At 40.4% G+C, this 249,745-nt stretch overlaps 1 protein-coding gene and 1 long non-coding RNA gene across 2 annotated transcripts; one reads left to right on the forward strand and one right to left on the reverse strand.

Annotated features, from left to right (window-relative positions):
• Nucleotides 1-78,629: 78,629 nt before the first annotated feature.
• On the reverse strand, nucleotides 78,630-229,982 carry LOC140741791 (lysine-specific demethylase PHF2-like). Its single transcript, XM_073072181.1, is given in 23 exon segments — nucleotides 78,630-82,821; nucleotides 86,311-86,425; nucleotides 90,168-90,277; nucleotides 91,219-91,314; nucleotides 93,274-93,548; nucleotides 98,187-98,267; nucleotides 98,269-98,345; nucleotides 98,886-98,959; nucleotides 100,311-100,501; nucleotides 112,100-112,218; nucleotides 113,964-114,083; nucleotides 117,346-117,606; nucleotides 121,760-121,849; nucleotides 122,651-122,742; nucleotides 122,863-122,969; nucleotides 131,031-131,118; nucleotides 132,132-132,294; nucleotides 133,120-133,306; nucleotides 133,859-134,000; nucleotides 141,963-142,123; nucleotides 158,276-158,387; nucleotides 169,239-169,324; nucleotides 229,406-229,982. Coding segments are annotated over 23 exon segments (2,934 nt in total). The 5' UTR covers nucleotides 229,504-229,982; the 3' UTR covers nucleotides 78,630-82,732.
• Nucleotides 229,983-236,851: 6,869 nt separating this feature from the next.
• On the forward strand, nucleotides 236,852-239,642 carry LOC140741792 (uncharacterized). The gene is made up of 2 exons (XR_012102139.1): nucleotides 236,852-237,344; nucleotides 238,550-239,642. It is a non-coding gene; the product is annotated as an uncharacterized lncRNA (long non-coding RNA).
• Nucleotides 239,643-249,745: the final 10,103 nt, after the last annotated feature.

The raw sequence follows: 249,745 nt of genomic DNA on the forward strand, positions 1-249,745 counted from the left end.
CACATTGTATCCCATATACAGTGCTTCCTAAAACAGATTAATATTGATTTCAGCCTTGCATTGGGCATCATGGATTATTCCTAATTACGAAGCCAAAGTAATCTCCTCTCAGGCCTTTCTGAACACACAGTTCAGGTGAATGAGAAGTGCCTATGGTGATTCACCCTCTGACTTTTTCCTTTCCTTCTTATGAGAAGCACCTGGATTCTGTGGGGAACCAGTACAGACCCCAACGTTTGTTTAAACCAAGAAGCAAGAAATGGCTGGATGGCTGAATTCTAGTATCTATGGGAACTAAACACTGGCTATTTACTGTGGATTTTTCAGTAGGTTTGAGCATTAAACTCCATTGTATAATCTTCAAGTGGGTCACATCTGAAAACAGAATAGGAGCTCCATTTATTGTGCCTTTGAACAGAGCAATCTGTGATATTGGTCAAGAACTATCCCAGTTCAGGAGCGTACATCATATCCTAGTAATCTCTATGCAGAGGTTTTTGTACTTGTGCAAAGTAAAAGTGCCTCCTTGTACTCACACTGAGTGGATGTTTAGGTTCCAACATTGTTTGTATGGGGAACTATTGGGTGGAATGTTCAATCTTCAGTATTGCATTTTATTAAGTAATACAAAGGACAAATGTTTCAGATTCAGAATTACTCTAACCAATCACTTTGAGAAAAATAAACAGGATTGGGTTCCTATAGCCTGCAGTTGTTATTGAAGAAGGTATGTCTAGAGATTGCTAAATGAAATCAGTCCCACTGCAATTATGATCGTTGAAGCATACACTCAATATATCGTGCCAAATTGGGTAGACTTCAGCAATTTAACTTCCTCCGTGAAAGCCTGAGGGACAGTTTTGAGAAAGTACAGACTGTTTACAAACAGGGCAAGCCTCTAGGAATTAGGATTTAACTATCTGCAGCAGTACCACCAGCACACAGCCACACACCTGCTAAAGATTTCTGTAGCTTCTTACGAGCACTTTCAGCCATTTAAAAACAAACCAACATTAAGCATGTACAATGGCAGAAAACTAAATATAACTCCTGTTGTTCAACAAACAGAGTTTTAAGTGGAAAAAGTCAGAAGTCAACATTCTTCACCCAACGCATTTTGTAAACTCTGAAGCCAAATCTTATACTTGGCATACCTTCTGTAATCTGACTTTCACTGCCTTTGCCCAGCATTAACAGCCTCAGGATGGGCTCAGAAGCCTATTGCCTCATCAGCACAGTGTAACCATCAGCTCCATTTTGAAAGACGGCCACCACTTGACGACAACATTGTCAGCTCATCTCAGGATCAATGCCCATTCTGACAATGAATATAAGTCTCTTATATTGTAAGCAGCACTTGGATTGCTGATTTTGATGGGACGTACTTGGAGATGGTGCTATTCACATTCTGACCACTTCTACAGGCAATGGAAGTGTAAGCTTGCCAAATTTATATGTTGAGTAATATTTGTACGCCCCACAGGAGCTTAACGTCTCATCACAACTGTTTTCAAAGAATTGAAATTTCAGCAAGATGAAAGGACCCAAGAACATATTGGGTCTTGGTTTGAAACTCTTGCACTAATAAGACTGACATTGCCGATGTTTTTAGGTCCTGATAACAATGTGAACTCACTTCAGTTAATTTCTTTTCCTTGTTTGAACACGAGTTACCTCCTTTGAAAGCAACACAAAACGTTTCCTTGTTTATGCGGCAACTATTTGATGCATTTGTCGCTACTTTCTGTGATTAGTTTGCTTGTTTCCGAAGTGTATGGTGACGCACTTTGGTAGAAGGGATAAAGGTGTAATGCCCTGATTAAGAACCTGTCTATTCTATTTCTACTGCTGTGCAGTGAGGTACTTATATTTTAGCCGTCTTTATGCAAATGCAGTGTGCTCTGTTAGCTAAGCTTCATAGACTTCTGATTTGGCTTTGGCTGGTAGAAGGAGCATTTGCTCAGCCTAGGAATGTTGCTTCAGCCAGTTGGGTTTGTCTGGTAACGTGCTGTAACATTCTGCTGAGTGGGAAGTCACAGAACATTTGAGAGAGCTGGGCGGGATCAGATTTCTGAAGGACAGTAGTCTGGTTTTGGGCTTCGGTTGGTAGGGGTTGAAAGATGAAGGTGGTGCTGAGCAGAAGGGAAGATGATTGCAGAATCCCGCCTGAAGGAGAGACCCCGTTGTAAGAAGTGCTTTGTGCAGATGAATGGTTCCAAGGAGGAAGTGTCAATACTCATGAGTCAGCCAGTTCATTTAAAAAGTCTTTTGGGAAGTTCAAACTGGTGTCTTTCATACAGAATGTGGGTTCAGCACATGAGTAATCAAGGTGCAGCACCCAGCTACTCCAGAAATGAGCTCCAATGTTTATGTGCACATTTAGACTAGTTTAACTATCCTGGGCCCTTTCTTCTTTTTCCCTATTAACCATTTGTTAAAATTGAAATATCTGTAAATATTCTTCCACTTTAATTTAATGCTACTGTAAGGTTTGTTATTTCCTGGCAAATGATAACCTTGCATGGGGCAGCATTTACACAGCATTCGCCACAATTTCCGTTCCCTCATCAGAGTTCTCCAACTTCCCTGTTTGGCTTAACCCAAATCATACCAACCCTAGATGTGTGCTGCTTATTGTTGGCCGTCTCACCGTTGCCCAAGCAAAACTGAGTCACGTGGCTGTTAGCCAGAGTTAGCTAATGAGCCAAGTTTGTTACGAGCTGTGGTGAGAGGATTACAAAGGCATAGACTATTTTCTAAGCAGGGAGAAAACTTGGGAGTCCTTGTGCAGGATTCCCTAAACGTCAACCTGCTAAGGAAGGCCGATGCAATGTTAACTTTGATTTTGAGAGGACTTCAATATAAGAGCAAAGGATGTAATGCTGTGGCTTTACAAGGCATTGGTCAGACTCATAAAGTATTGTGAGCAGTTTTGGGCCCGTTATCTAAGAAAAAATGTGTTGGCATTGCAGGCGGTCTAAAGGAGATTCAGAAGAATGATTCCAGGAATGAAAGCATTAATGTATAAGGAGCATTTGATGGCTCTGGGCCCGTACTCACTGGAGTTTAGAAGAATGAGGAGGATCTCATTGAATCCTATCGAATATTGGAAGGCCTAGATAGAATTCATTAGAGAAGATGTTTCCTGTTGTTGGAGAGTTTAGAACTAGAAGGCACAGCCTCAGAATAGAGGGACATCCATTTAGAACAGAAATGAGGAGTAATTTCTTTAGCCGGGGGTAGTGAATCTGTGGAGTTTATTGCCTCAAATGGCTGTGCAGGCCAAGTTATTGAGTATATTTAAAGTGGAGGTTGATAGTTCTTGATTAGTCACGTCATCAAAGGTTACCGGAAGAAGGCAGGAGAATGAGGCTGAGAGGGAAAAACATGAAAGACAAACAGGTTTTATTTGCTGGACAGAAAGCAAGAATTGTGTATGAAAGCAAGTGGGGATAGAGGTAGAACGAAGTACAATGAAAGACAGAAAATCTTTAATGTATTTGTATTGCCTTTCACAACCTTATACGGTCTTATAAACAATGGTGTTTCTGAGTAAATCACTGTCTAACGTGATAATGCATTAATTGAGATTCATTTTCTTGCGGGCATGCTTATGTTGCTGTGGTTAAGCTCTTCACAGAACAAAGGTCTACAGCTTAGAATTATTCTGCAATTTTCAACCGACCATTTAAGTCGAGGATATTCAAAATAATAATCTACTTCATTCTTTTAGGTCTGATCAGCATAAAATATACATCCAATGCTTGCAGTTTTGATGTCAGGTTATAAGCATGGGTTATTTTACAATATTGCTGGAAATACTCACCAGGTCAGACAGCAAACTGTAGAAAAAGAAATAGACTTTACCTTTCAGATTTCCAGCATCTGCAGGGTTTTGATTTGCAATCTGAGTGGTTTTACAGTTGATTCTGATACCCTCTAAGATTACTGAAAACATAGTTCAATTGATTCCACTTGATTGATAGAAAGTAAAAAGGCATTTGACAAACAGCTCATCATACCTACTTAAAATCAAAGCTATGAAGAATCAGACAAGAAACTAAGGTCAAAGGTAGATTGGGGGGGGGGCGGTTGACATCACTAGAAGTCAATGAGAATGTTTATAATTTAGATCAGTAACTTGGATTAAGAAACTAGGCAATTTAAATGGTTCGGCCCAGACTAAATGGGCCAAAGGGCCTGTTTCCATGCTGTACTTTTCTATTACTCTAAGAAACTCTATAAAATGGTCAAACATGCATTTGAACAAAGTCCAAAGGAAGGTGAAATCAAAGGGAGGGGGTGGAATAAGGAATTTAAGAATGGCTTAATATGTCATGAACTAAATAAATTTCTTAACTTTTCAACTTTTATCCATTACTCTGTAAATAAATTTCCATGCATTAATTAGCTAATAATTAAATGTAACACACAGAAAATGTTGGGGGAACTCAGCAGGCCAGGCAGCACCTATGAAAAAGAGTGAACAGTTGACGTTTCGGGCCGAGATCCTTCATGCCCGAAACATCGACTGTTTACTCCTTTCCACGGATGCTGCCCGGCCTGCTGAGTTCCTCCAGCATTTTCTGTGTGTTGCTCGGATTTCCAGCACCTGCAGATTTTCTCGTGTTTGTAATAATTAAAAGTAGCTTTGTCCTGACAGAAAACATAAATCACCTCTATCTGGCTCTGTTAGTGATTCCCCCAAATTTGCAAGCAGATTTTCAGGCAGTAAACAAGAAGCTGTCATTTTACCTAATACTTCATTTGCAATATTTTGCTTTAAAATTTACTATATCACTCTTTTCATTGAGAGTACATTTTTATAGTAATCCTTACCTGACTGCAATTCTTAAACATACAACTCACAAATGTGGCTTAAATGACCTGAAATGCTCTTGGTTTGCAGTTTTCCTGAACCATTATCCCTATATTCACCCTTTTTTAAGTTTGGGAATATACTTTTGGGATTGGGAGATATCTCATTATAATCTGGCATTGGAATAAACAAACACAACTTTGGAAATAATCTTGGGTACAAGACTAGGACATAAAAATGAGGGGGGGGGGGGAAAGAATTTCGTGCCACACACTTTGTTAATTCAAATTAAAAACTACCAACCACACTTCGCACTACAGACCTAATTAGCCCTCCTGTGAACCTTGGCGTCTCTCAAATAGTAAATGCTCCACTTGGTTCTCTCTGGTCTGCACTAAATGTCAAGGCGCGGTGATGTAAAACCAGGTTCATAACCAAAACATGCATGTTGTGATGCCATGCCTGGAAACAGAAACAAAGAAATTTCATACAGTCTAACAATAATTGGCAATAGTTTAAAAGCTAAATAACAAAATCCACTAACTTCAACTCAAATCAACTCAATTTAAACAATCACTGCTCTATAAAGTCTGGACTCATTTGATTATCCATTTAAATTCCATCATGTTTTACAATAATTTATCAGCTAAACACACAAACATAATGACATACAGCAAATGACTGATTAATGTGCATTCGTTGCAGCAGGCTCACTAATAAGAACTGCAAAAACATAATGGGCCTCACATGTACAGGAGAAGCCAATTAAGCCTCTACAGGTGACCTATTGTCTCAGGGGAAAGTCAATGATCCTGAATAACTCTAGAGGCATGATCTTCTGAGGCCCCACAGGTGGCATGGGGCTCACTGACAGCGAGCTGGAGTAACGAGATAGGGCCTCAGAAACTGCACTCGCCAATCCTAAAGAGCTAATTTTTCCAACTGTTGGCTTTAAAAATGCCAGCAAAGTTATAATTGCAACTCTGCAAAATAATACTTTTTCAGCCGTTGTTAATCAAATGCCAAATTTCTCAACATGGAGTGAAATCTTACCCAGCCTCACCACAACTGGTACATCTCTGGAAAATGAGCTTGCCTTAATTTGTACACATCCTTAGAATTTTTGGATAGTGACTGACAATTTGGATAGTTCAGGTATTTCTGCATTTGCTATTTGTATTTGTGCATTTTGATGGATGCTATTCATGGGCTTCTTGCTTTAACAACAGTTAATTGCTCCAGTACAAACTATTACAAGTGATCTAAATGGCAGCTAGGATAAAGGTCGTGAATAGGAATCCCTTATTACTTATTTCCAGGGACAATATCAAGCTAACGAGATACAGTTCATGACAGGAATTGACAGTCTTGTAAGATCACCAGATCTCTTCCTGTCTTGCTCCCAGGAATTAGTAAGGGAACGGAACTTGTCAGCCGCTTCCTGCTGTCTCTCTTTCAGTTCCGCTGTGGGAGTCCCCCTGGCAACCCAGGCTCCGGGGCATCTTCCTTTGCACCCCGTACCCAACTTTCCACCACATCGCAGACATTTCCAAAGACAGATCAATGCAAACACTTCCTACAATGCTGTTGTGAGTATCCTTTAAGGGGTGGAGCTCTGACATCGATTAGCCCAGCAGCAGGTTAGCAGGTGCATGGTACCGAGGTGCTAATAGTCACAGTCTGCAAACCCTCCAGATAAAAACAGCAGTGCATGCTCAAAGGCCTACAAAAACACGTTCACCAGGATATTGACCGAATTCCAGCTTTGGCCTGCACCAGCATGGATTGATGAGTGTTACGACACTGCTCAGGTTTATTGTGTCAATTTAAACATCGATTCCTAGCCAGACAATCTCTTTTTGTTCTGCGATTTACACCGCGCTGCAAACTGATGCTGCGCGTTCCATTGATTCCGCTAATATTGAATCTTTCCCCTCCACTCACAGGTCCAAATCTTCTGCAAAACAATACATGGGTCTGCTGGTTCTACCCTTCTGTGGGACTTCTGGAGGGCAGAATCCTGACTGCCCGAACAGCCGAATGGTGCTGTCAAGACCTCTGCACCCTAGTGCTGCACTTAGGGAGTCCTCGAGGTGAAGTGCAAAGTTTCTCAACAGTAACGTCAAGAAATACGGTAATTTCTGTGAAAATAGCCATTGTGTTCTTTGTGTCAGCTAACATACCTCAGTATAAATATCAGACAGTGATAATCTAGCATTAATAACCTGCCTTAACTAAGTCCAAGATCTCTTTCTCACCAGAGACAAGTCTGCAAGCTATGATAAGTATTGATGTTCCTCAGTGTCAATGATCCCTTGGTAATATTGGCAGTGATTGGAGGCAAGCTGCTCCTTATTACAAATGATTGGAAGTTGAACTATTATGCCTAATAACTAATCATACATTATAAATATCCTAAATTATCATTCTTGAGTCAGCTAGAACTCACACATTCAAAAATACGACCAATGTGCTCATTTGCAAACTAAATCAAATATTATCACGTGTCAATTGAGTCTGCCTTTAGAAAAATACTACCTCCCAAAATGCAAACCACACATTTTTGCCTATCAGTGAGTGAAAACTTGCGATGAGGACAATAGTCAAAGTATTAGTTTCTGCAAATCAAATCTATCAGCAGCTTCAGATCCAGAAACAACCATGGTGGAGTCTGTGATTTGACATGAGTTTCAATATTTTATTCATTATTCTCATGCCAAAAACAGTCAAAATGTAAAAAATGTTGAAAAATGTATGGTGGCACACTGAATCATGATTATTTTTGAATTACCCCCATGGCCCATTTTTTTTATTTGTGCAGTTCTCTCAAAGCACCATGAATTTATAGAATATTGTTTTGTTTTAAAATTTATGGTAGTTTAACAATCAGTTAAATGCATCAATCATTTCTTGACTCTTTCTTGGTAGATAGGTTCAATATAGATTTTTAAAATATTTTCTGTATGAGTGTTTAACCGGGTTTCAGTTGTCATTTTTTCTTGCTGCCATAGATTCCTATAGCAAGTACCTAACAGTAACAGATCTTTAAAAATGAGAAATTACACATAGAGCTCCCTGTTATTGTGGGCAGTGTTTTTTTTTTCAGGTCTGCCATGAGTGTTATCTTTTGCCACCAACTAGAAAATGCCATAGGTTTCATGTTGTGGAAAAACACCACAAATACCATTTCTGTAAAATCCCAATTATCACTGGAAGGATAAGTAAACCAAGGACAATGGTCTCTCTCAGGCCAAACACATCCTGTACCAAAGCCCTAGTTATTCCCAATCACCTTGACAGGACACGTTCTTCATATGCTCTCTACCAGATTCTCAAAGCAGACTCCAAGCATCATCATACAAGGGAAAAATTATTTATTTATCTATTGAGATTCAGTGTGGAGTAGGCCCTTCCAGGCCTTCGAGCCACAGTGCCCAGCAATCCCCCAATTTAATCCTACCCTAATCACGGGACAATTTACAATGACCAATTAATCTGCCAACTGATACATCTTTGGACTGTGGGAGGGAACCGCAGCACTTAGAGGAAACCCACATGGCCACAGGGAGAACGTATGAACTCTTTACAGGCAGTGTTGGGTAATGAACCCAGAATGCATTGTGCTAAGCACCACACTTACTGTGCCGCATGTGCCCACAGTATCCTTGAAGAAGTGCAATACTCTTACTGATTCCTGATTGTTTCCGCTCAAAGAGGAGGAGTATTTGAGATACTACTGTGAAGCTCAAATCCATGCATCAGAAGCCAAGTGCGAGCAGTAGAAGGAGCAGACTATCTCATGAACTACCCCTTATTTTCCATCAGCCATGTCCTGCCCCATCTGTGGATGAATCTGCAATTCCCACACTGCTCTCATCAGTCACCTCAGAACACACAGAACTAGAGTGGAAGCAAGTCATCTTTGATACTGATGGAGAGCTTATTCTTCATTATATCTACAAGCCTTAATGGTGTTTTGCAATGTACCTTGTAGCTAAAGAAAAGCCTAAATACTAGAGTCCCACATAGGGGAAAAGGAACCTCTGAAAACAGGGCAAGGCAATCGTGTTAAAAATCCTTAACTAATGATACTGAAGAACTCTCTCTGGGATATTCACTGCCTCAATCATGAAGTTTAAGTTGAAATATTTAACATTGTTCCTTCATTATTTTCAGTTAATTTTCAGTCTCACTGACGGTATGGAAGATCTGCAAACACCCACTGAAATGTTTTTCCATTTTTTGACTGGCATTTTTAACGATTATTACACAAATACTGTAAATTCATACCCTCCCATACATTTGCATGCAGAATTTCCTGATGAGCTTCTCTGAAAGATCGGTGAAAGTTGAACGAAAGCTTTCCAATTCCCACGTTCAGCTGTGAAGGTAGTTGCTGAAATTTAATCCTCACTACTGATAGTGAGCCTTCCTATTATCTCTGCTGCAAAATGTAGGTTGCTCAGTGTGTGTCTGTGTAAAAAAAAATCAGTCTGGGTGGTCAAGAAATCGAAGAACATCAATAATTATTGCTGACAAGTGGAATGGTGTGATTGGAGATAGGAGTTCATAACAATGATTCAGGATGATCTTCAGCTTCCAGGACACATTTAATGAAGAAGAATAATGCAATCTAATAGTTTTCGGTGTACCTCAGCCAGACATGGCAGTACTTGTCTAGATGTTATACCTGATAGCATCCATTGTAAATGAATGGAGCAAAGTCACCAAATAATGTGAAATATTCACAAAGGCATCGTCAAGTTTGTAATCTGTAGCCTGGAAGGAAGTGGACGAAGGTGCTGAGCAAAGGGCAAATTGTCATAGATACCCTCATGTAGAATCTGAGGGACATGAAGGAATAGATAACTGACTCTAAGTTAACAGGTTCCAGCAGAAATCTGTAGTGCGCAGAGGTAAAATAACACTCAAGTCACCGACCACTTCAGTCATTAGTCCTGATTCTTCTGTGAACTCATAAGGTATTTTATTTTAAAATTCCTTTATGATTGATGTATGGAGTTCCATGCTTTAAAATATTCACTTCCATCAGCAATGTGCCGTACAGTTTGTGTGGAATTAGACTGCACTGCAAAAAGGAAATGATACTGTGTGCTGATGTAGCAGATAACATTTTAGTTGAATAATTGCACTGGGCTACATATTGTTAAAAGGAATAGTGGAATTCTGTGCATTTATTAATAGTAATGGCACTTCTTTTGCGGGTATTATGTTTCTTCTTAATATGCTCTCATTTGTGATAGATCTGCAAAATTGGACTCACCTACACTGGAAACTCCCCTGAGCTAATTTAAAACTACTTTCAGAGGCAATTCCCTTCCAAGAGGTTCCAAGTGCCTTTATTTCCAGGCTTTGTTAGAAGTCACTGGAGAATGTAGGAATCAGGCCCTTGCCCATAGCAATGACTGTATAGACTGGGGATAACAAGAGCACTCGTTATGTCCATCTTTAAAAGCTTGGAGCAGCTCCTTCAAAGACATAGGTTATTTGCATCTCAGTATCTAGTGCATGTTTTCTATCTGCAAGTCACCTATTCAAATTTACAAGGGGGGGGGGGTGTTTAAATGAGAAAAAATATGTTCCCATTTAACCAACTGTATCGCCAGCATAAGAAAGCCCAAAACCAATTCTCTATTTTTAACTCATGGCTTAGATGTTACATTTTCTTTAGCTTTTCTTATTTATTCATTTTTCAGAATGTCAGTTTTGCTGATGGGGCCAGCATTTATCACCCATCCCTAAACACCCTTACCTCCTTGTACCAATACACTCCATCCATTTGATACAACTGAGAGGCTACAAGGCTGTTTCAGAAGTGAATTATCTGCCATTTATGTGACTGGGGTCTGGAGCTCCATATAGGCCAGAATTGGTAACAATGGCAGATCAGAGAACCAGATGGTGTTTAAGGCTATCCGGCAACGTAATGGTCGCCGGTATTGTTTGAAGATCTTAAATTATATACCTAACTGAATTCAAACTCTATAGCTGCTATGGTGAATTGTTAGACCAGATCTTTGGATAACCAGTCTGGTAATTTAACCACAGTGCTATCAATTCTGCACATTTATACTGATTCCATGTGGTAAGAAAGTTATGAACATTGGAGTAGAATCTTGGCAGAAAAAAATCATAAAGTTTTGTTACTTCCAATTCTAAAAATGTGTCTTCTGACCTTTTAATACAGTGCGATGATCTGAATGGAAATGACACCTAAACTGGTACTTGAATAGAAAAGGGAATGATCCTAGTCTTACATTTAAGAGCAATCCCTGCCTCACAGACATCAAGAATATGGAATACTTATTCTGGTATGAATCCACTCATTCCAATTAAAGTAAGCAAGGTCTGTTCAAAGGGTTTCATAGTATAATTGCATGAAAGTAATATAGGATTAGTACTTTTCAACATTGCAATGTGCTGTAAGGCAAGTCAGATGGGGATTGAATTATGTTGCAGCCCATTTAAGTTTCTGACTTCTGCTTCTTCAATCCTCTATAATTTAAGTCTCAAGATGGAGTCTGTGATTATATTGCCCAGCAGGCCACCGGGCCATAGAATTAAGTTTTGTTGGGAAATTGCTGTCTCATTATTAAACTTGCAAACCAAAATACAAATCTCGTAATAGTGAAAGAATTTGTTATTGTCAAAATAACACCTAGCAGATACTAGTGACAAAGGCACATTAAACTGAAGATGAAAACAGTGCAATTTTGTGGCTGGTTGCTTCAGTTACCATTTCTCACAAATTTCTTGATGAAATCCAGTTTTAATGGTGAAGCATATTTTTAATAAAAGTAATGACGACACTAAACACATTAAGCATTTATAAAACAAGAATTTTACAAAGCAGTAACCATGGTTGGCTCATAAAAATAAATATATTATATATAACTTAAATATATTATATTTAACTAATTTCAGTACTACAGGTATTTGCTTTCAACTGTACACTAAATTGCTCAGTTATTACTTCAAATTTTCAGATGAAATTTGTTTCAGTTATCTTAACAGTAAAATTTAATTCCTATTTTAAGTGAGTCACCCATTGCTTCTTATGTTTTTGGAGAGTCAATGGAATAATCCGATTTTCATTTGTCTAATACAAGGACAATAAAGCTGTTTTGAATAAAAGATCACTTTAATCACTGTTTTACATTGCAGTGGGCTGAGGATTTCCCAAAATAATCACCCAGTTTTGTATGGAATGGATATTTAACTTGGTGGATGCAGCACCAATAACACTGTAGTCTTTATTTGTGTCTTGTAGATAATGGAAATGTTTTTGGGTTTCAGAATACAAAGGTTTTGATATCCTGTATTCACAGTTTATGGTCTACATATTTGTTTACTTTGAACTGTTCTTGCAATCTACAAGCCCTGTACTTCAAAAGTTTCATAGCCTTTTGAACTGCTTTTTTATATATCCAAATTTATATCACTTGCAGACTTGGGCATACTATTATTTATAACCTACTTCAATCTTGGAAACTTGTCTTGGTCACTTATCTTTCCTGTATTCAGGACAATTCTCTCTTCTGCGCCAAAAATCCCACAAAGAAGTAGTGGACGTGGCCCAGCCCTCTCAGTCACTGAGCACATCTACCTGAAATGCTGTTGCAGGAAAGCAGCATCCACCATCAGGGACGCCACCACCCAGGGCATGCTGTCTTCTCGCTACTGCCATCAGGAAGAAGGGGCTTACACTACCCGGTTCAGGAACAGTTACTACCCCTCAACCATCAGGCTCTTGAACCAACAGGGATAACTTCACTCAACTTCAATTGCCCATCATTGAAGTGTTCCTACGACCAATGGACTCACTTTCAAGGACTCTTCATCTTATGTTCTCAAAATTTATTGCTTATTTATTTATTATGATTTTTTTTCCTTCTGTTGTCTTCTGCACTCTGGTTGAACGCTCTAGTTGGGCAGTCTTTCATTGATTCTGTTATGGTTCTTATTCTATAGATTTATTGAGTTTGCCCACAAGAAAATGGATTTCACGGTTATGTATGGTGACATATATATAATTTGATAATATATTCACATCAAACTTCTCATACAGCGCATTAATCATCCATTTAAAGGCCTTCAACCATATTTCTCCCACCTGCTAAAATCTCCGGTTGTTAGGGAAGCTTGACTTTTCAGTAATTTATCAGGCAGTACTATAAAACAATGACCCAAGTGTTATAGAATAAATTCGAGGAACACAACAGAACTTTGAACAATCTTTGAGGTAGTTTATTAAAGGAATGCACACTACAATTCAACACGCTGTGTAGAGAGATATGAAACCTACAGAGAGAGAGAGAGATCTTACAGACACACACACACACACACACACACACACACACACACACACACACACACACACACACACACACACACACACACACACACACACACACACACACACACACACACACACACACACACACACACACACCTAAATCTATACATTTCTCCATGACAGGTATTTTCACTATAATCCAGGCATTCATGCTCATTGTTTTCCCAAACTGACCCACTACTTGGTGATCTGCTGCTTTAATCACCTGTCTACAAGGTAAATATTTCACATGCTATACTCAGTAACTAAATGCCATTCCAGATTTTTTTTTTTGGAATAGCATTTCTCAGTATCAATTTACCAGCCTATCCTGGGTGCACCAGTCAAGTTGTGCCCAACACACACTCAACCTGAGTTGAGACAATTCAAGATTTGTCACAATCTCCTTTTGCCCCTAACCAGTTCTATAGACAAACCTCACCATCTCATCTTTTTTCTTCCTCTTCAGTTCTCTCAATCTTCACTAGTTTATACCTATCTCACCAGTCTGCCACCACATCTATAACCCTTAGATATTTTCCACAGCCCCAAAGCCATGAAAGGGATGAAATGCTTTGTTCATCCTGATGTACATTACTATTGTCCTTATCGCATTTACTGTCTAACTCTGTTTTTACTCTCCTTCCTCAACCTCTTTCCTTTCTTGTCCCCATTATCAAAACTTGATCCAAATATTCCCAGATTCACTGACTGTCCATGACCTGAAATCTGAACTTAGCTTGGATCCTCCTGCACAACACTGCAAGAAACTAATTCACCTAAGAAATACTGTAACTAATTAGCCCTCTAACTCCAAGCTCTTTTATAATGGGGAACGTCTTCTGGTGCTTTCCGATTAGAAGAAAGGCAAATCATCTTGGTTTATCTGGCTATCTTATGATCCCCCAATCCTAGATCCACCACGACATCTCTGGGGTCCACACTAAACTCAGGACCCCTTGCATCAGCAGGCATCTCCAGTCACTAGTGATCTTCATAGGGCTGATCAGTGTTGGCACATTCAGACCATTGGGACAGATCAGCAGCTTGTAACTTGCTTTTCTTCTGTCTGCACCGTATACACCTTCAGATAACCTTCACAACATCACAACATAGAGTCTGACTGGATTCCCAGGGATTTATTTTAAACTAATTGCATCAGTTTTTACTAGCAGTTCATTTGTACGTACTTTATTACCTGGAGAGTGGTAAGGTGACCTCGGTAAGATCCAAAGCTCTCTTGAAGCCTGATTAGCAACCCACCCCTAGGCTCACAAACAAAGTTACAACTGATACCATTGTTGCATCGGATTTGAAGATGAAAGTAAATCACAGTTAAAATTCTACTATTTATAGGAAGACGCTGGAAGAGTATGGGGGAAATGACAGCATCAATGGAAAATAAACTCCTGTCTAACTGAATGGCAAGACCTCATAACCACATCATGGCTGGCAACATTGCAGTCAGAGGCTTGCAAAATCATCCAGGAGTTCCAGTCTCCCCCAGGACTGGGAACGCATGGCAACATTATTGGAAATCAATGGTACGTGATCAGCAAACTAGGTCAGCATAGAAGACTTGTTCCATTAATTTTAATCATTGTGTGAAGCAGAAAATGATATCTGTAAAGCAGGGAAAGGAAAACCATTGGTTTTCATGATTGCTTTCCCAGTTATCTGTGCAAAGCAGAAGATAATATTTGTAAACCAGGAAAAGGAAAAGCAAGGGTGCAGGGGCTTTAGGACTACTTTTGGTTATTGTGTTGTGGATTCATGGTCAATTTAATACAGTAGAGAATTTCCAGTGAGGCAGCTGACACTCTAGAAATTCTGACTGGAAGCAGATCTTTTCAGATTTAATGAACTGCTGCTCTGTGAATGCTGCTTAAAGCATATACTGATGATAGCCAGCTGAAGGTAAAGTAGAAAAACAGTCAGATTAAAAGCTGAAATGCTTTACCAGAGCTGCAGTCATCTTTGTAATGATATGCTAAATAGAAAAGAAGGACAAAGCCCTCCCTGCACCATCTTACAGATTTTTTTTCCAGGGGACCTTTTTGCAAAGTAGTCACATAATTTCAGGTCTAACAAAATTGAATAGCTTACTGGTGAGGTCAGAAAATGAGACCTAGACTTAGCCATGTGGCATAAAAAAAATTAAATGCGAGCAGTTTAATTATTCTGGTTTCCTTTTTTGAGTCTGTTGCCCAGACTTTGAAATTGAAGCAATGAAAAATAAACAGTGCTTCTAGTAATGAAAACACTGCGTACAGAATCCGGAGTTATTTTGTGAATGCCTTTCACAAAACCAGTTTGGACAGTTCTTTATGGCACAACACGTGAAAAAAGGACATGAAATGAGTAAATATACATTTGTCAGGCTACATCACAGTACATTTGAATCTATTCTTTCTGGTCCCACCTGGTAAATATCGTCTTTATGTGCAGCATGCTATCACAGCTGTATTTCTGCCAACAGGGAAAAATGTGTCAGCAATTCACCTGAATCAGACTTGCTAAACTGCTTAGCCTCCCAATTTCTTCTGTGACAAGTAATGGTCTGTTTATTTTAAACTCTTTCGCCTCTAGCAAATAATTCCTTTTCTGTCACCCAAGTATTGTCCCAGTGGGTAATGCTTGCTAAAGAACTTAACCACAAATGCCTGCAAAAGCATTACCTACTAGAAAATAGGAGCAATCAGTGACTGCTTTGTGAAATAAGTCCAAAAAGGTCTGCACTGCAGTGAAACCAGCATTGACTTCTTCCTCAACGCTGTAACAACATCTTTCAAGCGAATTAGCACAACCTGAGTATTTTTATAACAGAGTATAATTGTTTATACATGAGTGTTTCCTGGAACAAAGCATATTACTTTAATGTTATTTAGCTTTAATAAGATGTAATAACTCTCCCCAGCATACTGACTTGACTTCTTAACTCAATGAATACTCAATTCCTTGTACAGTCCCAAGAATATTACTGCTCATTACCAAAATGGTTTTAATAAGCTAGGCTGTACAGTTCTAGTGGTTTTCAAGTTCAGATTGCAGTCACAACTGTAATTTGAGCTTTGCCTCGCTGGGTTATTCTCAACATTTTTTTTTAGCCAGTCTATTATTTGGAACTTGGCCATTAGCAAAGCTTTGGTGGCAAAGCGAAGGGGAGTGTGATGGGAGGTGGTAGTGACCTAACAGGACATGTTGCTCTATCACATATGCTTGTATCTACTGTCTTAGAACAGTATTGATCTGTAATTACAAAGGCCAAAGCCAAATAGTTCCTGTCTGTTAAGTTTCAGGTCAAAGACCTAAAACATGAACTCTGTTTCTCTTTCCTTTTGACCAGCTGAGTTTTTTGCAGTATTTTCTATTTTCAATTCAGATTTCCAGTAACTGCAGTTCTTTTTCTTATTTTCATTTCCTTTCTCTACTTTGTATCTAGTGATTATAATGTGATATATATATATCTATATGTTTAATGGCAGCCACCTCTGAGATCGTGCAGTTCTGGTATCCAAGCTGTGACAGTTATGAACTTTGACCATGCCCCTTGTCAGGCTAATCAACCACCGGGTGCATTTCCTGCAAATAGTCCCGGAAAGCCATCAGCTCTGAAACTGCTTTGAGTTTCTACTTTCCATTTTAAGCGTCCTTACTGCTGCTCATGTCCCAGTCCTGACAAAGGATTCTAATCTCTGTGGCCATACAGGGTCGATGGAAGGAACCTCCCTCCACCTTTGTGAAATGTAACTGGGAAATAAATAGCCTTATTCTTGTTGAAATTATAATTCCGTGGCTGATTGAAAATGTAAAAAGATGTGTTTGTTAAAATCAATTAACTGATGTTGTAAAAACCTATAACACTGAAATAGTTTTGTTGTTTATTCTGTCATCAACTACTGTTGGAAACACACAGGCAGCAATATATCTTCTCTGTCACAGCCTGATAATATCTCTCTAATTAAATGCTGTGGGTGATAATCATGCAGGGAAAGGCAGTTACCCATTACAGACAGGAGTTTTTTTTTAAGTATGGGTGCAAATGGCTATGCTCTATTTAAACCCAACTAATGCCTAAGGATGTTTTCCTGATTGGGGGCAGGATACCAAGGATTAATCAGATGTGTGGATCATTCACAGGTCACTAAATTGCCCCGTAATGATCGTAGGCAGATCAAAAAGTTAGCTTATATGGACCTTTAAGGAAAATGTCATTTTCAAAAAATATGTTAACATTTCCAAAATCTTTATTTATCAATGAAAAAAAAATGGAACCATCCCATTCATAAAATTTCAGTATATAGTTTTAAATGTAAAAAATCAGACCCAAAGATTTGTGAGCCAAATCAGAATCGAGTTTAATATCACTGGCATATTTCATGAAATCTGTTGTCTTTGTAGCAGCAGTATATTGCATTACATAATAATAGAGAAAAATGTGAATTACAGTGTGAGAGAGAGAGAGTGTGTGTGTGTATTTATATATATATAATAGTTAAATAAGTAGTGCAAAAATAAAAATCTAAAATATAGTGAGGTAGTGTTCAGGGGTTCAATGTCCATTCTGAAACTGGATGGCTGAGGGGAAGAAGCTGCTCCTGAATCATTGAGTGTGTGTCTTCAGGCTTCTGTATCTCCTCCCTGATGGTAGCAATGAGAAGAGGGCATGTCCTGGATGATGGGGGTCCTTTATGATGGATGCCGTCTTTTTGAGGCTGTAGAGGCAACTGGATAGTTTTGTTGTTTCGTATGACATGGCCCGGGAGAGGCAGATGTTCGGGAGCCAAGGTTGAATCGATCTTCATCTGGCATCCCATCCACAGCCATTCTAAGATGGGTGGCTCTGAGCTGGCATCGCCTGATGGAGACCTTGAAACACACAAGCCTCCACAGGACGTCAACATGTTGATCCAGTTCATGGAGAACTGGATAATCACAGAGAATGTACTGTAGCTTTAGAAATCTTTTCCAACACCTTAATATGTAAGCAAACATGGGGAAATCTGCAGATGCAGGAGATTCAAGCAATACACACAAAACACACTTCATCCTGACAAAGGGTCTCGGCCCGAAACGACGACAGTGCTTCTCCCTATAAATGCTGCCTGGCCTGCTGTGTTCCACCAGCATTTTGTGTGTGTACCTTAATATGTAACAAAGGTTTCATCACATTTTATTCTACTATATTCCTCTTTTCTGTTGGCTTTCTGAATTTACCAGAACTCAGTAAATGTTGAGTTCTGACTGTTGTTGCCATAAAAGAACGTTGAGATTTCCACAACAGAGCGAATAATATGGAGCCTTCATATTGTCATTTACATTGCACACAATGGTCCTGGAGTTCTATGCAATCTCTAAGTGCAGTCTGGCCATAAATGCAATGCTACCATCTAGATTCAAAACTCAAGCTCAATGCTATTGGTTCAAACAGACTGATACAAGATTGCATATGTAACTTTCATCAGGAAAGTAGTACATGCTACCCAGTCAGAGAAGTGCAGCAGGTTACGTCTCTTTCCTGTTCTGTAATTAATGGGAATTCATAGTAAATAGAAACTACTTCAGATAGTTCATGTTCATTAATTAGTGACTCCCTTAGAGAATATACCATTAATTAATAAAGCTGTTTCAAAGCAGTAACTAGATTCAGTTTTATTTATTCAACATACTTGTAAAGCAACAAGCAGCAAACACTTATCCAAATAATTAAATGTAAAATTGTAAGATCATTTAGTACAGATTTGTAACCTTAAACTTTTTGAGAGAGAAATTCAAAGTGAAATGCAACTCTTTAAAGTCACCAGCACTTTAAATCAAGGACTGATGTTTTAAAAAAAGCCAATCTTTTAAAATGCAATACTTGAACTCAGTGTAAATGTCATAGTATATGTTTAACTATATTCAGATAATTATACCACATTTAGGGCAATTTGATGTACTTAAGGACTTACAAAGTAACAGAATATCTTAGCTAATCAGCCACAAAAATGACTGAATAAACTAAAGCCAAAGGAGAGAAACATAATTTGATTGGACAGTTAATAAATTTTCAAACCTACCACGTACTGTATCCTCAATTTAAAATAACTCAACTATGATTAAAACATAAGAATTTACAAATTCTATTCAGGTTTGTAATAGGTATTCAGAATTCAGTAGATTATCTTTGAACAAAATTTGCCTAGAATTTGTTATCTGTCATTTTTGATCTGTGTAATATTATAACATGGATCAGAGAGAATCAACAGCCCATTTGGTTTCTTTTCTGAATTCTAACTCCATTGAAACATCTATTGTCCATTTTACGTGATTACATCACCCTGCCTGCACCAATACACAAATGAAAATCACTTTCTTTTTCCCAATTTTATCTTTAAAAGCACGTATACAGTGTTTTCTCACTCGATTAACTTGATGGTTCATAATTTGCAGTCAAAATAATGCTAAGGCTAATGATAGTGGCTAATATCTATCAGCATATGATACTGTCGAGGAACAGGTGCACAAAACTAAAGTGTTGGTGTACAAGTTTCCACATTCTCTCATTAGCTTCATAAGTATAACTTATTATACTCTAGAAGATCATTGGAAAGTACCAAATGATGTGGAGTTACTGCATTTGCAGAGATAAATCTGAATCAAACTAACCACAAGGGTCTTAGCCATTTCTTAACCCCCACCCCCACCCCAAGTAACCTTTATGTGATACTTGTTCATTACTGCCACACTCTCTTTTGGCACTGACAGTTAACAAGACTGTGCATACGGTCTCAATCCTAAATATTTTGTGGTGGGAGATATTGAAAATGTGAATTTTATTTTTTAACCCTTTTCTCTCTTAACCCAGTCTTTCTTTCTATTTCTTCTTCTGTATTTAATTTTTGCATCTTATTCATCCAGAATAATTTACTGTTAATCAAACAATCCATCAAACTGGCAGTTCTATGTTTTATTTGGGGTTCACTAGTTTAGTTTTTCTTGTGGGGGGAATGGGGTGGTTGATGTTTTTATCTTTGTACAGCTTCCATAGTTTTCTTTGTTTCTTGGCTATCTGGAGAAGACAAATCTCAGGGTTGTATACTGCATACATACTTTGATAATAAATGAATCTTCAAACAGTGATACACACAGGTCGGATGCTGCCCGACCTGCTGAGTTCCTTCAGCTTGTTGTACACGTTGATTTGACCCCAGCATCTGCAGTGTACTTCGTGTGATACACAGTTGTTTTCTTCATTTGCTATAGTTTATAAAGCCTGTTTCATTCAGAGTAACATAATCAACTTGCAATTACAAGCAAAAATTTAAATTTAAAATCCAGGAAAGGAAACTCTAACCACAGGTGTACAGTGCTGATTCACTATGATGGTAAACTGGACCAAAATAATGAAGTGAATTCCTGGGCTAAATTAGAATGATTGAGCAATCCAGTATAGCACTTTGTTGCTACTTTCTTCATACAATCTAATTAACTTTTGGCTTCTGCAAGCAAGTTAAATCTATTATTATCAGCACTAGTCTGTTAGGTGGTGAAATTATTAATTTCACTGAAATAATGTCATCCCTCAAGCACAATAAAATGGTTAAAGAAACAGTTTATCAAACCAATATTTTAATGAAAGAGTTTTAAGATTTTATTCTGTTGTTAATCTCTATCAATCATAAATTATTAAATCATGGCATGGTGGAGGGAGAAAAGGAAGGGGGATTAAAAAAAAGGGCTCTTAACTTCTACACCAACAGTCCTAATCCTTTACTAAAACTTTGGCAGGTGGTTGGCAGAAATGCTTGATTTACAAAATCAACTGTTGGTTCCAATTTTTCAAGGATATTGCCAGCATCCGGCTGAAGTTTTGGCAAGTCAGAAACATGCGGAGGAACTTTATTTACCTTTGTCCACTAATTATCATCCATACTACTCAACACGTATCTTCACAGTCAATCCAGCAGAAATCTCAACTTGCACATGTTGAATGAGGAATTAAGGCCAGTTAAAATAATAGGTTCAAGGTATAAGAAGAGCCTGTAAATAAAGACACAAGGAATGAAAGCATAATTCATTTACTATGTGAACCTGTACAATGTTTTATCTGGAAAGTCTTTAAGAGGCACAAGAAAATGAAGCAAGTTAACTGTCAATGTGATGTAAAGAAGATGGTGTTCTTCAATGCATCCAAGTCAGGATGCTGTTAATCTACAGTTTTAAGTTGAGGAAAGCTGAGCCTATTTAATGGGGAAATGTCATAAAGCTAGTGGGCAATATAAAGGCAATTGACATCTGGGCTTCCTTAACATCTTAAAAAAGTGAATAAGCTAATGCACTTTCCTTACAACTGCATCTATGTACTGGGTCCAGTGCAGGTCATCCGATATGTTAACACCCAGGAAATTAAAGCTGCAGAATCTCTCCACCACCAATCCCATGGTGTAGACTGGTGCACGTTTACTCTGATTCTCCTTTCTGAAGCCAACAATCAGCTCTTCAAGTTTTGCTGACATTGAACAAGAGATTTGCTTTAGTGGCACCACTCAACCAGGTGACCTGTCTTGCTCCAGTGAGCTAACTCATCTCCATGTGTGTTTTGGTCCAACAATAGTGGTGTTCTCAGCAATTTTGAAGATGACATTGGAGCTATGCTAACCACACAGTCATGTTTGTATGAAAGTAGAGTAGAGGGCTAAGCACGCAGCCTTATGTGCACCTGTATCAATGGTCAGTAAGGACGAGATGTTGTTACAAATCCTCCCTGATGGAGGTCTGCTGGTGAGGAAGTTGAGTATCCAGTTGCAGTGGGAGGTACAGAGGCCCAAGCTTTAAAAGCTGATGATGAGTTTGGTTGGGATGATTGTGTTGAACACTGAGCTGTAGTTGATGAACAACAGCCTGATGTACAAGTTCCTGTTGTTCAGATGGTCAAGAGTAGTGTGAAGTGCCAGAGAAATTACATCTACTGTTGATCTGTTGTGGGGGAAGACAAACTGGAATGGAACTAGATCTTCTCTGAGGGAGGAGATGATTCACATCATAACCAACCTCTCAAAGCACTTCATTACAGTTGATATAATTACCACCGAGAGTAGTCATTAAGGCAGGTTACTACGTTCTTCTTGGACACCAATACAATAGATGCCTTTTAAAGCAGGTGGGAACTTTACACTGCAAAACTGAGAGATCGGATAGGTTCGTAAATAGTCCAGCCTGTTGGTCCACACAGTTTTTTTAGTACTCAGCCAGGTTCTCAATCTGGACTAGACGTCTTCTGTGGATTCACTCTCATAAAGGAATAAATATCCAGGTTCAGCCTGAGTCTGGCGCCTTCAGGGTGGAGCATTGCGTGGCCCCCTGGACACATATTGTTGCCAGTGTCGCAAACTGAAGCGTAGCAGGAGCCAGAGCATCAAAGACAGCGAGAGTGGCTGTCAGAGGGCTCCGCACTCGGCGGTCGATTGCTCTCTGCCTCTCTCTCGATGGTGAGGGAGAATTTACTACCTATTCCTGAGTCAGGGATCTCGAAATAAAAGCAGTGCTTTGGACTGTAACATCGAAACAGCAAGCGCTTGCCCACCCCTTTCTCTGTGGAAGGAGCGATATCGGTCTCTCCCTTGGTTTAAAGTTAGTTTTTGATGTAGTGTAGACGATGGTCTCCCTTTGGGGATTTGCTGTTGCTTGTATGATGGGTGGTGGGAATGCTGATGCTTTATGCTAGAACCAGTGGGGGAGCGTTGATGCTGCTTATGCATGGGAGGGGGCGGGAGGCTTTGCGGTTCTTTGAGGGGTTTTCTTCTGTCTTGAGGATGTTGACAGAGAGTGAGAATTTCAGGTTGTATATTGTACACCTTCTCTGATATTAAATGGAACTCTTGAACTATTGACTACACAATTGTAAATTCCTATTGACTCTGCAATGGTGACGGTCTTCTATCCCAAACTCCCATATGGTCCCCATCCTCCAATACTCCCGACCTGTTTGCGCAGTCACCAATTCTAAAAACGCGACAAGATGCCGATACTCTGATAGCCAAGCCCATACCGATTATCCACTGATCACTGGCCCATCACACACAGCCTCAGTGTTAAATGGCCTTGTCACATTCTGCTGTGTAACACCAGTTCAATGCCATTTGCTCTGCAGCTGGTAAGTGGGTGGAGCTTCCTGACCAAAATGGTTATTAGTAATGTGATCATTCGAGTCGAGTATGATGTTTTCCTAAGGGGTTGTCTATTGGTGGGACCTCAGGGGGGGTGTAGAACCCAAACTGGGATCCACATACTCTGGTGCAGTGTGGACACGGGTAAGTGGTGGCTGCAGTTAGTGGGAGGATCTTTTGCTTGTTTGGTTGATCTTTTTGAACTTAAGAGCAGGGAGCTTATGCTGCAACTGGACAGGGTACAGGTGAGGCCGTACATGGAGTACTGCATGCAGTTCCGGTCTCCTTACTTAAGGATATACTGGCTTTGGAGACAGTGCAGAGGAGGTTCATCAGGTTGATTCCAGAGTTGAAGGGGTTACACTATGAGGAGAGGTTGAGTTGCCTGGGACTGTACTTGCTGGAATTCAGAAGAATGAGAGGAGATCTTATAGAAACATAAAATGACGACAAGGACAGATAAGATAGAGGTAGGAAAATTGTTTCCACTGGTAGGTGAGACTAGAACTAAAGGACATTGCCTCAAGGTTCAGGGGAGAAGATTTAGGATGGAGATGAGGAGGAACTGCTTTTCCCAGAGACTGGTGAATCTGTGGAATTCTCTGCCCAATGAAGCAAGTGGAGGCTACATCAGAAAATATACTTAAGACAAGGCTGGATAGATTTTTGCATAGTAGGGGAATTAAGGGTTATGGGGAAAAGGTAGGTAGGTGGAGATGAGCCCATGGCCAGATCAGCCATGATCTTATTGAATGGCGGAGCAGGCTCGACAGGCCAGATGGCCGACTCCTGCTCCTATTTCTTATGACTTGTGTTTAGTCTCTCCTTTCACAGGTACTGCATGTTCTCTGCGGCACAGTGGAGGTCACTCTCATGTCCGCAGCTCCCTCTTGAACAGATTTCCTCCAGGTGTATCCATTGAGTGCAACATCTTCCCAGATTTCCAATGTAAAGTTGAATTTCTTCAGGCTGATTTTGATACTGTCTTTGAAGTGTTTCCTTTGCCCACCAGAGGCTCACTGACCCTTCGAATGGAAGTAAAGGATCTGTTTGAGTTAGGTGTCCGGATGATGTGACCTATCCATTGGAGTTGGTGCTGATTTATCATGGTGGAATTGCTGCTCATGTTGGCTTTCTCCAGTATGCTGGTGTTAGTGCGTCTGTCCTTCCAGCTGATCTTCAAAATCCTTCATAAGTTCTTTGGTTATTTTGCACCAGGGCTTTCAGGTGTCTGCAGTGGGTGGTCCATAACTCAGCTCCAAACAGTAATACAGGAAGGATGACTGCTCTATAGACCAATAGTTTTGTTTGGACCTGCAGCCATGATCTTCAAAGAATCTTTTCTTTAATCTTACATAGGCTTCAGTTGCAATACTCGGTTAGTGGTTGATCTCTTAGTCAATGTCTGCTTTTGAGGACAGAATGCTGCCAAGGTAGGGCATTAACATCCTCACAGGCAATATCTTTAACTCTTATGGAGGGCTGGATAAATGACTGACTGTGCAGTGGCTGATTAAGGACCTGTGTCTTTTTTTAAGAATCAGAATCGGAATCAGGTTTATTATCACTGGCATGTGACGTGAAATTTGTTAACTTAGCAGCAGCAGTTCAATGCAATACATAATCTAGCAGAGAGAGAAAAAGATAACAATAAATAAAATAAAACACAATAAATAAACAAATAAATCAATTACGTATATTGAATAGATTTTTTTAAATGTGGAGAAACAGAAATACTGTGTTTTAAAAAAGTGAGGTAGTGTCCAAAGCTTCAAAGTCCATTTAGGAATCAGATGGCAGAGGGGAAAAGCTGTTACTGAATCGCTGACTGTGTGCCTTCAGGCTTCTGTATCTCTTACCTGATGGTAACAATGAGAAAAGGGCATGCCCAGAGTTCTATATGCCTTGGCAATGGCATTCAGTATACACCGTAAGTCATCTTCAGAGTGTGTTGTGATGGTGTTGTCGTCTGTATACTGAACCTCCTGATAGTCGTGTGGTTGACCTTGTTTTTGACCATGAACCGACTGAGGTTGAAAATCATGTTGTCCATTCTATACATGACTGGGATTCCCTGTGACAGGTCTTGGCCAATCAGGTGAAGGATGGCAGCAATAAAGATGGCAAATAGGGCGGGTGCAATGATACAGTCTTGTTTGACTCCTGTCTTGACAGTGAAGGGTTCTGATCCAGAACCACTATTGCTGAGTACTGTGGCTGACATGCCATCATGCAGTAGCCTCAGTATTCATAAGTACTTGTCAGGGCAGCCATGTCTTGATAGCATATGCCAGAGGGCTTGGTGATCTACTGTATCAAATGCATTTGTCAAATCAATGAAATCAAAATACAAGGGTTGCCTTTGTTCACAGCATATTTCCTGTAATTAGTGTGCTGTGAGGATCACGTCTACGTCTAGATGGGCGAAAACTACACTGTGATTTAGGAAATACTTCTTCAGACAGGGGAAGGAGTTGGTTGACAAGGTTACAGGCAAGCACTTTGTCTTTTATTGACAGGAGGGAGATGCCTCTATAGTTGTCACAATCTTGTCTCCTTTCTTGAATGTGGTCACTATTAGAGCATCTCTGAGCTCTGAGGGCATTTGTACCTTTTTCCAGATCATCTGGAGCAGAGTGTGGATGTGGTGCAGGAGTGCTGGTCCACATTCCTGAAGAATCTCTGCTAGGATCCCATCAGGGGCAGTGTCTTTATTGCTTTTCAGGCTCTTGATGGAAATATGGACCTCTTTCACACTGACAGGTTCCCCTTTTCTTCTCTCACAGGTCTCTGGAGGATTTAGTTAGGTAACCATATAACAATTACAGCACGGAAACAGGCCATCTTCTAGTCCGTGCTGAACACTTACTCTCACCTAATTCCACCGACCTGTATTCAGCCCATAACCCTCCATTCCTTTCCTGTCCATATACCTATCCAATTTTTTTTTAAATGACAAAATGGAACCTGCCTCTACCACTTCTACTGGAAGCTCGTTCCACACAGCTACCACTCTTTGAGTAAAGAAATTCCCCCTCATGTTACCCCTAAACTTTTGCCCCTTAACTCTCAACTCATGTCCTCTTGTTTGAATCTCCCCTGCTCTCAATGGAAAAAGCCTGTCCACGTCAAATCTATCTATCCCCCTCATAATTTTAAATACCTCTATCAAGGCCCCCCTCAACCTTCTATGCTCCAAAGAATAAAGACCTAACTTGTTCAACCTTTCCCTGTAACTTAGGTGCTGAAACCCAGGTAACATTCTAGTAAATCTCCTCTGTACTCTCTCTATTTTGTTGACATCTTTCCTATAATTCAGTGACCAGAACTGTACACAATAAACCTCTGGTTCAACAGTGCTATTGCAGTTAAGAAATTCTTGAAAGTGCTCTCTTCATTGATTGTTGATATCCTTTCAATCCTTGAGTAAGTTCTTCCCATCTTTTAAATACAGGGGCTTTAATTCAAAGTAACTTGGATGATAGGTTGTTTTAGTGGCACCAAAGAAACCTCTTGTATCACCAAAGTCTGCCTATGTCTGGATTTCCAGGGCTTTCTAAGTCCACCAAGAATTATTTAGCTCCCTCACCCTGCACTTGACATTTGCCTTGGCTGTGGTGTCCTTCTGCCAAGCACAAAGGCTTTCCTTCTCTTGGAGGTAAGTTGTTCTTCATCAAACAAATCTTTATGTTTTCTGGACTTGTACCCAAGGAAGTTTTTGCAGGTATCAAGGACGATGGATTTAGGCAGACCCCAGTGTTCCTTGATATCCTCAGGATATTCCTGTTGGAGGCTTTCCCCAGAGAAGCCTAAAGGTGCTGTTGGTTAACAGTGCCAAGTAGGCTCTCGAGTTTTAATCTGGGCCTGGTCTGCTCTTTTTCATGAGTGTGAAGCTCGTTCTTTATTAGAAACCCAACACCATGGACCCTGGGCTTGTCAGCTGTCTTCTCCGAGAATCTTCACCTTGTCGTGTTGGAGAAGCTTGTGATTTCCTGGGATCCCGAGAGCGATGCTGTCTGGAGTTTAGCTTCTGCTAGGGTCACCCATGATCCATGACAGTAAGGTCAAGGGGGAGGTTCCAGACAAACAGTAATTCAATCAAATCCTCAACAATGGAGCTGCTGCAGATAATGTCACATCACAACATCAGTGTAGGGTCCCCAATCATCTTGCACTCCATGCCACTGGACCCTGACCCTGATCTGCCAAGGACCATGTTGTGGCTGCCCCTGCATCAGCCTCTCTACATCAAACAAAGTGACAAATGGGCATTCTTCAAAATGGGAATCCACCCTAACATCCCGGATTAGGTCCCGTGTCAATCGGCAAGTGGCAAAGGGGATTCAATTGCAAGGTCTGGAAGCCCCTAGTCACGAACTGGCTCATTGGTTGATGGGTATTTGACTCAGTCACTGGGCTCTTGGATTCAGGCAGAAAGAGCATTTTGGCCACTACGCCCAGGACTGAGTAGCCCTGTTTTGGATCCACTCGGCTCACCCCACTCAGGGAAGAAGCTGGAAAAGGTGTCCTAAGAATGCCTGCCTTGAGATCTCCTGACTGGATCACCACGACCAGAGGGATCACCATGTGTGGTCAGAAACAAAGAAGATAAACTTTTGGACCTGGAACATGCAGTGATAGATAGTGCAACCAGTCATCAACCAGACAGAAAAGTACGGTCATCGCCAGAGAAGTGTGCAGATGCCAGACTGACCTAACTGCTCTTTCTGAAACATGTCTGGCAGACAAAAGGAATGGGGGAAAGTTTATTAGTACTGTATGCAGCACGCTTACAGTTTGCCTATTAGAAAGTACCACATAGCTAGGTTAAAGTGTGGTGTAGGATTTGGTGCCTTATCGGAAACAAAATCAATAACTCTTTTAAAAGGAAATAAAGATCTGAAAATTACTAAATAGAATATATGGGGAATGAGTGGTGGGAGCTGGTCATGAGAGGAATTGTAGAAACCTGGCTCAGATTCGGAGTCCTGAATTTTGTCTTCTGCGCTGTCATTCAATGACACTGCGTAAGCAGACATATCCAGAGCTTCGAGAGCTGCCTTCTCAGTAAGAATTAAAGGTTTTAAGTCATTACCTGATAAAAATCAAATTGTTAATTCTTTTAAAAGCTTTAGATCAAGCTGATAACAATTTGCAGAAAGGAAATTTGGCAAAGATACAAAAGTGAAGTTATTCAGAATATTGAAAAGGATTATGTATTGCCCTATCACAACTCCAATTATATTATTAAGAAGCAGGTAGCATTAAGCTGGAACTAAGGCCAAAATGTTGAATGTTATGTTTAAATAATGTGAATACAACATCTCTCCTTCAGCTAACAACTCTGATATGCATCACATTTTAGCATGCAAATGATTATTATGAAAACTTTCTGGCTGACTAATAACGGTAAGTATTGCTTGAAGCCATTAGGAAAGAAATGGACAGCAATTAATAATACTTACAGGGGTCAAATGTCAAATACATGGCATCAGTGAGTAGGTGCATTGCATTTTGAAAAGTCCTCAGAGGAGCTATTGACATATTTTATTTTTCCCACACACTAACTGTTGGTACAAGATCTAATCTTCTGAAGGAAAGGGCACCAGGGCAGGGTTACTGTGGACAGGAGCTCCCTAGGGGTCTTAACTGTGTAACCTGTATGTTGCTTGCAAATAGTGTTCATTTTGCATGCCTGGAGGGTAGAAGAGGAAACTTAACAACTAGCATATGGAAGCCAATGGGATTGAGCAATACTAATGGTACACTAGTATCATTTAATGTTTTGTGATGAACAACAATTTCAGATATCATTTATGATATATTTTAGATATTGTAATTATGAATTTACCGAATTGGATTTTTGGATCGTTGAGTTAGATGTTGGATTTCCAGCAACTGCAGAATTTCTTGAGATTTTGATAACAATTTGTCTTTTCTGAACTTACATGAGGGATTCTAACACCCTGCTATTATTTAGAGGAAAGATTTTGGGGGAAATAATGTTCAAAGATCTGTTCCCAAATCATTGTAATTAAATTAGACAGATGTGACACATTTTTGTAATTAAGTTTAAATGGTTTTGATGGGATCTGTTTCCCACAAATGAGTTTCCAGTTGGCACATACCTTTCCAAGATTGCTTCAACTGTTGTCAATCTTGTACTGATGGCACTTTGAAACTAAAAATATATTTCTAAAGATAGAAATGTTAACATTGGTAAAATAATTCTTCTTTAAAGGAAAAAAGATGAAAGACATTGACTGTAGACTGTTTTTTCCAGTGTTAAGAGATATTGGAGATTTTCTTAATGGTGTTTTAAAAAAAACCCTTATAATAAATCATGAAATTTGCTAGCCCAGTCCTGAAACTGTGCTAAAAGATTCCCTTGTGGAATGCTATTCAGTTTCAGGCACGGCAGGTTTTAGGGCTGAATTTCATCCCTTAGTAGCAATTTTCCTCACAGCTTTGCTCTCGGAAAGTATCCCCTAAAAGCTGCTCGAAATTGTGAGCATGGAATGAATACATGCTACAATGATGAGCTGGCTGGTGGCAGAACTCTCCCAAGGTGCAAAGGAAGCTCCATAGGTTTCTGAAGAACAGTCTGCCCAGAAAGACACTCATGGTGGATAGTTGCCATGGAAATACCTATAATAGAATGTCCAGTATATCTGTGTGAACATTTTTTTGAAGGTCCACATTGCAGCCAAATATCCTTTCCAGTTAAGACTGCAAAAGTCACTTATGTTGAAGATAGGAAGTTCCATATTTTGATAGAAGAGATATTCTTCAGTTCTGTGATGGGCAGAGAGCAGCAAAATATCTTATGTGCCAATGCACCAGTCAATGTAGTTTCTATAGATTCTTATGCAAGGTTTTTGAAAACGAGGGCAAGGATGATATGATCCTGACTACAGTAAAGACATCGATGAGATTGAAAAGTACAAAGAAAATTTAAAAGCATATTGCCCAAATTTGAGGACCTGAGCTATAGAGAAAGGTTGAATAGTCTAGGACTTTATTCCCTAGTTTGTAGGAGAATGAGGGGAGATGTGATAGAGGTACACAAAATTATGATGGGTATAGATAGGGTTAATGCAAGCAGACAAGAACTAGAGGTCATAGATTCAGGGTGGAAGGTAAAATATTTAAGGGGAACCTGATGGTGGTGTGAGTGTGGAGCCAGCTGCCAGTGGAAGTGGTGGGCGTGGGTTCAATTGCAACATTTAAGAGAAATTTGGGTATCTACATGGATGGAAACAGTATGGAAGGTTACGGTCCAGGTGCAAGTGGATGTGACCAGGCAGAATAACATTTTGGCTTGGGGCCTGTTTCTGTGCTGTAGTGCTCTATTACTATGACTTTGATTTTGAGAGCTGTGCTCACTCTAAAACATCACCTCAGGATCCTCGTACTAACTAAAGCCATATATGACATTCTGTTGCATATTGCTGTAGTGCAGGACTCCCAAAGAAGCAAAAATTCATACAGAATGCTCATGCCTTACAGACACCTCCCTGACTGGTTCAGTTCTGTTTTGTTTTGAATCTGAACACCATGCAATTAATTGTCTTTTTGCAGGATTCCTTCTGCACCTCAGGTTATTCCACTTTGAAGGGAAATCTGGTGAAACCATCTGGTTTGAACATTCAGTACAATTAAACACTGTTTGCTCGGTAAGACAACAGTGCCTGTCACGATTCTGACTGACATGTCAAAATCGCAGCAGGAACAAATTTTGGGTGTTAAGTTATAGTAGCATTATTTTTGTAGGCCTGGCAATACGAGCATACTTGAATTTCTATTGACAGATTGTCCAGCCTTATTATCAATGCAGAAATTTGTCCAAAATGGTGGCCACCACGTAGATGTTAGTTTTCTCTGTTTCTGATGGTTTCTGAGTGGTGCGCACACCAGTTTCCTCCAAGAGGACCACAACCTTGACATAGTGTTTGGAGGCTTGCATGTCTCAATGACACAGAGAGCTACGGTGGCTGGAGTCGGGGCTTTGTGCTTAGACCCTTGGTAGGGCCACCCATGCCAAACAGGTCAAAGGGTAGGGGTCAGACTAAGAGTGGTCCACCGGTCCTCCAGGTTCAGGGGTTCAGCTCAGGGCTAACAACCCTGACCGGTCAAACAAAACTGTTATAGAAACAGCAATGAAGAATCCTCCTACATCTGTGTATTCCTGAATCTCCACCCAGGACTTGCATGGCTGCCAGTAAACCGAGAGGAAGCTACTGACACAATGAAGGCCACCGGAGATGGAGGACCTTCCTTGCTGCCCTAAACGCCAGTGTAGTAATGGGCAAAAGAAGCACTCCAATTTCCAGGTCGCCCCATACTTGGTATCTTTAATTGCACATCTTACTTTAATAAATTAAATATGCTTAGATGTTATAATAATGGAACTTATTCTCTAAATGATACTTTGAAAGATCATTTGGTGTGAATTAAGAACTCTATTGTGGGAACATTAAACAAAAATGGTTCATGAGAAGTTGGTTTGCATTAATGATTGGACTTCTGTGTGGCTGTATCAAAGGGGCTGATGAATCAGCATACAGGAGGGAGATTGAAAACTTGGTTGAGTGGTGTATTGAGAACAACCTTTCACCAAATGTCAATAAGACCAAGGAACTGATTGCAGACTTCAGGAGAGGGAAACCAGAGGTCCATGAGCCATTAATCATTGGAGGATCAGAGGTGGAGAGGGTGAGTAACTTTAAATTCCTGGGTGTTACTATCTCAGTGGATCTGTCTTGGACCCATCATATAAATATTATTGCAAAGAAAGCACAGCAGCGCCTCTAATTCCTCAAGATCTGCAAAGGTTCGGCATGTCATTGAAAACCCTGGCAAACTTCTATAGATGTGCGGTGGAAACTGTGCTTACTGGCTAATGCCTTTGAGTGGAAAATCCTACAAAAGGTAATGGATTACAATGGATTAGGTACAGAGGAGATGTCAGGGGTAAGTTTCTTACACAGAGAGTGGTGAGTGCGTAGAATGGGCTGCCGGTGGTGGTGGTGGAGGTGGAAATGATAGGGTCTTTTAAGAGACTCCTGGATGGATACATGGAGCTTAGAAAAATAGAGGGCTATTGCTAAGCCTAGGTAGTTCTAAGGTACGGACATGTTCGGCACAGCTTTGTGGGCCGAAGGGCCTGTATTGTGCTGTAGGTTTTCTATGTTTCTATAATTCTGCCCAGTACATCATGGCTAAAGCCCTTTCAACCATTAAGCACAACTACATGAATCATTGCTGTAGACAAGCAGCATCAATCATCAAAGATCCTCACCACCCAGGCCATGCTCTTTTCTCGCTGCTGCCATCAGGTAGAAGGTACGGGTGCCTCAGGACTCACACCACCAGGGTCACAAACCATTACTACCCCTCAACAGTCAGGCTCTTGAACAAAAGGGGATAGCTACACTCATTTAAGGATTCTGTTATATTGTTATTTCATGCTCATTATTTATTGCTATTTATTTATATCCACATTTGCACAGTTTGTTTACAGTTTATAGTTCCTGATGTTTACAGTTTCTGTTTTATAGATAGATTTGCTAAGTAATCCCACAGAAAAAGAATCTCAGGGTTGTATATGGTGACGTATATGTACTCAAATAATAAATTTTACTTTGAACTTCTTTCCCAGTGGTGTGAGATGGAGGGTGGTGGTGAACAGAGATAGCATGGGGAGACAGTTTGGGTGGGGGCCAAATGTAATGAATAAACCTAAAATCTGTTCCTGATATCCCTCGCCTACTAAAATAGAAATATAGTTCTTATCAGGGAAGGCTCAACTGATAGTCTATTCCGATAATGAATGCCATTGAATCCTTTGGCAGTCCAGAGACTCCATGAGAAGAAGGTTTGATGCAGTTCATAATCTGGCCCTTAAATTTACATTAGGGAGAACAAGCATATGAAAAGCAGTCCCATTTATTTGAATTGGGTCATCAACCTTCGGAAAAAGGTAACTGCAGGAAGTGCTTTACTTATTTAATGCTTTTAAACATGTCTTTAATTACTTGTTCGTGCTTTAGTGCACTGTAGTATTTTTCTTACTCCGAAATGTTTGAATAACTCTTTTATAACATTTGAATCGATATGAAAAGTTTTTAAATATCTGACTGAGAGGTTGCAGGTGATGGTACTCTCGATATGTTGAATTCCCTTGGAGTGGAGTTTGTTTCCTGAGGATTTGATCAGAATTATTTCATGTTTTGCCTGCAAGTATGGGAAAAATTCCCCAAGTGGTCTAAATGAAGCCCAATAACTAGGCCTAAAAAGAAACCCTGCACCCTAAAACTAAACAACACCTCAAAGGAGAAGGAGCTTAGGAGGAGACAATGGTTATTTGTGGGAATGGGACCGGCTCTCGGGGTCTCACAGCTGGCCATTAGTTGATATGCCAGGGATGCGGCCTAAGAGTTTAGCTCGCCTTCAGAGTTCCAGGATCTCATGGCTTGGCAGACGGGCAGACCGAAGGTCAGTGTCTCTGCAGGAATCCTGTGTGTCGTGGGAGACAGAAGATCGAAAGCAGTGAGCAGAAAGCAGAGACCCAACTTCTTTGCGCACAGAGCTCGGAAAAAGCGACGCAACGGGCTTCTAACATCATAAATCAGCAAGTTATTTGTTATGTCTCCCCCCTCGCTGTGAAACAGAGACACCTCTTTCTCCCTTATTGGGGTGAGAGAGAGCCTGTGGTAAGTTGAATACCGTGTGAACGAGTAATCTTTGGCGTACCGCATGTCTGTGTCTTTGCTGTTGCTTTGCTGCATGCTTGAGTGCTCGGTGGGGGGTGCTGGTGCTTTTTTTTTGCTGGTGGGGTCGGGGGGATTTGCTTTGCTACTGCTTACGTGTGGGAGGGGGGAGCTGGGGGGGCTTTGGGTGTTCTAACGTTTAACTCTCATTCATTCTTTGGGGCACTCCTCTGTTTTCATGGATGTTTGCAAAGAGAAAGCATTTCAGGATGTATATTGTATACATTTCTCTGACATTAAATGTACCTTTGAAACCTAAGCCTGTAAAATAAACCCACTCCCCAAATGGTCTAAACTAAGCCTAATAACTAGGCCTAGAAATACTGATTGGATCTATAAAATTACAGCATTGAGAATCGGGCGACATGTTCCCTGGTAAATAAATCCAGACTGGGGACACCCACACCCTCAGATACAAAAGAAGTCACTGAAAACTACACAAAGCACAGAAGGTACTTTGAAGGTACAGAACGTACAGCCCTGTACATCTCCCATTACAGGTTCCATCCAAGGCAGTCCCACTCAAGGAGCAACCCACCCTATCTCGCCGTTAGATGTACAGCAATATGGTGCCTCAGAACAACTGCTCCCCAACAGGCCAGGCAAAAACCTTCTCCTGCAGGCTGCCCTCTCTCCTCCACCTCCTTAATACCCTGTCTCTCTCCCTGCCAGGCCACTCTCTTCCCCCCCAAGACCCCCTCTCCCTTCCAGGCCTCACTTCCATGCTCCAACCCTAGCCCTAACCTTAACCTCCACATCCCTCTCTCCTACACCCTCTCACCTCCATCTTAACCCTCTCCTATCACTACCCCTAACCTCCACACCACTCTATTGGCACACACTCCCACAAACTCACCCCACCAGGCCCCCCTCTCTTTCCTCGCTAGGCCCTCACCTTCATCTCCCCCAACCCTAACCTCCACAACCCTCTCTTTTAAAGAAAAAATTGGCTTCTCTGGGGAAACATCTCCAGTTAAAGGTAAACTGATCCAGCTGGAAGACTGAATCAGAATCAGGTTTATTATCACTGACATATGTCATAACATTTATTCTCTGGCTGCAGTACAATGCAAGGCATAAAAATCACGAGGGAGAAGTGAAGTAAAAAAGAGGACTAGCTAGATAGTATTCAGGCACAGTTCAGAAATCTGATGGATTTGGCTCAGTTCCATTGTTCCTTGCTTGGAGGCCACTCTAGCTAAGCCAAATGAACCCCAGATTCAACTGCAAGCAAGGCCAAAGGACCGGCCAGCTCAGCACCCTGCTTAGATGGGCCTTGGACAATCGTAGGAAGATAAGCACTTCATTCCTGCACCAACATGACAAGAAATCTAACTACAGAATAAAATCAAAGTCCTGGACCAGCAGGAGTTTTCCCCACTGACAGGCTTGTCTCATCCCCTGTTGCCCAGGGCATCAGGGACTCAATTGGGCCCCACTCTGGACCACCAGTAGGTACCTCCCAGCTTCCACTGTGCCTTAAGCGGTGCAGCTTTTGAGCAGCACCACCACAAATTCTATGGTCTTCAACCCCGCCTCCAACAACGCTGATAATCGGTGACTCCATCAAATCAAAGCAAAGTGTGATTGGATGTTTTCCAGGCACTAAAGCTTCTGCTATAATATACAAACCCACTTGCCTGCTAACTGTCTACCCCTCTGTATGAAGGATCATTGTCCATGTTAGCACAAATGACATTGCTCAGCAACAATCTGAGCTGCTCAAATGCGACTTTATTGGTCTCTTTGAATTTCTAAAAGTAAAGTGGCAAGAATATTTTTATCCCCAGACCAATCCCCACGCTGGGTCAGGGCTTTGGGCATCTCGGCAGTTCCTCAGTCTGCAGGATTGGCTTCAGATGTGAGGTAGAGTGCCAAACTTAGGCTTCATTGACAATTTTAATCTATTCTGAGAACACGCCACATTCTTCAAACCCAATATCTTCACCCAAACAGCCTGGGCTCATGATACTGTCTCCAAAGAGAAAGGCAGTGACCCGCAGCAGTTAGGAGCTTTGAGCAGTGGCGAGTTGGAGATCAGCAGCTTGAGAAGACGTAGTTCACTCAGGTCCACTGAGTGAGCAGAAGGGGCAGTGTCACGCGGCAGTTTGGTGCTCTGGGCAGCAGCCAGTCAGTGTTCAGGATTGACTGGCAGGAGCAAATCAAAGACAGGCAGGGCAAGTGGAGCAGCCTTTATCAGAGTGGTGATCTTTTAGGCTTTAGTTCCTCGAGGCTTCAGTGAGAGAGGGCAAAACAGCTGTAGGTGGAGTCCCGCTTCCACACCCCACACACACGTTTTATTGTTCTTCCTTCTTCATATTTGCTCAGTTAGAACAGTAGAAGCAACAGGCAGGATAGTTGAATGTTCCTCTTGCAGGATGAGGGAAGGCGGGGAGACCTCCAGTGTCCCTGAAAACTGCACCTGCAAGGTGCATCCAGCCGCAGCTTCTAACACTCTGCATTAAGGAATTGGATGAACTCTGGATCATTCAGGAGGCTGAGGGAGGGGGTTTGAGAGATAGGACATACAGAGAGGTAGTTATACTCAAGGGGCAGGACTCAGGAAAATCGGTAACACTCAGGAAGGGGGAAGAGGTTAAACAGCCAGGGCAGAGTACCCCTGTGGCCTTCCCCCTAAACAACAGGAATATCACTTTGGATACAGTTGGGGGGATGACCGAGCAGAGGAAAGTCACAAGAGGTCAGGTCTCAGGCACTGAGTCAGTCTCTGCGACTCAGAAGGGAAGGGAGAAGATGCAAACACGGAAGCTCACATGCACCATTTGTACTGGCAGCTGGTTTCACACTCTCATGACACTCTGAGTGAAGAGTTTTCCCCTCATAAAAAAAGTACAGCACAGAAACAGGCCCTTTTGCCCATCTAGCCCATGCTGCAGTATTTAAAATGCCTACTCCCTTCAACCTGTACAGGGACCATGGCCCTTCATAACCCAACCTTCCATTCACCTATCCAAAGTTCTCTTAAATGTTGATATCGAACTCACCTTCACCACTTGTGCTGGTAGATCATTCCACACTGTCATGACCCTCTGGGTGAGAAATTTCCCCTCATGTTCCCCTTAAACATTTCACCTATCACCCTTAACCCATGACCTCTGGTTGTGGTCCCACCCAACCTCAGTGGAAAAAGCCTGCTTGCATTTACCCTATCTATACTCCTTGTAATTTTGTATACCTCTATCAAACCTCCTCTCAATCTTCTACATTCCAAGGAATAAAGTCCTAACCTATTCAATCTTTCCATACAACTCAGGTCCTCCAGACCTGGCAACATCCTTGTAAATTTTCTCTGTTATCTTCCAACATTATTTACATCTTTCCTGTAGATAGGTGACCAAAGCTGCACACAATACTCTAAATTAGGTCTCTCCAATGTCTTATACAACTTCAGCATAACATCCTATCTCCTGTACTCAGTACTTTGATTTATGAAAGCCAATGTTCCAAAAGCTTTCTTTATCTACCTGTGACACCACTTTCAATGAATTATGGACCTGTATTCCCAGATCTCTTTGATCTACTGCACTACTCAGTGCCCTACCATTCACTGTGGAAGACCTACCCTGGTTAGTCTTACCAAAGTGCAACACCTCACACTTGTCCACATTAAATTGCATCTGCCATTTCAGAACATTTTTCCAGCTAGTCCAGATCCCACTGCAAGCCAAGACAGACTTCCTCGCAGTTCACTACACCCCCAATCTTGGTGTCGCCCGCAAATTTGCTGATCCAGTTAATCATATTATCATGCAGATCATTGATATAGATGACAAACAACAATGGACCCAGCACCGATCCCTGCAGCACTCTAGTAGTCACAGGCTTCCAGTCAGAGAAACATCCATCTGCTGACACTCTCTGGCTTCTCCCACAAAGCCAATGTCTAATCCAATTTACTACCTCATCTTGAATGCTGAGCAACTGAATATTTTTTATTCAAGATAGCGAGTAGGGATAGCCCAGGAAATTATAGGCCAATGAGTCTTTCTTCAGTGGTTGGTAAGCTGATGGAGAAGATCCTGAGAGGCAGGATTTATGAACATCTGGAGAGGTATAATATGATTAGGAATAGTCAGCATGGCTTTGTCAAAGGCAGGTCGTGCCTTCCGAGGCTGATTGGATTTTTTGAGGACACCCACTGCCTTGCCTTCATCCACATTTCTGGTAAATTCCTCGAAAAACTCTAAGATTGGTAAGACATGACCTACCATACACAAAGCCATGGTGACTATCCTTAATCAGTCTATGTCTATCCAAGCACTTAAATATACAGTCCCTTAGAATGCCTTCCAATAACTTTCGCACTACTGATGTCAGGAACATCAACCTACAATTTCCTGATTTAATTTAGAACCTTTCTTAAACAGCGGAATAACATTGGCTATCATCCACTCCTCTGCTGCATCGCATGTCGCTAAGGATGATTTAAATACCTCTGCTAGGGCCCAGCAATTTCTGCACTTGCCTCCCATAGGACCCGAGGGAAGACCTTGTCAGGCCCTGGGCATTCATCCATCCTAATTTGCCTCAGGACACCAAACATCTCCTCCTCTGTAATCTGTACAGGGTTCATGAAGTTGAGGCTGCTTTGCCTCACTTCTATAGACACTGTGTCCAGCTCCTGAGTAAATACAGATGAAAAGAATTTATTTAAGATCTTCCTCATCTCTTTTGGCTCCATGCATGGATTACCATTCGGGTCTTCCAGAGGACCAATTCTGTCCTTTGCAATCCTTTTGCTCCTTACATATCTGTAGAATCCCTTAGGATTCTCCTTCACCTTGTCTGCTAAGGCAACCTTGTGCCTTCTTTTAGCCCTCCCAATTTCCTTCTTCCCTTGCATTTCTTATACTCCATAAGCACCTGATTTGTTCTTGCCTGCCTGTACCTGCTATGCTCTTCCTTTTTCTTACCAAGGGCCTTAATATCTCTTGAAAACCAAGGCTGCTTACACCTGTTATTTTTACCTTTTATTCTTACAGGCACATAACAAGCTTTGTACTCTCAAAATTTCACTTTTGAAGGCCTCCCACTTTCCAAGTACCCCTTTGCCAGAAACCCGCCTGCCCCAATCCACACTTGCCAGATCCTTTCTGATACCATCAAAATTGGCCTGTCCCCAATAAAGAATCTCAACCCCCAGACCAGACTTTACTTCCTGTATATTTACTTTGAAACTAATGGCATTGTGATCACCAGATGCAAAACGTTTCCCTAAGTGCTCTTCTGCAGAAGCTTCCCGTATCTTTCAAAAATTATCTTTAAGTTCCTTTACTTGTTTCTAAAGCTCTTAATAGTTTGGGACTATAGCACATCACAGAATCATTTTCCTTTTATAATCCTGCTCAAGCTCTCAAGTCTTCTTCTGCCAATCTCTTAACTTTGAACAAATTCCCTCAAATAGTAATTGGCAGATCAGCTTCTTTCAGCCACATTCCTAAACCGTGGAATTCAATACCTAAAATTATATGGGAAGCAGATTCAGGTGATGCTTCTAAACACAAGCTCAAAACCTATTTTTATAACCTTGTTTTTAACTAACATCTTTTTGGCTTTTATTTCTATGTTTATTTTTATTTTAAAATTTTTTTTACTTTATTTTCATATTTATACTTTTATCCCATAGTAAAGCACTTTGAATTATATGAACAGTGCCCTATAAATAAAGTTATTACTATTATTATTTCCATGTGTTCTTCAGCAACTGCTCAATACCGTAGATAAACTCATCTTGGCAGCCAAACCTAGTAGCAAACAGTAAAACTCACAAAGCATGGGAACCATTACAGTTCATTTACTGGCATGTCCAGGACACACTAAACTACTGTCTCTTAATATTGATCTAATAGAAGCATAATCCAGGCCATATCTTATTCATCAATATGTATATATATGTTTCAGATTGAGTCAGGCAGGAATACAATAGGATGGATTTGAGACTTGGGAAAGATTCAATGCAACTACCTCGAAAAGATTTGTACAGATGTACAAATGTGTGTGTGTGCGCGTTTACGTGTAGGCGCATGCATTTGGTGCTGTCATGTGGGTTAGTAGTTCATATAGCACAGGCCTGCATTTCTGGCAAGGTCACTGAAGGAGAAAGGTTCAAAATCATTGAACGAAAAATAGTGCTCGTATCACTTGCACAAAGACACACCTGGTCTCAGACTACAGTTGGAAACAAAATGGCCAACTGCTTCATTTGACTAAACTAGTATTCATGGGCGTATAAAAAGTTCAAGTGTAATCCAATTGTGGTTTGGAAGAGAGTAACTGATAGGGTTTTAAAGATAAGTATTTCCATTGATGGAAGTGTTTAAGGCATGGAAGTTTAATCTTCATATCAGAGCTAGCCATTCGGGAAAGAAATGAGAAAACAGTTATTCCCACCAATGAGACTGTATGGTGCCAGAAAAGACACTTTAATTTGCTGATGTAAAGCAATATAATTAATGTTTTGTTTAGAAAATTCAAAAGGGCTTGAGTATTATTGCAAGAGATTATTATTGTCCTTTAAGAGGACATATCCCAGGTGAATTCCTGGAGCTTGATCACACAGTTGAGCTCTTGCTGCACAGGCTTCCAAAAGCATGAAAATCTGCAACATCTGCACAGCAGGGATCCAAAAGCAAAGGATTCCCACACTGCTCATTTCCAGGCTCCTCCATGCAGTAGTACATCAGATGCACACAGGACCTGGAAGAAAAACTGCAGAAGTTTTGGCAGAACTCCAGTTTTCAACTACTATTATTTTTCAATTGAAGTTGTATTGCATAGCATGCATTAATATGGTGCAGAATGATTTCTAGGGCATACATTTTTATACCAGAAGTAGTTTAGGAATGTAGTTGAGAGGTTATCAGTCAAAACTACCTTTGACAATTGTATAACTGTACCTTATATAGCAAGTAACATTTTACCACCTTCCCACACAGATGGAATGAATCTATCCTGCATTAGACGATCAAAACCAAACATGAATTATGCACTAGATCTAATTCTTTTAATCTGCAACACAAATCTATCCGGACAAAAAATGTTTCCTTTTCCTTGTATGTTCAAATTGCCTATTATATTCCACTGGGCTCTATTGGTCTCCTTGTACTAAATCGTTGTATAATTCACATCAGTTACCTTTTTTTTTGTGAACACCCTGTAATGATATGTAATAAATTAAAACAATCACAGCAGTCATTTATTGCCAGGTTCTGCTTTTCTTCAAATAATGCAGGGGCATTTTGGTTGCATTTGCACCTTTTTAAAAAACAACTTTGACATATCTATATACTATAAGGAGATATGCATTTTTAAACCATAATAACCAGTGCCTGAAATATTCTTTGTTGAATTTCTGTATACTCTTCTTTATTTTGTCTTTACTTTCAGTTCTCTAACTCATTACTATTAAACTAAAATCTCTAGGCCAAAGAGGTCTTAGTTTAATAATAAGGTAACCCATGGACTTTGACAATCAGACCAACGACATCCTCAGAACATACTTCAAAGAGGCACTTCCAATGTAGATGGTGTTTGCAAGGCGCTTCACTGAAGCTTTACTCGAGTTAAACAAGAAGCAATTAAAATATTGGCTCAAAAAAAGATGGAACTTAATGAGCATCTTAAAGAAAGGCAAAGAGATTTTAGGACTGGAACTCAATATTGAGAGCTACAGATGAAAGGCATGATAACTTATTAAGGGTGAATTTCATACAAGATTAGAACTGGATGAATTCAGAATTCCTGAAAAATTCTAAAGCTAGAGATGGTCAGAATTAAAATGTGGTAAGGACAAAGGGATTTAAACCTGAGGAAGTATCAGTTTAACCAGAGATGGTTAAAACAATATGCACAGGGGTCATGAGTGAATGTCACTTATTGTGGGATCTGATGCATGTAAGCAGAGGTTTTAATACGCTAGAACCCCTGGAAATAGGAAAGTCAGCTAGCAGAGCTTTAGAAGAGACAAGTGAAGGTGGTAAATGGGTGTGTGTTGCAGTTTCAGGTGGTTTGAGATAAAGGTAGTGATGACAATACCTGATCTGTGGTTAGAGTCAAAAACTAAGTCTGTGATAAATAACCATAGAAAGTTGCAGACAGAATCAGCCTAATAGAGTGATCAGTGAGAAATATAGAATCTGAGGCAAAAGTCTCATAGGAAAGTGTATTAAATTTGCTTCCAGTCTCATAAAATTTAACATAAAGACCTGAGAAATACAAGTTACAGTTGACAGATGGCCTCTCAAGAATGCTCTTCCATTCAATAAGATGCCACAAATCCACAGGCATTGATAGGTATATCTACTGATTTCCTTGGTCTACATAGAACCCTTGAACACCCTAAAAGACTGAACAACCATATCCTTCTGAGGAGGAGACTTCCAAGATTTACAAACATTTACTAGTTTCTGCTGTTTTCCCACTCATCTGCCAGGAAGGCTATCAATGTTCACCATTGTTCCTCTACCACTACCAACCTAGTACCAGACTACGACCAGGTCTGTAAAGTTACTCCCCCTGTGCAACCACTGCCTCCCCCGCCAACATTCTCTACAATCGCACACTTGTTAGATGGACTATTGTTTTTTCATCCGTCTACATCATCAACATTCAGGATTCCAGTTATTACTGGCCAGAATTCCTGTCAACCCCGCTTCAACAATATCCACTTCCTGGCTGAGTACAGTTCCTGTACTCCACTGTGCAAAATGCTGGATTCTTGGGCCAACCATTCTATGCCACAGGCCAGTCAGCAGAGGAGGAGCAGATAGTACACCTTTGAAGAGGCAATTACATAATGCCTGACTTGCATCTGAAAGGTGACACCATGGGGTAATGGCCAAATCAGTTACTAGCCCACTATTTCTACACCATTCCAGCACTGAGGTTGCACTAGAATTTCTAGGCTGATACATCATGCTCTTACAATTGGTAATATGTTAATTTCTCAACACCAAAATGTAGACGTTAATTATTGATATTTCTAGATGTTCCATAACAATAATAAATGTAGACTACATTGAGAAACTGACCTCTTATGGAAAATTGCATGAATTGATTATATGCTTTCCAATAAAGAAATACTTATTGACCACATGCCAAATGATTCTTCTAGGAGGGTTTCTTGACTCACTACCAATTTCTTTCTTTATTCGTTAAGAGCTGTCAGCATCATCCCAAATCAATTTTTCAGTTTTATAGGCTATGCTCTTTTTAATGATAATATAACCTTTCTTTGAGTGATGACATTGCAGTCAGTAATAGTAAATGAACAGGTGCATACAATAGCATGGTATCTTGTTACAGATCTTACTCACTTTCATACTCTCTCTCTGGAGTTTGTTCCTGATGCCAAGCCTCTAGAGCTGTAATTAATTCTGATCAATCACAGGGCAAACTAAAGTGACAATGTCATGAAAAGCTGAGAAGGGAGAAGAATCTTCAATAGAAATGTCTTCTCTTGTAAACTGAGAGCCTTGCTGCTTTACATAGCTTGAATCAACTCACGAAAAAACAGTAGGTGTATCAAAAACAAGAGGGCATAAGCTTAAGGTGAGAAACAGGAGTTTTGAAGGGGATCTTCCTTCACACAGAAATGGTTGATAACACTAGACAATAATCTTTTATTGTATGTATTGCTCCCTTTAATTTTTTTTTTGATGGACTGCTTGAAGCTGAACGCAAATGTAATTTCAGACTACTTGTATCACTTGTATGTGAAGAAACCAAAGAAATTGTTCTCTCTAGAGTAAAAGGTTTAATAGGTGGACATAATTACAAAGGGTTATGAAAAAAATGGGAAGCTGCTGTTTCCAGTAACAGAAAGTTCAGAAATCAGAGCATTATTGATCAAAGAACCAGAGATGACTGAGGTGACTTATTCTCAAGCTGTAGCTTCTAATTAACTGACAGATGCTGGCAATGGCTAGCCCAACTTCAATAATAAAAAAATTAACAAGATGAAGTTGAATAAATATCTGAAAAAAATTCCAGACAAAGGAGAAAGGGTAGAGGGATGAAACTAATTGGACAGTTCCTTCAAAATGTTGATGCTGGTGTAATGGAACAAATGGGTTCATTCTGTGCTGCAACATTATGTATTTTATTTACAATACAATTTATATGTAATGTCCTGGTTAAGATTTTGTACCATTACGCTATGAGGTATTTCATTTTAGTTCTTCTCTGTAAAATCGGAGTGTCCTGCTGGTAGAATGCTTTGGCTTTCGCTAAAGATAAGGAGATATGTTGATCAACTTAGGAATGTTGTGTCAGCCAATCAGGATGGTGGAATTGGGAGAAGACTCTAAAGAGATCTGGGAGGAGGGAGATTTGTGATAGATAGTGGTGGGGCTCATGTGATAGATATGGAGAAGAGAAACCAGTAAGACAACCATAGGATTCGACCTGACAGGAAAACACTATTGCAAGGAGTGCTTCACGAGACAAAGGAGTCCAGGATGGGAAGTCCTACCAGTGATTGGTGATGAAAATTCAGTGCTGTGAGTAATGGTTATACCCAGCTTTTGGGAGAGATGAGCTCCAATGGTCATGTGTACATTTAGACTGGTCTAACTGTAATGGGACCTTTTTTTTTCTTTCTTTATTTTCTCTTAATAACCACTTGATAAAGCTGAAGTTGGTAAAGACACATAGAAATAGAAGCATAGAAAACTTACAGCACAATACAGGCCCTTCGGCCCACAAAGCTGAGCCGAACATGTTCCTACCTTAGAAATTACTAGGCTTACCCACAGGCCTCTATTTTTCTAAACTCCATCTACCCATCCAAAAGTCTCTTAAAAGACCCTATCGTATCTGCCTCCACCACCGTTGCTGGCAGAACATTCCACGCACTCACCGCTCTCTGCATAAAAAACTTACCCGTGACATCTCCTCTGTACCTACTCCCCAGCACCTTAAAACTGTGTCCTCTTGTGACAACCATTTCAGCCCTGGGAAAAAGACTCTGACTATCCACACGATCAATGCCTCTCATCACCTTATACACCTCTATCAGGTCACCTCTCATCCTCCATTGCTCCAAGGAGAAAAGGCTGAGTTCACTCAACCTTATGTTTTCATAAGGCATGCTCCCCAATCCAGGCAACATCCTTGTAAATCTCCTCTGCACCCTTTCTATGGCTTCCACATTCATCCTGTAATGAGGCAACCAGAACTGAGCACAGTACTCCAAGTGGGGTCTGACCAGGGTCCTATACAGCTTCAACATTACCTCTCGGCTCCTAAATTCAATTCCACGATTGATGAAAGCCAATACGCCATATGCCTTCTAACCACAGAGTCAACCTGCGTAGCTGCTTTGAGCATTCTAAGGACTTGGACCCCAAGATCCCTCTGATCCTCCACACTGCCAAGAGTCTTACAATAAATATTATATTCTGCCATCATATTTGACCTACCAAAATGAACCACTTCACACTTATCTGGGTTGAACTCCATCTGCCACTTCTCAGCCCAGTTTTGCATCCTATCAATGTCCCACTGTAACCTCTGACACCCCTCCACACTAACCACAACAACCCCAACCTTTGTGACATCAGCAAGCTTACTAACCCATCCCCCCACTTCCTCATCCAGGTCATTTGTAAAAATCACAAGAGTAAGGGTCCCAGAACAGATCCTGAGGCACTCCACTGGTCACCGACCTCCATACAGAGTACAGAGTATGACCCGTCTACAACCACTCTTTGCCTTCTGTGGGCAAGCCAGTTTTGGATTCATAAAGCAATGTCCCCTTTGATCCCATGCCTCCTTACTTTCTCAATAAGTCTTCGATGGGGTACCTTATCAAATGCCTTGCTGAAATCTATCTACATTACATCTACTGCTCTTCCTTCATCGATGTGTTTAGTCACATCCTCAACAAATTTAATCAGGCTCGTAAGGCACGAGCTGCCCTTGACAAAGCCATGCTGACTATTCCTAATCATATTATACCTCTCCAAATGTTCATAAACCCTGCCTCTCAGGATCTTCTCCATCAACTTACCAACCACTGAAGTAAGACTCACCGGTCTATAATTTCCTGGGCTATCTCTACTGCCTTTCTTGAATAAAGGAACAACATCCACAACCCTCCAATCCTCCAGAACCTCTCCCGTACTCATTGATCATTGCCAGAGGCTCAGCAATCTCCTCCCTCACCTTCCACAGTAGCCTGGGGTACATCTCATCCAGTCCTGGCGATTTATCCAACTTGATGCTTTCCAAAAGCTCCAGCACATCCTCTTTCTTAATATCTACATGCTCAAGCTTTTCTGTCTGCTGAAAGTCATCACTACAATCACCAAGATCCTTTTCCATAGTGAATACTGAAGTAAAGTATTCATTAAGTACCTCTGCTATTTCCTCCAGTTCCATACACATTTTCCCACTGTCACACTTGATAGGTCCTAGTCTTCCACGTCTTATCCCCTTGCTCTTCACATACTTGTAGAGTTCCTTGGGGTTTTCCTTAATTCTGCCGCCAAGGCCTTCTCATAGCCCCTTCTGGCTCTCCTAATTTCCTTTTTAAGCTCCTTCCTGTTAGCCTTATAATCTTCTAGATCTCTAACATTACCTAGCTCTCTGAACCTTTGGTAAGTTTTTCTTTTCTTCATGACTAGATTTATTACAGCCTTTGTACACCTCAGTTCCTGTAACCTACCATAACTTCCCTGTCTCATTGGAACGTACCTTTGCAGAACTCTACACAAATATCCCCTGAACATTTCTTCTGTACTTTTCCCTGAGAACATCTATTCCCAATTTAAGCTTCGAATTTGCTGCCTGATAGCCTCATAATTCCCCTTACTCCAATTAAACACTTTCCTAACTTGTCTGTTCCTATCCCTCTCCAATGCTATGGTAAAAGAGATAGAATTATGATCACTATCTCCAAAATGCTCTCCCACTGAGAGACCTAACATCTGACCAGGTTCATTTCCCAATACCAGATCAAGTACTATCTCTCCTCTTGTAGGTTTATCTACATATTGTGTCAAGAAACCTTCCTAAACACACCTAACAAACTCCACCCCATCTAAACCTCTTGCTCCAGGGAAATGCCAATCGATACTTGGGAAATTAAAATCTCCCATCACGACAACTCTGTTATTATTACACCTTTCAAGGATCTGTTTCTCTATCTGCACCTTGATATCCCCATTACTATTAGGGGGCCTATAAAAACACCCAGTAAAGTTATTGACCCCTTCCTGTTCCTAACCTCCACCCACAGAAACTCCGTAGACAATCCCTCCATGGCGTCCACCTTTTCTGCAGCCGTGACACTATCTCTGATCAACAGTGCCACGCCCCCACCTCTTTTGCCTCCTCCCCTGTCCTTTCTAAAACATCTAAAGCCCGGCACTTGAAGTAACCACTCCTGTCCCTGAGTCATCCAAGTCTCTGTAATGGCCACCACATCATAGCTCCAAGTACTGATCTACACTCTAAGCTCAACTGCTTTGTTCACAATACTCCTTGCATTAAAATAGACACATCTCAAACCAGCCGTCTGAGCGCGTCCCTTCTCTATCACCGGCCTATCCTCCCTCACACAGTCTCCAAGCTTTCTCTATTTGTGAGATAACCGCCTTTTCCCCAGTCTCTTCAGTCCAGTTCCCACCCCCAACAATTCTAGTTTAAACTCTCCCCAGTAGTCTTAGCAAACCTCCCTGCGAGGATATTGGTCCCTCTGGGATTCAAGTGCAACTCATCCTTTTTGTACAGGTCACACCTGCCCCAAAAGAGGTCCCAATGATCCAGAAATTTGAATCCCTGCCCCCTGCTCCAATCCCTCAGCCACACATTTATCCTCCATCTCATTCTATTCCTATACTCACTGTCGCGTGGCACAGGCAGTAATCCCGAGATTACTACCTTTGAGGTCCTGCTTCTCAACTTCCTTCCTAACTCCCTGTAGACTTTTTTCAGGACCTCTTCCCTTTTCCTACCTATGTCATTGGTACCAATATGTATCACAACCTCTGGCTGTTCTCCCTCCCAGTGCAGGATATCTTGAACACGATCTGAAACATCCTGGACTCTGGCACCTGGGAGGCAAACTACCATTCGAGTTTCTTTCCTGCATCCACAGAATTGCCTGTCTGACCCCCTAACCATAGAGCCCCCTATCACTACTGCCTTCCTCTTCCTTTCCCTACCCTTCTGAGTCACAGGGCCGGAAACCGTGCCAGAGGCGTGACCACTGCCACTTCCCCCAGGTAGGCTGTCCACCCCAACAGTACTCAAATAGGAGTACTTATTGTCAAGGGGTACAGCCACAGGGGTACGCTCTAGTATTTCTTTATAATTTTATGCTGGTGTATGATTTGTCATTTCTTGGCAACTGGTAATTCTGTATGGGCAGTACTTACACAGCATTCATTCAAATCGAGGTTCCATTAATCAGAACATCCCAATCTTCCTATTTGGTTCAACCCCAAATCATACTGACCTTAGACATATATTGTTTATGAAAGGTGGCCTTCTCACCGCTGAGTCACATGGCTGTTAGCGGAGTAAGCTATCGAGCCTAGTTTGCGGGGAGAGGATTACCTATACGATATGACAGATCCAATCAAGTAAAACTCGAAGGATGTTAAGAGTTATACAATAGTAACTATTAATAAGACTATGCTTTAACATCATCAGTGAAGAAATATTGTTGTAAATTCAATCACATTATTCAATTTTTTTTTGCAATGGTATGAGAATGAAAATTGATGGACACACACCAGTACCCATTTTTTGGATGCCTAGCGTCACACAGAGAATGTGTCCTGCAAGGATTCATCATTGCAAACCTGATGCAATATCCAAAGCTGGTGTACTGTATAGTGTTTGATTCAGCTTCCAAAGTAATACTACAGAGGAACATGGGCAAACCTGTGGGCATTCTTAGGTTTTACAAACTAGATTAAGACCTTTCTAAGTAGGTGTCTTACTTACTTCAGATTTCTCAGACAACAACCACCTATTGCATTGAACGAGCCCCAATCCCAATTTCACTAATACCTTGAGACACCCACCATAACCAAATCACAAAAAGTCTTAATCCTCAGGAGTTCATGCCTCCAATTCCAGTCTTAATCCTTAGCCATTAACTTCTTCAACTCCTAATGTTTCTGCTACCCGCCCAAAGTTATTTAAACAATCTCCCTCCCAACTCCGATCTTTCCATTACACCGTCCCTCTGTCCATATCAAATTGTCAACCCCTTATTCTGAAATTATGTTTCTTGGTTCTAGGTACCCTAACCAGGGAAAAATCCTCTTGGCTTCCAGCCTCCCAATTCCTCACAAGAGTTTTATATGTTTCAATATGGTCATCTCTGATTTTTGTAAACTCCACTGACAGGTGGCCCAAACCGCTTAAATATTAATACCTTCATCTCATAAATCAGCCTTGTGAACCTATCTGCACAACTTCCAAAGCAAGAACATCCTACCTTAAGTATAGAGACCAAAGCTAGACGCAGTACTCCTTGTGTAACGTAATCAGCTAACTTAACCTGTAAAGTTGTATAAAAGCTTCCTTACATTTATGCTTCATACCCCATACACCCCAGACAGCATATTTTCCATTTAGGAAACCCTTTCATTTGTGTTCAAGGCCATCACTAACTGCACTAAAATTTCTAGGAATACTTCTCCAAAAGTTAAAGCAAGCAATTCAAAAACTTGTAAAGAATAAGTAATGAAATGAGTATAAGACCTAAAAATTCTCCACAATGTAGAAAAAGATTAAACACATCCACTGAACGGACTGCAGGGAACTAATTCCACAACAGGCGATCAAACTTTAAATCATAAAAAAACAGGTATGAGAATGTCCACACCCTCTGAACATTTAAATCAACTGTGGATAATTTTAGATTGTTTAATGGGACTCAGGGTACCTTATCCAGGCAGCTTTTAAATCAGGTTTGACACATGGGATACAAGTCCATACAAAGTCAATAGCAAACAGTGCAAAATCTTACACTAAGGGGTTCCAAGTCAGGTTAACTGCTTTAAACCTTGCAATTCTAAAACAGCTTGCAAGGGAACAACTTATTTACACTGTGTGTTCCTGATCAAACCAACTTGTCACTTTGCACAACTGAGAATTCAAAGGGAAATGGATAGATTCCTGTTCGCCAGGTAGAAAATGTTCATTGATCTAATGCTGAAACAAAAAAAGAAAGATTAAAGTAGTCTTTGCCAGTTTTTAATGTGAACCTTTTCCCTGTTATATCACACTGGGATTTTCATATAATCTATCATTCAACAGCTTTCACCCCATGGTATTTTCAAAATTAAAAAATATTTCAAACATGACAAATGGAAACTATGATAAGAATGTGTCCAAAGAATAACAAAGTGTAGTTAAAACCAATGAGTTTTGAGACATTGAAGAGAGCACTTAGAGAAACTTAGAGCCACATAGAACACATTCAATGAGGGGTAGATAAGACATTAAAACACTTTGTGAGGGATAGATATCAACTTTGATTGTCTGTGATTATTCAAGAGCTGAAGAGCTGTTTCTTTTCTACAGGGAAAAAAAAGTGTTCTCAGATTAAGTTTGCCTAATGTCTATGCAGCATTATGAATCCAAAATAAATATTTACTTCCAGGGATAAAACCAGGAGTAGAATAGTACCTGCAAAAATCAGTTATGAAGCACCTAAAATATCTACCTCAGTAGATGCTTTTGTTCAGCAAGGTACTCGGATAGTCTAAACTTGGAATAAGCATAATAGTTGCAAGTTATGTGGGCAGATAAACAGAGTCAACAACCCAGATCAATGGTCTTTTTATATCAGAACTGGAAAAAGTTAGATATTGAGTGTGTTTAAGCAATCAGAGAACCAAACAGAAGTAAAGAGCCCTGGGGATTTGGTTCTGGATTGGAAAGGGCAATGCTTGATTGGATGGAATACGGGTGAAATTAACTGGCACATGGGAAAAGGCGCAAGGTCAAGTGGTAATGGCGTAAGTTAATAAAGGCGAGGCCAGGAGAAAGTACAAAGTAGAGAGGGAAAGATAGAAGGAAAATCAAGCAAGGAGAAGACTTCCATTGCACAGCAAAGTGATGATTGCAGGCACAATGAAGCCACAGATGAGGGCCACCCTACTCCCTGTGGATCGTGTCCCAATCAGCTGAAGGTGGTTTGGATTGTTTCATTTCTATCACATGTTTTTTTTTTAAATGCCCTCCAAAAAACATAGGTGATATGTTCCTTCATTTAGATCTGGTCACAGTGGCCAACCAGATAAACACGAGGAAGTCTGCAGTTGTTGGAAATCCAAAACAACACACATAAAGTGCTGGAGGAACTCAGCAGGTCAGGCAACAACTACAGAGATTAATGTTTCAGGCCCAGACCCTTCCTCACGACTGAAAAGGGAGGGGGAAGATGCCAGAATATAAAGATGGGGAAAGAGGAATGAGGACCGCTAGAAGACGATAAGTAAAGCCAGGTGGGTTGGAAAGACAAACCATGGACCACAAGAGAAAGAGAAGGAGGAGGGAACCCAGGGGGATAGGCAGGTGAAAATGTGTAAGAGGCCAGAGTGGGGAATAGAAGAGGGGAGGGGGAAAGATTTTTTTTAACCAGAAGGAGAAATTGATATTCATGCTATCAGGTAGGAGACTACCTAGATGCAATATAAGATGATGCGTCTCTACCCTGGCGATGGCCTCACCCTTTCTCCTATGGTCCACTCTCCTCTCCTATTAGATTCCTTCTTCTCCAGCCCTTCGCCTTTGCAACCGACCTGGCTTCACCTTCCAGCTATCCTCCTTTCACTACCCCCCACCAAAGCTTTTTATTCTGACATCCTTATCCTTCCTTTTCAGTCCTGAAGAAGGGTCTCAGGCAGAAATGTCAACTGTTTATTCATTTTCCATAGATGCTGCCTGGCCAGCTGAACTCCTCCAGTATTTTGTGTGTGGTTCATATGTGTAAAGGCTCTGTAACTGATGGTCATCAACAGATTAATTGTTTTAGTTTACCAAGTCATTAATCTAGTCATATACAACACCCCAGGTTTACCAGGACACTGCCCTTCAAAGAAAGTTATGTCCAGAATGATGATAATGTTGATTTCACAGTCCAGAGAGAGAGAGATCAGGGAAATTCACAGATCTAAAGTTCGAATGATCAGGATGGTATGGAAGGGATTGGGCTCAAGTAAAGTTTTCTGGTGGTATCATGGTGGGTGGTAGAAAATAATTATCTTCAGACATTAGTTCTGACTCATTTTCTGTAATAACATCTGTGTTGCAACAAAATTAAATGCTCAAGCTGAAGTATGACCATGGAATTGGATCAAACCCTACGACTCTCACACAACTTTTAAGACTTTTGCAAACATTTGTTTAGGTTATCTGGTATTATTACTTGTGACATTATGGAAAACAATCGAAAAGAAAAACATTGGATCTGCTCTGGCCTAACGTCACACTGCTTGCTGCATCCCCTGGTTATGAGAGAGGAACTGAGACTTCAAGCACACACTGCCTTGGATCATGGCAATCCCTGGCTTTAATCAATATATTAATACAAACAACAGTTTTTCTAAAGTTTGCATCTATTAAAGGTGTTTGTAACACTTTAAGGAAGTGTTATATTGTCCATATATTCCAAGCACTTGTGCAGGAATTCATCTCTTTAATCATTTCCCATAAATTGTCCTGCAAAATATTACAGTTTTATTCAGTTACTTTCATTTCTTGCACCTTATAAAGTTCAAAACAAATCCAAGTGGAATTTTCAATTTAATCTGGACATTTTCTCTCATCAAAGTTCAAAGCATATTCATCATGAAAGTATGTATTCTATACTCAACCTTGGGGTTCAGCTCCTTAAAAGCAGCCACAAGACAAAGAAACCCAATGGGACACATTAAAAAAAAGACTGTCAAACAACCAATGTGCAGGGGAAAAAAAAACAAATCATGCAAAAATAAAAGTAAGCAAATAACATTGAGAACTGAAACTCACAAAAGCGAGTCCACAGTCACGAAGCAGTATTTGGCCTTACAGCACTTTGTTCCATCTGAATCTCAAATTGTGACCATGCAGAATTTATTGAACTCTCAGACATGAACAGGTGATTTACAGTGAAGGCGCCTTCTGGGTCTGGAAATCTTAAGGAAAAAAAAAGATCCAAATCTTTCTGAAAATATAGCTGGCAAGCATGCAAATGCAGGCTGCTTTTATTGCACAAATCAGTGAGTAAACTTATTGCCGTGAGAGACATGCCACGAGCTGCAAATCTCCTGAACTCATTGTCTGATCTTATGCTAGTGACTGTTGTAAGTCCAATTAACATTTTGCATTATCTCTGTCTTGGGTGACATGGTTAGCATGATGCTATTACTGCTCAGGATATCGAACTTTGGAGGTCAGTCCTAGTGTCCTCTGTAATGAGTCTCTGTATGTCGTCCCTGTGGAATGTACGGGTTTTCTCTGGGTCCTGAAGCTTCCTCCCAAAGATGTACAGGGTAGGTCCTGCCGAAGGGTTTCAGCCCAAAACGTCGACTGTACTTTTTTTCCATAGATGCTGGCTGGCCTGCTGAGTTCCTCCAGCATTTTGTGTGGGTTACTAGGTAGGTTAATTGGTCAGTGAAAATTGTCCAGTGATTAGGTTAGAGTACAGCTTGAAGCGCTGGAAGGACCTATTCTGCACTGTATCTCTAAATAAATTATATAAAATAAATTGTGGGGAATTATAGGTTTTAATTTATGATTGTGGCACGTTCCCAGACACCGAGTAAAAACTACTCCAGAAAGTATCATTATAGGCTATGCAAAACAGTTACGTATTAAACACATTATTTCTTTAAGCTGCTTACTTAAGCGTAGCTGTCTGTATTTTGTAGCTTGTTCATTATAAAACATTCTGCCTTCAAATCGTATCATGTTGCAGAGCTCTGGCCTGAATAAGTGGTTTACTATTTCTTTAAAAGGTTCAGTAACTTAGACTAAAAACAAATATCTTGAATCCATCACAAACGAAAGCTGAGACCCTTCAAAATTACTATGTGGTGTAACACTTAGTAGGTCAGATCAGGAACTGTTAATAATGTTTATATGTAAATAAAACAGCGCCACCTACCACATTTGCAATATGTGAAAGGTTTTTATTCACTAATGATGGAAGGGTTCCTGACCTTTTACAAATGTGCAGGATTAGTCTCATTTCCTACAGCAAAAAGGAAAACAATTTCAACTTTCTCCATTTTACTTTGCAGATGGTGATATGGATGTGAAAACAGGGCTGACAAATAAATCAATTACACGGCATCACCCAGAGACATAGTTTGCCCATCAATATTTCGGTACATCAATTAGAGTAACATTTGACTGTGTGGACAGGAACAGTCTCAAATCCTCATGTCTTTGAAAAAATTAAACTTCGATTATTATAATCTGCCATTTTTGGACTGCAAGTAGTCTTGTGTCATATCCTCAGAAACAAATTTGTTGCAGGACTAAATATGCAACCAATAACACAAGTTCAACATGAGACTTCACAATCTGTGAATCAGCATTGCTGAATGACAGTGATGTGGACTGCTATGCCACTGAACTCCATATGTATCTGACGTTCACAAGACATAATCTCATTAAAAGTAATCCTTCCAGAAATTGAATGTGGGGTCCTGAAAGGTGAAAGTTGCACTGAATCAAGGACACCTGCCAAGGATTAAGACAAAATGATAACTGAGTTAGAAACAAGCCAGTGCTCTATTACAACTTTTACAACTCCAACATCCCAAATTGGTCACAAAATGAAAATCCACATTCAAGTTCAAGATGTTGCAGCCAACTTAGTTAAACAATATCATTATCCTGACTATTATGAAGATATATATATATATATATATATATATATATATATATTATTTTAAATTGAGATGAATACCCCTCTTGTATTCTCCTGGTCTGGCATCTAACCTTTACCCTTATAGTCAGTCTTAGACACTGGTCTGCATATGTAACATTGAGAGTGTTCTAAAATGTAAATAAAGGCAATCAAAACTTCCTAGGACCTGTGTTTTAATTGCCTTTTATCCATTTGCATGACGCGCACATTACTGACAATGCTGAAATTTAATAATCATCACTAATTGATTCTGCACTGGCGAGGCATTTCAGAATTATCCAGGGTCTGCTTTATTTAGGCCAAAATGGTAAAGAAAGCAATCTCCTTCTAAGAAGGATAGCGATGAACTAGATGTGTGTTTGGGATAGACCAGTAATTTTGAGCTGAAGATTGTAGATACAAGAGTTTTTTTTAAAATTAGATTTATTCAAACACTTAAATTTAAATTTTCCAGCTGCCATGAGCTTCAAACTCATGTTGTTGGGTCAATGTTCAAGGGCTCTGATTTGCCAGTCCAGTAACAAGTCGTTACTCTACTTTGCCATTTGATCTATTTGCAGCAGTACTAGTTTGCTGAACGCACCCTAGCAGCCATGAATCTTTGTGTGTATCAAGTAAACGTCTAGAACGCGCTGAATAAATCAGCTATATACAAAAGGTGTAAAAATGTCATTAGTGGTATTATTTTATTCTCGGCTACTAACATACATGGCTTGTACTCAAAATGCTGGAGGAATTCAACTAGTCAGATAACATCTACAGAGGAGATTAAACAGTCAATGTTTTGGACCAAAGCTCTTCATTAGGACTATTCACAAATTCCAGCATATGCACAATCTCTTGCATTTAGAAATTACACATCTTGGACTACAAGGAGGTCATTCAAATAATAAAGATTAAAAAAAAATGTTTTCAACAAATACTATTTTACAAGAGTAACACGCATAGAATAAATTCAAATCTCATTGATAAAGGAATAACCGATAATAATAAACCCGATTCTCTCTCTCTCTCTCTCAACATTATATGAATTTCATCACTCAGTTGCTGACCAAAGGAAATCAGTCCAATGCGCAACACATTTTAATGTAAATTATTAAGGATGTAACTTTTCTTTAGATATGTTGTATATAAAAACAGCTTTTTTTTTGCATTCGATGTAAATTTCATAAGAAAATTTTGTCAAAGCCAAATATAATTCTCTCAAAAGTACTTAACAAACTTAATCCTGTGAGTGGGGAGATTGGATGGGTGAATTCAGGATGTAACTGCTCCCCTCCAGAGTGTTAGGGGAGAAAAGACCCAAAGCAATTGGCTTTGAAATTACTAAGTGAGAGATGACAAAATAATTGTAGCGAGGAAGTGCATTCTAGAAAAATGACAAAACACGTTTACATAGGCTTGACAACTTCCAATGGCAAGTTTTACACAAAGCGCTGCTTACCTCATAGTTCCTTGATGGAGATCTCAGAGGTCTTTCAGCAGAACGTTGCAAGCATGCCAACTTCAGAGCTTTATTCAAAATGGGACTCTGGCCAAATAGAGATGAGTGATGTCAATAAACTGCTCCTTTAAGAACGTGTGTTGCTGAATTTTGTTATATGAGAAGCCTTTTCAGCTTCACAAGCATAATTATATGTTAACCTGCCTGATTTTACTGAGTTTTATTGATTGTATCATACAAATTGGTTTCTAAGCTCCGAGTACCATGAACTACAAAGAATAACATTAACTCATTCACTACTAAAGTATGTAATCTGGCATCATCTCCACTGGAATCCTATACCCAGAATGATGGCAGATGGCACTGTTATTGCAGCTGTGCTGAATGAATGTTGGCTCAATATTAGGTAATACATAATGGAAATGTACAATGAAAGAATCAGAATCTTATCATGCCTTTAACAAAAAAATAACTTATTGTCACAAAAGAGTGTTTATCATACATCAACTTCACCGACTTAGTATTAATCTTCACATCAGTAAACATTCACAACAAATAATATATTCTTTAAAAATCACAGATTTGGAAACCCTGAAAACAAAAAAAAAACATGTTAAACAGTAATCTCAGCCACAGAGTTAGTGCAACGCTATTACAGTTTGGTGGCGTCAGTTTAATTTCAGCGCTGTCTATAAGAAGTTTGCATGCTCACCCCATGACCACTTGGGTCTCCTCCGGGTGTTCCGGTTTCCCTCCACAGTGCAAAGACGTACAAGTTAGTAGGTTAATTGGTCGTTGTAAATTGTCATTGTAAAGTAGGCTAGGGTTTAACAGGTGGGTTGCTGGGTGGCATGGTTCATTGGGCCTGTGCCGTGCTGTTGTTGCCAAATAAATAAAGATGCAAAAACGTGGCTTATTGTTGATGCATACGGTGTGCGATAAAATTACTAAACAACCTTTTACAAATATCCTGGGACAGTTTATATCAAAGACCGCTACAAAAATGTGGAAACTCTGGAATAAAAATTCTGGAATCTAACAAAAGGCAACATAGTCATGGGCTACAGAAAACAAATTATTCTTTGTTCCCATTTATCAGTTAAATTCGATCATTGCAGCAGAATAGTAGAGTTGTTCAGCACTGCAGCAAACCTTTGTGGTCCATCACATCCACGTCTCCCAGTTTAAGATGGCGCTACTGACGGCGAGTGACAGCTTACTGGTAGTTCAAAAAGCAAGAAATATGACTAAAAACATCACTAATAACACTTTTTAATGAGGTAAACTATCACCACAGACAATGAAGAGGTGAGTGGGGGCAAAGCTGACTGGAGGGATGAGCTGTGCTGGTGCGTTGCAAAGTGTAATGTGTTTGAGATGGGCTCACAGGTGGAGATGGAGCTGGAGTGAGCTATTCAGGGAGGGGTTGAAGCGGAAGAGTTTTGATGTCTGTCTACCTAAGCCAGGTGCGAGGTTGAATTGTTCTAAGTGCTGAGCCAACTTGAAGAGGTCGAGAACAGCTTCACTCTGGGTAGTGACATCTAGGCCAGAACGTATCGCAGTGCAGCGAGGTCTAGATCTGGAGCGTGTCGCTGCAGCAGGGCCCAGGTCCTAATGCAATGCACGATCTGGAGTTTGGACAATTTAAATGCTGGCCTAGATAGCCTGGAAAGGCAAGATGTCGGGACCGAAGGCGAAGGTCGGGCCAATTTTGCTCACTCTCCCCGTGATGCTCACTCCTCCCTCCGCTGCACTGAGGCTGTGAGACTGCTGTGCTTCGTGTCTGTGAGCTTCACGGCGATTTGCCCCACTAATATGATAAACTGCAACTGAGGCTTTGGGCCTACTCCAGCTGCTCAGGGAATTCAAACTATGGACGCAACTTAGTTTGGAATGCTGTTGCTTGCTACTATTGTTTGCATGATTTGCATTTTTTTTCACTTTCTCTCTGCATTGGGTGTTGGTCTTTCTTTTTTATAAATTGAGTTCTTTCAGGTTTCTTGCCTTGTGGCTGCCTGTAAATCTCAAGATTGTACAATTTATACATACTTTGATATGTACTTTGAATATTTTGAACCTTTGAATGTCATTCATTTGGCCCATCTATGCTACCCATTTCCTACAGGTCCATATACCTCCTGATCTTGCCTATCTATACAAGTGCCTGTCTAAACCTCCATTATATACAGTGCCCATAAAAAGTCTTCATGCCCCCTTGGAAGTTTTTATGTTTTAGTGTTTTTTACAATATTGAATCATTGTGGATTTAATTTGACTTTTTTGACACTGATCGACAGAAAAAAGATTCCCTCTACAAAGTGATCTAATTATAAATATAAAACTCAAAATAATTAACTGCATAAGTATTCACCCCCTTTAATATGACACACCAAATCATCATTGGTGAACCCAATTGGTTTTAGAAGTCACATAATTAGTTAAATGAAGATCATCTGTGTGCAGCCAAGGTGTTTCAATTAATTGTAGTAAAAATACACCTGTATCTGGAAGGTCCAACTCCTGCCAAAAACTACACCATGAAGACAAAAGAACACTCCAAGCAATTCTGTTATTGAAAAGGTTTCTGAAAAGCACAAGCCAGGAGATAGATAAAATAAAATTTCTAAGTCACTGACTATCCCTTGGAGTACAGTTAAGTCAATCATTAATAAATGGCAAGAATATGACACAGCTGTAAATCTGTGTCATATTCTTGCCATTCTTTGATAACTAGTGAGGAGGCCTCCAAGAAACCTATGACAACTTTGGAGGAGTTATAAGCTTCAGTGGCTGAGATGGGAGAGACTGCACGTACAACAGCTGTTGCCCGGGTGGAAAAGTGGCAAATAGAAAGCCACTGTTGAAAAATACATGAAATCTCAACTGGAGTTTGCCAGAAGGAATGTGGAAGACTCCGGAGTCAGCTGGAAGAAGGTTCTATGGTCTGATGAAACCAAAATAGAGCTTTTTGGCCATCAGACTAAACACTCTGTTTGGCACAAGCCAAACACTGTACATCATCAAAATCACACCATCCCTACCGTGAAGCATGGTGGTGGCTGCATCATACTCTGCGGGTGCTTCACTGCAGCAGGCCCTGGAAGGCTTGTGAAGGTAGAGAGTAAAATGAATGCAGCAAAATACAGGGAAACCCTGGAGGAAGACTTGATACAGTCTGCAAAAAAAACAACAAAGTTAATGCTCTGGAGTGGTCAAGTCAGAGTCCAGACCTCAATCCAGTTGAGAATTTGTGGCTGGACTTGAAAAGGGCTGTTCACTCACGATCACCATGCAATCTGACAGAACTTGAGCAGTTTTGTAAAGAAGAATGGGGGAATAATTGCAGTAACCAGATGTGCAAAGCTGGTAGAAACTCAAGGCTGTAATTGCTGCCAAAGGTGCATCTGCTAAATAGTGAATTGAAGGGGGGGTGAGTAATTATGCAATCAATTATTTTGTGTTGAATAATTATAATAAATTTAGACCAATTTGTAGAAATGTGTTTTCACTTTGACACGAGTCTTTTTCTGTTGATCAGTGTCAAAAAGGCAAATTAAATCCTCTGTGATTCAATGTTGTAAAACAATAAAACATGGAAACTTCCAAGGGGGGGGGTGAATACTTTTTATAGGCACTGTATAGTGAGTGTATCTGATTCTGCCACCCCGTCAAGCAACAAGTTCCAGTCGTCAATCACGCTCAGTGTAAAAAAAACTTTTCCCTCAAATCCCCTTTGAAACTTTTTCATCCCACCTTAAAACTATGCCCCCTTGCATTCGATACCACTACTACTGGAAAAAGGTTCTGACTACCTACCCTATCAATCTCTTTTATATACATCCATCGGGTTACCCCTCAACTTTCTTTGCTCCAGAGAAAATAAACCCAGCCTGTGCAATCTCTCCCTATAGTTAAAGTCCCCAGTCCTTGTAATATCCCAGTGAGTATACTCTGCACTCTGTCTAGTTCTTCACGTTCTTCCTATGCTCCAAGCATGGTCTAATCTGTGTTTTGCAATGTTCCAATGTTTTATATTTTTGCACTAACATATGACATGCTTGGCTTCGTGTACCTCTTCACCACTCTATCTACTGTGTTTCCAGTTTTAGTGAACAATGAACTTTAACACCCAAGTCCCTCTGTTCATCAACATTCCATAGTGCCCTGCCAATTACTGTTTAGGTCCTACTCAAATCTGACTTCCCAAAATATTCTTGTTAGGATTAAATTTTATCTGCTAATGCTCCACCCAATTTTTCATCCGATCTATACCTGTTATCACCTGAGACAACTTTCCTTGCTCTCCGTAACAGCACTAATTTCCATGCCATCTGCACACTTACAAATCGTTCCTCCTCCTATCATTTCCTAGTTAATAAGAGTCCTAGCACTGATCCCTACATTTCACTGGTGGTCACAGTCTCCCAATTAGATAATCATCTTCCCACTGCATCCTCTGATTTCTATCACCAACTTAATTTTGAATCCAGTCTGCCTGCACACCTGGGATCCCATAAGTGCTAAACTCCTCAATCAGCCTATCATATAGGGACTTTGTTAAAACCCTTGCCAAAATCCACATGGACATTGTTTGTCATCTTGCCTTCATTATTTTTGTTAGTTGCTTCTCAAAAAAAACTCATTTAGTATTTAAAATACTACAAATGTGTAATTTTTTAAGCTGTACTGGACATAAAATGTGTCTAGTCCAGTATTTTGAAGATTATTTGAAGGACTTAAATAAACTAATCTTGTTACGTGTGGGGCCCAAGCATAAGAAATTGTTTCTACATTTCTCGGGGAGTTAATCTATGCAGCTGGTCAAAAGTCACAGCATTTTTGAAGCATCTGCTGAAATCTTTTCATCGCAGTTCATGCTGAATAGTGAATGAGGTGTAGCTACAATTAAAAACTGTTATGAAAATAAGAAGCTTTCTTTAAGTACAGCTTACAGATTGTATTCAGTGATAACCACATTTGTCCATGACAGACTTCTCTTTGCAATTGTGACCTAACATTTATAATGGCCACAAATAATCAGAATAATTTAAAATGTATCAAAAGCCTATAGAAATCAAATTTAGTTGTACCACTTAATGACATGTAGAAACAAAGATTATAGCAAAATTTCATCTTCATAAACATTTAATTTTTTTAAAGTAATTTTCAAGTATTCAAATACCAATTTATAACTGAAGGATACATAAGACTAGGTTTTCAAATTCTACCAAAGCACAGAGTAGTTTTCTAAAAAAAATGTTTGATTTAAATCCCAAGGAATTTAAAATTAAATCTGTTCTTTTTAAGTGGTGGTTCTGATTGGGAGTCATCCATTATATTGCCGATAGTTTACTTCCTGCACTAAGAACTTCCTTTATATGTAGGGCATTTTTTCAGTCAAAACAAACAAGTGGGCTGATTTTTGTAATTAAGATATGACTACATATTTGATTTCAAATTTACCACTTAACTTGTGTGGAACTCAGCCACTGTTTGATTGTCAATTTTCATTTTCACCTTGAGTGCATCTGAAAATATTGAAAATTACCATGGATTTTTGTGTATCTAGGCATGTATTATAATACATTAAGTGTCAAGGAAGTCAGTATGGAGAAACTATTTGAGTGAAATATGAGAGCACGAAACTGCCATCTGAAATCAATCGCCAGGAAAATCGAATGGTGTGAGGGAAATGGATCTGCTTCAGTACTCATCTTGTGCTTTCATCACCCACTATGTCCTTTTCAAACCTCAAAAATGCTGAAATTTAAATAGGTTTGCCATTATACAAATCACTACTTGATTTGATGTTTTTTTAAATGTCACTATAATTTATCATATGATAACATGTCTTTAAATATTCTTTGTGTATGGTTAGTTCCTTTACATTATCTATTATAAATCTGTATTCTACACCTGTTTGCCTCTCATTTTTTTTTCCATGGAGGGATTACAAGCTATTTATAGCATAGAAACCAGTAATTCTTACCACAGTCTAAACTCACTTTCATCCATACTTAAACTTTATCTGCTTCAACATATTGTTCTAGTCCTTTCTCCTTCAAATGCTTCTCCAGCTTTCCTTTGGATGTATTTATGCTGCTTGCCTCAACTACTCTTTATTATTGGTTGCTACACCTTCAAACGCTTTTAAGTAAAGAGTGTCTATGTAATTTCTTTTCAGACTTTGTGGTAATTATTTTATCCCTAGATCCACAGCCACAGTCCACAGATCTGGCCTTGCACTGAAGTAGAAACGTTGGAGGCTAAGTTAGATACTCCCAGAAAATAGGCCCAGAGATTGCAAAGAATGAACAAACCTGGAAGGACATTAATTTTGCGATGACTTTTGCATGCAGGAGTCCAGCATGGGTCACAGGAATTTCATCTGCTTAGAAGTTTAACACTGTCTCACAATTTTATTTTATTACTCACCAAATATCTATATGTTCGAATGCATCAGCACACTGTTAGTACTGCTGCAAGCCTTGCACTCATTTCTGATGTCTTTCAGAGTGCCAGCTATTCAACCATGGGATCATCTAAACAGATTGCATGCCACATGATAGGTGATCAGTAACAGAAATTGCCTGTAAATCTTAATCCCTTTGGAAGAAGCAGTGCTGGCCATAACTGAGGCTAGCTGGCAGGGCTGAATCAGTCAAAGGTAAATATATTCCCAATTTAATCCTCCTTCTCCTATCCCACACACTCTTCTGATGCACAGACTGGAGTTACAGCGAGTCTACACGATGTACCTTTCTTATCTCCAACTCTTGCTCCTACCTTCAATCTTCTGTAATCTCTTTTCCATCTGATCAGAGAGTAGAGCTGAGTAATGATGAAGGAATGTCCATGGGGTTTCATTGCATAATCCTGATCGTGAGCGTTGGATGTAATAGAAATAAATTGGAATTGGTTTATTATTGTCACATGTTGACTGTTGTGCTGAACCAGCTAGAAAAGCACATCAAAAGCACTCAAACACTAATCCCTCCTACCTACACCATGTCCATATCCCTCCATCTCCCTTACATCCATGAGCCTTTCCAAAAGTCCATTAAAAGCCTCTAATGTATTTGCCTCTGCCACCATACCAGGCAGTATATTGTAGACATTCATGACTGGGTAAAAAGCTTACCCCTCATATCCCCCCTTGAACCTGCTGTTTCGCCTTCAATGGATGCCCCCTGGTATTAGGTATTTCAACCCTAGGAAACAGATGCTCTCTGCCCACTCCATCAATGCCTCTCATAATCTTATAAACTTCCACTGGATCTCCCCTCAGCCTCTGGCACTCAGAGAAAACAACCCAAGTTTGTCCGGCCCTCCGTGATAGCACATGTCCTCTGATCCAGGCAACATCCTGGAAACCTCATCTGCACCCTCTCCAAAGCCTCAACATCCTTCCAATAGTGCAGGAAACAGAACTGTATGCAATATTCCAGATGCGGCCCAACCAGGACCTCGCCCTTACCAGTGTACTGTCTCCTTGCATTTGCCCTACAAGGTGCAACACCTCACATTTATCTGGGTTAAACTCCATCTGCCATTTCTCTGCCACTGATCTAAATCGTGCTGTATTCTTTGCCAGTCTTCTACACTATCTACAACTCCACTGATCTTGGTATCATCCGCAAACTTACTAACCCTCCCATCCACATTTTCATCCAGGTCATTTATATACATCACAATCAGCAGAGGTCCCAGCACAGATTCATGTGGAACACCACTAATTACAGACCTCCAGCTTGACGAATTCCCTTCAACCACTACTCTCTGTTTTCAATGTGCAAACCAGTTCTGAATCCAAACAGCCAATTCACTGCAGATCCCATGCATCATAACCTTCTGGATGGGCCTCCTATGAGGGACTATGTTAAAAGCCTTACTAAAATCCATGTAGACAACATCCACTGTCCTACCCTCATCAATCTTTCTCATCACCTTGTCAAAATATTCAATCAAGTTGGTAATGCATGACCTGCCATACATAAAGCCATGCTGGCTCTCCCTAATTAGGCCATGGGTTTCCAAATGCTTCTATCCTATCCTTATATATATCCTATCCCTAAGAATTTTTTCCAGCAATTTCTTTACAACTGACATGAGACTCACTGATCTATAGTTCCCAGGATTTTCCCTTGTTCCCTTCCTAGATAGAGGTACAGCATTAGCCACTCGCCAGTGCTCCAGGACCTCACCTGTGGCAGAAGAGGACATGAAGATATTGATCAAGGGCCCATCAATCTCAACTCTGGTTCATTCAATAACATTGTGGTAAATCCCAACACACCCTGGGGACTTATCCACCTCAATACTCATTAGGAGGCCCAACAGTTTCTCTTCCTTGACCTCTGAACTCCCTAATGTATTTATACACTCAGCACTGATCTCCGGGTCCTCCATTATCTTCTTCCTTGGCAAATTCTGAAGCAAAGTATTCATTAAACACCTCATTCACATTCTCCTCATCCAAGCAAATGTTCCCCTCTTTCTCCTTGAGTGGTCCCACCCTCTGCTTAGCTATCCTTCTGTTCTTGAAGTATATATAAAATGCACCTTTCTTCAATCTGTTCCTCAATGTCCCGGTGGCTATTAGGGAGTTTGTAGTACAATCCCATCAAAGTGATTGCACCCTTCCTATTCCTGAGTCCAAACAGATTCAGTGTCTGACCCCTCCATAACATCTCCCCTGTGTGCAGCTGTGATATTGTCCTTGATTAGTAGTGCAACTCCACCCCTTCCCCCCTCCAACTTTTACCTCCTCATCTATCTTTTCTAAAACTTAGAAAACATGGTACATTAATCACCCATTCCTGTCCCTCTCTAAACCAATGGCAACAACGTCATAGTTCCTTCTACTGATCCATGAGCTATGCTCTAAGTTCCTCACCCTTACCCAGAATACTCCTAACATTAAAACAACACACTTCAAACTATTCAACCCAATATACCTGTTACTTCGATTTTGCCTTTCAATATTTTCCCTGACATCTAAATTCTGGTCTTATCTATTACTGACCTGGGGCTCTGGTTCCCTGCAAAACTATTTAAACTCTCTCTAGTAGCATCAGCCAGGATATTGGTTTCTCTCCAGTTCTGGTGCAGCCCATCCCTCTTCTTCAGGTCACCCCTTCCCAAGAAAAGGTCCTAATGATCCTAGAACTTGAAACCCTGTCCCCTGCACCATCTCCTCAGCCACTTATTCATCCATGTTATCACCCCATTCCTACCTGCACTAGCCCATGGCACAGGGAGTAATCTGGGGATTACTACTTTGGAGGTCCTTCTCTTCAGCCTCCTCCCCGACTCTATACACTCACTGTGTAGGACCTCTTCCCTTTTTCTGCCTATGTCATTGGTGCCAATATGCACCACTCCGTCTGGCTGCTCCCCCTCCGCCTTGAGAAAATCCTGCAGCTGTTCCAATACATCACGGACCCTAGCAACAAGGAGGCAACACACCATCTCTTGTGGCCACATAATCTCCTTTCTGTCTCTCTAACTACTGAGTCCCCTATAACTACTGCACTGCCCAACTTTACCCTTCCACGTGGAGCCTCAGAGCCGGCCACAGTGCCACTAGCCTGGCAGCTGCTGCCATGCCCCGATTGGTCATCCCCCTTCCCTCCAGCAATACCCAAAGAGGTATACTTGTTGCTGAGGGGAATGGCCACAGGGAAACCCTGCACTGACTTCTTAATCCCCTTACCTCTCCTTCTGGCCACCCATCTACTGCCCGATGCCTGTACTCTGGGTGTGACCACCTCTTCAAACGTCTCGTCTATAATATCTTCAGCCTCCCGAATGATCCTGAGTGCATCCAACCCCAGTTTCAACTCCTTGACCCGGTCAGTCAGGCGCTGAAGTGGGTGCACTTACTGCAGATGCAGTCCTCGGAGAAGCCATCAGATGTCCTGAATTCCCACATCTAACAGGAGGGGCATTCCATCCTAACTACTCTGTATTTTTTTTTAAAAAGGCTTAGCCCTTCTTAACTGTGCCTCTGCCTGTTCATGTCGAAGCCAGTTAAGCCAAAACCTTCACACTCCATCACTGGCACAATCCAACAATGGCCACTCCACGAGCCTACCTTCTTTCTATTTGGAGCTGCGTTTAGGCCTCTGACCTCAACACTTAGGGTGCCTGCACAGCCCAAAAAGACTGGCCTTGCCTGAATCTGCTCCTTTCATACTCTCTCTCCCAACTTCCATACGGCTCTAACACTGATACTCGCAGTCCCCATGCCTGAGCTGCCGATAGAAGATAGAACAAGGTATAACACTAATAATGCAGAGTAACGAGCAACAGCTACCGAGAAAGTGCAGTGCGGGTAAACAGTACGGTGCAAGATCATAACGAGGTAGATTGTAAGGACAGGAGTCCATCTATGATATAGAGAATCATTCAATTGTCTTAAAACAGCAGGGTATAAGCTGCCCTTGAGCTTGGTGGTATGTGCTTTTGAGCTTTTGTATCCCCTGGCCAATGGGAGAGGGAAGAAAAGAGAATGCCCTGGGTGGGTGGGTGGAGTCTTTGATTATGATAGACCAGAGTTGGGCTCTACATGTGCAAATGCACATGAACAGCTTGTAGCATTTTCCAGCAAAGTAAGACTTCAATGGGGCTGCTAACCAAGGAAGACTAGTGGATATGCAGAATAACAAAAAAAAAGTGTGGATTCAGTGTTTTGCTAAAAAGGCGATTTATTGTCAAACAGGCACAAGAATTTAGGCAAATCACCGGGACCGTAGCCACCTACCTAGCCAAACTTCTCTTAAATGTCACAATTATACCTGCGCTCACCACCTCTGCTGGCAGCTTATTCCACATTCACACAAAGTTCTCCCTCAGTTTCCCCTTAAATATTTCACTTTTCATCTTAAAATATGACCTCTAGTTCTAATATTACTCAAATTCAGAGGGAAAAAGACTACATTTATTGTCTTTACCTACTGTTTAGTCCTCACAATTTTGTATACCACTATAAGATCTCCCTTCATGCTCCAAAACTCCAGGGAATAAAGTCCCTGCCTACTTAACCTTCCCGTAACTCAGGTTATAGCATCCCAGGAAAATCCTTGTAAATTTACTCTGCACTCTTTCAAACTTATTGATCTGCTTCATGTAGGAAGATGGCCAGAACTGAACACAATACCTCAACTTTGTCCTCACTAACACGTTATGCAACTTCAACATAACTTCCCAACTCATACTCACTGCCCTGATTTATAAAGGCCAATTTGACAGAAGTTCTCTTTACAGCCCTATTTACCTGTGACACCAACTTCAGGGAATGTTGTATTCTCAGATCAGTTTGTTCTACCGATATCTCTCAAGTGCTGCATCAGTCTACAGCAGGGGTTCCCAAGCTTTTTTATGCCTACCATTGTCTGATGGGTCCATGGACCCAGGTTGGGAACCCCGATCTACAAAGAGTGCTCTTATTACGCTTGAATGAGAGTAGTTCTAACATTCAGGAAGTTCAAGTTCAATGGCTGGTACTACATTCACCTCCACAAACATTTCTCTCAACTACAGGAACACAGTGCATACTATCCACAAGATGCATTATTGTTGTTAACCTGGGCTACTCTGATTTCACTTCCCAAATCTGCAACCGAGGGCGGGTACAGAAAATGCAGGGACAACCACCAACAGGTTTCCCTCCAAGTCGTCTGTCTTGCAAATATATTGCAATGTCCTCCTCAGTCATCTGACTGGATCTAAATGCAGCAATACCTGACCTAGCAGTGTGAGTTCCTTCACCAAAAAAAAACTACTTCTGCTCCAGAAGGTGATTTACCACCATCTGCTCAAAGAATGGAGAAGAAATGCTAATATTGCCATCGACAACCACTTGGCTTAATACAAAAGACATGTCGTATTATTTTGTGTCATGAGGTAAGAGTAGACAAAATGCTTCCTGGACGTTTATAGCCAGCTGCCCAGAGTCCTTCTCCTTCTCTTCCTTCTTCCACCAGCTTTTCAGATCAATACACTATATATTCCCAGATGTGCTGTATTCACAGAGGAATGATTTTTCATTTTCATGTGAGAATACAACAGGATTAAGTGAAATCTTCAAATCAGCAAAGGTTCCTCCAGCACAACTCTTTGTGAACATCTGCCATTTGAAGCTACAATATATAATACCCATGAGTAATTCACCAATTCATCTGTGTGTAATTGATGATCCTTCTTAAGTAATTTTGGTGATGATCCCTATAACCATGCAAGGTTAAGGGACAGAGGAGACTCCAGAATGGCAAAGTTAGCAATATATAATTTGTCTGCTTTGCAAATTTCTGTTGCATGTTTCATTTCTTGCATTGTCTGCATGATTTCTTGCTGCTACATAAAGTATCATAGGCTAAATGAGGCTTATAAAAAATGCAACCTGGACTAGTGATCTCTAGGTTGCCAGCAGTTTATGTTGATTTACGTAGTGATCGGTCCACTCTGCATTCTTCAGTTTTGAAGCCACCCTCAGAAATATGAGCACGTATCAAACTCCAGTTGTCCCCTCCCCACCTGGTAGCACCTGCAGCATCAATGTAATGACGTGCTCTGAAACTCAGTTTTGCATCTATTTTTTTTTCAAATCTATTCTTTCAAATCCTTACACAAGCATAAAGGCTTTTAGCAGGCAATTCCTTAGCCTTCTATTTTCCGATGAAAACACACCCAGCCTATTCAATCTTTTTTGATTGGTGTACACTCTGACTCCGCTATCATTCCTGTTCAATTATGTTGCAACTTCACTACATTGTTTGCAGCTATTTACAATATGGAGGACAAAACTATTCACAGAACTTCTAATATGGTCTAATTGACTTTTCATGTGAGTTTAATATCTTATTGAGAAGGTTAACTTCCTGGCTATAAAATCATTTCTCTAGAAATGAGACTGAGTGTTTTTCTATTTTATTAGTTTATCAGCCTACATTTCTACTTTCAAGAGCTCATTTACCAATACCCACAAAACCTCCTTCTGTTCAGTGCCACTTAAGATTGTTTTAAATTGTCTATTCTTCTTTCCAAAGTATAGAACCTCACACCTCTATATAAAAAGTCGACTTGCCTAGTTTGCCCATTCAGCAAGCTTATTAATATATTCCTTCTTTATATTAGCTAAACCACTCCCTCCCCACCCACAAGTTGCTCCCTAATCATGGATTTTTGTTTGATGTCAATTTTTTCAGAGGAAAAAGTATTGAATGTATGTTTTTGTTGCATTTAGAACCCCATAAATTTGTTGGATCCTTAAAGGAACTACCTCCACTCTGTCAAAAGATTTCTTTGAAACAAAATACTTTGGCAAAGCAATACCATATTTGAGCAAAGACTTTCCAAAGCAAGCCCATAAATATCTTCTAACACTCCAACAGTAATGGCTTTAGTAAGATTTCCAACTTAAATGCCTGATTATCAGCCTTGTCTTTAGCCTTTAAACCAGGGAAGGATCTATTTTATGTACTGTGTTATAATCTTTGCTGAAGAAAGCCAAATAATTCAATGCTCCTTGAAGCATTTATTAAAAGTTTTTGGCACAATTCTTTTACACATGAAAATCATTAGGAGCTTCTGTTGAAATATTAATTTATGTGTTGAACAAGCCTCTGACTACAAAGCTTTTAAGAATAAACAATGAATTTTATGAATAATTTTATTCTCAATTAATCTAGTTTTGGAGCAACCTAATTTCATAAGACTTTTGTAAGTGGAAATCCATCCCAAATTCTGCAGCATTCTCTTGGTGAGAAGCAAATCTTTGATTTTTTTTCTTCAGAGAAATGACTTTATCGAAACCAAATCAATTTTTGGCATACGTATACATTTAAACACATGTCCCTTCTGTCTCAAATGCATCCTATTAAATGCATTTACTTGCTTGATCCCGTCTCAGTTTAGCTTTGGGAGTCTTCCAAGCTCCATCCAACCATCATCCAATGCAAAATTTAAAACACAATTCCAAAAGCACTGTACTAGACCAATTCTGATTTTATAATTGTCTCACCACTTATGAGCAAAACGCTGACACACCAAACAACCTGTCACCACATTGCAAATCAGGGAGTCACATGACATGATTTTACATTTTTAACCCCTGACCCTCTTCTGCCAAATGACCAGAGCAAATTGTTAATGTGCACTGTAGCCCAAGATAAGTCCATCACTGGGCTTAGGCACATTAATACTTTTAGAACTGCTTTGCTTTCAGAGAAGTTGATAATTAACAATAAATGAATTAAAGCTATGCTCAATAAAAAAGTGAATTGAATGATTAGTTTCTGTTATTTTTGCTTTGTTATTTTTAATGCACCACCGCAATTTAAATGATTTTGCAGTGAAAATATATTTTAAATTGCCATCACAAATGTTTTAAGTTTTCCATGCTCTTGGCATTCTGCATTTTAAAAGTTTGGTTGCTAATGCTCTTTAATGTAAAAAAATACAAATACATTTCCAATGTTTATTCCAATTCACTGAATCCTGGTGTTTTTATAGTACAAATGTCAAATGTTAATGGAAACACAACATTTTGTGTCTGAATGGCATAGTGCCATTGTTTAAACTGAAAACATTCATGATTTCCTTAATATATATGTACTAGACAACTATTTGAGATTAATATAACTTACAATTGATTTTATAAGATTATGCTGTCATGTCTTTCAAAAAAGTTCTGATGGGCAAACTTCTCTGACCAATTGTAATCCCCAGAATTTATTATTCATTTGTTACTTTAGCCTGTGCAGTTTTACACTGTACAATCCTCACAGAAATTTCTTCTTTATAAAGACATCCTTTATTTACAGAGTACTGAATTTATTAAGTGTTCCTGGTTGCTGTTCTCTGCAAATATAGATCACATGCACATTTATTTTCCCAGTCCTATAAATTTTAACAAGGCATATTTTCAACAAGTATACTACAGGAAATGTATATACAACCTCATCATTGTGGCATTAGTTGTGCTAAGTTGTTCATGATGGCTAAATTCATAGCTCCATTACACATTTTATAAACACTGGCTCCAGCTGAAAGAACAGCAGAGAACTGCAAGGGGCATGGCAATCTGAATGACTGGGTCTAGCTTGTAACCTATGGACTTTTTTTTGGAGCAGTGATCAGTTAGTAATCATAATTATGTACTATGTTCAAAGCACATGAAGCTAACTATGTAAGCTCTCAATCTATTAACAAGATGTAAGTTTTCAAAGGTATGGAAAATCTCTTAAAAAGAAGGTATGCTAAATCTTGAAGATGTAACGCAAAATGGCACTGATTTATAAATTTAACAGCAAAACACATTTCAAAAAATGGTAAGGGCCGTTCTCTCTAACTAGCGTAAAAGGTTAAAACTGAAATAAATTTATGAATTGACTTAATATATTTGACTTGAATCTTAGAAATTTAACTGCTGAATTAGAGGACTAGCATACACTAAGTACAGAGTAGGGAAATAGTACAAAGGCAAAGAAGTAGCATTGACTTTTTATACACAACTTTATAGAACTCCAATATGTGATTCAAAGGGACTCAGATTCACACTGAAAAGATGTCCATAATTCCTGCAGCTCTGTTGGAGTCAAAAGTGTGACAGAGGATGGGTTGAAAGCAGAGCATTTGGGAATTTCTAGCAAATAAACACACAAGTGGTTGAAAATTTTTATGGAAATTAGGACATATGAAATCATGTTTCTAACTTCAGATGTTTTACAGATGGTATATGATAGAAAACATGTGCATACTTTGAAAAGTGAAATGAAGAAAGAACAACACAAACCATCTGTAATATAACAGCAAATTATTAGTTCAAAAGGACCAAATAATATAAACAGTGAAGGTCTAAGTGAAAAGCTTTTAGCACTGTATAAACTCTAGTACGCTAATATATTTGTCTGTTTGTTGGGTTTCATTGAATTCTGTCACGTTGGTTCCATCTAGTGGAAATAAGCATTATTGTTTAAGGAATGCCAGATAAATACCAACATAAAAAGGACCAAAATAATAACATAGTCAAAGACGAGAATAGTTCAATTAAAGAGATCTGTAAACACATAATGAATCTTAGATTTCACATACATTACAGGTGAAACATGAACAAAATACCACAAAATTCTTAAGAAGCTTTAGGCTCCACACCTCCAGGTTCAGGAACAGTTATTACCCTACAACTATCAGGCTCCTGAACCAATGTGGATAACTTCATTAGCCAGTACTCTGAACTGATCCTAAAATCTACAGTACGTTTTAAAGCAGTTTGTCTTTAGCACATTGAAGCTTGTCAGTCTTTGCTTGTGCATAGATTTCATAAAATTCAATTGCATTTCTTTTTTCCCTGTAAATGCCTGCAAGAAAACAAATCTCAGGTAACGTACGTTGATAATAAATTTACTTTGAACTTTAGAGAGATAATTCAGAAACATTCAACGTGGCATACAAAAGACAACCTCATTGTGTAAATGGTAATGTAGTTGAGTGTGTATCAAATAAATGCCCAACATTATCTTTTTAATTAGTCACAGGACAAATATGTCACACTTTAAAATGCAATCCACCTTGTCCCTAAAAGTGTTTGCACCAGTCATGAGCTTAAATGTGGTCTGATTGCGTTCCTGCTGAAGGCTTGTTTGTGTCAGGAATCAGAGGAAGAATGAGGACCAAGACTAGCCACTTATTTTGCCATTGATAGATAACCAGCTCTGCAGATGAACTGATTCAAAGATGTCATCTAAACCCTCAAAGTTCAAAGTACATTTATTATCTAAGTATGTAGATATTATACAACCTTGAGACTCATCTCCTAACCCTGTGAAAATCCTTAACCCTCAAACTGGAGAAGCAGCATTTGGGATGACATGGAGAATTTTGTCTATTTACCAAGAGCACATGGAATTCCAGAGTGGACAGTGGAATGTGCTCACCACTTTCCAAATTAGCCATTTGCCCTTCAAGCATTCTCTGGTCTCATCAACAGCCTCAAAGCCCACAGAATTAGGATGAAATAAACTTTACTTTAATCCTCTGGAACGATAGAAGGAGGAAGAGAAATAGTTTTCAAATTACTTTTAAAAAGTTTGTGAAAGGGTGCTTTAAAAAAAAAATCACATGTTCAGTAAATAAAGCCTTCTAATCAATATGGTCCTCCAAGAGAACCACAACCTTGTTGTGACGTGGACGCTTACATACCTCAATGAGGCTGGAGTTGGCTGGAGTCAGGACTTTATGCTTTAGCTCTTGATAGGGTCACCCATGCCAAACAGGTCAAAGGATAGAGACCAGCCTAAGACTAGTTCAGCAGTCCTCCAGGTTTGGAGGTTCAGCTCAGGGCCAACAACCCTGACTGGTAAAACATAATTGTTATGGAAACAGCAAGGAAAAATCCATTGACATCTGAGTGCGATGGTACTCATGAGTCCCCACCCAGGACTTGCATAACTGACAGCAGTGAACACCTAAAGCAAGTGCCTGACATGACGAAGGAAGCCCTGAACACCACCAGAGACGGAGGCTCCCACTGCTGCCCTAAATACCAGTGGCTCAACAGGTGGTATTCTATTGTAATCAATATAGTAAACATTATACAGTAGCCTTATAACTTACCTTATTTGAAATCTTTAAACCTAAAATATGCATTTGATATAAGTGACATATTTGCACAGTAAAAATGTTAATCCGCTTGTGCAAAAATCAGTGCTGTAAAAATGGAGAATGAATAAATGGGAATAAATGAATAAATATGAAATGCAGGTGAGCAAAATAGTGATTTTTAAGTAACCTGTATCAAAAAAGAACTGACATTAAAATTGTGCCTGTCACATACTAACAACGTTTCAACTAGTTCACAGCTTTTGAGATTCTTGTAGAAAAGAGATATTTACATAATTCAAGTAAATACGGCAACAATTGTGACAAACAGTCAAAGAGTAATACAGCACAGAACCAGATCCTTTGCTATACTTGGCCCACGCCAATCACAGAATTCTTTCTGCTAGTCCCAGTTGCCCTCATTTGACCCATTACCCTCCATGAACCTATCCAAATGCTTCATGAGTGTTGCAATTGTGCCCACCTCCACCACTTCCTCTCACAGCTCACTGCAGGTACTCACTTCCCTCTGAGTAAAGAAGTTATCTCTTCCCTCTTATTTTGTCTTGGTGCTCTCTAGTTTTGGACTCCCTAACACCAGGTAAAAACAACTCTGAATGTCCACCTCATCCACACCACACATGATTTTATAAACTTCTGTGAGGTCACCACTCATCCCTCTGCCCTCCAGGGAAAGAAGACCCAGCACGGCAAGCCTCTCACTATAACTCCGGGAGTCTAGACCACGAGGCAACACATTAACTCGTCTGCAACCTTTGCATCTTGGCGTATTTCCTTAAACAGGGAGACCTAAACGACACACAATATTTCAACTGCAGTCTCATGAAAAACTTGTATAGCTGCAACATAATATCCCTACTACTGAATCTGAGATGCAGAGGAACCTGGGAGTCCTTGTGCAGAACACCCTGAAGGTTAACTTGCAGGTTGAGTCGGTGGTGAGGAAGGCAAATACCATGTTAGCATTCATTTCAAGAGGTCTAGAATACAAGAGCAAGGACGTGATGCTGAGGTTTTTTAAGGCACTGGTGAGGCCTCTCCTTCAGTATTGTGAACAGTTTTGGGCCCCTCATCTTAGAAAAGATGTGCTGGCATTGGAGAGGGTCCAGAGGAGGTTCACAAGGATGATTCCAGGAATGAAAAGGTTATCATACAAGCAACGTTTGACGGCTCTGGGTCTGTACTTGCTGGAATTCAGAAGGATGGTGGGGGATCTCAATGAAACCTTCCAAATGTTGAAAGGCCTAGAGAGAGTAGATGTGGAAAGGATGTTTCCCATGGTGGGAGAGTCTAGGACAGGAGGTATAGCCTCAGGATAGAGGGGTACCCTCTCAAAACAGAGATGCGGAGAAATTTCTTTAGCCAAATGGTGGTGAATTTGTGGAATTTGTTGCCACATGAAGCTATGGAGGCCAGGTCGTTGGGTGTATTTAATACGGAGATCGATAGGTTCTTGATCAGACATGGCATCAAAGGTTACAGGAGAAGGCCGGCAACTGGGGTTGAGGAGGAGATAGAAAAAAGGATCAGCCATGATGAATGATGGAGCAGACTCGATGGGCCAGATGGCCGAACTCTGCTCCTATGTCTTATGGTCTAATGGTCTAAACCCAATGCTGGAATCTGGACCACAAGCAACCTCTTGGCGGAAACCTGATGCAGGTTTTTGACCTGAAACGGCAACAATTCCTTTTGTCTTACATATGCTGCCTAACCTACTGAGTTCCTCCAGCAGATTGCTTATTGCTCCAAATATAGCAGCAATTCTGTGTGCTGTAAATAGCAATTAACTAAATGCAGCGGTTGAATGAGGGTGTAGGCAGGGTTAGGAGCTGGTAGTGGGAGCCAAGAGGAGAAGCAATCGGGTATGGGCAAAAGAGGGTGGAGTTATGGTAATATTAAGGGATAATGTGCAGAAACCTCAGAAATACAGGTCTCTCTTTTTGCCAGGAACATTTAACCACAACTAGCTTTAAAGTTCTATTTCCTAAGTCTCATCCTATCCAACAGCTACCTTGTCAGACTAATTGTCTGGTTGGATGCCTGTTGAAGGGGAAGGTTCCAAAAGGGTAGGAGGCAGGATGAGAGGGTAGGCTCCAAGAAATGACATGTCACAGCAGCTCTGTCTTGAGGAGGCTGGGGGAGAAAATACCCCATGAGGGTAGTGGGTTTGGAAGAAGGTGGAGGGGGAGGAAATAGATTAAATTGTTTTGAAATAGTATTAGGATTTTGGGGTGTATTGGAAGGATACGTGGTAATGGTGGGGTCATTTGAAATGAGGGCATCAGTGACCATGAAGGTTTCATTGGAAGCAGCTCATAAATATGGAAGAGTGGAAGAGTGGAAGAGTCAGAGATGATTATAGATCATGCAGCTCTGGAAGCACTGTGGCAAAGAGATTGGAGATTGGAGCGTGAGACTAGTTGACCCTTTGGGACTGTAGAAAAGACTCAGGTCATAGAGTCATAGAAAAGTACAGCACAGAAAGGGGCCCTTTGGCCCATCTAGTCTGTGCCAAACCATTTAGACAGCCTACTCTCATCGACCTGCACTGGGACCATAGCCCTCAATACCCCTAACCATCCATATACTTTCTGTGAAACGTTGGCGTTGGGCTCACATGCAGCTCTTGCACTGGCAGCTCGTTTCACACTCTCACGACACTCTGAGTGAAAAGGTTTCCCCTCATTATCCCATTAAACTTTTCACCTTTCACACTTAACACATGACCTTCAGTTGTAGTCCCACACAACCTCAGTGGAAAAAGCCTGCTTGCACTTACTTTATCCATACCCCTCATAATTTTGTATACCTCTATCAAATCTCCCTTCAATCTTCAATGTTCCAAGGATCACATTTATTTGTAAATGCTTATGATTTTAATATTCTAGTTGGCTAATAAAATATTGATTTTTCCCAACTGATGGCATGACACGATGAACCAATGAGGTTCCATGGGTGATGAACAATAATTATTTAAAGTCAAAGGATAAATCAGACCACAGGAAAATAATTACAGGTTATTGACAAATCATCATGTATTTTTGATGATCTTCTTCCATCGCATTTGCTTAACCTCTGCTGCTTGGATGGCTTCAGCTCCCAGTATTCCTACAACTAATATCAATTTAGAAATCCTGAGATCTCTGATCTCCTAACATGAGAAAGTGCTTTTCCACATGAACCGCAGTGACAAATAGAGCAACTATCACTGCAGTTTCAGGGTCAACTAGACCAAGCCGACCATGCCCACATTGCATGAACAAAAAGAGAAAGAAATTTCCAAAGTTCACCATCCCCAGGACCAAAAAGTCTCATCAACGTATTGGAGTGGACAGTGCCAAACCATTTGCACCTAACTTTTGAGACCATATTGCTCCCAACTTGGAATGATCTACAAGAAGTGACTGGTTGATCTCTACCCAATGAAGACTTTAATGGCCTTCTAACAGTTTGTGCTAAACATCTGATGATCATGGAGTATTAGAAGCAGCTGAAAAATGTTTAATTCTTTAAAATTAGAAAATAAAACGTATTAATTTTTTTAATGCATGGATTACATTAAAAGTATGCAAATCAGCACCAATGAAGAAGTTTTTAGTGAAGATTAACAACGCAGTTCAAATGAAAGGAACCGTGCAAAATGCACTGCTGGCTTTAAGCTCTGATCTCCAGTGGGACTGCAATAGTCCACTATACGCTGAAGGATACTCTGCAATTGGCCACTAACTACAGGCTAGCGGTCCAATTAAGCAACTACAGCTGTTATCTGGTATAACAGATTTTATACTGATTTTTTTTCCAGCTCTATACTCCAGTCACTGCTTGCTCCAACTTATGAATCTAGTAGTTCTTTGCAACTTTTCTAAAATCTGTACGTCATCCACTGTATGATGGGGCAACACTTTAAATGAGGTTTAGCCACAGTCTTGTACAATAAGAGAATGGAATCATTTTACATTAGATTGTGAACATTTACATTTCACAAAGAATGTGAAAGCCATAAGGGGGAAAAGATATTAAAGAAAACACCTACACATGAAGGAAAACAAATTGACAAAGGCAACAATTCATAAAGTTCATAAAAACCAGAGCTATATTGAAACAGAATTTAACTTTTTCTAACAAAAGCAAAAATAATAGTGGGAATTGTGGCTTGTAACGTGCCCCCCTTCCCCAAATCTTTCCTTCTCACCAGTTTCCAAAGGTGTATGATGGATGGCTAATCCAGGGCTGGCAATCCATGACTGCCCAATGTTGGAAGTAAATTTACCCAGAAAAACGTATAGAACACTTGAAATGATACTACTCAGAACTAATGTTCATAATTTATGACGTATGCATGAAAATATGAAGACAATCCACATATATTGGACAAGCAAATAATTACATGTATGGATTTAATCCACAGTTCAGAAAATATATCTTCACATCTTTCCATTCACCATAATGTAGACAGCTGTCAAAGTTTCAGGCTACTTTATCATTAAGTTAGTGTAGTATTGAACAGAACTACAAGGGTTAGTTGTTTATAAAAATGGCAAGAGTGAAAAAGCAAGGAGCTTGTGAAACAGAAGAGTATGTAGATTTTATTTTTAACAGTTTTAAAACACATTCTATACAGGTTATTTACTTTATAGACAATGTACACATTAATAATCATAGCTAAAATAAAATGTACGAAGTGTTTCTGTTGTAATTTATAGTGCAGTGGAACATACGAAAAATGAACACAAAACATGAACTATGGTGCAAAGTATAAACTAGTTTTCATTGATTTGTCCTTGACCAACAAATGCTTCCTACTGCATTAAACAGTAATAAAAAGGATACTTTAACAACTTAGAAGAAGAGGTTTTTTTTTCCTTTGTACTCCCAATTTCCAGTTCATTGCACATTATGCCAAGCAAAAACAGTCAAACATTACAAAAAGATAAAAAATAACCTGTGATAAAATGTTATCTAAAATTAGATCAGCAGACAAAATGCCACTTGTCACAGGTTTTTGTAGTAAATAAGTGTATAGGCTACATAAATGATGGCAGGCTTTTGTCAAATAAGAGAAGTGATCTTTCTTTATCAGCATTTAAAGAGACTATCAAAGCATTTTAGGTTGAATTACTAAAGTGTACTTCATTACATATACATTTTTGTTAAACAATATTTCTACATTCTGGCTTACATTAACTGAATTAAAATAATCCTTGTATATCTATATATTACTTAGCTTAATTAATCTACTCTGCCTACTATGTAGTTTGGATGCACACTGAAAATTTACAATTTTCATCACACCAGTTTTATCCTTATTAAAACAAGGGATGTTAAAGCCAGAACATTTAGAATTTTTAAAGTTCTCTTATCACTGTACTGCAAATAAAATGGCTCCCTTTACTGCAGTGTAAGAAGCTTCCATTCTGTGGTACTCTTGCAATAAAGAGTGCAATTCCAAAAATGAGTTTAATTATTGATGCCAAATAGGGGCTGCTTTCTGTTATAGGCTCATTTCCACTATTAATAAGGTTGAAGTTTACCCAAACTTAATTGACATTAGACCAAAACCACCAACTGACAGAACAGTATTTCACGCAATGTAGGAGGAATTTAACAAGTCCAATGCATTTTAACCTTCACTCATCATCTCCAATAATCTGTTTTTCTATATATGTTGATAAACGTGCCATTGGCTTTTCTTTTCAGAAGCTCAGGTGCAACTTTAATACAAAACACAAAAAGCAAGATCCTGCGAAATGAAAATAAAAACAGAAAATGCTGGAAATACTCAAAAAGGTTGTCAGCATCTGTGGAGAGAAAATAAAATTAACATTCAGGCCAATGACTCTTCATCAAAAGTTGAGAAAATTAGATTTGAAATAGATTTTAAGCTCATAGCTAGGTTAAGTGAGGAGGTGAGCAAAGAGAAAAGTAATGTCAGGTCTGTGATGGAAGGAAAAGGATATTAAATGGCAAAAGGAATGATAGACCACAGCAAAATGGGTTTCAAAGAAGGATCCAAAACAAACAGAAGCGCGTGGGGAATTGAAGTAAGAGACAACTAAAATCAGTTTTCAAAGTGAGTACTTAACATGCATTTACCCTTTACAGCATAAGAGATAAGATTGTGAACACAGAGAATTTCATTCTGAATTAAAAGTAGAAGGAACCTGCTGCTTCACCTGGAAAAGTTTAAATCCTGGAAAGTGACAAGGGAAGATCTAAAAGTCTGGTGCTGCACCTTCTTTGTTTACTTGGAAAGTGAACTGGTGTGTTAGAAAAGTGGCCCAGTGACCACAGAGGGAACGACCACATCTGAATACCAAAGGGAATGGGAGGATATGACATTAAACTGGAGAACAGTGGATAACCTGTTGACTGTGGGAGGTGATGGGATGGACGATTAGGACAAGGCAAATTTTAATGTTCTTCTAGGAAGAAGGCAGTTGAGAGCAAAAGTGCATGAAATGGGATCAAGTTTAAATACCTGTCATTTAGGATGGGGAGGAAAGGAAAACATGGCACAGAGTGCAAACAGGAAGTGGGATGGGTTTATAATAGACATTACTCAGTAAACTAGCCATGAAAATGGAGTAAAGGAAAGTTGAGTAAGGTCAGGGATGAGTTAAATTAAGATGGATAAGTATGAAACTGGAATCAAAATTGATGAAATGTTCCAGTTTGAGGCTAGAACAGGAAATGGCAACTTCAACAGAGCAGCTGACGTCACAAAGACAGTGGTTAGTAGCAGTTTTAACAAATGCATTTTATTAAATCACAATTCCTTTGCCCCTAGTGCCACAAGAACTACTTTGAAACATAAATACCTTATTTCCTTAAGAAACTATAAAGGATTTTTCAATGAAATTTCAACTTGTTTAGAGACATTGAAAAAGCAAATATGTCTTCAGTCTAAAATGTTTCAAATATCAATGCAATACACATTTCAGCTTTAAAACTGTTAAAAATGCTGAGATGATTAATATATATTTCCATATCTTTTACTAAAAGCTTCAGACTTCTGTTTTAAAATTGGAGGATGTATTTATCAAAAACGCAAAGTATCCAAGAAAATCCATATACAAGATATTGTGAGGCTCAAAAGGTGCACTAGCGGCTGGAACCTGTTTTATTTTTTCCTGAGGTTCACTGTTTATTTAAATGCACCCTTTCTTGCCCAGTGTTTAATTCACTGATATAACTTTCTTTGAGAGCTTATTTTCTACAACATAGACATCATTGTAGCTGATGATTTAGAAGTGCAGAATGAAAAGATGCCATAATGTTAAAACGACAAGTTAAAATCAAAATAGTTAACACATCTGATGAATATGAACTAAATGCTATCTTAAATGTTTAGCTAATCCTATACAGAAACTCTTTATTAAAAATAAAGTCTGTAAATAATAAAAAAAAATTGTCAGTGTAACTATAACTCACCTAGCCTAAGCAAATATGGAATGACTTTCAGAAAGAACTACTAAATTACCTACCTAAATTATAAATGTATGTAGGAAAAAATGACAGATTAGATGTCAGAATTATTATACCACATGAAAGGCAAAAATTACATAACTTTGCTTCACTAATGATTTAGGAGAGAAATGACCCTCTAAGATCAGATTTTATGTAACAAATTCAGGAAAAAGGAGACATCACAAGTAATTGAAATTTTTTAAAAAAAAAGTGTGTAAGAAATGTACAAATATAAAAAGCTACAAATATTAATAAATTACAGATAAGTCACATAGACTTAGACACATAAACACTTCACCAGTTAAGACCAAAAATACTTCATATTGCATTAGAATGCAAAATTGGAAATAATAAGCTCAAATAGAACAAAAGTGTAACCTTATTTACAAAGCTTCTCTTTTATGCTTTACTTTTACTGATGTACTGTGACTACTTACAAGATATTATTTTTGCAAGGCCACACAACATTTTTGTTTTTCAGGCAATGCCTTTTATAAAAAATAACTTCCATCATTATAAGAACAACCAAAAAGAAATATAATTTTATCATAAAAGATGAAAATGTAAAAAAGGTACACTGAACAATGGGTATATAGAGTTATAACTCAAAGGTACTGTGCAATAAAGACTAGTATTTTGACCATATTTACAGGATTTGTATATTATGAAAAAGTATTTCAAATATTCCTTTAAATTTGAAATGTGGAATTGCCTGAGAAACAAATTTATAGAAACGGTATCCATTTTCTCAGGATAAAGCAGTCGTCCATTACTGAACTCTGTAACACTCTTCCCTATAAATATAAAGACAGCCTTTCTTATAAATGTGTTTTTGACATTCTTTAAAAAAAAGAACATCTTTTGTATCCATTCATTCGCTCTCCATCTCTCACTTAATGCTAAATGACATTCCTGTAGAACAGTCAGCTGAATTAAGATGATGACAGTAACTTCTTTGATAGGTGACATATGCCACTAAAGAAGCTTCTCCAGTTATGCTACTGACCAAGTAGAACTAACCTACCAAATAACCACACAAGCACAGTAGTCCCACTAAGAAAGGTCTGCAAAACCATTTAAAATGGATACTGTCTCTAGTCTGGAATGATCCAAAATGTATTAACTTTATGTCACACAAGTAACAGCGTTAGTGTCAGCCCAACACATTTAACTGAAAATATTTTTCATTCCTAACTTTACAGAAGAAGCTTTCCATTCCTATGTATTTTTAGTATCTTCCCAAGTCTCTGTTTAGCTGTTGCCATGCCTTTCTTTAACCGCTTTCCTGAAAAATAATATACATATATAAAATTAATGACTGTGAAATACAAAAATACTTTTTAACATCAAGATTTATTTTATATCTACGACCTCCAATTTACAATTAAAAATTATTAATGAACTTACAGGAAGCATGGATTTTATACTGACACTGTCAATGACACAATTGTAGTTTTTTGACTTCAGATAAAAATCGGAATTGTTTGAAGTACACAACAGGTTAGGAAGAATCCATGGATAGAGGTTAGGGTCAACATGTGCAAGGAGGCTGCAAACAACAAACAATAAAACGTGCACAAATTCTTCTCTGCATACAAGGCTCACGAACACTGTGAACCCACTGTATTTAAGCAGGCCTAAACAATTAAAGTTTGCTTACACATTAACTAAACATATCTGGACCATTGCAGATGACTCCAAAGCATCTGCATCAACAAGGTATTTTATTATTTTGCACCTACTTACTGTCATCATCAGTTCTCCAGACCTCAACTTCAGTTGTCCTCTACTCCCTTAATTATCTCTCTAACTCACAAAAGCCTTTCCAATAAACACTTAGCGTTTATTGCCTGTTTAACTGCCCTGGCCATCCCACCTAATCATCTCCCTCCCCACCACAGGCAAATTCTACCCCACCTACTTAGCTCCAATTCCTTTTGACTGATTCCATACTCAATAAAAGCTCAATCTTCTCTATAGCTACATCCCATCCCCAACCCTTATGCTCTCTTTGTCACCACCCATTCATCCTCTAGCTCAAGTTTCTCTCTACTTCTCACAATATTCACCCCCCACCAGTACCATCTGTAGCTCAACTGACTTCTGCTAGTTTGCAATTGTAACTCACCACCAATTGCACTTTTTTTTGTATTGTAGAATTTCTAGTTTACTTCCATAGATGCAACTAACCTGATGAACACTTCATCACTTTGCACTTTTAGTCTCTGTTGTTCTTGTTTTTCATACACAACTTCAGCTTTTACGCTGACAAATTATTCACCAAAACATTTTAGGCGATATCTGGCATCAGTAATGAGAAACCACATTTTGTATAATTAGAAAACTTCCATTTTAGAAGTAAAAGATTTATAGTACTAAAAGATACAGAGCTGATTCAGGAAATAATAAAAAAAAACTCATTCAGGGTAAGGCCATAATTTAAATGTCAGCTTCAAATGCAAATGAACACTATAAGTATAAGCTTGTCATTTTTGTCTAATATTCGGATCTTAAATTTGATTACAACCTTGTAACTTTAAAGTCACTGAGTTTCATGTAATGTTTATTTAGAGTTGGATCCTATATTTTATTATGTAGTACAAATGACTGGCTTTATACTTTTTCGGAAAGATCGACAACCATTTTATAATCATTGAATCTTTATAACTTGATAGTCTATGTACAAGAGATAGTAATAAATTTAAGCTTTTTTTTTGCTTCCAGGATTAAATCAGAAAACTAAGGTAAAATACTTGCATGGTCATTAGTAATTGCTGTAACTCTGACATTGTTGAATCTTGTATGCACACTGCATACACAAAATACAACTAAATAATCCGGTAACTCTACCTTGGGCAGGAAATCAACCAAAATTTGGTATAAGAATGAGTTGTAAAACTGAAAAATCTATCAGTCTGCAACTGTGATTCAGTTCACTCTTCAATGGATCTGTAGTTTATTTGCAGATTTAAGCTCCACCTTACTACCTTGAAGCCTAGGTAGTAGCTCTGTTTGAGTAGATTACATTCCTGATCACTAACTTCCTAACTTTACAGATCTTGAACTAACGATGCTCACTGGAGCTATGAACTTGTATTCACAGCAAAATGTATCTAAAAGATATAGACAGCACTTATTTCTGTTACACTAATAATGTCAAAGTATTGATGGATGCTTATAATACTAGGGGGTAAAAGCGACCACACTATGCATTCAAAGGCAAGCAATATTTACTCATGACCTACCCTCAACTAATTAAAAACGAGCGTAAGAGGGGAAAATATATATGCTGCATCATAAGAAAAAAATGATCCATGTAATGCTAGATTGATGAATAATCAAAATTTGAAATTAAAACAGAAAATACTTGAAATAATTACAAAGAACTGAAATTTTAATACGGTTTCTCACTTCAGATGTTCTTTGAGCTGCTGAATGTGTTAAGCATTTTCAGTTTTTTGTAACTCCACACTGCTGGACACTATTCCATGTGTCTGGGATCATCTGTGCATGAAGATGTCTGATACATGGGGGACCTACAAGCACCTCCCTTGGCTGGAACCTACTGAACACAATAAATATTAATTTCCTCCACCACTAGCACTGCACTACTGTACTTCTGTGTGCTCCATCTACAAAATCCATTGCAGTTACTGCCTAGTTTACTCTGACAGCATCTCCCAAGCCCACAATGTCAACTGGAAAGGACAATGACTTCAGAGGCCACCACTTGACCAGTCCCATGCACACTGTGTAACTTCCTAACTTGGATCAAAAAATATCTCTGGGTGCAAATCCTAGAACTTGCTACACAAGAACATAACAAAAGCCCCTTCAGCAAAAGGACTAAAGCATTCAAGAAAGGTGGCTCATCACCTTCATCAGATTTTGAAAAACCAAACAAAAAACACTGACTCGGTGCAACTCACACTAAGTTCTGAAGGTGTTATATTTTGTCAGTATTGGCAACCACCATTTATTGTCTTTGGGAACATAGTGGTGAAAAAAGGAGAAAGTTATTTTTAAATTACTTTGTCTAATACTTAACCTATACCCATCCTCCAGAAATGACATTACCACTCCCCACTGAGTTATAAAGCTATAGAGACAATTAAATGCAAAAGCATTTGAAATCAAACATTTACAAGAATACATTAATTTAGAATGTGGTACTGCTGCTCACACTGAGCTCATGGAACAAGATACATTCATGATCAGCACCAAGTTATACCCAGGGGTTTTAAGCGCTGCTCATAGGAGAAATGGAAGCAAATACAGAACTGGCAGCAATCTAAAACACAATTTATTCTGTATAATTGAATCTTCAAGGTGGAAACTCCAGATTTTCAAGGTCAGTTTAATAAGGAATATGGTTATTAAAAGGCAGGATAGGGTCAAAGGGCTGAATAGCAAACAGTAGCACCTGTTCACATAAAAAGTAAGCTCCCTAATGACTTCCCTCTTGTGTATTTTGTCAGCAGACCCAACCCAAATCCATCTGCTTTTACTACTATTTGGGTGTGGGAGGTTTCTCCAAAATATGAACCAATGTTTTCATATTCCATCAGGAACACAGACATAATGAGTCTCAAATTCAATCCTACTACGTTTGTTAGACAACATGACAGGTCTCCCTACAATAATAACTCAGCCTATACCCTGTTCACTGCATCCTGCTTGTCTGTCTAAATTTCAGATGTACTCTCAAACTCATGGTGAAGTTTTCTGTCTCGTGGGCTGGTTCCTTCCATTAATTTGTGCTAAGTGAAACTACCTGCATGGCTATCAGTCTTCATTTCTGTAGAAGCACTTTCCTGAGAGATTTTGATCGTGTCATCTGGTAATACTTTCCTTTTGGTATATTTTCTCTTCTGCACTTTCTGTTGCTCCTACAAAGAAAAATAATAAGTTATTAACATGGAATATGTGTGTTTGTGAACATCTGCATTTTTATTTATTTTTATAATAAATCATCAAATTGTAATTGATCTAATTGAAACCTGCACTTGGCTCAATGCTAATCCTGTGGCAGCAGAATCTACTGTATGGAGACATCCAATTTGTAGTCTTTCTGCAAAATAGCATGCAGGTGGATAAAAGGCACACTCCCCACAGGGCACTGATAGCCTCTGACCGCTTGCCACAGTCAGAAGGCATTTTCACCGGCGTCGGACATTTCTGATGTTTAGAAATACTTGGACTATTCAAATGGATTGAAACAGATTTCTGTAGAAAACCACAGAAACTTATAAAAAGTAATTAATTAAAATGCATTAGCTACATTAAGATTTTAAAGTGAAGTGAAGGTAATAAATAAAAATCTGAACTCGCCATTCAATGATTAGCAATCCTGTTTAAATGAATAGACCATAAGACCATAAGATATAGGAGTAGAATTAGGCTATTTGGCCCATCGAGTTGGCCCACCATTTCATCATGGCTGATCCAATTTTCCTCTCAGTACTTATATCCCTTCATGCCCTGACAAATCAAGAATCTGTCAACCTCTTGCCATAAATATACATAAAGACTTGCCCTCCACAGCTGCATGTGGCAAAGAATTCCACAGATTCACCACTCTCTGGCTAAAGAAATTCCTCATCTTTATTCTGCGTCCTTAGACTCTCCCACCATAGGAAACATCTTCTCCGCATTCACTCCATCAAGGCCTTTCACCGTTTCATAGGTTTCAATGAGGTCACCCCTCATTCTTCCGAATTCTAGTGAATACAGGCCCAGAACCATCAACTGCTCTATATTTGACAAGCCATTCATTTAACCTTCTCCAGTTTCAGCACATCCTTTCTAAGATAAGGGGCCCAAACCTGCTCACAATACTCCAAGTGAGGAGTGCCTTAAAGAGTTTCAACGTTACGTCCTTGCTATTATATTCTGAATAGAATTGATATATGTAAGCCAGCTGTGTATGGCACAAAGCCATGGAGTTACTTGTAATGTGCTTTCAGTCCCTTAGTTTAGCACAGTCTGGAACTGCCACTAAACTCAATAGCAAGTAGAGAGTGGGAGATCAAATGCACTGGCAACCAAGCGCCAGCATACCTCCAATACGTGCACTGCATTGTGCAGACATAAAGGTCAAAGGCACACCACACGCTACAGGATGGATGGGGTAGTGGTTTCTGAAGAACTGTCACCATTAATCAATGATATAAAGTTCTGCAGTTTCTGCTGATTTCCATCTGGGGTGATGGCAGACCAGTAAATAAGGCTCCACAAGCTTGTTCCTCCTCAAGCTGGCAGAGCGGGCGTAAAAGTGCGCTGTTCAGAAGAAACCATTGCAACATTCTTCATCCACAAGTGCTTAATGAATGATCTATCTCAACCACCACCATCACAGAAGCCAGTGTACAGCCAGTTCAATTCACTCCATGTGGTAACAAGAAATGGCCAAGCACACGCTTTACTGGAAATGTAAAAGAAACAACTCACGAATAAAAGAGTATCTGCCTTTTTTCATCTTCCTAATGTCTCTCTGCAGATGCTGGAGATCAAAGCAATGCACACAAAATGCTGGAGGAACTCAGCAGGCCAGACATCATCTATGGAAAAGAGTAAACAGTTGATGTTTTGGGCTGAGACCCTTCATGAGTCTTGATGAAAGGTCTTGGCCTGAAATGTTGACTGTTTACTCTTTTCCATAGATGCTGCCTGGCCTGCTGAGTTCCTCCAGCATTTTGTGGGAACAGACAACTTCCTAGTACTTCAGTTCTAGCTATCTTTCTCACCAAACTGTATAGATGTAACACTGGCAATTAGTACCTCCCATAAAAAAAGTCTATAACTATCTGTTCTTGACATTTGACAGTTACTACTATAGGTAGATTCACCAATAACATCCAGATGTTGTGTATGGTAGGGAAACATTCCTTTGACCTGAAACTCAATAGATCCATATAGTGGCTATAACAGGAGACACCCTGAAATAAATTCTCATTTCCTAACTCCCCAAAGTGTTTTAATCATCTGCAAGCCAACATCTAAACGTAGGGTTAATTATCATTAGACCATAAGACAATGGTGCAGAATTAGGCCATTCGGCCCATCAAGTCAGCTCCACCATTTGATCATGGCTGATCCATTTCCCTCTCAACCCCATTCTCCTGCCTTCTCCCGTAGCCTTTCATGCCCTGAATTACCAAGAATCTATCAACCTCTACTTTAAATACACTCAATGACATGGCTTCCAAAGCTGCCTGTAGCTGCAAATTCCATAGATTCACCACCCTCTGGCTAAAGAAACTCCTCTTCCTCTCTGTTCTATCTGAACATCCCCTCTATTCTGAGGTTGTTCCCTCTGGTCTTAGACTCCCCCAGTAGAGGAAATATCCTCACCACATCCACTCTGTGTATGCCGTTCAACATTCAATGACTTTCAATGAGGTCCCCCCTTCATTCTTCTAAATTCCAGTGAGCACAGGCCCAGAGCCATCAAACGCTCCTCGCACGAAAAGTCTTTCAATCCTGGAATCATTTTCGTGAACCTCCTATGAGCCCTCTCTAATCTCAGCACATCCTTTCTTAGATGAGCAGACCAAACCTGCTCACAATACTCCAAGGGAGGCCTCACCATTGCCTTATAAAGTCTCAACATTACATCCATGTTTTTTTTATTCTAGTCCTCTCAAAATGAATGCTGACATTGCATTTGTCTTCCTCACCACAGACTCAAGCTGCAAATTAACCCTTAGGGAATCCTGACAAGATCATTGTGACAAAACACAAAAAGACAGCATAATCCACAACAGTGGGGCCCCACATACTTGGCATCTCACTCATCACTGGCTTGCAGTTGCCGCAGTGTAAGATATCTACAGATTGCACAGTTGCAACTTACTAACATTTCTTTGACAACTCCTCCCAAACCCATGATTTGTATCACCCAGTCATAAGGACCGTGGGTTCACGTGAATGGCATCTGCTGCAAGATCGCCTCAGGTCACACACCACTACATCTTGTAATATATTACCATCCTTTCAGCTACAGGAGTTGGTGAAGAAAGCTATTGCAATCAGAGGCTGGCTATTGATGTGAGGGGGCATTTGCATAAGGGTCACAAGCTTAGTGCAGAGGGGCCAAAGTCAGATAAGTTCTTTAGTCAAGTATAGGAGCAGAACCTACTGATGGGGCACACAAAGACAAGCTTCTCAGGTACTTTGGAAACCTGGAAAGATTTGCCAACTCTTTTGAGTGACTGAATATCCTGTAAATGTCATCCAGACATCGACTGCATGCTATTTTGCAGATTAGGTTCCTCCATGCACAATGTAACGGATGCACAGAGGATGCCAGAATGAAATACTGTAGTCTTGTGATGATCAGTGGAAGTCCCTAATTCTCTTTGATTATTTTAAACATGAAAAAAAGACTGTGTAGTGCACAAAAATGTGGCAGTGTGTTAACCAATTCCTAAAGATACAAAATTTCAGTAGTTTAAAATAGTATTTCCTATGTATGCATTCAATGCAAGTGAAGATGCATGATATACAGCTTTATATTTTAAGTTTTTAACCAAACTAGTTTTAAAACCAAATGCATGCAGTGATATCTTCCCTGAATCTCTTTTTAAAGATTCCATTCTATATGTGGTAGTGAAATCTTCCAGAGCTCACCTGTTGAGATAATTTTGCAGCAGCTGCTGCTAACCCAGTTTCTATTGAGGCAACCCTTGCCCCTTCTCGCGTCGGTCTGTCATGCCGAGGGACAGATGGTGTAACTCTGGCTAAAGAAATACACAAATATTACTTTGTGATTGATTCATCCCGTATAATTAAAACATACCATAAGTTATTTAAAATTTTAAGTCCAATTGCCTCACCTGGACAATGCTACCCTCAGAGTAAACATTTTAAATGAAAATTTTCTTAAGTGGATAGAAACTTCATGATTGTAGGGACTCTTTAATTTCAGTAGGCAGAATTCACCCAGACTGTTAAGGGTTAAGTTCACCATTTATGTTACGCGTTATGTTGTACATTATTATGTTTTGGGGGCGCGTTTTTTTCTTATTTATACATGACATCACCATTTGTTTGGGGAGGGTCAATAAAGTGTATTTTAAGAAGTACTTTAGAACACTTGTGTTGATTTTTGTCACCTCTCCTACATAATACTAATTGTAAAGGTATATCATCTTAAATGTTTATTCACTCATTAAAATTAATTAAATTGTTCCTCATTAATGATATGAGAGGAATCAAAGCAAAATTTAAAATGCTCCTCTATACCATTTTGTTCAGTTGACAAATACATATCTTTCCCAAGTTAAAGAAAGGTTCTGTTGGAACTGTGCATCTTGTGCTGAACATTTACTATGGTAACTAGTGGGGCAATGATAAAAGCAAAGGGAATAAGTTTCATATTCTTGCTTATTTCATTGCAGTTTATAGCTTGGGACCGGCGGAGGTCATAACGCTGCTGACTACTTAACATCTAATATTGTTTCAAAATTGCATGTCTGCTAATTGCTAATAAAGGATTGGAATAAGGCACTCGACTCATTGGAACTGAGGGTGCACCACACAAGTACAATAACCCTGTAGCAGCTGCACGCTCACAGCAATTACTTTGCTTCTGCGTTAGTTTTTTGCTGCTACAGGTTCCATTCCTGTGAACTGTTCACCAGATCGTTCAAAGTTGTAAGGTCCTTTATTGCAAAGTTACCTGTAGGATTCCAGGGTGTATCATCTGCACTTCTTCTCTTTTTGGATCTGGATTTGAAAACTGGATCATCATCATCAGATTCAAGTGATGGGTAAACTGGACACATAAGAGGAATCTATAGATATTCATTGATTATATTATGCAAATAAATCATTTCACAGGCATTCAGCGGCTAAACCTAATACCAAAAGATTATTTCTGTTTCCGAAAAATCAATGTATCTTGCTAATAACATTTCTCTGTAAAGTAACAATTGTAGGTACAAATATTGTAAATGCCTGTATTAGATCTTCCAATCTTCTTTTATTCAGTAAAGACAATCCAGCTTTTTCAATTTCTCTCTCTGACTGCAATCCCTCATCCTTGATATCAGGTTAGTAAACTCTGTCTGCGCCCTCTCTGAATCCTGTAACAGCTTTCCTAAGAAGACTTGTCCAGAAACGGACACAATATATTCAGCCAACATTTTATAGAAGTTCATCATGAGTTCTTGGCCCTTATACTCTTAGTCTCTGTTGTTTATGAAGGCCAGTATTGTTTCTGAACCACTTTCTCACTTTACAACAAAGTGCACACATACTGTATATCCACAGTACTCTCTATCCTTGTATGTCTTTTAGAATTCTGCCCTCTTGTGTTTATATTACCCCACGTCCTTTCTCCTACCAAAATAAAACTTCACATTTCCCAGCTTGCTTTACAAAGGAAAGTACCCTTGCTGGCATTTCAGATTTTCAATATATTTCCAGGCAGGATAGAAGAGTTACCTGGCTGTGGAGGAGCCTTACAATGGTGGGGAAATTATCTGGGTAGCCTAACATGAATACATAAGAAATGGAAGCAGGAGTAAGCCTATCAGTACTGTCATGCCAGCTCCATTGAAATCATCATCATTCATTCACCTCAGTACTACTTTCTTATACTAACCTGTATTCCATCAGCATCTTCCCTGGATACACTAGCACTCTACCCAAGCCTTCTGGAGATTCATCCAGTCAAATGATTGCCCAACCAACATCCTCCATCTGCCTGTCACTTGTTCATTTTTTCTCTTTCCAAAATGTGGTATAGTTGCTAGTTTCTTTCTGAAATTCTATAGGGCATTGGTAAGAGCACGTCTAGAATACTATGCAGTTTTGGTCCCCTTAACTAGGAAAGTAGGTACGTGCCATAGAGGGAGTGAAGCCAAGATTCTCTAGACTGGTTCTAAGGGATAATGGAATTGTCAGAGATTATTCACCATTCTATTTTCACTTCTATTCACCATTGTTTAAAACAGGGGTTTCCTACCTATTTTAAGACGTGTACCAATACCATTAAGCAAGGAATCAGTGAACCCCAGGTTGGGAACCCCAGGTTTAGAACAATGAAACGTGAAACACACAAAATTCCTACAGGACTTACAGGCAGAACAAAGACAGGATAGTTCCCCTGGTTTAGGAATTTACACCAGAGGCCACAGTCTCAGAATAATCAGTGTGCTATTTGGAACTGAGATGAGGAGAGATTCTTCATTCATAGGATGATAAACACCCAGCATTCTCTACCCTGAAGGGTTATGGATGCTTAAACACTGGGCATGAAAAACAGAGATTTCTGGATGGTAAAGGAATCAAAGATATGCAGACAGTACATGAAATTGATACAGAGAAGGATCATCTGTGAACCCAATGAATGGTGGGCCAGATGCTCCTATTTCTTATTTTGTAATACTCATGTCCCCATCAGCTACACACTTAGCCTGGCAGAGAGCAATTATATCAACCACTGCCAAATATTCTGGCAGTAACTTCAAAGATCAATGCTCGCCAGTTCAATTAATCAGCATTTCTTAAGAAACAAAGCAACGCTGATAAATAAATACATTTATTTAAACACAAATGATAACATAAAATTAGGAAAACCTTATACTTCAAAATTGGTTAAATTAATTAAGAATGCAAAATTACTTTAAGTAAAAACAGCCACTGACAGCTGTTCATCTGCTGCTTCGTAGCATTATTTGATTTGACTTGAAAACCTGTTGAGTCACTTTTATTGATGAAGTGCTCTTACCATAATCAGAATCTTTGAAACATGCTCCAAGGCTGTCCTGGTCTTCGTAATCATTAATGTCAATAGTGCTCTGAGTAGTGTTTTTAACTAACCGTTTCCCTGTGTGCTTATTAACGTTGCTACTGGTTTTCTTTGATCCTTGAATTATTGAAGAGCTATTTTTAACTTGGTTACTTGTCCATGAAGTCTGCAAACAAGAGTCTGACGACTGAAGATTCGCCATGGATAACATGCCCTGGATTGCTTCCTGCGTACTGGGTGAGGCTGGAGGTTGACTGAAAGAGAAGAAAAAGAGCCCATGTTTTTTTTTTAAATCAAAAATCCTACAGAAGGTAATAGATCTGGCCCAGTCCATCACAGGCAAAGCTCTCCCCACCACTGAGCACATCTAGACAGAGCATTTTTGCAGGAAAACAGCATCCATTAACAGGGACACCCCACCACCCAGGTAGTGCTCTCTTCTCCCTGCAGCCCTCAGGAAGAAGATACAGGAGCCTCAAGACTCATGACACCAGATTCAGGAACAGTTGTCGCACATTCAACTATTATACCCTTGAACCAAACTTCACTTGTCACATCACTGAAATGTTCCCACAAACTATGGACTCACTTTCAAGGACTCCTCATCTCATGTTCTCAATTGCTCTTTTATTTATCATCATTATTATTATTATTTCTTTCTTTTTGTATTTGCACAGTTTGTCATCTTTTGCACACTGATTGAACACCCAATTGGTACAGTCTTTCATTGATTCTATTATGATCATTATTCTGTTATTGATTTATCGAGTATGCCCACAAAAAATCTCAGTTGTATATGATGACACGTATGTACTTTGATAATAAATTTACTTTGAACTTTGAAAGTAAACTAACAGGATAGACCAAATGTCAGTATCTGATTTAATTATTACAGGCTAATGAACATTTGTGAACTAATAAAATTTACTCAAATTACAAGCATAATAGGTTTATAATCGGCTCAAATTCTGCAAGGGAATGCATGGAGATTTATAAGAAGGACATTTAGAATTACAAGTATTTCAGTACTTGCTCTCATAAGTATCATTAGGTTTGAGATTCTCATAGATTTCTAAACCCTTTGTATACCTACATTGCACTTCTTGTGGTATATTCACCCACATTGGAATTAGGAAAATCACCTACAAACATTGTCCAATTTATACATGTCTCAGGAACAGCAAAATAGGTGTGAGGAGCAATATTGAGTCTTGCTTATTTACATGTTTTTAGCAACTGATCTCCGTTCAGTGCAATTGATTCTGGTTAACTGGGCCATCAGGGCAGCCACTTATTTGGAACAACTCTTCGAGAATAAACACTGACTGAGTAAAGAGCCGAGATTCCCTTCAACGCACACAAGATGCTGGAGGAACTCAGCAGGCCAGTCAGCCTCTGGAAAAGAGTAAGCAGTTGACGATGAAGGGTCTTGGCCCTAAACGTCAACTGTTTGCTCTTTCCGTGGATGCTGCCTGGCCTGCTGAGTTCCTCCAGCATTTTGTGGGTATGGTTTAGATTTCCAGCACCTGCAGATTTTCTCTTGTTCGGGATTCCCTTCATTTATTTGGGACAGGAAACCAGTTTCAGTTTGATCGTGTGCACTTGTGTAGCCATTAGACAATACACCGTGCTTGGAGAGGACAGTTTTTAAATAGTGTCAGCCACATGTATTTGTGTTCAAAAGGCACTGATTTTTGTCACCGATTGTTGGTGAGAAATGGCTGGGAGTGAAAAAAAACGATTCCATTACTTCAACAAGTTAGGGATAGTGAAAAATTTGATGTTATTGACATTATCTTGAATGCTACCTTTCGTTCCCCATTGGACCTGTGGCTCCAAGTAGCCATTTGCATGTGACAGTGGCCACACCCCAGTACACCACTTTGACAGGCAGGCTAAACCAGGTGAGGGTCGCCAGCAGGTCTCATACCCAGGTTAGATAGGGCCATGCCTGTCCTGGATTGCGAAGTCAGCTCCAATGGTCAGGACAGCTGAGATCTATAGTGAGATCCAACAGCCAGGAAGGCAGTTTTGCAACTGTACTTAGAGAGTGAAGGGCACAACAAGGCACAGAAGTCATAGTCATCCACTGCATCCAGGGAAGACCCACGTTGTGACGTCTACTCGTACCAACAGACCTGGACTTCCAAAATCGAGAGAGCAGAACTGCTCCAGTACAACAGCTTTTCCACTTTAACAACTCTCCCACACAGGTTTACTGTCATCATTGGATACAACGGACAACAGCAGTAATATTGGTCGTGTTCTAATCTGGTCTGTATTTCATTTAAATACATAATTTGTCACTCAGTTAAATGGTAGTTTGTCTTTTTGTACCTTTTTAACTATTTCCATTAAACGTTGGTTAATTGGGGCAGCCGCTTAATTGAGCCAAAGTATACTGGTCCCTCTGAGTCCCAATTAACCAGAATCCACCATGTTCTTGACTTTTGTTACACTTTATTCTCTTCCTTTTTAAAAAATTTTACTTACTCCATTTTTAATAATTTTTGAGTGTTTCTGAATGATGTTCACTGTATTTTTTTGCCAGGTTTGACGGATGCTAAGCCATTGAGTCATGTTATCAGAAGCTCTTTTCAGCTGTTTGGTGATTGAGGATTAGTCTAGTCAGGACAGCTAACACCGTGAGCAGATGGAGAGATGCTGGCAACAAGTTCTAGGCCATTACTGCATTATAAAAGGACACTACCTTGAGAAATAGTTTTCTTGGTTGATGTTTCAGTTTTTATTTATGAATATATTTCTAAGCTGCTCTCCATGGAATTAGTTACAATACAAAGTAACACAACTGAGTAAACAAGTCAACCCACTGATTTCCATTCCATCATTGTGGGCAACTGCTTATTATCGTAGGGAGAAAGTCTCTCCACTGAAGCAGACATCCCAACTTCCGACCTACCATTCCTTCTGGTATAATCCTTTTAAATCCACTAATAATCTTAGCTCACTCTAATAACCATGATCCTTGTCTATCCATATGCTACATTAAAGACATTGATGAAAAAAAAATCCTCAGAGTTGAACAGCTGTGAACAATTTTTTAAGGCCAGTTTTAATATGAGAATTGTTATTCTCCCAGGGTACAATACAATAGGTATATATGGGAAATGCTGTGGCATTAAATCAAAAACATTAAATAATCTTCTGGTCCCATTGGATTTATTCATTTGTTATTTCAGATCAAATCACCCATCAGTCAGTTTTATACAGACTACCTAAGCATCCTACATAATTATTTCTTTAAATCCAGTCTCATTATTATGTAAATGTAAGCATTGCAATTAGACATTAAATATGAAGCAATTTAAGAGTCGGGAAATTATGTAAGCAGTATGATGATAAAAACTATAAGCCAATAATGGAGATGATATCAATAGACAGAATCAATTACACACTTATATTGTAATCCAGATGAAACCTACAAGTGATATTAATATCTTGTCAGCAAGAGATTGGATCCACTCCCTAAGAGAACGCTAAGTGTTGTTCTCACTGTAATGTATGCTTTCCTGCCTGGTAGATTATAGTCATAGGATAGTACAGCATGGTTTCAGGCCTTTGAGCCCAACTGGTCCATGCCGACCACAGAATCCTTTCTGCTAGTCCCAGTTGCCCACGTTTCTCCCATAACATTCCAAGCCCCTTTCCATGTCCTTTCCGATTACCTCTAAATGTTGCAATGATACCCACCTTGACCACTTTGTCTGACAGCTCATTCCAGGTATTCACAATCCTCTGTGTAAAAAAGCGCCTTCTCAGATCTCTTTTAAACCCTTCCCCTCTTACCCTGTATCTGTTCCCTGTAGTCTTGCACTCTGTGACCTCGGGGAAAATACTATGATCACCCAGCTTATCTATACCCCTCATGTTTATAGTGGGAAATGTACAACTGATTGTTTATTGTACAAAATGGTAAGAATTTACATTTATATCCATTCTAAGCCAGTCTCAAAGTGAATTTCACATTTCTCACAATTATTTTAAATATTCATCCAGAGCAACATGTACTCAGTGGGCAACACAGAAGAGAAAATGGACCGGAACTCTGCTTCAGAAATTTGGCTTCATTGGTGTCAATCGCATGAATGTAAGTCGATGCAATTGAGAACACATGACTTAACCTATTTTTCCTTTTTTGAAATCAAATAAAGCTTAGAAAAATGCGAACAATAAGTGAATATCAGGCTTTAAAATTTAATATATTGAACTTAAATAAAATCCAAACATTTTGAAAGTACTCAGCAGATTAGACAGCACCTCCAGAGAAAGGTAGTGAGTTAATGCTTAAGGTCACCGACCTGAAATGTTACTTCTGTACAGTATTTTGATATTTCTCTACAAAAATGCTACATGACTGCTGAGTACTTTCAAAATAATTCACTTAAGGGTTATAGCATCTGTGCTGCTTTCCTATTGGACAGTAGTATCACATTAGTACAAGTCAGCTTATATATAATGTCTTCTATTTATATGTCAATGTGTGCTTTCATCATGTTTTCTTATCTGAATAGCTTTCTGTGTAGCTGCAATACTGCAGCTGCAATTTAAACTGTCAGGATATTACTAATACCTGAATTCAGTGATGTCATAGTTGATTGTTTTGGCTACTTTAATGACTCTGCCACAAAAATAATTTGATAAGATTTTGTCAGGTTAACTGTTTCAATTAACCAAATATTTAGTTTATTTCCATAAACAAAGATAAACAAATCACAATTATAACACATCAATTTATTAAATAGTAGTGGTACAGAAAACCTAAAACAAAGAAATATTTGTTTATCTAAAATATCCATTATGATTTACCACTGAAATGCAACTTATCATTCCTCTAAGTATTCTTCCTTGATTTTTAAAGCTATGATTCATACCTGTTTCCACTGTACTCAAGGCCTCCAACCTGCTTGCTGGCCTGTAGCAGATCCAGTATCCCAGCAGAACTACCTGTTTCAGTCGTTTTTTTCAGTGTTGGGATCTGGTTTTGCCTCAGTATCAATATGAAGTGAATCTTCATCAGTTGAGTTGTCGTCCTGCAGGTGAACCCACAAATGAAAATACTAAAATAAAAAGAAATTGCCAATAAAAGTAGTGGTAGCAGTTGCCACCAAGGGATTGCAATAAATGTTGGCTGTGCCCATGACTCTCAGATACTGTAAATATTTGTTTCTTGAAAGTGCCAACCAAAGAACTGAATTGACTTTATTACTTACATCCTTTATATACATAAGGAGTAAAAACATTAATGTTAAAGGCGTATATCAAGAAATAAAAGAATGAATAATCTCATTCCATGCCATTGATAGCTCTCAATTTAATGCAGTTAACTACTGCTCTGAGTTTTACAATTTTGTGTGTTAGAAAGAAGACTCACAAATCAGTTATGCTCCCTGTTGCTTCCACAAGACAAAATTTCTGTACTTGAAAGAGTATAGCCATAAAAACTTGTCTATTTCTTCAGGAGATGACAGACACATTTTACGTGATCAGAATCACTTGTAGTTCTATTCTCGTCAGCAAAGGTTTAGATGACAATGACTGAACAATGCTACAATGAGTATGTGCCAATGTACCTGGTTAGAACTGTGCTGAACCAAAGGTTCCTTCATTTCAACAACTCCAACACTCTCTTTGGTTTTTGTTAAAACTGCAAAAGAGAACAAAACGTATAATCAGTCTCGTGTGTCAGAAAGCACTTTATTGACCACCAGTTGCATTCTTCTCATTTCACATCCTCCCAATTCAATGAGGTCTGCACAATTCCAATCTCATTTGCCTTCCATTACAAAGATTACATTTTGCCACACAGAGCATTTTCATACCTGTTCTTTTGAGCAGTTTCTCTTTCTCTCTCCCTCTTTCTCTCTCTCTCTCATTGCGTTGGACACCTCCCTCTCTGTCCTTGTAACAGCTCAAACAGTGTCCAAAAGACAGTCTCATTCTCCCGACATTTTAAAGTGATTGTCCACAGTGGTATTTATAATTGGTACAGTGGCAGTATCCAGGTTCAACTATGCCAATTGTTATGTACCCCTAGGGTTCATATTTTCTGTGGACAATCACTTTAAAATGTCGGGAGAATGAGACTGTCTTTTGGACACTGTTTGAGCTGTTACAAGGACAGAGAGGGAGGTGTCCAACGCAATGAGAGAGAGAGAGAGAGAGAGAGAGAGAGACAGAAACTGCTCGAAAGATTGATGTTATGGTTTCTCTGCAAGTCGTTTACCTTTCCACGAGGACACTTGCCTGCTTGTAAAAGTTCCTGCAGAGAGAGGAGGGCGGAGCAGGTTGATGGACAGCTGGTGTCCAACACATGGAGATAAAAACCAGGTCCACTCATGCACAGACAGACACGCAGTTTCGGACACTGAATGAGCTTTGTTGCACCCACAAGCCACAAGAAGGTGGGTTTTTTGGAGGATCGATTCAGGGAAATCGATCAGTGGCTCACAGTGTGAAAAGGTGCCACCGGTGGGGAATTATTTGTGTGTCCACCCTCGCCTGGGTGATAATTCCGCCACTGAAGAACGGTCGTATGTATCATGGTCATAGTCGGTGACCACAACAGGACTTCGGAAGACAACGGGAAGATCAACGACATTATATACATTATCTCTCTCTCTCTCTCTCTCTCTCATTACTCAAATAACTACCTCAAACTGAACTGAATTCACTTCATCATCCTAAGACTCTATTCATTCACCCCTAGGTTTGAAAGAGCCTAGTTTTGTTCCTATTTCCATACTTATGTATATATCATTGCTAACCTGTTTGATATATCTGCATTTACAGTACTGTATTGCGTAGTTACTAATAAACACTATTAGTTAATAACAATACCAGACTCCAATGTGTTTTCCATTTCTGCTGGCCCTTTAACCCGGTCACGGGGTACGTGACACGATGCTTTGCTCGCCAATCTACCACACACAAACTATAGAGAGAATGGCTTACATTTCAGTTTGTGCAAATATTACAGGCTATAAAATGCATCTTACATGATAAGTTTCTTTTAGGAGTAGTCTTCTTTCTTCTTATTGGAAACTCATCAATCTGTAGTTCTCCATCATCCGAAACATATTCGTATTCATCTCTCACTGGTTTGGGTTTGTCTTCTTTAATATTTTGCAGACAGCCAAACACATTATCTGATTTCACAGATTTAGGCTGCGTTTTCACTCCTTTACAACTGTTGAAGCAAAATTATTAGGAATAAAAACAAAGAATTCACATATTGTCAAAGGAGCCAAGTAAATTTGGTTATGTTACTGTAAAATCAATTATCATTAATCATAATGTTATTTTGTAAAGATATATAATGAGGACTACATTGGACAAGCATGATGATTGTGACACATGAATAACCCTTATCTACAGAATTCAATGTAGGTAGGATAACAAACTTGTGCTGAAAGTTCACTTACATAAATGCTATTTGCAGCTTAACACTAACTGCTATTTATTAGCTATTCAAGGCAGAAAGAAAAGAAGTTGTGATCTGCTGAAGGTACGTGTTGTTTTACTATACCATCTGTAGGCCATAATGAGCAGAAAATAAAATGTCCCAAGTTCCCTCATTATGTCTCTTGTCTTCCTTACCTTTGACTGGGGCCTCTCTCTACCCCAGCTGCAATTGCAATTGTCCTCTCATCAGCATCAACCCCACTTTGATCTTTACTGTCTAACCTCAGCAAAATCAGACCTCCTGGGACCCAGTAACAAGATTCTTCCTTCTAATAAAATATAACCCATCAAGCTTAAATCTGCAGAATAACAAAAAAAAAATTGAAAGTGGATCAGGAGGTGGCTATCTAGTTCCTCATGTCTGCTCCACCAGTCAATAAAATCATACCAATGTTCCTTCACTAACCCCATATTCCTTGATTCTATTCATATCTAAAAGTACTTTGCCCTCTGCATTGAATATGCTCAGCAAAACGGTGACCTTTGATAATGAGCAGCCCACCTCAGGACAATATCAACTCTGCATCTACCCTAAACACAAGAGACTCTGCAGATGATGGAAATCCAGAGCAGCACACACAAGATGCTGGAGGAACTCAGCAGGTCAGGCATCAATGGAAATGAACGAACAGTCAATGTTTCAGTCCAGGACCCTTCTTCAGGACTGGAAAGTAAGGGGAAAGGTGTCAGAATATAAAGTGGAGGGAAGGGAAGAAGGACAAGCGAAAAGCCAGGCGGGAGAGGAGGAATTAAGTAGGAAGCTAGAAGGTGATAGGTGGAAAAGGCAAAGGGCTGGAGAAGGGATCAGATAGCAGAAGAGAGTGGACTGTGGGAGAAAGGGAAGGAGGAGGGGCACCAGGTGGAGGTGATAGGGGGTAAGAGGCCAGAATGGGAAATAGAAGGAGAGGAAAGAAAATTACTGGGAGTTAGAGAAACTGATGTTCATGCCATCAGGTTGAATGCTACCTAGGTGGAATATGAGGTGTTATTTCTCCACCCTGTCAAACCTCTTAAGAATCTTGGATAGTTTTATGAGATCAATTCTTATTTTGAAAATCTCTGCTTAATTTCTCCTCTTATGATATGCCACCAATCGAGGAATCAATCTCATGAACCATCGCTGCCCTTAGTCTATAGCAAATGCACTTTGTGTGGGTAGGGGGACCAAAATTCAGCTGCTGTCTGATAAGGTCAAGGAACTAGAGCTGGAGATCGATGTACTTAGGATCATCCAGGAAGCTGAAAGGCTCATTGATTAAACTTTTACCGAAGTGGTCATACCCAGAGTGAAGGCTTCAGATAGTGGCTGAAGTACACCTTCAGCTACACCAAAGTACACCTTGTATCTAAAGGACAGCAGGTAGGCGGAGGAATGGGGTGACTCTGTAAAAAATAATATCAAATCCTTAGAAAGAGGTGACCCAGGATCAAAAGAGTGTAGAATCCTAGTGTGTAGATTTAAGGGTTAAAGGACCATGTTGGGAGTTATATATAGGCCTATGAACAGTAGCCAGGATGTGGGATATAAATTACAACAAGAGATTTAAAAAAAGCATGTAATAAGGGCAATGTTACAATAGTCATATACAGGTAGATTGGAAAAATTCCCACAAAAGGGAATTTGTAGAATGTCTACAAGATGGCTTTTTAGAGCAGCCTGTGGTTGAGCCCACTAGGGGAAAGGCAATTCTGGATTGGGTATTGTGTAATGAACTAGATTTGATTAGGAACCCTTCAGAGAAGGCAGTGATCATAATATGATAGAATTCACCCCGCAGTTTGAGAGGGTGAAATTGGATGTATCAGTATTGCAGTGGAGTAAAGGGAATTACAGAGGCATGAGGGAGCAGCTGGCCAAAGTTGATTGAAAGGGGACACTATCAGGGATAACTGCAGAACAGCTATGTCTGGAGTTTCTGGGGGCAATTCAGAAGGCGCAGGATAGTTAAACCTCAAAGAAGAGGAGTTATTCTAAAGGAAGAATGAAGCAACCATGGCTGGCAAGGGAAGCTAGAGGATTGGGATGCTTTTAAAAGCCAATGAAAAACCATAAGGAGAGAAAAAATGAAATATGAACGTAAGGTAGCCAATATTATAAAAGAGGATACCAAAAGTTTTTTCAGAAATATAAAGAGTAACAGAGTGATGAGGATGAATATCGGACCACTGACAATGAAACAGTAGATGAACTTAATAACCGTGGAAGACACTAGCAGTATGCCAGCCATTCAAGAAAGTCAGAGGACAGAAGTGAGTGTAGTTGTTACTACTACGGAGAAGGTGCTTGGAAAGCTAAAACATCTGAAGGTATTCCACCTAGGAAAGTAAGTCACCTGGACCAGATGGACTGCACCTCAGGATTTTGAAAAAAGTAGCTGAAGAGAGTATGGAGGAATTAGTAATGATCTTTCAAGAATCATTAGATTCTGAAATAGTTCAAGAGGACTAGAAAATTGCAAATGTCACTCCACTCTTTAAGAAGTAAGTGAGGCAGAAGATTGGAAATTATTGGCCAATTAGCCTGACTTCAGTGTTGGGCAGATGTTGGAGTCCATAATTAAGGATGAGGTTTTGGGGTACTTGGAGGCACATTATGAAGTAGGCCAAAATCAGAATGGTTTCTCTAAGCAGAAATTTTACCTGCCAAGTCTGCTGGAACTCTTTGAGGAAATAATAGGTAGGATAGACAAAAGAGAGTTAGTGGATGTTGTTTATTTGGGTTTCCAGAAGGCTTTTGAAAAAGTGCCACACAAGAGGCTGCTTAACAAGATAAGAGCCCATGGTATTACAGGAAAGATTCTAGCATAGAGAGAAAGCAACACACTCAAAATGCTGGAGGAACTCCGCAGGCCAGGCAGCATCTATGGAAAGGAGTGAACAGCCAATGTTTCAGGCCGAGACCCTTCATCGATGAGTTCCTTTGGGTTTCCATCTGCAGATTTTCTCGTGTTTTGTATAGATAGAAGTTTGGATGTTTGGCAGGAGGCAAAGAGTCAAAATCAAAGGAGCCTATTCTGGTTGGCTGCCACTGACAGGGGCAGTATAGAGTGGATGTGGAGAGCATGTTTCCTTTAGAGTCTAACACCAGAGGGCATAGCCTCAGAATAGAGGGACGTCCATTTAGAACAGAGATGAGGAAGGATTTCTTTAGCCAGAAGCTGATGAATCCGTAAAATGCACAGCCACAAATGGCTATGGAGGTCAAGTAATTGAGTATATTTAAAGCAGAGGTTGATAGCTTCTTGATTAGTCAGAATTACAGGGAGAATGGGATTGAGAGGGCTAATAAATCAGAAATAATGAAATGGCAGAGCAGGCTCGAAAGGCCAAGTAGCCCAATTCTGCTCCTATGTCTTAAGGTCTTGACATTCATTTTTCAAGTTATATTTCATCTGCCATGTCTTTGCCCTCTGTCTCTGATCCCTCTGAAACCTTTCTGCATTATACTTGGAATCCATACTTCCATTAAGCATACTTGAACATATTTTACTTAACCCCTTTAACCAAATCACTGCCATAGATGCTGAACAACTGGGCTCTCTCCCAGTCACAGCCTCGCAACCCAAAAATTATTTATGTATTTCTCTCTTCTAATTTCTACAATACACAATACAAATCACTCCAACTGAACTTGCTCTAATATTGTCTAATTTCCTGTATGGTACCTTATCAAAGATATTTTGAAAGTCCAAATCCATCACATCTATCAGTTTGCCCACATCCATTCTACTAGTTACAGTCACAAAAAAATCAGACATATTTGCTGAACATGATTTTACCTTCATGAATTCATGCTGATTCTGCCCATTTCTTTTTATTATTTTCTAAATATCCTGGTAACACTTCCTTTATGATAAATTACTAACATAAGACTAACTAACCTGTCTTCTTTCTTCATCCTTTCTTACATAATGGAGCTGTATTTCTCAACTATGCAGGAATCATTCTGGAACCTATGGACTCTCTTATGACTGATTTTGTATCTCATAGGTCTAAATACATATTTTACTTTCTATAATCCCCAAACTTCCCAGCCCTTTCCCAATCTCCTGTGATTCTAACATCTCAAACTCTCATTTCATGATCACTCTACTCTCCTGATTTTTCCCCAAGAGTCCCTGTCTGCTATTTCAAGGCATCAATTATTGTTCCCAGCACTCTGATTTAGGAATTTGACTCGTCACTGGACAGTAACCAAGAAGTCAAAAAATATGTGTTTTCATCATTAGATCCAAAACAATTTCCATATTACCTTGCCAGGTTGCATCTGCACTACCACACTTCTCCTTAAAAAAAAATAAGACTAACATCTCAGGGAGCAAGTAATCACTACACAGAACAACTTGTCACAAAAATTAAGAGAAGAAATATACAAGTCATGTCAAGTCACTTTTATTGTCATTTCAACCATGTCACTACAAATGAGGAAAGAAAACTGCTCTCAGATTTGAGAATGTTACTTAGTATTTACTACTGAATAACTACAAATAATAATTCCTTAGATGTAGTAACGTTACGGGAATAGCTTCTTCCTGTCATGGTCCGATCCGTGAAAGCTGTATTCCGGTTTACGGTCCGGTCCGTGGAATCTGGACTCCGGGTCTTCCAGCTGTCCCTTGTTTCAGTTGGGCTTAATCATAGGCACCTGATGCTCGTCTTGCGGCTGGGAATTTAAGTGGCCCTGGGGTCGTGTGTGCTTGCTGGTTCGTCTCATCAGTATCTCCTTGGAGCAACCCGCCGGTGGAAGGCTAGAGCAGCCATTCATGATCTCTAGGCCTGGTTGGAGGAGCACTGCTTCAAGGAGCCTTGTTGTCTCTGGTCGGAGTAGTCATCGTGGTATGGATTCGGCCGTTTCCGGAGCCAGCTGAGTGGCCGTCTGCCACTCCGAGATGGATATGGATTCAGCTGTTTCTGTAGCCAGCCAAGGTTGCTGGCCGCCCCGAGACTCGGAGCCACCCCAGACTGAGCTCCCTTCCTGTCCTTGCCTTCATGGGGTAAGTCAGGCCGTCTTTGCCGTTACCCTGTGGTTGAATCTGTCCCTTCCTGTCCTTGCCTCCGTTGGGTAAACCAGGCCATCTTTACCGTTACCCTGAGACTGTTCCCCTCCTCATCTGAATCCCTGACAGATTCCTCGGCGGTTTACCTCGGTAGTCATCCCAGCCCTGCGACCTAGGAAGGTTCCCGGCCCTGTGCTCTAAGAAGGAGTGCCTCGTCCTGCCCAGGAGTGCCTCGAAGAACCCAAGCCTCGTCCAGTCCTGTAGCCATGTCATGTCCTCGCCTATCTCCATGGTCCGATCCCAAGTCAAGAGCCAGGTTCTGTGTCCTTGTCCAGTCTCTGACTCGGAGTCCAAGCCCAGGCTCCTAGTTCCCAGTTCCTTTTCCTGGTCCCACTTTCCTAGCCCAAGTCTGTGTTCCTGTCCCAGCTCCTAGTCTGTGTCCTGTCCTGTCCCTAATTCTAGTCCAGTCCAGTTCCCAGTACTTCAGTGTCTCTGTCTTGCATTTGGGTCCATTCCCAATGCCCCCCCCCCCCGTATGACACTTCCCCTCTGTCATCCAATTTGTGAATGGAATTTGAACCCATGAACTCTACCTCACTATTTTTTTCTATTTTTGGACTACTTACTTAGTTTAACTAGTATATAAAATAAACATACACACACTTACTGTAAATCAGTTTTTCCCCTGTATTATCATGTATTGCATTGTATTGCTACCACAAATTTAACAAATCTCATGACATATGCCGGTGATATTAAATCTGATTCTGAATTGAAGTTTAATTAAAATTTGCTGCTGCATCCAATAGCTTAGATCACAAAACTGTGGAACATGAAACCCCTCTTACAGAATGCAGGCAGAAGTTCCATTCTATACAGACGGCCCTCCTTAACCGCGGGGGATTGGTTCCGGGACCCCCCGCGGACACCAAAATTCGCGGATGAACAAGTCCTTTATTTAACATGTATCAGTGCGGTGGTCTTTAAGACCCAGTGGAACCCCGGACTTTATTTAACATGTCTCCGTGCGGTGGATATTAGGACCTGGTGGCGCAGTTCTGAATCCGCAGTGTTTCTGTTCACAAAAATAATCATGATCGCGATTGAAAATAAGGTGGAAGTAATAAAGCAATCGGAAAGAGGTGAAACGCCATTGGTCATTGGAAAAGCATTAGGCTACAGTCGGTCAACGATCGGAACAATTTTAATGAAGCATGTGAAAGACCCTGCCCCGATGAAAGCTACAATTACTACTAAACAACGCAGTGGTTAAATTATTGAAATACTAATGTTTTTTAAGTGTCTTATATTCATAGAAAGGTAAAATATGTACTATACACTAAGAAAAATATTTGACTAACTGACACTAAATAATAACAGATGTACCTGTTCCGACCTCAAATCCGACTTAAAGACGGACTCAGGAACGGAACTCATTCATAACCCGGGGACTGCCTGTACTTTTAAGTCATTTCTAGATTACTTATAATACCTAATACAATGTAAGTGCTATGTAAATAGTTGTTATAGTGTATTGTTTAGGGAATAATGACAAGAAAAAATAGCCTGTACATGCTCAAACAACGAGTGCTGGAGAGAGAACTTCCGGGCTTTCCCAATCCGCGGTTGGTTGAATCCGTGCATATGGAATCCGCGGGTAAGGAGGGCCGACTGTATATCAAACTTTATGCATCCTTTTACAGGTGAATGAGTAAGGGAAAGGTATGGTGTAGATTCTCTTGTATGCTAAAGTAGGAACAGACGTAGTTCGAGAGAAGAGACATAATTAAGAGAATTTTTTTGCTGCAGTTGAATGGATTAACTAAAGCCCAAGAGGAGCTTTTTATAATAATTAAGATAATGTAAAGCATTAACTTATTTTCATTATTCAACTGAATAGTAATGAGAGAGAACAAGATAATCACAGAACAAATAGAGATCGGATTGGATAGGTGGTTTGGAATGTGAATCTCTCTGTCATAAACTACTTTTAAATACAAAGTACAAAGAAAATTTATTAGCAAAGTACATATCGGCCACTATGTACTACTCAGGTTCATTTCCTTGAACAGTAAGTACAAAGAAACACAATAGAATCAATGAAAAACTGCACAGAACAGAAACAAGACAAACAACCAATGTGCAAAAGACAACAAATTGTGCAAATACAAAAAAAAGGAAAAAATAATAATAAACAAACAAACAAATAAATAAATAAGCAATAAAAATCAAGAATCTGAGTTGTGGAGTCCTTAAAAGTGAGTCCATAGGATAGGTTATAGATTCAGTTCATTCTTGGGATGAGTGAAGTTATCCCCTCTGATTCAAGAGCCGGATAGTTGAGGGGTAATAACTATTCCTGAACCCGGTGACGTGGGACTTGAGGCTCTAGTACCTCCAGAAGAGAGTATGTATGGCCAGGATGGTGGGGGCCCTCGATGAAAGATGCTGCTTTCTTGCGACAGCGCTCCTTGTGCATGTTTTCGATGGGGAGGGCGTTATTTGTGTTGGACAGGGCTGTATTCACTACTTTTTGTAGTTTAAGGGCTTTGCAGTTCCCATACTAGGTCATGATACAACCAGTATACTCTCCATTGTGCACAGAGACATAGAAAAGTATAGCATGGAAACAGGCTCTTTGGGCCATCATCTTGTTCATACCAAAACCATTTAAGCTGCCTACTCCCATCAACCTCACCTGGACCATAGCCCTTCATTTGCCTATTATCCAAGAACATATCCAAACTTCGCTTTAACATTGAAATGGTGCTCACATGCACCACATGTGCATCTACTGAAGTTTGTCAGAGTTTTAGATGAAATCCCCAACGTTTGCAAAGTTCTAAGAAAATAGCGGTGCTGCAGTTGCCTCTTCATAATGACACATGCCAGACTCATGACAGATCCTGTGAAACGATAACACCAAAGAATTGCAAGTTGCTTACTCTCCCCACTTCTGATCAACTGCTGAGGACTGGCTCAAAGACCTTCCAGTTTTGTCTTTCTGTAGTCAATAATCAGCTCCTTGCTCCTGCTCACATTGAATTAGAGATTGTTATTGTGGAACCACTTAGCCTGATTCTCAATCTCCATCCTACATGCTAATTCGTCACCACATTTGATTCGGTCCACAACGTTAGTGCCATCAGCAAATTTAAGTATAGCATTAGAGCTGAGCTTAGGTCGCAGTCATCACAGAGCAGGCAGCTAAGCACACAGCCTTGTGGTGCACCTGTGCTGATGGAGATCGTGGAGATGTTGCTAATGCAAACTGACTGGGGTCTTCAGGTGAAGAAGTTGAGGATCCAGTTGCACAAGAGGTATTGAGGCCTAGGTCTTGGAGCTTACTGATTAGTGAGCTGTAGTCAATGAAGAGCATCCTGATTTATGCACCAGATATTCCAGAGCTGAGTGCAGAGCCAATGAAATGGCATCTGCTGTTGACCTGTTGTTGGGGGTAGGCAAATTGGACTACATTCAAGTCACTCCTCAGGCAGGACTTGATATACTTCATCAACAAACTCTCAAAGTACTTCATCACAGTCGATGGAAGTGCTACTGGATCTTAGTCATTGAGTCAGGTAACTACATTCTTTTTGGGCACTGGTATAACTGAAGTCTACTTAAAGTTGGTCGATATCTCAGACACCTGAAGCAAGAGGTTAAAGATATTAGTGGACACGCCAGCTGGTTGAAGAGCATGGGTATTCAGTTCTTGGGAGGGGACCCGGCTGGGCCAGTTGCTTTCTGTGGGTTCACCCTCCTGAAGGATGTTCTCACATTGGCTTCAAAAACTGAAATGACAGTCTTTTTTGGGGTCTGTGGGAGTTCATGAAGGTGCATCCATGCTTTGAAGGTCATAGAAAGCATTGAGCTCATCTGGGAGCAAGTCCTCTTGTATTTTAATTGGTCTCCACACCTGAACACCACTAAGCTGGTCCTCAGAAGACTGAGGATCTCTTGGTTCATCCAGGACTTCTGGTTGGGGAAGACTCTGAATGACTTTGTACTAAGGCGGAGATCTTAACTTCTTTAATATCAGGAGAGTTAATAATTTTAACAAACCATAACTTTTGCCTCCCCTGCCACTGGAAGTTCATTCTGCTTATAAACCAAAGCCCATTGAAATTTTCAACACCTACATAAAATCTCCCCTTCAGTTTCCTTGCCTTAAGGAGAACTACATCTTTTTCTCCAGTTTCTCCACATCATAAAAACAGCCTTTAACTCCTGACAGGAATATTAAGGCCTTTGGCATGTTGCAAGAGAGATTAATTGGAAGAATGTGGAACTTAGAGTTCACTGCAATACTCCCACTGAATGTAAATTAGGGTCACAGATATAATGAAACCATGGCTATTTTGGTTACTGTCCCATTCAACCAAAATTCATGTGCAACTGAAGCCTAATGTCCTAATTTTAAGACTCATAGGTGCTGTTGGGTCCTCTTCTCTCAAGACTGAACTCAGGAAGACAGCAATTGGTCCAAATAGGTGTATGGCCATGATAGAGTATCTTGGATCAAGAACTTAACTTCACCAATTTTTGGCATGCTTTAGCAATTCAGCATTCTTCTTATTTTAGCTAGTATTGGTGAGGATGGTAGGGAAAAGCTCAGGATGGTGCTTGCCTGGTGGTGGTGGGGGGGGGGGTGGGTGAGGGATAAGACCAGTGTGAGGTTATGGGGCTGGGAACTTACACCCAGAATTTGGGGTGGAGGGGGTGGCCAAGTGACCCTGGGATCAGGAAGACCAGCATGGTACCCTAGGGAGAACAGAAGCAGGACTGCCATGAAGAATTACTAGGTGGAGGATGGGGAACAGAAGCTAGGGTGAAGTAGTAAATAAGAGGTGAAATGGGGGGGGGGGGGTCACAGATCAGGGGATCACTGGTATTTTAAATATCAGTTTTTGGGAGAGTGAAAGATGATGCTTTTGGGATTGTAGATGCGGAGCAGTTCTCTGAGTAGTAGCCCTGGAACTGTACTAGGGTGGGCATCCCTAAAAGAGCATGGTCTCAATTTCCCCTCAGCGTTCTAAAATCAATGATGTTGTGACTGACCTCTCTCATATAAAAGTCCTGTTGAAGTCACAACCCAGTCAAATTTTTCCTGCAGCCCTGCTCTTATCTTCAACTTAATATATCAGAAAACAAAGCTGGCATCTTAATACATGGGTGGGCTAAGATTGCATTCTCCCCAAAGGTTCCCAAACACAAATAACTAGCAAATAAATTCACTTTCAATGGCACAGCACAGAAAAAAAATTCAGAGTTATATCGCTCAATTTCTAAGCATACAATTTTTATTACAGAATTATTGCCATGTTTTTAGTTAAAAATGTGCACTCTTATCAGCATGGTAGCTTTTAGAAAGTACAAAAATATCAATGTTGATTTGTATTTAAACCTCTGAATAAAGTTAGCTTTTGTGTTACATTTGCAATGCTCTGGTTAAGATTTCTACTGCTATGCTGTGAGGTATTTAATTTTTGCAGCTTTCTGTAAAAGCAGTGTGTCCTGCTGGTGAGAGTGCTTTGATTCCGGCTAAAGATAAGGAACCATGTTGTTCAACTTAGGCATGTTATGTCAGCCAATCAGGTTAGTGGGATGGAGAGAATGTTCTAGGGACAGCTGGGTGGAGAGAGATTTCTGACAGGTAATAGTTTTGTGGTACATTTGATGAGAGATGCAGAGAGGAGAGAATAGGGGAAGACGCCTGGAGGATCTGATCCAAATGGAAGACCTTAATGCAAGGCGTGCTTCACGAGATGAAAGAATCCAAGAAGGGAAGTTCTACCTGTGATTGGTGAGGAAAATTCAGTACTGTGAGTAAAGTGGTACTACAGAAACGAGCTCCAACGTTTATGCGCACATTTAGACTGGTTTAACGGTAATGGGCCCTTTTATTTATTTTTATTTTCTTTTTCCTATTAACTGCTTGATTCAGCTGAAGTTGGTAAATATACTTCCTTTATAATTTTATGCAGTATACAATCTGTAATTTCTTAGCAACTGATAAATGTGTATGGGCAGTATTTACACAGCATTCATTCAAATCGAGGTTCCTTTAATCAAAATTCCCAACACTCCTGTTTGGTTGAACCCCAAATCATACCAACTCTAGATATATATTGTTTAGAATGTTGGATTGTTCACCACTGAGTCACGTGGCTGTTAGCGGAGCTAGCTGGCAAACGAACTCTGGTGAGAGGATTACATATATACGGTACTCATTGTGGTGCTAAGACCTTCAACGAAGTTTTAAATTCCTTGGCTAAATCAAATTCAAAGGAGGAAACTTACAATGTATTACTTTAACCACAAACCTGAGCAACTTTTTATTGGTGAAGACCAATTTGAGTTTGCTGTTGTCTTTGCTTCCCATCAAAAATGATTTTTCTGATTTTGTATCTTCCATTTTTAGCAGAGAATCTGGTTTACTGTTCTAGGAAATAATGAAAGTGCAGCTGTGAGTCTTTTTTTTTCAAACAAACATCATGTCACCTAGGGACAAACTCAGTTTAAGTTGTATTAAATTATTGTTGTTGTGTTATTTTCTAACCCATCATGAATATTTAACAACAAATGAACATCATTAACTATTGCTCAAAAAGAGTCCACCTACTTCTAAATTACTTCAGGATTCTAGATCCTATGCCAGAATTTATAGTCATAATTCAAGGTCGATTCTTCAAAACACAACTAAGGAGTTCCATACTTAGAGAGATGCAAAGATGCAAGTTCAATTTCACAATGCACATCTGTATCTTTTCGCATTATGCAATCAACTTATGGAATAAAATCAATTTCTGTAATTGTACAGTATCCTTAAAACATAATAAGACTTTCAATCGAGCACAATGGTGACACACCTACACATCAAGCACATACAACATAGAAGAATGATGTCAATCCATGACAGATCCACAGTGAAGTTCACTCATGGATATATGACAAAATCCCACTGTGAATATCAGGGATAACTGCCTTAATGTCAGGGATTCCCTATGCATCTGCTTTGTTTATAAAAAGGTCATTAGTTTCTTAGAGATCCATTGAGGATTGAGCTGGAAGGGAGCCCTCTTCAAGGCACAGAGCTGAAGATAACAAAGCCAGAGTTGTGTCACAAGCATTTATTGCTGCTTTGTATGGATGTTGTAGTTATAATTTGACTGTATTTCTAGCACAATCCGAAACCACAAGAGATGGGCTTTAGGCAAGACCATGTGGCAAGGCACTGGAAGATGGAGGTAGCCAAAAGAGCCTATTGTCAACAATTTTGCAGGAGTCTTCAACTCAATATGCCAGGAAACAGAGCAGGCATCTTGAACAAATGGACTTGTCAGGCTGGCATTTTCCTCCTAATATTTGGAGAGTGACAGATTGCAAACACCTGAACTTCTACAATGGGTAACCATGTCAAACACATTACTAAAATCTATATTCATCACATAAACTGCTCTACCTTCCTCAGTTTGCTTTGATACTCCTCAGAAAGCTCAATTAGGCTTGTGAGGGCCTTCACATAGCTATATTGACAATCCCCATTGTCACCCATTTGAAGCAGATGGGAACCTACGACTGCAGCAGTGAGAGATTGAAGATGTTCTTAACACTCCCGCCGGTTGGTTGGCACAGGTTTTCAGTGCCCTACCAGGAACACCATCTGGGTCTGATGCCTGGTGAGGGTTCACCCTCTTGAAAGATGTTCTGACATCAGCCTCCAAGATAGAGATCAGAGGATTACCAGATGCAGCAGGGATTGGCACAAGTGTAGTTTTATTCAGACAATGGTTCTCCAAATGTTCATAATTCCTGTCACTAAGGATATTCTCCAATAGTTTGCCTACCACTGACTTAGGGCTCACTGGTCTATAATTCCCGGGATCATTCCTATTACCAGCCATCTCTTCCCTCACTTCCTTAGTAGACTGAGATATATCCTGTCCAGCCCAAAGGACTTATTGGTCTTAAAGATTTTAGAAGCTCCAATATTTCCTCTTTCTTATCCTTGACATGCTCCAGCACATTAGTCTGTTCTACGCTGATCTCACATTCATCATAGTCCCTCCCCTTGGTGAGCAATGAAGCTATGTATTCTTTAAGGACCTCCGCCTCCAAAAAGTTGGTTGTAACACATTAAGATGCAATAAAACAAGTCATATTTTGCACTTTGTATAACCAACCTACCTTGTATTTCCATTTCACTTCAGCTTTGCTTTTGTTTTGCTCTTGTATTCCAAACTTCAGTTCATTGTTTTGATTATTTGCACTTTCTTGATCAGCCACACTTAACACATTCTTTGAAGCCTAAGAAATCAGAATCACATTTTTACATGCTATAAAATGAGGAAAGAACTAGAATATTAAACCAATTGTACAATAAGCTACCATTCTGCATTTAGTGGTTTTGTAGAAGTCTAAACATTCCTCAACACTTCAGAAACTACTTCTTTCACTCTGCCATCAGATTTTGAATGGCCCATAAACTCTATTTCATTATTCATCTTTTGTACTGTTTATTTATTTTTATTGCAATTTAGTAATAATCTTATCATGATATCAACAATATGGATGATGATAAATATATTAAACTTGATCAGCAAATTTGCAGATGACACCAAGATTGGGGGGTGTAGTGGGCAGCGAGGACGTCCATCAAAGCTTGCTGAACCAGCAGATGGAATTTAGTGCAGTTGAATATGAGTTGTTGCCCTTTGGAAGTAAGAACCAGGTAGGACTTACACAGTGTGTGGTAGGGCACTGAGGAATGCGGTAGAACAGAGGGATCTGGGTATACAGATCCATAATTCCTTGAAAGTGGTGTCACAGGTAAATAGGGTCATAAAGAAAGCTTTTGACACATTTGACTTCATAAACTGATTTAATAAGTACAGGAGTTGGAATGGTATGTTGAAGTTGTATACGACTTCGGTGAAGCCTAATTTGGAGTCTGGTCACCTACCTACAGGAGTTCTGAAAGAGATTGTGGAGGCATTAGTAATTATCTTTCATGACTCACTAGATTCTAAAATGGTTCTAGAAGACTGGAACATTGCAAATGTCACTCTACTGTTCAAGAAGGGAGAGAGGCACAAGAAAGAAAGCTATAGGCCAGTTAGTCTAACATCAGTGGTTGGGAAGATGTTAGAGTCAATTATTAAGGATGACATCTCAGGGTACTTGGAGGCACAAGATGAAATATGCAAAAATGCAAAATATGATTTGTTTTATTGCTTCTTCTTAATGTGTCAGCTTGGTTTCCTTAAGGAAAATCTTGCCTGACAAATCTGTTGGAATTCTTTGAAGAAGTAACAAGCAGGATAGCCAAAGAAAAATCAGTAGATGTGTACATGGATTTTCAGAAGGCCTTTAACAAGGTGCCACACGAGACTACTTAACAAGCTATGAGCCCATAGTATTACAGGAAAGATTCTAGCATGGATAAAGCAGTGGCTTATTAGCAGGAGGCAAAGAGGGTGAATAAAGGGAACCTTTTCTGACTGGTTGCCGGTGACTAGTGATGTTCCACGGGAGTCTGTGTTGGCACCAATATTTTTTACGTTACATGTCAATGATTTGGATGATGGAATTGATGGCTTTGTTGCAAAGTTTGTAGTTGATATGAAGATAGGTGGAGAGCAGGCAGTTTTGAGGAAGCAGAGAGGCTACAGAAGGACTTAGACAGATTAGGAAAATAGGCAAATAAAAGTCAGATGGAATACAGTGTCAGGAAGTGTATGGTCGTGTACTTGGGTAGAAGAAATGAAAGGGCTGACTATTTTCTAAATGGACAGAAAATGCAAGAAACAACTGAGGTGTAAAGGGACTCATCTCCGTTCTAAAATAAATCTGCAGAATTCTTTGCCACAGGCCCAATTCTTCCCCCATATCTTATGGTCCTATTAACAATACAGATATGGTACATGGTCCTCAGAATCCAGTCTAATCATTGTCCTATGCAAATAACCTTCTTTCTTTTGTATTCCTTTCCCTTAGAAATCAAGGGTAACATTCTGTCATTCCTAATTATTCCTGCACCTGCACACTAACCTTTTGCAAAAGGACAACCAGATGCCTCGCATCTCAGAGCTCTGTGATCTCTCACTATTTAGATAGTATGCCATCTTATTTCACATTTTCTCACATTACACTCCATTTATCAGACATCCCTTACTCAATTAACTCATCCATTTCAGTTTATTTCCTTCATTTAACCTGTTCCTTCTCATTGATTTCCTGATTAAATCCCTCTGGACACCCAAGGTAAATCACACAAAATGCTGGAGGAACTCCAGCATGTCAGGCAGCATCTATGGAAAGGAATAAACAGCTGACATTTCAGACCAAAACCCTTCATCAGAACTAGACACCCACTGCCCAAACCAGCCCACCCGACCCCATGCCTAATCTGACCTTTGCCTATTAATTTCCATTCCATTACTCCAGATTACTGCTATACAACTATAATACCCGCCCCTCAATTACCAGGCCTAACTCCTTGTTATCAATATAATGCCCCTTGACCGGAACGCCTACCCCTCTTAATTGCCAACAAGCTTCATCTCACCCATCTAATCCTATACCCACAAACCCTGTGGTATTCAAAACCCACCCCAACCCCTCAACCTGTCAACTAGCACTAATCCACTATTCCAATCCCTAACCATTCCCTGCCAATCGCTGGGACCACTCTGGTGATCCGAGATCCAGAGTGTATTAACCAATTCGTCTCAGCAGAGGGCACAACAGGAGGTTCTCAGTGCAATCCAAGGGAGATAAAAACAATTTGAATCTCACAAAGGTAGATTGATGAACAGAATCATTGTGACACTTTAGAGGTGCTAGAATTCCCAAGATGCAGAAGCAATAGTTACAAAGGGAGAACACAGGATCCATGGAGAGGGTGGCAGGGCAGGAAAGTAAACTGATGAAAGTAAATGAATGGGGCATAAATAGGCAATGAACACCAGGAAACAAACACTGTCAAGATAACCCTTTCGAGCTGATGTAAAGCATCACTCAAAACTGTGCTACACAAAAATGCAGCCTTTATTTCTGCTAGTACAATAGCAATGGGAATTTGCATTAAATAGTTATTTTTAAGTAATATCACACTTATGGGTGGCGGGATGGAGAAACACCTCTACCAAAGGAAGTGTAAGGTGCTCCTTCCCTCCACTAGCCTGCAGGTCACCCTTGGGCAAGGTGTAGCTCATGCTTCACCGCTCCCCGCCCCACCCAATCAGGGTCACGTGAAGCCATGGGAGTACGTGGTGGATGGTCATACTGGCTCCAGGCAGACTGTCTCTGAAGAGTACTGATAATGACTGGGGTCAGCCGTCCTTTAACGACACAGTCCAGAAGGCGACAACGGCAAACCACTTCAGTGGAAAAATTTGCCAAGAACAATCGTGGTCATGGATAGGAAAAAAGAATTTGAAGAGCTTCAGAATAAAGACACATGGAAGACCATGACTGACCACATCATAGGAAATGGCGCATTTTGATGATGACAATCATACTTAATGTTAGAATTATGCTTAAATATAATTTAGTAAAAACAACCTACCTTTCCCCCTTTCTTTGGCACTTCAGTTTTAATTAAGGCTTCCTTTGTGTGTGCTTCAAGGACGTCAAGGTTCGGAACTACTGTGCTACTCTCTTTCTCTTTCTTTGCTTTTTTCTTTCCCCCTTCTTTGGACCGCGAAGCTTTTTTTCTTTCTGGCTTTTCAACTGGTGTACCTGTCAGCATGGGTAGTTTGACAGGTACAGTAGGGCTTTTGCCTGTACTGGTATCACTGACTTCACTTTCATTTGTTTTAATTGCATTCTGTGAAGACATGAAGATCAGAAAATGTAAGAGCCCTGGTTGAGAGTAATAAAGTGAATAGCTGCTCACTTCATCACAGGGGTGTATGTATCTTTGCATTGCTGCTTAATAATATGTTTGGTACAGCTGATCAGTTTATCCATTTCTGTAACTGCTTTTGCCCTCCTTTACATGGTGGAATGAAGGTGACTTTCCAATCTGAGAAATATTTACCAAGTTGCAAGGCATTTTCAAATACTTCACTGTTGAACATCTGGCAAAATAAAAAAAGAGGGCTAGTATCTTCTTTTTTTTTTGCTATGAGTTTCAAACCTGAATATACTTTTCCATAAAATATTGTGGTTGCTCCAGGTACTATTTGATTATTCTTTTCCAACTTTATAAATTTCAGTATTCCAATAAAAACATTTAAAAGTTTATGTCAAAGAGAGAGAATTTGATTTTCACTTGTTAAAAATATGAAAAACATTGGTTAAAGTTGCTTATTACTATCAACTACACTTCTATAGCCACTGGAGTATCATTCCAACTAAAATAGGGATTAATAATTTTTTAAAAGTTCAAAGTAAATTTATTTTCAAAGTACATATATGTCACTGTGGGTATTCACAATAAATACAAGAAACACAATAGAATCAATGAAAGAACAATGAAACAATCAATGTGCAAGAGACAACAGACTGTACAAGTACAAAATGAAGAAAACAAAATAAATAATAATCATATTAAATAAATAAGCAATAAATATAGAGAACAATGAGATGAAGAGTCCTTAAAAGTAAGTCCATAGGTTGTGGGAACAGTTCAGTGAAGTTGAGTGAAGTTATCCCGTCTAGTTCAAGAACCTATTGGCTGAGGGGTAATAACTGTTCCTGACCTGGTGGTATGGATCTTGAAGCTCGTGTACCTTCTTCCTAATGGCAGCAGTGAGGAGAGAGCATCCCCTGGATGGTGGGGTTCCTTGATAAGGGATGCTGCTTTCTTGTGACAGTGCTCCTTGGAGGTGTGCTCAGAGGTAGGGAGGACTTTACCCACGATGGACTAGAACATATCCACTACCTTTTGTAGGCTTTTCCATTCAAGGGCATTGGTGTTTCCATAACAGGTCATGATGCAACCAGTCAATCTACTCTCCACCACATATCTAAAGAGACTTATCAACATTTTAGATGACATGCCAAATCTTTGCAAATTTCTAAAAAAGCAGAGGTGTTGTCATGGTCTTTTCATAATGGCACTTATGAAGAGGTGTTAGACCCGGATAGATCCTACAAAATGATAACACTGAGAAATTTAAAGTTGCCTGCTCTCTCCACCTCTGATTCCTCAAAGAGGACTGGCTCATGGACTTCCAATTTCCTACTCCTGAAGTGAATAATCAGCTCCTAGGTATGGCGCCACTCAGCCAGATTTTCAATCTCCCTCCTATATGTTGATTCAAAGTAATTTCATGAACAATGTACATATATGTCACCTGAGGTTCATTCTCTTGCAGGCCTACTCAATAAACTCCTAAGAGAATAATAATCATAATAGAATCAATGAAAGACCGCACCAACTTGGGCATTCAACCAGTGTGCAAAAGACAACAAACTGCACAAATACAAAAAGAAAGTATATCAATAATAAATAAATAAACAATTAAGATCAAGAATATGAGATGAAGAATTCTTGAAAGTGTGTCCTTAGGTCATGGAAATATTTCAATGATGGGGCAAGTGAAGTGGATTTGTCATCACCTTTAATTTGTCCAATGAGAGTGTTATCATCAGCAAACTTAAATATGGCATTGGAGCTGTGCTTAGCCTCAGTCTTAAGTATGAAGCAAGACCGTGAGAAGGGGGCTAAGCACACAGCCTTGTGGTGCACCTGTGCTGATGGAGATTGTGGAGGAGATGTTGGCGCTCTAAGCTGACTGAGGTCTGCAAGTGAGAAGATCATGGATTCTGTTGCACAAGGAGGTATTGAGGCCAAGGTCTTGAGCTTATTGAGTAATTTTGAGAAGATGATAGTACTGAATGGCAAGTTGTAGTCAACAAAGACAGCTTCATTGTCCTGATGTTCCAGAGTTGAGTGAAGAACCAATAAAATGGCATCTGCTATTGAGCTATTTTGCCAGTAGGCAAATTGGAGTGGATCCAAGTCACTTCTCAGCAGGAGTGGATGTGTTTCATCACCAACCTCTCTAAATACTTCATCACTGCGGACGTAAGTGCTACTGGATGATAGTCATTGAGGCAGGTTACCATATACTTGTTAGGCACCAGTATAATTGAGGCCTGCTTAAAGCAGGTGGCTACCTCAGACTGCCAAAGTGAGAGGTTAAAGATATCAGTGAACACTCCAGCCAGTTGATCAGCATTGGTCTTTAGTACTCGGCCAAATAACCTGTCAGGGCCAGGTGCTTTTCATGGGTTCATCCTCATGAAGGAATCTCTCACATCAGCCTCAGACACCGAAATCACAGGGTCATAGGGTGCTGTTGGAGTTTGTGAAGGTGCCTCCATGTTTCCATGTCAAAATGAGCATCGAAGTAATTTAGCTCATCTGGGAGGGAAGCCTTGTTGTCACATATGTCGCTTGGTTTCACTTTGTAGGAGGTGATAGCATTCAAGCCCTGTCACAGCTAGTGATTCAAGTTTGGTCTGAAATTGCCACTTCACATGTGAGTCACATATGGATCTTTTGTATCTTGCTTGCTTGCCCGACCTGAACACCAATGATTTGGCCCTCAGCAGCCTGCGGATCTCATGGTACATCCGGGGCTCCTGGTTGGGGAAAACTCTGAATGATTCTGTAGGGACACACAAACAGTCTATGACTGTTTTTATAAAATCCAAGACAACCATGGTGTATTGTTTCAGATCCTTTGATAAGCCTTTGAGCACGGCCCAGTCCACTGACTCAAAGCAATCCCATGGCAACTACGTCTTTACTGTCCTCACTTCTGGAGCCTCTCCTTAGCATCTGACTGTATGCACTTAGGAGGAGGACAGACAAGTGATCAGATTTCATTAAATGCGGTCTAAGCATGGAATAGCAGGCATTCCTAGTAGTAGTACAGCAGTGATCGAGTGTGTTGGGACCCCTGGTGCTGCAGATGATATATTGATGATAACTGGGCACACAAGCCTGATTGAAGACCCCAACAATGATTTCAAAGGCAGGTGGGTAGGCTGCTTCTTGTTGCTACTCACACTACTCAATACATCAAGTGCCTGCTTAACATTGGCGTTTGGCGGTATGTAAACTGCAGTCAAGAACATGAAGGAGAACTCTCTTGGTAAGTGGAGCAGTCGGCACTCAATCATTAGACATTCCAGACTGGGGGAACAAGTGTGCAACAAGACCTCTGTATCCAACCACCACAAAGGGATAATCATCCTAATCAGAAGCAGTAAGCTAAGTAGAATGGTTATGTATTGTGTAGAGAAGAGACTTCCATGTAAAGCTACACTACCACATAGAAAACATAAGTGCATTGACTGTATGGTTGAAATGACATTATTATAATACCATGCAAAATATAGTCTGAAAATACAGAGACATTTCATAACACACTGTTAGAATATTTACCAAGGCTCCACCTACTTTTTTTGCCAACTGAAATATCTCATCCCTGTACATTGTCATGTATGCATCTAGAAGTGCAAGGACATCTAGGTGTTCCAGTGATGCTGCAGAAAACATCCTCAGTCTCAATCTTCCAGATAATAATGTACTAAGAGAATGACATCACTGACGATCAACAATACTCGATGTTTATTCAAGTTTTCATTTTGTCCAATTTTTTAAAAAGAATATTTTTTAACCATTTTGTGCTAGCTATAAGCTACACCTTAAAAAACAATTTTTACTGTACAATATTAAGTTCCCAGGAAATACTGCCACCTCAGAGTATACGTTATGGATGTAACTAAAATTAACTTGGCTTTGCAAAGCCACATCATGGGAAAAATACATTTTTTGCAAAATGCCTTTCATTTTGATTAATAGGTTTCTAATAACACTAGCCTTCTTAAATGAGAAAGTTCTTTAAATATATTTAAAAATAATCTTAAGGGAACATGTAATTAAATAAAATATCTACTAGCTTTATTGGATATAATACAAAAAGTTAAGTATTGTAGTCACATTATGGAATAAAACCCACCTCAGCTAATCGTATTTCTTTGGCAAACTCTTTAATAAGTTGTGCTGCTTTAATGGTCTCTGGAATTTCATCCTCATGATCAGCAATAACCTGGAAAACAAAGCATGACATGGTAGGTCAGTAACAACTAAATATTGAGTGCAGTTAATGAACAGGCCTTTCTGCAGGAAACTCCAAAGACAAAAATGCCATGGAAATAATTGTCTATAACTTGTGAAATGTTCATGTTCAAATGACCAAAAGTCTACTACTGTACTTCATTCCTGCTTCTTTAGTTTGAGTCAGAAGGTAAACTAAAATATTACCTTTCTAAGTTATAAATGATTGTCTATGTACCAGATGTAAGTCTGTAGAAAAATACGGACTAACTTTCAAAATGGAGCAGTATTACTCCTACTGAGTTCCCCCAGAAATTTTTGTGTCTCAGTATTCCAAATGTATGCAGTGTAAAAAAGACATAGACTGCCTGCTGTGCCTCAGGCGGGGAGCCTATACACCAGGCACATTGAATTTTAGGTTAAAAACAGCTTCAACAAGCACAGGTGAGGATGACACCAGGGGAGAGGCAAAGTAACCATTGGTAGCAGCTAGAAGGAACATTGTGAATCCAGAAGGACACATCTTTCCCATTTCTCAGTTTTTAAAAAATTAAACTTTTCGCTTAAGTTTTGTGAAGCCTTGGCATTCCTGAGCTTGCTCATCGAGGCAGCCTGACTAGGAGTCCTAAAAAAAAGGACACCTTCTAGTCAGGTGACCAAAATGCACAAAGACATCTGGCTGTATGTCTTGTACAAGGTAAGCACAAAGTATTAACTAATAAGATTTGTCTTGTTTTGGGCACATTTTACCAGCAAAATATCACATACTGAAGGAAAGTACAATATTTTCTACCTGTTTCTTCGTCCATGACCTGAATGCACCATTTAGAGCTTTTGCTCCTTGCACCAAATAAGAGGGAGGCTGCTTCCCAGATTTATGCAAACCTAGTACAAACCAAAAAAGAAACAATAATGCCATCAGCATTCAATTAAATAAACAGTTTGAAGAATGAGAAAACTGACATGCCACATGGCTAGGAAATATAGCTTCAATTATCACATTACCTTTGAACGTCTCAAGCAGATATCTGCCAACATACCAACATATGACTTCAAAGTTTGAAAATTTAATAAGGCTGCCAATTTTCAGTCTTTTTTCTACTTCATAGGCTCTGTAATAAAATCATATGATTGAGTTATAACCAGTTTAATAACATTTTGAATTGTATAATCAATATTTCTGCAAAATCTAAGAATTGTGCTAATTACTCAAACTAACTAATTTTAAAATTCAGATGTGGCTGCAGTATATCTGTTCCACATTGATTGTTTATTATTGAAGGATTTCAGGTCAACACACGAATAAATTTCCTGGGGCATGCTCGTGGTCAACTGATGAAAAGAAGCTTTCTCATAATCAAAATGTGACTCAAGAGATTCTTTAAAAATTTGCTCTGTGGTGCTCCTCTTCCCAGAGTGTATAGCTGTTCCATTACAACAGACTTGTTATACTGGGTCTTCACATTAAAATTAGTATTAATTGTAAATGTTAATATTATATTGTGATTAAAACTTAAAACAAGTTATGAAGATTGTGTCAAAGAAAGCCATGTGTAGACTGCAGCTTTTATTTAAAACACAACCAATAGTGTCACATGGTTGACTCATCACTTTGCATGGGTTTCTAGACCTAAGTGAAGAGAGGTGACAAAATCAAGTAACAGGGATGGGATACTTACATATGCATGTCTCATACATGTGTGCTTTGATTTTACGCTACTTATAGAAAATTATCAAAACATGCCAACTTAAATAGATAAATGAAGTAATTAGCCTTTACTTTCACATGCTAAATACAGCTGTGCATTGTACAGTACTCAGTCTTAAAATTTAATTTCAGGGAAGTTAATTGGATGCAATTTTAGCAGTGGGGCACAAACCATTTGCTCCTTTTGTACTGGTAACTTACATGGGCTTCACGACAAGCATAAAAATGAAGACATAAATCTACAAATTTATATGACTAACAAGGTGGGAAAATGTCACTACAGAGTAAATGTTCAAAAGAAGAGTTTCCATTTTAAAAGTGAAAATAATAGTTATCAGGAAATGCATGTAGATTATACACAAAACTTCATCTTTCATTGATTTTTTCACCTAATGAATGAATGAATTGTGTTAATTTATTCCAGGGTTACTGACCTATGGCGATTAACTAAAACATATCATATTGCATGAAAGATTATCAAAGTGTTTACACATATTTAATGACTATCAATTCCGATTAATTGGGCCATGCTTAATCAAAGCAACTGCTTAGTTGGGTCAACTCTTAAAAAACAAAAACAAATGGAGAAAATAGCACTATTCCTTTCATTTATTTCAGAAACAATGCCACTTAGTTAGAACAGGAGACTGTTGAAACATAGATACATAGAAAACCTACAGCACAATGCAGGCCCTTTGGCCCATGATTCTGTGCCAGACACGCATTTACTTTAGAAATTACCTAGGGTTACCCATAGCCCTCTGTTTTTCTAAGCTCCATGTACCTGTCCAGGAAGTATCTGCCTCCACCACTGTCGCCAGCAGCCCATTCCACGCACTCACCACTCTCTAAGTAAAAATCTTACCCCTGACATCTCCTCTGTACCTACTTCCAAGCACCTTAAAACTGTGCCCTCTTATGCCCTGGGAAAAAGCCTCTGACTATCCACACAATCAATGCCACTCATCATCTATTACACATCTATCAGGTCACCTCTCATCCTCCGTCGCTTCAAGGAGAAAAGACCAAGTTCACTCAACCTATTCTCATAAGGCATGTTCCCCAATCCAGGCAACATACTTGAAAATCTCCTCTGCACCCTTTCTATAGTTTCCACATCCTTCCTGTAGTAAGGTGACCAGAACTGGGAACAGTACTCCAAGTGAGGTAACCTCTGACAACTCTCCACAACACCCCCAAACTTCGTGTCATCAGCAAATTTACTAACCCATCCCTCCACTTCCTCATCTAGGTCATTTATAAAAATCACGAAGAGAAGGGGTCCCAGAACAGTTCCCTGAGGCAGACCACTGGTCACCAACTTCCATGCAGAATATGACCTGTCTACAACCACTCTTTGCCTTCTGCGAGCAAACAAATTCTGGATCCACAAAGCAAGGTCCCCTTGGATCCCATGCCTCCTTACTTTCTCAATAAGCCTTGCATGGGGTACCTTATTGAATGGTTTGCTGAAATCCATATACACTACATCTACTGCTCTACCTTCATCAATGTGTTTAGTCACATCCTCAAAAAATTCAATCAGGCTCGTAAGGCTTGACCTGCCTTTGACAAAGCCCTGCTGACTATTCCTAATCATATTATACCTCTCCAGATGTTCATAAATCCTGCCTCACAGGATCTTCTTCATCAACTTATCAACCACTGAAGTAAGACTCACTGGTCTATAATTTCCTGGGCTATCTTTACTCCCCTTCTTGAATAAGGGAACAACATCCACAACCCTCCAATCCTCCGGAACCACCCCCGTCCCCATTGATGATGTAAAGATCATTGCCAGAGACTCAGCAATCTCCCCCCTCGCCTCCCACAGTAGCCTGGGGTACATCCCATCCGGTCCCGGTGATTTATCCAACTTGATGCTTTCCAAAAGCTCCATCACATCCTTTATCTTACTATCTACATGCTCAAGCTTTTCAGTCCCTTGTAAGTCATCCCTACAATCGCCAAGGTCCTTTTCCATAATGAATATTGAAGCAAAGTATTCATTAAGTACCTCTGCTATCTCCTCCAGTTCCATACACACTTTTCCACTGTCATCCTTGATTGGTCCAATTCTCTCACATCTTATCCTCTTGTCCTTCACATACTTGTCAAATGCCCTGGGGTTTTCCTTAATCCTGCTCATCAAAGCCTTCTCATGGCCCCTTCTGGCTCTCCTAATTTTATTCTTAAACTCCTTCCTGCTAGCCTTATAATTTTCTAGATCTCTATCATTACCTATTTTTTGAACCTTTCGTAAGTTTTTCCTTTTCTTCTTGACTAGATTTTCAAAAGCCATAGTTCCTGTACCGTACCATCCTTTCCCTGTCTCATTGGAATGTACGTATGCAGAACGTCACGCAAATATCCCCTGAACATTTGTCACATTTCTGTCATACATTTCCCTGAGAATAACTGTCCCCAATTTATGCTTCAAAGTTCCTGCCTGATAGCTTCATATTTCCCCTTACTCCAATTAAACGCTTTCCTAACTTGTCTGTTCCTATTCCTCTCCAATGCTATGGTAAAGGAGAGAGAATTATGATCACTATCTCCAAAATGCTCTCCCACTGAGAGACCTGACACCTGACCAGGTTCATTTCCCAATACCAGATCAAGTACAGCCTCTCCTCTTGTAGGCTTATCTACATATTGTCAGGAAACCTTCCTGAACACACCTAACAAACTCCACCCCATCTAAACCTCTTGCTCCAGGAAGATGCCAATCAATATTTGAGAAATTAAAATCTCTCACCATGATAACCCTGTTATTATTACACCTTTCCAGAATCTGTCTCCTTATCTGCTCCTCGATGTCCCTGTTACTATTGGGTGGTCTATAAAAAACACCCAGTAGAGTTATTGACCCTTTCCTGTTCCTAACTTTCACTCACAGGGTCTCAGTAAAACAATCCCTCCATGACTTCCACCTTTTCTGCAGCTGTGACACTACCTCTGATCAGCAGTGCCACGCCCCCACCTCTTTTGCCTCCCTCCGTACTTTCTGAAACATCTAAAGCCTGCCTTTCTAAGTAACCATTCCTGCCCCTGAGCCATCCAAATCTCTGTAATGGCCTCAACATCACAGCTCCAAGTACTGATCCACACTCTAGGCTCATCCGCTTTGCTCATGATGCTTCTTGCATTAAAATCGTCACATCTCAAACCATCAGTCTGAGTACATCCCTTCCCTATCACCTGCCTATCCTCTCTCTCACACTGTCTACAAGCCTCCTCTATTTGTTAGCCAACCACCCTTTCCTCTGTCTCTTCAGGTTGGTTCCCACCCCCCAGCAATTCTAGTTTAAACTCTCCCCAACAGCCTTAGCAAACCTCCCTGCCATTGAATCCCCTTGGATTCAAGTACAACCCATCATTTTTGTACAGGTCATGCCTGCCCCAAAAGAGGTCCCAACTGTTGCTGAACAGTTTCTAACTAGTGTCTATTGCATGCAGGTTATGTGGCTGTTAAACACTATACCATGCTTAGTGCAAACAATTTTTAGATAAAGTCACTTGTGTGTGTGCTCAAAAACAGTGATTTTTGTCATTGATAGTTGGCGAGTAATAAGCAATAAGATAATTCTGAACTGTTTTGCTCACTGTGGTTTCAAGCATTCAGGCTTGGAGATGCCAGAAACGGCCAGGAGCAAAAATGAAACAATTTCACTACTTCAACAAGTTAAGACTATGAAGAATTTGAAGGTATCAACAATCAGCTTGAATGTTACAATGAAAATGAAGATTTGGAGGATCCAATCTTTGTTTGAAGGCAGGCCATTATCTGCACTAGGTGTCTGCACTGATTTTGTTCATTTACATTCAAAAGAACACAGCAGCTTACACTGGATAAATTCCTCCGTGGATATCTATTAGGACCTAATACTCAGTTTTATAGTACTGTAGTAGCATTGGTGGTGTTCTGATCTGTTGTGCATTTGATTTAAAAACATTATTTGTCATTCATTTAAATTGTAGTTTGTCTTTTTTAATATACCTTTTTAACTTTTTCCATGAAATTTCTGTTAATTGGGGCAGCCAATCAATTGGATCAAAATGTACAGGTCCAGATGTGACCCAATTCACTGTATTTTACTATATGTATGTAAATTCTGAGCTATAATTTACAATCCTTTTAAAATACTGTATCACATTTTGAGATTGAAAATACAGAGGAATGCCCATTTACCCAAGTTATGTGTAATATGAAATAAGTTGCTGAATGAGGAAGGAAGTGTGAAGCAGAAGGCGTATGCTAAATAATGTAGGAATGTATCTTGGCATGTGAGAGCATTAAGAGTGAAGAATACATGTCTTGTGACTACTTAAGTTGAAAGATACAGTATAGGAAAGCTAATTACTGATTATCCAAATAATATAGGGTACTAATACAAAGTCTAAAGGGAAGAATCAGAATCAGGTTTATTATCACCGGCATATGACGTTAAATTTGTTAACAGCAGCAGCAGTTTAGTGCATTACATAAAATAAAGAAAGAAAAAGTATTAATAAATAAATAGATAAAATGAATTTTGTTCAGTACACTTTGTACAGTATATGTATATTGAATAGGTTAAAAATCATGCAAAAACAGAAATATTATGTATTTTAAAATGTGAGGTAGTGTCCAAAGCTTCAATGTCCATTTAGGAATCAGACGGCTGAGCAGAAGCAGCTGTTCCTGAATCACTGACTGTGTGCCTTCAGGCTTCCGTATCTCCTACCTGATGGTAACATTGAGAAAAGGGCATGCCCTGGGAGTTGAAATTCCTTAATAATGGATGCTGCCTTTCCGAGACACCGCTCCTTGAAGACGTCCTGAGTATTTTGTAGGCTAGTACCAAAGATGAAGCTGACTAGATTTACAACCCTCTGCAGCTTCTTTCGGTCCTGTGCAGTAGCCCCCCCATACCAGACTGTGATGCAGCCTGTCAGAATGCTCTCCATGGTACATCTACAGAAGTTTTTGAGTGTATTTGTTGACATACGAAATCTCTTCAAACTCCAAATAAAGTATAGCCGCTGTCTCGCCTTCTGTATAACTACATCGATATGTTGGGACCAGGTTAGATCCTCAGAGATCTTGACACACAGGAACTTGAAACTGCTCACTCTCTCCACTTCTGATCCCTCTGTAAGGATTGATATGTGCTCCTTCGTCTTATCCTTCTGGAAGTCCAAAATCAGCTCCTTCGTCTTACTTACATTGAGTGCCTGGTTGTTGCTGCAGCACCACTCCACTAGTTGGCATATCTCACTCCTGTACACCTTCTCATCATCACCTGAGTTTCTACCAACAATGGTTGTATCGTCAGCAAATTTATAAATGGTACTTGAGCTGTGCCTAGCCACATAGTCGTGGGTATATAGAAAAGTCACAAGAGTCTAAATGAACTCCAAGAGACAAGAACTAGAGTTCATAAGCAATTTTCTCTCTAATTTGTAATGACCAGTGCACACAAAAATCTTGTGCTGTGCAATTTTTTGCCCAGTGACAACAACATGTGCGCACTAAATTTTACATGTAGAGCTATTCATTTTAACAGCTAGCAAAACACTGTCACTAAAAACTTTGATCTCCTCTGGGTCTGATTGTTTATCCTCTCGTTCATCTGCACTCTCACAAAACATATGTAGCAGGCCTGTAGCGGGTAATGAAGTATTCTCTCGCTAGAGCTTTTGCACACTGTCCATTTGTGATTTGCTTGCTAAATGATGCTTTAATCAGTCAGGTTTCCAAATATCACTCCACTTTTCCCACTTGAAAATTCTCCAGCAACTTTTGCATTGTGTTACACACAGGTAACACCAGTTTCTGTATTGTACATAAATATAAATATTTCTCGTAGCTCACATTCCCGACCTCATGAGCTTTTGATGTAGCAGCTTGATTAAGCCATTCTGCTTCAGATGAACTAGCAGTTCCTTTGCGCTTCACGGCCATTGGAACTCAACATATAGTGAATCAATAATTTCTTCAACACCACCCGCATCAGAAACCGGAAAAGGAAATGTGAGTGTGTACAATTGTGAAATATACTTAAAATGCCAACGAGGTAGAGGGTGACAAGCTTTTGTGTGCTGTTTAAATTCCTTTTTGCACTGGTAGCAAAAGATGCGTGCACGTGGACAAGCGCATGTCTGAAAGGGAGCATTGCTAATAGGTTTAGGATGAAAGGTGAAATATTTAAGGAGAATCAGAGAAGAAATCTCTTCACGCAGAGGGCGGTGCAAATATGGAAGGAGCTGCCTGCGGAAGTGGTAGATGTGGGTTCAAATAGAAGAGAAAAGTTTAGATAGGCACATGGATGGGAAAGGATTAGAGAAATATTGCCCAGGTGCAGGTATTTGAGACTAGGCAGAAGATCAAGTCAGCATGGACTAGATGACCCAAAGAGCCTGTTTCCATACCAAGGTACACTAATTCTGGAGGTGGTAGCAAGTTATGAAATCACTGAATGGAGTTTGGAATGATTACATAATCATATAGATACATTATTGATCCCAAAGGAAATTACAGTGTCACATTAGCATTACAAGTGCACATTGGGTGCACAAGGACAGTGTATGGAATGACAGCCGAAATGATCAACTGCAAATTTGCAAAGTTGTACAAGTTCAACTTGTTTCCCTTCTTTTCTGTCTGTACCTTTCTGCTCCCCTCCTTACATTTCCTTTTGTATCTTTCCCAAAGAATGTGATGAATTGCATGAAATGTTTTAACAAGAAAACGATCTGCTAATGACTGGGTTTAAGGTGAGATCATGAGATAATTACACTGCACATCCTCAGCCTTTTCTCTGTTTGCATCCCCTTGTTCAGTCATTGTTGACCCAACACCGTCAAATGCTAGGGTTGGACAATTACGTGATGAAGTATTTACACTCATAATGGAAAAAAAGATGTTGCAAAATCATAGCAGAGTAACAATAAAAAGAAAAACTTTAATTGACTGGACTTTGTCACACCCATCAGCCTCCGCCCACCTTTGCTGGTAAGTGCTGCCATTAAGCCATTTCAACTTACTCCATCACAGACTTATATAAAAAATATATATTAGTTATATATAAATAACACAGTGGAGAGGGAAGATAACCAGTAAAATAAAAAAGAAGAAAGAAAGATAAGGGGAGGGGTGATGATCCACTAGGTGTTAGGTAGACCAAGAGGTGAGAAATGACAGGAAGGACTTCCACATTTGACAAAGCATGCATGAAAATCCAGGCATTGCTCTTATCCTCCAATTGCCTATCTTGCTTTTCCCTTGCTATGCAAAAAATCTATGTTTGCTTTCTTAAATATACCCATTTTCTTACGTTAAATTTGTTGGTTTGTTTTGTTCATGAATATAGTCACATTTGGATGAATTCTGTTCTTAATCAATCAACCACAGATATCCCCCGAATGCAAATGCTACCTTGAAAAGTGCTTTTTACCACAATTACGCTAAATACGATAATACCTCAATTGCATTTCAATGTTTAGACTGTGTAGGAAGTATCCTCCAAAAGCCAAGCAGTCCACAGGAGTTAATGTTGCATAAATCCAACCTATTAAAATAATGCAAATCTGTTACAATATAATTGAAAGCTCAAATTTGAATGTTTTGTGTTGCTCTGAGTATCAGGACAACTAGAATTCTGTACAATTCAGTTTTTACACAATATTGAAAATATGGCCTTCTTTGCAAAGTGGTAGAACACCTGTTACATGCATTGCAAAACCTATGGTATCAGCAACTGTAGGATAAAATGGTCAAATACCAAGTGAAGATTTTAATGTCAGAAATAAGCGATTTGTTTTGGTGACATGCTAAATAAATGTGAGGGCATTAATTAATATCAATTAACATCATTAACATTCTAACACTCAGTTCTACTGAATATATTTGGCATTAAACACCAAAAATCAAATTTCTCCCTTGCAGTAGCTTAATAATTACAACCACATGCTTGCAACTAATTTTTAATTACAATTTACAAGCGAAGTAATGAACTCCTGTTGCTTTCCTGCTGTCCACTCATTCCTGTTGATACACTGCATTTAACTTTTGAAATGTACATTTTTATTCAATTACATCCAGTATTATGTAAAGCTAATTTTTAATCACACAAATATTTATTTATAAGTAGTTACTTGTGGTTTATAAATATTTGATTGCAGCAAGAATGTACTTTTCTATTACAGAGATTACAGTTCACCAGTGTACATTCAAATAGCTCTGTCTTTTAATTAAACTAATATATCATGCTCAAATCAACTACCCAAATACTAATATCTAATCAAATACTAATAATTATATCTATGATATAATAAGAACTTTGCACCATTCATATCAATTACATAGTAATATTCTTTCAAAGGTTACACTTCCTGGAAAGGTATAAACATTTTAGCACATTTACAAAATAAATGACACAAAAGCACAAGTAACGAATAACATTAGAACTCTTACATAAAAGCAATTATGTTTAACATGACACACAATCCTTTAAATTCTTCCCATGCATCTCTTTAAAAATGCCTCTTTTAAAAATGAAATAGGAGAAGTGAAACATTGTACCTGACGGGATAAATAGGCTCTGCCCTTGTTTCAGGGTACATTTGTAGCACTTGTCTACTTGATCAGCAAAAAACATTTCACTCTGATTGGATGAAGAACTCCACCTTTCGTATAAAGCAAGGTTGGCAGAGGTTGACTTAATCAAATAAAAAATTTTCTCTCCCTGGAGAGGAAAATATATGTCACAGTTAATACTGCAAAGTATTTTCATTGTTTCAAATAAACTAATATGTACTAAAAGCGAGAAAATATGTGGAAAGATTTAAAAAGCAAAAACCTGAGACAGTAGAACATTTGATAATGGTTTCCAAGAAAATGCTACTGGGAATACCGTACCAGACTAGAGCTCCTGACAGTTTTGCATACTTATTTAGAATAGAGTAGTCTTTTTAGCCTTCAGATATCTTGGGGGGAAAAAAACGATCTTTTACAATAAATTACTTCACTTCCAAAAAAACGAAAGATGACTAGTACATGGGGAAAATACATACTCGGCATTCTGTGAGCTTTCCCATAAACAATTATAGGAAATCATGAAAGAACTATACATAAACACAAGAAAGTCTGCAGATGTTAGAAATCCAAATCCAAAGGCTTAAGATGCTGGAGGAACTCAGCAAATCAGGCAGCATCTATGGAAATAAATAAACAATCGACATTTTGGGCCAAGACCCTTCTTCAGATCCCCCAGCACTACGTATGTGTTGCAAAGAACTGTACACATAGGCAGACTCCGAGGAGTGAAAAAACTTATCAGTTGCTTCCTCTGCTTGATGATCAGCACATCCATTACGGACAGAAGAACCCATGTCTGTGCTTTATGACTCTGTGATTCCATCAATGATTCATTGAGCTATTTTTATTTGTTGTTCCCAGTGCAATGCAGTACACAGATGTACACTGTTACAAAGCATTTCCATTGAAGAACTTAAGAAATACAATATGAATGTTAATTATTGTTTATGTTGAAAAATTCAAGATAACTCACACGTAGGAGATGATACCAAACTGATGATCCCCCTGAGCCTATGTGGAAGTCTGTATAGCTGTCCTTTACACCTATCTGGCAATACTTTGTAACTTTTGGCTTATCAAAAAGAGAATCATCTTGCCACAAATTATCGACCCAGGATAATTTCTTGACAATTTCAGGAGCTTCGACCAAACTTGACATTCTGCAAAGAAAACAAAAACAATTCTGGTTTCTTAAAAAAGGTATTTATAAATGTCTAACTAAGAAAACTGTTTAGTTTGCCATTTAATCCCCACTGTCCCTAAATGGATAATCCTCTAAGCTAATTTTATTTTTTAAATTCTGGTGAAATGGCACCATACATTAAACTTCTCTGAAAAATGTGTGAATATAAAATCGGATTCAAACCAATAATGAGTGGCACATTGTTATTTTCCCCCCAGAAGAGCTTGACTATGAAGCATTTCTTCAAAGCAATTAGTAAATAACTTATGGTGATAGTATCACGTTTCTTTTTGTCTGTGAAATTCATTTTGAGGACAAAGTTTAATGCGATGAAATTACCGTGTCTTTAATACTAAAAGTCAGGGGTAAGTTTCTAAGCAATGATGCTTCAATGGTAATCATTCAAAATAATATTTCAGCAGCAATGTATCTTGTTCCCTTGTAAATTTTAGTCATTTTTGTGAAAGATTTAAAATATTAGTGCCATCACGGAGAAATTATAAAGAAATATTAAGTTTAACAAACATACTTGGTATCTGAAAACTCAAAATTAATCACATTAAGAACTCTCTTCCGGTTTGCACTATAGTAGTAGTCGACAAACTCCTTTATGGTTAACTTGCAGGTCTTCTGTTTAGTGACATCGACAACATCGATGACTCTGTCTGGGCCTAGAAAATAAAGCCAGAATATAAGATACAGTTAACTACCCTAAGGACTTATAACTATATTTCAGAAGACATTAAAATCTCAACATACTAATCTCCAAGGAGTTAAAATTGAAATTACTCAGAACATCAACTAACATAATTGAAATTATTTTAAATGAACAATTTTTTAACTGATCAAAATTTTTCTATAAAATACACAAAAGGGTCTATGCCAGCATATACTGTACATGCTGTAAATAAGAGGATTAAAAACATCAAACAAAATAGTGACTTTAGAGAGTGATCCCAACAATGAATGGGTATGAATGGGTTAACATATGAGGAGCACTTGAATGCTCTTGGACTGTGCACACTGGAGTTTCGAAGAATGAGAAGTTTCTCACTGAAACCAATTGAATGATGAGAGGCCTATATAGAGTGGAGGTGGAGAGGACGTTTCCATTAGTGGAAATATCTAGGACCAGAGAGCACCGCCTCAAAATACATCTCCCTTACAACAGAGATGAGGAAGAATTTCTTCAGCCAGAGGGTGATGAATCCGTGTAATTCATTGATATGGATGGCTATGGAGGTCAAAACATTGGGCATATTTAAAGGAGAAGTTGATAGGTTCCTGATAAGTCAGCACATCAAAAGATACGTATCGGGAGAAGGCAAGACAATGGGTTTGAGAGGGAAAATAAATCAACCATGATGGAATGGCACAGCAAACTTTATAGGTTGAATGGCCTAATTCAGCTCCTATGCCTTATAGTCTTATAATTTCAGCATCAGTCAAAAAGCAGGAAAGACAATACCTTTAATCCAATAATGATGATAAAAATTCTGAGGGAACATTAATTGATCTCCTTGTACTATATGTAAAATGATCACACTGGACAAACCTGATCAGTGTACTGTATGTTAGCAGTACACAAAAAAAGTCTAGGCAGGCTGCACATTTTTCTCTTCACAGTAGGTCATACTGACCAGTTTCTCCTATACAGCTGTTCTAAGTATGTCAGACTTGTGAGTTAGTAACTAATGGAGCACCCCAAGGATTAGTCATTAGCCCTCAATTATTAACTATCTATGTCAATGGCCTAGAGGAAGGACCAGTGTATGAGGTATCTGAGTTTGCCTACGTCATGAAAACAGGTCACAGGGCTTGCTTCAGTGGGAATTTTTGAATTCTGCAACTGTACAGAGACAGCTTGAGACAAAATAACCTGGCAAATGGAGTTTAATGTTGGAAACTGTGAGCTGATGCACTGGTAAGTAGAAGCAAAAGGCAGACAGTTACCTAAATGGAGAGAAACTGCAATTAATTATAGGAGCAAGTAATTAAGAAGTCAAATGGCACATTGGCCCTTATTTCTATGTGCTAGAATTTTAGAATATATAATTATTACATCTGTGTCAGGTATCTGTAAACATGGCACCCTGGAAATCCCATCCTCTAAATACTGCTTCTTTCCAAACTACCATTACCAAAGTGGAACCCAATTGCAATATATTCCAGGTTGAAATACAGTACTGCGGAAATTCAACCAGGCACCTCAGGCCTTAAACCGCTTTTATGCCAAAGATGTAATTTGGCGCACTGCTGGGAAAAATGGATCACACTGCCCACTTGTGGACCAATGCTTTTATAGAACTACACACTCGTAGAACCAGACTATGTAACAGTTTCTTCCCTCAAGCCATCAGTCTCCTCAATACCCAAAGCCTGGACTGACACCTTACTGCCCTATTGTCCTGTTTATTTATCGTAATGCCTGCACTGTTTTGGGCACTTTATGCAGTCCTGGGTAGGTGTGTAGTCCAGTGTAGTTGTTTGTTTTTTTCTCTGTGTTGTTTTTTACATAGTTCAGTCTAGCTTTTTGTACTGTGTCATGTAACACCATGATCCTGAAAAATGTTGTCTCATTTTTACTATGTACTGTACCAGCAGTTATGGTCGAAATGACAATAAAAATGACTTGACTTGAACTGCTTGACCTGCAGCAGCACTATTTAATGGGAGCAGGTCTTAGCACAATGCCTGACCTAACCCAATTCAGAAATGTCTCCCATAATTTTTAACTTGTTTCTTTCAAGCCTTTACTCTTGTTCTGACAAGTTCCTCTCAGCCCTGTTCTCTAGACCAAGGTTTCTGTCTTGCACCCCATCACATAAACATCTATTTCCAGTCACTGGCCCGCTTCTCTGACCGGACTCTGATCTTCATCCCCCACTCAACAATCAGACACTAATCTCCAGCCACCTTCCCATGCCCAAGGCCAAAGCATCAAGCCTTTCTCTCCCATTCCAATCTTCCCTCCAGTTTCAATCTGTGGGTAACTTGGGCCACATTTTACAAAAAAATTCCTCCTAACTCCACCCACCCTAGCAGTCACCTATTCACCAAATTGCTACCAGGGAGACGCTATAAGTCCGTCAAACTACACGTCATCTCTAAGTTTCTTTCCTGTAGCACTCCAGGTTCTCAACAAAACTCACACAGGTGCAATATTCTAACTATATCTGCACAACATATGTTAAGTGATCTTTCCTGCTCTCCTTGGTCTGTTTTATAATTATTTAGTCTGTTCATACGTTCACATTTATTTAAGTTTGATCATTGGCATTTGCATGCATGATCATTCTAATTGTTGATTGCTCATGGCTGTTGGCACTAATTGTCTTGTAAACTGTTGGCTGCTATTGTGTTGTCTGTTATGATATTGTCCCGTGTTTTATGCTTGGCACTGAACCACAATTAATTCTGCTATGTTTCACATACTGGCAATAAAGTGATTCTGATTCAGATTTTAAAGTGCAAACACGAAGAAATCTGCAGATGCTGGAAATTCAACAACACACACAAAATGCTGGTGGAACACAGCAGGCCAGGCAGCATCTATAAGGAGAAGCACTGTCGACGTTTCAGGCTGAGACCCTTCATCCTGACATTTTGTGTGTGTTGTCTGATTCAGATTTTCCTCAGACACCCATTTTATGACAATCCCAGGTTAGCAAAGTCTTAATCTTGCAGCACCAACATGAATCTCTGCAGGAAAGAATTAACATAGGCTTCAAAATCCACTATGGCTGCCCTCCACCCAGCATGCCCAACTTCTAAACATCCACTAATCTGCATACCCCATCTTGAATGAGATGACATAGCCTATCATTGCTGCAGGTCCATCCAGGAATGTAGGACTCTCCAAACCCAATGAACTGCTGGCTGGCCAGATCCAACACATCTGACCCATATCCTGCACTCCAATATCATCCACCCTCTAAAAAGTGAAACCCGCATTTCAAATAAAACTTATTCAATTAGAGAAAAGAGATCATTAAAAAAATCCGTTTACTTTTATTGATGTAATCATTGTCCCTAATTACATTATGGCCTCAGGCTGGTTCTCAAGTTTATGTTTGGTTCTTCATGTTATTTATATTATGCTAATTTAAAACATAGAAATCCACAGCACATTACAGGTCCTTCAGCCCACAATGTTGTGCCAACCATATAACCTACTCTAGAAACTGCCTAGAATTTCCCTACTATATAGCCCTCTATTTTTCTAAGCCCGATGTACCTAACAGTCTCTTAAAAGACCCTTTTGTATCTCTACCATTGTCACTGGCAATGCATTCCATGCACCCACCACTCTCTGCATGAAAAACTTCTGACCCCCCCCCCCCCCCACCTACTTTCCAATCACCATAAAACTATGCCCCTCATATTAGTCATTTCAGCCCTGGGAAAAAGCCTCTGACTATTCATATGATCAATGCCTCTCGTTATCTTGTACACCTCTATCAGGTCACCTCTCATCTTCTGTCGCTCCAAGGAGAAAAGGCCAAGTTCACTCAACCTATTCTCAAAAGGCATGCTCTCCAATCCAGGCCAAATCCTTGTAAATCTCCTCTGTACTCTCTCTATTGTATCCAACATTCTTCCTGTAATGAGGTGACCAGAACTGCACACAGAACTCCAAATGGGGTCTAACTAAGGTCTTATATAGCTGTTACATTACCTCATAGCTCTTGAACTCAATCCTATGGTTGATGAAGGCCAACATACCATACACCTTCTTAGCAACACTGTCAACCTGCGCAGCAGCTTTGAGTGCCCTATGGACATGAACCCCAAGATCTCTCTGATCCTCCACACTGCCAAGAGTCGTACCATTAATATTATATTCTGTCTTCAAGTTTGACCTACCAAAATGAACCACTTCACACTTAACTGGGTTGAACTCCATCTGCCACTTCTCAGCCCCGTTCTGCATCCTACTGATGTCCCACTGTAACATATGACAACACTCTAGTATATCCACAATACCCCAAACCTTTGTATCATCAGCAAGCTCACTAACCCACCCTTCTGCTTCTTCATCCAGGTCATTTATAAAAATCACAAACAGAAGGGGTCCCAAAACATCAGCCCCCTCCACCCACCAAGCAAGCAATAGCAAAGCCCCCCAAAAGAGACCATGATCTGCAGTACAACAAAAAATAATCGTTCACCTAACAATTCGACATACCACAGGCTCTGTCTCTCTCCCTAATAAAGGGGCAGAGAGGTGTCACTCGGTGAGCATGGAGACATAAACAAAGAAACTCACTGGTTTACGGTGTTCAAAGTCTGTCGTGTTTTTTTTCCTGAGTTCTCTGACACGAGAACTCCCCCACCATGATGCATTTGAATTTCATTTAATTTTCAACTTCTATTTATCATCATTTTTTAAAATATAATGGGCCTTAATCTGAAATCTATCATTAACAATGAAAGGGATGTAGCTAGGTCAGGTTCATATCTTATATGTAACCATTTTTTTAGCAGGTACGCATCAGTGAGAATTGAGGTTTACAGAAAATGTTTTGCACAATATCTTTACCAGCTTTAAAAAAAAGTTACATGAACTTCATTCAATAAATACTTCAATCTGTAATACCAGGTTTATTATCCATTTATGATTTACAGTGGACTGGAACACGAGTGTACAGACATTAAGAAAGGTATTAAGTTAGATAGGTTACCAGGATTGGATGAGATATAACCCAGACTACTGTGGGAAGCAAGGGGGGAGATTACTGAGCCTCTGGTGATGATCTTTGCATCATCAATAGGTACAGGAGAAGTACCAGAGGATTGGAAGTTTGCAAACAGATCCCTGTGGAACACCACTGGTCACTATACAGAATGCGAACCATCCACAACCACTGCCTTCTGTGGGCAAGCCAATTCTGGATCCACAAAGCAAGGTCTCCTTGGATTTCATGCCTCATTACTTTCTGAATGAGCCTTGCATGGGGAACCTTATCAAATGCCTTAATGAAATCCATATACACTACATCCACTGCTCTACCTTCATCAATGTGTTTTGTTACATCCTCAAAGAATTCAATCAGGCTCCAAAGAACCATAAGATATAGGAGCGGAAGTAGGCCATTCAGCCCATTGAGTTTGATCCACCATTCAATCATGGGCTGATCCAATTCTTCCAGTCATCCCAACTGCCCTGCTTTCTCCCCATACCCTTTGATGCCCTGGTTAATCAAGAAGCTATCTATGTCTCCCTTAAATGAACCCAATGACTTGGCCTCTGCAGCCACTCGTAGCAACAAATCCCTCAGATTTACCACCCTCTGACTGAAGTAATTTCTCCGCATCTCTATTCTAAATGGACGTCCTTCAATCCTGAAGACGTACCCTCTTGTCCTACCATGGGAAATATCTTTGCCATATCTAATCTGGTCAGACCTTTTAACATTTGGAATGTTATTATGAGATCCCCCCTCATTCTCCTGAACTCCAGGGAATACAGCCCAAGAGCTGCCAGACGATCCTCATACAATAACCTTTTCATTCCTGGAATCATTCTCGTGAATCTTCTCTGAACCCTCTCCAATGTCAGCATATCCCTTCTAAAATAAGGAGCCCAAAACTTCACACAATACTCCAAGTGTGGTCTCATGAGTGCCCTATACAGCCTCAACATCACATCCCTGCTCTTATATTCTATAGAAATGAATGCCAACATTACATTCTCCTTCTTCATCACCAACTCAACCTGGAGGTTAACCTTCAGGATATCCTGCACAAGGACTCCCAAGTCCCTTTGCATCTCTGCACTTTGAATTCTCTCCCCAGCTAGGTAATAGTCTGCCCGTTTACTTCTTCCACCAAAGTGCATGACCATACACTTTCCAACATTGTATTTCATTTGCCACTTCTTTGACCATTCCCCTAAACTATCTAAAACCTCTCTGCAGGCTCTCTGGTTTCCTCAACACTATCCATTCCTCCACCTATCTTTGTATCATCGGCAAATTTAGCCACAAATCCATTAATCCCATAGTCCAAATCATTGACATACATCATAAAAAGCAGCAGTCCCAACACTGACCCCTGTGGAACTCCACTGGTAACCGGCAGCCAGCCAGAATAGGATCCCTTTATTCCCACTCTCTGTTTTCTGCCGATCAGCCAATGCTGCACCCATTCTAGTAACTGCCCTGTAATTCCATGGGCTCTTATCTTGCTAAGTAGCCACGTGCGGCACCTTGTCAAAGGCCTTCTGAAAATCCAAGTACACCACATCCACTGCATCTCCTTTGTCTACCCTGCTTGTAGGTTAGTCAGGCAGGATTTTCCTTTCAGGAAACCATGCTGGCTTTGGCCTATCTTGTCATGTGCCTCCAGGTATTCTGTAATCTCATCCCTAACAATCGATTCCAACAACTTTCCAACCACATGTCAGGCTAACAGGTCTGTAGTTTCCTTTCTGCTTCCTCCCACCCTTCTTAAATAGCTCGTAAGGCACAATCTGCCCTTGACAAAGCCATGCTGACTATCCCTAATCAGATTATGACTTTCCAAATATTCATAAATCCTGCCTCTCAGGATCTTCTCCAACAACTTGCCCAACACTGATGTAAGACTCACTGGTCTATAATTTCCTGGATTATCTCTACTCCCTTTCTTGAACAAGCAAACAATGTTTGCAAACTTCCAATCCTCTGGTACTTCCCCCGTACTTATTGATGATGCAAAGATCATCACCAGAGGCTCAGTAATCTCCTCCCTTGCTTCCCACAGTAGTCTGGGTTATATCTCGTCCAATCCTGGTAACCTATCTAACTTAATACCTTTCTTAATGTCTGTACACTCGTGTTCCAGTCCACTGTAAATCATAAATGCATAATAAACCCGGTATTACAGATTGAAGTATTTATTGAATGAAGTTCATGTAACTTTTTTTTAAAGCTGGTAAAGATATTGTGCAAAACATTTTCTGTAAACCTCAATTCTCACTGATGCGCACCTGCTAAAGAAATGGTTACATATAAGATATGAACCTGACCTAGCTACATCCCTTTCATTGTTAATGATACATTTCAGATTAAGGCCCATCTTATTTTAAAAAAATGATGATAAATAGAAGTTGAAAATTAAATGAAATTCAAATGCATCATGGTGGGGGGGGGGGGGGTTCTCATGTCAGAGAACTCAGAAAAAAAAACACGACAGACTTTGAACACCGTAAACCAGTGAGTTTCTTTGTTTATGTCTCCGAGTGACACCTCTCTGCCCCTTTATTAGGGAGAGAGACAGAGCCTGTGGTATGTCGAATTGTTAGGTGAACGATTATTTTTTGTTGTACTGCAGATCATGGTCTCTTTTGGGGGGCTTTGCTACTGCTTGCTTGGTGGGTGGAGGGTGCTGATGCTTTTTGCTGAGGGTTGGAAAGGGTTCATGCTTTGCTGCTGCTTGTGCATGAGGGGGCTTTGGGTTCTAATGTTTTTACTGTCATGCATGCTTTGGGGCACTCTTCTGTTTGTGAATGTCTGTGGAGAGTAAGAATTTCAGGTTGTATATTGTATACATTCTCTGATATTAAATGGAACTATTGAAATAATGAGTGAAATAACTGTTCTCATTTCCATCCACTGTTGTAAAAGGCAATATTTTATTTATTTACTTACCAACATAATTTTCAAGGTCACTAACAGAAAATGTAAGTGGTGGTAAACTTAAACCCAAGCCATCCTTCTTCGCAACTAAGATGGGCCCTGTAAATCCATTTTCTTCCAGATATCCCAAGGTCAGCTGAGTTCCAGTCAGCCTCTGAATAACTTCCTCTGCACTATGAAAAAAATACATGTACCTTTACATCAATGAAATAATTTCAACAATAACAACATTTAATAACAATTCCTTAATTAGATAATTCAGTTTTATACAGATAAGAAATGCATGTTTCGTCAGTTAAATTTTTTCCAATTAAGTTGTTTACAATAGACAATAGGTGCAGAAGTAGACCATTCGGCCCTTCGAGCCTGCACCGCCATTCTGAGATCATGGCTGATCATCTACTATCAATACCCGGTTCCTGCCTTGTCCCCATATCCCTTGATTTCCCTATCCATAAGATACCTATCTAGCTCCTTCTTGAAAGCGCATTGTCATATTTAAAATTTGTTGTTCAGCTGCATATACAAAATAATTGCTGTATAATTAGATGTTGCTCACCATTATTCATCATTATTTTGAATTAAATCTTCATTAGACATGTTCCTTGGACTGTAGACCAGATAGGAAAACCACATGGGAGCATTTTACACAAGCTTTAAACAGTATCACGTTCTTATCAAGTGATGGCATGCTGCCCACAGAATGGTATCATTCCCAGTTCAGCTTCTGAATGTCAGTACATTATGAAGATTCTGAATAATTCAACTACCAGTGGGTTTGAGATGAAGAGTGAGGAATGAATGCATGACCAGACACCGCATCAATCAAAAGACTGAGAACTTCGACTACACACCTTCATTTTACTTCATTCCAGCTTTTGCTGGGCGTATAATAGTGCACAATGGAATGCAAAGTTAAGGAGGAATTGCGAAGAGGATTGTACTATAATGGCTTACATCACAATGTCAAAGAATTCCTTTTGGGCCAAACAAAGAATTAGTTATGAAAATCATTAAAACTGTGGATGCTAGACATCTGAAACCAGAAAGTACTGGAAATGCTCAGCAGCTAGGGCAGCATTTGTGAAAAGAGAGACAGTAAGCAGTTTTAGGTCTGCGAACCCTCATCAGAAGACTGAGAATTAACTATGTACTGCATTTTTCCTTGATAAAATTGTTTCATTTTATTTTGAGATACAGCAGGGTAATAGCCTAATGAGCCCAACACCACCCAGTTACACCCATATGACTAAATAACTTGCTCATCTGTAAGTCTTTGAAAAACGGAAGAATATCTAGAGAGCCCAGAGGAAACCCACACAGTTATGGGGAGAACATACATACTCCTTATAGACAACAGCAGGACAGAACCTGGGTCACTGGCATTGGATTAGAGTTACGCTCTCCACTATGCTCACATACCGCCCACTAATATATTAAAGTGATTAATTATCCACATAATGCTGAAATGGAGATACCTTCTTCTCCATACAGCAGGAACTGAACAGTAAAATGCTACTGGTATTGTGCAACTGTTAAAATTGCATCATAACAAAACGGCAACAGATGTTATGTAACCATTTCAGAGAAATCCACAGACACATCATCCAGTTATTGATATTCTTAGCACAAGACAGTAATTATAATGGGAAATCTTTACAAAGGGAAACATTTCAGAAACATGAATACACACCAGACTTCCTTCAGTTTTGTTCACATATGAAAATGCTGAGCTCATCTCATGCAAGAATTGGAGCAATTATATTTATATGCAAAATAACAATCAGTCCCTATTACTAGTTGAACTTATCTACCTTTGAAAGGGAAATGTACATTACTCATTACCAATGAGTACTGTTGCAGTGTAGGGTAATGCAGTCAGTGGAAATGTACATAATTCACAACCACTGACATTGAGTTGCGGTTCACTTTAAGAGGCTGGTCTGACATGATGATGTATTTACGTAAAATACTGATTCCTCACTTTTTGTTCAGTGTATGATATATGAGTTGTTATTTTTGTTCTTAAACATAAAATACCTCACATCATTTTATTTGGGGAAAACTTACATTGGCAACCCTTGCAGAGTTGTTGAACACATCGGCCAACACAGTTGCTTTGAAGCTGTTGGAGTTTTGGGAGCAAAATGCCGTTGCTCTGTTTGTGCAAGCTGAGACCCAATTCACGCTGTGAGAAATCGCTGCCGACAACACCAGGTTCTACTATGTGGTAGTATCTCTTGGCAACTCCATGGCTGCGGGGTAGTGAGTCAACATGAACAACTATCTGAAAACGATAAATACCGATCACTGAAAACTCACCTTTTACAGACTTGTGGACAATTGAAGTCTGAGCACGCCAAACAGTTCCTCTCCTTGCCCAGCCTCAGCAATGCTAAGCTATCAGAGATAATGGGCCATATGCCGCCTCTCCTGAGAAATCACCATCCTTGTTTTATTTTTAAAGAACTCTTCATGTTTGATCAAGTTCGCATAGCCCTCACTAATGCACCCATGACAGTCTACAGGGAACTTGCTAAAAGGACTGATAGTCTACAGGCAGCAGTGAATCATTCCTCCTCCTTTCCCTACCTCAATAAAGCCTGGTCAGCAAAGCCCCCAACATAAGGATGACCATGGTTGCAAACCAGACAATGCCAGACTTGTGTTTTTACCACGGTCATTTTGGTGCAGACCTCCTTGCAGCTTCGACAGTGCCAGCGGTCTGTGAACACCATGGGTTCCAGTTGTCTACTATTCATTACAGATACCATTTCAGAGCGACACTCCCTGGTGTGCCACAGGTGCCCACGTGTGTATGCTGCCAGCATCGCCTACTGATGAGAAGGCAAAGAGAGACAAAACCATGCTGGAGGATGCCAACAGCAGCAGGATCCAGACTTACAATGGGTGACGATCTGCTTCAGTGGACGACGATAAACTTGAAACTTTGTCCTGGCTAAAGTGGCTAGACCTCTGCTCAGCGCAGATTTCTTGTGTACCCAAGGACTGTTAGTCGATCTTAAGAACTGCCAGCTTATGGATATCAAGGACTTTGAGTCATTACCCTACTCCCCAGTAAGTTCCCAACAACGACTCCGTCAAGCACAAGCACATGCGAGTTTACTCGACTGCTAGGTGAATTCCCAAACCTCACCAAGCCCACATTCTCCACTAGACACAAAAGATGGGGTCCAGCACCATATTTTTACAGCTGGCCCGCCAGCCCATGCCTGCACACGTGGACTGGACCCAGAAAAGCTGGCAACCACAAAGGCTGAGTTTGCCAACATGATAAAACTTGGCATTGTACACCAGTTGAATGACCCCTGGACTTCACCCCTCTATATGGTCCCCAGGTCCACTGGTGGTTGCCAACCATGTGGCGATTACAGACGCCTTGACAAGGTCACAACCCCTGATCATTACCCGGTCCCACACATCCAAGATTTTTTGGCACGTTTAGCCGGAAAGTTAATTTTTTTCAAAGTTGATCTAGTTAAGAAATGTTAAAACAAGAGCTATGAGATTACACAGTCAGCTACTGTGTCACTTGCTCATGGGAAGAGAGTTGAGGCTGCTGAAGAGATCCTAGATGTCAGCCCTATATTGCAATACAGACAAGGGGGAACCACTTGGGTTAGGATCAGGTTTAGTGTGGTGGTGGTACTGTGGGATGGGGGCTGTGTGAAATTGATGGCAGAGGGAGGGAAGCTATAGAAAAAAGACTATGAGAAAGAATAACTCCTCCCCCATCCACCCTTCAAGCCTTTTCTGCTCACTTTGACTGACAGAACATGGAGACACAAACCCCCACATCCCTGAGGACCCTATGAAACTCATGTGAGAGCATCTCTTAGAAGAGCGAATCCACAGAAAACATCTGACCTAGATGGAGTGCGACCAATTACTGAAGACCTGTGCCACCATCTTCAAACTCTTTCTTCAGCAATCTGAGATCCATACCTGCTTCAAGCAGGCTTTAATCATATCAGTGTCCAAGAAAAACATGGTAACCTGCCTCAATGACAGGGGTTTCCCTTCCTCCACCATCAATGCTGCAAGAAGCTTCCCCTCCTCCACCATCAACGTTGCCCTCAACAGCACTGTTTCACGCATGTCTGCTCTCACCCCGTCCTCCTGCCACCCCACCAGGGATAGGGTTCCTCTTGTCCTCACCCACCACCCTACCAGCCTCTGTGTCCAGCACATAATTCTCCAAATCTGCCGCCATCTCCAATGGGACCCCCACCATCAAGCAAATCTTCCACTCCCCCCCCCCACCCACCACTTTCTGCGAGGTGAGGCAACACTGTCAAAAGAAGCCGGATTTCCCAGTGGCCACCTATTTTAATTCCACTTCCCATTCCCATTCCAATATGTCAACCCATGGCCTCCTCTACTATCACAATAAGGCCGCACTCAGGTTGGAGGAACTACACCTTATATTCCTTCTGGGTAGCCTCCAATCTTTTGGCATAAACATCGGTTTTTCAAACTTCCAGTAATACCACCCCCCCCCCCCCCCCACTCTCCTTCCCCATTCCTCATCTCCTTTTCCCTCTCTCACCTCATCTCCTTGCCCGCCCATCACTTCCCTCTGGTGCTCTTCCCCGCTTTTCTTTCTTCTATGGACTTCTATCCTCCCCTATTAGATTACCCCCTTCTCCAGCCCTGTATCTCTTTCACCAATCAACTTTCCAGCTCTCTGCTTCACCTCCCCCCTCCCTGTTTCACCTAGCACTTGTGTTTCTACCTCCCCTTACGCCACCTTTTAAATCTACTCATCTTTTTACCCAACAGTCCTGCTGAAGGGTCATGGCCTGAAACATCAATAATACTCTCTCCCATAGATGCTGCCTGGCCTGCTGAGTTCCTCCAGCTTTTTGTTTGTGTTGCTCAGTGACTACTGTCCAGTTGCACTGTGGTGAAGTGCCTTGAAAGGTTAGTGATGAAGCACATCAATTCTTGTCTGAGGAGTGACTTGGATCCGCTCCAATTAGCCTACCGCCACAACAGGTCAACAGCAGATGCCTTTTCAATGACTCTTCACTCAGCTCTGGAACATCTGGACAATGAAGATGCATGCATCAGAAGGCTCTTTATTGACCACATCTCTGCATTCAACACTATTATCCCACTGAAACTCATCACAAAGCTCCAAGATCTGGGCTTCAATACCTCCCTGTGTAACTGGACCCTCTATTTCTTCACTTGCAGACCACAGACAGTATGGACGGGCAACAACATCTCCTCCACGTTCATGATCAGCGCAGGTGAGCCACAAGGCTGTGTGCTGTCTACTGTACTCACTTTATACTTATGACTGAGAGGCCAAGTATAGCTCCAGAGCCACATTTAAGCTTCCTGGCAATACCACAGTTGTTGGCCAAATCAAAGCTGGTGATGAGTCAGCTTATAGAATGGAGATTGAAAATCTGGTTGAATGGTGCCATAGCAACCACTTCTTACTCAACACCAGCAAAACCACAAAAGCTGATTATTAACTTCAGGAGGAAGAAGCTATATAGGTCGATGAGCAGGCGGCAATGAGGGGATCAGAGATGAAAAGCTTTAAACTCCTTGGCATTATCATATCAGAATATCTATCCTGGTACCAGCACTTAAGTGCCATTACAAAAAAAGCACGCAGCACCTCAACTTATTTAGATGCATGTGTATATTCGGCAAATCACTAAACACTTCGACAAATTTCTGAAGATGCACAATGCAGAGTGCCCTAACTGGATGCATCATGGCCTGGTACGAAAGCACCACGGCCCAGGAACAAAAAAAAAACTACAGGAAGTGCTGGATATAGCCCAGTCCATCACAGGCAAAGCCCGCTCCACCACTGAGCGCATTTACATGGAGCAATGCCACAAGAAAGCAACATCCATCATCACAGACCACCACCATCCAGGTCACGCACTCTTCTCACTACTACCATTGGGCAGGAGGTACAGGAGCTTTTAGTTCCACACCACCAGATCCAAGAACATGGATTACCCCTCAAACACATCAGGCTCCTAAACCAGTGTGGATAACTTCATTCACCACAAATCTGAATTGAATATCCATCTTACTGAGTCACTTTACAACCCATGTTCTCAGTGTTATATTTTATTTGCACAATGTCTTTGGCACATTGGTTGGTTGTCAATCTTAATGTACAGCTTTGCATAAATTCTGTTGTATTTCTTTTTTCATGTAAATGCCCAGTGGAAAATGAATCTCAAGGTAGTATATGGTAACATATATGCAATTTGATAATAAATTTTACATTGACTTTAACCCTTAACAAAAGCTGATCACATCCTATGCTGCAGGTGGTCCCAGGTCACCCTTTGTAGCGACAGCAATTGGGACCATATGTGTGAACTGGCAACATCAATTCAGAGATGCTTAAAGCCGTGATCAGAAATTGGATAAGACTCACTGAATAGACACCACATTTTGCCTTAACATCAAGCCAGGTGTCACTAAACGAAAACTGCAATTGAGTGGTTTCCTCCCTTTAAGTGTTAAGACCCAACCTGTGTAATTAAGCGGGCAGCTGCTGCATTGTGCAGGCTCACTCATGGGAAGCGAGTCAGTGCTCTCTGAACGGCAGCCAGATGGAGACGCTCCGGGAAACACAGAGCAGACCAATCGTGTCATGGCTAGCCTCAGCACACCACAGGCGGAGACAGCATCTGGACCACAGACTGAGGCGTGTGTGAGGTGGAGGTAGTGGTGCTCTGATCTTTCAATTGATGCTCAGGGCTGCTTATATTAAGACCTTTCATACATTACAACTGGTAACACATATAAAATAATAGCAGCATTCCAGCAAGCAACCTTTAAGTCATGCACGGTACACTGCGTCAGAGTAATTTGTACCTCTATATATTGACGGTCATGATCTCTTACACCAGTAACCATTGGTCAGTAATTAATGTTCATGACATGCAATGATGGGGAATGATGTGTACAATTGTTCTTACACCCAGCAACCCAGGGCATATTGAAAATCTGGACTCCAGCGCCATCACCGCGGGTTCCAACGGCCATGGACAGCTTCAAAGCGATTGCGCAACCACCGACTGCGACTCCAGCCTTGAACTCCAGGCCGGGTCTTCACATGCTGCGATTGTGACTCCCGTCTCCCCTTCCCCCACCACCACTCTGCAATCCCTCTCCCTCAGATCCCATCGTCAGCTCTTGGGCCCTCAGAGGCCCAACCCTTCCCTCTCCACTGACACTACCAGCCTCCCTCCCCCCTCCGATCCCATCTCTCATCCGTGCCGGGTCTTTACCATTCCCTCCGACCTTCACCTCTCTGAGGCACAGCGCTCTGTCCTCAGTAAGGACCTCAGCTTTGTCCCCCTTCGCCCACACCTCAGCGAGTTCCGCGTACGCCATGACACTGAACTCTTCTTCCGCTGGCTCCATCTCTGAGCTTACTTCTTTGGCAAGGACTCTCCTACCCCCACCAATGACCCCTTCTCCCGTCTTCAACCCTCCTCCTCTTCATGGACACCCTGCTCTGGTCTTCTGCCTGCTCTGGATCTCTTTATTGCTAATTGCTGATGGGACATCAACCGTCTCGACTTCACCACACCCTGTTCCAATTCCAACCTAACTCCTTCCGTATGCTCTGCTCTCCGCTCCCTCCGCACCAATCCCAACCTTACTATAAATCCCGCTGATAATAAGGGGGGAGCTGTTGTAGTCTGGCGTACTGACCTCTACCTGGCCAAGGGACAGCGACAACTCTCTGATACTTCCTCTTATTTACCCCTTGATCATGACCCCATTAAGGAGCACCAGGCCGTTGTCTCCTATACCATCACCAACCTTATCAGCTCTGGGGATCTCCCATCCACTGCCACCAACCTCATAGTTCCCACACCCTGCACTTCCCATTTCTACCTCCTACCCAAGATCCACAAACCTGCCTGTCCAGGTAGACCTATTGTCTCAGCTTGCTCCTGCCCCACTGAACTCATTTCTGCATACCTTGACACTGTCTTATCCCCCCTTGATCAATCTCTTCCCACCTATGTTCATGACACTTCTCATGCTTTGAATTTTTTCAATGATTTTAAGTTCCCTGGCCCCCACCGCCTTATTTTCACCATGGACGTCCAGTCCCTATATACCTCCATCCCCCACCGAGATGGTCTCGAAGGACTTCGCTTCTTTTTGGATTCCAGGCCTAACCAATTCCCCTCTACCACCACTCTCCTCCATCTAGCGGAATTAGTTCTTACTCTCAATAATTTCTCCTTTGGCTCCTCCCACTTCCTCCAAACCAAGGGTGTAGCCATGGGCACCCGTATGGGTCCCATTTATGCCTGCCTTTTTGTTGGCTTTGTGGAACAGTCCATGTTCCAAGTCTATACGGGTATCTGCCCCCTCTTTTCCTTCGCTACATCGACAACTGCATTGGCACTGCCTCCTGCACGCATGCTGAGCTCGTCGACTTCATTAACTTTGCCTCCAACTTTCACCCTGCCCTCAAATTTACCTGGTCCATTTCCAACACCTCCCTCCCCTTTCTTGATCTTTCTGTCTCCATCTCTGGAGACGGCTTATCTACTGATATCTACTATAAGCCTACAGACTCTCACAGCTACCTGGACTATTCCTCTTCCCACCCTGTCTCTTGCAAAAATGCCATCCCCTTCTCCGCCGCATCTGCTCTCAGGATGAGGCTTTTCATTCCAGGACGAAGGGGCTTTTTTAAACAAAGGGGCTTCCCTTCTTCCACCATCAATTCTGCTCTCAAACGCATCTCTCCCATTTCCCGCACATCTGCCCTCACCCCATCTGCCCGACACCCCACTCGGGATAGGGTTCCCCTTGTCCTCACCTACCACCCCACCAGCCTCCAGGTCCAACGTATAATTCTCTGTAACTTCCGCCACCTCCAACGGGATCCCACTACCAAGCACATCTTTCCCTCCCCCCTTTTCTGCTTTCCGCAGGGATCGCTCCCTACACGACTCCCTTGTCCACTCGTCCCCCCCATCCCTTCCCACCGATCTCCCTCCTGGCACTTATCCTTGTAAGCAGAACAAGTGCTACACCTACCCTTACACTTCCTCCCTCACCACCATTCAGGGCCCCAGACAGTCCTTCCAGGTGAGGCGACACTTCACCTGTGAGTCGGCTGGTGTGGTATACTGCATCCGGTGCACCCGGTGTGGCCTTTTATATATTGGTGAGACCCGACGCAGACTGGGAGACCGTTTCGCTGAACACCTACGCTCTGTCCGCCAGAGAAAGCAGGATCTCCCAGTGGCCACACATTTTAATTCCACGTCCCATTCCCATTCTGATATGTCTATCCATGGCCTCCTCTATTGTCAAAATGAATCCAAACTCAGGTTGGAGGAACAATACCTTATATACCGGCTGGGTAGCCTCCAACCTGATGGCATGAACATTGACTTCTCTAACTTCCGTTAATGCCCCTCCTCCCCTTCTTACCCCATCCCTGACATATTTAGTTGTTTGCCTGTTCTCCATCTCTCTCTGGTGCTTCTCCCCCCTCCTTTCTTTCTCCCGAGGCCTCCCGTCTCATGATCTTTTCCCTTTTTCACCAATCATCTTTCCAGCTCTTAGCTTCATCCCACCCACTCCGGTCTTCTGCTATGATTTCGGATTTCCCACTCCCACCACTACTTTCAAATCTCTTATTATCTTTCCTTTCGGTTAGTCCTGACGAAGGGTCTCGGCCCGAAACGTCGACAGTGCTTCTCCTATAGATGCTGCCTGGCCTGCTGTGTTCCACCAGCATTTTGTGAGTGTTGTTGTTCTTACACTAGTTCATTTTCCAAGATCCTATTTTTCATGAGCTCTGTCTGCCATCACACATGTACACAAACCACACCATATCAGCACCAGCACAAAATCTGAGCAATAATATCCCTCAATCACCACTCCCACCTAACCAACACACATAAAATGCTGGAGGAACTCCACGGGTCGGACAGCATCTATGGAAATGAATAAGCAGTCAGTGTTTCAGGCCAAGACCCTTTTCAGGACTGGAAAGGAAGGGGGAAGACCCCCAGAATAAAAAAGGTGGGAGGACGGGAAGAAGAATAGCTAAAAGGTGATAGATGAAGCCAGGTGGGTAGGAAAAATAAAGGGCTGGAGAGGAAGGAATCTGATAGGAGAGTGGACCATAGGACAAAGAGAAGGATGAGGAACTCAAGGGGAGGGGATAAGCAGATGAAAAAGTGTAACAGGCTAGAGCAGGGAATAGAAGAAGAGGGAAGAGGAGAGGGATTTTTTTTTAACTGGAAGGAGAAATTGATATTCATACCATCAAGATGGAGGCTGCCCAGACGGAATACAAGGTGTTGCTCCACCACCCTGATCGTGGCACAGGGGAGGCCATGGACCAACATGTCAGAATGGGAATGGGAATTAAAACCTTTGGCCAACTACATTCCCACCCAGCATTCATATGCCTCACTACACACATACATGTATTCACCATGCTTCCAATAATCTCTCACATATTTTGCAACTTACACAGTCTAAGAGAGTCAACATCACAAGGAAACACCCTCATTAGCTCACTTCTTCTCCTTCTCCTCTGCAGAAAAGGTTTACCGGGATATTGCCAGCACTTGGGGACCCGAGTTACAAGTTGAGTTTGCACTGACTAAGACTTTATTCCCTGGGATGTAGGAGATGAAAGGATGCCCTGATAGATGTATACAGGACCATGAGCAGCTTGGACAGGATGAAAGCATATGGTCATTTTTTGCCTGAGAAGATGTGCTTAAAAACAAGGGGGCATTGGTTTAAGATTGGAGGTGAGAGATTTAAAAGGGACTTCAGGGGCAGCTCCTTCACAGAAACGAGGTGCATATTTGGAACGAGTTGCCAAAGATAGTGGTTGAGACAGGCACTAGGCAACATTTAAAAGAACACTAGACAAGGGCATGGATAGGAGAGGAGACTAGCTCGCTGGGCAACACTCTCAGCAGGACCGAGTTGGGTCGAAGGGCCTGTATAGCACTGCGGTTCTTTCATAGAAAAGATTCCAGATAATTTACAATTACTAACAGCCGATTTGCAGTGACAGCCAGCGCACCTGTAGGTGTAGGCACTGATGGTCGTAGTATCAGCCACATTGAGACTGTGGTTGGAAGGTGCTGATAAACTCACACCCCTCACACTCCACACTCATTGGCGTCACAGATCTAAACAGCCTAAGCTCCTCATCACTCGCAGAGCTACGAGGAGTGAGATCTCAGCTTCCTTTGCCGCATAAGCAGAAACCACGCAACATACAGGCCACACTGCAGAAGATCTGCTCTGCAGCCTCTACCTCTGACCATGCCAGGTGTCATGCTGACACTGGATTCTTACGTTCAAAGAGGCTTTAAAAAAATGTTCTAGCTCCCTGACAGTCTGTTTTCCAACCACCAGATTAATATGATTGCAGATGGCCTGCTCTAGGGGAGGAAGGGAGACTTGTGGAGCATGAATCTGTGCTCCTCCTTCAAAATCGCAGCATTCACATTCCTGCCATTGCCACTTGACCCAGTCAGACATCGTTCACAGTGAGTTAATGCAGGCAGCTGCGGAGGTTCTGGCTGCACTTTAGTCCCACGCTCCTCACACACGGGCACCCAGTGAGAAGGGTCTCCTGGTGGGCTTGGTCCTGGGCCTGGCCGAGATGGCCACTCACGGGTCTAAGTAGCGGAAAGTGGAGGGCACTGTCTGGGCCGACTGCCTGCCCCTTTTCCGAGGATATGTTCATGCCCGGCTGTCTTTGGAGAGGGTGCACAAGGTCAGAATGGGTACAGTGGGGGACTTCCAGGAGCAGTGGGCCCCACAGGACTGTATTATAGACGGTAGTAACCATATTCTAATCTGAGTATTAAATGTCTGTACCTTGTGTATATGTGATGTAAATAAACTTCTATAGTTTTGTTAAAAAAAATACAAAACTGGCCCATTCAGGTGTAGCTTGGCTCACAGCCACACATCATGTGCAAATAGCTTTTGCCTTTTGAAACCTCAGCAACAATTGCTCAAGGAGGAAGAACAAGGCAGGTATTAACTCTTTAATGCCCTCTCTCAGTGTGCGCTCAGAGCTTACCAAACCTTATGGTTCTGCTGAGGACGGCACTCCTCCAAATCATGGCTCAAACAAAGCGACAGCACCCAGCACGGCTTGGCAGCATTGCAGTATAACCTTCCATCGGCTTATACATCCACACCTGCCATCTCCATTAAAGATGGTCCTAACATCTTTCCTTGCTAATCAGCAGCGTTACTCTGAGGACCAACATCAAGCAGAAACTCATTTGAACCAGGCACGGAGTTTAATGAATGGGAGATCCCCACACAAAGGTAGTTCAGAAGCTCACCAGATATTTTCCAAACTCTCAATATTTCACGCATGTGCAGATGAACACACTCTGATCATCAGCTCATGCACAAGCACATGGGAAACCGTCGGCAATTCTGAAACGGGCTTGACTTATCATTTCATAGAGCACTTCAACCTTCTGCAAGAAATAACGAGCTAACTGTGTACTTTTTGGTATCCCACACATGCTTTCAATGCAGTATTGTTGAATTTTAGTATTGTCGGGATAGTAAATATCTTTCACATGCAGGTGACAGCAATACAAAGTCAGCCTGTCTGCAGATCAGAAAATCATCCTTAACAGCAAACTTCTCAATCTGGTGGTAGAGATAATACATTTTTGAATCAAGCGGGTCTTTGCTTTTTTTGGCTCCATGTTTTTTTTGCTGTGTATTTAACGTCAAAGTGCAGAAGTACTCAATAACTTCCTTTAACCTTCAAAATGGCATTCTGTTTAAAAATAAAAGGTTTATTGCATTAAGTAGATTCCCTAACCCTAACCCTTCTCCATGGTATATATGAGTTTGTTGAAAAGTACTTGGAAACTTTCAAGCTCAATGTTTGTTAACACCACGCTGAATAAATTTGTTAAGCTATCAGATGTGTGGAATTGGCACAATTTGATGCACTTCAGAGGGCAAGGCAGTCCTGAAGAAATATCATCTGCTGTTATCACCCGACAACTCTATTTGAACTCCAATAAAAAAAAACCAAAACTGTTAAGAAAAGGTGAGAAATGTGAAGTTTAAATATGGTGGTGAACTTATTCATCGTCAGTTAGAAATTTTTCACATCAACACACAGAAAGCTGAAGGAACTCAGCAGAAAGAAAGCCAGAATAGAAAATTGGAGGGAAGGGACAGAACAAGAGCTGGCAGGGGATAGGTGGATAATGAAACCTGATAGGAAAGAAAGATGGACCATGGAATCGAGAGGAAGGTGGGCAGAGCAGTTGAAAGTCAGGGGAGAGATGAACCACTGGGAGGATGGGCAGACCGTTAAGGTACAGGAGTGGAAAGTGTTGGAAGAATTGGGCAGATCAGGAGGTTAAAAAAAGGGGCAAAAGGTAAGAAGTTCACCTAAGTTGTAGAATTCAATGTTCAGCCATTTGGGAATCTGACAGGAGAAGAAGGTTCCTTTTCTCCACCCAACCTTGGCACTCTCCCCTTCCCCGTCTGCCCATCACCCCTCTTCACCTTGCTCCACCCCATTCCTGCCACCGTTTTATACTGCCTATACCCCTTTTTCTATCAGTTCAGTTGAATAGTCCTGACCCGAAATGTCAAATGTCCATTTCACATTGCAGATACTATGTAACCTGCTGAGCTCCCCCGGGCATTTTGTGTGTTGCTCCAGGTTCCAGCATCTTCAAACTCTTTGAAATTACCAGCAACATCGAGCTTGCATTTTAATTAGTAACCTCCTGAAGAGCTAACGCTACAGACCAACTCATCTGACCTTTACGGCAGCAGGTACAACCACAACCCCTACCACTGGGCCTCCATGCCAAAGCCCTAATGGGATTCATCAGTCCTCATTGACAAAACCTGCACTGCCCTGGCCTTATAACCACTTGTGGGAGGTCACAGGGGCAAGTCTTCACTCGCTCTGATGGTATCAGCCTTAAAGAGAAGAACACACAATTTTATTCCCTGTTTGTTAAGTCTTTCTTTAAGTTCTCGAATGAAATAAAAAGGAGAACGTTGATGGGCAGCGGGGTAGCACAGCAGTAAGCCCAATGCTATCACAGCGCCAGTGATCAGTGTTCAATTCCGTCACTGTCTGTATGTTCTGCAGGGTTTCCTCTGGATATTCCAGCCTTCTCGCACATGTGGATTAGGGTTAATAAACTGCAGGCATGCTATGTCGTTTTGAAAGCATGGCAACACTTGCAGCACATTTTGAGACTGCGCGGTCGTTGATGCATTTTACTGCATGTTTCGATGCACATGAGACAAACAAAGCTAATCTAGTAAGGCTCTACAGGTTAACAGAATTATCAGTTACACTTCAGAGAAGTATCCTTTCCTTCAAACTCAGTGGCACCAATGATCTTCCAATTGTAGCACAGATCAGGAACAGAAATACATGGAAAAGCAGGAGAAAGAGGAAATGGAGGGGAGGAAACAAACTAATTCACCCTTTTCTTCTGTGTGATGTCACAGGTAGATAGGGTAGTTAAGAAAGCTTATGGGGTGTTAGCTTTCATAAGTCGAGGGACAGAGTTTAAGAGACGCAATGTAATGATGCAGCTCTATAAAACTCTAGTTAGGCTACACTTGGAGTACTGTGTCCAGTTCTGGTCGCCTCAGTATAGGAAGGATGTGGAAACATTGGAAAGGGTACAGAGGAGATATACCAGGATGCTGCCTGGTTTAGAGAGTATGGATTATGATCAGAGATTAAGGGAGCTAGGGCTTTACTCTTTGGAGAGAAGGAGGATGAGAGGAGACATGATAGAGGTGTACAAGATATTAAGAGGAACAGACAGAGTGGATAGCCAGCGCCTCTTCTCCAGGGCACCACTGCTCAATACAAGAGGACATGGCTTTAAGGTAAGGGGAGGGAAGTTCAAGGGGGATATTAGAGGAAGGTTTTTCACTCAGAGAGTGGTTGGTGCGTGGAATGCATTGCCTGAGTCAGTGGTGGAGGCAGATACACTAGTGAAGTTTAAGAGACTACTAGACAGGTATATGGAGGAATTTAAGGTGGGGGGTTATATGGGAGGCAGGGATTGAGGGTCGGCACAACATTGTGGGCCAAAGGGCCTGTAATGTGCTGTACTATTCTATGTTCTATGTTCATTAAGAACTAATTCAAACACAATATTAATCTCAAACTTAATTTTTCCTTCACAAACAGCTCCAAACTTTTGTGACCCAGTACTGTAGCACTCACTTGGCCAGAGTGCAAAAACTGCCACAAAGATAAACAACTTGAAACAAAAGTTATAAATTAAAATTACAACATACTGCATATTAATATAAAGTAATTATAGTAACACACACAAAATGCAGGAGGAACTCAGCAGTTCAGGCAGCATCTCGGGAATTGAATAAACTGTCGATGTTTCGGGCTTCATCAGGACTGATAAAATTATCAATTTACCTTTGTTTCTTTATATTCCTCTGCATTGCAAACCTAATACTTGTAGTATGGGTAGTGGGAGGCCATTAACTTTCAGTATATGTGACTGTAGCAAGGTCAGGAGAGCAACTTCAAACCTAAAGGGAATTAATGCAGCTTGCCAATTCTTTTTTTCTTAACTTTTCAAAACTTGTTTTCTCCCACGCTGCACCAATCTCAGCTGTTCCCAGGTAAAAACCACTTCCTACTTATCTATCATCACCTACTCCAGTAACAAGGCACCTCTCTGCTAAACATGTTTACCTTTTAGCAATGGCTCTAGCCTTGACAACAGCTTAAACAGTTACAGTATATACTGCCAATCAGTTTGGTGGCTATTACTAAATGGATGCAAAAATCACTACAATGAGAAGGCAACGTATCTGAGATGCCGTCTATGTAACATCACACATCAGCCTCTTCAGGCCCATGTCAGGGTTACCCCTTCTACATTCTTAAGTTGAATACATTCAATTGTTTTAAAGTATTAATCATTTGAAAGTTAAATTAGCCTACTATACAAATGTAACTTAAGGAAATTGCATTCTTTCAACCAGACTATATGCAATTTTATTTGGATTAATTTAAATTCACACATCTGCAATAATTATGACAAGTTGATCATTGTATGTTGGTGGAGATGCATAACAATAAACGAACAGATGTATTAATTCCATAAACATAGAGATTTCAACTTCAGGAATATCAGTGTCTCAAATTTCCCAGTTTAATCAACGAGTGCTCACTTGAGTGGAAAGAAAAGGGACTTTTAACTGATAGTGTATTTTTTATCATCTCAAGAGAAGCTGCTTACCTGGGGAAGGTTCGACTTCGAAGCTCTTTTATGAACACCTGGCTTCCATTCTGGACCGGTCGTATGACATCCACCGTATGTATGGGTTCATATTTCTGCCTCTTCTTTTTCACTAGGAAGTATAAAATACACAAATACTGCATTTGACATGGATTAGCAATAAAACATATCAATGTTCTAACAGCCTTTATGAAGGCAATATGAAGAGAAAGAACTCATGGGGAAAATCATCAGACAAATGTTTTTGGTAAGTGCGCCTTGCGCCCTCAGGGCATCCCAAGGCACGTGCAATCAATATAGTTATTATTGTAATGTAGGAATTAGAGCTCAGGTGAAGATCCCACCAACAATTAAATTAATGATCAGAATCTCTGCTTTAGGCTTAGGTTGATTTATATATGAGAATCCTTTGTCTTCAAAATTGCCTCAGACTCATTACTCCACTTGACACGGAGAGAGGTGACTCAGTGTGCAGTCTCATCTAAATGGCAGAACCCCTAACAGTGCAGCCCTTTGTTAGAACAACACTGAACCTAGAGACAAAGTTAAACAATTAACTTTCTGAACAATCATTAGAAGTTTTCTTTTAATGCATTTTAGGAATTAGTCTTTGCATTACATTCTTTTTGTCTTAAGTAGACTCCATAGTAATTACATGGTGATTATCTGATGCTCTTTTCACTTCACGGTAACTCTAATTAAATTATTGCTCACTTCTTTGACATTTATCCTATTGAGACTTTATATGCAACTGTGAAACTGATTCTTTACATTCCTACACAGTCTGAAGTAACTTCGACATTGAGAACACCTACCCAACCTGATGCTGCGTCCATGCTGGAAGATATGAAAATACACGTGAGCCAGATTTCAGCTTTACTTGTGGACATGGGCTGTTATATGGTCTAATCACAGAAAGAGACCATTTCATTTTATTAGGCAATTCAATGATTCAAGATACTAATATTCTAACATAATGGGCTTCAAATTCCCATTAGCAGAAAATGGCAGAATTTGTGTCTTTGAAACTCAGTAGTTACACTGACCAGCTTATCTATTATCAGATCTTGTGATTACTTAAGCAGCATGTTAATCTCAATAGAAAAGATGCACCTTAACGTATGATAATTGGGGATTATACAAAGGACAGAACATAACGTGGAGCAATGGTGGCACCAAAGTGTAAGACTTTTCCTTTAATTCTTCAACAAAAGTTCTATTTAAAACTTCCATGGGAGTGGAATCACACAATACGCAACCTCCACCAGCACATTTGCACCACAAGGCTGTGTGTTTAGCCCCCTGCTCTGCTCACTTCACCCTTATCACTGTATGGCTAAACACAGCTCCACTGCCATATTTAAGTTCGCTGACGACACCCCTGTCATTGGCCAAATCGAAGGTGGTGATGAATCAGGATATAGGAGGGAGAGAGAAAATCTGGCTGAGTGGCGCTACAACAACAACTTGAACAAAAAATCCTACGAAAAGTGTCCATCATAGGTAAAACTCTCTCCTCCAATATGCACATCTACATGGAGCACTGTCACAGGAAAGCAACATCCATCATCAGGAAGCCCCGGACAAGTAGGTTATACTCTCTTCTCACTGTTTCCATCAGGAAGAAGATACAGAAGCCTCAGACCCACTCTACCAGGTTCAGGAAAGGTTATTCCCTTTCCAGTAGGGATAACTTCACACTACTTCATTTGCCCCACCATTGTGGCATTTGTTCCCAAAGCCTATGTGCTCACTTTCAAGGCCTTTTCATCTCATGTTCTTGATATTAATTGCTTATTCATTTATTACAGGTTGAGCACCCCTTACCCAAAATCTGAAACTTTTTTTGAGCATTGACATGATGTCTCAAATGGAAAATTCCATAAGGTGCCGGGAAGTTTCCCAGGCAATGCACAGGACTCTGCACAACACAGACAATTTTGAGAAGTGACTTCATATATATAATGAACAGAAGTTAATGAAAATTAGAAAAACACTACTTAAAGCAAAAAAAGTGAAGATCTTGATCGTGTACTGGAAGAGAGGATTTGTCAAGAGTAGAAGTGAAGATATGCCACTTAATGACATGTTGATTATGAAACAAGCAGAGATCTATCACAATGAACTAAAAATTGAAGGTAATTGTGAATATTCAGCAGACCGGTTGCAGAAATTTAAGAAAAGGCATGGCATTAAATCTTTAAAAATTTGTGGTGATAAAGTATCTGCTGATCATGAAACAGCAGAGAAATTTGCTGAGTTTGCCAAGATTGTTGCAAATGAAAATCTAACACACTGAATGACTGCATCAGTATATATAAGTGTCTCATTGCACAGGAGCAGATCTAAGATGGCACAATCCCTTGTAGGTTCAGTAATGTGCTGTTCAAGAAAGCAATCACATATGCATTCTATGATGTCCTCCTCAAGACTGCCTTGACCAATTTGATTCACCCAATCTATGTGCAAGTTAAAGTCCCCCACGATAACTGCTGTTCCATTCTCACATGCCTCAGATATTTCTGTTTATTGACTATGCCACTGTAATGTTGTTATTCGGTGGCCTATAGACATCAGTCACCAGTGATTTTTTCCTGTTACTATTCCTAATCTCTACCCAGATGGATTCAACATTCTGCTTAGATCTTATATCGTCTCTATCGCCCTGATCTCATCCTTAAATAAGAGCACTACCCCACCTCCCTTACCTTCCTGCCTATCCTTCTATATTACCTGATATCCTTGGATATTTAACTCCCAATCCTCTTCACTCTGCAACCACACTTTTTAATGGCCAGTAAATCATACCTCTTTGCACTGATTTGAGCCACAAGTTCACTGACCTTGTTTTGGATGCTACAGCCTTTACACTCATCATGCTTTTAAGATCGAGTAAACTTTGTGTCTCTGAGGCACTTGACTTTTCTGCACTCCATCCTCAAATTTCTCTTTTTTAACTTTTGCTCTTACTTTATTTTTATCCACACTTTTTTCTTTTACTTTAGCCATACTTCTCCGACCTGTTGAACCCCTCCTCCCTCCACTCCCTCCTATTTAGTTTAGTTAAATCTCTTGTATTTGCTCATTTTATTGTCTTTTGCACATTGGTCGTTTCTCAGCCCTGTTTGGGTGTGGTCCTTCATTGATTCTATCATGGTGCTTGAATTTACTGAGCATGCCCACAGGAATACAAATCTCAGGGTTGCATATGGTGACATATATGTACTTTAATAATAAATTTACTCTGAACTCTGAAGATACCTTTTTAGTCTTATCTGTGCAAAAAGCATGCTCCAGTTATGAGTAATTTATTGCAGTGGTGCCTGGCAAAACAACTGATGATGAAGACAGATAGTCCTGAATATTCTTACACATCATTCTTAAATGCATGAGCAACAGGGCAACAGGCCAGAAATTACAGGTTCCAACATTAGTACAGTCAAATACTTCATAACTTCCATTTTATTCCACAGAGATACTAAATTAATGTTCACTGAAGTTAGCATTTTTATTTTAAAATAGCAAAGCCTCAGAACCAGGCCACTTTTACTGATACAGTGACAAGAAACACTGACATTTCACTTGATTTGGTTATGTCATTTCATGGGCAGCATCATTTTAAATGTAAGCCAAGCTCTGCAGCCTAAGACAGACACAGACCTCGTGAAAGAGACAGTCTATGTGATTGACCTAATTTATATACATAAACCATGATATCATGCTCTGAACACTTACTTCTTTTATATTTAGTTTGGTAATATAATGCACAAATAATTGTATTAGTTAATAGAATTCCAGGCACTTAATCAATATTCTTCAGAAAGCCTTCACGTATTCAGCCTGAGAAAGCAAACATTCCTCTTTGCCTTGTTCAACCAAGCTGGAATTTGTGTTCCAAACAAGCAAACTACAACAAAGGTTGTTAATTTAATTGTCATTCAACCATACATGAAAACCCATGAATACAGCGAAACAAAAAAGGGCATTACTCTGGGGCCAAGATGCAAAACACAGTACGGACACTCATACACAGCCACAAGACACATATAGTATAAGACAGTCACATGAAAAATATAGTCCAAGTACCCGAGTCCATGAGCATCTGCTGTCGAATTCAATACAGCATGCCTTCTGCCGAGTGAACACTAGGGGGCAGCACTGACTCCAACATGGACGCTGTGCCACACTGCTTCCGGCACTCCAGATGAGCATGCTACTCCGACGCCTCCCCTGGGCAGCTGCAAACTGGCGATACCGTAACTTGAGGTCCACTCCTCGCTACGACTGAGGCCACGCAGCTTGCCCATCGACCACCTTCCGCCATTCGCCAATAAACCAATTAACTGGACTTGCAGCGTTCCACACCACCAATGCCCAACTGGGTCTTGTGATCACAAGAAAAGCGACTGAGACAGTCACTCGCTGTTAGACTACACACCTCCTTTGCGCACCAACACCTCACTGTTGCAGGCAGCGCCACGTCCACAACAAGTCCAGCTCCTTCAGGTTCTCCCCCAATGAGCAACTCACTGATAGGGTAGGCCAGCAGTACTTTAAGTTCTTAATGTCCAGCAGGATCTTGCAATTATAAAATATACAATTTTTTCCTTATAAGACAATACACCCTTGGCTTGCTCCATAGAAGCCACTGCATGTCACCATCTTACCGGAAATATCTAATTGATTATGTCAAAATATTCCCCAGAGGAATCAAAAAATAAAGCAAGTTAACACTGTAAAATGAGAAAGACTGGTCACATCCAAAACTCAAATTCACATTCCTCACCTCAGACGGTTGAGTAAGTTTGGTATGGGTCCCCATATCCTAAGAACTTTCTACAGGGACACAATTGAGAGCATCCTGACTGGCTGCATCACTGCCTGGTATGGGAACTGTACCTCCCTCAATCGCAGGACTCTGCAGAGAGTGGTGTGGACAGCCCAGTGCATCTGTAGATGTGAACTTCCCATGATTCAGGACATTTACAAAGACAGGTGTGTAAAAAGGGCCTGTAGGATCACTGGGGACCTGAGTCACCCCAATCACAATCTATTCCAACTGCTACCATCTGGGAAATGGTACTGCAGCATAAAAGCCAGGACCAACAAGCTCCAGGGCAGTTTCTTCCACCAGGCCATCGGACTGATTAACTCACACTGATTTGAGTGTACTCTATGTTACATTGATTGTTCTATTTATTATAAATCATTATAAATTACTATGATTGCACATTGCACATTTAGACGGAGATGTAACGTAAAGATTTTTACTCCTCATGTATGTGAAGCATGTAAGAAATAAAGTCAATTCAAAGCATCCCTTCCATGCTTTGCAAATCTTTCTTCCATCAAAAAAGGTGCAGAAAATACAAACCAAGGAACTCTTCAGGACTTGTACAATAGAATTTGCCAAAATTTGTCACTCTATTTTGACTAACTTGTTAATATGCAAGGCAAGGGAAAGAAACAATGAAATTAGCTGGGAAGAATAACTTCTAGCCGTATGCTATCGATCTGGTAGATGCTGCATTTATGGGCAATGACTTTCAGTCTGATTCTCCAGGCAGCAGATAAGTCACCACCAAAAGCATTATTCAACATTTGTCAGGTTAACTTTCTCGAATGTCTACAGCTACATAATTAATATGGAACAGAAACACAATATACAGTAGCAATTTACATTAAGTGTCAAAAATTTTTACCAACCAGTGATTTCCATTGAAAGAAAACTTTTCAAAATATATTTGTTTTTAACAGACAACCAATAATTACTGGGAATCTTAACAAGTATAACAAATTATTACAAAACATGGAATTCTGGAAAAAGACCTATATATAAAAAGGAGATTTGAAGTCATTTTTTAAAAATATTATTTGTTTTATGCTTCACTAAATCACAGAATAGTTACAACACAGCTTATTTTTTATGCTAAAACCATTCTGTAAATTTTTAAAACACATTGTTAAATGTATTAAAATATTCAGCTTGTTTGACAACTTCAGCTTCATCCTCAAGGTCCCTATTAATATCCAGACTTTTAATGTCACCCTGACTCTTAACCCATTGCTCTTTCCTCTAGGAGATACTCAGTATTTAAATCTTGCTGCAGAAGGAAACCTCAAAAGCAGATAGCCTTCTTAGAGTCACAGAACACTGCAACACAGAAATAGGCCCTTCGGCCCATCTCATCAAGGCCAAACTACTTATCTGCCTCGTCCCATCGAGCTTTGCAAGCTTTGATAGTCTTCCTCACCACCCACTACACCCCAGTCTTGGTGCAATTGCTGATCCAGTTAACCACATTATCATCCTAGTGAAGACCATGTAGACAACATCCACTACCCTGCCTTCATCAACTTCCTTGGTGAGCTCTATGAGATCGGTTAGACATGACCTATCACACACAAAGCCATGCTGACCATCCCTAATCAGTCCTTGTCCATCCAAATACATATACATCCAGTCCCTTAGAATACCTTGCAACAACTTTCCCACTACTGACGTCAGGCTCACCGGCCTATAATTTCTTGGCTTAGTCTTAGAGCCTTTCTTGAGGAACAGAATCACATTAGCTATCCTCCAATCCTCCCACACCATACCCATATGGATATTTTAAATATCTCCGATAGGGCATCTGTAATTTCTGCACTAGTCTCCTATGGGGTTCAAAGGAACACTTTGTCGGGCACTGGGGAATTATCCACACTAATTCCTTCAAGACAGCAAGCATCTCCTCCTCCCTTGTAATCTGTATAGCGTCCATGACCTTGCTGCTGGATTTCTCATATCTATAGACTCTGTGACTGTTTCCCGAGTAATTACAGATGCAAAAAAATCCATTTAAGATCTCCTACATCTCTTTCAGCTCCACGCATGGATTACCACTCTGATCTTCCAGAGAACCAATTTTGTCCCTTACTATCCGTTTGCTCTTAATATACCTGTAGAAGCCCTAAGGATTCTCCTTTATCTTGTTTACTAGAACAACCTCATGTCTTCTTCTTTTAGCCCTTCTGATTTCCTTCCCAAGTGTTCTCTTGCATTTCTTATACTTCTCAAATACCTCGTTGTTCCTACCTGCTGATACCATCAAAATTGGCCTTTTTCCAATTTTGAATTTTAACCTGACCAGACATATCCTTTTCCATAATTACCTTGAAATTAATGGCATTATGATCGCTAGATGCAAAACATTCCCCCACACAGACTTTTGTCTCCTGCCCCGTCTCACAGATCTAGTATCATACTGTCTCTAGTTGGGATTTCTATGTGCTGATTAAGCAAATTTTCCTTAACAAACAGCAAATCATCCCACCTTCCCTGGAAGAGAGCCCAATGATCCAAACATTTGAAGCACTCGCTCCTGCACCTACTCCTTACCGCATGTTAAAATGTTTTGTTTCCTAGTTGCAACCTCACTGGCACATGGCACAGATAGCAATCCTGAACTTTAACTTAGCACCTTACTCCCTGAACTTACTTTGCAGGACCTCATCACCCATCCTACCCATGTAATTGGTACCAACGTGGACCATGACCTCCGAATGCTCACCTTCCCACTTAAGGATACCGTGTTCCCGACCCTGGCACCCGGGAGGCAACGAACCATCCATGAATCTCATCCTCATCCACAGAACCTCCTTTCTGTTCCCCTAACAAACGAATAAACCTATTTCTATAGCTTGCCTCCTCTACCCCCTTCCCTTCAGAGCCACAGATCCAGACTCCGTGCCAGAGACCTGCTCACTTCTCCCATCCACCCCTCACCCCCTCAGATTATGTTTCCAGGAACCTTAGTGGACAACAAATATCACAGCCACAGATGTAGCCAATATATTAACCATAGCTTTACAATGAGAAACATTGTTACCATAACAAACAATGCACAGCTCGATAACTTTTTCTCATCCCCATTGTCTTAAAACTCATTGATGCACCAGGTTACACTATCACGATATTTACAATATCAAATCAAAAGATTGAAAAAAAACAGACAGCATAAATTCTATATTATCCTAGATTTCTACAAAAAGACACAGAATTCAAAGATTAAATGAGACAGCCAGATTATTTTTGTTTCAAACATTTCAAAGATTACCATCAATCATCCTTCAAAATGCAGCTAACACAGTTACCGATGTTGCAATTTATTCTTATAGCAAAGAGTATCTGAAGAAAATTATCTCCTAAAGTCATTATTCCGGTAGAACCACAGAACCATAGAACATTACAGCACAGAAACAGGCCTTTTGGCCCTTCTTGGCTGTGCCGAACCATTTTTCTGCCTAGTCCCACTGACCTGCACCCGGCCCATATCCCTCCATACACCTCTCATCCATGTACCTGCCCAAGTTTTTCTTAAATGTTAAAAGTGAGCCCGCATTTGCCACTTCATCTGGCAATTCATCCCACACTCCCACCACTCTCTGTGTGCAGAAGCCCCCCCATAATGTTCCCTTTAAACTTTTCCCCCTTCACTCTTAACCCGTCCTCTGGTTTTATTCTCCCCTAGCCTCAGTGGAAAAAGCCTGCTTGCATTCACTCTATCTACACCCATCACAATTTTATATACCTCTATCAAGTCTCCCCTCATGCTTCTACGCTCCAGGGAATAAAGTCCTAACCTATTCAACCTTTCTCTGTAACTCAGTTTCTCAAGACCCAGCAACATCCTTGTAAACCTTCTCTGCACTCTTTCAATCTTATTAATATCCTTCCTGTAATTTGGTGACCAAAACTGCACACAATACTCCAGATTCAGCCTCACCAATATCTTATACAACCTCACCATAACATTCCAACTCTTATACTCAATACTTTGATTTATAAAGGCCAACATACTAAAAGCTCTCTTTACTACCTGATCTACCTGTGACGCCACTTTTAGGGAATTTTGTATCTGTATTCCTAGATCCCAGATACAATTCTATCCTGAAATCAAAGGCAAAAATCTTTTTTGAGGAGTTCAGGTAGCTTGAGCCTGGGTCACAAGCAACAATCAACTTATGTCACCTTGAAGCTAAATTCCCCAATCAGCATCAAATTCATACAGACAGGATCCAAAACTTTCTTCCCTTTTATAAATTTGAGTCCTTATTTTGGAAGAGCTGAAAGGAAACTTTTAAGAACTTTTCAGTTGTCAGAAAAGATTCTGCCTCTGCAAATCTGCTGCAAACATTTTATTCATACCAATTTCTTCAACAAGATGCTTTGTGAATGAATACAAGTAATTTCATTTTTGGGGCCAGGCAAATAAATACGTTTCTCTGCTCCAATACTTTCATATCTCACTTTCTTGCAAAGGAATACGGTGTATTTTAACTGCCAAGTAAGCCATTTAGTTTTGGGACCATTAATGATGGTCAATAAGCAGTGGCCTTGACAGCAATTCTTGCATTCAGGGAAAGAACTAAAAAATATCTGTTGATTGAAATTTTGTAGGTTGAAAAAAATCTAACAACTAAGGTCTTACCCAAGACACAAGACACTGCTGATGCTGGAACCTGGAGCAACACACAGTCTGCTGGAGGAACTCAGCCGGTCAAGCTGAATCCGTGTGAGGAATTGTTCACTTTTCGGGTTGAAATACAGTATCAGGACCATACTGTGGAAACTGAAAATTCATCACAGCAAAGATAAGCTAGACAATGTTCCCTCTAAAGTGTGAGCTCACATCTTTTACTACTAGTGCACAAAGGAATTTAAACTGTGCACAAAAAGTTGTCACCCTCTACCTCATTGGCGTGTGAAGTGTATTTCTTGATCACATTTCCTTTTCCAGTATCTGATGTGGACGGTGTTGAAAACAAGGATTTTGCAATGATCTGTCTGCAGATTTTAGAACTGGCTTACTTATACTGTTTTTAATTGACAAAATTATTCAGTCTGCGCATGTTGTTGTCACTGACCAAAAAGTGGCACAGCACAAGATTTTTGCACACATTGGTCATTACAAATTAGAGGGAACATTGAAGCTAGATCATCTGACCCTTCTCTGCTTCCTGTATCTCTGAACTATATGTTTGTTAACTCCCAGGAGTTTCTCTCTCAGTCTCTCTTCCTCTCACTCACTCTCTTTGTCTCCTTCAGAATTCCTGTTTGTGATTTCAGTTGTCCCTGGAGTTTCTGACCCCACTCTCGAGCATTCCAATGGCTTGTCAGCTGCCACCCAATCCCAGACTACAGACTCGCCCACTTTAAAGGCAGACTCTGGAACTCAAATCAGTGACATCCCTGCAGCACACCTAAAGATGTATATTTACTAGCAAAAGAATATTGTTAAAAGCAGAACACTCAACAACAAGACTATTGGCATAATTTAAATGTTTTTATTTTGTTTCAGGTTTATGTAGTTCAAGCTGCTTTCCCCTGCAACAACTTGTCTGATGGTGTTTGCAAATTACTGCCATTAATAAAATTGAGTCATACCTTTTTTTAGCAATTTCTTCTGACTCTGCAACTCAGTTGCAAATTTTTTAATTTCATCTGAAATTTAGATGGGCCCTGATTTATGGTTCTTTTGTTATTCATGATGTGAATAATTTCTATGGACTTTTTATAGTGAGATACTAGGAGAACTTTAACTTGGTCACAGGTGTTAATCACATGCATGAATATTATCCACTTCTCGTCCATTCAGTTCCATTGACAACAGTGGAAACAAATGCATGCAGTGAATATGTCCTGTGGTTCGTGTTCTTGTGTACACATAGCACCAGGAACTACAAATAACTCCTTTACTGGAAAATCAATATCTTTGTATGATAAAAGAACTTTACCCAGACAAAATATTCAAATTATTTTCATGGTTATTTTTTTCCTTGCATTGTATGGAACTGAAGGAATGTTCCAATGTTCCTTACAGAGTCAACAAATTGCAAGAGGCTAGAGGCATAAACATAAAAGCATTATCAACAAGATATTCTCTGATCAAAACAAAATCAAATATATATGACAACTTACTTGTTGACTGGCCGTGCGTTTTCTCACAATTTGGGCAGTGATAGATATCGATATCTGGAGCCTCATCCTCGTCCACACCAACACAGCTATAAACATTCCAAACATAAAGCACTGATAAATATGAAATACTGCATTTCCATCAAGATAATTATTTGCCTATGAGTGACTCACTGTAGCATAACGGCTAGCATAACACTTTACAGCGCCAGCAATTGAAAGATCAGCGTTCAATTCCCACCACCGCCTGTAAGGACTTTGTGCACATTCCCTGTGACCGTGTGGATTTCCTCTGGGGGCTCCGGTTTCCTCCCACAGTTCAAAGACATATTGCTCGATAGGTTAATTGGTCATTGTCAATTGTCCGGTGATTAGACTAGGGTTTAATCGGGTGTTGCTGGGCGGTGCGAATCGAAAGGCCTATTTCGCGCTGTATCTCAATAAATAATTAAATGATTGGAATTCTTTGTAAAAAAAAAATTAGTCTGTCCAAATGAAAAACATTAATAGAAATTGTGCCCCATTTTTGGTGCTCAACACAATCTAATTTATGCCAAGTTTAAAATAGCACAAAAGGGAAAATCAAGGACTTAGAGAAAGCGTCAGGAATTCTGCGATTTTTTGTTACAGGTTCCCTGATGTGTCTCCCATGGAGGACCCTAGACATGTAAAACCACCTCAATCAACGGGCAATGAATGCCTGCATGTTACATCTGCTCATGTCATTCACTAGCCAGTCTTGTAGAAACAGAGAGATCGTGAGGCTTTCTTCAGTCTGACCTGGCCTTTCTCTACAGCCTATGCATCAGCATTAGAAACTCAACTCGGGCATCATTTATTTAATTGTATGTTAACTTGTGCAACTCATCCAGGCAAGTGTTAGCATGCCTCTGGTGCCAACATAGCATCCCCACGTCACTAACCTTAACCCATTCATCTATTGGAACACATGAGAAATGGGAGCTCCCAGAGGAAACCCTGGTGGTCACAGGGAGAATGTACAGACAGCGGCAGGAGTTGAAACCCATTCCTCCGATCGCCAGCGTTGTAAAGCATTACGCCGACTGCTATGCTACTGTATGCCATTTATTTTGGATCAGTTGCTAAACAATTCTTTCTTCAACATTTCAATCAGAAGAAAAAAAGCAAAAGTGCACCATTACATAGACAAGAACAATAAATAACTTATTCTCTGCATATTCAAGTGTTTAGGTCTTGGGTTGATGAAAAATCAGAAAACCAGAAAGCTTACTGAATTTCTATGCAAAAGGACTGGGAGTCAATAAAATATTCTGTGTACACACACACACCCACACACTCACTCTCTCTCAAAATCGTAATTCAGGAAGTTCTTCCAAACTAGAACTTAAACTAATCATTTTCTTCTGTTTAAAAATGCAAACACAAGGAAATCTGCAGATGCTAGAAATTCAAGCAACACACACAAAATGCAGGTGGAACACAGCAGGCCAGGCAGCATCTATAGGAAGAAGTACAGTCGACGTATCAGGCCGAGACCCTTCGTCAGGACTGTATTTCTTCCTATAGATGCTGCCTGGCCTGCTGCATTCCAACAATATTTTTTGTGTGTTGCATTTTCTTCTGTTGTTTACTCTGCGTTCTAAAAATGCATATTAAAATAAATAATTTAATCTGATAATTAGCTCCTAAAACCAAATCATTCTGAACATGCAATCCTGTTTGCTGGGAACAGTTTTAAGATGAAAAACATTAACTCCAGTCTTTCAAAGGGGAAGCATTATTGAATAATCCAAGATCCCAACTGTCTATAATTTAGTGTCGCATTCCCCAAAGTAGGTCATATTGCCCCCTGGTGGCAGTGGGAGTTGCTAAGGGGCAAGAAAGATAAAGGGGATGGTGGGGCGGGGGGAGGGTGCGCACGATCAAGAGGGACAACTGAGGGATTACAGGCTTAACTTAAGAAATGAATTATTATTATAATTCCCTGGTGGAGGACCTTGTCAAATGGTGCAAAATGAGTTACCTGCAGCTCAACATCAGGAAGACAGGGGAGATGGGGATGGACTTCAGGGAAGTCCAAGCTGCACAGCTCCCTGTTACTACTGATGGTGAGGACATGGATGTGGCGAGGACCTACACATATCTGGGAGCGTACCTGGATGACAGACTTTAAAAAAAGCACCAACACAGAGGCTGTGTACAAAAGGGGTCAGAGTCACCTCTATTTCCTGAGGAGACTGAGGTCCTTTGGAGTACGCAGGCCTCTCTTTCACATGTTCTATCAGTCTGTTGCTGCCAGTACAATCCTCTATGTGGTGGTGTGCTGGGGCAATGGCATCAACATGGGTGATGCCAACAGATTCAATTAGCTGATCAGAAAGGATAGCTCTGTTATAAGAGTCAAACTGGACACACTGGAGACTGTGGTAGAACATAAGACCAAAACATTCTGGAAATTCAGAACAATGATTCTCACCCCCAGTATGCCACCTTGGCTGAACAGAGGAGCACTTTCAGTAATAAGCTAAGACAACTTTGGGGCTGTAAAGAGCCCTATATGAGGTCATTCTTATCCTCGGCTACTAGGCTCTATCATGAGTCAACCTATTGCTGGGGAAGTGATGACCCCTCCTGACAGACCGTTATTAACCTCTGCTTACCAGAGCTCTGTTTAAGTTCTGTTTGCACTGACACGCTGTGGAAAACTGTGCAACACTACCATCCCTTCTTATCTGGATGGTGTAAATGTGCACCCATTACTGTAAAATATTATGGTAATTCTTGCATTACCGTCTTGTCAGTGTGAACTTGGTAATCTTGTAGAGCTTGCAATCTTTAACTTCTAAGTCTTGTACATCTTATTTTTAAAGTTAACTTTTTTTATTCTTTCTTACTTCTAATATGTGTATATCTCTGCACTTGTGTAATGCTACTGTGACACTGTAATTTCCTTTGGGATCAATAAAGTATCTATCTATAAGCATTTTATCCATGGTGCCACATAATTGATTACAATGATCATATAATCACCTCATCTCTTGCTAACCCACCATTCTCTTAAGACTTCGCTCGAAGCATGTTATAGTTGTTGAAAAGCAATGTGACATTTCTATATTTAGTATATCATGAGAAATTTGTTTTGAAGAAATCGTGTTGTTTCTGGGCCCAGTCCATGCATTATTGTCATTCACTGCAGTAGTACAATGTTAGCCAGTACGATTCCAACACTCTGATCACATAGCAATGCAATTCCTGTGAATTAGAGTTTGGCATTCAGTGGGATAGTTCAAAACCTGGCCTTGTCAAGTAGTGTGGACAGCATTTCTCAAGCTCACAGCCCAACCAAAATATTGCTGCCCCACTTTATGTATCTTCAAGCAGAGTGTCAGGTTTTGCCTGAGCTATTATGATGCCATAACTTTCCCTTTATTGATCACGGCTCTTTCGATTGGACTTAACCAAAAGACAATTGACCATGGTAACGAAAATGGTAGAAACAGACCAAAGGAAAAAGTGTGGACAGTATAGTATGCAATATCCAACATATGGATTTCCTCCAACACCAAATTAAACTTTATACAATGACCAACCACAAGCAGAAGCTGAGAGTCAGTTTTGTTCCAATCGGTTACAAATTGAAACTCTCCAATATTAACTACAGCTGCATTAAAGGTGTCGGACATCAGTAACTAAGGAGACCAAGTCAACAAACAGATCTGCAATAGTTTGATTTTAGATTAGAATTCAACAGAAGAATTCTTTGGCAGGCTTTTTCAGATTTCAGTGTATTTAGAGGAGCGGACAGTTATTTTCCATGCTTCTGCATTGCTCTGTTTTCCAACTCCAAAACATTAAACTAATTGAAAGGAAAAGAAGGGAGGCAGGAATGCAAGTCTAACTTCATTTTTATTTTAAGTGCATGATGTAGCAGCGTTATGATGTATGGCATGCAGTCCTTCAACGTATAAACATAACGAATTATTTAAACAAAGTATTCTTAATCAATCAATATATTTACAGTATTACTTAAATGTCACTAAAATATTAAATACACAACAGTCCTCCTTGCTTAGCTATAAATCCCAACTCAATATAGAATGCATTGCAACTTGTGCACGCGCACACACACACACACACACACACACACACACAGTATACTATGTAATACGACTACAATATAGATGTAGCTCTCGCTTTGGCTAATGACTTAATATAGGGGATGATAGCTGCACCCCCCCCCCCCACAGCCCAGCCAAACTTAAGAAATCTCATTTGGGTGGATGCTGCATGATGTGTCCCCTGTTAGAAATCAGTACCACGATATAACAAACGGTACACAATATCCGATTAAACGATTGAGCTTTATGACTCTTAATTTGACTATATGGTTAGTAAAGAAAACAAAAAAGAAAAAAGGGCCCATTCTCATGAAGCAGTCTCATGCATAACGTTGGAGTTCGCTGATGAGGCCACTCGCCCACCATCGACCACCTCCGATCGTCGCTGACCTTCGGAGCCTCGCTCCAAGTCCACTCCGTCTGTGGCCTGCCAACTCTCTCCATTCACATCTTCTCTCCTCATCTCTCCCTGGTAAAAAACCGCAAATTCCCGGCTCCCAGACACACAAGAAAGAACAATACCCCGCTCATTGGCTAGCATGCCCCGTAATCTCTAGTCATAACCCAGACATTGCTGCTACAGAGAAATCATTACCTCAGCAGTGGAACATTACACAGAGGTCATTATATTAGCAGTGAAACCTTACAGTGTGTTACACAGACATCCACAGCATAGTACATTTTAAATTGTTCCATTCAGGCCTAAAGATTTAATCACTGTCAAGGTCTTACTCTTGTGGGATAATGTCTTTCTGACAAGGGAAATCACTCTGCTCGGCAGGTGAGACTTGTGGCTGTGAGGTTCTAAGGCTTCCTCCATCGTGGTTGTAGGAAATAGCTTTGACAGCTCTGGACAGCTTTATTCTCCTTTCCTTGGCTTTTCTCTCTGGAACTACAAGCAACACACACAAAATGCTGGTGGAACGCAGCAGGCCAGGCAGCATCTATAGGGAGAAGCGCTGTCAATGTCTCGGCCCAAAACGTCAACAGCGCTTCTCCCTATAGATGCTGCCTGGCCTGCTGTGTTCCACCAGCATTTTGTGTGTGTTGCTTGAATTTCCAGCACCTGCAGATTTCCTCGTGTTTGCTCTCTGGATCTACTTTGATTTCTTGCCTCTCTCCCGGACCCCACATTTTTCACACTCTCCATCCCGCTCTTGATCCCTTTCTCAGTCACACTTCCTTTTATTATCCTTGGTTCTCTCACAATCCCATTCATGGTCACGCCCAAGGTCCCAATCCCGCTCAAACTCGTGTCCTCACTCTTTATCCTTCTCACATTCCTTCTCTCTTTTACACCTTCCTCTTTCTTGCTCACATTGTTTTTCTCTACCTCTTTTCACTTTTTCAACCATCTTTTTCTTCTTCTAGTTTCTTGTATCTCTGAATTTGCTAAATTCTCAAGAAATTGGGTCTTGTTTATCCTCCATTTCCATAGCAGTTATGTCATCCTCCTCTTTCCTTTATCTTCATTCTAGGGAGTGCATTTTGATCTTGAGAAGGTGCATTTAGTTCACTGGAGTATCCTCTTATTAATCCTTCTATTGGTCCCTTTACAATGTGATCTCTCTTCTTGGTTTCAATACCAACAACATCATCTGACAAATCCTCTGTTTTCATATCTCGATCGACTGCTTTCTTTAAAGCCTTCCATTCATCCAGCTGGGCTTAGGTCTTTACATCTACTTTTAAAAGCAGATTTTTGTCTCCCACTTGGAATTCATGCAATAACCTTAATGCACACAGAGTACATTCTGGTTCTTTATACTCACAAAAGCCGAACGTTTGCAACTTTCCTGAAGCTCTTTGAATTCTCTTCCAGCTTAAAACCAAGCCACATTTTGCAACTGCCTGATTAACAGATCAGAAGCTTTCTCGGATATGTTGCCTACGAAGTGCTTTCGTCAGTTTCATGCTTCCTCTGAGCAGCATGGTTCTTCCTTGGTCCATCCAATATGCTTTTCAACCAGAGGCACAGAGTTTGGCACCAACACCCATTTGCCCTCAGTTGGGCAACAGTTCATGGTGTTCGGCATGAAAACAGTGGTGACATCATCCAGTCCCTTTCTTAATTTGCTTTCAGTTGACTCTACTACAGGGGATATGGCATTCACTCTATAACTTGCTCTCCAATTTGGTGACATGATTGGCTGAGACAGTTACAAGTTGATCTCCAATCAAGTTGTGACTGTCTCAGCCAATCATGTCACCACAATGGTGGCCCTCCTATTTTCACCATATAGAAGTCCAATGTGGCTTGTTGGTTGTTGCATTTCACTCTTATGAATGTCATTCCCACCGGAATTATCTTTTCTCCAATATAAATTCTCAGTTTGTTATCTGTAGGCTTCAGTTGGTATCTTTGAAATGCTGTTCAAATTCAATTTGTGGAATAACAGAAACAGCTAAACCAGAGTTCAATTTCATTTTAATTAACTTGCTGTTCACTTCTGGTATAAACCATATTGCTCGTCTATTGTTAGTTTACACATTGTAAATCTCAAGGCTATTCAGTCCTTCATCACTCCAATCATTATCAGATTTTTCATCAACAACATGCAGATTAGTGCTCTTTTTGAAATTGGAACTTTACTTCTTAGCTTTTTCTCTTCCCTGTGCAGTCTATTTACTTCTGTCAGCCTAACATACATTTTGTATGTGTACTACTTTGTTGCATTTCTGCAAGTTTTGTCTTTAAACCTGCATTGGTCTAGTGCATGCAAGCCCCTGCCACAATGGTAACATAATGTGTTCAGCCAGGCTAGTTTCTGTTTAGCTGTTGCAATTCTGTGCATGCTCACTTCCACTCCTGACTGCAGCTCAGTTTGTCGCTCGCTGCTGTTTTCATTGATACAATTTCAACTGATGTTTAAAATTTAAATTGTGCTTCAGTTAGGAGCAGTTTTTGGATGATTTTTGTAAGATTCCACAAACTGAACGATCTCTCAGTACATCAGTAAACTCAGACAATCTCTTCAATTTAGCCATGTATACCGAAACGGACTCCACTTCCTTTTGATTCAACTTATGAAACCTAAAACGTTCTGCAATTAGCAATGGTTTTGGTTGTAAATGTTCCTGCATTACTTTTATAAATAAACAGCAAAGCTCATTTCGGCTGGTTTGGTTGGAGCAGTTAAATTTCTAAGCAAACTGTATGCTTTCCCACCTATTACAATCAGCAAAACCATCATTCACTTCTCACTGGGTATTTATGATTATTATCACTTGGTATTCACTCTTTATAAACCCATGAATCTGTCTGTTTCCTGCCTTTTTTAAAACTTTAATGTCTTCTTATTTTCCCAATACATGTGCTGCACTGCTTTTTTCACTTGACCGTTTCTCACCGCTCTTTTTTTTTAAACTCGAACATCTCACTGCACTTCAACAGGTAGGTGGCTGCCTCAAGTTTTTTTTAAAACCTCCTTGTTGCCACTGTTTTGTGACTCCAAAACATTTAACTAATTTAAAGAAAAAGAAGGGAGCCGGGAATACGAGTCTAACTTTGTTTTTACTTTAAGCGAGGCACACACATATGACGTACTGGTGTGATGACGTATGCCATGTATGTACTTTTACATTTAACCCGTAATGTACTATTTAAACAAACAGTACTTAATGAAACAATATATTTACAATATTACTCTATATCACTGAAATATTATATAATAAACAGTTGCAGTCTGCTGATTAGTGAACAAGAGAACTCTCTGAGTGGATTATTTCTTCCTATCAATGAGATGAAGCCTTGTTGGACCAATCATAAGCACTCCACTACATTCCCCCAGAAGGTACAAGAAGGGCCAGAAGGAATTCCTCATTGTACGTTTGTACATGAGACAGTTGCTAAGACAGTGGAAACGTCTGGACAAGGGAAAGGTAACACCAGCAAAACCAAGGCCAAGACTTGCTCCTCCCGGGCTGGAATGCAGTTGCTGGTGGGCCATGTTCAACAAAAGAGAGATAGTTTGCATGCTTCATTCAACACCTCATTGCTCATTGCTAAATATGAAAAGCCCTATACAACCGGAGAACTGCTTCTGGCAGCGGCAGGGGAGGTTCTGAGTACAGTTTTGTGTCAGCCAACAGACAAAAATAATTAAAGCCATTCCATTCAACAACTTTCTTCAAAGACAAACAGATGAAATGTCTGAGAATGTGAAATGCACATTGTGTACAATAATTCCGACAATAGAATTTGCTCTGTGGTTGGATGAGTCAACTTCTCTAGGCAACAAATCTTTGCTTCTTGGTTATGTTTGCTTCATAAAAGATGGTTCAAGAGCTGTTCTTTGCAAAGGGACAAGAAACAGACACGAATGGGGAGTCAATATTTCAGGTTGTTGAGCTACTTTTCAAAGGGAGGGACATTTTGCTCACCAGCATTCTTGCATGTGCAACATATGGGGCACCATCATTGACAGGATGTCACCATGGGGCTGTTTTCTCAAAAAAAAACTAAGTGATCATCTGACCAAATTGTGAAATATTATTATCACAGTGGTAGATAAAATGAAGTCCCATGCTCTCGGTTCTTGACTATTTCAAGAGCTTTGTATTGAGAATGACGGAGAGTTTGAACATTTGCTGTTGCACACAGAGGTCAAATGTCTCTCAAAAGGAAACTGTCTGAGAAATTTTTTTTATGTTTTTTGAAACAGTGAGAAAATTCTTTGAAGACTCAAATGCTTCACTCAGTATTCAACTCAAGAATATTAGGCATGACATTGTTTATTTTGTCAGGAGAGACAGAAAGAATACCAGATGATGATCTTCAAGTTTACTGTGTCCTCCTGGCTGAGATGCATAAAGACGTGTCAGTGATTTCAGGAACTTCTCTCAATCCAAATTCCAGATTTGGTAATAAATCCATTTCTGAACACTTGCAGTGAGGAATTAACAGGAAAGCTGGAGGAAGAACTGATCTTGCTTCAAAATGACTTTGAATTGAAGCAGACCCTCAAAAATCATATCAAGACTACTGTTTGCAGACAGAAATCCTGCAGCATGGAATAATGTCAAGATGTTCTTTACTGCCTTTCCAACATCAGTTAGTCGAGCGCAGTTTCAGTATGGCCGTCCAACTTCTTTCAAGACAATGAAGCAGACTGCAAATTACTGAATAAGAGAATTTGATGTCAAGAAGCTGATTATCACTGCACCAAGCCCATCCACGTCATTGAAAGATGAAAAAGCAATTAAGTAGTGAACAGTTGGCCTACTAATGCATGCTCTAAAATTGTTGTAGGTGGTAGGGTGGAGATACGTCTCTACCAAAGGAGGTCCAAGGTGCTCCTTCCCTCCATTAACCTGCAGTTCATCCTTGGGAGCAAGGTGTAGCACCTGCTTAGCCTTCCGATCAGGGTCATATGAAGCCATGGGAGCCGGTGGTGGATGAGCATATGCGCAGCTGGTGCTTATCAGTGTTACCCTGACTCCAGGCAGACAATCTCTGAAGAGTATTGATAATGGCTGGGGTCACCCATCTTGTAAAGACACCGCCCAAAAGAAGGCAATGGCAAACCACTTCTGTAGAAAAATTTGATAAGAACAGTCATGGTCATGGAAAGACCATGATCACCCACGTCATACAACACAGCACATAATGAATGGATGAAAATCGTTTTTACTTTAATTAAGTAAAGAAATAATTTTATTTACATCTTTAAATAGATTTCAAAGTATATATATGTCACCATATACAACCCTGAGATTCATTTTCTTGTGGGCATACTCAATAAATCCAGAACAGAATGATAACCATGATAGAATTAATGAAAGACCACACCAACCTGAGTTATTTTTCCAATTATTTGCCACTGCTTTGAATTTGCAGTTCCTATGTTCTTTAATTGTGCATCATAAATCAAAATTCTTGAAAACTTTTATGTAATGGACAGAAAGGAAGAGGGATCAGTGGCAATGTGGTCTGGGAGCCAAGGAGAATGTCAAAAAGTTTGGGGACCACCTGTTTAGTGTAACAATGCCACAAAACAGATCATTTTGAACTTCAGTCATATTATAAATCTTAGTTTTAATCACGGAAATAATAACCAAAGAGGAAAAACATTTAACAAGAGGAAATGGAGTGTTTGAATTTTGATTCTGATAGAATTTCACAAGCCTAAAGATAGATACAGTGAAGTCAGGATAGTTAATCTGCTGATTTAACTTAAATTGTTTCAAGAGGATGTGAAAGGAATAAGACAAAGAATGGCCTAATTATGAATGTTCATGAAGGGTTAAAAATGGCAACATAGCCAGTTTTTTTTTTAAACCTGGAAAAATTCAATGTATACCATTAAGAATTACAATTTTAATCTCACATCTAAAATAAAGAAAGAGGCAGTAATTCTACTGCACACATTCAGTGATGCAAACTGTATCAACTTTCAAGTATAATAATTTATATTACAGCACAATTTAATTCAGCAGCAGTAGAAGTTTACTCACTTAAAATGTACTTTTGACTTCATTAATGTAGAATAAAGTAAGTGTGAAATTATTAAAAAAATGAACAAACATGCCTTCAGTTGATTTTGGGAAGGGAGTTTTTATAGCTGGAAAAGGAGTTTAAATGGGAAAAGCAGCACCTGATTATTGTAATCCAGAAACTTGGAATTAAACTCTATTGAAGGCCATTGGAAAGCTGGAGTGCAAATTAAAATGCTCAACGTTATATTTAATAATCCCTCGATTTATACCCAAGCCATGTGCAAAGTGGCACAGGGTCAAACAAATTAGAGGGTTAAAAACACAGTTGAAAGACTAGCATCAGGAACAACTTTGATTTATAGGGCTTCAGCACTAGTCACTGAAAAGTAGAAAGCTGTTCATTTTGAGGCAGGCTTTCACTTAAACTGGGCTTGGAGCAAAGTTCTAATGAATCAAATAACTGAAGGATTAAGTACTTATTTTAAGTTAGTAATTAGGGTGTGACTAGCAATGGATTCAGGAATAACAACTGTGAGAAAAAAACTTCAAGGATGTAAACAGTGAAGGTGTTTAGTTAAAAATAAGCAAGTAAATTCCAAAGGGACAAAGAGATTGACAGTAATAGGGCATTAGTGACCAAGGTACAATGAGAAAAAGTCATAAACAAGTTAAAGCTGAAGGCACTTTATTAGAATGCATGAAGCATCAGTAGTAAAGGACTTGATCTGGAGACGGGTTGGGAATTAAATATTCCAGGATACTTGACTTTTACATCAGAAACATAAAATAGAAGTGGGGCAGTCGTGGAAGGGAGAACGTCTTGGCAATCAGGGATAAAGTAAAAGCAGCAAAAGGATGGGAAAACCAAGATAGAGAGAGTCTTCATATGATCTAAGTAACAGCAAGGGAGAAATACTGATGCTTTATAGGCCAATAGCAGTAGCTGTACTGTTGGGAAGACCATTAATCAGGAAATTAGAACAATTCAGTAATCATGGGAGTGTTTCAACTTTACATGGACTGGACAAACCCAATTTATTGTACTAGTGTGCAGATCACAGAATGCATTGTTTTCCAGATAAGTACAGGGAAAACACAAGTGGCAAAACAAAAAGCATCATGGACTCTAGTGCAAAAGGATTGGAGTGACCAAGTCTTAGTACAATTAAGTAACCAATAAGTGAGATCACATGTAATACTGAGTAGTTTGATCTTCTCCTAAAGGGATGCTATATTTCTCAGAGACAGTACAACAAGCAACTTGACAAATTCCAAAGGTATGTGTGTGTTTCCAAAGAAAGATTGAGTGGAATAAATAGAAATTCTCTAGAATTTAAGAGTATGAGAGGTAGTCTCACTGCATTGTTTAAGTTCCTTAAGGAGCTCTACATGATAACTATCTGTGATGCTCCAAACCAGGAGACACCATTGTTGAATAAATGATCTACCATTTTGGACCAGTTAAGGACTAAGTTCCACTCAAAGAATAAAGTCATTAGGGGACTCTAACATAAATGTTTGAGAATGCTTCATATTTGTGCATTCTAAGATACAGGAATTTATATCGGGAGGCACAGCAAAGCTTGGTTTAGCTACACAAAGGTTATAAGAGGAAACAGCACAACTTAGCCCTTTTACATACCACAAAGAGGCTGGGACATGTGTAAAAATCTCTTGGCTTTATGGGCCTTGGTGAAAGAAAACTTAATGTCATGCTTATAGTCATATAGTCTTCAACCTGATGGCATGAATATTGATTCCTCCTTCTGGTAAAAAAAAATTCTCTCTCCCCCTCCCCTCTTCCATTCTCCACACTGGCCTTTTACCTCTTTGCACCTGGCTATCACTTCCCCATGGGTCCCCTCCTCCTTCCCTTTCTCCTATGGTCCACTCCTCCCCATCAAATTCCTTCTTCTCCAGCCTTCCCCACACATCTGGCTTCACCTATCATCTTCTAGTTAGTCTCCTTCCCGTTGCCCCCACGCACCTTTTTATTCTGGCATAACCCCCTTCCTCTTCAGTCCTGAAGTAGGGTCTCGGCCTGAAATGTCAACTGTTTATTCATTTTCATAAATGCCGCCTAACCTGCTAAGCTCCTCTATAGCATTTTGTGTGTGTTGCTTTAGTACGTACAATATTTTGTAAGTAAGTGTAATAATACATTTTGTGCTGTGAACGGTGAACATCCTACATTATACTCAGTGTTATCCTGTATTATCAGCTTTTGAGTAAGTGAAAGTGTATTTAAGGTCAGCCACAATCTTACCACACAGCAGAACTGACACAAAGATTGACAAGATATTGCTGCTACTATTTCCTCTGCTCTTAGCATAAAAGGCATGATATACTTTCTCAATGCTTCACTTGACAAAAAAAAATAAGTGATTATACAGCGCACAAATTTGTTGCCTTCTCTATGAAGGTGGGGCACATTTACCGATGTGCATTCCTCTAGATCGGAATGATAGTCTTGGTTCTTAAGTTTACTCAGAGATTAACCTGCATATAGCAAAATTATGCAGCGTGGCGATTCCAAACAAAATTTGAAATTTCTCAAATTCCTTTCACACATACTACTGGCTACTGAAAGAAGCAGGCACTCGGATATGGGCAGCAGTCACCCCAGCAGAAACAGAGTAAATGTTGTATAACATGAATTATTCATCAGGTATTTTAGGAAATAGAGTTACATTTGAATATGCCTAAAACATGGGGCATTCACATGCTTTTTCGCACAGAGCAAAATAATGGGTAAAATAATAAATTACCCTTTGGTGTTCCATTCCCAAAGACTGAATGATAAGTAATTAATATAGTGACTCTATGCCAGTGCTACTACAGTACTATCAAACTGTCTATTAGTTCCTAATAATTAACAACAGAGGAATTCACACTGCCATTTATGGTGAGTCCAGGTATAGGAAGCTTTTCTGGTGAAGAGGCTTTTCTTGTCCTTTCCTGGGCTGCTCACTCACCTCTGGACCCCATCGGACACTCTGCTCTCACCTGCGGCTCCCAGTAGCTGTTCGCATGCGACAGCGGCCACACCCTGATACACCACTATGACAGATGGACTTTACCAGGTGAGGGTAGCCAGTGAGCCTCATATCCCGGTGAAATAGGGGCATGCCTGTCCTAGCATGTGAAGCCAGCTCCAGTGGACTGGGCAGGTGAGATCCAACGGCCAAGAAGGTGGTTCTGCAACGCTTCGTGCAGAGCGAAGAGCATGATAATGCACGGTTTGTTTATCCACTGAAACCAAGAAAGACCCCAGTTTGTGACAACTACTCATACCACTGGGCTCAGACTTCCCAGTCCCAGTGCAACAGCGTTTTTACCTCAAAAACTCTCCCACACAGGGGTCACTGCCGTCGTCAGATATGATGGACAACCAACTTCTTAGTGTATAAGATGATGAGAAGCATTGATCATGTGGATAGTCAGAGACTTTTTCCCAGGGCTGAAATGGTTGCCACAAGAAGACACAGGTTTAAGGTGCTGGGGAGTAGGTACAGGGAAGATGTCAGGGGTAAGTTTTTTACTCAGAGTTGTGAGTGCATGGAATGGGCTGCCAGTGACGGTGGTGGAAGCGGATACGATAGGGACTTTTAAGAGACTCCTGGACAGGTAGATGGAGCTCAGAAAAATAGAGGGCTATGGGTAACCCTAGGTAATTTCTCAGGTAAGGACATTTCGGCACAGCTTTGTAGACCGAAGGGCCTGTATTGTGCTCTATTGTATTTTCTGTGCTCTATGTTCTAACAAGCTGCTGTGTTATTTTGATTGCCTGCAATTGAATGAAATTAGCCCATACATCAAGTGCAGATAATAGACTGCCTTCATAAAATGCTTTTAATGATTGCATCTTCCAAACACGAGAAAATCAGCAGATGCTGGAAAACACACACACAAAATGCTGGAAGAACTCATCAGGCCCAGCAGCATCTATGGAAAAGAGTAAACACCTAATGTTTCAGGCTGAGACCCTTCATCAGGACCTGAAGATGGTCTCAGCCTCTAATGTCAACTATTTACTCTTTTCCATAGATGCTGCCTGACCTGCTGAGTTCCTCCAGCATTTTGTGTGTGTTGAATCCTTCAAATCTTCATTTTCATTGTAACGTTCAAGATGATTGTCAATACCTTCAAATTCTTATTAGTTCCTAACTTACTGAAGTAGTGAAATAGTTTCATTTTCACTCCCAGCCATTTCTGGCATCTCCTAGGCTGAATGCTTGAAACCACAGTGAGCAAAACAATTCTAAATTGTCTTACTGCTTATTTCTCACTGCCTATGAGTGACAAAAATCACTGCTTTAGAACACAAACACATGCAAATGACGCTATCTAAAACATGTTCACTCTTAGCATGGTGTAGTCTAATAGCCATTCAAGTGTGCAAGATTGCCACTGCTCAGGCACTGTTCAGCAGCAGTCTCCTGTCCCAAATAAGTGGCATACTGTCCCAAATAAACAAAGCGATTCCCACCTATTTTCTTGATTAGTTTTTGTTCTTTAAGAGTTGTCCTAAGTGGCTGCTACAATTAGCCGATGGACAAACTAACAAGGTTCCACAGTATTAATAAAAACAGAAAATAGAGGTCACACTCAGAAGGTCAGACAGAAGACAAACTCGAGTCCAAGACTCTCTAACATTACAGACCTGAAATGTTAACTCATTCTCTCTCCAAAGATGCTGTCTGACTTGCTGAATATTTGAATATTCACTTTTTTTATTATTACATTGACAATCAGGTGGTTTTAAATTAGAAAATTAGAATGAATGCTTTAGCAAGTCTCAGATGAACATTAATTAATTCTGAGTTAGTTTATGCAGAGATGACCAATATAATGTGGAGAGTATTTGATCAATTTTGTAGTATTAACTATGTACTCAATGTACTGATTGAATTAAGTGAGTCAGATTTGCTACTTCATATGTTTACTTTCAGTTAAACTGCATAACTATGTATATCTGTTATTTTCTCACTGGAGATAATATTTTGAAAGTTGTATTAATAAAGCAGACAGATCAATAGCACTTATCCACTTTAATATTAAAATTGCATTGATTTTCTGATTTATATAATGACAAACATCCATTTCCAAGTAGCAGTTCTATAGTGAAATAAACTGATACATTACTCAAATAATTTGGATCACTAACTACAATAATAACAAGGAACCAATATTAATACAAGAAATATCCACTAGATTCTTGAAGAGACACAATCGTACATAGAATTACAAATAACAGCTTTGACACTCACCAGGCAAGCAATAATATTATAAAAGATTTACCTTCAACTTGATACTTGTCATAGCTTCTATTAATAATATCAAAATACTAGGTCATATGGAGTTTTTATGGTCTGTCATGTCCCCTTGGGATTTTCTCTCTCTTTCAATCTACATCTCTATTTTGTTCCTGTCTTTATTCATGCTCCAAACATCATCTTTTGTTGCCTGTATAATGTGCATCTGTGTCTTTATTTTTTTTATTGAGATATAGCGCAGAATAGGCCCTCTCAGTCCTTCAAGCCATGCCACCCAGCAATCCCCCAAGCCTAATCGTGAGACAATTTTCAATGACAAATTAACCTACCCACCAGTACATCTTTGGACAGTGGGAGGAACCGCGACCATAGGGAGAACATACAAACTCCTTACAGACAGTGGCGGGAATTGAACCTGGGTCCCCTGTACTGTAAAGCTTTGTGCTAACCACTACGCTTCTGTGGCTCCCCATTATTAATTACCTGCACCATCTAGATTTATGTTTATCTGCCCATCTGGGAAATCAACACCTGGGATAAAGTTGTACATTTATCAGTGCTGTTGTTCTTTTGTCCTACTGATTTTGATCAGTTACTTTTTTGGTATTTTTCACCTCTTTACAGGATTTTCTGCTCATTGTCACTTGTGCTACTGACCAGATTCATTCTTATCAACTGATAACTGTCTGTCTGATGGGACCTGTCACCACCGCAGTTTTTGTTTTCCTTCTGATGCATTTCCGTGTCTATTGATTCACCAACATTTATCTGGATTTCTTCCTTTCCCTTTGTCCGTCCCTGGGCTCCTGCTCAGCGTAGTGTTTCAGTGCCATTAAAGTTACAGACAAAACAGCCAGAGATTGGGATTACTGGTCCAGAGATACAAATTTGAATCTCAGTATGATAATTGGGCAATTTAATTTCAAGTAATTAACAAACGAGGATTTTTTTTAAACCCAGCTTAATTACTGGATTGGCCTACAGGGAAGGAAATTTGTCATCCTTACTTGGCCTGATTGGTGGTGATTTCCGATACACCGCAGTTCCGTTTATTATAACCACCTCACTGATCACCAACAATTACAGATGGACAATAAATATGCCATTGGCAGTAACAAACAAATCCCAAGAACAAATAGTAAAAAAAACGCCCTTCTCTTCCTTGAGAACTGCTCTCAGTTCATTCACACCATGCCTATAGTATGAAACAAAAGCGGCAGACTGAAGCAAGCTCACAAAAACCTGGTCTTCAATAACTGAGATACTTGAATGAATAGTGACAGCAACATTCAAGAAAAAGCAGGGATGGAACAGGAAAAGCAGCAGCTCCAAAAGAACATGGAAAGAGCAGGTCAGAAATCATTTAAAAATTAAAATATCACTAGGATGAGGCAAATATTAAGAAGCACATTTCAAAATTGTCCAAAAGCACAGGTTCAGAAGGGAACACACAGCCAGGGCCCAAAGCATGACCAATTAAAGAAAGGATAATGGACTGAGATATATCACTGGCCAAGCTTTCAAAACTTAAAAGGTTGGTCAAGAGAGTTAGAGAAATGGGGGACAGCTGTGAAAGAAAGCAGAATGCTAGGGAGGAGCCATGAAAAGTAACACGGAGGAGAAATTACAAAAGCAGCAGTCGATGAGATGCCATGAGTAGATTAATGAGATTATATAAGAAATATTTGGATAGATTTCTATCAGCTGAGTGCATAGAGATAGTATTGGGGGGGGGGAGGTTGAGGGACGATAAATTAATAAGTAACAGTACTATCAAATATTTCACAGTAATATCAACAGGGGTTACACTATTGCTCATTAAAAGTAGTATAAGCAAATATATGACACACAATGCAAGCCCTTAGGTAGGTATTAGCTAGATACATCTCTCTGTTAAATTCTAACACAAGTTTAACAATTGGAAAAATGTTTTTTGTGTAACATTACAAACCAAATTTAACTTTTAGACAGAATTACCAGTATTTAGAAGAATGAGGGGTGAGGTAATTGAAACCTATCAAATGTTGGAAGGCCTCAATAGCATGGATATGGAAAGGATGTTTCCTATGGTGGGGGAGGACAGAAGACAGAGCCTCAGGATAGATGGACGTCCATTTAGAAGTGAGATCAGGAGAAATTCCCTTAGCCAAAGAGTGGTGAATCTGTGGAATTCAATGCCACGGGCGTCTGTGGAGGTCAAGTTGTTGGGTGCAGAGGTTGATAGATTCTTGATTAGTCAGTACATGAAGGGATATGGAGAAAAGGCAGGAGAGTGGGCCTGAGAGGGAAAATGGATCAGCCATAATGAAATGGCAGAGCAGTCTCGATGGGCCAAATGGCCTAATTCTTCTCCTATATATCTATTTGTCATTATTCCCCCACAGGTATGAGTGAAAATGCAAGATTTCCACACATGGTTAGCTTAGAGAGTCAGGCTGTGGCACAGACAGTTGCTTTGCAACCTTCTCCACCAAGGAACACTTCCTCAACTTCGAGAATGTCTCTTGCAGTAGAAATTTTTTTATATACTTTATTGTTTTAGGTACAAGCAAGTTCCTAAAGTCATACTGAGCATAGAAAACTCTGGGCCTAAGGAAATTAATTCAATGCTTGTGAATTGCAGTTCCCCAGAATCAGATTCAGGAAAATTATCACCAACTTGTATATCATGAAATTCGCTGTTTTGCAGCAGCATACAATGCAAAGGGTTAAAATTACATCCTCAATGAATCTGGGAAAATTTGGCAATGTGTTTATCTTTCATAAAACCATATTGACAAGATTTGATAATGTTTAGCTTTTCTGAATGAATAGTTTTTTTACCTCTCTGATTATTGACTCTAACATCTTGTCAAAAATAGAAGACTCAGTCAGAGTGAAATACTTAAAGTTCCTTGCCTTCTGTTTTCATCCCCCACCCTTCCAGAACTAAGAAGTTACATTGACTGGTGTCCAATTCTCTGATTCCTTCCAGAATTTATCAGGTTTTATCAGGTTCATTATCTCTGCAGCCATTCCAATTACACCCGTTGTATATGGACAATCAGGTCCTTGAGATTTGTCCACCTTTAACCCACCCCATGAGTTTTGCTAATACTTCACCTCTTGTGCTGAAATTTTTACAAGTTCTTCCATCTTATTTGTAACTTTCCCATCTGTTATTCTGGAGGTATTTGCTATGCCCTCCAGAGAGAAGACTATTTCACAGATTCACCACTCTTTGGCAAAAGAAATTCCTCCTCATCTCCCTTCTAAATGGACGTCCATCTATTCTGTGAGGAAAGAATTTATGATCAAAGGATGTATGTAGCATACGAGCCTGAGATTCATCTTCCCCAGATCTATTTAACATATCTTGGCCCAGTCCTGATGAAGGGTTCCTGCCAGAAAATTGTCTATTTCCTCCATAGTTGCCACCTGACTCCCTGAGTTCCTCCACATTTTTTTGTATGGTGCTCCATATTTCCAACATCTGTTTCTCTTGTTCTACCTGTTAACACATTGACCATTTGCTTTCTACTGTTAAGTCATCAACCTTGTTCTTGAGAGGACTCATATTCACTTTGGCCATCTTCTTTTTATTTATATATTCACAGAATGTTTGTTTTAATATTACCTGCAAGTTTTCTTTCAAATAATTTTTCTCCCTTCTTATGGTCATCATAGATGTGCGGGCTAAATAACCCATTTCCCTGCTGTGTAAATTGAGGACTGGGAGCTGTATAGTCTTCTGCTAAAGAGGGCCGGCATGCACAAGTTCTCTTCAATCGTCATCTTACATCCTTAGATAATCTTTACCCTACAATTAATTCCTTTGACATCTGCCTTTGTTAACTTGTCATGCTGTAATTAGACCATCCACCAGAAATGATACAGATGCACCTGTATAACGGTAATCCTAGCTTGCATATGGATTCCTTTGTAAAGACAGACAAAGGAAATCACAACAATATAAAAAAGGGCTCAGACTGCTACGATTAGTTTTTTCTTTGTGTGTATAGAATCAGTTGACTCTACAAAGAGCTTACAGTCATGTATAACCTTTAGGTAAAGTGTGATTCCTTCACTTACTGCTCTTGAAGGAAGGTTCTTGTGTTCTCCCCCTCAATACTGATGGAGGAAGGTGCTTTGGGCAAGATTTAATCAACGTGGTTTGTGGATTGGACTCTGTTGCTCACATAGTCATGTTTCCGGTTTCTGGTCACTACATTTTTTGTTGATACCTTGGGTGACTTTGAATCAGGGAGGCCTGCAGATAACGAACACTGAGTTGAACTGAAAAAGCCTGGACTCTTTCAATTTTGTGTTTTATCTTCTGTGTTTCTCGGGGGTTTTTTTGCTGCACTTTGCATGATTTGGTTTTTTTTGCATGGGGGTGGTTGATGTTTATTCTTTGAACAGGGTCCATGGTTTTCTTTGTTTCATGGCTGACCAAAAGAAGATGAATCTCAGGGTTGTATACTGCATACATAGATCATAAATGTACTTTGAATCTTTGATTAGAGAGCAGAAAATAAGTAGACCAGAGAATGCAGAATTAATTTACATTTCATTTTAAAGTAATATTTTCTACTGCTTTTAAATAATAAACTCTGATTTTATATTTACACATGCTCTGCAGTACACGATCTTGAGGAAGCCAGAAGCCTGGAACATTGTCCCAGAAAAAATCCCACAATACCAGCTGGGGAATTTAAATTCAAGTAATTAAATAAGAGAGAAATTAAAAGTAATTACAGTAGCTCCTTTCTAAAGCTGCTGGGTCTATTGTAAGAACTCAACCAGCTAATCAATGTTCTGTCATTGAAAGGATATTTGCTATACTCACCTATATGGAATCAATCTTTATGGTTCACTTTTAAATACCTGCTCAGCTGAAGCAAAATTTAGGAGGACAATGTATTCTGGCACTGCTGCCGCTATCCACATAGCAGAAGTGAATAAATTTAAAATATATTGGCCCTTGAAAGTTCGTCACTTTGTCTCGTTAGATCAAATAATGTGAAGTAGGTCATTGTAGAGTTATAACAATTAGAAACTTTTATATATAACTCCACAAGTTTATAAAAAAAGAAATATTAGTAAAATATATAATTGTAGAAAATCTCCTCCAATTAAATCATGCATATTTAAAATGGACAATCATTTAGATTCAGATGTAAACACCACAGAAAGTGGCCCTTCAGCTCAACTCATCATGCTGACCAAGTTGTCTACCTGAACTAGTCCCATTTGCTTGCACTTGGCACATATTCCCATCTTCATTATCCACATATCTGTCTAAATGTCCTTTAAATGGTATAATTCTCCATCTTCCAATGGCAGCTTATTCCATATGCCCACTATCCTCTGTGTGGAAGAGCTGTTCCTCGGATCCCTTTTAAACCTTGCCCCTCTTACCTTGATCTTATGCCTCTAGTTTTAGACTCTAATACCCAAGAAGATGACGGTGAATATTCATGTTTATATCAATGGGTAGCACCAACTACTTTGCATTACCATTACTCTCAGTTAAAGTCGCTCTTCTGTAAGACAATACAGCAATTATTTCAAACAATAAGTAGCTGGGACTTGGACTTGTGATGAGAGGGTGCACAGGAATGAGATATACCAGCTAGTTAAGTGGTGTCACAGCAACAATCTTGCACTCAAGATTACTAAAACCAAAGAGCTGATTGTGGAATCCAGGAACAGTAAGATGAAGGAACACAAAACCAATCTTCATGGAGGGATCAGAAGTGGACAGAGTGAGGAATTTCAGGTTTTTGGGTGTCACTATCTCTGAGGACCTAAGCTGGTTACAACATACTGATGCAGCCATAAAGAAGGTGGGACAGTGGCTATATTTCATTTGAAGTTTGAGGAAATTTGGCTTGTCAACTAAAACATTTGAAAGGTGTACCGTGGAGAGCATTCTGACAGGTTGAATAACCCTCTGCTATGGGGGGGGGGGGGTGGGGGGGTCTACTGCACAGGATCTAAGTAAGTTCCGGAAAGTTGTAAAATTAGTCAGCTTCATCATGGGTACTAGCCTCTGTAATATCCAAGACTTCTTCAAGGAGTGGTGCCTCTGGACGGCAGTGTTCACTAAGGACCCCCACCAGTCAGGACGTGCCCTCTTCTCATTGTTACCATCAGGAAGAAGGTACAGAAACCTGAAGACACACACTTGGCGATTCAGGAACAGCGTCTTCTCCTCTGACATCCGATTCCTAAATCGACATTGAACCCATGAACACTATCTCACTATTTTTTAAATTTATTTTTCTATTTGCACCACTTATTTTAACGTAACTATTTAATACACACACACACACACACACACTTACTGTTACTCAGTTTTTTTTTCTATATTTATCATGTATTACATTGTATTGTGGCCACAAAGACGACAAATTTCACAACATACACTGGTGATAAACCGGATTCTGATAAAGAGTAACACTGAGTAGCCTGCGTGACGTTAACCCAAACAAGCTGCTTATACGTATCTAAACAACATTTTAAAGATGGTGACTTTCCAGATTAACGTTATTTCTGTTCTCCATTATCAGCCATGCCATGATTCAAATGCATTCAATTTCTGTCAACCTTACTGCTTACATACAAGGAATCACTGTGAGAGGTTACTGCAAATGACAAAACGAAAATTTGTTTTCTCAACATTGGTCAAAACAAAACTAACCTTTGACAAATCTATGCTTTTAATGCTTCATTTTCCATTACCCTATCCATTTTGAGACTTTCTGAGACACAAGAGACTTTAGATACTGGAACAATGAAACATTGGAAGAACTTGAGATGTGGACACTAATTATGAAACAGATGGGCCAACTCAACAGATGATGCCATTGCCATCACCCTCCACCTGGCCCTAACCCACCTGGACAAAAAAAGACACATACGTTCGGATGCTGTTCATAGACTTTAGTTCAGCATTCAACACAATCATCCCTCAGAAACTAATTGGAAAGCTGAGCCTACTGGGCCTGAACACCTCCCTCTGCAACTGGATCCTAGACTTCCTGACTGGGAGACCTCAGTCAGTCCAGATCGGGAGCAGCATCTCCAACACCATCACACTGAGCACGGGGGCCCCCCAGGGCAGTGTGCTCAGTCCACTGCTGTTCACTCTGCTGCAACACACAGCTCGAATCATATCATCAAGTTGGCCAATGACACCACCTTGGTGGATCTCATCAGCAAGAACGATGAGTCAGCTTACAGAGAGGAGTTGCAGCAGCTAACAGACTGGTGCAGAGCCAACAACCTGTCTCTGAATGTGAACAAAACAAAAGAGATGGTTGCTGACTTCAGGAGGGCACGGAGCGACCACTCCCCCCTCGGTAGAGATCATTAAGAGCACCAAATTTCTTGGTGTTCACCTGGCGGAGAATCTCACCTGGTCCCTCAACACCAGCTCCATAGCAAAGAAAGCCCAGCAGCATCTCCACTTTCTGCGAAGGCTGAGGAAAGTCCATCTCCCACCCCACCATCCTCATCACATTCTACAGGGGTTGTACTGAGAGTATCCTGAGCAGCTGCATCACTGCCTGGTTCGGAAATTGCACCATCTCGGATCACAAGACCCTGCAGCGGATAGTGAAGTCAGCTGGGAAGATTATCGGGGTCTCTCTTCCCACCATCACGGACATTTACACTACATGTTGTATCCGCAAAGCGAACAGCATTATGAAGGACCCCATGCACCCCTCATACAATCTCTTCTCCCTCCTGCCGTCTGGGAAAAAGCACCGAAGCATTCGGGCTCTCATGACTAGACTATGTAACAGTTTCTTCCCCCAAGCTATCAGACTCCTCAATACCCAGAGCCTGGACTGACACCTTGCTCTACTGTCCTGTTTATTACTTATTGTAATGCCTGCACTCTTTTGTGCACTTTACGCAGTCCTGTGTAGGTCTGTAGTCTAGCGTAGTTGTTGTGTGTTTTTTTTTAATGTAGTTCAGCCTAGTTTTTGTAATGTGTCATGTAACACTACGGTCCTGAAAAACGTTGTCTCATTTGTACTAGGCATTGTACCAGCAGTTATGGGCGAAATGACAATAGAAGTGATTTGACTTACATGGGTGTTTGGTTGGTGGGGAGGGGAATGTGGGCACTAGGCAGGTTGAACCAGGTGGGCAAGAAGATCGGAAACCTTTTCTGTCAACTTCACTAACCTGTTCCCTCTACCTGGTTTCATTTTCCTATTGTTCCTCCCTTATATGATTCCATCCGTAATCTACCAGCATGTCTCTGTCCTTCACCCTTTTCACAAGACTCCATCTAACTATATTTATTAAATTCTTTTCTTATGTTTCTACATATCACATGCCAGCATCTGTCTCAACATTTCCCCCCATCACCACCTGGTTTCCTCTACCATCACAGACGTCCCACCAAAATCTGCTTCCACCTACTACCTACCAGCCTCCATCTTACCCCCTCCCTTTCCTGAATGTACTAACTGTCTTCCCTCTGCACTCTCCGTCCTGATGGAGCCACACAACCTGAAATGTCAGCCATCTCTTTAGCTCCAGATTCTTCCAGAAGTTTCACCTCCCCCCACCATTAACATTTGAGTTTCCCCTAACAGCTCTTAACCAGGTGGAATGGCTGGCCTGGAATTTTTATTGCTTAGCTCATACACAACAGTACTCCCTCTGAAACCTGATTGTTAAGCACTAAGTTATTTTCTGTGAGCTGAAACAAGTTCCATAATTTCAAGTCCAGCTGCCCATAAATATGGCACAAGGGTCAATGGGCATGTGCAGTGATATCAATTGCTCTGCAGGGCACAATTCACACTACTAATGCACCTATATGCTGCATTACACAACCATGAATGCAAAGCTCAAATGTAGGACTTAAAGCCTGTTTCTTAATTACCAAAAGCTGCCCACTCCAGGGATCCCCTCTGCATTCAACATCCTCCACCCACCCATATCCCTCCCTCAATCATAGAGTTCTTCAGGGTAGAAAGAGGCCATTTAGCCCATCTACTCCATGCTGAGTTGGTCTTCTGCCTAGTCCAATCTATCTGCAGCTGACCATAATCCTTCTTATCCTTAATATTCATGTCCAAATCACAGACTAAAGGGCCAACAATTATGTTTCTGTGCAAATGTGTGTGTGCAAGGCCTTTAATGATCTCCAGTTCTAAAGCATAGATGTTTTGGGCTTTCTGTGATTTTGAATGGCAGACTCTCAACCAAACTGATGAGGATCCTTACACAAATCATTCAATCCAAAAGACTCTTCATTAACAGAATCTCCAGCAGTGGCCCAAGTGTGACAAGTCTTTAATTATCTATAAAAAGCTTAAAACACACAAAAATTTTCTTTCAAGGTATGTAGCAGTAAAGAATAACTGGTTCCTTTTAAAAACTCACATTCAGGAACAGTAAGGAGCAGGTGTTGCAACTTAATTTATTCTCCCAAGTGTATGACACAAATGTGAAAAGTTCATTGCCTGTTCAATAGGAGATTTAAGACCGTCTTGATTTATTAGTAATTTTAAAAATAACATCCATTGACTTTAGTCCAGCTCAACAGAAACTCATACAATGATTTCACATGCATGCTCCTGTACTGCATTTGAATGGGTTGCACTGCTCTACGTGTTCCTGTTACAATACAAATAAAATGCACATGGTCTCTGTTCCTTTATATATTGATTTTTTAAAAATTGTCATTTCCTTAGTGGCCGATGTAGACAGGGAATAAAAGGCAGAAATTGTGGGCTGAGGCCTATCACCATGACAACCAGCAGGGAAAACACCAAGTGACAGAAAATAAAGATATAATAGAATAGGCATCAGGTGCACAGACCTGCAGAGATGGAGGGCAATAATTTTCAAAAGCCTTGTGGTGGGAAGACAAGGAATAGATGCAACCCCAAGCCTATACATGCTGATGAAACAAAGAAACTGCTACTCAGTGCCTGTTAAAAATAGGGTTGAATAGATTTCGAACAGGGTGTAGAGAAGGATCCATTTTTCTGCGCAACCGTGTGGAGGCAAAGTTAACCTAAACTGAAGAAAGAAAAACACGAACCGACCCAAGGAAAAAAAAAATCGGAAAATTACATTTAATTAATAGAAATTAAGCTCAAAATAAAGCTCGCTCAAAGAGAAAGCTTGTCACTGAGACAAAGGGTGATAACCAAGCTTGAAAAGAAAGTTCTAAAAGCGATTCGGAATGCAGTGTTTGCTGAAATAAAAGAAAAAGCTAGAGAAGATCACCCAGAGAACATGAGAGAATAGGAGGAGGGGAAGGCAGCCAAAGCTTCTCATGTCTACCCTGAAATTCAATTGAATCATGGCTGATCATTGCTGGCCTCAATGTTTCTGGGCTGGTTCCCCATAACTCCTAATGCCAAATATTTATCTATCTGTCTTAATAGTTCTAATTATCTGTCCTCCAGAGAGATTCACTACTCTCAAAGAAACAATTTCTAAGCATCTTAATGTTAAATGACTAGCCATTTTCTTGTAACTATGCTCCCCACTAATGAAAACATCTCAGCATCTACCCTGTCAAGCCCCTTAGAATCTGATATACTTGAGTAAGGTCACTGCTCATTCTTCTGAATTGTAAGAAATAAAGACTTCACCAGATTAACTGACATCTGCAATGAGAGAAAATCTGAGTTATTATTAGAGTTATGACCTAACATTAGAACAAACCAGTTCCAACACCAAAAGGTAGGTTATCTGACTCGATAACAAGTCCTGGGATTTATAACAATTGCAGACGGTAAAAGAGACGTTGTTCCCCTAGCACCTGTTAGTTTTTTTTTGGAATACTGAAAGTTTAGGTTTTCAGCAGCTGTTATATTGACTCTCACTCTTCCGTTGTGGTTGTGTTTTTATTCCTTTCCTGACTTTTTTCTTTCTTCCATTGAGGACATTACACAAAATATTGTTGCAGGAAAGCAGCACCCATCTTAAGGGATCCTCATCACTCAGGCCATGCTCTCTTTTCACTGCCGCCATCGGGGAGGTGGTACAGAAGCCTCAGGACCCACCCTACCTGGTTAAAGAGCTGTTAGTATCCCTCAACTATTAGGCTCTTGAACCAAAAGGGATAACTTCACTCAACTCCATTTCATCATGGAAATGCTCCTACAACCACTTTCAAGGACTCCTCGTCTCATGCTCTCGATATTTATTGCTTATTTATTGTTTGCTTGTTTACTTATTTTTGTATTTGCACAGTTTTTGCTTTTTTTGCACACAGGTTGAACCCCCAAGATGGCATGGTCTTTCATTGAATCTATTGCCATAGAATAATGGTTATTATTCTATTATGCATTTATTGAGTATGCCCGCAAGAAAGCTAATCTCAGGTCTGTGTATAATAATATATGTATTTTCATAAGAAATTTACTTTGCAATTTTCTTTCACATCCCTCCATTTATACCTCTCACAATCATATCAGCTAAGCCCTCAATACCCCAACTTGGACAACACAATCAGCATTTGTAATATCTGGTTCGTCTTTGTTTCTGTCCTATTAAGGACATTCCCTGGTTTCTCCACCCCTCCCTTTTTCCAGCAACTTAAAGTATGCTTGCTTATAAAAACACAAACACGAGGAAATCTGCAGATGCTGGAAATCCAAGCAACACACACAAAATGCTGGTGGAACGCAGCAGGCCAGGCAGCATCTGTAGGAAGAAGTACAGTCGACGTTTCGGGCCGAGACCATTTGTCAGGACTAAGTGAAAGAAAAGATAATATGAGACTTGAAAGTAGGCAGGGGAGGGGGAATCTGAAATGATAGGAGAAGACAGGAAAGGAGATGGAAGACCACCACCCCCTCCTGTCTTCTCCTATCAATTTTGGAGTTCCCCCTCCTCCTCCTACTTTCAAGTCTCATACTATCTTTTCTTTCAGTTAGTCCTGACGAAGGGTCTCGGCCCGAAATGTCGACTGTACTTCTCCCTATAGATGCTGCCTGGCCTGCTGCGTTCCACCAGCATTTTGTGTGTATGCTTGCTTTCATCATTCCTTGCTTCGGATGAAACAACATCCACTGGCGCATTAGCACTATTTTTCTCTCTCTCCACAGATGCTGCCTGACCTTTTTCAGCTTTTGTTGTCAAATTTCCATCATCTGCAGTTCTTCTGGGTTAGAATCATAATAGGAAAAGACAATGTGAAAAGTCTGACGAAACAGAACAGCAAATGAAGTAATCCAGGCAGAAAGCACAAACGTGCTTAAGGCAGGCAGATGAAATCTACTTTAGCTAAACTCCCAGACCCTGAAGGGCACATTTTTACATTGCAATAGCATCAGTAGAATAGAAATCACTTCACAGAGTTTTCAAGCTTCACAAGCTTCCTTTTTATGCTATAAAAAGCCATTGGGACTTCCCTGACTACTTGGTAAAGAGTAAAACCAAACCAAGTTCTTTTTGTGTGCAACACAACATTCCAGTTAATGTTTATCTACTGTCTATACTATTTATTTCCAAACATTTCAGCATTGTGTTTACTTTCGGACTAACAGTACGTGCAGAACTTAATGGGAGTCTTAACCCAAATTCTGTGTGTTGGGGATAAAACAGAATAATTTCTAAAATAAGTTTGACCAGTTTGTTCCTTCTTCATCTCAAAATCTATTTCCAAAACTTCATTTTAATACATGATTATCATTAAAATCATCTGTTTTGCAAGGGGATGTGTCAAAACAACTTAACATTTTGAAAAGTTATTCAGTGTTACACAAAGAAGAACAAGTTTCTAAAACAAAAAAACTTCTTTAAAATTAATACTTATATCTGAAACTAATAGGCGTTGAACGTGAGTAACACCTGAATATATTAAAACTGTTTCACTAATGAGTTTTCTCAAATTTATGGCAGCCACACAGTCTTATTCAACTTGCAGCTGATGTTCCATGCTGAAATGATGGAATTAGACACCTGCCCTCATTACACACGTAGATTAAGTGCTTCACTAGAAAGAACTTGCAATTGTATGTTGCTCCATCAGTTTCCTACGATGTTCCAAAATATTTCCATGTAATTAGTTACCCTGCAATCAGTGTTATGCAGGCAAATATGGCAGCAACTGTTCACACAGTGGGGAAACATAAATAGTAATGAAAAGATGAATGAATGGCTTTTTCTGTGGCTAAGGGAGGAATGTTGACTAAAGGAGCTCACACTTTTGGAAGGATAAATCTTTCCAATAATCTCTTTAACCTTCTACCATCAGGCAGGAGGTACTGTAGTATTAGAACAAGAACTGCTAGGATGGTTAACAGCTTCTTCCCCCAAGCTGCAAGTCAACTGAACAGCCTGTCACCATCTGGGTCACATCACATACCAGTAGCATTATACTGAATACTTTTTAAACATGTGCTGTGTATGCACCTTATTATCTGTGGCAATGTGTTATGTGTGCGAGCTCTATGTACTGTGTGGTGCAGCTTGGTCCTGAAGAACTGTTTCATTTGGTGGTATACATGTGTACAGTTGAATGACAATAAACTGAATTTTAACTAAATGACTCCCGGTCCAAATTGATCAAATGAAACTTTTTTTTAATGATTCATGATAAAAATTTCACTGATGAACTTTTTGGAATAATGGATTAGACCTAGTGTCCAACAATATGAAAAGAGCAAATGATGGTAAATTATAAAATTACTATAAAGATTCTGGCCAAATTACTATGAATTTGCCCTGCCTCTTACACAATTTCTTGGGATCAAGAGATCAAAAATATTATTATATGCTAGAAATCTGAAGTAACAGTTAAAAACAGAACATACTAGAATACTCAATAGGTCAGAGAGGGCATTACAAAGGATCATCAACTTTAAATATTACTTATTGGCTATTATTAATTATGCACATAATCTAAAATGGGGATTAGGCATTAGGACAAGAACTGCTAGGATAGTTAACAGCTTCTTCCCCCAAGATGCAAGTCAACTGAACTGCCTGTCACCATCTAGGTCACATCACATACATTACATTACACATCACATTAGACATCTCAATAAAAGGAATCAGGCCTGAGATCAATTTTAGAGGACTAACTATGGCCAGCAGCCTTGGATCAAAGAAGTGGGAAAGGGAAAGGAATTGCAAACAGGAACAGGAAGACCGTGTTATGATCTGGCCAGGGTGCGAACAGGAAGTGAATTATATTCCTGTGCTGAGATCAAAAGATTCAGATTCATATTTATTTATCACATGTACATGGAAATGTACAGTGAAATGCATTGTTTGTGTTAACAACCAACACACCTAGCAGGGGTGTGCTGGGGCCAGCCCACTAGTGTCAGCACACATTCCGGTGTCAAAATAGATTGTCCTGACTGCTCAGCAGACAAACACAAAACCACAACAAGCAACCAAACAAAACAAGTCCCTGAAAATTGAACTGAAATATTTTAAACAATTGTTGGCATTAAATTTTTGAAGGGTTGTAGTAATAAGTTACAACCTGTTACAGAAGTGACAGTTTGCACCTGAGCTGGAGAGGGACTACTACCTTAGCAGGATGGCATGCTAATGCTGCAGGAGGGGTTTAAACTAGAGTTGCAGGGAAGTAGGGATCAGAGTGCCAGAACAGGTAGTGGAGAGGTTATGAAGACAGAGATCGGTAAGATCTCATAGTCAAGAATCAAAAGGTTGAGCATGGAGCGACTAAAGTACTTAGCTGCGTAGATTTCAATGCAAGAAATATCAGAGGAAAGGCAGAAGGATCAACACCTGGAATTACGACATTGTAGCCTTTAGTGAGACTTAGCTGCAGGAGGAGCAAGACTGGGAGCTTAATATTCCAAGGTTCCATTGTTTTAGACGCGACAGAGTGGGAGGGATTAAAGGAGGAGGGGTGGCGATACTAGTCAGGGGAAATGTCAAAGCAATGCTCCATCGGGACAGACTGGATAACTCATCTAGTGGGGAGTTATGGGTGGAACTGAGAAATAAGAAAGTATGATCACATTAATGGGGCTATATTACAGACCAAACAGCAGTCCTAGAGATTTAGAGGAACAAATTTGTAGAGAGACCACACTGTTGCAGGAAGCACAAGTTTGTTATAGCAGTTTAACTTTCCACATAATGACTGGGAATCTCACACTGTCAAAGGACTAGATGGGATAGTGTTTGTCAAATGTATTCGGGAAGGTTTTCTTAATCAGTACATAGAAGTCCCAACGAGAGAGCATGCGATATCCTAATCTGCTATTAGAGAATGAAACGGGGCAGGTGATAGAAGTTTCAGGGAACACTTTGCCATAATGTTATTAGTTTCAAAGGACTGTCAAAATGCAAAAAGATGGGTCTGGTCTGAGAAACACACACAAAATGCTGGTGGAACGCAGCAGGCCAGGCAGCATCTATGGGAAGAAGTACAGTCGACATTTCAGGCCGAGACCCTTCGTCAGGACTAACTGAAAGAAGAGATAGTAAGAGATTTGAAAGTGGGAGGGGGAGTGGTGACCCGAAATGATAGGAGATGAAGCTTCTCCAGCCTAGCATCCCTTTTGCCAATCAACTTTCCGGCTCTTAGCTTCATCTCTCCCCCTCCCGTCTTTTCCTATCATTTCAGATCTCCCCCTCCCCCTCTCAAATCTCTTACTATCTCTTTTTTCCGTTAGTCCTGATGAAGGGTCTCAACCAGAAACGTCGACTGTACTTCTTCCTATAGATGCTGCCTGGCCAGCTGTGTTCCACCAGCATTTTGTGTGTGTTGCTTGAATTTCCAGCATCTGCAGATCTCCTCGTGTTCTGGTCCGACGGTTGAGATTTTCAATTAGAGAGAGGCCAATATTGATAGTGTCAGAAATGATCTGTCAAGTGTGAATTGGCAAAAGATGTACTTGGTAAGTGGAAGGCCTTTAAAAGTGAAATTTTGAGAGTATAAAGCTGGGATGTGCCTGTCAGAATAAAAGATAACGATAATAAGTGTTGGGAACCTTGGGTTTCGAGAGATATTGAGGCCCTGGTTAAGAGAAAAACAGAAGGTGCAAAGCAGGTAGAGGCTAGCAGGAACAAATAAGTTGCTTATGAAGTATAAGAAATGCAAGGGAACACTTGAGAAAGAAACCGGGAGGGCTAAAAGGCGGCTGAGATTGCTCTAGAAGACAAGGTGAAGGAGAATCCTGAGGGATCCTACAGATGTGGTAAGAGCAATGGATTGCAAGGGGCAAATTGGTCCTCTGGAAGATCAGAATGGTAATCTATGTGTGGAACCACAATAAATGGGGGAAATATTCAATAATTTATTTCGATCTGTAATTATTCAAGAAATGGGCACAGAGTCTATAGAAGTGAGGCAAAGCAGCATCAACTTCATGGACCCTGTACAGGTTACAAAGGAGGAGGTGTTTGCTGTGCCGAGGCAAGTCAAGGTGGATAAATCCCCAGGGACTGACAAGGTGTTCCCTCGGACCCTACGGGAGGCAAGTGCAAAAATTGCAGGGGCCCTAACAGAGGTAGTTAAATTATCCTTAGTGACAGGTGAGGTACCGGGGGTAGGAGGATAGCCAACGTTGTTCCACTGTTTGAGAAAAGCTCCAAAAATAAAGCAGGAAATTACTGGCAGGTGAGCCTGACATCAGTAGCAGGAAAATTACTGGAAAGTTTTCTAAGGGACGGGATATATGAGTACTTGAATAGACGTGGACTGATTAGGAAAAGTCAGCATAGCTGTGTGCATGGTAGGTCAGTCATGTCAAACAAGTCTTAACAGAGTCTTTCAAGGAAGTTAACAGGAAAGATGATGAAGGCAAGGCAGTGGATGTTGTCCAGACGGAATTTAGCACGGCATTTGCCAAGGGCCTGTATGGGAGGTTGGTCAAGAAGGTTCAGTCACTCAGCATTCAAGATGAGATAATAATCTGGACTATTGGCTTTGTGGGAGAAGCCAGAGAGTGATGGTAGATGGTTACCCTCTGACTGGATGCCCATAACTAGTGGTGTGCCACAGGGATCAGTGCTGGGTCCTGTGTTTTTTGTCATCTGTAGCAATGATCTGGATAATAATGTGGTTAACTGGATCAGCAAATATGCAGATGACACCAAGATTGGGCGTGTTGTGGGCTGTGACAAAGGCTATCATGCCATGCACAGTGATCTGTATCAGCTGGAAAAATGGGCTGAAAATTGACAGATGGAATTTAAAACAGACAAATGTGAGGTTTTACAACCAGGGTAGGTCTTACACAGTGAGTGGTAGGGCACTGAGAAGTGTGGTAGATCAAAGAGATCTGGGAATATAGGTCCATAGTTTATTGAAAGTGGCATCACAGGTAGAGAGGGTTGTAAAGAAAGCTTTTGGCACACTAGCCTTCATAAGTCAGTGTACTGAGTACAGAAGATGGGATGTTATGTTGAAGTTGTATAAAATGTTGGTGAGGCCTAATTTGGAGCATTGTGTGCAGTTTTAGTCAACTACCTACAGGAGAGTTGTAAACAAGGTAGAAAGAGTACAGAGAAAATTTACAAGGATGTTGCCAGATTTAGAGGACCTGAGTTATAAGGAAAGATTGACTAGGTTAGGACTGTATCCCTTGGAACATAAAAGATTGAGTGGAGATTTGATAGAGATATACAAAATTATGAGGGGTATAGGTAGGGTAAATGCAAGCAGGCTTTTTCCACTGAGGTTGGGTGGGACTAGATTTGGTGATCATGGGTTAAGGGTGAAAGGTGAAAAGTTTAAGGAGAACATGAGGGGTAACATCTTCACTCGGAGGGCCGTGAGAGTGTAGAAATGAGCTGCAGCACAGATGTTACACATGAGCTCAATTTCAACATTTAAAAGAAGTTTGGATAGGTATATAGAAGGCTACAGTCCTGATGTAGGTCGGTGGCAGTCGGCAGTTTAAATGGTTTCAACATAGATTAGATGGGCCGAAAGGGCCTATCTCTGTGCCGTACTTCTCTATGACTCTTAAGTATCTGCTGATCACAAAGCAATAGAGAAATTGAAAGGCTAGAGCAGCTTGCATTCGTAACAGAACAAGAAGTCATGAAAGCTTATAAGATCAAAGAACAATTGCTACAACAAAAACCTTTATTGAAATGAGGCAGGTGATACAGGAAGAAACTACTTCTAAAAAGTCATCCAGCACTGTGTCTCCTCATCCTCTAAGAGCATCCGCTTCCAGGTCCCTCAGCTGCATCTGATGTTCCTCCTCACAATGATGTACTCCCTCAATCAAGTTTCTCAGACCTCACATAATGTAGTGTTTTGTGCTGTATTTATCTTGTTTTGTAATATCATGAAAATATATTGTGTGCAGTGTGACAGAAAAGTACAGGAGTATCAGGAAGCTACCTGAATCAGCTGTTGAACAACAACAAACAACGGCAGGCTTTCAGTCTCCACCAACGATGCCCTGTTTTCATTAAAAGGTTACTGTGCACTGCAGTTGTATTTTACTTTTTTATGTAAGGTATGAAAAAAACAATCTGCTCGCAGACTTGTTCTGGTGCTAGATTTTCATAATCAGTAAAATTTAATGCCTTCAATTTAACACCTTCAATTTTAAGTTTGTCGTGATAGATCTGTACTTGTTTCACGATCAGCATACCACTAAGCAGCATATGTTCACTCCGATGCTGACAAATCCATTCCTTCAATACACAATCAAGATCTTAATTTTTCCACTTTATGCAGTGTTTTTCTATTTTTCACTAACGTCTGTTCATTACTTTCAGCATAGAACTTTTAGCAGTTTGTCCTTCTGTTTCTTCAAGTCGTAGATAGTGGTCCTTCCAACACCATACTCCTCCGTCAGATGCTTCACACTTACATCTGTTAAGTTTTTCTAACAACTTTATTTTCCCTGTTACAGAAAAACATAAATGCTTCCTCTTTTTACTTTCATTATTACCCATAGGGATAACTACTCATTTTTTGACATTTTCAACAACATCTTCACAGCATAGACCGGAGAATAAGCACAAAACAAACGGTAATCACTGTGTGGTGCACAAAGGTGTGGCTAAACCGGCTACTGAACACAAACCGAGCCCCACTCAGGGCACATAAGGTCACTTCTCAGCACAGGACTGTCTGTGGTGTGCAGAGACCTTTCCAGCCCCTTGCGGAATTTGCCATTTGTCATGTCATGTCAGCGCTCAAAAATATTTTGGATTTTGGAGGTTTTCAGTTTGTGGATAAGGGATGCTCAACCAGTATTCAGAATTTAATTCAGATATTTTCTAAAGAGTGATCTCTACAAATATTATCTATTACGACTATAACTTTCAACATTTACCAATGGTTTCATTGCAAGTTAGCTTAAATTGCAAGCTTTGATATAACTGAACATTCCAAAATACACTTCAGTGATGAGAGGTTCTGCTTTTCCAATGTCACCCGTAATGCGGCGGCGAACGTTCACAGGATATTTATTGCCACACCCAATGTTCACACATCCTTTTCATCAATGGTAGACTGTATATACTGGATTTTCCCTCCCTTGAGCAGAATATTAAAATCAACCTTACTGCTGCCCTAGCTGGAGTCAGTTGGTTAATGGATCAAACTGATTGGCCTGAGCTTTGGAGTCAATACCAATTAAACAACATCACTTATCCATTACATTCTTGCTCAGAGATGTGGTTTTTTTTGGGGGTGTCTGGAATTTGCTAGCAATTTCAATGCATCGGTCTCTACAAGAGATCTGGTACCAAGTTGAACAACACTATCAACAGTGTAACTCCATAATCAATCAAACTGATCAACACTGAGGCAAAGGAGGTTAAGTCGGGGCAGGTTAATGGTAGGGGTCCATGGCATTATAAAGGTTGGGAACTTAAGTTAGAGCAATGACAGTCCGTGGCTGCAAACCAATAAAGTAACGAACGTCAAAAGTCCGAATTAAGCACATAACCAAATCAACATGCACTCATTCTAATATGACACAGATGCAGTCAGTCAATCTCACAGGCTCTCTACATCTGATATACAAAGAGATAGGTACAAATGGCAGGTACAGTACTGAGCAAAGGGAAGGAGCCTAACAATTTTGCACAGCAGTGTAATAATAACTTATGTATTTGCACTGTACTGCTGCCTCAAAAAAAAAACAAATTTCACAACATATATCACTGTCTGGTATGGGGGAGGGGTGGCTACTAGCACAGGATCGAAGTAAGCTAGAGAGAGTTATAAAATTAGTCAGCTTCATCATGGGCACTAGCCTTCATAGTATCCAGGGCATCTTCAAGGAGCGGCACCTCAGAAAGGCACTGCCCATCATTAAGGACTCCCATCACCCAGGACTTGACCTCTTCTCACTATCACCATCAGGGAGGAGGTACAGAAGTCTGAAGGCACACACTCAATGATACAGGAACAGCTTCTTCCCCTCTGCCATCTGATTTCTGAATGGACATTGAACCCACGAACACGACCTCATTATTTTTTATTTCTCCTTTTATTTTACTTCTATTAACTCACAGTATTTTTAATATTATTATGTATTGCATTGTACTGCTGCCACAAAGTTGACAAATTTCATGATATATGCCAGTGATATTAAACCTGTTTCTCATATGGGTCTCTATTGTAGACTGAGAGTGGGAAGGGGGCAGGGAGAGGGGAGGGGGTGGAGTGGGAAGCACCAGAAAGACATTCTGTAATGATCAATAAACCAACTGTTTGGAATCAAATGACCTGGTCTGGTATCTCAGGGCTGGGTGTGTCTGCACCTGCATCACAGCCCAGCCCTGACACTCCTTCTCTTCCACCTGTCCCACACTCCCTCCAGCAGCATCCCACCCTCGCCATTCCCAACACCCTTTGCTCCTGCCAGATTTCCAAACTCGCTCTCCACTCCATGTTGACAAATAGAGTCTTAAGCACCCTGGCTGGACACTGTATATTTGTCTAAGTCTTTTGCACAGCACTGTAAGGTTTGAGTGACAGTTCAAAACTGTTTTGTGTGTGTGTGTGTGTGTGTGGGGGGGGGGGGGGTAGAGTTCTGATTCTTGCCAAAGGTATGTGGTAATTTAACAATTGTTAAATGTTTATGCCATTCAGGTGCATTTCAAAACTATGACTAATGACAAAGAAATTACCAAAGTGATTTTAAAGGCTTTGTAAGTATAATTCATTAAACTACAAACATGTCCTTTGCTGATTTGTATCTATCAGCCATCCTGAAAGGTTTATTTGATAACCAGCTAGACCACTCCACACCTTCAGTAGAGATATAGAGCATGTCTACCACTCTAACAAAGCTGCTTCTCAAATACGCTGTGTGTGTGTGTGTGTACTTTTATCAGCGTCATCAGGCATCTTGAACTCAGACAATTACTGGGAACCTCTAGTTGCCAAGGTTTTAAATTCTGGATTTACTCTGACCACCGGATTCACTGAATGGCAGTCCACTGTATCTGTCCCAGGACTCTTGACTTCCGTGAAATCCTGAAAAAAGAGCCTTACAGAGATTTCCCCATGTTTACCAGACCAGGTCCAACTGAGAATCAGCCACACTCATTTTGAATCAGAAGTCTCCGCCTCGAGAAAGGGGAAAGGGGAAATTATTAATTGCATTGATTTTGTTTTGATTGGTGGAAGTAGCGACAGCAGCAGCTAATCCAGCAGACGTAGCAAGAAATTGCAAGGAGGATAAGCAGGAGCAACATGACCAAGAGGGTCAAAGCAAGATTGCATTTCAAAAGCACAGTGTTCTAAAAGTGCACCTGTGGTGAACTACATATACCAGTCTGGACTGCTCCTGTGGCTCCTCCCACAGACCCCTGTATAAAGGCGATTGAGGCCTGAGCCCGGCCTCATTCTCCAGGATGTAGTGTTGTTCATTCTTCCAGTCAATAAAAGCCGATATCTTGCTTCTTACGTCTCAGAGTGAGTTATTGATGGTGCATCAGCACCTTCACCAAAATCACAACAGACTGTACTGGAAATCTATCAATATACTGATAATTATACTCTATTATACCCATCACACTCACATTTCAGAAATAAACACCATACACACATGAAATAAAGCACATAACAGCTTATAGGTGGAAGCAAAAACTGGTTGAAGGAAGGAGAAGCAAGCCTGCATGAAATCACTCCTGAGTGAGTTTTACTTTTTTTTAAAATGGTTATCACACTCGAAGATGATTTTACCAACTTTTGGGAACAAACAACAGGATGCATTATAACAGCTTAATAAATAGAAGATGTACTTATTCCCAACTCAGCTTCTTTTCAGGTCTACTATGATGCCAGACGTTGAATTCCCTGAACTGCTGTTCATTCCCAAGCTTTCTGTGGTCTCATCATACAGTGTGACAGCAGGCTTGCTGAATGCAGGGACCAGCTCACATCCGCAGAGAAAGTGGAAAAGTTAAAGATGACACGTAATCCCATTCCAGCACCAATACCCCACCCCAAATGCCACTGCTGCCAACCCCCAGAATGGGAAGAAGGATGCATTGTGTCAATGGCTCCACTGTACTGGCACCAGCTACAAGAACCACGACTGTGACCACCCACCATGCGGTTCACCAAGCAGTAATAGGTTATGCCCACTCCGATTGGAAGAAACATTTGCCATGTGTTCCGGATGAGGCAGACGAGCTGCTGTGGGACAAAACTTCAAAAGGCTGAAAGGTCAATGCAATGAGCAACCTGAGAGCCTACAAATGACAGTAAAGCGGGTTGAAGAATATGGCTCCATCTTGATCCATAGATTGATTTAAACCCACCTCTGAAACCATATAACCATATAACAATTACATAATGGAAACAGGCCATCTTCGCCCTTCTAGTCCATGCCAAACGCTTACTCTCACCTAGTCCCACTGACCCGCACTCAGCCCATAACTCTCCATTCCTTTCCTGTCCATATACCTGTCCAATTTTACTTTAAATGACAATACCAAACCTGCCTCTACCACTTCTACTGGAAGCTCGTTCCACACAGCTACCACTCTCTGAGTAAAGAAATTCCCCCTCGTGATACCCTTAAACTTCTGCCCCCTAACTCTCAACTCTTGTTTGAATCTCCCCTACTCTCAATGGAAAAAGCCTATCCACGTCAACTCTATCTATCCCCCTCATAATTTTAAATACCTCTATCAAGTCCCCACTCAACCTTCTACGCTCCAAAGAATAAAGACCTAACTTGTTCAACCTTTCCCTATAACTTAGGGGCTGAAACCCAGGTAACATTCTAGTAGATCTTCTCTGTACTCTCTCTATTTTGTTGACGTCTTTCCTGTAATTCAGTGACCAGTACTGTACACAATACTCCAAATTCGGCCTTACCAATGCCTTGTACAATTTTAACATTACATCCCAACTCCTATACTCAATGCTCTGATTTATAAAGGCCAACATACCAAAAGCTTTCTTCACCACCCTATCCACATGAGATTCTACCCTCAGGGAACTATGCACACTCTGTTCTACTGCATTCTTCAATGCCCTACCATTTACCATGTATGTCCTATTTGGATTATTCCTACCAAAATGTAGCACCTCACACTTATCAGCATTAAACTCCATCTGCCATCATTCAGCCCACTCTTCTAACTGGCCTAAATCTCTCTGCAAGCTTTGAAAACCTACTTCATTATCCACAACGCCACCTACCTTAGTATCATCTGCATACTTACTAATCCAATTTACTACCCCATCATCCAGATCATTAATGTATATGACAAACAACATTGGACCCAGTACAGATCCCTGAGGCACACCACTAATCACCGGCCTCCAACCTGACAAACAGTTATCCACCACTACTCTCTGGCATCTCCCATCCAGCTACTGTTGAATCTATTTTATTACTTCAATATTAATACCTAACGATTCAACCTTCCTTACTAACCTTCCAGGCGGAACCTTGTCAAAGGCCTTACTGAAGTCCATATAGACAACATCCACTGCTTTACCCTCGTCAACTTTCCTCGTAACCTCTTCAAAAAATTCAATAAGATTTGCCAAACATGATCTTCCACGCACAAATCCATGTTGACTGTTCCTAATCAGACCCTGTCTATCCAGATAATTATATATACCATCTCTAAGAATACTTTCCATTCATGTACCCACCACTGATGTCAAACTGACAGGCCTATAATTGCTAGGTTTACTCTTATCAATCCATGCTCTAAGCTCATCCACCTTTCTTACAATGCTCCTAGCATTAAAATAAATGCATTTAAGAAATTCTCCACCTCTTCATCTCTGTTTATCTCTAACAGTACAAAGAACTTTACTGTCTTCTTTTTCTTCCTTCTCCCATACATCTGTTCCTACACTCTGGTTCCCCCCTCCCCTCATATCTAGTTTAAATCCACTGGAGCCTCTCTAGCAAACCTACCTGCAAGAATATTTGTCCCCCTCCAGTTCAGATGTAAACCGTCCCGCCGGAACAGGTCCCACCTTCCCTGGAAAACTGCCCAATTATCTATAAATCTGAAGCCCTCCCTCCTGCACCATGTCTTCAGTCACGTGTTGATCTGCACTATCTTACTATTTCTAAACCCACCTGCACATGGCACTGGTAGCAATCCTGAGATTGCTATCCTGGCGGTCCTGTCCTTTAACTTGGCACCCAGCTCCCTAAACTCACCTTTCAGGACCTCCTCACTCTTCCTACCCACGTCATTGTCCCTACATGGACCACAACATCCGGCTGCTCACCCTCCCTATTGAGAATACTGAAAACTTGATCCAAGATATCGCGGACCCTGGCACCAGGGAGGCAACAGACCATCTGGGATTCTTGATCTCTTCCACAGAACTTCCTATCTGTCCCCCTAACTATCGAATCCCCTATCACTACTGCTCCCCTCTTTTCCCTCTTTCCCTTCTGAGCTGAGGGTCCAGTCTCAGTGCCAGAGACACAACCACTACAACTTGTCCCTGGTAGGTTGTCCCCACCAACAGTATCCAAAACAGTATACTTATTGTTGATGGGAACGGCCACAGGGGTGCTCTGCTCTTCCTGTCTATTCCCCTTCCCTCTCCTGACAGTCACCCAACTGTCTCCTGACTCCTAGGGGTCACTATCTTCCTGAAACTCCTGTCTATTTCTGCCTCTGCCTCCAGAATGATCCGAAGTTCATCCAGTTCCAGCTCCAGTTCCCCAACACGGTTTGTCAGGAGCTGCAGCTGGATGCACCTTTTGCAGGTGTAGTCATCAGGGACAACAGTGCTCACCCTGACTTCCCACATACTGCAAACGGAGCACTCAACTGCCCTAACTGCTGCCTCCATTACCTACTCCTAATCTAATAAAAAATAACAGCTTCTCTCCGAGCTTCTTTTACCTCTTCCCTCTCCGCCTCTTGCTGCGATTTAAATAACCGTTGAAAACTTCCTCTCCTTTTTAAACCTTTGGCGCGCTACGTCACGCACCTGCGCAGTCTAGCCTCTTTGCCCCGATCAGTTAAAAAAAACAGCTTCTCTCCAAGCTTCTTTTATCTCTTCCCTCTCCGCCTCTTGCTGCGAAATGGTGAGCCAGTGCTGGCCAGTGATAAATGCAACCCAACAACAAACTGCATCATATAACTGGGCTACAGTTTTTTCTAGTCGCAGTTTTTATAGAACAAGTGCTCAACCACTTCCGTGAAATGAAGAGCTACAATGAAAATTCAAAGCTTTGCCAAAGTGGCAATGGTCTCCAAATCTTATGGATTTGTTCTTGAGCATATCACTGGCTGGCTAACCTGGCCACTTCTTAAGTGTGAACCCATGCTAAGCACCTGGCCATGCTCGTACCCCTTAGCAGATCAGCTGGTGGGGGTACTTACAGACATTTTTAACTTCCCTGCTTCATTCTGAGGGTGCTACTTGCTTTAAGAAGACTACTGTTATCCTGGTACTCTGTTAAAACAAGTTAATGTGTCTTAAGGACCACAATCTGTTGACTCTGACGTCTATCAGCATGAAGTACTCCGAGAAGCATTCCTCCAGCAAAATTGTTCCACTGCAAATCATCTTCTGTTGAAACAGATCTGTGGCAGATGCCATATCCCTGGCCCTATAGTCATCTCTGGATTATCTGGACAGCAAACACCTATATTCAACTATTATTTATCCACTACAGCCCCACCGTTAATATTATAATTTCAGGTATACTCATTTTCTAACCCTTAGACCTTGGACTCAATACCTCTCTTTATATTTTGATCTATGACTTATTGACAGGATCACAAAGTAAGGACAGGCAGCACTGTCAACACTGGTGCCCCACAAGGCTGCATCCTCAGCCAATCAGATTTCTGCTCTCCCTCTTTGTTTACAATCAAATTCCAGTTCTTACTTATTCTTACTTACTTCGATTGGTAAACAAGGTGTAAACCTGATTGGATGAGAACTAACCAATCAGGAGAAATAGGCGACAAATATCACTGGACTAGACATGCCCAGGCATCATTCCTGATGAAGATGGAGAGGAGTTTGCCTTCTAAACGTCGGTTATAACCGATACCTGTACCCGGCTGGAAGCCCGAGAAGAGTTTATTCGTCATATACACTGGGAAAGCACTAGGTCCTTTTTCAATACAATTCTGATTCAGATCCTGAATCTAGAAAGCATTCTATCCAGATGGAATGGCATCTGCTCGTCCCGTGACCACAAGAAACTGCAGACATTTATGGACATAGCTCAGCCCATCACAGAAACCAGCCTCCCTCCCCATGGATTCTGTCTATAATTACTTCTTCATATTCATACACTGCTTCATATTTAAAAATCCCACCCATCACTGCAATTCTCTCTTTCTCCCCACCTCACCTTTTTTTCCAATGGGCAGAAGTTACAAAAGCCTAAAAGCACGTCCCACCAGGCTCAAGGACAGCCTCTATCTTACTGTTATACAAGTATTGAATGGCTCCCTAGTACAATAATTCTGTTTTTTTAAATAAAAATTTTTTTACTGAATTTTCAAATGGTTACAGAAGGAAAAAAAAATTATCAACCCTTCCCCCTAACCCCTCCCCCCTAACATATCCCTGTGGAAAGAGCAAAAAAGAGAAAAAGAAAGAAAGAAAGAATGTCTGGATATCGGAAGATCCCCACATGCTCCATGGAGTTCATAATAGCTTTAGTATATATATTTATTTATTTCCCCAAATAACCAATAATTTTATCTTCGGAGCACCTATATATTTAATCCTACCTTTTGTAAATAAGGGCGCCAAATTTTCAGAAATATTTCATATTTATCTCTTAAATTATAAGTAATTTTTTCAAATGGAATGCAGCTAAAAGCTATGTTTATTTTCATTTTCTTAATGTATGTTAAAATTCTTTTTCTTTTCACCGGTCCATTAAGCCCATTAACATTAAAACTTTAAAAATTCAGTAAATTAGTCATTATTTTTAACAGGGTTACTCCTGTCTATAGTAATACCTAACTTTTCAACTTTCGTAGTACCTTGGGGAATCTTTTTAAAATTTTCCATGTTGCTATGTGTCTCCCCCCTGACTGTCCAGGCAAAGAAAGAAAGATTAAAGAAAAATAGATTATAAAGAAAAAAAACAAAATACCCCCCTACTAATGTTGTGAATAAAAAAAACACAACATTACCCCCCTCCTTTGTACAGGTCATGGCAATCGCCATGATTACACACGTGAATCCCGTAGCAATCGATCCGAAGTTCCCCCAGCTCCCCCGTAACATAAAAAAGTATATATGAGAAGAAAAAATAATATCACTACTCTCGATTAATATTTCTCAAATTTTTACCTTTCTCCCCCTGCATCATATAATTAAGAATATATTTAAATATTCTTCTGTCCTTAAACATCCATCAACTCCATTCACTGTCCCTGTCTTCATCTTTAATCCGTTTCATTTTTAAATCTTTGGCTGTGGTTAGCGAATATTTGGGAGCTCTTGTGCAAATTCTTCCGCATCCCAATAATCAGTAAAAGATCTTCTTTTTCCATCATCCAAAAAAATTATCAGCGTTGCCGGGTGGCGCAATATAAATTTATAACCCTTTTCTCATAAAACTTTTTTCGCTGGGTTAAATTCCTTCTTTCTCTTCAAAAGGTCATAACTTATATCAGGATAGAAAAGAACTGTTTTCCCTTCTATCATCAATGGTCCGTTTCTCTTCCTGGCACGTTGGGCAGCCGCCTTCAAGATCTTTTCTTTATCTTGATATCTTAAGCATTTTATCAAGATTGATCATGGGTTTTGATCAACTTGAGGTCTTGATCTTACGGCTCTGTGAGCCCTTTCAATTTCAATTAACTGGGTTCCTTCTTCCAGTTCCAAAATTTCCGGAATCCACTTTTGAAAAGGATTTATTGGATCCTCTCCCTCTATACCTTCTTTAAGTCCAACAATCTTAATATTATTTCGTCTGCTAAAATATTCAAGTATATCCACTTTTTCCAACAACCATTTTCTTTCTGATGTCCAGGCAGAAATACTATCTTCCATTTTATTCACTCTATCAATGGTGTCTCCAGTTGTTTCTTCCAAGTTTTTAATTTTCTTGTCCATTTTGTCCTGTCTTTTCATCATTTTATCAAACATAATCTTCATATTTTTAATATCTTTTTTATTACTTTTAATGCTTTTAATTCATGCATTATTTGCACCAAAGATTTTTTTATGTCTCCAATATCACCTCCAACCTCTTCCTGTTGCTCTTCTTTATTTGTCTCTTCATCTTCGTCTGATTTATCCAGAGAATCTGATTCCACCTCATATTCACTTTCACTTTCACTTTCGATCATAGCAGGGATTTGTAGTTTGGGTTGCTCGTGTTTGTGCATGCCCCTTCTTTCACGCATGCGCAATTCCTGTTGCTCTTTTTTTTTGGAAACGGTTGATGTTGCCGCAGTTTCCTGTTCTGTATCGCCGGAGGTAAAATGCACTTGAGCCCGAGGCTCTTTCATGGCGGCCGGCCTTGATTCTTTTCCAACTTGTGTTGTCTTCAAAGTAGTAGTTTTCTTCTGCTTCTGTTTAGGAGACATATCTTAAGACAATCCTGAGTAGTTTATACGTAATTTTTAAAAAGTATTTACTAACTTTTCTTCACTTAAACATTATTTTACTGGTTTTTTTACGGGACAGCTGGATTTCCACATCTCGATCCTACGTCATCACGTGACGTCCCCCCGGTACAATAATTCTTGAACTCCACAATCTACCCCATTATGATCTTGCATCTTACTGTCTACCTGCACTGCACTTCCTCTGCAACTGTTACACTTTATTCTGCATTTTGCTATTATTTTACTTAAGACTGCCTCAGTTGTAATGAATTGATATGTATGAACAGTGTTCAAGACAATTTTTTCACTGTACGTGTGACAATAACAAATAAAGCTAATTTAATTTACTGCTGCTCTTCCAGTTAAACTTTGCTTAAATATTTGAGTGAGCATGGCCTCCTGGCGAGCAGCCACTTAACAGCTGGTACCAGAGTGAAGAGCTTCATAATTGTCAGCTGTGTCGTGATTCCCTTGTTTCCCTTTGTAGTGCAAACTGATTGATTCTTCCAAATGAGTACTGAAGAAGGGTCTCAGACTGAAACACCAACTGTTCATTCTTTTCCATAGATGCTGCCTGACCTGCTGAGTTGCTCCAGCACTTTGTGTGTGTTGTGTTGGATCCAGCATCTGCAGACTTTCCTGTGTTTCTGGTAGAAGAGCCAAACATTTGTATTATACCCTTCACAATGATGAAGCTGTTGAAGGTTTCAAAAGATTGACTGCAAATGGTGGACTTCCTGGTGGAATCCTTGTTCATGGGATGTTAGTGACTACACTGTTCTTCCCATTCCTTCTGTATTTTTCTCTCCTCTTCATTGTTTCCTGAAGTACATGTTCTAAGAAAACTGCAGGTCATAACCATAGTCTGTCACACTCACCACAATACAGAGTATGCAGCAAGATTTAATCTGTGCACCTCCTCAACCGAGTACTGCAAGCCATCTCCTAACTAATCAAGTCTTCTTATGTTCTGATCAAAGCCCGAAAGACTCCAACAGCATAACAATTAAGTGTTTCTGCAGCCTTTCTAAAGTGAAGCTTCTCATACACCGTCTCCTAGATCACATACATGAGGAGTAATACTAAATCCAACTGAAACGACTGTTCTTTTTGAGAGCTTTCCATATCTTCCTGTCCTCCTCCCCTGCAGCAGTTTGGCATCATCTCCTCCATTCTTCATGCAGACTTTGAGAATCCTACCGAGTATCACGTGGTCCAACATGCCTGATGATATAAAAGCATTAGTGAAGATAGAAGAATTAGTGCTGTGCCTCCTCCATCTTAATTCCCGAGAGAATTTTCAGGAGACCTACTGTATATTAGGTCTTTGTCCCCAAGCATCACCCAATTGTCTTCAGAATCTCCTTTACTGAAGCATTGTCAATCCAACTGAGCAAGATGTGAATAGTGGAAAATGAGTATGGCTTTAGACAGTGTTTGGAAATCTTAATTGAGTATTATCAGAGGTTTCTAATAAAAATGTTGCCAACCAGAAGAGCATGCAACTGCTTTAATGAGCATTAATAGGCAGCTATCACCCCTCCCCTCCACTGACCACAAACTTCATCGTTATCAATATGGTATCATGTGCTAAACACACACCAAAATAGTTCTGCAGTTTCAGACCTCAGAGGCTCTTCAGCAACAAAAGTGTCCAGACAACATGATCCCATTCAATCCAAACAAGGACATGTCAGTTAGATCGGTTAATGCAATCTCAAATCACGGACAAAAAGTAAAGCTGAAACATGAAAAGTAAGATTGACAGAAGGAAAAGAGGCAACAAAAGCTTAAAATCTTTAAAACAGGAATTACAATTTTAAGAACTGAGATGTTGCAGTTGTAAAAAGTTAACTTTCACTGCCAGTGATGTGGCTTGGCAGTAATTATGAAATATGAATCCACATCACAAAATGTACCTATACTTGAACAGACAAACCTTAACTTTTTCAGGAGAATTGGCAATAAGAACCAGAATTACACACCCTTCCCTATATTAAATAGTAAGTCCCTCAGTGAGACTAAGCTTAACAGAGCAGGTTACAACCAGCACAAATCCTTATTTAACAGCATAATCAGAGACACTGGGAGATGCTATTCACTTTAGACTTCAATAATAGTGAACTACAAAAGATACCAGTGTTCTGCTACACCCACACCCCAGCCTGCACAAGCCATACAAAATCCAAACTAGCATTTTTCAACTCAGCATGGATAAATTTTGTTCTTCAATTAAACCAGTGCTTAAGGAGAACGTGGTAACCTGCCTCAATGACTATCGTCTAGTAGCACTCACATCCAAAGTAATGAAGTGCTATTTATTGAGCTACAGCTTGGAACAGGCCCTTCTGGCCCTTCCACCACACCACCCAGCAACCCCCAATTTAACCCTCCCCTAATCACGGGACAATTTACAATGATTAGTTAACTACAAACCAGTAGGTCTTTGGACTGAGAGAGGAATCAGGAGCACCGAGAGGACACCCACACAATCACAAGAAGAACGTAGAAACTCCTTACAGACAGCAGCAAAAGCTTAATCTGGGTCGCCTGTACTGTAAAGCCTTGTGCTATGCTACCATGTGTTTGAGAGGTTGATGATGAAAAATATCGACTCCTGCCCGAGAAATGACTTGGATCCACCCAATTTGCCTACTATTACAGCAGGTACACTGCAGATGCCATTTCATTGGCTCTTCACTCAACCCTGGAACATCTGGGCAGTGTGGATGCATACATCGGTTTGCTCCTCATTGACTACAGCTCAGCATTCAAAACTATCATCCCCTCAAAACTAATCAATAAGCATCAAGATCCTAGCCTCAATACCCCCTGGTGCAATTGAATCCTCCATGTCCTCACATGCAGACCACAATCAGTTCATATTGGCAACAACATCTCCTCCACAATCTCTATCAGCACAGGTACTGCTCAAGGCTGTGGGCTTACCCCCTGCTCTACTCACTTTATACTTATGACTGTGCGGCTAAATACAGCTCCATTGTCATATTTAAGTCTGCTGCTGACACCACTATCATTGGCTGAATCAAAGGTGGTGACGAATCAGTAAATAGGAGGGAGACTGAAAATCTGGCTGAGTGGTGTCACAAAACAACCTCTTACTCAATGTCAACAAGACCAAGGAGTTGATTGTTGACTTCAGGAGGAGGGAACTGGAGGTTCCATGAGCCAGTCCCTATTAGAGTATCAGAGGTAGAGAGAGTCAGCATATCTCGGTGTCATCATTTCAGAGATCCTGTCCTGGACCCAGCACATATGTGCAATTAGAAGGAAAGCACAGCAGTAGCTCGACTTCCTTCAAAGTTTGCAAAGAATCGGCATGACATCTAATACTTTGACAAACTTCTATTGATGTGTGGTGAAGTGTATACAGTCGGCCCTCCTTATCCACGGGGGATTGGTTCCGGGACCCCCCACGGATACCAAAAAAACATGGATGCTCAAGTCCCTTATTTATCCTGTCTCAGTGTGGGTGGACTTCAGGACCCGGGGGAGCTCAGGACCCATTGCCCGCAGCTGCTGCTGAATCCGCAGTGTTTCTATTCCATTGACAGAAAACGAACACGAGTGAAAATAAAGTGGAAATAATAAAGCAATCGGAAAGAGGTGAAACGCCATCGGTCATTGGAAAAGCGTTAGGCTACAGTCGGTCAACAATTGGAACAATTTTAAAGGATAAAGTGAGAATAATGGAGCATGTGAAAGGCCCTGCCCCAATGAAAACTACAATTATTACTAAGCAACGCAGTGGTTTAATTATTGAAATACATGTGTTTCTTAAGTGTTTTATATGCATAGAAAGGTAAAATATATACCATATACTAAGACAAATGTTTGACTAACTGACGCTAAATAATACCGGGTGTATCTGTTCCGACATGTACAAATCTGACTTAAAGACGGACTCAGGAACAGAACTCATTCATAACCCGGGGACTGCCTGTACTTTAAATCATCTCTAGATTACTTATAATACCTAATACATTGTAAATGTTATGTAAATAGTTGTTATACTGTATTGTTTAGGGAATAATACCAAGAAAAAATAGTCTGTACATGCTCAAATAACGATTGCTGGAGAGAGAACTTCCGGGTTTTCCCAATCTGCACATGCGGAACCTGCAGATAAGGAGGGCTGACTGTATAGATTGGCTGCATCACAGCTGGTGTGGAACCACCAATACCCTTCAACGGAAAATCCTACAAAAAGTAGTGGATATGGGCCAGTCCAGCACGATAAAGCCCTCCTCACCACTCATTACATGAAGAATTGTCACAAGAAAGCTGTTTCCATCATCAAGGAGCACCACCATCCAGGTCATGCTCTCTCCTCGCTGCAGGCATCAGGAAGAAGGTAGAGGAGCCTCAGGACTCATACCACCAGGTTCAGAAACGGTTATTACCCCTCAGCCGTCAGGCTCTTGAACCAGAGGGGTAACTTCACTCAACTTTAGTTGCCCCATTTACTGAACTGTTCCCACAACCAATGGACTCACTTTCATGGACTCTTTATCTCATGTTCTCAATACTTATTCCTTTTTTATTAGTATAGTCGGGCCTTCGTATCCGCGGATTCAACCAACTGCGGATCAAAAATATTTGAAAAAAAATTCCAGGAAGTTCCAAAAAGCAAAAGTTGAATTTGCCGCGCGCCGAGCGCTACGCTGAATCCACACGAATGAAGTGATGTGTAGGATACTCTGCTGTAGCCTCCCATCATTTCACAGATCCTCAGTCTCTCTCCAGCACTCGTTTGAGCATTGTTCGCCTTGCGTCTCGTTCGTTTGCTACTTGTGAGTGAGTGGAAGGAGTTTAAGGCTAGTAAGGGATGGCTGGCTAGCTACGTAAAACTTAAAGATCACGGGAGAATCAGCATCGACTACAAAGAAGAGCAATGATGGTTACGTCTGTACTGAACATGTGCAGACTTTTGTTTCTTGTCATTATTCCCTAAACAATACAATATAACAAATATTTACATAGCATTTACATTGTATTAGGTATTATAAGTAATCTAGAGATGACTTAAAAGTATACAGGAGGATGTGCATAGGTTATATACAAATACTATGCCATTTTATATAAGGGACTTGAGCATCCACAGATTTTGGTATCCACGAGGTGTCCTGGAACCAATCCCCTGCAGATACCGAGGGATAACTGTATTGCTATATCTTTTATTTTCTTTTTTTTGTATTTGCAGTTTGTTGTCTTTCGTATATAGGTTGGTTGCCCTGTTGGTGAGGTGTTTCATTGATTCTATTGTGGATATTGAATTTCTTGAGTATGCCTGCAACAAAATGAATCTCAGGGTTGTATATGGTGGCCCATGTACTTTGATAATGAATTTACTTTGAACTATGAGGATAGCTTCTTTTTAGCCTTATCTGTGCAAAAAGCATGTTCTAACTCACTACTAAATGAAGGTTCATAACAGAAATTTCAATTTTAACATAATATCATTCTACATGTGCTGGTAATTTTGACTCCTCATTGCCCCCACAACAGCTAAACTGAGTACTGCAATGCAAAGTGTCATGAGAACTGGGGGGGGGGGGGGGGGGCAGGGGTTTAGTGGGGATGGAAGAGAAGGCTTTCAGGAGGAAAAATTCTGTTTGGTGTTTAATCTTGGTAAATTGAAATTAAGTTGGTAAATAGGTTCATTATTGTCACATGTACTGAGGGACACTGAAAGACTAGTCTTGCATACCGTTCATACAAATCAATTCATTACAACACTGCGTTGAGGTGGAGCAAGGTAAAGCAATGACAGGGTGCAGAATGAAGTGTTACAATTCAGAGAAAGTGCAATGCAACTACATAATAAGGTACAAGGTCACAATGAGGTAGACAGTGAGGTCAAGAGTCCATCTTATTACACTAGGGGACCATTCAATAATCTCATAGCAGAAGGACAGAAGCTGTCCTTAAGCTGGTGGCATGTGCTTTCACCTCCAAGAGGACCACAACCTTGTCGTAGGGTTTGGAGGATGGCGTGCCTCAGTGACTTGGAGAGCTATGTTGGCTGGAGTCAGGGCCTTGTGCTTTGGCTCCTGGTAGGATCACTCGTGCCAAAAAGGTTAAAGGGTAGAGGCCAGACTAAGAGTGATCCACTGGTCCTCCAGGTTCAACTCAGGGCTAACAACCCTGACTGATCAAAAAAATTGTTAGTGAAACAGCAATGAAGAATCCTTCTATACCTGTATGTGAGACGGTATTTCTAAGTCTCTACTCAGGACTTCAATGATTGATAGTAGGGAAAACCGAGAGGAAGCTACTGGCACGATGAAGGACCCTGAAACACACCTGAAGCACAATAAAGAAGAAAGCCAAAGACAGAGAGAGATGGAGGAGATACACGCCAGCGACCTAGCAGGAAGTAAGAATGTGCTTTCAGGCTTTTGCATCTTTTGCCCGATGGGAGGGAAGACAGAATGTCGTGCTGGGTGGGATTTGTGATTGCTCTGGCTGCTTTGCCAAGGCAGCAAGAAGTACAGACAGAGTCCATAGAGAAGAGGATGGCTTCCATGATGTACTAAGCTGTTTCACAACTCTCCACAGTTTTGTTGTGGTCAAGGACAGAGCAGTTGCCATACCAAGCTGGGACACATCTTAACAGGATGCTTTCTTCGATGCTTCAATATCTTCTTCTTCAGTTGTCCATCAAAATCCGATGACGACACCCACTCCTTTTACGGTGAGATCTTTGATGACTATACAGTCCTATCCTGGACCCACAAGTTCTATTACAGGTGGGACATGTATATGTGGTAGTGGTGGTGGTAGTGATGGGAGCCATGGCTGCATTTCTTCTGGCTCTCTTCTGCTGTCTTCTGGTTGATCTTTCCATCTCCAGAATACAAACCCCGTCCTTACACAGCTGTCGCCAAGTGTTACGGTCAGCAGCAACATCCTCCAGGTCCTCAGGTCTGATCTTGCACTTCCTTAAAGCATTCTTCATCTGATCCTTATAGCGCTTCTTCAGCCCTCCAGCTGAGCGCCGACCATGATGTAGCTGGCTGTATAACACTATGTGGGGTAGCTGACATGGGGGCACCCTTATCACGTGCCCCAGCCACTGCAACTGACGCTGGGTGATCATGGCCTCAATACTTCTGCAGTTGGTCTTTACGAGTATTTCAGTGTGAGGCACCCGCTCACGCCAGGTAATTCCCAGGATGCACTGAAGGCAGCTTCTGTGGAAGCTTGATGCGACGGCTGTAGGTTACCCAAGCTTCACAGCTATAAAGGAGGGTGGTGACACAGACCGCTTGGTATACGGCGACCATCAATGTAATTGGACCAGGACTGACTATTGGTAATGTTCACTTCTATGAACTTGAAATTTTCAACCCTGTCGACCTCAGCACCACTGAGGTAATCAGAAGCAGGTGCTCTGTCTGCCTTCCCACTCTTTTGTTTTTCACACATCGAGGAAAAAGTGGCACCACACCACCTAGCTCTTTCCCTCCTTTCCTTTACTCCGAGTAACTGTTGTTTGATATCTGCTCTACCACAGTGATATCATTTGCAAATTTGTTAGAGCAGAATCTGGCCATGCATGTTGCAAGCGTACAGGTAATGGAATAGAAACTGAAAACACTGTCTTATGGGCAACAGTGTTAAAAATAATCATGGCGGAGGTGTTGCTGTCTATATGATTGCGATGATTGTGGTCAGGAAGTCATTGGTCCATTTGCAAAAGGAGGCATTGACTCTCAGGTATAGGCGTTTGAAATCAATAAACAATACTCTAACATACGTGTCCTTTCTGTTCAGATGCTTCAAAACTTAGTGCAGGGCCAGAGAGACGCATCCACCATAGACTCAGACCATAAGACATAGGAGCAGAAAATTAGACTGTACAGCCCATCGAATCTGCTCTACCATTTTATCATGGCTCAACCCCACACACCTGCCTTCTCGCCATATCCTTTGATGCCTTACTGATCAGGAAACTATTAACTTCTGCCTTAAATATCTCCACGGACTCAGCCTCCACTGCAGTCTGTGGCAGAACAATCCACAGATTAACTACTCTCTGGCTATAAGAAAAAATCCCTCTTACCTCTGTTCTAAAGGGTCACCCCTCAATATTGAGGCTGTGCCCTCTAGCTCTGGATACCCCCACCAGAGGAACCATCCTCTCCACATCCACCCTATCTCATCCTTTCAACATTCGGAAGGTTTCAATGAGATCCTGCCCACATTCTTCTAAATTCCAGTGAGTACAGGCCCAAAGCTGCCAAACACTCCTCATATGTTAACCCCTTCATTCTTTGAATCATCCTCATGAACCTTTTCTGGACTCTCTCCAATGACAACACATCCGTTCTGAGATATGGGGCCCAAAACTGTTGACAATACTCCAAGTGCAGCCTGACTACTGTCTTATAAAGCCTCAGCGTTATCCCCTTGCTTTTATATTCTATTCCCTTAGAAATAAATGGCAACATTGCATTTGCCTTCTTTACCACAGACTCAACCTTTAAATTAACCTTCTGGGAGTCTTGCACAAGGACTCCTAAGTCCCTGTGCACCTCTGATGTTTGAACCTTCTCCTCATTTAAATAATACTCCACACTATTGTTCCTTTTACCAAAATGCATTATCATACATTTCCCAACACTGTTCCATCTGCCACTTTTTTGCCCATTCTTCCAACTTGTCTAAGTCCTGCTGCAATCACATTGCTTCCTCAGCACGACCTACACCCCTCCACCTATCTTCGTATCATCTGCGATCTTTGCCACAAAGCCATCAATTTTATTATCCAAATCATTGACAAACAATGTGAAAAATAATTGTCTCAATACTGACCCCTGAGGAACACCACTAGTCACTGGCAGCCAACCAGAAAAGCCCCTTTTAGTCCCACTGACTGCCTGTCAGCCATTTCATTATCCATGCCAGTACCTTTCCTGTAACACCATGGGATTTTAACTTGTTAAGCAGCCTCATGAGTGGCACCTTATCAAATGCCTTCTGAAATTCCAAGTAAATGACATCCACTGTCTCCCTTTTCTCCACCCTGCTTGTTACTTCCTCAAAAGGACTCTAACAGATTTGTCAGGTATTATTTCCCTTTACTTATTTTTTCCCTTTACTCTTTGACTTATTTTATCATTAGCCTCCAAGTACCCCAAAACCTCATCCTTAGACTCCAACACTTCCAACCACTGAGGTTACACTAACTGGCCTATAATTTCCTTGCTTTTTGCCTCCCGCCCTTCTTAAAGGGTGGAATGACATTTGCAATTTTCCAGTTCTCTACAACTGTGCCAGAATCAAGAGATTCTTGAAAGATCATGGCCAGTGCTTCCGTTATCTCTTTAGCAACCTCTCTCAGGACTCCAGGATGTAGTCCATCTTAAGGTGACTTATCCACCTTAAGACCTTTGAGTTTGCCTGGCACTTTTTCCTTTGTAATAGTAATGGCACTCACTCCTGCTCTCTGACACTCACAGACCTCTGGCACACTGCTAGTGTCTTCCACAGTGAAGACATCTGCAAAGTACCCATTAAGTTCATTTGCCATTTCTCTATCCTCCATTACTACCTCACCAGCATCATTTTCCAGTGGTCCAATATTAACTCTCACCTCCCTTTTACTCTTTATATAACTGAAAAATCTTCAGGTATCCTGCTTTATTTTATTGGCTAGCTTGCCCTCATATTTCATCTTTTCCCTTCTTATTGCTTTTTTAGTTGCCTTTTGTTGGATTTTAAAAGCTTCCCAATCATTCAACTTCCCACTCACTCTTGCTACCTTATATGCTCTTTCCTTGGTTCTTCTGTAATCCTTAACTTCCTCATCAGCCACGGTTGCCTAGCCCAGTCATTTCAGAAAAACTTCTTCTATGGGACATAACTATCCTGTCCCTTGTGAACTATTCCCAGAAACTTCAGCCTCCTCTGCTCTGCTGTCATCCCTGCCAGTATCCTCCTCCAATCCACCTGGGCAAGCTCCTCTCTCATGCCTCTGTAACTCCTTTTATTCCATTGTGATACTGATACATGTGACGTCTGCTTCTCCCTCTCAAATTGCAGTATGAATTCAATCACATTATGATCACTGCCTCTGATGGGTTCCTTTACATTAAGCTCCCTCATTAGATCTGGGTCATTACACAACCCCAATCTAAGACAGCCTTTCCTCGAGTAGGCTCAAGCACAAGCTGCTGTAAAAAGACATCACACAGGCATTCAACAAATCCCCTCTCTTACAATCCAACACCAACCTGATTTTCCCAATCCCCTTGCATATTGAAGTCCCCGATTACAATTGTGTCATTATCCTTATTAACTGCCTTTTCCAGCTCCCTTTGCAATCTCAACTTCACCTCTTGGCTAGGAAGGCCTGTATATGATTCCCATAATGGTTTTTTTAAAAAAAATTCTTGTAATTTATTAACTCCACCCACAAAGATTCAACATTTTCTGACCCCATGTCACCTCTTTCTAAAGATGCAATTCCATCTCTTACCAACAGAGCCACACCACCGCCTATTCCTTCCTGCCCGTCCTTTTGATACAAAGCATATCCTTTGATGTTAAGCGCCCAACCGTGGCCTTCTTTCAGCCACAATGTCATACCGACCAACCTGTAACTGTGCCACGAGTTTCTCCACCTTATTCCGAATGCTACACGCATTCAAATACAGCGCCTTCAGTCCTGCTTTCTTCACCCTTTTGAATTTTGCTTCTGCAGTACAATTTGATAGATAGATACTTTATTCATCCCCATGGGGAAATTCAACATTTTTTCCAATGTCCCATACACTTGTTGTAGCAAAACTAATTACATACAATACTTAACTCAGTAAAAAATATGATATGCATCTAAATCACTCTCTCAAAAAGCATTAATAATAGCTTTTAAAAAGTTCTTAAGTAGTTTACTTAAATACATTAAATACAATCAACCCCGGCACTTTAACATATCTTACTCCTGGCGGTTGAATTGTAAAGCCTAATGGCATTGGGCTCTGTCTGCATTTGTACCCAATCATTGGCTTGTCCTTCCTTACATTCACGCTGCATCCATAACCTACTTGTAAATCTGCTGGCTCACCCTCAGCTCTATCAAACTGGTTTCCATCCCCTGCCATATTAGTTAGACTTATTTCAGTGAAGATGAATTACAGCGGGTCGAGGTTGCTAAGGAGCTGGAATTAACGCATGCCGTGACCAGCGTCTCACAACACTTTATGGTGGTGTGTGTCAGAGCCGCCAAGCCAAAGTCATTTAAGGTGGTCATTGTTGTCTTCGATGACGGTGGTCTTCTGAAAACAGGTGGGAACATCATGCAAACATCTCCACCAGCTGATGGCTATGGAGTCTGGATGGAGCAACCATCCAGGCCAGTTGCTTTCTGCAGCTTCATTCTCTGGAAGACCGATCTTATGTCTGCAATCGTGTCCAGGTGGGTGGTGATATTCCAAACCCCTTACATGCATCCCTCCTCATTCAGAAGCAACATTGTTGTTGGTGATGCTGCCCTACTTCATTTAGTAGCCCATTACAGCATGTAAGCTGTACCACAACTGATTCTAAAATATCAAAATACGGTGTTTTGAAGCGAGATCAAACTGATGAGCAAACTATTTCGGAATGACACTTGTGAAAATATGGAAGTTTCCCGAGTGATCCTCATAATCACCATTCTGACTAAGCCCTTATATCGGAGTCTTCTTACACTCCAACTGCAGGAGTACTGTAGATTCCCAGATTAACCATGGTTCAGCTTCAGTACCTAGTGAGTACATTTATATGGTGCGCTGGCTGTGCTCTCTTCTCACTATTACCATCAGACAGGAGTTCTAAGGCAGAAGCCTTAGGACCTACAAATCTGGTTCAGGTACAGCTATTACCCTACAAAATATTAGGCTCCTGAAATGGCAAAAAATAATTTCAATAACCACAACTCTGAAATGATTCTACGACCTACAAACTTACTTTCAAGGACGCTTTACAACTTTTATTCTCAGTATTTTTTTTAAATTTGCAGTTTGGCTTCTTTTGCACATTGTCAACAGACAAGAACTGACAGCAACCATATAGTATTTTGTGAAATTATATTGTATTTATTTTTTCCCCCTGTGAATGCCTGCAAGAAAAGACCCTCTAAGTAGTATATGGTTAAAAAATGTGTATTTTGATAATAAATTACTTTGAACTTCCAATATTTCCATGGGGAGGATTGGTTTGGAGTGAGTTAATCAAGTTTTAGGTAATTTTTTAAAAAATTAAGTTTGTTAATTTAATTGTATTTCATTATTTTCATATTTTTAGTATCTGATTGTTTAAATTAAACATTTAAACTTGATTATTGGATGTGTTTAAGTACATTTGATGTTCACACATTCAGTCTTCTGATCATTCATGTTGTCAGTATTCCTGGGGCTGGTTGTCAATGTTTCTCTAGATGACCGTCTTTTTCAGCAGAAAATCCTCACACTCAATAAAGCCTCATCTACCAAGAGTCAAGTTCGAGGATCAAGTAGCTGCTATCCTTTGCCTGATTTGGTTAGTATGGGTGGAATAAAACACTCCACAATCTGTACATTCTGTAGTGTAGACCCAACTCAGTTGACAAGAGAGGCGTGAGGTACTAAAATTAATTCCCAAAGAAAATCAATTACCATTGTAAAACTTAAAAGGATTTATAAAGAATGAAGGAGACTTTGCTCCGATTGTAAAACAGGTGATAAGAAACCATTAATTAAAAATATTGTTAAGGGAGGAATTAAATGAGATTATTGTGTAATGCTTTAGATCACCCACAGCAATTTATTTACCTACACTTTAAGTGCATTTGAATATCCGTAAAGTCTAATCCACAATATGTGAATTAATGTGGTTGTTTCTGTAATAATTCACTAGTTATTCCCAATGAGCACATCTTTAAATTTGCATAAAATAAACTCATGAGAATGTACTGAGGATAATATGTTGTCAATGCTAGCATCCCCAAACTTCAATATTCTGTGCACTTTGATGAAAAATAAGCAGAAGATATTAACTAATGGAAATGCCCCTTTTGCATAATCAAAGACACTTGAGTGGAAAGTTTGTGTTTTGGGCCTAACAAACAGAAACTGCACAATACTTAAGTTATTTCTATGTTTCTGCTTAAGATTATTCATAGGGAGCAAAATAAATAGCAAGCCAAGTAGGATTATAAAGACACTTTTTTAAAAACTTTCAAAATATTTTTCAGGCATAAATTCTGCTAAAATGATCTATCATTAAAAGAGACAAGGCACATCAATTCACCACATCATTGTAAACAAATTTCAAATTACTAAGAACATTTTTTAAAAAAAAAACACAAATTACCCATTTATATTGGCATCAAATATAATTTCCCAGAGAAAAAAAATCCAATCTTTTAAATCAGTAAAAACAGTCTTCTTGGATAATGCCAGATAAATAAATGCAGCCCAGCAGAACTCTGGGCAATTTTGCTAATTATGCTTGTAACATTCTATACCATCTTAAGGAAGAAACCATTGGATTCAGGCAACTTTAACTTTCAAAGAGAACTACTGCATTAGTAAAGTTTAAACTTCCATAATGTTCAGTTATACTTTTGCTAAGTAACTCTGGTTTAAATTCTACAGGTTTTTAGTGACCTGCCAGTTAACTTCCACCATTAAGAACAATTGCAGCTATATCATGCTATAGCCAAAGACGCAAAACAGTAACTTGTCTTGGTAATTACTTACTATTCTATTCAAAATATATCCCCACAAATTAGTAAATTAAAAAAACAGCTGATTTCAAATCTTGTCAGTGAAATATCCACTTATTTACCTTTACACATCAATAACAATGCTTCGACTATAATTAGTATGCTCCTATTGTTGTAAGCTTGTTCCCAAAATATCTACAGTGTAGATTTCAAGATTAAAACATGGAAGCACGTCAGCTGGAGTAAAGTTCCAGATAAAACTTCTATACTGCATGCTACAGATCCATTTCACCAGCCTACTCAAAATTCAGTTTTGAACAAAATTATTATGAACAGCAGTGACTTCCCCCTCTCCGAACCACATCTATTTCCTTAGAATGAAGAATGTTACTGAATAAAAATCACCTATCACCGGCTAGATCCAATTTCCTTGCTATTGGACGGTGAATTATCCAGGTAAATTTAGGCACGTCGACACGGTTGTCAGTTCACCAGAGGAGAATCCGACAGCGTGGCGAGGGGGAAGTGCCATTCTCTGAGAGACCTAAATTTATAACAAGTTAACTTTTGAAAGTACAAACTCTGTAAGTATCAAGTACTAGGCCTAAGGTTTCTAATTTGAGGGGGCGTGGTGCTTCGGCCAACATTACATTCTGAAATGGACGAAATGCCCTCTCGGCGTATTTCACTCTGTATGACGAGCGCCAGAAAACAAAACTTCCGGAGAAACTTTCTGATAATCTACGTATCTAAAGGTATTCAACGAAGTCCTTCTCAAACTTTCACTGTTTAAACCACACGGACAAAGCTCACGTTCACTTTCCCTTTTTAAAGGGAACACAGCCGGATTGAAACAAAAATAAGTTCCTTGCAGACTACAATAACATTCACAGGTGACATTTAACGTGAATATCAAGCGGTTACCAGCACCGACGCTCGGTGGTTTTACAAACTCTTCAGAATAACAGTGAATTAACAGACGTCAGCTGAGGTTTTCTGACACTCTTCAGAACTTACACGTGGAAATATGATAAATAAAAGCCGAGTGAAACTGTCAATATTTACATCAGGCCCCGCTTATTTTTATCAATTTAAACAAAAGCGGGAAACGTCCCCCAAGGCAGAGGGCGCAGATAATTCAGCAAAAGCAGCTAGAAAATAGTCCAGCAATTCGACGAAGAAATGGGGGGGGTCCTTTACTTGTAAGACATATGGTAATTATGTCCACACTGGGGACAAGGTTGTAGCCCAGTTACTGGGTAGATTTTAAGGATCGCTGGGCACAAACAAAACACGGGAGACACCTCCGCGGCTTGAGGACAAACCCCCCGAACCTCGGGGCAGACAGTGCTTTGCACAAGGCCACTACTTCCACAATGACAAACGGCTTCTGTCACCCAAAACGCTTGCAGCACCACCTTCTCCCCCAGGCCTCGCTCCCCCCCCCCCAATAAATTAATCCACCCCACCCCCCACCCCCCGTGAGCCCCCAGCTCCCTCCCAACCAACGTAAATAACCCTCGCCTCAGAGAGCCACTCTCCTCCCGCCAAACTCGTAATTCCTCGGCAGCCTGCTCCCACCAGTTAGCCAGCTCAGGCTCTAAACAAGTAGAAGGGGAGCAAGGAAAAGAAAAGAGACGGAGGAGGGGGGAAGCTCCCTTTTACCTGCCGTGGAACCAGTCCTTACACGCATCGCATTCAATCATAAATCGAGTTACGTCGTAAGGTAACCGACAGATGCAGTAGACTGGTACAGCCGCCATGTTAGCTGGCTCCAGCTTGAGAGAAGCGCCTTCTTCCTGCTCAACAAATTCTCCCTAAGGTTTCCTCTTCCTCTGTGTTTCTGCGATGTCGGGTGAGCGTTTACATGGAAGGGGAGGGAGGGAGGGGGGGGATTTCTGTTCTTTCTCTTCGCCGCTTTCTCCAACTCTCCCCGACACACTCGCACAGAGCCTGCTCCTGAAGTTGCTCACATCCTCTCTAAGCTGCGGCTGCGGGCACAATGCGCTCCGCCGCCGCCGCCGCCGCCTGACAGTTGCCTACTGTACCGAGCAGACTGTATCCTTTCATTGCAAAATTACGTCAGTCAGCCAGTCGCTCGCGGAGCTTTAATACTTATTGTAACCAGCGCAGCCTGGCCTGGCTACAATGTAACAGCGGCCTGTTCGGCAGCTCCCCGAGCAACGCTGTCATTTTCAAACTTCAAAGAAGGGGGAGAGAGAGAGGACAGGAGGGCACCTTTTGCCCCAGTTGCTGGAGGCGAGTATGCTCAACCGTTACTGTACATATACACATGCATCCAGCCCGCGGGCCTCTCGGCAAAACTATTGTTTATTATGGATTTATGGGAGCAAAAAAAAAAGTCTTAAACGGTTTTTTAAAAAATAGTGCAGGGGGAATAGAAGTTGCGTTCAGAAGACGGTGAGACTATGTTACAATGCTATGGATTTCACCGTTTAATAAATATCATGGAATAAACTATTCTAAAATTAGACGGCCCAGAAATATTTATAATATAATAGGTGCATAATTTAGAGATGTACAGTTACCATGACTCTTTAGTCGTAATGTGAGAATAGAAGGTATAATTGATGTTTTTACTTCACAGATAACCTTTGCTAACTTTCTACCGGTGACACCAGCTCTAAAATATTCAGCATGAACAAACTGAATTGTAAGAGAATATTTATTATAAAGAACCAATAAGTGCTGACAGGTTTAAAAGTGTGCTTACAAAGAGTATTATTCCACTTTAAAAGCATAAATGTGTTTACCTGACAATGCGCCTATTTGCCTCAATGTGCAACTATTCTTCCCAAAAGTAACATTATCAGGTCAGATTCATATGCATTCAGAGCTTTCCCTTAACTGTGAGAAAAATGAAAGTATAATAATCAAAGTGAAAACTCTTCCTTCCCCCCCCCCCACCCACTAAAGATCTATCAAGAAAACTGTAACTCTGTTAACCCCTGGAGATAGTTTGTACTGGACACTGGATTTACATTTCATTGGTAAAATTGTGAGAGAAAAGTCTTCAGAGCTGTGAACCATTCTGGTGGAATTTTACTCTGCTTCACTCTGATGCCAGATCAGACCCTGACTTTGGAATTACATGCCAAGAGGAGAGTGAAATCAAACTTCCTTCGAGCAAATACTTCGTAAAACTTGGAATATGAGCTAAACCCACAGCATTAACCTTAGGTCTGGCATTCTATCCACATATAAACATCATTGTTATTGTGTTTTATTATCAAGAATACTTTGTTGACATAAAAGCTGGAAGCAGTCAACAAATGAAAAAGACGAAACATATAAACGATAAATCCATACAACTGATGTTCTCACTTACAATATGTCAGTGTTATAAAACAAACTTTGGGATAAAAAAAAAATAGGAGGCCTGGAAATATTTTGTCCTGCACAAATATTTCTGGTATTGAAACCAAAAATATGCCATTTTGGATTAGGGGACTCTAGAGACATGTGTAGTCAATTAAAACATGATTTAAGTATAATATATTATAAAATCCTATACTGGTTTAGAAGACTGTTGAGATTTTTTTAAAAGTCAGAGACTTTTACCTTGTATAAAGCTTTGTCCCTCACAGAACTTCCCAGAATTCTTACTCCCAATGAAGAACAGCTAAAGCATCATCATGGGTGTAGAAAAAAAGCCAGAGTCCTCTGCACAACAAGATCCCACACAAGACCATATAAATGTTCTGGTTACATAGGTGGAGGGGGGATGTATTAAACTTAAAGAGCCATCCTTTTCTATTTTAAAGTAAGTGATGCGCAATCTTCAAGAGAACAGTTAGGTCAATAAAGCACCGTCTCTGCTGGTATAACATTCGCTGAGAATTGTATTGAAGCTTCAGCTAGTTTATTATGTTTATCTCGAGAGAGAACTGCATTGCCATGTGATACTTTGGCACTGCAAACAATTATCAGAAAGAATTTTGCAATGCTGCTATATAGTGAATGTAAGCCCAATTGATATGCTTTACACTGTAAGGCTAATATTGAACGACCTGGTTCAACACATTGACGTCCTGTGGAGGCTTGCATGCTTCAAGGACTCCATCAGGCAATGCCAACTCAGGGCCACCCATGCTGGAACAGCTGTGGATGGGACGCCGGACAAAGATTGATCCAACCCTGCATCCTGAAAGAGCAGTCTTGCATCTGCTGCTCCCAGTCCACCACCACACCAAACAGCAAGTGAACTTTTCTCCGTTCTGCAACTGAATTCAGAGAAAAGAAATTGTGCTTATGCTGGACCACTTTGGAAGTTCTATTCCACTGTTAGCATTCTGCTACATCTGGCTGGGGTGTCTGAGGAGGAATAGCGCTGAAGAGTGGAAGCAACTGGGCAAAGAGTTTGTAGATCTTGCCATCAACTATCTTCAAAAAAGCTAAATTCAGAATATGATAGTTTTAACAATTCCTTTCAGATTTTTGCAATATGTTCTAATGCTGTATATTGGAAGTTGAAAGAGTTTCCATTATGGCTGCTTCAGATGACAGTGATGGGTGATCTGAAAAATTCTAGCCATTAATATTTCAGACATAGTCTGCAGCAACTTGTTATGAGTAGATTCCTTCTTCTCCAGTGTCTTTTCCAGATATCACCTCCTAGCTTCTTACTTCATCGCCCATTTCCCCATTTCACTTATCACCTTCTAGCTGGTCCTCCTTCTCCTCACCCCCCCCCCCCACTTTTTATTCTGGCGTCTTCCCCCTTCCTTTCCAGTCCTGTTTATTTGTTTCCATAGATGATGCCTAACCTGCTGAATTCCCCCAGCATTTTGTGTGTGTCATTATGAGCAGCTTGACTCAGTCGGTTATGCACACAGGCAGAAAGTGGATGGTTGGATTTGAAGTGTGCTGATTGGAAGGGGGCACTGACGGGGATAGTGGCAGAACATCAGTGGCTAGAGTTTCTGGGAGTAATTCAGAAGGTGCAGGGTAGTTACATCTAATAAGAAGTACTCTAAAAGCAGGATGGCACAACTGTGGCTGACAAGGGAAGTCAAAGCTAACATAAAAGCCAAAAAGAGGGTATATAATAGAATAAAAAATAGTGGGAAGTTAGAGGATTGGGAAGCTTTTAAAAAGTATGAGAAGGCTACTAAAAAGTCATTAAGAGGGAAAAGATGGAATATGAAAGTAAGCTAGCTAATAACATTAAAGATGATACCAAAGCTTCTTCAGATATATAAAGTGTAAAAGAGAGGCAAGAGTAGTTATCAGACTGCTGGATATTGACCCTGGAGAGGTAGAGATGGGGGACAAAGAAATAAGTATTTTGCATCAATCTTTACTGTGGAAGACACAAGCGGTCTGTCAGAAGTTACAGATTGTCAGGGAGCAGAAGTGAGTAAAGTTGCCGTTGCTAAGGAGAAGGTGCTTGGGAAACTGAAAGGTCCGAAGGCAGATAAATCACCTGGACCTGATGGTCTACCCCCAGGGTTCTGAAGAAAAGTGGCTGAAGAGATAGTGAAGGCATTAGTAATGATCTTTCAACAGTCAATATAACTGTATTCTGGTAATGTTCCAGAGGACTGGAAAACTGCAAATGTTACTCCACTTTTCAGGAAGGGAGAAGGCAGAAGAAAGGAAATCATAGGCCAGTTAGTCTGACCTCAGTGGTTGGGAAGATGTTGGAGCTGATTGGTAAGAATGTGTTTTTGGGGTACTTGAAAGGAGAGGATAATAAATATAGGCTGAAGTCAGCATGGTTTCCTTAAGGGAAAATGCTGTTGCAATTATTTGAAGAAACAGCAAGTGGGATACACAAAGGAGAAACAGTGGATGTTGTGTACTTGGATTTTCAGAAGGCCTTTGACAAATTGCCACATATGAAGCTGCTTAACAAGTTAAGAGCCCATGGTATTACAGGAATGGCACTAGCATGGATAGAGCATTGGCTGAATGTCAGGAGGAGGCAAAGAGTGGGAATAAAGGAGCCTTTTCTGTTCACTGCCAGTGATTAGTGGTGTTCCATCGGAGTCTGCTTTTGGTTCTGCTTTTTATGTTCTATGTCAATTATTTGGATGACAGGTTCACTGGCATTATGGCCAAGTTTGCAGACAGTACGAAGATGGTGGAGGAGCAGATGGTGTTGATGAAGCAGAGAGGCTGCTGAAGGACTTGGATTAAAAGGATGGTCAAAAGAGTGGCCGACAGGGTACAGTGTCGGGAAGTGTATGGTCCTGCACTTTGGCAGAAGAAATAAAAACATAGATGATTCTCTAACTGGAGAAAACGTTCAAAAATCTAAGACGCAAAGGGTTTTGGGAGTCATCATGCAGGATACCCTAGAGGTTAATTTGCAGGTTGAGTCAGTGGTGAGGAAGGCAAATGTGATCTTAGCATTCATTTCAAGAGGACTAGAATGTAAAAGTAAGGGTGTAATGCTGAGGCTTTATAGGGCCCGGGGAAGCCTCACTTAGAGTATTTTGAGTGGCTTCAGGGCCAGTTATCTAAGAAAGGATGTGCTAACATTGGAGAGGGTTCAAAGGAGGTTCACAAAAATGATTTTGTGATTGAAAGGCTTATAATATGAGTGTTTGATGGCTCTGGGCTCACTGCAATTCAGGAGTATGAGGAGGGGTTTCATTGAAACCTATCAAATGTTGGAAAGCCTCTAGAGTGGCTGTGGAGTGGATATTTCCCATGGTGAAGGGGTCTAAAGTCAGAGGACAGAGTTTCAGAATAGAAGGATGTCCATTTCAGAATCAGAATCAGGTTTATTATCACCGGCATGTGGCGTGAAATTTGTTAACTTAGCAGCAGCAGTTCATTTTCTCTCTAATCTAGCAGAGAGAAAAATTTTAAAAAAATAATACTAAATGAACAAGTAAATCAATTACGTATATTGAATAGATTATTAAAAATGTGCAAAAACAAAAATACTGTGTATCAAAAAAAGTGAGGTAGTGTCCAAAGCTTCAAAGTCCATTCAGGAATCGGATGGCAGAGGGGAAGAAGCTGTTCCTGAATCGCTGAGTGTGTGCCTTCAGGCTTCTGTATCTCCTACCTGATGGTAACAGAGAGAAAAGGGCATGCCCTGGGTGCTGGAGGTCACTAATAATGGATGCTGCCTTTCTGAGACACAGCTCCCTAAAGATGTCCTGGGTACTTTGAAGGGTAGTGCCCAAGATGGAGCTGACTAGATTTTAAACCTTCTGCAGCTTCTTTCAGTCCTGTGCAGTAGCCCCTCCATACCAGACAGTGATGCAGCCTGTCAGAATGCTCTCCATGGTACAATTATGGAAGTTTTTGAGTGTATTTGTTGACATGCCAAATTGCTTCAAACTCCTAATAAAGTATAGCCGCTGTCTTGCCTTCTTTGTGACTGCATCAATGTGTTGGGACCAGGTTAGATCCTCAGAGATCTTAACACCCAGGAACTTAAAGCTGCTCACTGTCTCCACTTCTGATCCCTCTGTGAGGATCACCCTTCCTTCATCTTACCCTTTTTGAAGTCCACAATCAGAACGGAGATGAGGAGGAATTTCTTTATCCAGAGAGTAGTGAATCTGTGGAATTCATTGCCACAGGCAACAGTGGAGGCCAAGACGCTGGGTGCAGAGAATTTATTTAAGATAGAGATTGATAGATTCTTGATTAGTCAGAGCATGAAGAGTTACGGGGAGAAGGCAAGAGAATGAGGCTGAGAGGGATATGGATCGGCCATGATGAAATGGCAGACCAGACTGAATGGGCCAAATGGCCTAATACTGCTCCTATATCTTATGGTCTTATGCACGGTGGAGACTATCCTAACTGGTTGCATCAGAAGTCTGGTCTGGAATGGAAAAGGCTATAGAAGGTGGTGGACCCAGCCCAGTCCATCACAGGCAAATCCCTCCCCATCTTTGAATTTATTTACATGGAGCACTGCCTCAAGAAAGCTGCATTCATCTAAGCACGCCCACGGTCATGCTCTTTTCTCGCCACTTCCATCAGGTAAGAGGTACAGAAGCCTTAGGTCAACATCACTAGGAATGGGAACAATAAATATCCTATAACCATCAGGCTCCTAAACTGGCATGGATAACTTCACTAAGCACAATACTGAACGGATTTATGACCTACAGGCTCACTTTCAAGGATTCTTTACAACTCATGTTCTCAGTATTATTTTTTATGTGCACAGTTTGTTTTCTTCTGCCATTCTTGTTTCTCAGCTTTTCATAAATTCTACTGTATTTCTTTTTTCCTGTAAATGCCTGCAAGAAAATTAATCTCTAAGTAGCATATATGCTAACATATACATTGATGATAAATTTGCTTTGAACTCACATGATAAATTACTCACTGGAATTTAGAAGATTGAGGGGGGATCTTATTGAAACGTAGAAAAATTCTAAAGGGATTGGACAGGCTAGATGCAGGAAGATTGTTTCCGATGTTGGGGAAGTTCAGAACGAGGGGTCACAGTTTAAGGATAATGGGGAAGCCTTTTAGGACCGAGATGAGGAAAAACTTCTTCACACAGAGAGTGGTGAATCTGTGGAATTCTCTGCCACAGGAAACAGTTGAGCTTGGTTCATTGGCTATATTTAAGAGGAAGTTAGATATGGCCCTTGTGGCTAAAGGGATCAGGGGGTATGGAGAGAAAGCAGGTACAGGGTTCTGAGTTGGATGATCAGCCATGATCATACTGAATGGCGGTGTAGGCTCGAAGGGCCGAATGGCCTACTCCTGCACCTATTTTGTATGTTTCTATGAACTTTAATCTCAACCATTATACACCTGCTCACCAGCAGCCTTCTCTTATACCTGGTTCCTTTAGATGCTCGAGCATCAGCATTCTGCAGTCAGTTGTCCATTGACAATACAACAAATAACTGACCCCATCTTCTGTCAGCCAAGTGGAGAGTATTCTATCACAGACCTGACTTGTGACTTGTCAATGGCGACAACACCATAAAATTTCACTCAATAGTAACTGTTCAGCAGCCGCTTGTAGGAGGTGATCGGTATCTGACTCTCGTTGTTTATCAATCCATCCCAAAATGTTGTTTGTGGTTTGCTGTGTAAAATGATGGGCCGTTTTATTATTACAAATTTAATTGAATATTGTGCAATTTTCAGTGAAGATTCCCACCTGATGGAAGAAAAGTAGCTGATGAAGCAGCTGAAGCTGGTTGGGCCAGGGATACGGTCTTGAAGAATTCCTGATGTAATGTCCATGCACTGTGACCCTGGGCTCCAATAACTCGTATCATCTCCTTTAATGTGGGGCAGGATGTGAGACAGGGAAGAGATTTTTCCTTGATTCCTATTGACTTCACTTTTACCGGCATTTCTTCAAATAGAGCCATTTTGTCAGGTGGAAAACATAACAGCTCATTGCTTATAGGAAAGTCATACACAAATAGCTGGATAATCATTACAGGTGCTTTCAGTTGAAGAATAAGTCTTGGGTAAGACACAGGGCAAATGCCCATGTTCTTCTTTGAGCAAATCCCTGAAATCTTTGCTTCCATCTGAAATGGAATCTCCATCAGTGAAACATTGCAACAGATAGGTGTTGGTGCAAAATTTAAAGGAAGAAGGGGTACCTTGCAGCATGGAAGGAGCAGAAGGAGAGGTGAGTGGCTCTTGAGAACGGCAAAAAAAATTGTAATACAGGCTATATGAGGTCAGACAAAAGAAGGGAGGGATAATAAGGTGTAAAGAGACCTGTGTGAGTTCTTCCCCCTGCAAGTTCACCATTGTGAAAGTTATTTGCCATGTTATCGTGCCCCTTTCCAAAGAGAAAAATGACATTTGTATTATTCAATTGCCGTTTGCTCTCATGCTAAGTGTGACTTGCTGCAAGCGAGAAAAGAATGTGTTAGCGGCACATCCTTAGATCGCCACAATCAAATGTAGTGTTAACGTGGGCAGGTGCATCAAGGGTCACAATGGTGGTGACAGCTGGCAATGGAGAGTAAGAGAAGAGGTGATATAGTTAGAGGGAAGTGTAGTACAATGACTGAAGAGGAATGGAGAAGGGGTGTAGGGATGAGGTGACAGTAGTCGTGTAAAGATACTAGAGGACAGCCAAAGTCAAACCTGTACAGTGCTGCAATCATTTCAAGCAAACAAATCAGGAAGCCTATTCTCTTTAAAAACTCCTGGACTCATCGCTCTGCCCCATCAACGTTTTAGAAAAAAAAGTTGGTTAGTTTGGTCAAGTTCTGTATCTTCATTACAATGTCTTCCCTGCTTTCTTTTGTCTGATTATTAGTTACCTATAGGTGTATCAAAATTCCAGAATATTAAACACAGAATAGCAAAGGCAAAGGGTTGAGAAGAGCCTCCAGGACTAGCTACAGATATGCAAGTTATTATTGTTGCAGCCGAATTAGACTTTTCTAAAATTAATTCATATTTCTTCCTGTCCCTCCAGCAATCTTTCTTTTGATCCTTTGCCAAAATATTCTCCTAACCTCTACCCTCAAAATATAAAATATTAGGGACCAGAAGTCTATTCTGTTCTTTTGAAACTACTCTACTAATCAACAAGACCATGACTGAACTTCTACTTCAAACACCAGTTTCCTTACATTCATGTCCTTTGATTCTTCTAATATCCAGAAATATACAATCTGTTTTAAATACCATAAATAGCTGAGCTTGCACAGAACTCTAGAATAGAAAAGTCCAAAGCTCCACCATCTCAGTCCCAAATGGCTGTGCTTATTTTGCAATTGTGAACCTTTCAACTTGACACCTTTTACAAAGTTTAAAGTACATTTATTATCAAAGTACGTATACCGTATACAAACTTAAAGATTCATCTTTTTGCAGGCAACCACGAAACAAAGAAATACCATAGACCCATTAAAGGAAAAACCCCCATACAACAAGATCATCAAATGTACGAAAAAAAAGAAAGAATCGCACAAACAACGAAAGGTGAACAAATAACACACGGATCACTAAACATCAAACCGTAGAATCCCCAAAAGTGAGTCCACAGCCACAAGGTGAGTGAAGCCAGTCCAGGGGCTGGTGGCTGCGGTCACAGCCATCGAGTCAGCACTGTGCTAATGCCTGCAGGCCACAGTCGCAGATCCAGTTCCACACCGAAGCGCCTCGATCAAATCACACAAATTGTAAAGAGCGCTCAGCGCTGAGGATGCTAAACGTCAAACCGCAGCCAAAAGTGAGTCCAAGAGAAACATTCTAGTTATATTTATCATGTTGAGCTCGCTAAGAACTTTGTTTATTTTAATAAGGCTACTGTGGTGAACTACATATACCTGTCTCAACACGCCCCCCCCCCCCCCCCCGCTGACTGCTCCTGTGGCTCCTCCCACAAACCGTGGCTCCTCCCATATCCAAGCTTATATCTCGCCTCACGTCTCCGAGAGTTATTGATGGTGCATCAGCTACCTCAGATTCTAGTGAACCTCAGGGAATAGAGGACTAGCCTACTTAATATCTCTTCATAAGACAGGCCCACCATCCCAAGAACCAATCAGATGACTCTTTCATTCACTCATTAAAGCAAATACCGAGACCAAGATTGTACACAATATTCAGGTGGGGACTCGACATATCTTTACTCTTGTATTAAAATCTTGCACATTGCATGGCATCAGAGCATTTGCTTTCTGTAATCTCCGCTGCACCTTGGTGATAGTTTTCAAAGATTTATGTACAAGGACAGTCTGTTCACTTTGAACGTCAACATTTCTCAATCTCTCATTGTTTATAAAATACCTTTTGTTTCTGCTAAACTGGATAACTTCAGAATTTTCAGTACTACATGCTATGCATCATGCCACTGCCCACTCACTTTATATTTACCTAATCTTCTTGAACCCTCTTTCCATTCAATTTTATTTACTCATGTTCCTACTGTCACATGCCAGTGATAATAAATCTGATTATGATTCTGACTTTGTTCCATGTTATTAGCAAACTTGAATGTGTTGTACTTCCCCCCCCCCACCCCCTTGCTGCCAGGTATGGATTGTGAATTATTGGGACCCAAGCACTAATCCCTCTGGTACACCATTGGTCGCAACCTGCCAAACTGAGAAGGATCATTTATTCCTACTGGGGAATAATTCCCTAACATGCGAATACATTGCCCTTTGTTTCATGTCCTCTAACCTTGTTCATCAATCTCCTATGAAACCTTTTCAAAAGCCTTTTTTAAAAAAAAAATACAAAAACACCACATCACTGGTCCCCTCTCATTTACCCAATGTACCCAGGGCTGAAATGGCTAACATAGGGGCACAGTTTTGAGGTGCTTGGAAGAGGGTACAGAGGGGATGTCAGGGGTAAGTTTTTCACACAGGGAGTAGTGGGTACATGGAATACATTGCCGGCGACGATGGTGGAGGCGGACACAATAGGGCCTTTTAAGAGACTCTCAGATAGGTACATGGAGCATAGAAAAATAGAGGGCTATGTGCTACGAAAATTCTAGTCAGTTTCTGGAATAGGTTCCATGGTCAGCACAACATTGTGGGCTGAAGGGCCTGTAATGTGCTGTAGATTTCCATGTTCTATGTACATCTTAAAGAACTTCAATAAATTAATCAGACACAACTTTTCCTTTCATAAATCCACACAGATTCTGTTCAGTCATAATAGTTCATTTTACAAATTTTCTTTGGTTCTCTAATGGTTCCTGCAGGCGATTTCATCCTTTGTCATAGATTTACGGCATTTTCCCTGCACTCTATGTCAGGCTAACACAAAGGTAGGTCTCGTTTCACTCTTTCTTAAATAGTGAGGTCACATTATCTACTCTCTAATCTGCAGGACTCCATCCATAATCAAACAAATTATTTGCATGTTAACCAGAGCATCCATTATCTCTACAGGCAGCTCTTTCAAATCTTGGAATGCAGATCATTAATCTCATCAATATTTCCTGTACCTTTTGTTAATATTATTTCTTATTTCCTTTTATGTGTTGAATCTTTGGATCTCCAGTTTTTCTGGAAAGTTTTTTTGTGCTTCCTTTCATGATGTTTAATTCCATTGTAATTTCCTTATTGCCCATTAAAGGGTCACCTGTCTCTTAAGCTGCCAGTTTCCTTCGTGAACCCAGCAATCCACTGTCACATTCCAGATTGTCACAGAACTTGTGCCACCTCCTGGAGATGATTCCACATTGTAGATTTTTCTCCCACATGACATCAACCGGGAAGGACGCAGTATCCTCCTAGCCTGAAGAATGCCCTGAGAGTAGCTCCAAAAGCTGTACAATGAACAGGATAAATGCAGACACAAGCTTCTGTCTCTAATAAATGTAAAAACAATGAAAGTGCAGTAGGTATACAAACCTCAAACTAATGTGGGGAACTAGGTATATGCATAGCCTGTCACCTGTTTATATAGCATTTTCTTTCAGTAACACCGAGAGCAGAGCAAAGCAAATACACAGCTGGATCTGCAATTGACAGCATGGTACAGTAGCAATGCGGTGTAGCAGGTGCAAGAGAACAATGGGCATATGTATTAGATACAAAATTACAGGCAAACTATCTGCACTGTCACATAAATCTATCATTAAAGAAATACAGGGTGTTGACTTAATTGTTATTGTTCATTACAAATGTAACCAGCAAATGCAATAAATGAATTAAAAAGAGCTTTTAACATCGGCAAGAATGTCTGCTTCTCTGTCCCTCATCTGGTGTCAAGCAACGCTGCCAAAATGACATGACTAGAACCAGATGCTTTTTTAAAAATAAACAAGCCACTGTTCATTAATCATTTTTTTTTCCTCTCAAGGTGTGGGCGAGATTAGAAAAGTGTGTACTCATTCCCCATCTTAAGTTGCCCTGGTGACCACCTTCTTGAATTGTTAGTAGGAGTTTGACTCCACAGAGATGTTTAACTGGCAAATGATCGGAATCTGCAGAAGAAGTAATAATTTGTCAAAATGATTTAGCTTCCTTCTTGCTTCGTAATCTAGGTGAGAAAACCCCACTCAAGTTCATGGGAAATGCTGGCAGGTGCCAGATTTGACGGATGTGAGATGGAAAAAGTGGGAGGATGACGGAATTGATGGCTTTATGGCCAAGTTTGCAGACGATACAAAGATAGGTGGAGGGGCAGGTAGGGTTGAGGAAGTAGGGAGTCTGCAGAAGCACTTAGACAGGGTGGGAAAACGGGCAAAGAAGTGGCAGATGGAATATAGTATAGGGAAGTGTATGGTAGAAGGAATAAAGGAGGAGGCTATTTTATAAACAAGGAGAAAATTTAAAAAAATCAAAAGTGCAAAGGGACTTGGGAGCCCTTGTGCTGGATTCCGTGAAGGTTACCTTGCAGATTGAGTCTGTGGTGAGGAAGGCAAAAGCAATGTTAGCATTCATGTCAAGAGGACAAGAATATAAAAACAAGAATGTAATGCTGAGGCTTTTTACGAGACTGGTCAGTCTGCACTTGAGGCTACCCAGGCAGAGTATGAAGTGTTGCTCCCTAAACTGAGTTTGGTCTCAGTATTGCAGTAGAAGAGGCCATGAACAGACGTGGCCAGTATGTGAAGAACAAGTCAAATTGAAAGGATGCTGGGATTTACTTATTTGTGATTAACTGATTATTTGCAGTTTCTTCTAGATCTGCTGACCATATGCAGAACATCTCAGTTCATTATCTGGAAGCTTCCATCACATATCAATTCCTTTCACTAGAACACAAGAATTTGAATCACAAGTAGACTATTCAGCCAGAGTGCCAGATTTATAATCTTGGTTTTTTGTTTCCATGTCATTTCCTTTAATATCTCTTGATTCCTTCAATATTCAAAGGTCTCAAAAACACTTATTGACACACTCCAAGAGGCTATAACTAATACATTATAGCCTCTTGGAAATAAATATCTGGCTGAAGTATAAAATGTCCACTGATTCCCCCTTCGTCAACAGAATGTTACTTTTAAAAGAACGTAAGAAAACAGGAGAAAGTATAGCACTCAGCCTCAGGGGCCTAGCCCACCAGCCTATATGCTCATGCATGATCTGTTCTCGGCCTCAAGACCTCATAACTTCAGTTCCCTGGTCTTTAAAGAAAGTATCTCCACCTTCTTCAAATAGCTCCATGAGATCCCCATGCTAACATAATTCTCCTAATGTGAGATCATAAATGCTTCCTCTAAAGAAATTCAATACATTGTCAAACATAATCTGTCTTCCATTAAGCCACATTTAAACTTTGATTACCTTGATTAATCCAAATGCCTTGCCATAATGTCTCATTCGCTTATGACAGATGTTAAGCCAATTTGCTTGTAGTTTCCTCCTTTCTGTCTCCTTCCCACTTTGAACAAATGAGTTACATTTACTATTGAATAGGAATTTCCCCAGATCTAGGCAGTTTCAATAAATTGAAACCAACATATGGACTATCTCACTATGTACATCTTTCAAGATGTTGGACAAAATCCATCAGGACCAGAGATTTGTCAACCCACAACTCCAATTATGTCCAGAATCTCTTGCCTAGTGATTGATTTTTCCTGTATTCCTCTTTCCCTTCCAATCCCTGAGTTAGAATTGTTATTTGTTTCCATCACGGTTACGGACCAATGTAAAATATATGTTCAGTCTGTCTACCATCCTTATATTTTTCACTATTAACTTCCTAGATTCGCTTTTTGTTGAATCAATTACCTCTTTTTTAATAATCTGTTTCTTCTTCAATTATCTACCTAAATGCTAATTTATATACTTCTGGCTAACATGACCTCACACGCTATTCTTTTACATCCTTATTAAACTCCTACATGTGCACAGCACAAATGTAGAACTATTTATAAACTTTCAGTGTAGCCAATTTTTTTTCCATGAGCCAAGTCTAATAAGTAACACACACAAAAGGCTGGAGGAAATCAGCAGGTTAGACAGCATCCATGGAAATGAACAAATAGTTGGCATTTTGGGCCGAGACCCTTCTTCAGGACTGGAAAGGAAGGGGGAGGTAACAGGCAAGTGAGAAAGAGGTAAGAGGCCAGAGAGGGGAATAGAAGAAGAGGGGAGAAGGAAGGAATATTTTAATTGCTGGAAGGAGAAATCAATCTACACGTCATCAGGTTGGAGGCTACACAGACGGAATATAAGGTGTTACTCCTCCACCCTGAGGGTGACCTCATCGTGGCCCAAGAGAAGGCCGTAAAGCGACATGTCAGAATGGGAATGGGAATTGGAATTAAAACATTGGGCCACTTTTGGCAGATGGAATGAAGGGGCTCGACAAAGTGGTCCCCCAATTTATGATCAGCCTCACCATTGTAGAGCAGTCCACATCAGGAGCACCAGACACAATAGACGACACCAGTAGATTTGCAGGTGAGGTGTTGCCTCATCTGGAAGGACCGTTTGGGGCCCTGAATGGAGGTGAGGAAGGAGGTGAATGGGCAGGGGTAGCACTTTGGCCACTTGCAGGGGTAAGTACCTGGAGGGAGATTAGTGGGGAGGGACGGATGGACAAGGGAATTGTGGAGAAAGTGATCCCTGCAGAAAGCAGAGTGTGGAGGGTTGGGGGGGAAGGTAAGGATGTGTTTAGTGGTAGGATCCCTTTGGAGATGGGGGAAGCTACGGAGAACGATGTGTTGGAGACTCATGCGGAGACTCATGGGGTGGTAGGTAAGGACCAGAGGACTATCACTCACAAGACGGGGTGCGCTCAGATGTCTGGGAAATGGAGGAGATGTGGGTGACAGCAGCATCAATGGTGGAGGACAACATCTCTGATGATCTGGAAAGGAAAGCCTCATCCTGGGATTGGGTGCAGTGGAGACAATGGAACTGAGAAAAGAGAATACTGTACAGGAGACAAGATGGGAAGAGGTATATTCAAGAGAGCCTTGGGTCGACAGGGTGAGAAGATGCATGGTCTAAATACACATGGGAACTAACAAGTGTAAGTGGAGCCATTAAAGAAGTTATTTGTAAGATAATTATATCTCCTATAAACAATAGTGTAATTATGCAATCAGACGAATGTAGCCAGTGAAGTATCCATTGTTTTGTGAGTGTTGGTGATTGAACAAGGTAAAAAGTAGAATTCTGTGTAGCTTTAAACATATCAATTGATAAGCCATAAACTTAGAAATCACTAAATGCAACATTTTTAGAATAAACCAGTTCCTTTGATCAACCTACTTTTATTAAATTTGTATGCAAGGAGTGAGAAAATTCCTCTGTAAGCTTCACATAACATAATGATCTGGCTTCCTTGATTCGCACTGACGTTGTCCATTTCTGAGTGGCATTGCCTATTAGGAGACAGCAACTTCTTGATGTTGTCAAAATGTAGCATAGCAAGCGTAACCACAAGATATAGGAGCAGATTTAGGCCATTTGGCTCGTCGAGTCTGCTCTGCCGTGACCTTTGCAGCCAACACAGAAACATACTCAAAGCAGACAACATTTCAGGCCGAGACCCTTAATCAGCACTGGAAAGGTCTTGGACCAAATCGTCGACTGCTTATCCCTCTGCGTAGATGCTGCCTGGCCTGCTGAGTTCCTCCAGCATTATGACTGTGTTCCAATAAATTTTAGTATAGAGTTTGTCAAAGTTTTAGCTAATATGCTAAATCTACAGAAACTTCTTAGAGGGTACAGGTACTGCTGGACTAAGCGACCTCCTTTTATGTCATAACAACTGTAATAGGTTGGTCGGAAGGGCAGTACAATATGCACCTGTGGTTTGTGGCAGACCCGACACCTGATTACATCGTCGTGCAGCACACCCTCGCTGGAACAGCACCTGACAAGTGAAAACCACCAGGCGGTTGCTTTGCCACATTAATATGTATGTATGCGAGAGAAAATACTCCTTCTCTGACAAGAAATTCCTGGAAAACCACAGCCACAGACCTAAACAACTCTTGGTTCTATTGTTGGAGACTTCTTAGCCTTCAAACCTTAACAACGGAATCTAAAGCTTCAAAGCATAACGTCAGCTCCTTTTTCTCTGTGCAGTAACCATGAGCAGTGGGCGGAGGGGAATAGAATCAGAGAGCATCCCTCACTACAGCAGGTCCTTCAGTCTAGCTAGTCCTTGCCGACCAAGTTTACTGCTGACTGTTATCTACCTGCACCCAGACCATGGTCTTTCATACCCATTTCAACCATGTACCTATACCAAACTTCTCTGAAATGTTACAATTGAACCCAAATCTAGCAGCTTGTTCCACAATTGGACCATCCTCTGAGTGAAGAAGGACCCCCTCAGATAACCCCTAAAGATTTCACCTTTCACCCTAAACCTATGACCTCTAACCCAAACTGAGGGGAAAAAGCCTACATCCTATCTATACCCTTCATAATTTTGTATACCTCTATAAGATCTCTCCAGGGAATAAAGTCCTAACCTATTCAACCATTCCTGGTAACTCCAATCCTCAAGTCCCAGCAAGATCCATTTACAAACTCTTCTGCACACTTTCAAGCTCATTTTTGTAGACAGGTGACCAGAACTCTGGCCTCACCGATGTCTAATACAACTTCAAAATAACATCCCAAACCCCATATTCAATGCCCTAATTAAAGTGCCAAAAGCTCTCTTTTTGACCCTATTGACCTTTAATGCCATGCTCAAAGAGTTATGAATTTGCATTCCCAGGCCCTGTTGTTCTACCACACACCTCAGCCCTCTACCATTTACTCTGTAAGTCTGATCCTGGTTTGTCCTCCCAAAATGCACTGTCTACATGAACAGTTTGATACCTGAGTGTAGAAAATATCCACCTCCCCCCCACCCAAACACTGCTGGTGGCAGGCTCCACATCTCAGAGCTGATCTACGTAACGTCTGCTGTCTGCACGTTTCAGTTTTCTCATACTTCAATCAGCACCTATTCCTTTCAGCTTTCCACCTGCTTCCAGGGTCTTGCCAAACTCCCTGAAGCTTCCATCCAAATGGAGGCAAGTTGCAAACTATTACCTGATTACCTGAATGAACAGAAATTCCAAATGTGGGAAGCTCAGGCTGATCTGGGTGTTTGTGTGTGTATATATCATAAAAAGTTAGCAGGCAAGCAGTTACAAATTCAAATGGTATATCGATGTTTATTACAGGGAGGTTGGAGTTTAGAAATAGTGATGCATATGGTGTTGGTGAGGCCACATCTTGAGCACAGTTTTGATCCCCTTATTTAGCAAGGGATAGGGCAGTTTGAATGAGATTCACCAGTTCAATTCTTGGGAAGAGATAGTTGCTCTCTCATATTCTTCAGAGTGTCAAATACGCAGGCATAGCTGCCAAGACTTGCAGACGGCGGTGAATCTCTGGAACTCTCTACTTTGGAGGCTTGTGAGTGATAAATAATTGTAGATAAACTTTTGAAAGGTCGTGGATTTGAAGGCTATGGGGGTCTGACAGAGAAGGAACTGAGGCCTAGGGCAGCTCAGCTGTGCTTACATTGAAAGGTGTATAGGTTTAAGAGCTGCACTGAAAGGCCTATTCCTCCTTCTATTTTACTGTGTTTTTCTGCTTGTAGCTTACAAATATTTTTGTGCCATTCTAAACCCATCAGTGGACCCTTTATTTTCTTTCCTATGCATTTCTTTTGTATTCTTCTTGAGAAGGATATGCCCCCTGTCTCTCAATTCCCCTACCAGAGGAAACATCCTCAGAGTATCCAGCCTGTCATGTTCCCTCAGAATGCAAATATCTGCAGTAGTTATTCCAAGTTGGTAACACTTTCCTATAAATAAACTTATAGGAAAGTGAACAGTGGAACATTGGAATAACATGAAAGTTACCCTCGCTTTACTGTGTAATATAATCTATCAAGAGCTCCAAGTGATACAGGTTGAACCAAAACCTCTGCTAATATTCCTTGGAACAGGCCCTCAGTTCTAGTGAAAGAACAAACAGCGACAATGCATTCACACCAACAAATGCAGACTTCGTCTGAGAATATCAATGCTGCAAACAGTGAACAAGGAGGAAGGTGGAATTAGCAGTAAGGGATGGAGATTATGGTGTGGGTTAAAGAACAGGCATCAGACCAGAGTTAAGCGTTTAATCTGCAGTTCACCGTGGTCTGCAGTGGTGAGACGGAGCCGAGCACCTGCATCGGCGTAGGAGGTCACAATGCTTTCGGTTTCTTCAGTGTCTATTTTTCATGTATTTGTCTAAACTGAGTGTTCAACAGGGCATTAAATCACGGAAGAAATCACTGCCAATAACAATCCTATGGCACTTGCCTCAAATGACACTGTGGATGGTGTTACTGAACAGTGAAAAGATATATAAACATTATAAATAGAAGCAGATGTAGACCCTCTGGCCAACTTTCAGTAAGCCCTCAGTGCTGTTTTCCTGTAGTAACCACATAACACTTGATTCTCTTAAAATCTGTAAATATCAGTTCCAGTCTTGAATGTACTCAGTAACCAAGCCTAATTTTGCTGCAAATTCCCCTCCTGTGGGTGAAACAATTCTTCTTTTCTTGGTACTGAAAGGCCAATTGTTTACGCTGAGGCAGATGATCCTCAACTGTAGTTACTGTCGCCAAGGGAAATATCATTCCTGCACGTACCATATCAAGAGTTCTCCATGTTTCCATAGGATCATCTCTCAATTTTCTAAACTCAATGGAGAATAGGCTCAGTTGGTTCAAATCTCTCCTCATGGCACAATACCCAGAGACCTCATCTCAGGAACCTGTCTGGTGGACCTTCACGGCACTGCTTCTATTAGAAATATACTGTGGGTCAACAAGGCCTGTACACCACACTGTGTTCTCTTTGGGGCCCTTTGTGGTAGCAGTAAGACATCTTTACTCTTATACTCATGGTCTCCTGCGTATAGAGGCCAATATACCATTTGCCCTCCTATTTGCCATTGTAACTGCATGTCAGCTTTCAGTGATTTGTATACGTGAACACGGTCTTCCTCAACATCAGCACCTTTCAGCTCTTACAGTTAAAAAATGTTCTGCCTTTTTTTTTACTAATTGGATGACCTCATATCTTCCACAAGTTAATCCATCTGTCACATTCTCACTTACCTTTTTATTTCTCATTCAAGCCACCCATATCCCTCCGTGCAATCCACTTTAGTACGTTCGGCTACCTTGGTGATAGGACACTCATCCTAGCCAATGATATTGATTGTGAAAAGCTCGTCTACAGCTTGATCCCTGCAGCGACCCACCAGTCACAGTCTCCCGACCTGTTTAAGTCCTATTTTGCCTGATTTAGAGCCATTTAGTCCTGTTTCATTTTCAGTCCATTTACTGATGCTCATTCCATGCCATCACATTCTCCCCAGGTGTGTGTGCTCTGATTTTGATTTCACTTGTGTGGAACCTTACTGAAGGTCTTCTGGAAGTCTAAATATTGTGCATACATTACATCGCCCTTTGGTGATTTACAACCTCAACAAATATTGTCAAAGATGACATCTCTTTAATAAATCCATATGGATTCTGTCCAATGCAGTCTTTATTTTCTATGTGCCTTTAAATCACTTCCTTTGCGATGATCCTCACCAGTCAATTGTGCTTCCCTTTCCATTGTTTAAGAATATTGAAGCCCTTACTGCTGCTGTTTTACAGCTGGCTGTACCAGCAATTACGTTTAGCACCTTCCTTATCTGTTAAGTTTATTAATAAGAAAAAAAATGCAGTGCAAACTTCTAGTGAGACATGAGATAAAAAATATTCTTCCCTTGAATTTAATTTTCATCCAGAAACAATTAATTCAGATTTTGGCTGAGGTAAGTTAATAAGCCAACAGATATTCTTGAAAATTAGCATGCAAAGAAATCACATTATCATCACTGTTTAAAATTTGACAGATTTGCCAAATGATCATGGTGGTTTGATAAAGGTTTAAAAATAGGACTGTTGCCATGCAGTCTGCTGTGTTCCCCCGATAAACCAGCAGGTGGCACACCCACTGAATTTACACTGAGTTCAACTTTCTCCTACTCCCACTGGAGGAGCAAGTTTAGAATGTCACTTTTCTAATGCTACATTTACTTAGTCAGTTGACATATATTTCTCAGAGTTGATGGGCTT

Source organism: Hemitrygon akajei, chromosome 19, assembly GCF_048418815.1.
Source record: "Hemitrygon akajei chromosome 19, sHemAka1.3, whole genome shotgun sequence".
Classification (NCBI taxonomy): Eukaryota; Metazoa; Chordata; class Chondrichthyes; order Myliobatiformes; family Dasyatidae; genus Hemitrygon; species Hemitrygon akajei.